This window comes from Mycotypha africana (genome assembly GCF_025528875.1).
Source record: "Mycotypha africana strain NRRL 2978 chromosome Unknown BDF20scaffold_12, whole genome shotgun sequence".
Taxonomy (NCBI): Eukaryota; Fungi; Mucoromycota; class Mucoromycetes; order Mucorales; family Mycotyphaceae; genus Mycotypha; species Mycotypha africana.
Window position 1 is genome coordinate 1 of NW_026515736.1, and position 258,377 is coordinate 258,377.

General features: G+C 38.2%; 100 protein-coding genes and 2 non-coding genes across 102 annotated transcripts in view; 38 read left to right on the forward strand and 64 right to left on the reverse strand.

Annotated features, from left to right (window-relative positions):
* Positions 1-1,320: 1,320 nt before the first annotated feature.
* On the reverse strand, positions 1,321-3,572 carry BDF20DRAFT_991132 (uncharacterized protein; the record flags this gene model as incomplete). Its single annotated transcript, XM_053085340.1, has 6 exons — positions 1,321-1,727; positions 1,795-1,991; positions 2,071-2,248; positions 2,312-3,018; positions 3,052-3,183; positions 3,210-3,572. 6 exons carry the CDS (start codon positions 3,570-3,572, stop codon positions 1,610-1,612), a joined length of 1,695 nt encoding a protein of 564 aa, XP_052931608.1. The 3' UTR covers positions 1,321-1,609.
* Positions 3,573-3,674: 102 nt separating this feature from the next.
* On the reverse strand, positions 3,675-4,451 carry BDF20DRAFT_163930 (uncharacterized protein). The gene is made up of 4 exons (XM_053074825.1): positions 4,239-4,451; positions 4,097-4,173; positions 3,951-4,027; positions 3,675-3,863 (listed from the first exon to the last, which is right to left on the reverse strand). The coding sequence occupies exons 1-4, from the start codon at positions 4,364-4,366 to the stop codon at positions 3,777-3,779; spliced, it is 369 nt and encodes a 122-aa protein (XP_052931609.1). The 5' UTR covers positions 4,367-4,451; the 3' UTR covers positions 3,675-3,776.
* BDF20DRAFT_163929 (uncharacterized protein) lies at positions 4,452-6,013 on the reverse strand. The gene is made up of 5 exons (XM_053074824.1): positions 5,742-6,013; positions 5,378-5,602; positions 5,201-5,275; positions 4,682-5,131; positions 4,452-4,621 (listed from the first exon to the last, which is right to left on the reverse strand). Coding segments are annotated over exons 1-5 (837 nt in total). The 5' UTR covers positions 5,744-6,013; the 3' UTR covers positions 4,452-4,536.
* A 270-nt stretch (positions 6,014-6,283) lies between these two features.
* Positions 6,284-7,856, forward strand: BDF20DRAFT_839284 (mannosyltransferase putative-domain-containing protein; the record flags this gene model as incomplete). Its single annotated transcript, XM_053079258.1, has 3 exons — positions 6,284-6,909; positions 7,009-7,228; positions 7,305-7,856. The coding sequence occupies 3 exons, from the start codon at positions 6,284-6,286 to the stop codon at positions 7,854-7,856; spliced, it is 1,398 nt and encodes a 465-aa protein (XP_052931611.1).
* A 127-nt stretch (positions 7,857-7,983) lies between these two features.
* BDF20DRAFT_164393 (kinase-like domain-containing protein) lies at positions 7,984-10,987 on the reverse strand. The gene is made up of 9 exons (XM_053074828.1): positions 10,442-10,987; positions 10,175-10,367; positions 9,964-10,104; positions 9,740-9,890; positions 9,455-9,670; positions 9,185-9,387; positions 9,061-9,128; positions 8,664-8,994; positions 7,984-8,592 (listed from the first exon to the last, which is right to left on the reverse strand). Exons 1-9 carry the CDS (start codon positions 10,596-10,598, stop codon positions 8,112-8,114), a joined length of 1,941 nt encoding a protein of 646 aa, XP_052931612.1. The 5' UTR covers positions 10,599-10,987; the 3' UTR covers positions 7,984-8,111.
* A 388-nt stretch (positions 10,988-11,375) lies between these two features.
* BDF20DRAFT_981188 (TLD-domain-containing protein) lies at positions 11,376-13,378 on the forward strand (the record flags this gene model as incomplete). Its single annotated transcript, XM_053085126.1, has 3 exons — positions 11,376-11,647; positions 11,753-12,329; positions 12,384-13,378. Exons 1-3 carry the CDS (start codon positions 11,447-11,449, stop codon positions 13,376-13,378), a joined length of 1,773 nt encoding a protein of 590 aa, XP_052931613.1. The 5' UTR covers positions 11,376-11,446.
* Positions 13,379-15,284: 1,906 nt separating this feature from the next.
* Positions 15,285-16,012, reverse strand: BDF20DRAFT_839287 (uncharacterized protein; the record flags this gene model as incomplete). The annotated part of the gene is made up of 3 exons (XM_053079259.1): positions 15,285-15,571; positions 15,717-15,837; positions 15,971-16,012. The coding sequence occupies 3 exons, from the start codon at positions 16,010-16,012 to the stop codon at positions 15,285-15,287; spliced, it is 450 nt and encodes a 149-aa protein (XP_052931614.1).
* A 1,343-nt stretch (positions 16,013-17,355) lies between these two features.
* Positions 17,356-17,983, reverse strand: BDF20DRAFT_894799 (uncharacterized protein). Its single transcript, XM_053082417.1, has one exon. It carries the CDS (start codon positions 17,790-17,792, stop codon positions 17,571-17,573), a length of 222 nt encoding a protein of 73 aa, XP_052931615.1. The 5' UTR covers positions 17,793-17,983; the 3' UTR covers positions 17,356-17,570.
* Positions 17,984-18,427: 444 nt separating this feature from the next.
* BDF20DRAFT_894802 (uncharacterized protein) lies at positions 18,428-18,696 on the reverse strand. The gene has a single exon (XM_053082418.1). It carries the CDS (start codon positions 18,653-18,655, stop codon positions 18,446-18,448), a length of 210 nt encoding a protein of 69 aa, XP_052931616.1. The 5' UTR covers positions 18,656-18,696; the 3' UTR covers positions 18,428-18,445.
* A 1,392-nt stretch (positions 18,697-20,088) lies between these two features.
* BDF20DRAFT_164262 (uncharacterized protein) lies at positions 20,089-21,649 on the forward strand. Its single transcript, XM_053074826.1, has 3 exons — positions 20,089-20,359; positions 20,459-21,226; positions 21,300-21,649. The coding sequence occupies exons 1-3, from the start codon at positions 20,194-20,196 to the stop codon at positions 21,356-21,358; spliced, it is 993 nt and encodes a 330-aa protein (XP_052931617.1). The 5' UTR covers positions 20,089-20,193; the 3' UTR covers positions 21,359-21,649.
* A 511-nt stretch (positions 21,650-22,160) lies between these two features.
* BDF20DRAFT_164295 (uncharacterized protein) lies at positions 22,161-23,073 on the reverse strand. The gene is made up of 3 exons (XM_053074827.1): positions 22,554-23,073; positions 22,323-22,481; positions 22,161-22,241 (listed from the first exon to the last, which is right to left on the reverse strand). The coding sequence occupies exons 1-2, from the start codon at positions 22,935-22,937 to the stop codon at positions 22,332-22,334; spliced, it is 534 nt and encodes a 177-aa protein (XP_052931618.1). The 5' UTR covers positions 22,938-23,073; the 3' UTR covers positions 22,161-22,241; positions 22,323-22,331.
* A 47-nt stretch (positions 23,074-23,120) lies between these two features.
* BDF20DRAFT_839292 (uncharacterized protein) lies at positions 23,121-25,768 on the reverse strand (the record flags this gene model as incomplete). Its single annotated transcript, XM_053079260.1, has 7 exons — positions 23,121-23,140; positions 23,287-23,379; positions 23,985-24,106; positions 24,178-24,312; positions 24,650-24,774; positions 25,296-25,501; positions 25,669-25,768. The coding sequence occupies 7 exons, from the start codon at positions 25,766-25,768 to the stop codon at positions 23,121-23,123; spliced, it is 801 nt and encodes a 266-aa protein (XP_052931619.1).
* A 142-nt stretch (positions 25,769-25,910) lies between these two features.
* On the reverse strand, positions 25,911-28,721 carry BDF20DRAFT_828286 (tRNA synthetases class I (M)-domain-containing protein; the record flags this gene model as incomplete). The annotated part of the gene is made up of 7 exons (XM_053078239.1): positions 25,911-26,614; positions 26,682-27,253; positions 27,327-27,740; positions 27,829-27,968; positions 28,052-28,204; positions 28,266-28,380; positions 28,537-28,721. 7 exons carry the CDS (start codon positions 28,719-28,721, stop codon positions 25,911-25,913), a joined length of 2,283 nt encoding a protein of 760 aa, XP_052931620.1.
* A 346-nt stretch (positions 28,722-29,067) lies between these two features.
* BDF20DRAFT_916728 (thioredoxin-like protein) lies at positions 29,068-29,493 on the reverse strand (the record flags this gene model as incomplete). The annotated part of the gene is made up of 3 exons (XM_053084486.1): positions 29,068-29,159; positions 29,228-29,334; positions 29,408-29,493. 3 exons carry the CDS (start codon positions 29,491-29,493, stop codon positions 29,068-29,070), a joined length of 285 nt encoding a protein of 94 aa, XP_052931621.1.
* Positions 29,494-29,672: 179 nt separating this feature from the next.
* On the reverse strand, positions 29,673-32,141 carry BDF20DRAFT_894829 (NUC091 domain-containing protein). Its single transcript, XM_053082419.1, has 3 exons — positions 31,688-32,141; positions 31,359-31,622; positions 29,673-31,285 (listed from the first exon to the last, which is right to left on the reverse strand). Exons 1-3 carry the CDS (start codon positions 32,019-32,021, stop codon positions 29,784-29,786), a joined length of 2,100 nt encoding a protein of 699 aa, XP_052931622.1. The 5' UTR covers positions 32,022-32,141; the 3' UTR covers positions 29,673-29,783.
* Positions 32,142-35,208: 3,067 nt separating this feature from the next.
* BDF20DRAFT_t151 lies at positions 35,209-35,280 on the reverse strand. The gene has a single exon. It is a non-coding gene; the product is annotated as a tRNA-Pro (tRNA).
* Positions 35,281-35,609: 329 nt separating this feature from the next.
* Positions 35,610-35,964, forward strand: BDF20DRAFT_828013 (RNA polymerase, subunit omega/K/RPB6; the record flags this gene model as incomplete). Its single annotated transcript, XM_053078212.1, has 2 exons — positions 35,610-35,731; positions 35,805-35,964. 2 exons carry the CDS (start codon positions 35,610-35,612, stop codon positions 35,962-35,964), a joined length of 282 nt encoding a protein of 93 aa, XP_052931623.1.
* A 499-nt stretch (positions 35,965-36,463) lies between these two features.
* On the reverse strand, positions 36,464-37,997 carry BDF20DRAFT_165178 (uncharacterized protein). Its single transcript, XM_053074831.1, has 2 exons — positions 37,871-37,997; positions 36,464-37,763 (listed from the first exon to the last, which is right to left on the reverse strand). The coding sequence occupies exon 2, from the start codon at positions 37,759-37,761 to the stop codon at positions 36,535-36,537; it is 1,227 nt and encodes a 408-aa protein (XP_052931624.1). The 5' UTR covers positions 37,762-37,763; positions 37,871-37,997; the 3' UTR covers positions 36,464-36,534.
* A 430-nt stretch (positions 37,998-38,427) lies between these two features.
* BDF20DRAFT_908014 (uncharacterized protein) lies at positions 38,428-40,055 on the reverse strand (the record flags this gene model as incomplete). The annotated part of the gene is made up of 2 exons (XM_053083436.1): positions 38,428-38,990; positions 39,116-40,055. 2 exons carry the CDS (start codon positions 40,053-40,055, stop codon positions 38,428-38,430), a joined length of 1,503 nt encoding a protein of 500 aa, XP_052931625.1.
* Positions 40,056-40,106: 51 nt separating this feature from the next.
* Positions 40,107-41,515, reverse strand: BDF20DRAFT_165109 (uncharacterized protein). Its single transcript, XM_053074830.1, has 2 exons — positions 40,457-41,515; positions 40,107-40,335 (listed from the first exon to the last, which is right to left on the reverse strand). Exons 1-2 carry the CDS (start codon positions 41,373-41,375, stop codon positions 40,325-40,327), a joined length of 930 nt encoding a protein of 309 aa, XP_052931626.1. The 5' UTR covers positions 41,376-41,515; the 3' UTR covers positions 40,107-40,324.
* Positions 41,516-42,268: 753 nt separating this feature from the next.
* BDF20DRAFT_165220 (uncharacterized protein) lies at positions 42,269-44,739 on the forward strand. The gene is made up of 2 exons (XM_053074833.1): positions 42,269-44,160; positions 44,226-44,739. The coding sequence occupies exons 1-2, from the start codon at positions 42,426-42,428 to the stop codon at positions 44,363-44,365; spliced, it is 1,875 nt and encodes a 624-aa protein (XP_052931627.1). The 5' UTR covers positions 42,269-42,425; the 3' UTR covers positions 44,366-44,739.
* BDF20DRAFT_165201 (uncharacterized protein) lies at positions 44,283-45,235 on the forward strand. The gene has a single exon (XM_053074832.1). The coding sequence runs from the start codon at positions 44,397-44,399 to the stop codon at positions 45,039-45,041; it is 645 nt and encodes a 214-aa protein (XP_052931628.1). The 5' UTR covers positions 44,283-44,396; the 3' UTR covers positions 45,042-45,235.
* A 770-nt stretch (positions 45,236-46,005) lies between these two features.
* BDF20DRAFT_839299 (uncharacterized protein) lies at positions 46,006-46,860 on the reverse strand (the record flags this gene model as incomplete). Its single annotated transcript, XM_053079261.1, has 2 exons — positions 46,006-46,095; positions 46,117-46,860. 2 exons carry the CDS (start codon positions 46,858-46,860, stop codon positions 46,006-46,008), a joined length of 834 nt encoding a protein of 277 aa, XP_052931629.1.
* A 1,288-nt stretch (positions 46,861-48,148) lies between these two features.
* Positions 48,149-48,894, reverse strand: BDF20DRAFT_916735 (autophagocytosis associated protein; the record flags this gene model as incomplete). The annotated part of the gene is made up of 2 exons (XM_053084487.1): positions 48,149-48,703; positions 48,775-48,894. 2 exons carry the CDS (start codon positions 48,892-48,894, stop codon positions 48,149-48,151), a joined length of 675 nt encoding a protein of 224 aa, XP_052931630.1.
* Positions 48,895-48,924: 30 nt separating this feature from the next.
* On the reverse strand, positions 48,925-50,204 carry BDF20DRAFT_165404 (uncharacterized protein). The gene is made up of 2 exons (XM_053074835.1): positions 49,704-50,204; positions 48,925-49,601 (listed from the first exon to the last, which is right to left on the reverse strand). The coding sequence occupies exons 1-2, from the start codon at positions 49,996-49,998 to the stop codon at positions 49,168-49,170; spliced, it is 729 nt and encodes a 242-aa protein (XP_052931631.1). The 5' UTR covers positions 49,999-50,204; the 3' UTR covers positions 48,925-49,167.
* Positions 50,205-50,257: 53 nt separating this feature from the next.
* Positions 50,258-50,905, reverse strand: BDF20DRAFT_165346 (uncharacterized protein). Its single transcript, XM_053074834.1, has 3 exons — positions 50,851-50,905; positions 50,393-50,780; positions 50,258-50,335 (listed from the first exon to the last, which is right to left on the reverse strand). Exon 2 carries the CDS (start codon positions 50,672-50,674, stop codon positions 50,411-50,413), a length of 264 nt encoding a protein of 87 aa, XP_052931632.1. The 5' UTR covers positions 50,675-50,780; positions 50,851-50,905; the 3' UTR covers positions 50,258-50,335; positions 50,393-50,410.
* A 1,111-nt stretch (positions 50,906-52,016) lies between these two features.
* BDF20DRAFT_894853 (pyridoxal phosphate-dependent transferase) lies at positions 52,017-53,938 on the forward strand. The gene is made up of 3 exons (XM_053082420.1): positions 52,017-52,586; positions 52,664-52,964; positions 53,062-53,938. Exons 1-3 carry the CDS (start codon positions 52,452-52,454, stop codon positions 53,778-53,780), a joined length of 1,155 nt encoding a protein of 384 aa, XP_052931633.1. The 5' UTR covers positions 52,017-52,451; the 3' UTR covers positions 53,781-53,938.
* Positions 53,939-54,443: 505 nt separating this feature from the next.
* BDF20DRAFT_894856 (histone-fold-containing protein) lies at positions 54,444-56,016 on the forward strand. Its single transcript, XM_053082421.1, has 5 exons — positions 54,444-54,885; positions 54,963-54,977; positions 55,105-55,166; positions 55,267-55,573; positions 55,647-56,016. Exons 1-5 carry the CDS (start codon positions 54,538-54,540, stop codon positions 55,854-55,856), a joined length of 942 nt encoding a protein of 313 aa, XP_052931634.1. The 5' UTR covers positions 54,444-54,537; the 3' UTR covers positions 55,857-56,016.
* A 67-nt stretch (positions 56,017-56,083) lies between these two features.
* On the reverse strand, positions 56,084-57,217 carry BDF20DRAFT_828279 (uncharacterized protein; the record flags this gene model as incomplete). The annotated part of the gene is made up of 3 exons (XM_053078237.1): positions 56,084-56,846; positions 56,953-57,041; positions 57,116-57,217. The coding sequence occupies 3 exons, from the start codon at positions 57,215-57,217 to the stop codon at positions 56,084-56,086; spliced, it is 954 nt and encodes a 317-aa protein (XP_052931635.1).
* A 316-nt stretch (positions 57,218-57,533) lies between these two features.
* On the reverse strand, positions 57,534-59,151 carry BDF20DRAFT_894871 (uncharacterized protein). The gene is made up of 2 exons (XM_053082422.1): positions 58,496-59,151; positions 57,534-58,419 (listed from the first exon to the last, which is right to left on the reverse strand). The coding sequence occupies exons 1-2, from the start codon at positions 59,019-59,021 to the stop codon at positions 58,010-58,012; spliced, it is 936 nt and encodes a 311-aa protein (XP_052931636.1). The 5' UTR covers positions 59,022-59,151; the 3' UTR covers positions 57,534-58,009.
* Positions 59,152-62,412: 3,261 nt separating this feature from the next.
* Positions 62,413-63,073, reverse strand: BDF20DRAFT_807215 (uncharacterized protein; the record flags this gene model as incomplete). The annotated part of the gene is made up of 3 exons (XM_053076542.1): positions 62,413-62,577; positions 62,830-62,893; positions 62,967-63,073. Coding segments are annotated over 3 exons (336 nt in total), but the record flags the coding sequence as incomplete, so codon positions are not given.
* Positions 63,074-63,954: 881 nt separating this feature from the next.
* BDF20DRAFT_894880 (uncharacterized protein) lies at positions 63,955-64,503 on the forward strand (the record flags this gene model as incomplete). Its single annotated transcript, XM_053082423.1, has 1 exon — positions 63,955-64,503. A coding segment is annotated over one exon (549 nt), but the record flags the coding sequence as incomplete, so codon positions are not given.
* A 240-nt stretch (positions 64,504-64,743) lies between these two features.
* BDF20DRAFT_165730 (uncharacterized protein) lies at positions 64,744-65,705 on the forward strand. Its single transcript, XM_053074836.1, has one exon. It carries the CDS (start codon positions 64,983-64,985, stop codon positions 65,541-65,543), a length of 561 nt encoding a protein of 186 aa, XP_052931639.1. The 5' UTR covers positions 64,744-64,982; the 3' UTR covers positions 65,544-65,705.
* Positions 65,706-67,840: 2,135 nt separating this feature from the next.
* BDF20DRAFT_894881 (uncharacterized protein) lies at positions 67,841-68,517 on the reverse strand (the record flags this gene model as incomplete). The annotated part of the gene is made up of 2 exons (XM_053082424.1): positions 67,841-68,062; positions 68,161-68,517. The coding sequence occupies one exon, from the start codon at positions 68,515-68,517 to the stop codon at positions 68,257-68,259; it is 261 nt and encodes an 86-aa protein (XP_052931640.1). The 3' UTR covers positions 67,841-68,062; positions 68,161-68,256.
* A 1,477-nt stretch (positions 68,518-69,994) lies between these two features.
* Positions 69,995-71,138, forward strand: BDF20DRAFT_165875 (uncharacterized protein). The gene is made up of 4 exons (XM_053074837.1): positions 69,995-70,332; positions 70,389-70,506; positions 70,578-70,640; positions 70,732-71,138. The coding sequence occupies exons 1-4, from the start codon at positions 70,267-70,269 to the stop codon at positions 70,959-70,961; spliced, it is 477 nt and encodes a 158-aa protein (XP_052931641.1). The 5' UTR covers positions 69,995-70,266; the 3' UTR covers positions 70,962-71,138.
* A 124-nt stretch (positions 71,139-71,262) lies between these two features.
* Positions 71,263-72,979, reverse strand: BDF20DRAFT_839311 (uncharacterized protein; the record flags this gene model as incomplete). Its single annotated transcript, XM_053079262.1, has 8 exons — positions 71,263-71,410; positions 71,490-71,632; positions 71,707-71,805; positions 71,865-71,951; positions 72,029-72,115; positions 72,545-72,616; positions 72,683-72,773; positions 72,927-72,979. 8 exons carry the CDS (start codon positions 72,977-72,979, stop codon positions 71,263-71,265), a joined length of 780 nt encoding a protein of 259 aa, XP_052931642.1.
* Positions 72,980-73,304: 325 nt separating this feature from the next.
* On the forward strand, positions 73,305-74,503 carry BDF20DRAFT_894911 (VIT family-domain-containing protein). Its single transcript, XM_053082425.1, has 4 exons — positions 73,305-73,696; positions 73,778-73,870; positions 73,938-74,125; positions 74,195-74,503. The coding sequence occupies exons 1-4, from the start codon at positions 73,342-73,344 to the stop codon at positions 74,459-74,461; spliced, it is 903 nt and encodes a 300-aa protein (XP_052931643.1). The 5' UTR covers positions 73,305-73,341; the 3' UTR covers positions 74,462-74,503.
* An 80-nt stretch (positions 74,504-74,583) lies between these two features.
* Positions 74,584-75,707, reverse strand: BDF20DRAFT_991162 (uncharacterized protein; the record flags this gene model as incomplete). Its single annotated transcript, XM_053085341.1, has 4 exons — positions 75,487-75,707; positions 75,242-75,338; positions 74,987-75,131; positions 74,584-74,652 (listed from the first exon to the last, which is right to left on the reverse strand). Exons 1-4 carry the CDS (start codon positions 75,644-75,646, stop codon positions 74,584-74,586), a joined length of 471 nt encoding a protein of 156 aa, XP_052931644.1. The 5' UTR covers positions 75,647-75,707.
* Positions 75,708-77,200: 1,493 nt separating this feature from the next.
* Positions 77,201-78,105, forward strand: BDF20DRAFT_827803 (uncharacterized protein; the record flags this gene model as incomplete). The annotated part of the gene is made up of 2 exons (XM_053078194.1): positions 77,201-77,724; positions 77,784-78,105. Coding segments are annotated over 2 exons (846 nt in total), but the record flags the coding sequence as incomplete, so codon positions are not given.
* A 1,301-nt stretch (positions 78,106-79,406) lies between these two features.
* Positions 79,407-80,686, forward strand: BDF20DRAFT_828242 (uncharacterized protein; the record flags this gene model as incomplete). Its single annotated transcript, XM_053078232.1, has 2 exons — positions 79,407-79,613; positions 79,721-80,686. 2 exons carry the CDS (start codon positions 79,407-79,409, stop codon positions 80,684-80,686), a joined length of 1,173 nt encoding a protein of 390 aa, XP_052931646.1.
* A 920-nt stretch (positions 80,687-81,606) lies between these two features.
* Positions 81,607-84,856, reverse strand: BDF20DRAFT_916749 (uncharacterized protein; the record flags this gene model as incomplete). Its single annotated transcript, XM_053084488.1, has 5 exons — positions 81,607-81,848; positions 81,928-82,534; positions 82,621-82,703; positions 82,803-83,228; positions 84,598-84,856. 5 exons carry the CDS (start codon positions 84,854-84,856, stop codon positions 81,607-81,609), a joined length of 1,617 nt encoding a protein of 538 aa, XP_052931647.1.
* A 1,006-nt stretch (positions 84,857-85,862) lies between these two features.
* Positions 85,863-87,824, forward strand: BDF20DRAFT_991165 (YL1 nuclear protein-domain-containing protein). Its single transcript, XM_053085342.1, has 5 exons — positions 85,863-85,931; positions 85,999-86,087; positions 86,161-86,282; positions 86,356-86,559; positions 86,643-87,824. Exons 1-5 carry the CDS (start codon positions 85,876-85,878, stop codon positions 87,426-87,428), a joined length of 1,257 nt encoding a protein of 418 aa, XP_052931648.1. The 5' UTR covers positions 85,863-85,875; the 3' UTR covers positions 87,429-87,824.
* A 254-nt stretch (positions 87,825-88,078) lies between these two features.
* BDF20DRAFT_827727 (major facilitator superfamily domain-containing protein) lies at positions 88,079-90,270 on the forward strand (the record flags this gene model as incomplete). The annotated part of the gene is made up of 10 exons (XM_053078185.1): positions 88,079-88,411; positions 88,483-88,576; positions 88,718-88,821; positions 88,919-88,936; positions 89,022-89,160; positions 89,246-89,500; positions 89,601-89,778; positions 89,869-89,969; positions 90,041-90,088; positions 90,185-90,270. The coding sequence occupies 10 exons, from the start codon at positions 88,079-88,081 to the stop codon at positions 90,268-90,270; spliced, it is 1,356 nt and encodes a 451-aa protein (XP_052931649.1).
* Positions 90,271-91,850: 1,580 nt separating this feature from the next.
* BDF20DRAFT_828295 (RlpA-like double-psi beta-barrel-protein domain-containing protein-containing protein) lies at positions 91,851-92,260 on the reverse strand (the record flags this gene model as incomplete). The annotated part of the gene is made up of 2 exons (XM_053078240.1): positions 91,851-91,934; positions 92,018-92,260. Coding segments are annotated over 2 exons (327 nt in total), but the record flags the coding sequence as incomplete, so codon positions are not given.
* Positions 92,261-96,039: 3,779 nt separating this feature from the next.
* On the reverse strand, positions 96,040-98,197 carry BDF20DRAFT_894948 (P-loop containing nucleoside triphosphate hydrolase protein). The gene is made up of 6 exons (XM_053082426.1): positions 98,159-98,197; positions 98,049-98,090; positions 97,909-97,976; positions 96,973-97,825; positions 96,193-96,891; positions 96,040-96,129 (listed from the first exon to the last, which is right to left on the reverse strand). The coding sequence occupies exons 1-5, from the start codon at positions 98,169-98,171 to the stop codon at positions 96,509-96,511; spliced, it is 1,359 nt and encodes a 452-aa protein (XP_052931651.1). The 5' UTR covers positions 98,172-98,197; the 3' UTR covers positions 96,040-96,129; positions 96,193-96,508.
* BDF20DRAFT_894953 (uncharacterized protein) lies at positions 98,198-98,984 on the reverse strand. Its single transcript, XM_053082427.1, has 2 exons — positions 98,569-98,984; positions 98,198-98,479 (listed from the first exon to the last, which is right to left on the reverse strand). Exons 1-2 carry the CDS (start codon positions 98,734-98,736, stop codon positions 98,405-98,407), a joined length of 243 nt encoding a protein of 80 aa, XP_052931652.1. The 5' UTR covers positions 98,737-98,984; the 3' UTR covers positions 98,198-98,404.
* A 583-nt stretch (positions 98,985-99,567) lies between these two features.
* Positions 99,568-101,841, forward strand: BDF20DRAFT_166554 (uncharacterized protein). Its single transcript, XM_053074838.1, has one exon. It carries the CDS (start codon positions 99,893-99,895, stop codon positions 101,420-101,422), a length of 1,530 nt encoding a protein of 509 aa, XP_052931653.1. The 5' UTR covers positions 99,568-99,892; the 3' UTR covers positions 101,423-101,841.
* Positions 101,842-102,604: 763 nt separating this feature from the next.
* BDF20DRAFT_894958 (uncharacterized protein) lies at positions 102,605-103,887 on the reverse strand. Its single transcript, XM_053082428.1, has 2 exons — positions 103,609-103,887; positions 102,605-103,496 (listed from the first exon to the last, which is right to left on the reverse strand). The coding sequence occupies exons 1-2, from the start codon at positions 103,847-103,849 to the stop codon at positions 102,835-102,837; spliced, it is 903 nt and encodes a 300-aa protein (XP_052931654.1). The 5' UTR covers positions 103,850-103,887; the 3' UTR covers positions 102,605-102,834.
* BDF20DRAFT_894960 (uncharacterized protein) lies at positions 103,827-104,592 on the forward strand. The gene is made up of 3 exons (XM_053082429.1): positions 103,827-103,869; positions 103,945-104,406; positions 104,524-104,592. The coding sequence occupies exons 1-2, from the start codon at positions 103,851-103,853 to the stop codon at positions 104,139-104,141; spliced, it is 216 nt and encodes a 71-aa protein (XP_052931655.1). The 5' UTR covers positions 103,827-103,850; the 3' UTR covers positions 104,142-104,406; positions 104,524-104,592.
* Positions 104,593-104,761: 169 nt separating this feature from the next.
* On the reverse strand, positions 104,762-108,345 carry BDF20DRAFT_166621 (rab-GTPase-TBC domain-containing protein). Its single transcript, XM_053074839.1, has 4 exons — positions 108,287-108,345; positions 107,594-108,151; positions 107,483-107,517; positions 104,762-107,390 (listed from the first exon to the last, which is right to left on the reverse strand). Exons 2-4 carry the CDS (start codon positions 108,113-108,115, stop codon positions 105,134-105,136), a joined length of 2,814 nt encoding a protein of 937 aa, XP_052931656.1. The 5' UTR covers positions 108,116-108,151; positions 108,287-108,345; the 3' UTR covers positions 104,762-105,133.
* Positions 108,346-109,418: 1,073 nt separating this feature from the next.
* Positions 109,419-110,759, forward strand: BDF20DRAFT_839325 (uncharacterized protein; the record flags this gene model as incomplete). The annotated part of the gene is made up of 5 exons (XM_053079263.1): positions 109,419-109,508; positions 109,634-109,702; positions 109,783-109,987; positions 110,370-110,407; positions 110,571-110,759. The coding sequence occupies 5 exons, from the start codon at positions 109,419-109,421 to the stop codon at positions 110,757-110,759; spliced, it is 591 nt and encodes a 196-aa protein (XP_052931657.1).
* A 1,744-nt stretch (positions 110,760-112,503) lies between these two features.
* BDF20DRAFT_827687 (velvet factor-domain-containing protein) lies at positions 112,504-115,738 on the reverse strand (the record flags this gene model as incomplete). Its single annotated transcript, XM_053078184.1, has 11 exons — positions 112,504-112,545; positions 112,744-112,825; positions 112,909-113,151; positions 113,224-113,367; positions 113,475-113,568; positions 113,999-114,143; positions 114,208-114,346; positions 114,431-114,739; positions 114,779-115,037; positions 115,145-115,351; positions 115,423-115,738. 11 exons carry the CDS (start codon positions 115,736-115,738, stop codon positions 112,504-112,506), a joined length of 1,980 nt encoding a protein of 659 aa, XP_052931658.1.
* A 1,920-nt stretch (positions 115,739-117,658) lies between these two features.
* BDF20DRAFT_908023 (kinase-like domain-containing protein) lies at positions 117,659-119,141 on the reverse strand (the record flags this gene model as incomplete). Its single annotated transcript, XM_053083437.1, has 7 exons — positions 117,659-117,754; positions 117,838-117,923; positions 118,002-118,112; positions 118,188-118,314; positions 118,411-118,581; positions 118,664-118,784; positions 118,882-119,141. The coding sequence occupies 7 exons, from the start codon at positions 119,139-119,141 to the stop codon at positions 117,659-117,661; spliced, it is 972 nt and encodes a 323-aa protein (XP_052931659.1).
* Positions 119,142-120,715: 1,574 nt separating this feature from the next.
* On the reverse strand, positions 120,716-123,165 carry BDF20DRAFT_894976 (acetyl-coenzyme A synthetase). Its single transcript, XM_053082430.1, has 3 exons — positions 122,988-123,165; positions 122,096-122,899; positions 120,716-121,986 (listed from the first exon to the last, which is right to left on the reverse strand). Exons 1-3 carry the CDS (start codon positions 123,138-123,140, stop codon positions 120,970-120,972), a joined length of 1,974 nt encoding a protein of 657 aa, XP_052931660.1. The 5' UTR covers positions 123,141-123,165; the 3' UTR covers positions 120,716-120,969.
* Positions 123,166-123,793: 628 nt separating this feature from the next.
* Positions 123,794-125,696, reverse strand: BDF20DRAFT_925274 (uncharacterized protein; the record flags this gene model as incomplete). The annotated part of the gene is made up of 5 exons (XM_053084696.1): positions 123,794-124,302; positions 124,382-124,718; positions 124,813-125,006; positions 125,114-125,443; positions 125,551-125,696. 5 exons carry the CDS (start codon positions 125,694-125,696, stop codon positions 124,236-124,238), a joined length of 1,074 nt encoding a protein of 357 aa, XP_052931661.1. The 3' UTR covers positions 123,794-124,235.
* Positions 125,697-125,777: 81 nt separating this feature from the next.
* Positions 125,778-127,972, reverse strand: BDF20DRAFT_894982 (uncharacterized protein). The gene is made up of 5 exons (XM_053082431.1): positions 127,904-127,972; positions 127,722-127,831; positions 126,953-127,637; positions 126,726-126,873; positions 125,778-126,461 (listed from the first exon to the last, which is right to left on the reverse strand). The coding sequence occupies exons 1-5, from the start codon at positions 127,918-127,920 to the stop codon at positions 126,039-126,041; spliced, it is 1,383 nt and encodes a 460-aa protein (XP_052931662.1). The 5' UTR covers positions 127,921-127,972; the 3' UTR covers positions 125,778-126,038.
* A 708-nt stretch (positions 127,973-128,680) lies between these two features.
* On the reverse strand, positions 128,681-130,952 carry BDF20DRAFT_916763 (uncharacterized protein; the record flags this gene model as incomplete). The annotated part of the gene is made up of 2 exons (XM_053084489.1): positions 128,681-129,712; positions 129,792-130,952. The coding sequence occupies 2 exons, from the start codon at positions 130,950-130,952 to the stop codon at positions 128,681-128,683; spliced, it is 2,193 nt and encodes a 730-aa protein (XP_052931663.1).
* Positions 130,953-132,455: 1,503 nt separating this feature from the next.
* BDF20DRAFT_916764 (ubiquitin-related domain-containing protein) lies at positions 132,456-132,951 on the reverse strand (the record flags this gene model as incomplete). The annotated part of the gene is made up of 4 exons (XM_053084490.1): positions 132,456-132,540; positions 132,617-132,729; positions 132,820-132,837; positions 132,934-132,951. 4 exons carry the CDS (start codon positions 132,949-132,951, stop codon positions 132,456-132,458), a joined length of 234 nt encoding a protein of 77 aa, XP_052931664.1.
* A 775-nt stretch (positions 132,952-133,726) lies between these two features.
* Positions 133,727-136,773, reverse strand: BDF20DRAFT_839334 (uncharacterized protein; the record flags this gene model as incomplete). The annotated part of the gene is made up of 4 exons (XM_053079264.1): positions 133,727-135,729; positions 135,840-136,098; positions 136,345-136,476; positions 136,744-136,773. 4 exons carry the CDS (start codon positions 136,771-136,773, stop codon positions 133,727-133,729), a joined length of 2,424 nt encoding a protein of 807 aa, XP_052931665.1.
* Positions 136,774-142,969: 6,196 nt separating this feature from the next.
* BDF20DRAFT_802104 (fork head domain-containing protein) lies at positions 142,970-143,530 on the reverse strand (the record flags this gene model as incomplete). The annotated part of the gene is made up of 2 exons (XM_053076410.1): positions 142,970-143,149; positions 143,231-143,530. Coding segments are annotated over 2 exons (480 nt in total), but the record flags the coding sequence as incomplete, so codon positions are not given.
* Positions 143,531-146,579: 3,049 nt separating this feature from the next.
* On the reverse strand, positions 146,580-148,883 carry BDF20DRAFT_908027 (succinate dehydrogenase flavoprotein subunit 1; the record flags this gene model as incomplete). Its single annotated transcript, XM_053083438.1, has 4 exons — positions 146,580-146,920; positions 147,021-148,314; positions 148,400-148,567; positions 148,749-148,883. 4 exons carry the CDS (start codon positions 148,881-148,883, stop codon positions 146,580-146,582), a joined length of 1,938 nt encoding a protein of 645 aa, XP_052931667.1.
* An 855-nt stretch (positions 148,884-149,738) lies between these two features.
* Positions 149,739-151,469, reverse strand: BDF20DRAFT_839339 (uncharacterized protein; the record flags this gene model as incomplete). Its single annotated transcript, XM_053079265.1, has 1 exon — positions 149,739-151,469. One exon carries the CDS (start codon positions 151,467-151,469, stop codon positions 149,739-149,741), a length of 1,731 nt encoding a protein of 576 aa, XP_052931668.1.
* Positions 151,470-155,224: 3,755 nt separating this feature from the next.
* Positions 155,225-158,695, forward strand: BDF20DRAFT_916769 (fungal-specific transcription factor domain-containing protein; the record flags this gene model as incomplete). The annotated part of the gene is made up of 5 exons (XM_053084491.1): positions 155,225-155,464; positions 155,536-155,591; positions 155,672-156,229; positions 156,312-157,093; positions 157,176-158,695. 5 exons carry the CDS (start codon positions 155,225-155,227, stop codon positions 158,693-158,695), a joined length of 3,156 nt encoding a protein of 1,051 aa, XP_052931669.1.
* An 85-nt stretch (positions 158,696-158,780) lies between these two features.
* BDF20DRAFT_895022 (P-loop containing nucleoside triphosphate hydrolase protein) lies at positions 158,781-161,937 on the forward strand. Its single transcript, XM_053082432.1, has 8 exons — positions 158,781-159,153; positions 159,265-159,310; positions 159,387-159,563; positions 159,638-160,854; positions 160,927-161,016; positions 161,078-161,236; positions 161,302-161,448; positions 161,516-161,937. Exons 1-8 carry the CDS (start codon positions 159,028-159,030, stop codon positions 161,714-161,716), a joined length of 2,163 nt encoding a protein of 720 aa, XP_052931670.1. The 5' UTR covers positions 158,781-159,027; the 3' UTR covers positions 161,717-161,937.
* A 324-nt stretch (positions 161,938-162,261) lies between these two features.
* On the forward strand, positions 162,262-163,558 carry BDF20DRAFT_908029 (uncharacterized protein; the record flags this gene model as incomplete). The annotated part of the gene is made up of 2 exons (XM_053083439.1): positions 162,262-162,697; positions 162,798-163,558. 2 exons carry the CDS (start codon positions 162,262-162,264, stop codon positions 163,556-163,558), a joined length of 1,197 nt encoding a protein of 398 aa, XP_052931671.1.
* A 365-nt stretch (positions 163,559-163,923) lies between these two features.
* BDF20DRAFT_991187 (uncharacterized protein) lies at positions 163,924-166,624 on the reverse strand (the record flags this gene model as incomplete). The annotated part of the gene is made up of 4 exons (XM_053085343.1): positions 166,528-166,624; positions 166,381-166,454; positions 165,774-165,872; positions 163,924-165,709 (listed from the first exon to the last, which is right to left on the reverse strand). The coding sequence occupies exons 2-4, from the start codon at positions 166,395-166,397 to the stop codon at positions 163,924-163,926; spliced, it is 1,902 nt and encodes a 633-aa protein (XP_052931672.1). The 5' UTR covers positions 166,398-166,454; positions 166,528-166,624.
* Positions 166,625-168,294: 1,670 nt separating this feature from the next.
* Positions 168,295-170,311, forward strand: BDF20DRAFT_916773 (uncharacterized protein; the record flags this gene model as incomplete). Its single annotated transcript, XM_053084492.1, has 7 exons — positions 168,295-168,395; positions 168,496-169,008; positions 169,101-169,244; positions 169,325-169,565; positions 169,659-169,849; positions 169,929-169,997; positions 170,071-170,311. 7 exons carry the CDS (start codon positions 168,295-168,297, stop codon positions 170,309-170,311), a joined length of 1,500 nt encoding a protein of 499 aa, XP_052931673.1.
* Positions 170,312-173,386: 3,075 nt separating this feature from the next.
* BDF20DRAFT_795842 (uncharacterized protein) lies at positions 173,387-173,613 on the forward strand (the record flags this gene model as incomplete). Its single annotated transcript, XM_053076268.1, has 2 exons — positions 173,387-173,470; positions 173,536-173,613. Coding segments are annotated over 2 exons (162 nt in total), but the record flags the coding sequence as incomplete, so codon positions are not given.
* Positions 173,614-174,618: 1,005 nt separating this feature from the next.
* On the forward strand, positions 174,619-175,169 carry BDF20DRAFT_803335 (uncharacterized protein; the record flags this gene model as incomplete). Its single annotated transcript, XM_053076436.1, has 2 exons — positions 174,619-174,915; positions 175,077-175,169. Coding segments are annotated over 2 exons (390 nt in total), but the record flags the coding sequence as incomplete, so codon positions are not given.
* Positions 175,170-175,205: 36 nt separating this feature from the next.
* BDF20DRAFT_916776 (uncharacterized protein) lies at positions 175,206-176,076 on the reverse strand (the record flags this gene model as incomplete). The annotated part of the gene is made up of 3 exons (XM_053084493.1): positions 175,206-175,755; positions 175,849-175,904; positions 175,990-176,076. The coding sequence occupies 3 exons, from the start codon at positions 176,074-176,076 to the stop codon at positions 175,206-175,208; spliced, it is 693 nt and encodes a 230-aa protein (XP_052931676.1).
* A 1,092-nt stretch (positions 176,077-177,168) lies between these two features.
* Positions 177,169-178,902, reverse strand: BDF20DRAFT_827730 (uncharacterized protein; the record flags this gene model as incomplete). Its single annotated transcript, XM_053078186.1, has 6 exons — positions 177,169-177,322; positions 177,405-177,508; positions 177,595-177,697; positions 178,027-178,235; positions 178,326-178,434; positions 178,499-178,902. The coding sequence occupies 6 exons, from the start codon at positions 178,900-178,902 to the stop codon at positions 177,169-177,171; spliced, it is 1,083 nt and encodes a 360-aa protein (XP_052931677.1).
* Positions 178,903-179,964: 1,062 nt separating this feature from the next.
* Positions 179,965-182,553, forward strand: BDF20DRAFT_167964 (kinase-like domain-containing protein). The gene is made up of 2 exons (XM_053074840.1): positions 179,965-180,430; positions 180,532-182,553. The coding sequence occupies exons 1-2, from the start codon at positions 180,283-180,285 to the stop codon at positions 182,448-182,450; spliced, it is 2,067 nt and encodes a 688-aa protein (XP_052931678.1). The 5' UTR covers positions 179,965-180,282; the 3' UTR covers positions 182,451-182,553.
* Positions 182,554-183,512: 959 nt separating this feature from the next.
* Positions 183,513-184,593, forward strand: BDF20DRAFT_895054 (uncharacterized protein). The gene is made up of 2 exons (XM_053082433.1): positions 183,513-183,673; positions 183,744-184,593. Exons 1-2 carry the CDS (start codon positions 183,611-183,613, stop codon positions 184,410-184,412), a joined length of 732 nt encoding a protein of 243 aa, XP_052931679.1. The 5' UTR covers positions 183,513-183,610; the 3' UTR covers positions 184,413-184,593.
* A 120-nt stretch (positions 184,594-184,713) lies between these two features.
* On the reverse strand, positions 184,714-185,473 carry BDF20DRAFT_916780 (uncharacterized protein; the record flags this gene model as incomplete). The annotated part of the gene is made up of 3 exons (XM_053084494.1): positions 184,714-184,956; positions 185,079-185,194; positions 185,278-185,473. The coding sequence occupies 3 exons, from the start codon at positions 185,471-185,473 to the stop codon at positions 184,714-184,716; spliced, it is 555 nt and encodes a 184-aa protein (XP_052931680.1).
* Positions 185,474-185,693: 220 nt separating this feature from the next.
* BDF20DRAFT_839351 (uncharacterized protein) lies at positions 185,694-186,741 on the forward strand (the record flags this gene model as incomplete). Its single annotated transcript, XM_053079266.1, has 3 exons — positions 185,694-186,088; positions 186,165-186,607; positions 186,704-186,741. The coding sequence occupies 3 exons, from the start codon at positions 185,694-185,696 to the stop codon at positions 186,739-186,741; spliced, it is 876 nt and encodes a 291-aa protein (XP_052931681.1).
* Positions 186,742-187,057: 316 nt separating this feature from the next.
* On the reverse strand, positions 187,058-187,906 carry BDF20DRAFT_798535 (kinase-like domain-containing protein; the record flags this gene model as incomplete). Its single annotated transcript, XM_053076322.1, has 1 exon — positions 187,058-187,906. A coding segment is annotated over one exon (849 nt), but the record flags the coding sequence as incomplete, so codon positions are not given.
* Positions 187,907-190,119: 2,213 nt separating this feature from the next.
* BDF20DRAFT_916783 (uncharacterized protein) lies at positions 190,120-190,926 on the forward strand (the record flags this gene model as incomplete). Its single annotated transcript, XM_053084495.1, has 1 exon — positions 190,120-190,926. The coding sequence occupies one exon, from the start codon at positions 190,120-190,122 to the stop codon at positions 190,924-190,926; it is 807 nt and encodes a 268-aa protein (XP_052931683.1).
* Positions 190,927-190,959: 33 nt separating this feature from the next.
* On the reverse strand, positions 190,960-192,145 carry BDF20DRAFT_168220 (cation transport protein-domain-containing protein). Its single transcript, XM_053074841.1, has 4 exons — positions 191,990-192,145; positions 191,465-191,891; positions 191,273-191,395; positions 190,960-191,195 (listed from the first exon to the last, which is right to left on the reverse strand). The coding sequence occupies exons 1-4, from the start codon at positions 192,044-192,046 to the stop codon at positions 190,993-190,995; spliced, it is 810 nt and encodes a 269-aa protein (XP_052931684.1). The 5' UTR covers positions 192,047-192,145; the 3' UTR covers positions 190,960-190,992.
* On the reverse strand, positions 191,948-194,194 carry BDF20DRAFT_925300 (cation transport protein-domain-containing protein; the record flags this gene model as incomplete). Its single annotated transcript, XM_053084697.1, has 4 exons — positions 191,948-193,143; positions 193,372-193,475; positions 193,578-193,820; positions 193,932-194,194. 4 exons carry the CDS (start codon positions 194,192-194,194, stop codon positions 192,245-192,247), a joined length of 1,509 nt encoding a protein of 502 aa, XP_052931685.1. The 3' UTR covers positions 191,948-192,244.
* Positions 194,195-196,000: 1,806 nt separating this feature from the next.
* On the reverse strand, positions 196,001-198,387 carry BDF20DRAFT_916785 (uncharacterized protein; the record flags this gene model as incomplete). The annotated part of the gene is made up of 3 exons (XM_053084496.1): positions 196,001-197,072; positions 197,150-197,673; positions 197,755-198,387. 3 exons carry the CDS (start codon positions 198,385-198,387, stop codon positions 196,001-196,003), a joined length of 2,229 nt encoding a protein of 742 aa, XP_052931686.1.
* A 678-nt stretch (positions 198,388-199,065) lies between these two features.
* BDF20DRAFT_t143 lies at positions 199,066-199,137 on the forward strand. Its single transcript has one exon. It is a non-coding gene; the product is annotated as a tRNA-Asp (tRNA).
* An 882-nt stretch (positions 199,138-200,019) lies between these two features.
* On the reverse strand, positions 200,020-201,243 carry BDF20DRAFT_839356 (uncharacterized protein; the record flags this gene model as incomplete). Its single annotated transcript, XM_053079267.1, has 2 exons — positions 200,020-200,345; positions 200,451-201,243. 2 exons carry the CDS (start codon positions 201,241-201,243, stop codon positions 200,020-200,022), a joined length of 1,119 nt encoding a protein of 372 aa, XP_052931687.1.
* Positions 201,244-201,635: 392 nt separating this feature from the next.
* BDF20DRAFT_895081 (uncharacterized protein) lies at positions 201,636-204,275 on the forward strand. The gene is made up of 2 exons (XM_053082434.1): positions 201,636-202,513; positions 202,620-204,275. Exons 1-2 carry the CDS (start codon positions 201,896-201,898, stop codon positions 204,216-204,218), a joined length of 2,217 nt encoding a protein of 738 aa, XP_052931688.1. The 5' UTR covers positions 201,636-201,895; the 3' UTR covers positions 204,219-204,275.
* A 1,122-nt stretch (positions 204,276-205,397) lies between these two features.
* Positions 205,398-207,197, forward strand: BDF20DRAFT_895086 (3-phosphoglycerate kinase). The gene is made up of 3 exons (XM_053082435.1): positions 205,398-205,524; positions 205,620-206,304; positions 206,559-207,197. The coding sequence occupies exons 1-3, from the start codon at positions 205,460-205,462 to the stop codon at positions 207,057-207,059; spliced, it is 1,251 nt and encodes a 416-aa protein (XP_052931689.1). The 5' UTR covers positions 205,398-205,459; the 3' UTR covers positions 207,060-207,197.
* Positions 207,198-208,157: 960 nt separating this feature from the next.
* Positions 208,158-209,576, forward strand: BDF20DRAFT_839359 (developmentally-regulated GTP-binding protein 1; the record flags this gene model as incomplete). Its single annotated transcript, XM_053079268.1, has 6 exons — positions 208,158-208,278; positions 208,343-208,390; positions 208,453-208,583; positions 208,659-208,728; positions 208,795-209,095; positions 209,186-209,576. 6 exons carry the CDS (start codon positions 208,158-208,160, stop codon positions 209,574-209,576), a joined length of 1,062 nt encoding a protein of 353 aa, XP_052931690.1.
* A 204-nt stretch (positions 209,577-209,780) lies between these two features.
* Positions 209,781-212,229, reverse strand: BDF20DRAFT_828096 (terpenoid cyclases/protein prenyltransferase alpha-alpha toroid; the record flags this gene model as incomplete). The annotated part of the gene is made up of 5 exons (XM_053078222.1): positions 209,781-210,689; positions 210,755-211,379; positions 211,447-211,791; positions 211,856-211,974; positions 212,038-212,229. The coding sequence occupies 5 exons, from the start codon at positions 212,227-212,229 to the stop codon at positions 209,781-209,783; spliced, it is 2,190 nt and encodes a 729-aa protein (XP_052931691.1).
* Positions 212,230-214,176: 1,947 nt separating this feature from the next.
* On the reverse strand, positions 214,177-218,736 carry BDF20DRAFT_895100 (P-loop containing nucleoside triphosphate hydrolase protein). The gene is made up of 3 exons (XM_053082436.1): positions 217,832-218,736; positions 216,728-217,752; positions 214,177-216,643 (listed from the first exon to the last, which is right to left on the reverse strand). Exons 1-3 carry the CDS (start codon positions 218,568-218,570, stop codon positions 214,415-214,417), a joined length of 3,993 nt encoding a protein of 1,330 aa, XP_052931692.1. The 5' UTR covers positions 218,571-218,736; the 3' UTR covers positions 214,177-214,414.
* Positions 218,737-218,738: 2 nt separating this feature from the next.
* BDF20DRAFT_168759 (uncharacterized protein) lies at positions 218,739-219,819 on the reverse strand. Its single transcript, XM_053074842.1, has 4 exons — positions 219,559-219,819; positions 219,212-219,474; positions 219,108-219,139; positions 218,739-219,028 (listed from the first exon to the last, which is right to left on the reverse strand). The coding sequence occupies exons 1-4, from the start codon at positions 219,619-219,621 to the stop codon at positions 218,937-218,939; spliced, it is 450 nt and encodes a 149-aa protein (XP_052931693.1). The 5' UTR covers positions 219,622-219,819; the 3' UTR covers positions 218,739-218,936.
* Positions 219,820-219,970: 151 nt separating this feature from the next.
* On the reverse strand, positions 219,971-223,315 carry BDF20DRAFT_828309 (tRNA synthetases class I-domain-containing protein; the record flags this gene model as incomplete). Its single annotated transcript, XM_053078241.1, has 13 exons — positions 219,971-220,093; positions 220,183-220,624; positions 220,696-220,835; positions 220,901-221,032; positions 221,104-221,193; positions 221,275-221,366; positions 221,460-221,558; positions 221,638-221,744; positions 221,805-221,953; positions 222,015-222,134; positions 222,191-222,295; positions 222,387-222,537; positions 222,612-223,315. The coding sequence occupies 13 exons, from the start codon at positions 223,313-223,315 to the stop codon at positions 219,971-219,973; spliced, it is 2,454 nt and encodes an 817-aa protein (XP_052931694.1).
* A 1,814-nt stretch (positions 223,316-225,129) lies between these two features.
* BDF20DRAFT_981297 (L-aminoadipate-semialdehyde dehydrogenase) lies at positions 225,130-229,598 on the forward strand (the record flags this gene model as incomplete). Its single annotated transcript, XM_053085127.1, has 3 exons — positions 225,130-225,526; positions 225,650-226,352; positions 226,435-229,598. The coding sequence occupies exons 1-3, from the start codon at positions 225,173-225,175 to the stop codon at positions 229,596-229,598; spliced, it is 4,221 nt and encodes a 1,406-aa protein (XP_052931695.1). The 5' UTR covers positions 225,130-225,172.
* Positions 229,599-229,741: 143 nt separating this feature from the next.
* On the reverse strand, positions 229,742-230,831 carry BDF20DRAFT_895190 (uncharacterized protein). The gene has a single exon (XM_053082437.1). The coding sequence runs from the start codon at positions 230,758-230,760 to the stop codon at positions 229,858-229,860; it is 903 nt and encodes a 300-aa protein (XP_052931696.1). The 5' UTR covers positions 230,761-230,831; the 3' UTR covers positions 229,742-229,857.
* A 765-nt stretch (positions 230,832-231,596) lies between these two features.
* On the reverse strand, positions 231,597-232,562 carry BDF20DRAFT_916795 (uncharacterized protein; the record flags this gene model as incomplete). Its single annotated transcript, XM_053084497.1, has 4 exons — positions 231,597-232,038; positions 232,140-232,147; positions 232,229-232,296; positions 232,403-232,562. The coding sequence occupies 4 exons, from the start codon at positions 232,560-232,562 to the stop codon at positions 231,597-231,599; spliced, it is 678 nt and encodes a 225-aa protein (XP_052931697.1).
* Positions 232,563-232,682: 120 nt separating this feature from the next.
* On the forward strand, positions 232,683-236,117 carry BDF20DRAFT_895213 (uncharacterized protein). The gene is made up of 8 exons (XM_053082438.1): positions 232,683-233,185; positions 233,264-233,457; positions 233,550-234,616; positions 234,691-234,749; positions 234,817-234,977; positions 235,065-235,491; positions 235,565-235,670; positions 235,749-236,117. Exons 1-8 carry the CDS (start codon positions 233,011-233,013, stop codon positions 236,041-236,043), a joined length of 2,484 nt encoding a protein of 827 aa, XP_052931698.1. The 5' UTR covers positions 232,683-233,010; the 3' UTR covers positions 236,044-236,117.
* Positions 236,118-236,153: 36 nt separating this feature from the next.
* Positions 236,154-239,375, reverse strand: BDF20DRAFT_895215 (uncharacterized protein). The gene is made up of 5 exons (XM_053082439.1): positions 239,333-239,375; positions 238,867-239,251; positions 238,604-238,660; positions 238,038-238,304; positions 236,154-237,915 (listed from the first exon to the last, which is right to left on the reverse strand). The coding sequence occupies exons 2-5, from the start codon at positions 239,145-239,147 to the stop codon at positions 236,484-236,486; spliced, it is 2,037 nt and encodes a 678-aa protein (XP_052931699.1). The 5' UTR covers positions 239,148-239,251; positions 239,333-239,375; the 3' UTR covers positions 236,154-236,483.
* Positions 239,376-240,527: 1,152 nt separating this feature from the next.
* Positions 240,528-242,780, reverse strand: BDF20DRAFT_895218 (DAHP synthetase). The gene is made up of 6 exons (XM_053082440.1): positions 242,542-242,780; positions 242,365-242,463; positions 242,130-242,293; positions 241,962-242,024; positions 241,076-241,839; positions 240,528-240,986 (listed from the first exon to the last, which is right to left on the reverse strand). The coding sequence occupies exons 1-6, from the start codon at positions 242,677-242,679 to the stop codon at positions 240,823-240,825; spliced, it is 1,392 nt and encodes a 463-aa protein (XP_052931700.1). The 5' UTR covers positions 242,680-242,780; the 3' UTR covers positions 240,528-240,822.
* Positions 242,781-243,650: 870 nt separating this feature from the next.
* On the reverse strand, positions 243,651-244,915 carry BDF20DRAFT_908042 (uncharacterized protein; the record flags this gene model as incomplete). Its single annotated transcript, XM_053083440.1, has 4 exons — positions 243,651-243,931; positions 244,051-244,453; positions 244,532-244,631; positions 244,743-244,915. 4 exons carry the CDS (start codon positions 244,913-244,915, stop codon positions 243,651-243,653), a joined length of 957 nt encoding a protein of 318 aa, XP_052931701.1.
* Positions 244,916-245,227: 312 nt separating this feature from the next.
* Positions 245,228-246,832, reverse strand: BDF20DRAFT_895228 (putative methyltransferase-domain-containing protein). Its single transcript, XM_053082441.1, has 2 exons — positions 245,957-246,832; positions 245,228-245,867 (listed from the first exon to the last, which is right to left on the reverse strand). Exons 1-2 carry the CDS (start codon positions 246,748-246,750, stop codon positions 245,366-245,368), a joined length of 1,296 nt encoding a protein of 431 aa, XP_052931702.1. The 5' UTR covers positions 246,751-246,832; the 3' UTR covers positions 245,228-245,365.
* Positions 246,833-246,839: 7 nt separating this feature from the next.
* BDF20DRAFT_895236 (uncharacterized protein) lies at positions 246,840-247,857 on the reverse strand. Its single transcript, XM_053082442.1, has 5 exons — positions 247,625-247,857; positions 247,395-247,531; positions 247,214-247,280; positions 247,057-247,149; positions 246,840-246,975 (listed from the first exon to the last, which is right to left on the reverse strand). The coding sequence occupies exons 1-5, from the start codon at positions 247,659-247,661 to the stop codon at positions 246,914-246,916; spliced, it is 396 nt and encodes a 131-aa protein (XP_052931703.1). The 5' UTR covers positions 247,662-247,857; the 3' UTR covers positions 246,840-246,913.
* Positions 247,858-250,198: 2,341 nt separating this feature from the next.
* BDF20DRAFT_169438 (E1-E2 ATPase-domain-containing protein) lies at positions 250,199-251,961 on the forward strand. The gene is made up of 5 exons (XM_053074843.1): positions 250,199-250,237; positions 250,348-250,458; positions 250,625-251,480; positions 251,575-251,814; positions 251,938-251,961. The coding sequence occupies exons 2-4, from the start codon at positions 250,433-250,435 to the stop codon at positions 251,722-251,724; spliced, it is 1,032 nt and encodes a 343-aa protein (XP_052931704.1). The 5' UTR covers positions 250,199-250,237; positions 250,348-250,432; the 3' UTR covers positions 251,725-251,814; positions 251,938-251,961.
* Positions 251,962-254,099: 2,138 nt separating this feature from the next.
* BDF20DRAFT_991214 (uncharacterized protein) lies at positions 254,100-256,182 on the forward strand (the record flags this gene model as incomplete). Its single annotated transcript, XM_053085344.1, has 4 exons — positions 254,100-254,630; positions 254,706-255,143; positions 255,247-255,450; positions 255,530-256,182. Exons 1-4 carry the CDS (start codon positions 254,339-254,341, stop codon positions 256,180-256,182), a joined length of 1,587 nt encoding a protein of 528 aa, XP_052931705.1. The 5' UTR covers positions 254,100-254,338.
* A 169-nt stretch (positions 256,183-256,351) lies between these two features.
* On the reverse strand, positions 256,352-256,966 carry BDF20DRAFT_839374 (glutathione S-transferase domain protein; the record flags this gene model as incomplete). Its single annotated transcript, XM_053079269.1, has 1 exon — positions 256,352-256,966. The coding sequence occupies one exon, from the start codon at positions 256,964-256,966 to the stop codon at positions 256,352-256,354; it is 615 nt and encodes a 204-aa protein (XP_052931706.1).
* Positions 256,967-257,459: 493 nt separating this feature from the next.
* Positions 257,460-258,377, forward strand: part of BDF20DRAFT_839375 (uncharacterized protein) — a gene marked incomplete at both ends in the record, with an annotated part of 1,814 nt that continues 896 nt past the window's right edge. The window contains 4 exons of the mRNA XM_053079270.1: positions 257,460-257,507; positions 257,556-257,624; positions 257,884-258,091; positions 258,138-258,313. Coding sequence (XP_052931707.1) covers positions 257,460-257,507; positions 257,556-257,624; positions 257,884-258,091; positions 258,138-258,313 — 501 coding nt within the window. The remainder of the gene's footprint in view (positions 257,508-257,555; positions 257,625-257,883; positions 258,092-258,137; positions 258,314-258,377) is intronic.

The window sequence follows — 258,377 nt, forward strand, 5'->3', positions numbered from 1 at the left end:
GGAGGAAGCTTGATGTTGTGGTCCTGCTTCACTCAATATAGACATGGATTTATAGCCAAGACTGAGGGCGGGAAGACGCTAAATTGTATTACAAGAGACCCTTAAAGACTATGGGCAACAAAAGGAGGATATTGTTTTTCAGCAGGACAATGATCCGAAGCATACCGCCAAGGTGACGAAAGAAAAGTTCCAAAAGAACAAGCTGAATGTTTTAGACTGGCCTTCATCTTCCCCAAACCTCGATCCAATGAGAATATGCGGTTCTATTTGAAGTGTAAACTAGCAGCGTACGATACAGCACCGTCGAACCCGAATGAGTTATAAGAACGTGTTGTGGATATCTGGTATAGTAACTTTTACACCAGAACTATGCTTAAATCATATAGGTATGGCAGCCCAAATTAAACTGTTATAAGGGCAGAAGGAGGGTGGATGAAATGGTAAATCCATGATGTTCTCTGTTATTTGTCATCATATCAATTAAATTGTTGCCCCGAAACTGTATACTCTATTTTAATCCTACTAATCTCATCGATGTTTCAGACTCCAACTTAGCATATCTTATAGTATTGGAGAGCTGAAAACCATAGCTTTCCAATGATGTAAGCTTTTAGTTAGTTGGGAGGGTCTATGTGCTGTAAGGTTAGCCACAGATTATTTACGCGATAATCACAAAATATCATCACAGTTTTGTGAGTGTATGACATAGGATATATTGATTCATCGCTCAGGTAAATAGGTTATACTGCCCTCGGCATACAAAATAATTACAAGATGATAGGATCTAATCATCCTTTACAATAGCTGTTCACTCAATTCAAACGCCACGCACGAATATCAACTTCCTCATTAATATTATTTCTTACAAGCAGAGCTGGATAATATTCAGTAGAGGAAAATAAGTTAGTTGCATGATTACCAGATCAAAACACAGATACTTTTGCAAGTCCACCCTCTCCGGGTTTGATGCGTAGACGAGAATTCAATTTTTTACTGTTAAGGAGACGTACGTCTTCATTAAGTAGAATAATTCTAGGTTTCCCAATATGAAGAAAATATTTTAATGTTCCGCAGTAGATTTATTCTGACTTTTTCAACAAAGTCGTCAAATACCACACATTGACTTCAAGATTGTACGGTTTCATTGTTAGTGCGAATGACTATATCAGAGAGGTTCAGATTATATTACCATAGAGAAAACATCCAGCAATACGGATTTAATTTAATAGATTCCACATCCAATAATAACTTTTTGAGTCGATTCCGCACTAAGATGATGGTTATTATGGTTTTTTTAGAAAGAAACATAATAAACTCTTACCCGTTCTGTAACAGCACTCAGTTTACTGTTTTTATTCTTATCAGTCTTTGTTTAGAGTAACTCAAAGTTATTTAAGAACGCTATTAACTCTCAAACATAGAGTATCAAGGGTCAGCACAAGTATGTGAACTGTATTTTATCATTAAATACTTGAGAAGCTATAGTAGCCTTATTGAGTAATCACAAATCTATATTTTAATCAATGTCAGGCGACATCTTTCCTTTAATAGAGTAACACCTTACTCGTAGGAATAAGCGAATGGTTGGGTGCTACAAATCACTCTAAGTTTATTCCTGTCCAATAAACGCATGATTATTCAAATAGAAGTAGGCGGCTGCGAATTCATGGCAACGTAGATTAACATTCCAACATATATCGTCTAAAAACGCTCTCTCAATTATATTGCTATTTGAAGTAACCTACATCAGTAGTCTGTTGGGCATTTAGGCTGAATAACTGTTGCAATACTTACATATCGACAAGGCACAATTCGGGCAATATTGTGATAAAGTCGGCATTAAAGATTGAACAATCATCTAAAACTTTTGCTGCTGTTAGTAGAGCTGCTGTTGAGATCATCCTCCAATTCAAATCTGATATTATTTTCTTCGACTTTTGAAGCATACGAGTAACGTAAGAAAAAACGTAGATGATGTGCTCAACCGTAAACTTTCCATACGAAAGAAATTGCAGGGAAAATAGTGGTTAGTTTTTAATCGAAATATACCAAACTGATGGTATACCTTACCTGCCCACATTGAAATAGATTATAGAAATGCGAATATATATCCAGCCATGTTGTCGAAGGATATACAGTTACGGAGTGATTGGTATTATTGATTGTTGTGTCGCTGTATACATCCTTAGTTGCATATGCTTCCGTAGAATGTCCTAGTTGAATCAATTCATGCATAGCCAAAGCGAATCTAACAAGGACGTCAATAACGCTCTATTTTCGAAGCTTAACCGTAATATCAAAAAGTACATACTTGTCTAAAAGATCCACAACATTGGATGCCTTGTTTTTTACTTTATGAAAAGCTTCTTGCCATTGTAAGTCAAATGCACTGTCGTAATTCATAGCAGCAATGTAATCTGAGGCATTATCAAGATTAAATGATAACTGTGAAAACATTGATTCAAACGTCATGCTAGAGCCACTGTCCAAAGAACAGAAGCTGAAGTCCAGATCTTCATTATTACAGTCAGAGATTGCCGTTTGAAAGAAGCAAGGATTGTCAATCGAAGCGAACCAAGAGGTACATTGCTTCTTAGCCTCAGAATTGAATACATTTTGATATTCTTTTGATACCTCATCAATGGCATTAGCGATTTGTGCATACTGTTGCGACTGAGAAGAATAGTTATCCGAAAATGGATATCGTTTAGCACGGCACCTGCTTATTTTTTGAAAGCAACCTTCTGCTGTCAACGGTTGGGTATCTATTTTGGCAGGGCGGTTTGTAGTGCTGATGAGGTTCTGTTTGTCTGTGTATGCTGATAACCTTGTCGAGTTTAGTGAATGTAGAGAATTTTCATTGTTGCTTGTTTTGTTGTAAGTTCCGTCATTGTCATTTATTTCTATTCGAGTTAAATTTGCAACTCTAGTGTCCCCAGAAAGGACATCTACATTAATATAAGAGCCATCCTTTGTCACCTGTTCAGTAACTGAAATTTCGCTCCTTCCACGCCTAACCTACATAAATGGAGACCTTAATTTAATACTCACCCTTGATGTACAATTGAACCTTTTTTTCTTCACATTACTGAGATAGTGGATAGGCTTCTCCGTAGAGAAAAAGTAGATTTGAATCGGTTCAAAGCTGATGATTTGTCTTTGATTGATTTCTTCATATGGATGCTGAATTTAGAGAGTACCGTTAATACACTTTTATTCGTTGCCCTTTCGGTATGCAATATGGGATCTTCGGTCTCGAACATATTTGATGTTGAAAGACACCCTACGTATTCACGTAATGAGGACAATGAGGGTAGCGGTTTCGTCAAAATGGGTCCGGACGCGTTGGATTCTCCAAGATTTTTGGCCGTTTCTAAACTCTTGGAACTGTCTCTGCAGGGGTAATTGTTGTAAACACTCTTCAATTTAAATGTGTAAATGGACCAGGAGCGGAATATCTGTCGTATCGAGGTCTTAGACTTTGATTTATCAACATGAACAGAGTTAACTGGAAATAATACTGTTCCTTTCGGCAACGAGCTCCAAATGGAAAGCAGTTCATCATTTAACATCGTAGAAACGAATGGCAAACGATTCAACGATTGTATAACAATTTATGGTTCTATCAGCGGCAATGGTATAAATTCGAAGAATAAACAATAATATTAATAAACCTGGTGACTGCAGGAATTATCAATTGAGTTGGATGATCTTGAAGCTGGTTGAAAAGGAAATTTCAAACAATGTAGAGAATGGAATTTTAAAATTAGCTTGAATTAAAGATATACGTAACGAGGTTTTTCCTCTTCTGGTTTCTCTTTCCCAATACGACGGCGCTTGGTCAAAGCTTCAATAGAACGTTTCTTGACACAGTCAAGTAAAGTTAAAAGGAACATATCAGAGAATATCAGAAGATGAACATATCCCATAAGTTTGCTTTTGAGTATTACCTTCTGTTCCTCCTCTTCAGGACTGCACATTGCTTGCTGGCCCAACCGGACAAGTTGCTCATTTGAAAGAACATTTTCTATAACGATAATAAATGAATTAGCGGTCGACTTCCAAGTGTATAAAGAAACTGTAAAGAAAACCTTACCCCGTATTTCTTCTTTAATTCCTAGAGCCTTTCTGATATTCTTAGCACCTGCATCCATTCTACCCTTCAAGGACTCTCTACGTAATGCGAAAGACATAAGTAAAGTACAAAATGTGACGAGAGCCATTGTTTAGGATCATACTTCAGCTTCGTTTTTGCAGCTTCAGTCATCGGTTTGCGACTAACATGCTTCTGGTCAAATATGGAGCCATCAGTCGCAACATTACCTATTCCATTTATGAAATAGGTTTCTTTCCGCTGCTGTCCCATAAAATATGAATATGGATAGACTTGCTTGGTCTTTGCATGACTTTTGCACTCAAAGATTAATGTTCCATCTGCTTGCCGTTTTTTAGTAGCCCAACGAATATCAAATCCAGAATCGCTATCATCAAGGAAGATAAGCTATTCAGAAGAAGTGATGCCATTTGTCTCTCAACCTACCCTGTCATCATTTCCGCTCGCCTTCTCTTGGAAAAATCAAGCGCTTGTTTTAAATGCTTATCGCAATATTCCAAAGTTCGCCTAACAAATATAGACATCTTAGCATAAGAGTGCAACAAACGATTTGAAAATGTAACTAACCCATCAATGTATTCATCACATTGAATTCTTGGAGATTTATAAGCGATACACCTTGTCAGATCTAAACTGATTCCGATAATGCAAATCTGCTGAATCAAATCTACGTGAAGAGCAATAGATTGCTTTATATTATTCGGCTTTAAAAGTGATATCCTTTTGACTGCTATGATGGTTCCGTGTTTGATATCTTCGCGAAACATTGTATATGCTTTTCCAGTGATATACAATTGCGTATAGGAGTTTCTCATGTCCGTTAAACGTACTGAAAGCAGAAGATCTTTATGTTCATAACATTTATCCACTATACCAATTGTTGACCAGGCGGAAGATGGTTTGGCACCCACATGGATGGTTGAAAATTCCTTTGTATGGGATTGAACGTCTTGCAAAGCATAAAACTCGACATTTTCCAAGAATTTTGTAATCGCAGTAGCCGACACAGTTCTACTTCTACATCGGAAAGAATAAGAAAATTGTATTCAATAAGAATTATAGAATGAGCGCTGTTTCTGATCGTACTTTATTCTAAAGCCGGAGTGAGGTTCAACATCGATACTTTTTCCTGCAATGTGTATTTGGTCAATTGCATTTCCTCTGTCAATATCTCCCTTGGAATTAGTTAATTCTAGTTTATTATTAAAAGAGAATATTATTCCGTGCTCAAGAGCAATAATGAAGCGCAAAGTTGTAACCGACCTTTTGCGTTTTGCATTGTTAGCTTTAACAAAATAGTTTAAAATATGTCCGTGTGCAATGATTAAAATGAACGCGTTGCTGTTTAAACCACTGGAAACCGCGACCTTCAATTTGGAAACCCCGATTATGATGATTTCGTCTTCTTTGGCCATACGATAACAGCATTTCTTGAATACTTGTTCAATCTTAAATAATTCTGCTTTTGAATGGAGGAACCAAAAGTCCCTATTAGATAATCATTATTGAACAGTAACTGTTATTATATGATCAGTCGCACAAAGGGGTAGAAGTGAGAACAAATAAAAAAATACGGCATTACTGTCTTCTGATACTCACTAACTCTTTGGTTACCATGAATACGCACATTATCAAGCTGTTAATATTTTATAAATCATTAGAATGAACATGATGTACGTAAACACAAATAAGTTAAACTGATAATGAGGCTACAATTCATATTAAAGGTTTATTGGGTTGTTCTAGGATGGTGAATCAGTATTTTTTGTCATAATCAGCTTTTAGTAAACTGCCAAGACATCTCATAAAAAGAGTAGACACATTTTTTCAACAATAAGAAAAAATTTTTTCAGGGAAGTATGTACTACATTATGCCAATTATGGTTCTTTTATCTAAAAGCTACTGTTTGTCTGTTTGATTCAACGATTAGCAGTGTGTTACAAAATTCATTTTCTGCCAAGTGGAATGAAAGGATCGCTACTCGGATCTACAGATCCATGAAGAAATTGAGGCCCAGTCCAAACCAATTAGAATACCGATATTATGGATCGCCCTTCTAGCGTTGTCATTGCCATTTTGAAACTTTTAATCATCACCGAAAATTGTATTTAAACCGTTCTTTCTACTTCCATATCTTTTTACCAATAACCGACAATTACAGAAGAATAATGAGTCTACGAATGAGCAGAAATCAAAAGTTGAAGATTAATATTGCCATTACATCTTTCGTTGTGTTTGTCATTTACTGCGTACTCATGATATCAAAGAATGTACCTATTTCCAGTGATAAAATTTCTGTGGAAAAGCAATATGCAGTAGCATCACAATTGCCAACCGTACCACATGATGGAGAAACACTGGAAGCTTTGAAAACGTCGACGTCAAATATTTGTAAAGAAGATATTGTCCTTAGAAATACTGACCCGAATCATACAGCAGCCCACCTCGATTTCTGGAGACACCTTAATGGAAGTACTATAAAAGTTTACAAAAGACGTTGGCAAAAATTTATAGCCAATATTAGAAAAACACCCATTCCTATTGATAAACTCAACGGACGTGGAATTGTATTCATTGCTGGCAATAGAGATACAGTCAAGAGAACGTTGACTACAGTGAAATTGTTAAGAAATGTCTATGATTGTAAACTGAGCATTGAGATATGGCACTTACATGATGAACAACCTTCAGCCGACGTTCGACTTAGTTTTGAAGAATTAGGAGCTACTTTCAAAGATTTATCAAATCCCAAATTAGTTAAACCTATCATCAAGAGACGTGATGCAGATAAACAGTAATGATCCAAAAAAAAAAAAAAAAAAAAAAAAAAAAGTGTGTAAACACTGTTGACTTTCTTACATGGGCTTCTTCTGACCGAGAATTATCTATATAGGTTTCAGATTAAAGCAGCAGCCATAATCAATTCTGCGTTTAAAGAAGTGCTATATCTTGATTCTGATAATATTCCATTGAAAGACCCGACTTTTCTGTTCGATCTACCGGAATATAAGGAGACAGGTGCACTATTTTGGCCAGACTATTGGAAAACACACGGTGAGAACAAAATTTTTGATATAATGGATATCGATTGTGACAATGAATGGGAACAGGAGGTGAGAAACAAATTCTCGTCAACCAAATAAAATCATGATTGTAATACATAATACACTCTGCTAAAACGTTTTTTAGTCTGGACAGATGGTAATTGACAAAGAAAAATCTTGGGTACCACTTCAACTTGCCTGGTACATGCAGAAGCATTATGAAATATACTTTCAATTTTTAAATGGTGACAAAGACACGTTCAAATATGCATGGAAAGCTCTCCATTCTCCATATCATATGGTTGAAGTGTTTCCTGGAATGGCAGGTACAGAGACAAACGGTCGTTTCTGCGGACATACAATCCTTCAATATGTTCCTTTTGCTGATGATGCCGAGGAAGATGACGACTTAATATTTGTTCACGCTAATTTGCTTAAAATCACCGATAAAAAGCATTTCATTCGTCCTGATGGTTCCGAACACCCTTGGGATTTGCTTAAACGATCATCTTTGGCGCATACGAACACTTACATTAAGCCCGAGTTCTATATATCTAATAAAGGACAGGCATGCATGGATTTTACACATCGTGAAGGTGAACCTGATGCAATTACTGAAGATTTCGATCAAACTTTGACAGGGTTCCAAACACTCTACTTCAAAAATGGAGGCATAGGAGGAGAAACAAGGGCATGAAAGGAAAATGAAGAATGACTTATCCCGAAAGTGGTACTTAATACTGAATGTGCTTATATTTATTCTTTGTCCTATTTCTATTTTTTCTCCTAATGACATGTTATATATATATGCTTTGATATACTTCAAATGCTATGTTGCTTGTCACACATTACTTGCTCTTTTGGAAAAAAAGTAATATAGTATTTCTTTCTTAATGTATCAGAGTCTGTCTTTCAGTTAGATTCAATGGAAGGATAGCTACACAAAGTAATCCTAAAATTTCCTTGGTTTCTTCTCAAAATTAAACGGCTTTGGGCTTTGTAAGAACTTGAATAAGGAACTTTCAGATTCTTGGTTAGGATTTACCCTATGAGTTCTATTCAGCATGTTCATGAATCGCATCAATTTTGAGTCTTGCTGCTGTTGTACCCAAGGAAATTGATACGGCGCACGATTTTGTTGTACAAAGTTAAAATTGATGGGCGGAGGTGCACTATAGCGATTATTCTGTTGGTCAGGAGTATCTGGTGACGCACTGCTGACAGTATGATAATTTGGCGTATGATTCAAGATACTGCCAGTAGGTTGTGCATACTGAATGCGTGCATTTTGCCTATGAGTATTGTTTTGTTGATTGCTGATAGATGATTGCGAGCCATTATGCAAAGGCTGACTTGGCTGGAATATGCTAGGTAAAAATTTGTTTACATTATTATTCTTATTCATCTGTCTGTTACTGATATTTGGCGAATGCCTAATATACATTTCAATTTTTAGGTTCAGTAATTGTAAGGTTATTTCTTCATCGAATAAACAGTAAATTACCAAAGGTTCCGTCGACGTGGTTGATTTGGAGTTCGAAGCCACGGGTGGACGGGTACTACAAGAGGCTTCAACGGGAGTGGCGGCACAGCCTCATCATATCCAAGGTGTGGCCTTGTCGTGTAGGGTGCGGCTTGTGTTGGCATTTGTTCATTGACATTTGGGGTTTGGTATGTGTAGGCTTGTTGTTCAGGTATTACTGTGAAATTATTTGATGCGTCATTGCTAGTGGTTAATTTGGATACCATGTGATCCAGTCCTGATAATGGGCTGCTTTTATCAGAAACAACACAAACAGTCGCCGGACGGCGTCTTCGTTTGCTAGGTGACACTACTTCAATGACAGAAAGTTAGCTTTCGATTAACAGTAAACCTCTGTTTAATCCTATAATTTACCCACCCTCTTTTTGTAACTGATTAATTGCATGCCTTTGCAAGAGAACATAAGCCACCTTTTGCATATTATGACTGGAAAATATTGAGTTAAGCTATATTGAATTATGAAATCACTGTTCAACTCTTACTCAATGTTCAATAAGGCTTTAATAACCTGTTCTGTCGACAAATCTGACCACAACACTTTCAACGTTTCTAAGATCCGATTATCAATGTCATTGACTGAGGAGACAGGTCTTCCAATCTCTTCTGCAGATGGAGGGTCGGGTAGCTTGGATGGATTCGGAGGTTGTTCACAAACGAACCATGGATGCTCTTGTACCTGTTGCATCTACAAATTACAGATTTATTGTTTAGGGATGGTATCTCGATTCCTATCCTCTATTAATAATTCTTACAGTAAGTCGTTGTGCAGGATTTACTACCAAAATCCTGCGTATTAAATCTCTTGCTTCACTTGATACATAGTCGGGTATTGTGTAATTTCCTAACTTGACTTTTGTCAATAATTGTCTAATATTATCATCATCAAAAGGTAAATGACCACACAACAAAGCGTATAATATTATTCCACAAGACCAAATATCAGAAGCTGCTCCGTTGTAACGGATTCCCTGGAAATGAATGAAGCTTAAATATTAATGTCTGTATAGATAATCAATCATTTGCGCAAATAAAGTTACATTGACAATTTCAGGGCTCGCGTAATGAGGTGATCCACAGCTTGTTTCCAACATTGAGCCTGTAGGCTGTAGAGAAGCCATTCCAAAGTCTGCAATTTTGATATTTCTATCCTGGTCAAACAATAAATTCTCAGGCTTCAAATCTCTATGGCTAAAGAAGACATCTCAAATAAGCGAAATTATTATATACGTATATTAAATATATCTTTAATGCTAGAACAAACCATATGAGATGGCGATGGCAGTAGTCTAAGCCGATAATTATCTGTTGGAAGTACCGCCTTGCTTCATTTTCTGGGAGTCGACCTTGGGATACTAAGTATTCGAATAACTCTCCTCCTTGTACATATTCCAGAATCAGATACCTGAAATACAGCATATTGGTGATTCAAGGAAGATTTAACGAACAACAAGTCACTGATCAAATAAACTTACAAATTGGGTGAATCAGACATATCAATTACATCAATAAGGCGCATAATATAAGGATGATTGATAAGCTTCATAACGGCTATCTCTCTTTTGACAGCCTTTTCGACAGATGCATTTGTGGCTAAATGTTGTTTTGAAATGATTTTGACGGCTACTTTTTCTCCTGTCACTTTATGTATGCCCATCTTAACACGCCCTATTTGTAACAAATATTTATGAGAAATTGCTATGGGATCGAATTACTGAATTTGTCATAAGTTGTATACATACCTGAGGAGCCTCTACCCAAAGTCTTTCCTAGCCAATAATCTCCAACATCCTTTCTACGCCTTTTACCTGGCGATAATATTGGCGAGTTACAATTACTCTGAGGATATTTCGCTAATGCTCTTCGCTGTGTTGCTGGGAAGACCACTGTATTTAACATGTTATCTGGTGTAGTTTCGATCAGAGGCTGTAATATATTAGAACTGATACAAAGTGATGAAATGTTCGATGGGAACAAAATTAGTGTGGATCATGAAAGGGGAGCTATGAAAATAATCTAAAATATGCGAATCATTTTTTATTCGAATGGTTGGTTTGAATATTTCCGGATATAATGCACTTTTGGGTTTTTTAATTTTATTCGAAGCCTTATACTTCATAGACAGAAACTACATTAGCAGGAATGTGCTCAACACGGAGAGTTAAGAATGAAATAATCCAAAGATCAAAAATTTAAGAATTTCTTCCCCTTTGGTTCAAAATGATCTACTTGCCCAGGAACCATCTTTATCATGTTCACCAAAGAGCATCCGTGCAACGGATCAGACGTCTGTGCTTCAAACTACTTCCTCGTTGATGGAGAACAATATGAGAGTAGCTATGAGTCAGAATGCAGGTGTTGACATCGTTATTTCATTTAATCTGATATGCCATGTAATCTGTCAAAATACTCTCGGAATATTTTTCTTTCATACTTTTGTTGAAAAGCTTAGTACCCTGAACTATATTATTTTACTATGTCAGCTGATCACAGGAGATTTACATTATGTCATTTTTTCTTGCTGAAACTGGGGCTGATTAAATTATGCCGTTGGCCCACTCTACTCTTTTTTTGCATTGCCAATCAGCTCGCCACAAATACGGATGTATTATCACAAGCTTCATACAAATTTATCTATAGCTGTGGAGAAGAAAAAAGTTTATCAGTTTAGGCATTAAAGGGCCGAACTGGTTTTTTTTTTTTTTTTTGTTGTTGTTTCCACTGGTTTTCCTGCAGCACTGCATGAAATGGGCCATTTAGCTTCAAAGCCGGTAGCACACCGACAACAGCAAACAACGACAACATTTGAAGGAGCCATTAAGCAAACTACATTCCAGCCGAAGAAATACTTGAGTCGTATTGAGATTGTCTGCTTAGAGCAGTCTTTTCACAAGTTGAAATCAACATTCAAAGATCATTATGAATGTATTGAACTGAAGAACTTTTTGGTAAAAGAAACCCCTTATTTTGCGTAAAGCTGAGCCATAACGGGTTTCAAGCTATTGAATACTACAATAGTTCTGGTAATTTCACTAACTTTCACGTTAGTATAGAAACATCTTAATTTGCCAATTGAGATTGAACCTGCTGCCATATTATTGTACAAATCATTTTCGTATCTCGGCTCATATCCTGCGTGTGCAACGGTTGGGCCTGTCCCTCTTTCATTTGAAGCGTTTTTAACTGCCTTTGTGGTTTTAACAGGCCGCCTTGACCAAATACATCACAACAACCTATCCGAAACTTTATTTTTCCAATCTTTGTCAATATTACCAACAGTAAATGAAAAGGAACTTAAAGAACCAGAAGACAATACAGATATTAAACCAACGAACAAGCAGACGGGTGGTACCATTGAAGCCACTTCTACATTTGGACCAAAAAGCCTGACAAAAGGTTTATCATTAGCCGATCTAGGCATTGATTTTGACGATCTGAATATAGATAGTAGTCCTCAAGAAAATGAAACCGTCAAAGAGAAGGATACGGAAGGGGCATCAGAAATATTATGTAAAGACTTGATCGACCTTTTTGTATGCTTCATATGGCTAGGAGAAGCAGACAAACAGGAGCAACACGACTTTCATAAAATTCGTAGGTTGGCAACCGATATCGTCGTGAAATCAATTTGTCCCGCTACCACAAAAGAAGTTATGAACAAAGAGGATTTTTCCGATATTGAAGCACTTCCATATGTCACGTATGAAGCATTGCATGCATGGATAATGAATTTCTCACCTCATTTTTTCAAACTATTACAGTCACTCATCATCCATTCATTCACATACAACAATTCTTCCGGCAATAGAAACGCAGGATCAAGGTTGCTAATTGAAGATAAATTACCATCTGTTGATAAGACAGATATACTCACACCATTGTATATCACGTTATTGTCATGGACTTTACCAGAACAAATTCTCATTTCTAAGAAATGGCTGAGACTTTACTCTGCAGAAGAAGATGGATTTTCTATGAACAGATTAGAAAGTCATGTGTTCAAATACCCAGGGCCAACATTAATGATTATGGAAATAGATGAAAAAGAACCACTTCGAAGAAGAACGAAAGGAAAAAAACAGGAGTTAACACCGCCAAGGGTAATAGGCGCATTTATCAAGCAACCATGGAAGCATTCAAAACATCTTTGGGGCGATAAAGAATGCTTTTTGTTCGAGTTAGATCCATCGTTTGATATATTCCGCCCTGTTAAGAATCATAGTCATTGTAATGATGATGACCATTACATATTATATCATCATGATTTTGGAATAGGCTTCGGACCTACAGGCAATCAACAAACATCTTTTAAACAATATTATCCAGCACGAGATATAAACAAGAAGCAGCAACAACAGCAATCTGATTTTATCTTAACTTTGAATAGTACCCTTCAAGAGGGCATCTACAAAAACGAGCCTTATCCCGAACACCCCACATTTGAAAGTGCTAACAGAAAACAGCAAGAATTCTGTTTTGAATTTCAAATAGAAAATATTGAAGTTTTTGGACTCGGATGCGAAAAAGACAGAGAAAAGCAAGCTCGAGAATGGAAGTTCGAAAAGCAAGAGGCAGCAAGAAGGGCTTCTTTGAACATTCGACAGGCCGATGGGCAGCTTGATAAGGAATTATTGAAAATGGCGGGCATTATCGATGAGGATAAAAGACAAGATCGGTAAGGTGGCTATTGCAATATGCTTTCTAAATTGCTTGAAACGGGTGAATAAAAAGCAGAGGTTGCCGTGTCATTTCATCCAATGATTATTACTCTTTTTCAGTATGTAACTCAATGCTGTTGCTTTTAGCCGTAGCATTTTACCATGCTGCTACAACTTCGTAAAATTGTTGCTGTTTTATTTCATATCATTAGATCTATATACGGTTTACCATCCCAGTGAAATAGCGAAAATTTATCCACAAGAAATTGAGTTTTTCAACTTGGGGCTCTCAACACATGGAATGATATTAATTTCATACACATATACAACAATCATAAAAAAGACTAACAGAGGACCATTACTGATGAGAAGATTTATTTGTATCGAACTTTTGGCCTTGGAATACTGTTAGAGCCCTTCATATGCCTTCAAAGAGAGTCGGCTCCGAAATTTTCAACAGTATGTGAAATATACTGCTTTCGATCCTCACTTTTATTTAAAAAGTTTTTTTGGAAGTACTTCTGCTAGAAGAGCCATAGACACACTATCATGTAAACAGTTTAACAGTGATAAAACCACTTAAACTATAAGTACTTACAGTCATGGACTGAATAATTGACAATGGTCAATTTCCTGTTTAATTATCTTTCCAAAAGGGAGCAGCATATCTAATTCACCGTGTGCAGTCATTAGTAGTAACAGAGAAACAAAATTTACCAAGGCGAGGGGTAAGAGTGCTTTTTGTATATTAAGACATTTCAATGACACTCTTTCGATTTTTGTGAAAGAGTTGAGGACACATCTAACATTAATGGGAAAAAAAAAATACTGCGCACAATACGAAAAACTTTCGCACCCTCGATACGTACTAGCGTAAATTAACTCTCCTCGATCACCTACAACAGCCTGTCTATTTATCTTGCATCAATCTTTGTGCAAGAAAGAAAAAAAAATAACTTAAAAACGCGTTTAAGTTGGGATTTATACATAGAACAAGAGCGCCGCTCTCTACTATTTAAATTGGAATCATTGTGTACGTTTTACAGACAGTCAAAGTGTTAATAACTCTACATCGTTTATCATCCATCCTCACTAGTTAACTTTATTCATCTCAGTTTTGCCTTTTATTCCTTCGCATTAAACAGTTTTTTACAATATTTGAGACGGAGGCACTAATATATACAAGGAACAAGTAAAATTGCCCGCCGAGGAACAGGGTACTTTAAAAAACGAGAAGTGCAGGATGAAGTTGACAGATTTTGAATGAGGGATAGGTAAATTTTAAGCAGTGTTAGCAGCAGTGGCTGAAAAAGGGGACATAGTTGATTAACTTGATTGACCTATAATATGTTGATATCAGTTCAAAGAGATTTCTATTTTCTTGTTAAAAAATAAATCTAATAAGAGAAAAGTTACATCAAAATAAAAAATGAATAATAAAAAAGAAACTCTGAAGTTTAGCCAAAATAAACTTCTAGGTAGGGAGAGCGGCTTTTGATGCGATCTCAGAACCGTGTAGTTTGTGTCAATCAGTCAAGCTCCTGTCTAGGTTAAGCTACGATAAGAGGAGTCTGCCGTGCTTAAATTGCAATGGAAATATTCTGAATGGCGCGTTTGGAATAGTGCTCTGAACTTTTGCGTAAATGTCTCGGCACATGTCTTCACTTGACTCGGAATCACAGCATTATTCTCTAGTAACAGCACTAGCTTGTCAACAGTTATAACATTTGAAAAACAACTTCTATGAAAGCTATATGGCCAGACTGTCTTTTTTTAAAGTAATATTCAAGGGAATGGCAAATGTAATATTAACTTCCTTGGACTTTAACTATCTGATTATGATGATCGATAGACTCTCAATGTGGGGTTTATTAAAGTGTGATTACTTATTAGACTGTTTTTTGAATGCAACCATTAACGGAGCAGTTTATTCTGTACTGCAGATGTTAAGAAGATAACTTAACTGTGCATGTCTTATAAAGTGTATAATTTCTTCTGTGAGAAACAGGCTCCCTTTTCTATAAATGGAGAAGCCCTGACGTAAAAGTCTCATACAGAGAGACCCTTGTCTATCTTTTGATAATTCTAGCAAGAACAGTTTGACCATATATGAAGCCTTCGCACTCACATAGCCTAACTCCACCAAAATACCGTACTCGACGAATAAATACCAAGGAAGGCCTTGGGCTGCTTGACGGATAACACATTGTTCGGCTCAACAAGCCTTTGGCATAATGTGACAACCAAGATTTATGAAACTGAAGAAGAAAGGAAAAGAAGGCCGAGTACTTGTATTGGATATCAATGAATTCCGTGTAGCTAAATTTAAGTAATACAGACCTAAACATAGAATATTAACTTGACCGTTCTCCGTAAAATCTGTAGTTTTGACTGTTCGAAAAAGTTAAGCAGCGATAGAAGTACTGCTGAAAGGTAAAAAAACTACCAGTTACTCTATAAAGATTTGTAGTACTCTGGAACTGTGATATAATGGTGAGAAATTTGCTTAATGTTGCTAAAAATATGTGGTCCGGTGTTACGGGGCCCTTTCAATTTTGCTGTGAGTTACGCTAAATATAGCTAACTGCCGGCAAGGTTGTCCTAAGCACTTACATGAGGAAAAATTTGAAAGTGCTGTTGACAAACTGTTCGCATGCGAAGAGTGTTTCACTCTATATATAAGAAACCTGTATGACAATTTGAACTTGAATATTTTGCCTCATGAGACATTTGTTAACACCAATTCAGCTAGTGTTTGCTCAATGTGTGTCTGCATAATGAAATAACAAACTAGGCAATCTGGATTTATCTGGGCTACTACTAACTGTGGTTAAGGGACTTTGAAGAGCAACAGTGCTTCTACACTATACTCAAAGAAAAAAAGTCTCAATACACAGACATCTATTATTACTTAATACAACTGCCAAACTGCTAACATAAAATTTATACGCCTTTGTTACCAGTTACAACGGATTATGAATGGTACTTGCTGCATGACAATAGAATGGTTTGAGTGGGTTTATAATGCCAAACTTTATCCATGTAAGAATGCACATACTTCTTGTACTTGTCTTGGGTTTATCTATTTGTTTTTGAAGAAACTCCAAAACTCTTTTGAAGTACTTATTATCAAATCGAATTTATTCTAAACGGTTCTGACTAATCACACGTGTCAGCTCGCTTGAAGCATTCACATTGACCAGTGGAAGGCCCAATCTATGGAATCGTACATACAAGGTTGCTTTTCTTATTTTTGACGAAGGTTCAAAACGAGTTCTGCTGATGTCATATATGGACGTCATTTCTTATGGATATATTAAGTTTCGAAAAGCGTACCCACAAAGTCCTGGCTCTTAAAAATAACCTTACTCTGGAGAGAGTATTAGAAGCACTGTGATTCGTGAAATTACTCACTACATCACTTCTCCAAAAAAAAAAAAGGAAAAAAAGAAAAAAAGCCTCCCTGCGTATAAATGCTGACTGACAGTTTATTACACTGATACTCTAGCAAGTACAATAAGTGTAGGATCTTATTTTAAGAACCAGCCTGTATGTAAATTGCTTTTAAAGTTTGTGGAATACTTTAAAAATAAAACTTTGATAATTGATAAATGAGGTGTGTGGAATGATGGTTATGACGCTATTGTGCACAATGGTAGGCTTAATTCAGTAATTTGTAAGGTATAATGAGATGGAGAAGGTGCTAAAATTTGATTTTGTGTCGAAAATAACAGTTGCTCTCGCTGTTGCTGTGATGGTAAGACTGGCTCCTCTATTTTGAACTGTTGGGACTTGTCAGTAACGCATGGTGCAGATCGATGTTTCAACAATTTTGGTTGTTTAACGAGAAATCCTCGCACTTGACAAGCATCATTACGAACATCCAGTTCTACCGGGCTTCCTTCTTGCATTCCTTTTTCAACTGTAATTATAAATCCATTCTCGTTATAAGTGGCATTTTCAGTGGCTTTAACGTTATCGGTAGTAGTAGTAGTAGTAGTAGTAGTAGTAGTAGTAGTAGTTGGTAGTAACGGCGATGACGATGCACGCTTGCGAAGAAGCGCACAATGGATTGGACGACGATGATCAAACATTGTTTTAATGGTCACGGGATCCATCTTTATAGTGTAATATGCCTTTTTCTCTATCGCATCAAACCGAATGGGTTTTGCTTTGCCTTTACCGATTTGTATCTAATATCATCGGTAGCATTTTAATACCATAACTGTTGTGGATTATAGTAGTGAAACAGTTTTATGCTTACTAATATTCCCCATTCTTCTTCGGCTGTTTTTGATCTAATGATACGCCTCTCGATTTCGTCGAGGGCAATTGACTGATGTAGGCGAGAAGTTCTTTCCAGACGAGCCAGATCGATGATCGACAGATAATCAAATATTTTATATAAAATTTCTAATGGAAGAGATCGATCCATAACTTTATGTTGTAATAGAACAGCTTTTACTGCAATGGACGTGAAAAGAAAAAAAAAAAAATTAGCCTCTTTATATACTTAGAAGTAGTAGTAGTGCGCTCTGTTGGCATCTTGAAAAAAGAGTAAAGCGGGGTAAAACTCCGTACAGTGAGCAAACCAAATTGAAATAAACTAAAAAAAAAGCTACTCGCTTTTCAACCTAAGCGAGAGGTACAATATGAGTTCACTATCCTTAGTGCGAATAGGAATAGACTACTCGATCGCTAACCATATAGTCGAGTCCCCGACTATGCATTATACCTAAAACACTACTGCGAGCAAATTAAGGTTTATTTATCTAATACTGTTTTTCCGCTTGACTTTCGGCACGAAATGGCTATTAAATTGAGACTATATTACAATTAAAATTCAAACTAATATAAAAATTATTTTGGATGAAAAGTATAGTTTTAGGGATCATACCTTTTCTGTCAAAATGTTTAATGCCAAACGTGCGAGCTACTATTACTCAAACAAGGTAAATATACTGTGCCAAAGCACAAAACACCTACCCTGTTTGAGTATGTAGTAACGTCAAGCAGCAGTTAATAAAAGCCCAGAAATGTACAGTGACAAATTTCACAAGATGAACTCACCTAAACGCGTAAAAGTCTTTAAGCCGTCGGTATAGAACCTGCAGCACCATTTTCGTTATGGCGATGGCGAGAGAAAATGTCGGGGCGGCCATTGTGTTCCCATACGGAATTTGCAATAGTAAGCATATTTTTGGCCGCATTGACGTCTCTTTTCCATATTATACCACAGGTTTTGCAGGCTTTGGTACCATAGACGCTGGAGCCTTCCGAAATTCGTACTTCTTTCATTTGACACTATTACAATTGTTACAAACCTACGAAAATGACATTACTTCTAGAGAAGGGCACTTGATTTGGCAATTTGGGATCCACCTTTGAGGTTTTAAACTCACAGTATTCGATGGCGATGCTTTTCTCGCTTCTAGCCTTCTCTTTTTGCCTTTATCTTTAGCTTGCTCTGTTTCGTATTCATCTTTTCCGGACTTTCGTTTCTTGGCTAGAAAAGCGTATGAACAGAATATCAGTGAAAATGAACAGGAAATATTACCTCTTCAGCCATCTGTTACCATTATATTCTGGACACAAGCATGAGCCCTTATGCACATGTCCTTCCCGTCCGCAAGCAAAACATGTTTCTAGGAAATTAATGGTTCAACGATTCTAATTGAGTACATAAACGGATAGTAAACAAAATACAGCAATAATGAACTGACTTTCTTTATTTTCTTGCTGCTTTTTCTTCAACTTTGCTTCAAGGTAAACTTTTGCTTCTCTTGACGGCATGATAAAAAAGTTACTCAAAAGATACAAACACTCAGTTACAAACAAAATATGTACAGTACAGTCGTTGGGAGTAGCTCGTGATGAGATCTTATTTTAATCTACCTGATGATCCACTGTTAACACTTCTTTAATAATTCTTTAAAGGATATAACTAGACTCTGATAAAAAAAGGGAAAAGGTACCAACTTTTTATCTTTTTATAAACTGAAACTTTTTGTTAGAATGTTATATTTGGACAACAAAGAAGTTTTGACAACAAAAACAATCTACGCGCTAAATTTTGACATCAAATCGAAACATGTTTATTTTTAATCGAGACACGCTTATTTATCACTTCATCAGTTATTGACAAGAAACAGGCTTTTAACTTAATTTATACAATCATCTAATGTTATTGCTTTCTTTAAGGGAAAAATGACACTAAAGTGACACGATTTTAGATTAAGAGAGATGCTGAGCAGTCAATGAAAATACAGGATTGTGAGTCATTTACATAGAATACAACTGGACAACCAGTTCAAATGACAGCTAAGGAGAATGTAGGTAATTCTTTTGGGCCGATCAAACAACAAAACTTACTGCAACAAATGCGTGCAAAAAGAGGCGGGCCTCAGATGGTTATTACAAGTGTCCAAATGAAAAAAGTAACTAGTCCGAAATAATGACTTAAATTTTCTGAATTAAGTCAATCAAAATATCCAATTTTGTGTACAAAAAGGTCTAAATCTAAACCGAAAATAATGTAGTATTTTGAATCCCAACCCTTTAGTCCATAATCCTTTTTACCCTTGAGCCCTAAGGGGGTTTTTAGATTCTTTTCAGCCTTTGGAGCTGCCCCGGGCAATTTAGATAAGCTTAATATCTCGTGTCATTGGGCTTTAAAATGTCAGTAATAAGAATCCTTGTTTAAAAGTAGTAACAATTGGCTTTTGCTGACACTCAAATTGCTCTGTGCATGAATTTTCAAAACTATTTTGTATTGCCAGTGCTGGTCGCCTTTGCTTTTTTTTACCCTTTTCTCTTTTAAATCCATCTATAGCTTCATGGTTCGAGAACTAAGTATAGGTTGGAATGATATTATAAATGCGATCAAATATCATTATTACTCGATGAATGATAATGAAATCAAACAACGCTTCAATTCTTTTCAGCATTATAAAGAGATGTTTAAACCTGATTCACCCATTATGGGCATCGTTGTGAGCCTGGGTAAATCGAAAGAGAAGCAATCTTGATACTCTTATCTCCAGTTCATACATGTTAATCGTCTATATTACCAATTTTTTGAAGGTATCTCACCAAAGCTAGGAAGATACGATGTGGTTATGTCTCAGAATGTTTGTGTGCAGTTTCTTAAATACACGGAAATGACTATGGCAGTAGGATCTATTCCACCTTTAGAGAGTTTAGTAACTCCCTTACCTTATGAGATAATAGAAGACTACAAAATAGAAAATCCACATACACTCAGAAATACGTTGGAGAAAGCCAAAAAGAAGAATAAGCAACAAGAAAGACTACGTGAGGCCAGAAAAGAAGCTGGGCTGGCCAGGAGCCTTGTAAATAGTAACCAGTACATCTTTTACAGTATTGATATTGAAGCCTACGAAAAGGATCACTCCATCTTGCTTGAAATCGGCTGGTCGACGTACGATTCAAAACTTGATCAGTTCCGTGATCAGCATTATATTAACGATAATTATCGTCATTTGAGGAATGGAACATTTGTTGAAGATGAGAAGGAGAACTTTTCTTTTGGTACATCAGTATGGTGCTCGCTAAAAAAGGCGTTGGGTGAGCTGCGGAAAGATCTTGATTGGGCAGTAAAGCGCGATGGGGGGTTTGTGCTCGTGGGTCATGGCTTCGACACGGATCTAAAATACCTGCAGCAGCAAAAGTTCATGTGGCCAACAAGTGATGGTGGGCAGACCCTTAATGTGACGGAATCTGCCAACATCACTATATTAAATACAGATATTTTATATGCAGCATCCATTAACAACCTTCATAATCCGCCGTCTTTGGGGAGAACCTTGAATTTATTCAATGTTGATACTTGGCATTTACATAATGCAGGTAACAGTATTATGTAAGTTTCTGTAAAAAGGTCAGAGCGAAATGTTAAACTGTACTTTTTTCTTTTGCACAGGCAATGATGCTCATTACACAATGCTTCTACTGCTAATACTTGTGGGCCATGAACTTTAGTCGTCCAGCAAATTGTGATGTATGACAAGCCATCGCCTGTTATTCAACTCCCTTGCGTAGTTTCTAAGCACTAATCCCAAGTTTACTTTTCAAGTTTTAGTGCTTAGATTAAATGCTTCCAACGACGATAACAGTTTCAACATTGTATACCAAACAAGTGACATAGTGCAATTTAAGAGCTACAGACAGGCATATCATTTTAAAGTAATTGAATCATTTTGTAAATAGTATGTTTTTTTATTCATTAGTAAGAAACAATGCGCTAGTTTGTTACAGTGTTGTTATTAATAATGTTTCCACATAGGTTGAAAAGGGTTAAACTGGATATCATAAGGTGAAAATTTGTAATGGCATATAGAGAAGGTTCATAAGGGATTGTATATATACAAAAAGGGCTGGGCTAGTAAGAAAACTAATAAGAGTAATACAAAAACGAGTATTGAAGATCTTGGGGACGTATGTGAATGAATCGTTAAAGAAGAAAAAAAGTCTATAGTTCGTAGTGATGAAGAGATATATCGAATAGTTGTTTCTTTTTCTTCCAATCAATGTTGCAAAAGAAATCGCGTATATAAAATCTGTTTAGTTGATGATAATAGGAAATGCATACTGTTTATCAGAGGTTTCGCTATTGTTTGCATTGGAATACGGATAAGATATGACCCATGTAGGCTGCTGCTTGCTATGTGCCTGGTATGTTGAAGGGTGACCATAAGGAGAGGCGGAGGATTGTAACTGTTGCGAGTGAATGATCATTGGTGTGACCATAGGCGGTGTGTTTCCGTAGTCTGCCGTGACAGACAAGGGGCTCGTAGGTGCATCGTCTGAGTCACAACTGGTCGTTGGTGAAGTGGGAGTATTTGGCAGCACAACTTTGGAAAGACTAAAAGTACAAGATGAAACAATGAAGGTTAGAGTCTTTCTATTAGAACAAGAAGGACGTCATTGTCGCTTTCAGTTATACCACTAATACTTACTTGAAACTTTTCCATTGAGGGTCATGGCATCGCTGGTGACGGGATAATGTAGTCTTACGAGTAAACGACTTTCTGCAATCAGGAACATCACAAACATAAGGACGCTTTCCTGTATGAGTTCGACGATGTCTAGCTAGAGAAGATGACTAAAGAAAGAAGGTTTATTTGATTTAGCATGATAGAACATCTGCAAGCTGCGCAGGCAAGAGATGACTTACATCACTGAAAGATTTACCACAGGCCTCATATTCGCAAACGTGCGGTCTTTCTCCTGTATGTGTACGATAGTGAACAGTTAAGGCTGATCTTTGGATAAATTGTTTTCCGCAACCTTGCCACTCGCAGTGATAGGGCCTTTCGCCTGTGTGAATTCGTCTGTGCCTTGATAGATCAGAACGTCGAGAGAATCGTTTGGTGCAAGTACTCCAGTTGCAGGCATAAGGTTTATTGTCATATTGTTGTCGAGGGTGGGTTTCTGCTCCAGGCGACAATAGGATATCATTAGATGCAAACGATAAGTTATTATGAGCTTCTATTGCAGCACCATCGGTATTATTCGCCGGTAGTTGATCATAAGAGTTTAGTAAATTTCGAATATCCATATCAAGATTGACTTAAATGTAAGAAAAAAAAAAGAGAAGAAGAGAAGAAAAACCAAAGAACAAAAAGAAGATGAATAAAGTGCTTTCGACAAACGCTGCTTTATATATAAACTTAACGTCACGGGGGTTATAATGGATTATAATTTTAGTTTTATTGTGAGAGCTGGGTATAGGTAGTACAAACTATTCTCGAATGACACGGCCTAAAGCCATTTCATTTGAGTCACGAACTTTTTTATTAATACGTAAAATGGCAATCTGCCATATTCAAGTTACCTATATGATGTATCCTTAATCGGCATTTTTCCACTACATTGTAGTGAGTACAAATCCGTTATCTTTAATTTACCTTTAGAGTGGTTATTACGATCACTCAAACTATTTAGGCTTGCTGGGGCAATAGCAGTGGAAAGATAATTGGGTCCAAGCGTAACCCGTCCCCCTTTTTTTTTAAAATAGAAAAAACGAATAAGCTTAAGTATATTTGTAATCGACCAGCTTATAGAAATGTCAAAGCTCTTCATTGGAGCAATGTCAGTGCTATCTTTATGCTGAGTGTTCGCTGCTGAGACTTTATTGGCTGCTTATAAGGTACAAAGCGAGGACATTTGAAAGCAAAGCCTTACTGTCGGTCACTAAACAAACAGATCGTCACTGTAATAGAAGAACTTCACTTCAAAACACCGCAGTCCGCTAATTAGTTCAATAGGCTAATGATCCTCGAATGGGTCTTTCTCCTGCAATTTAGTCCTTATAGGTTAAGGCTCAATAATTTCTGAAATTAGCGCTTCTTCGTCAACGTTATTGTCACTGTTCATGAGAAGATGATCGATTTAAAAGCTAAAAAAATAGGCGGAGATGAATAGAAACGGCGTTGGTTGGTGAAAGCTGTTGTTTATCTGAATTTGTTCGTGATACGAGCGAAAAAAAAAAAAAAAAAAAAAGCTGCGTGTTCTACATCCGCGTTACGATGAACCCAGACGGAACTCAAATTGAACAAACATTTGGGGGGGGAAAGTAGGTACGAGATACACCTCAAACCTGTACCTAGTTGTAAATGACTAAGCAAGCCGTCAACTGATAACGTAAACACTCCAGAGGCCATTTTATTTCCTCTTTCATGACCCATTGCTTGAATTTCATATTTTGAATAAAAATGGCGGACATTGCTACATAAATAAATTACTCCGTTGATTAATTTGTGATGCCCTGTAGAAAGCCACGTTTCTGTGAGCAATACCTTTTGTATTCTTGTGCAATAAAAAATTCATCGCGTGTGTTGGTACGACCATACCAGGGGGGAAGCACTTTAAAGACTTCCAATACAGTAGATGATTTGGGAGAAACGTCACTCTTTACTAAACCAAACAATGAGCTTTCATCCCATAATCAAGCATTCTGGGTTGTACAAAGCTAGAGACGAGAAAATAAAACAAAAGTGGGTGTACCTATGAAAATTGAGGGCACGAGCCACTAAATCTATCAAACTTTCTTTAAAAGTCCCTGCTCTAATGAATAGGGTCTAAAATGTTTCCTCTGCTGACTTATTGTGGGGTTGCTGGTATATTTAGAAAAAATGAACATGACAATCATCGTGGGCGGGCGTAAATAATTAGCCATAATAGTTATAATAGTTTCGCTTTCTACTGTTGCTTTCAATAGTTTATTCTTTGTTAACAGTAATTAGGACGCAATGTATGTCGTTTACTTACTTTTTAGCTATAATTTGAGTCCATCCATCTTTGCTTTGTATACTACTGAACCGACAAAACGGCACTGATGCTACTGTATCAGAGTAACAATATTCATTCCTTATTTGTGCAAACGATCGTGGAAGCTATTAGTAACCATACGTACTTTGAGGAGCAATTACTGCACAGAATATACTTACCAAACACGTCAAGGTTTCTTCTAATGCTAGACTCGTCGTTGTTTTTTTTTTTTGTTTTTTTTTTTCTTTTGTGGCCTTTTTTGCTAATTGCATGAAGCTTGGACAGGGTTAGTATTTAGGGGTTTTGCTTCTAATTTTTGCTACTTTGTGCAAATGTTTACTACTATTTAACTTTTCATATCTGTGCTCTTCTTTGAATAACAACCATAAACATAAAGTCTGGTTTTGCAAATACAAGTCTCAAAAATGGATTTCAAATAAGAGCGGCATCATGCTAGTAAATATATGGTAAAACGCCGTAAGATCGGCGAAGTGCCCTTTATCACTATTTGAACACAATTTTATCAGATTTGGCCAATAGGATTGAGTATGTTATATAGTACACAGTAACATTTTTGAAAGCTCCTGTGTCACATTACCAGTGTTACTCTTTCTAAATTTTCAACATTTCAAGTTTATTTCCGTACATGCATATTTGAAAAATGAGCGTAAAATTTTGAATAAAATACATGCACACTGTAGCACTTTGCGATACACATGCTATCAGCATAAATAGTAATCGACACAGTAATCAGACGGCGATGAGCAAATTGATTAATGAATTGTGCTTTCAAGGATATGACTGCAACAACTTCCAAAGGTTCAACCGCAAACCGACACGGGCTGTGGTGAGCTACTCATTGTATGGTTTAATTAACAAGGTTCATTACAACTTGAAGCAAATATAATCGAATAAACCAGATCATAATGATTGGAAAAGCGGTAAAATTAAGAAAAAAAAAAAAAAAAAAAAAAAAAAGGTGAGGAGGTGGCATTATTGACAATTTTTAACAAACCCACTATAGCCTGCTGAAACATCCTTCTTGAAGAATTGGACACAAATAATGTTATGAATTGTGAATTGCCGATACTCATCGATCAAGGAATGTAGAGTAGGCATCGTCAAACAGCTGGTGAATAAGATACATTACAGGACTATGTTTTTTATCTTTATTCTACATCGAAGTACTTATGATATCATCTCATTAAATCTAAATATTCACGAACCATTCCATATTTTGATGCACTGAAGGCGTTTCTATTTACTTAGAACAAGTGCCAAATTTTCCCTTCCAGACTTCCTCCATCTTCTCGTCAATTCTAGTGAATAAATATTCAGCACCACCTAGGGTGTGCCCTTCCTTAATGTCCATTTCAAAGGTGTCAGGAATCATACGAAGAGGAGCATTCAACTGACGGCACATGCTTTCGGAAGCACCAGGCATATAAGGTGACAAAAGAGCTGATAAAAGATAAATCAAATTGGCTGCGGTTGCAACAACAGCGTCACACTTTTCACGAGAGTTCTCAAACAAAGCATTGTTCATGTTGGCTTCTTGAAGATATTGATTGCCACGGGCAGAGATGGCCATAGCAACTCCAAGACCGGCTCTAAGTTTGACAGCTTCCAATGCTTCGATATATTGCTTCAGAAGGCCATTAACATCTTTGACAAGCTCGGCTTCTAATTTGCCAGAGAAAACAGCCTTAGGGATGACACCATCATACTTGGCAAAAATGAAACGAATGGCACGATTGACGAAGTTGCCAAGATTATTCAAGAGCTCACTGTTGTTCTTTGTAATAAATTCATTCCAAGTAAACATAGAATCGCTGGTTTCAGGACGAACAGACATGAGATAGTAACGCCAAACAGAAGGAGAAATGCCTGTTTCTTTAGCATTGTTACCAAACACGCCAACGTTACGAGACTTAGAAAATTTACCACCTTCGTAATTAAGATATTCTGTTTTACAAAATATAAGTTCGCTGTATTCAATATTCACACGAAATCAAATGATCTTTCTACTTACCGCAAGTATTGATATGGTTGACAAGAGTCCAGTTTTCTTGGGTACCCAGTTCAGAACCAGGGAAAATAACAGAATGGAAAGGCACATTGTCTTTACCCATAAACTGATATAATTTAACATTTTCGGGGTTCTTCCACCACTTCTCCCATTCATCGGTATAATTAGCGGTAATACTGGGATAACCAATGGGTGCATCAAACCAAACGTAGAATACCTTATCCTCATAGCCATCAAGAGGTACCGGTGTACCCCACTTCAAATCACGAGTAATACAACGAGGCTTCAAGCCTTCCTTCAACCAAGATTGTGTTATGTTAACACCGTTAGCTGACCATTTACCTTCATTAGCGGACTTCTCAAAAGCCTTTTCAATTTCAGGTTGAAGTTTGCCCAAGTCAAGGAACAAGTGGTTAGATTCCTTGGTAATAGGTGAGTTACCATCAAGCTTACATCTAGGTTTGATGAGCTCGGTAGCATTTAAAAGTTTACCACAAGCATCACATTGATCGCCACGCGCATCTTCATATTGGCAGTTAGGACAAACACCTTCCACATAACGATCGGCCAAAAATCTAATTTGCAACGAACGAACAATCAGCTTTTAAGCCGAGAGACCAGATTACAATTAAGTCTAAAGAAAAATACCTGCTACACTTTTCACAGAAGAGTTGGGTCATTGATTCCTTTACAATATAGCCATTTTCGTAATTCTTCAAAAAGATTTGTTGAGCAATCTCAGTTTGCTTATCGGTGGTAGTACGGCCAAAATGATCAAAAGATAAATCAAACCACTCATAGACAGCATTGTGAATAGCATTATACTTGTCACAGAGTTCTTTACATGAAACACCTTCTTCTAATGCTTTAGTTTCCGTGGCAGTACCATATTCATCAGTACCACAGATATAGATAGTATTGTAGCCTCGAGCACGACAGTATCTAGCGTAGACATCAGCACTTAGAGTTGAACCAACAATGTTACCTAAATGAGGAACATTATTGACATAAGGTAGGGCGGAAGTAATCAAGATATTGCGTTCGCCGTCTTTAGGAAGAACTCTGCGAATTTAATAAATTGAAGACGAGCTGTCAGTCAAAAACGCAAATCGTCATTGCTGTATCAGATTTTCTGTAATATTGCACTTACTTAATAGTGGGATCAACAGTTTTAGCAGCGACATCATTGACTTTTTGCGTTGCAGAATTGAACACGGGTTTAGGAATTTCTTTGGTAACTTTTTTCTCGCCGTGAGCTACCTTATTCTTGGGCTTAGAACCTTTGTTTGTCTAATTGTATGTTTGGAATTTACAAATCTTATGAGTCACATTCCGTCAGGTTTCTGAGACATTTTTTAAAACGACAAATATACCTGTTCCTTGACGTATTCAACACCAGCAACCATTTTATCGTTTTTTGAGACAATGGAGAACCACTTGGCAAGAGTAGAATATTTACTAAGGTCCTTTGCAGATGTTAAGGTTTCTACAAGTGTACCGTAATAAATGGCATCTACAATCGTAACCTTGTCAGATTCCTATTACCACCGTTTGCACAATAGAAATGAGAAAACAAAGTTCAAAAACAAAAGCAGACTGAAAAGAAATGCCACTTGCCTTTGCAAAAGCATCGCCAAATTTGGTCATAATATCATCGACATTTTGGAAAGCTTGATCAATTCTTCTTTTTATAATGAGAGGGCTGACGAGTGTTTCCTCTTTTTCGATAACAGTAGATTGCAAAGGTTCGAAATCAACGGCATTAAAAATATATCTTTCAAGTTAAACACAATGTTATAGTTTAGAAACAGAATATATACTTTTTTTTTAAGAAAGAAAAAAAAAGACAAATGAGTACTTCAAAGCAGCATTAGCGTCGACCAAGCTAATGTCATTGTTGAGGGAGAAACTGACAGTTTCGCCAGGAACTTCAACTAATTTGGCTCCAGTAAGTTTGGCGGCAATTGACAACTTTAGAGCATTAGCATATGGCTTTGTGTTGGCTGCTAACTTCGGAAGGGTAATCTTTAAAGGTGCTGGCATCTCCCGCAAAAAAACAAAACAATAAAATGAAAAGGTACAAAAGCAGAGCGGTATCGCCAAGGTGTCAAAAACCAAAGAAACAGCGATAAGCCACCTGATTTGCTGAAATTTGAAGCTTCCATTATGCCCGACTTCGAATTCTTAACTATGCAACGTACCCCCAATTATCAAATCATATTGTACTTCTAGAGCTTTAATGGTGTTTTCATCGTTTTGTAGCATGATTATATTCTTATAGTAATTCTTTTAAATGCCTCAGTTACTTTACATTATCTACTTTCAGCCTAGTTGCTTTTTATCAAAAACTGTTTGCTCTTTAGTTTACTTTGTACAGGGTATGAATAACTTAAGGTGCAGATTTAACTAATTGAGCTAAAATGTCTTCTACTTCTTGGGAAGAAGCATTCTGGAGCGTGACCTTTCTTTCAACTCCTTTGTCTATGTGAAAATATTGATTGATAAACCTATCAACAAGCACCATACAGTTGAATGATATGAATTCTTACCGAAACGAGCAAATGCTCGAGCTTCGATTCCGCTAGCCTCACGCACTAATATGGGAAGTTCAGGGTTGGCTTTCTTGATATTGGTATAATTCTTTGTAATGAAATCGCTATTTATACCGTAAATGGTGAAGGATTTAATAACAACTACATAATTGAAATCTGCGTTTAATCGTTCTTTACCGAAGCCCGCTGCTGGAAGGTGAAGTCTGACAGAACTGGAGACGAAGCTCTTTAAGACCTTTTAATTGTGATTTAAGGGCTGACATCTTTAATTATTGCAAGTGAATCAAAAATTATGGTATTCAGAAATGTGGGGCAACCTATCTGAAGTTTTGTTGTGACCCCAAACAGAATTAGGCACAGCCCCACTGTGAACAATATACGTCATCCGAAAATAATTGTCACTTTTTTAAAGCAGCTCAACACAAGGAGCAGACATTCAAAATTTTTTGAACAAAATAAATAATAAATGAGAGCTTTATTTAAAAATCCAAATGAATAAAAAAAGACAAAAACAAATATTGAACAAAAGAGAAATGGTTATAAACAATGGTCTTTAACGTCTCTTACGTTTGCCTGCGATAGCCGAACCCTTCAAGCGAGAATGAAGTACCTTCTTTTTCTCTTCGTCCGGCTTAGCTTTGTTGCGGTTTTTATTCTTCACATTAGCGGTTTCGTAATAATGTGTACCGACCTTCTTGGTCTTTCGCTCAATCACTGTTTCATTATTGTTGACTTTAAGTTTCTTCATTGGCTGTTCTTTTACATCTTTGTCTTCGTCCTCTTCTTCGTCAACGTCCGCAGCATTGGTTAGTGTTTCGATTTCTGCTGTGTCTTCTTCCTCTGAAGCACCTTTATCTTCGTCACTTAGCTCCAATTCACTATCAACCTGTTCCTCGCCTTCAATTACTGGTGCCCTCACCTTTGGGCCTTCTTCACCTACTACACTTTCGAATACTTCATCCCAATCCGTCACTTTATCTGTGCTTGTTTGAGCAGTACTATTTTCTTCTTCCTTCTTTTGTTTCACCTTTGCTTTTTCCTCGGCAATCAACTTGGCATTATTCGCCAAATCATCCTCCAAATATTCACTAGTGACATGAATGTTGCTAAATATTTGGTCAACACCAATATTTCTCTTTTCATCGGACTTCTCCTCTTTGGGTTCTACAGACTCAGGTGGAGGAACATAGTAGGGAATGCGGCCACGAAGCCAGTCATTAAGCACCATGATAGCAACATTGTGTACATCCGGCTCGCCTTTTTTCAATAATTTGCCGGTCTTTCGGGCGATTTGCTCCAAGAAATCATTATGATCAGTCCAGCTTTGAAGATCGTAGGTTTTTCTCAAATATTCTGATCTGACACGTTCTAAAATAGTAGGAATGGTATCTTCTGGGTTATCCATTTTTTCAGCACGGACCGATCCCTTCAAAATAATATCAACTTCGTTATCATCGGCATTGGGTGGTACAACACCAGGACAATCAATGAGATAGATGCGCTTCATGAGTGTGATGTATTGCCAGACTTTGGTTTCACCCGGAATAGGAGCTACATTACACACCTTTTTAGCTTTGAGAGTGTTGATAATCGACGATTTACCGGTATTTGGATACCCAATAAAACCAACTGAAATTTGCTTTTTATCGCTGTGTAATGACGAGAATTGACGCAAAAGCTGGATCAATGAACCTTTACCAAACGAATTGTTAATAGAAGCATGGAAAGCAAGGGTGGGAGCTGTCTTTGAAAGGTGTGATACCCAACGAGCAGTTGACCAAGTGGGTACAAGATCGACCTTGTTTAAAACAAAGATCAATTGTTTATGTGGCTTCTCTTTTTTGATGAAGTTTTCAATGTTGCGACAACGAGTACCGATAGGATCACGAGCATCTAACACATGAATGATGACATCAGAAGAATCGATCACCTTATATAATTCGTTCCAAATACGTTTAGATTGACCGGCTTGCAGATACCAAGCACGGGCACTATCTGTATAGTCTGATTCTTTGTTGGCTAACAAACTGGAATCCTTTGTTGAATTGTAACTGTCTAGGAAAGTCAATAAGGCAACATAAGTCAATTAAACTATTCATATTGTTAGTACAAGGATATATTATTTTACCATGAGTATCATCGACTCTAGCCATTAACTCTTCCATTGATCCAATGTTCAATTTCGGTTTCTTTCTTTGTGCCTTATTGCCAAAAGTGTTGCCGAAGCTGTCTGTTTCAAGAATATGCATACGAGACTGCTTTGTTGCGTCTTGCAATAAAGACATTGGTAACTTATTCTGCTTTAACAAGATCTGATAGGGATCGTCAACTTTTGCAGCGAGCGATTCACGAAAGTCTTCAAGTGCCTTTTGTCCAATAACTCTGGTATTACCTAGAATAACCCAGAGTTAAATCAAGCACAAATAACAAATCAGAACAATATATTCATCAACTTACCAAACCATTTTCTGTTGGGTGCAATTCTAGCTGTTTTAACTTCGCTGCTTTGGAAATCGGCTGCTTTTACAATTTTGCCTTGAGAGTTTCGAATGGCTTTGCCACCCTTCAACATGTTGATGTATTTCAGCTTTTTGGCATCTCTGTAAAAGTTTTCACCTTTGACTCTGAGGTTGGAAGCACGATCATCCCCACCGGCTTTGTCACGAGCTACTCTTTGCTTTTCCTTTTTATATTTGCCCATACTATTCTGTAGTTGGAGAGAGATAACAGTTGATAAATGGAGAGAATCTTTTTTCCTTTTAAAATAATTCCATTTCCTTATTCGATCCATAATGAGTGACCGGTTTTCCCCAAACCTGGTTTAGCAATAATGGGAAATTTTCATGAAATTCGCCCTGATCAGAAAACAGTTGAATATTAATTATTCGCTTAGTCAATGAAAATATGGCTGGTGATAGAAGATTTGATTAGGGCAAAGATTTGTTCAATTCATCAGCTATTTTCTTTCAAGCAAACGTTCGAAACAGAGCCATAAAGGAAATGTTTCTATTTTTTTGAAAGATTCTTTCCATCATATTTTATCACCCTATGAATTATCAACCGTATATAAGTTTCTAGATCCTCATACACGGTTTCTAAGCTTATTTGGAAGAAATTCTAATCCAGAGCTGGCGTTACTTTGAACTTGCGCGCTTGTGATGCTTCAATTATCTTCAAATACATATATTTGGAAAACAGATGTCTATGTTACGTCTACACGAACTATTAATCTTAAACTAACTTCAACTACCAATGTATTTTCACTACGCTTTAAAGCATTTTTCCTTTTGCCTAATTTTCCACTTTTAGCCATAGTGCATGCGATACTGAGAAAAATGTAAAGTCCTTTTATTCAGACTGATAATATGAAAGAGAAGATGACCTCTGCACAGTTTGTTATATTCGAAAAAAGACGTCGAAGGCATGGAGCACTAATGCTCATGTGCCAGAAGAAAAAAATAAAAAAAAATAAAAAAAAGGTTGAAGAATGGTTAAAACCTTTAACAATAGTTAATAATTGAAAAACAAGTATCTATTGTAGCTATTTATGCCCAATCGTTTAATTAACCTTGCTTTTACCGACTGAGATATCAGGGCAATAAATTGATAGTGATTGGTTTAATATCTGAAATTGTATTCAAATATATTTGTCCAGCTGATAAAACCCTGCTCGGATGGAGAGTTGTGTGGCCTAGGGTAAAGAGGGTGAACCCTTTCAAGAACACAATGTCAACTTCGCTTACAAAGGTGGGGAGGAAAGTTGATGTGATGGGCCTGCTTCACTTAAGATGGGCCTGGCTTTATAGCCAAGATCAAGGGCGGGATCAACACTGAATTGTATTGCGATTAATGCGTTATAAACGATTACATAATCAATACGTTGAAAGAGTCTCCGTGAGATACCTTTATGTTCTTAAAGATCAATAAACTTGTAAGTTTTGTTTGATGTATTCCAATAAGTCAGTGTTTACTGACCTAATAATGTAGATTCAGTTAAGAAAGGTATTATATATACATGCCGTGAATACCAAAATTACATCAAAAAAAAGCTAAAAGAACCAGACTACACAGCAATCGGGTACGTAGAAAGTCTAGATCAATAACTGGAACTATTGACAAAAAATACACCCATTGTAAGAGCACATTGGAAGAATACAAACGAGATCCTTAGTGAATACGGTTTATATCTTCGTAAACTACGATTCAAAGGAAAACGCAATGAATAGAGAATAAACAATTCTTCAGTACTTGAGCTGAAAGATTTTATATGGGACAAGCAGGGTAATTGTAATTTATGGAATACTTTCTCAATTAAGATGAACCTTTTTTTTAAACTTGATAAATTATCTTTTAACGGTCAAAAACATTTGTGTCGTTACAATTGAATTCTGCTGGGCTGACATCTGATGTACGTGATTTAATTTTATTTTTATTTTTCTTACTGTAAGGCGCAGAAAGGAAGAAAAAAGAATGTCTAAATAACATCACGTTGATTAAATCGAATAGGCTATTCCCAAATGTTGAAACAATTCTTAGGGTCATTTATATATTAAAGTGTTTCCGTTAGCATTTTCAAAAATTGCTGGGTATTGTTAATACTCATGTTCACGGTTAGTAGTGTCGCGCAATGAGTTAACGAAAGAGGTAGCATACACTTATAATATGTGGTATTTGACGACTTGTAGAGTTAAATATAACTTATAGTTAAAACAGTAAAAAGCTTAACGAGATCAAACTAGTAGGTTTATATTTTGAATCAAGTTAAGTTCAAAGGGAAGAAAAATATCTACTGCAAAACTTTAAATATCTTCTTCATATTGCGGAACCTAGAAACTGACAGCTAAGTTATTCTACTCAAAGAAGACGTACGTCTTCTGAACCGTAAAAGAATAGAACTCTCCCTTGAGGAGATTACGCATCTACCCGGAGCGGGTGGACTTGTAAATTTATCCATGGCTTGATCTAGTGATCATGCAACTAACCTATTTTCCCGTGTTAACCATTATGTAGCACTGCTTGCAGGAAAATAGTATTAATTAGGAAAATGGTATTCGTGCGTGGTGTTTGAGTTGAGTGAACAGTTATTGTAAAGGATGATCACAAACTATTATCTTGTAATCCTTCTTTGTGCCGAAGGCAGAGAATAGTACTTATAACCTATTATACCTTGGTGTTGAATCAATATACCCTGCATGTCCATATATTAATTCTACTATATATCCTATGTCATATAGTAACGTATTATAGCAAAATAAGTAAACTATATATCGTAAATGACAACCTGTTCAGCCTTATACGAGGTAGCTAATCTCGTATAAGAATCATTACTTATTCTATATTTGTTTCCTACTCTACTTTATAGTATTTCAGCAGTAATGAGGTGTGAGGATCTTGTATAATTTGTATACGAGTTCTCCACAACTCATATGATGCTGTCAACTAAACACAACACTTAATTCACGGTACTCATATATAAGAGTTTATGTAGTTTCTAATTATCTCTGGTTTGCAATATTGTATAATTCATCTCTATCCTTCATAAAGTAAACTATATCTTTAATATTTGTATATCATCTACCCTTAATACGACATAATAAACACGATGCTCTAGAGGGAAGGAAAAAAATATGAGTTTTTATTTCATTCAGAGAGTTACGTTCTTTTTATATGATCATTAGTCGTTATCTAACCACCGTTATAATCTCCTGGCTACTGAGACAGCTTTTATAAGTATTTATGGGGTCTTTATATCTTTATTTTTCAAGAGAGAGAAAAGATCTGATTCCATCTTTTATTTTGTATTTTTGGTTTTTAAGACACTTGCACTGTTCGGTAATCTTATTGATTTATATACCCTTGTTTCGTGGCACGACACAATAACATGACAGTAGAAAGTAAATGTATTCCACACGACAGATTAGAGAGAGAAAAAAAAAAAAAGGCACTTGACGCACCATTTAAAATAAAGATAAAAGAAAGGGCTTCTCCGGGAATCGAACCCGGGACCTCTCGCACCCTAAGCGAGAATTATACCACTAAACCAAGAAGCCATTTTTATTTTTTCCAATATATATATTGTAATAGGAGACAAACATAACAATTTTATCACGTGAGTGATTTTTGTCATGCAAAAAATGTTCCGGATAAACCGGTTGTAATAGAGCTGAAAATGATAAGCCACTTTGCCGAACAAATATATTATTGCAGTTGAGGGACAATATGCTCTTGTGGAAAAACTGACATTTCAAAACTATTGTAGTACCAGAGCGAGTTTGTCAATATACTCAATATTATAACCGTAAGTACCCTCAAGTTGAAGCAGCTAGTCAGAACAAGTAATTTAGTTACCCTGAATTAGATGAGTGAGCTTGAAAATGTTATGATTCTGGAAAAAGATGCAGAAGTCCCTACTTCGACAGAGAAGAAGGAAAAGCAAACCACGCCGTACATGACAAAATATGAACGTGCAAGGATTTTAGGCACTCGTGCTCTTCAAATTAGGTAAGACAGCCGTCTACATCTTTACATGTTGCTGTCACCTAATCTGCTCACACGAAATTATTGTATATAAAAGTATGAATGCACCAGTTATGGTAGAACTTGAAGGTGAATCAGATGCTTTAGTGATCGCCATGAAAGAGTTGAAGGAAAAAAAGATTCCTCTTGTTGTTAGAAGGTTTTTGCCTGATCAAACATATGAAGATTGGGATGTGAAGGACCTTATTGTCGAATAGTTGAGAAGCCCAAAAGAAGAATGATATTTATTTTTAATTTTTTTAAGCTGTAGATCTTTCAACCCATCATGCACATATCAACACGTTTTTGTAAATAAAAAGAAGCTTTTTGGAAGTAAACAGACTTACGAAAGGACATTCATGAGCAGTACATGATGATTTTAAGCACTGTCTCAATTAGATGAACAATCAGACGGACGTAGAAGGTGGCAACGATGGATAGAAGGAGTACAAAACGAGGTGCGAGAATAGGGGGACATTCATCTTTCCGTTGTATCTCCTTAATTTCACACGTAAAAGTATACAATTACATTATGAAGTTCATTAGCCTTCAATTGAATTTTATAGCGTCGAATGTACATAAAACAGTGAATAGGATATATATATTAACAAACAATAGAATGTTCAAATTATTGGCAAGTAGCTGAATACGAGGGCAATATTTATATTGGGTGCTAATTAAGAAGGTGTATTGAAAGAATAGAAATTAATCAAATATTTATAAGAATACGTATTACTTAGTTAAAGGGGAGATATATTTAAAGAATACTAAACAGAACAAAATTTTCTCTATCTATACGACATCTCTTTAAGTGGTGGTTGATTCGTCGTGAACATTGTGGAAGTAACAGTAGAGTTGACGGCGTTGTTGGTAGTGGTGGTCACAGGTGTGCTGGTAAGAGTTGATTGCACAGGCTTTTCGTCTTCATCATAAGTATTTGGAATTTGGTATACAGATGAATTCGTAGGCTGGCTCACAGAGGGTAAAGTTGCCATGGGCGGCTGCAAATGCTGTTGTTGAAGTACGTAAGGGTCGTACTGGGACTCTGAGTATTGAGTCGTATACTGCGTGTCATAATGCTGATAGCCACCATTAGGATCGTAGTACGTTTGTTGGTTGTTGTAGAAAGCTGTGTTGGGATCCATTGCATAAGGCAATTGTGGGGAGTTGTAGTAAGCTTCATTTTGTTTTGAAAGTGCTGCCATAGGATGTTGAGGAGACATCATGGCCGTATTATTGTACCCTGTATAGGGTTGCTGGCTCATCATATCCCATTGTTGGGCACCAACGCTATTGTTACGGTTTTGAATATCATCTGTAGCGGCAGCAGTTGATGTACCTAGAACAGGAGAGCGCCGGGCGTTGTTGAATGGATCAGCATGGAACGCATCATGTTCATACATATCTCCATTTTGACTATAAAGTCGCTTGTTGTTTCGGCGATTGTTTCTCCTGGTTTTTGAGAAGAAGGCAAATGCGAATCCTGCTCCAATGATGGCTACAAGTCCACATACTGATCCTACAATAGCGCCAACATTGCTTCCACTGGAGGATGACTTTGTATCAGGGGAAGATGATGCGGTTGCTGTCAATAGTGTAGATGTAGGATTATTGCTTGTTGTTGAAGTAGTATTCAGTGAAGTATACGTCTGGGAGGAGTTCACAGTAGAAGATGAAGGAGTAGACTTAACGGAATGCTGTGTTGCGGATAAAGTCGTAGTAGGTTTAGCTGAGGAAGAAGTTGGCTGAATACCCTCTGTAACAGATGTGGTAGAGGAAACAATCGATAGGTTGGACTGAGTTGGCTGTGGCATAGGTGGTGTCGTGATTGTTGTCATCATTGAAGGTGGTGGTGGTGGTGGTGGTGGTGGTGGTGGTGGCGGCGGCGTGTTGGGCTCTGAAGAAGTCGGGCATGTATTGAAAAGTCCGCATAGAATATTTGCTCTAATTTCTTGGGTTAGATAAAGAAATATCAAGGTATAAATGAGGGTCAAACGAGACAAATTGAAATACATTGCTACAATGGAAAAAGGAAAGAAAAAGAAGATTGCAAAAAGGAAAGGGAAGAGAGATGCATAGTATTAATAAACGGCACATGATGAAGAATATAATAGGATAAAGTACCTTACGAAAGAGAACGGCTAGTGCAGATTACGAAAATGTAACATTAGGAAACTAGTTGCGAAATAGTTGACTGTCAAGGAGGATATAATGATATTAAGGGACTTATGAAAGTCAATTTTTTTTTTTTTTTTTTTTTTTTTTTCACGGTAATTCCTGTGATTTCACATAGGCACAAAGATATGGTTCGTTTAATTGGGGAGAATTCTTCTCTTGAAATACTTAGTGCTTCCGTTGTACAAAAAAAGTAATGCCGTGGTTGTTACTCAAGTAAAACAACTGCTACTCGATCAACTTAAATGCAGCTTTATAAGCCCAGTATTTAGAAAGGAGATATTCCAGTAGCAATTCTCGAATAAATATGCTCAATTAATACACATAACTTTTCAAAGACAATGGAAAATGTATTATATATTTGTATCTTATATATAAACTATAATGGGTATCTTTAATTCGATTTACTTCAAAGAAAATGGATGTAAATCGCAACTTGATAATGAAAGTTTAACTTTTGCACGTGTCAAATATCCAAATATAAATAAATTGCTAGTCGACATACACTAGAATCCTTTCCTGACCTTAGCAGTGATATTGCTCTGATGGTATCGTAGATTATTCAACTTGAACTTATCAATCATAACGGAAACCTCGCTTGCGACAGATACGTCAATAGACCCGCCTAAAGCCTTTTTGATAGCCTCGTATCCAAGCTTTTTTGTGGCGATGGGTATCTTTTCTGAATTTACGACCACACCTGTGCAATGTTTTTCTGAGTTATCACAGGATGGAGGTGGCAACTTCATGGGCCCGTTTTTCCAACCTTCCCCACGATCTTCGAAGTTTGCATTTATTGTTCCCACTTCATACTCTTCGTAAGTGGCTGAGGCATTGATTTTGTTGATGGCCATTTCTATGTCGTTAAACGGATTACGTAAACTCATGATAACTGTTGAGGACAATATATACATCTGACAGTCAGCTAACAAGGGTTCTTTATCAAACGGTGGCGCCTGTACATTAAAATTGATGTGCTTTAAGAACTCCTTTAGAAATACGGATCTTGTGGCATTGCTATGTTGACCTGATATGGTAAGAGTGACATTATTATCGCTTAAGTTTGTGCCTGCATGATTCACAAATAATTAAGATAAAATAAAGTTTAGCTTTTAAGTTCACAGCTCGTTTATGTTACTGTGGCTTGAGAACTAAGCGTAGAAACGAGAACTCATAACCTTTTTCGCTTCTTACCTTTGGAAATATAGTTTCCAATGAAATCAGTAACATAGTCATTATCTCCAAACAGCCAAGCAGACACAAGAAGTTTGTTCGATAATCCTGGTGACAACTTCAATTCAGGGATACTTGTATTGCCAATCACATGACCCTCATACAACAAAGCCATATTCAGTTCACCCAAATTGACGTCAACATCAGCAGGACTATGAATACTCAATTCTGTCTGAACCTGTAAAGCATCAATATGGCCTTTCGTAATTGTGATTGAGTTGATTTGAGGAGGCGGATGCTGCATACCTCGTAGTCCCTTAGTTTCAATTTCCCCATTGAACTCAAGGTCTTTGATATTCAAATGCCCAAAGTCACTATCCACAGTAGCATCTGATGTACCTCGAATATAAATTTTGCTTTTCTTTCCATAAAATACTCGGTTAAGAAACGCTTCAAAATCTTTCTGGCCGCCTGGTAGCACTTTGAAAGGAGCACGCACAAGCTTCGACTTCACACGCATTGTTTGAAGAGGTAAATCAATCCCATTGCCTTCTTCTGTCGTAGCAGGACATGGTTGATTAGGCTGAACAGTAGCGAAAGGTTTTTCTGAACTTTGATCAAGGTACAAAAACACATGGGGTTCAATTTGAGTGACATCCATATGAAATTGCATTTCCTCAGGCTTCTTCAACATAGCTACTGCGTCTGCTGAAATAAGTGGGTCACCTTTTATAGAGAAATCGATCTTTATACCTGTTAATTCTAAAGACTGTATCAATTGAGTTTCTTTGGCTCCTGGAAATGGAACACGTATGATAATTCTTTCCAAAGCCTTCTGAAGCCATGGAGGTGTATTTCCTACATGCTTTCTAGAAGGGCTATCATCAGGCCCAAAAGAACTTCCACGAACGTGCACTTGGGTAGTATTGCCGTGAAGATATCGTGTCAAGAATGATTCCATCAATTGTTGAGATTCTGGGTCATTATTGATGGGAAGAGTACGGCCGGTTACGTTAAAATAGTTCATCTGGCGTCCTTCGAGATTTGCATGATTTGCTCGCACCACTGCGATTTGTGTATCATTTTTATCTTGATGGTCAGTTGGAAGAAAAATACCAAAATCAACGTCTCCAAGGTTAAAGCTTAAGACGTTTGAAGGATTATAGATCCCCACGGTACCAATAACACTGATACCGCCCAGCGTATGAGGACCGGGAAACATCAGCGAGTCTAAACGAGTCCTTTTTAACCCATCCATACCTATTTATAGAATCACTAAATGGTCCCTTCTACAAATTCTCGTTCGTTTTTTTTTTTTTTTTTTTTTTTTTTTTTGCAGCCATTTAAAAGTCACTTGCTTACCTTCTAGTTCTATCAATTTATCAAGGTCAGTATAAATATCCCATGGTAGTTTTGCAACATTCATCGATAGTGGACCGCTTATACGCCATAATATAGTCGTTGCACTAACTGCATCCTTGCAAAAAGTCATTAATGCATCTGTATCGTCGATAACGAATCGTGTGATGAAATCGAAGCTGGTCACATTGGATGTATCATTTAACTGCAGTGTAGGAATATCAATGGTACCCAAGGTTAGCTGATCGGACAATAAGGGCTGAATTGCTTTTTGATAACCGACTTTCAATTTGGATTGCTGCACTTCGACTGCACCAAATAGGCCGCTTAGGCTTTGTTGCATTTGGAATAATCTTGGTTGTAGACCAATCTCACCAGATATATGCATATGAATTACATTATCATCCGTAAAATCCATTATTGATGCTCGCTTAAACTTAAATGCAACTCCTTTTTCAACTGCTCGTTCTGCATACGTTGGAGCGAGCCATACGATAAATGCCAACAAAAAGACGATAGGCACAATAATCGAAATGACAATGTATGTACAAGTCTTTCGCCATCGTGAAGTATTCGATCGATGTTGAGAATAGTCTGGATAATTACTACTGTTACTAGGTCTTATTGCTCCATAATAGCTTGAGGATGGTGAAATGAGGGGATCTCGTTCGCTAGTAGTTATAATGTATGAGGAAGAGCTCCCCGCTTCTGGCCCACCCTCTGACTGGTCATCTCTACTGATTTTTTTGTCACTGATTTTGTGATCTGCACAATCTTCTCCAAACTTGGTATATTCATGCTGTGACATATTGCTTTCAATGCTTACATTATAGCAAGGAAAAAAAAAAAAAAAAGAAAAAGAAAAGGAAAAATGGAGAACGGAAAAAAAAACCAAATATTGTAGGTCTTCAAGAAAATTCATGCATTAAACTGGTTTGAAATCAGACGAACTTTTGTACAGACAATAATATGATAAAATTGGTATATGAATGCACGTATTGTCCTTGTTTTAATGAGAAGGCGCATTTTTCTTTGCAAGAAGATATTTAGAAATGAGACTTCTAAATAGGAAACAATAAGAGCAGATAATGGAGACAAATTAGCTGTAGCCTTATGATCAGTATTTCGCTATGGTTAACCTCTCAAAGTCAATTCTGCTTATACCAGCCATTATACACCGAGAGTATTATTATAGATTGGCGGTTAATTTCTGTTATGGAGAGTAACTGAAAAGAAGCTCGACTTTCGGTAAGAATGATAAATTAAAAAGGCAGGTGAAATAAAGGCGGGTTTATCTCAGTCATAAAGTGAGCAACTGATTTAGTTAACAATTGCGCGTGCTATACAGCTTCGCCTTGTAAGCGCTTATTGAATTTCGGGTATTCATTTTGTTTGAGTTTTTCACAGTGGCAATATAAGCAACGTGGTGTTTAAATTGATTCTCATGTTTTGACCAAGATACAGATTAGGAAATAAGTCATCTGTTTTTACCATTTACACAACAGTTCCATGCTCTTGTCAGCAGTATTAGAAAAGAGCATATACTTAGGAAAAAAGAATGAAATTGATAATGCTCTGAATATTCAGTTATCAAAGAATACATAATCTGTTTTTAAAGAAACCACTATCTTCAAGGATATGAAATTTATGAAGGATGAAGGATGAAGGATGAAGGCACTAAAAGGAGGAACAATGAAGTTTACAGAGGAAGGTTGTGCGTGGTGCCTTTGATGTTTCGTACTTTTATCTCAGCCGTTGCTTTATTGCTTTTTTTTTTTTTTTTTTTTTTTTTTTTTTTTTTTAATAATGGAATACAACATATCTTCTCACTGTTTTTTGATTCATTTTCAACATTCTTCTTCCTCTCCTTTGTTATATCCTCTTGCATTAATACTTCCTGTCCTTTGAAAACTCAACTCTTTTATATCAGTTATACTGTTTTCCTTATATTAGTTTTTTCTCATATTACCATATGTCGAACGACGTTGCCTTTCGAAATAACAGATGGTCCACCCCACTCAACCGTTCTGCCACCAACAACAGTCGATTTAGTGTGTGCAGTAATGTAAGTCAATCAGCCTATGGTATGCGATATGAACAAGCTGTTGTTGGGCAAGAGGTCGCTTCCAAGATCAATATTTCCAAACTTGCTATAGAGTCGACAGCTTTCAGGGACCCACAGCCACAATCAACGCCTGTTCCTCAATATTCTTCAACCTTGTCTTTTACAACTGCTCCTTCTGAAAGCGTCCTTGAAAACAACCAAAATGATGGTTCTCCTGATGAATACGACTCCATGGGCAACGAAAAAGTCGGATTTGATATCCTGCAAGCAAAAAAGTTGAAGCGACGAGTAACGTTTGACATGGACAATATCCAAGTTCAGACGATACCTGCCAATATGTCTTCCTCGTTGGATAACTTATCGGATACAGACGATGTCAACGATACAGAAAGTTCTGATAGCGAAGATGAAGAATATAAAAATAAGTTGACATCGGATACTGACCGTGTAGAGAGCAAAGGGCATCCTTTTGACCAAAATCATTCCACACCAGCTACATTCCATACCGGTAGACGCTTGGTGGCTGAACCTTCTATCAAAAAATTGTCGATCGACAACGATCCAGTTCATCAACCAAAGCTTCAAAAGATAGATTTTTGGTATCCATTAAACCCACCATTACAAAGGACCGTGCTGTCGACAGATAGAAACGGCTATTACGCTCAAAACACATCTCTGCCATTCATTAAACCCTTAGCAGAGACGGAAAAGTTAATCGACGATGCAATTGAGCGAGAGAAAAAAGCCTTACAAATGAACACATGCGCGATTACGTCGAGAAAAAACATCTTTATCGATGGTCGTTCAGCAGCTTCAACACGTTTTTCAGCGTCACCAGCCCTGAGCAGTAGCGATGAAATGAGTAGTATTTTGATATGCGATTCGGAAGAAGAGGAAGAGGATTATGATACAATTATTAGAAGCAGAGACCCTGTCTCGCTTTCACGATCTAAACCCATAGTTGTGCATGGTAAAATAACGGATCTCAATCCAAACTCACAGCCAATACCACTTCCATTACCAGCTAGCTTCCATGAGCAATCATCAAACAATCATCCTATCTCACACCTCCCTCAACTGCAATCGTCTCTCGCAGATAGCGATAGCCATTTTGAGCACAACTTGGAGATGATCCATAGCAACGACACCGTTTCCAATGTAATACCGGCGCCATTACCAATAAACAACCAATCACATAGCGATGATGAAAGTATTGTTTTCAGTAAATCTCCATTATCATTGGAAACCGATTTCTCCAAATCCATTTATAACGAGTTTGCAAAGAGACATAATCAAAAACTAATCCCTATGGAAGAATTCGAGCCGCCTAAACTTACTTTCCCTCTGGAACATGAGCTAATTCCTGTATCAGGAGCTTTTAATAGCGATCCAGCATTGTCAATAAATCCGCAGGAGGATGAAAACAGTAGCAGTGACGACGGTATGGATATTGGCTATTGTCTGCGACCTAGTAGTGGTACAAGTGTAAACGACAGCATTAGCACTGTCGATGAAGTGAACGATCCTGTTTGGATTGATTATACGGCGGAAACAAAGCTTTCAAGTTCAAGCGAGGCGGCAAGAAAGCTTTTTTTTGTCAAAGTCCTTAAAGCTGAAAACCTAGATTTCCCAATAGAAAACAGTAAGTAAACCATGGTTCGAGTTTTCTCTATGGAAGGCATACTGACACGTAACTCTTATATTGAGATGAATCCAATATCTTTTGTACTGTCCGTTACAAGGATAAAGAAGTCAAATCAATACATCAGAAGATGAAGCATACTGTCAACATCAATCAAGAAATGATCATGTATGTATACTTTCTCCCAATGACGAATAGGTCATAGATTGCTAGTGAAGGCATTTTCTAACGTATATATGCTTTCGTATTCAAGACAAGACATAGACCCCAGCGAACAAATTACAATTACTCTTCATGTTTCTATGTTTAGTTCAAATAATGCTCAGAAAAGGAGCGGTAGTTGGTACCACAAAATAAAACCAGGTTCAATAACAGCATCCTCTAGCAGTCTGGAACGTTACATACATGATAAAGATGGCTCACTATGTCAAACACTACTATTGCCGCAACGTTTTATGGAAACAGAAGGCCAGGATCAATTAGCAACACTTATGCTCGTGAACAACTGGTATCGACAGCAAAGCAATAGTAATGGTGTTGCTCCTAACATCAATGGTGGAGCATCGAATCCTGCAGCTCTACTGAAGAAGAAAAGCTCAACGTTTTTGCTACATCGGAAGCATTCGGTTGAATTCAACCATGATGACGCTGAAAACAAGTCAACAACAACAACAAATAGTATTGAAAAGGCTGTAGGTAAACTTTACATCCAATGCCTTTATATCAACACGTACGGCAATTATATTCCTAGTGGTATGGATGAGGCATTAGAAGCCCTCAATGCAAAGCGTTTCCACGAAACAAAATGGCAGGAAGGTTACTTGTCTCAGCTGGGAGGAAATACGAAGGTAAACGTGTTTACATCAAAATATACATACTGATAGATAAAAACAAAATTTAACGCAACTTTTTTCTTTTTTCTTGCTTTTACACTCCAGCATTGGACGAAAAGATACTTCATCCTAATTGGAGGTAGTTTAATAGCATATCCAACCGAAACCGAATTACAAGACAATGAAACGTCCACAGCAATGTACGAAATACCACTAGCTCGCGCTGTTACGTTAATTTGCAATAATGCAACTATATCGGAAGGTTCCCAACAAAAGATGAAGGAGCTGCAACAGTTACAGTTTAATACTGCAGCATGCGCACAAGACGGCCGATTACAAGCTGACAATATAGCACAACATCAATGCTCTGAAAATGAATTCCAGCTTCTTTTTGACAATGGCATAAAGATACAATTCGAATGCAAATCAGCTGAAGAATGCCAGAAGTGGACAACTGTAATAGAGGTCATGTTATCCAAATTACCTGCTTTGCCAGCTTGGATAAAAAAGAATTTAGTCGAATAGATTGCATATGCGGAATTAGTTTTTTGTGAGCAACTCTGGTACCGTCTACTTGAGTTTGGCAATGCCCTCTCAACCAGCTCCATACCTCAGAATACCCTACTATATCATGTCTTTAATTATGCCTTTGACATATTACTTACATGATGCATACCCTCCCACCAAGTTGACTTACCCACTACTCATTTTCTTTTTGGTTTTTTTTTCCTTTTTTTTTTGCAATCTTACATTTCGTAAACACACGTAGGGTCAAACATAATGCAATGGTTTTTAGGATAGATAAAAATACACGTACAATGGATATTATCGAAATAAGCTACACATAAATAATAGATGATAGTACAAACTGTAATAATCTATAAATAGATACCGTGATATAAGTACAGTGATAGAAAGAATAGTGACAATTTGATAAGGGAAAATCCCAACCGCGGTTTAATTGATAGCCACGCTATTATTTCTTGACGATGGAAACTGTTGATGGCTAGATTTATTGCCATTTAACAAGCGTCCTAATCCAGCCTAATAGGAAAAGAGACCAAATAAAATGACCAGTGATGAGTATCACTGTTATCTCTAACTATAGAGTGCGTTAACTTACTTTTAGTCTACCTAGACTTCCTCTTCTTTTCGAAGGTTCAGTTGTCACATTTAATAATCTGTTAGGTCTGTCGCCTGTACAATTTGCTGCTTCTACTGTCCTGATGGTATAATCATCTGTTTTGTTATGCACGTCATTTTCATTTTGTCTGCTCTGAGCATTAGGCTCTACCAAATCATTATGATCGACCCTGTGATTCATGGTAGTATCAAGATCTGCAGATTTGGAAGAAGAGTCAGACAACACTTGTGATGAGATCCAAGGTTTGTTCAATATAGATGTAGTGGACTCAATGTCTGAGTAGTTATTATTGGTATTACTGCCATTCCATTCTCTGCCTTCGTCTGTTTTCGACGACACTTCTGATTTCCCACGTAAAACACGCATAGAGGGAGTAACATTGTATATAGACGATGGTGCAAATACGGAATCGCCATAAGAATAAATGGAGGCTGTTCTTTCGCCTTCCGTATCTGTCTCATTATGAGTATCATCGTCATTGCTTAGTTTACTTCCTTTTAACGCTGTTGTTGAGAAGTTATCTTTTTTGATATCTAATGAGCTATCACCCTCATTCATTACAATAATAGGTATGTCATCAGTAGTATCGGTGTTGTTGCCTATTTGGTTCTTCGAATTTATATTGTCAATATTGTTACTGCTGGTTTTGTTCTTCAGAGGAATCTTTGCTGTATCGCTCGTCACCGAAGTGCGCTGCCACCATTTTTTGGAATTGCTAATCATTTGGTAATTTTTATTGTGTATAAATTCAAACTTTGGGGGGAAAAAGTTGAAGAAAGAGGGGATTGCCGTTTTTTATGTTCTGCATTTAAGCAATTGTATAGTAGATCATTCTGTTTCGATTGTTTTATGCAGCCAATCAAAGTGCTTGCTGGCCATTTGAAAAATAAAAATAGACCCAGTACCGACGCCTCGCTCAATCAACTACTTATGAATTTGATTGCCCGGTCCTTGCTTTTTTCGAATCAAATTGATTGCGTTTGGGCCTCGCTTTGGCTACCATAAAAATGCATAAAAATGGTACTTTTTCTGCAGTTTAAGAGCTTCTACAGTTTTCTAACATAATAAAATATATATTTTTTTAATTATATTGAGATCTATAGGTTCGTTTATATGTGCAAACTGATAATTCATCTCTCTTGCCTTAAGGCAGGTAAAAGCTATTTGAGACACACTTTTTGGGATTGTAAAACATAAAAATTGAGATAAATCATTTACATTTTATTAATATTATGAGATAACTTTCAAAATTTTATGGTTTCAAAATATCTTGTTTTTAGATATTATTTTCTCTTTTCCAGCTTTTTATAAACCATTCCTGTTCTTTTTCGGATAAACTTTATGGATTATGATACAAGCTGAATCGAAATTAAACCATCCCCCGACCATTTTAAACTCTTTCAAAGCATTACAGAAAGCAATGATTTCTATGTACGCAGGGGTAGTTTCATCTGCTACCTGCAGACTTTGTAATCATGATATTGATACGTTCGAACATTTCACAACCAGTTGCCCTCCACGCTGGCAGATATGGCAAGAAGGCCTGCGGTATATTTCCCTTCCTTCGGCTTTGATCCTCAAAGCATCTCCGCCGCCCTAAGATTACGCCCGCCACCATCACTACCTTCTTCCGAGCAATCTCGATTCAGCATTTCGATTTGGAAAGACAACATTTTAGTCCTTATCCCTATTATTGCCACGGCTCGATTCTCATGCGTAAACGTCTCCATTTTAGTGTAATTTGATCTTTAAAATCCAACTCAAATATCTCAAAAAACGAGTTTGTTCTGTCCAGTTATTTTGCAACTTTGTCTAAATCCGCAACTAGAAAACTGTAAATTATGATTGGATAAAAACGTCATATTGTCCACTTAGATTACCACCGTCATGTAAGGATGACTCAAGCATTACTTTAGTCGCTAGACATTGACGAGATGACCACCTTGAAGAATTCCCCGTTTCTCTTTTTGATAAAACACAGATAATGCAAGTTTTTGCGTCAAAAGACCGTTTATTTCTTTTTCAATTGATTTGCAAAGCTCTTTTTTCCTTTTGCATCAGCTCGGTCTTTAAACATATCCATTGAAATTGGACATTTTACAAGTGGCCCATATACTGACAACCATGTTTTGATGTAGTCCTCAGGCTGGAAAGTCAGTGTTCTCATAAGAGTGCTCGTATCGCAAGGATGTATATACCAAAACGGCGTCCCTAATACTGGATGTTCGTTCTGCGATACGACTACAGGAGTTGTCGTGTGTAGCGGATTCCTTGATTTTGGCACGATATATTGATGTATGTCGTTTAAAGAAAGTGGAGCCCCGTTTGACCCAAAGACTGCTTTGAAATAAAGCACAGGAACTTGGTAGCTCGCTGAATAGACGATATGCTGTTCTAGATGGATGGAAACTGGATTACTCTCTACTTGGTTATTAAATAAGGAAGCAGCATCTTCATCATCCATATTATGCATGTCGATAGATGTCATCAGTTCGTCGCCGTACGATTCTTCGTCCGCTTGCGAGACTATAGTGTTGATCTCCCTTTTTAAGAATTTTAGCTTGATCTAAATCATGAAGGGCTGATCAGCGAGTGAGATGGAAAAAAAAGGTATATGAGAGATGTTGGAGATTTTACTATCGATGGAGACGTTTCAATTTGCCATTTAAATATTTCAGTCGGGCAAGCATTGGATTCTTTTAAAAACCGTTGCAGACAAGTATCGAATTCTGAACGTGTTGCAAGAATGGATGACATACTATTGCGAAGGAGTCAGAAAAAATCAAAATGAAAGAGATACCAGCTAGGAGGACTGCCTCACTTAGAATGGTCATATGCAGATTAAAAAAAAAACATCAGTCAAAAGGGTCGAATAATGGAATGAAGGTTTTTTCAAAGCAATCTATTTTTTGATCGTTTCAATAATATCAACCTATTATTCTACAAAACGCGGCCTATCATTAATTCCTAACACAGGCAGCATATAAAGTTTTCAAACAGACATTTTTATTTCTCAAGTAGGTGAATAATCTAAACAACGACTACATTTTGAGAAAGAGTGTATAAATTCGAATCAAAATCTTCAGTAACAATAAACTCAATATCAGTTAACCAGGACTGTAGCCAAGCTTGAAGTGCAATGGATTCATTCAATTCATGCTGTCTCGCTTCTGCGTATTTTCTGTTGGTAACCAGCTTCCACAGTCTTTGAAGGATATTGTTTGTTGATTTACTGTCAGAAATTTGTCGAATAATCTGATCTGATAAGTGGTGAGCATTCAAAATGAGTCCAAGCTGTTGTCCGATAAAATGATTTAGCTCGATAATGCTTTTAACCTTCTTATTCTGGTCGTAATAAATGTCGATCAATGGTCGAATGGCAGCCAGTAGACGGTATCGAACCTTATGGTTCATTTGGTATTCAAGCGAGTGTGTAATGTCGGTGTAGATTAAATTACAATAGTCTGTATTCGCAATTGCATATGCAAGTTGATTTAGTCATCCGTTCGCATTTACAAACTTTTTTTTTTTTTTTTTTTTTTTCATTCTCTGCTATACAATCCTACCTTTGCCAACAAATTGCAATTCATGAATTGTGTAGTAAGTGTCAGCAGCAGTTTCAATCAAGTCTCGAACAACTTCATCCATAGCAAGATTAACAATGTTTGTATAATAGCGTTCAAATTCGTTCATGTTTTGATATCTCTTCAGGTAAGATGCGGGTATACTTGTCTTTATTGATGATGAATAGGATGCTAACTGCTGTTGCTGCTGTTTCGCAAGTGGCTGTGCATTCAAGCAACAGATGCTGAGTGAAAATAGATAAAGCAAAAACGCAGCTAGAATGCCAGTATTATGCATAATACACTGTTAATGCCACAAGGATGAAAGCAAAGAAAGCAAGGATGAGAATAAAAGTAAACCATTGCAATCAGATTGCAATCAACGTCTCCACAATTTCTTACTTTAAGCTTTCGTACCACATTGCATATTAATTTATGCTGGCTCCGCTTTCTTGCTTCCATTCTATCGTTTTAAGAATGCACTTTCGCTTTGACTAAAGAACAATAATGCTAACATCTGCCAAGTTCATACTCCTATTACTTGTATTTGAGGTTAAAGTTCAGCAAATACCAGAGTAATCCTGTAAGCGGGTAGTTAGTATTTTTTGAGCAGAAAGCAAAATAATAAAGGAGAACTACGGGTAAAGCATTATTATTGGTGAATTCTTTCAGTACAGGATCAAGGAACGAACCTTAATATAACTTGGAGCTTATTTCAGTACAAACAGCAGTATTGTTATAAGCAATGTATTTCTCTTAATGGTAAAGATAACATAAAGTACACTATTCTCTCTTTTACAAATTAAAAAAAAAAAAGAAAAGTAGTTGCAACATCCGTGGCGGTTGTAAATACAATGTGAGTAGCTTAGCATGATGCAGTGATGTGACTTATGTGCCGGAAACCCCTCGACGGGTGAGCGCTCATGCGAGACGATGAAGAACAGTATAATTTGCCATGTGGTTGCTGACAGCATATAGATTGCAGTAACGTTACACTGTCGAGATTTTTTTTTCTTTTTGGAATTTTGTATCGCTTGTGACGCTTGCAATTCCCGTTGACAGCTTAATCATCAACACTAACTACTCGAATGTACAGTGTTCAGCATGATTTTTTTTTTATATTACTGTCGAACTTGCACATATCACATACAAAATAATGAATACTTAGTTGTGAAAACAATCAAACTCTAAATCAATGCAACAGTAACGGAAGCGCCCTCATCTGTTTGTTTACTGTAGTTACTCTCTTATGTTGCATACAAGGGGGGGGGTGGTGAGGAACAGTTTCAAAGCTGACTGCTTGATGATTGCTATTTTCGCAGTTTGAACCCCCAATACAAGTTATTGCAGTCCTACCGGGATTATGAACAGCAAGAGAAGCACTTTGACTTTCTGGCATCAGTGTGGATTTCTTGCTCTATATTTGAACATGTTCAAACAGCATTAACAGCATATCAAAATTCACACCAGCCGTACGATGAGTCATAAACATTCTCCTAACATACAATTATGTATATATCTGCTGAAAAATGTTTCCTGAAGAGACGGTGGGTGTATTGAGATAAGAGATCATTTAACAGAATGTCGAAAAGGATATTCATCTACAAACACTTCAAGCGTAATAAGACGAGCAGTCACTATATGTACTTTACAAATTCATAAGAGTAACTTGTATGTTGGTTGAAAGTATATGAGAAAACGGATGAAACGAAATCTTGATCTCTTCCAAGCGTGCTATGAGAAGGACTTTTTATAAACATTTGCAAAATCCAAAAGGAGAATAAACAAAAAAGGTCCGAAATCCTAAAATTAAAAAAAAAAAAAAAAAATCCCAACAGAAAAGCGGCAAAGATCATCGCTTCAAATTCATAGATATACGATTACAATAGATAACCCGAGCCCTGAGTGTGCGTTTTTAGCACGTATACTTCAATTCAGTGGCTTCATGTATAAGTTACCGTTTTAATCTTATCTTTGAAACCGTCCTTCTAGTCCAAAGTGAAAGAGAAGAGAAACAGGCTTGGCAGCCCCACTTTAACGGCTACATGTGAGACATTGCAACGAAAGATTTTGAGTGCATCAAGTTTTTATGGAAAGCATTGTTGGTTTATATACTTTTTTCAAAGATCAGAGTTATGATACGCTTTGCAGAATTTCTTGATCCAACGGTTTGCACGGTAAAATCCTGAAAGAGATTCTGCCGTGCTTCACAGTTGAGTACGATCCCCCGTGGAAAAAAAAAAAGCTTAAATTTACCATAAGAGGCAGTTTAACAAAAAAAAAAAAAAAAAAAAAAAAAAAAAAGATCTTAACTGCGGACGCACGGGCAAACCGCCGTAAAGGTAGCTCAATGCCGTGGGAACAATGAACTCCAAACACAAATAGATCCAAGGTGTATACAAGCGCTTTAAAATAACATACAGTCTATCTTTAACGAGAAAAACGCTAAAATAAGGGCCCTTTTTTCTATTTAGTCTGTAAAAAATTTTTTTTCACAAAATGGTCTCGTAGCAAAAACCAATCGCAAATGCTTTTCTTGGGGTTTTTTTTTTTAATTGTTTTTCAGTTTTCCTTTCCATCAGAAACCTGTTCAAAGAAATCCCGTCGTTTAAATACCTGGAATCAGAAACGGAAGGGAAAGGCTTCTTTTTTTTTCATTTCGACCTGAATTTTGTCCTTCTTCTATCTTTCTTCTTTCTTCTTTTCTTGCTTGCCTTGTCTTCATCCCATTTTTACAGTAAATCAAGCAAGATGTCTCCTTTAAGCACTGATCGCATTAATGATGCGCCTTTCATCTACGATATGACAAGTGATACTGCTACAATCCCCACTGATGAAATGTTCGATATCATGAAGGCCGCCACTCGTGGAGATGATGTTTACCAGGTAATTTCAAATGGTTTAAAGCCACTCATTGATATTCTACTATCCAAGTACTTATTGTCAATTTTCTCTCTATCTAGACCGACAACGATGTGAAGGAACTTGAAAATTATGTAGCTCAGCTTCTTGGTCATGAAGCTGCTTTATTCTGTACAAGTGGTACACTTTCAAATCAACTCGGTCTTCGTTGTCTATTATTCCAACCTCCTCATTCTGTTCTGTGCGATTCACGCTCTCACGTCTTTAACTATGAATGCGGTGGTATTGCTTACCACTCTCAAGCCAATGTCGTGCCTGTATTTGCCAAGGGCAACTATATGACGGCTCAAGAAGTAGAAGGCCGTATCAATAAAGATACTTTGTGTGGTGCTATTACCAAAGGTGAGTAACACACTGGTTTTATGTTTCTCATTTATGTCGCTTTTTTTTTTTTTGATTGTTTTATCACTAACCAACTCATTGTACTGCCCCTTAAAAGTCATATCGCTCGAAAATACCTTAAATGGAACGATCATGCCCATCGACGAGATTAAAAAGATTCATGATGTAGCCCGCGCTAATAATATTAAAATGCATATGGACGGTGCCCGTTTATGGAATGCGAGCGAAGAGACGAAAACTCCTTTGCATGAGTACGGTCAATATTTCGATACCATATCTATTTGTTTATCGAAAGGTGTTGGTGCACCTGTTGGTAGTATGTTGGTCGGTAGTAAAGAGCTTATCACACGTGCTCGTCACATTCGTAAATTAATGGGAGGAGGTTGGAGACAGGTCGGCATGTTGGCCGTAGCAGCTCGTCATTGCATCAACAACGTTGTTCCTACCTTGCGTGATACACATGTACTTGCTAAAAAACTCGCTCACCATCTGGAATCTCTCGGTGTGCAAATTTTGTTACCCGTCGATACCAATATGATTTTCATTGATACATCACGTACCGGTCTTGTTATATCCGACTTAAGCGAAGCACTCAAGAGGAAGAACATCAAGATTTTCAGTAGCCCTGGTACAACAGCTCGTATTGTGCTTCATTATCAAATTACTCCAGAAGCCATCGAAGATTTCATGCAGGTGGCATCTGATTTAGTACATGCCAAGCAGAAGTCTGGTTTTGTTCCTCCACCTTTGGAAAACACTGCAGTCGATACTTTACAACAAACTGCTGAATCTGCTTATCCTTCAACAACTGTTTAAGGATTAAGAGAAAGGGTTCATTCATCCGAGATCAGTTTCTTTTTTTTCTTTTTTTTCTTAATGTATCATATCGTTCTAATTTTTTTTTCCTTATCATTATGTTTCATCATTTCGTATTATCATCTTTCCGACATTTAACATTGTATTTATCCGTTCATGGTAATAAATCCCCAATCTTCCCCAATGTCTGCTCAGTCTATACGCTTGGATTGCTATAAGTACCTATGTACACGATGTTAGTATCGATCCAGTTCACTGTATGGAAGGTTGTCTGTATATATTTGAAATGGAACGTCTTCGGGATCATAGTTCTGGATAAGAAAATGAAAGACATTATATTGAAAAAAAAAGCGGGGGAAGCACATGAAATTCCAATGCTTAGTGTCTGGCCACCGTCTGGTAGCGTCATTGGGGAACCTTTTGTTTCCAATATTGAATTTAAAACAGTTTTTCGAAATTGAATAAAACCATGCTCTTGATCATAAAATTTTTCATCCGTTTCAATATGGATGATTACGTGATGGAACTAGCCAGAGGCCATTTGAAGTGCTGTGCTCTGATCCAATCAAACAAAAAAGCAAGAGTGACCGTCTTTGACAAATTCGACGTCATTTAAGCGGAGAGTCATTCCTGCAAATTGTTTCTTTTTCATGTAAAAAGAGAAAAAAAAAAAAGCCTAGCACCAACGAATAAAATTCGACTTTTCCTTCATTCTGAACAGAACCTCTAGAGGACGCTTTGACTCGTAAGATAAATAATGACCGGACAACAGCCACATGAACAGCCATACAGCACACAGCAACAACAACAACACCATCCACATCATAATGTTCAACCTCCGCTTCCTCAACAACAACTACCCCCGCCACCACCTACACAGCAACACCATATGCCAAATGCACAGGCATATCATCAACATTTAGCTAGCGTCACTGGTCCAGTTGTTTCATCTACTGCTGCTAGTACTGGGCAACCTGTATTTGACCTAGGCAAATTTTGGTTGGAACAAATGCAAGCTGCTGATGCATTTAACTCTGATTTCAAAAACCACCCGCTTCCATTAGCCCGAATTAAAAAGGTCATGAAAACAGATCAAGACGTGAAGGTAATTGGATAAAAAAAAATGGAGGTCAAGTGTGAGAGTATCTGTCCTCATCACTGTACGTTTCGTTCACTTTGTAGATGATTAGCGCAGAGGTAAGGATGAAGCAAACGTTTTTTTTATGTCAAAAACGAAAAAATCGAATCCCACCTGTCAAAAAAAAAAAAAAGGACGCATTATTTTTTGATATCATTGGCTTACAAAACAGCAATTGATCAATAGGCCCCAATCTTATTTGCTAAAGGATGCGAAATCTTTATCACAGAATTGACAAAAAGAGCATGGTAAACAAAAAAAAAAAAATTAAACCAAATTGAGTTTGATATAACTGGTTATTTAACATGCCCAAAAATGACAATGGGGCAATATTCCGTGTCATAACAGGGTACATGCTGAAGAAAACAAAAGACGAACATTACAAAGATCCGATATTGCTACAGCGGTATCGAAAACAGATATGTGTGATTTTTTAATTGATATTGTGCCAAGAGACGAAGCCTCAAAAACAACAACCAATGCACCTGGAAGCCACACTATGTACGATCAAAATGCTGCTGCTTATGCTGCGCAACACAATCCTAATAATGCGGCAGCGGCAGCGGCAGCGGCAGCGGCAGCCTATTATCAACAACCGTCTCAATATGCTAATCCTAGCACTGAACCCCAAGCCTATTACCAGTCATTATCGCAGGTAAAAAAAAAATAAAATAAAAATAAAAACTTCAACCTAATGATGTAGCTCTAATGCAGTAACTGATTTATAGCTGACCAATGATCCAGTACAACAACAATATCAAATGTTAATTGCTCAGCAGCAACAACAACAGCTCAAATATGATCAGCCTCAACAGCCTCAGCAGCAGCAGCAAATAAAGTACGACCAGCCCAAATACGAGCAATCTGATTATGACACGACTCAACAACAGATCAAATACGATAATGACGCCAAGCCCAAACCAGAGTCTCTCAATTAAAGACAAACATTACGATGAATGGATAAATATCTAATTTTATTACTTGCTAATGTTATTTACTTATAATTAATACATGTATCTATATATAAATTATCTAATAACGATAATTAAAACCCTGTCTATGCCATTTTCTACGGTTTTTTTTTGAGTAAAAAGAAACAAAGTGAAAAATGAGATGACATACATATCGGGGGGCAAGAGAAAAAGAAAGTGGAATCGTACCATAACTACAAGAGATGAATTAAGCCTTGTAAGAGAATCATTCCTCCAGCAGTATACAAGTTTATTTGAGGAGCATCACTATCACTCGTCATCACCTTCTTCGCTATGTTTGCTTTGTTGGCTTCCGTATCATTTCTACTCACACTACTGACGCCGAAGGTAGTATTGGTACTCTCTCGTATAACCTGTTGACCAGACTTATACATCGGCTGTCCCCAAGAATGCTTATCATTGACAAACTTAAGCGACCCAGCATGCTCCTTATAAGGGTAGTTATCAATCAAGCAACCATCTAGTCGCACCATCGTATATCCAGCATCGTCAATTGCTTTTATTACATCGTTTACAGCTTCCGATGAGCCAGTTTCAGGAATATCGGACTGAATAGAGATATAGGAACTTTTAGTGTCGTAAGTATCCATTTGTTTCGCAAAAGTTTCCTTATAATAATTGGTAATTGCATTGGGATTGTTTTTCGTGTTGTTATAGTCCATCACGTCGAGGTTATAACCTATGATAGTATAACCCAGATCGTATAAGATGTGTTCAAGACGGATGTCTTCCGGTTGCACATAGTGAAGTCGAATGTATTTTGGCGCAACGCCTATGACATCTTCAATAGCTTGAGCACTATTTAGCACATCAATTTGGATCTCCTCATCAGTGAGTCCTTCTGAAGTATCTTTGGGTGGACGATAAGTCATGCCAATGAGGTGTCCATCATTATAGGCGCGTTGTAATATCATAGCATATTGCTGTGTGGTCAACCTATAGCAATAGAGTAAGGAGGCGAAATAATAAGATCGCGAAAACAAAAACTCAAAGATAAGAGAGATGGCTCGAACATGAAAAGCAAAAAAATAGGTACTCTTACCAAGATGTGTTTACGAAAAAGTTAGCTTTAGCTTGAGTAGCTTTTAGTGCATTTAATACTTTGGCTGTGACGTCAGTAGGACCCTCGCCCTACATAAGAGATGGTATACCATATCGAGTTACTCATCGGTGAGTGTCGTAATGTTACGAGTATTTTGACCTACATAAGTCAGGGCAATCTGTCCTGGCCCACGACAAGCAGTTGCTTGTGGAACAGGAGCATTAAGATCGTGAACGTCTGTCGTCGTCCAAACTGGCAAAGTCATAGTAGGTGCTATTGATAAAAGTGTCAGTCTACGGCTTTTTTTCATACATAGATATAATTATGGGTTAACCTTCATCAAGAGCGTAGGTATTTCTGACATATGTAAGCATGGAAATCGCTATTGTATTGAATCGGAAAAAATGTGTTGATAAATTCTTATCGACATAAATGTGTCTTTTCCAACGAACCTGTAAGAACCGATAGCATTCTCAATTTCATTGACATCATCGGTACTATTTCTTTTATCAATGAAATTTTATGTATAATATCACTTTTCCAGCAGCTTGTAACTGTATATCAGACCAAAGAAAAGAAAAAAAAAAAAGAAAAAACCAAATGTGAGCAGAAGTCTAATTATTTGAAATATTCTCTCTATATTAAAACAAACTGCATTCCCTACTTCAAAACGAATGGGTTCCGCTGCTTTTACTAGACTTTAACATCATTGTCTATCGGAAACTTATGCTATCGTCATTTGCTTGTTCCGTTCCTTGATAATGAATGCTTCAGGTACGAACCAAACAATTTCTATCTAAATAGTAAGTTTATTTGGTGGAATAGCCTTAAACTGCAAGTAGAGGACCAGTCAAACTGGTGCTTCCAAATCTGTGACGAAAAGATTATTGCGCTGCCACTAGGTTCAATATCTTTCATATAATTCCCGATCGAAGTGTAACCACTAGCATGAATAGAAAGCGATAACATAAAAAAAGCTCTTCATTGGCCTTCACAAAAAGTAAATACACTAAAGCTTTTCATAATGAACAAACTTGACATTTTGTTCACACTTTTATTATGAAAGTGATTTGAAAATCAGTTTTGCTCGTTTAATTTTATCGCTGTCGTCCTCATTTACTTCATATAATTGCTGTTGCTGTGGTTGCGCTTGGTGCCCTCCTGAGCCACCTACTGCGGCTAGTAGTTTCTCTGCATCAAAGTCATCATCATCATTATCGTCGTAACCATTATTCTGAGAAGCTGTTGTTGGGTTCTCATCCTTCAAGGTCGCAGAAATAATGCCCTCTGCTTCCTTCTTGGTGTTCTCACGTGCTGAGCCTTGGATATCTTTAAGATATATCAATACATTATCAAATTCGCTTTCAGGAATCGTGTACAAATGTTGCAATAACCAAATCTGTAACATCTTTTTAAATTTCCAAGAAGCACGGTTTTGAACGAACAGGCGCACATACGCAAGTGCCTCTATATCAGGCGCAGGAATTGTATACTTTAGCTAGTAATATAAGGATTGCTCTGATCAGTTTTCATGATCACTTACCTTCCTGTTTGGATTCCTTCTTTTCTGTTTCTTCTGCTTGCTTTTGTTCCTTCTTTTCCTTCTTTGATTTTTTAGGCTTTTTTGGTTGCTTTTTCTTCAATTCGTCGTCATTCTCATCGCCAGTTTTTTCCTGAACAGCATCCTTCATTGCCTCTGCTTTCCGTTTCTTTGTAGGTGTTGCCTTTTTATCCGTTGCTGATTTATCATTTTTCGATGCTGTATTGGTAGGTTTCTTCAATGATTTTTGAACGACCTTCTCAACATTCGCCTCATTGCCTTCTTCGTCAAATGTTACATGTGTCTTCTCCACTCCTTTCATAAGAGCTTGCTTAGCTGCTTTTTGTGCTGTCATGGCCTTCAACAACTTTTGTCCTTGAGTCAATTTCTTTTCTTCAAGTCCTTCCGTTTTTTGACCAGCCATGTCTTTTTTAATCCCCTTTTTCAACTTTACATCATCTACTTTATTGATTCTGCTAGTGAAAGTCTTTGAAGACTTTACAGAAGGAGCTTTTTCTGCTTTACTCATGTTGTTGGAACGAATGATCCGTTAAAGGTTCAAATGATCGATCAAAACATATTTTTGCTTTCTTTTTTTTTTCTCACTTGCCCATTCGAAAAAAGCAGGTTTGCTTGGAAATTAGAAATTGAAATTCCGTGCAAAGAAGATTTTCACCCATCTTTATTTTAACACTAGAGGATGTATGTAATTATACGTTGGGATGGATTATGCTATCACCCAAAAGCGAATAAGGCAGCAGCTTATTCTTTGTCTCGATAAGAAAAGAGATGGTATGCACAATACATTGTCAGATTTAATTTACGTGGGCATTTACCATAACAGGGGCCTCAAGTAAAATTTACCATTAAATGCAGTACAGGGCATTTTTACCGTCTTTTAAAGATCATCATTCTAAGTAAGCAACGTGTCTAAGATTTTAACGACGACTCTATTTGTTTGCGTCAATTCTTAGTTAACAGAGGTTTTTGAAGAGGCAATCTTGATATGATCGTTTAGTTTCATTATGTTGGCGCGTTGTCATCCGGTTGGCCTATTGTGCTAAGTCCGGTTCAACTACTTGTCAAGGCTTTTAATTGCTAAAGCTGTATCAGCTTACTACAGTGTGCGGGTTTTTTTTCTAAATAGACAAAGTTAATTGAAGTTGTAGAACGCCAATTGACAGGGTTCATGTGCCATTTGAGGCCGTAAGCACTGCCATGTGTTCTTAGAGTCTTTCCCTCAAGAGATAATATTGCAGAACAGATTGAGATGCGATTATACAGCTCATATGTTGACACATACACGCATGCAAGAAAGAACCAAACAGAAAACCTTCGAATATAATGCTACAGCAATGAATATTTCTTGGAACAAAACGGTATCTGTCATGAGCCCTGTTTGCACATGCAGCGCTGCTTTAAAAAACTTTCGATATGTATATATCAATATATCACTGTTGTAATGTACGATCTAATTACTACGCAAATATACGTTTTAAGTGCAGGGATGGCTTCCTAACGAACTTACTATCTCTATTCACTCCTCAAAAACGGAAACGAAACTTCGTGATCTTTTCATTACAATAGATAGTGAGCGACGTTTGCTTTTAGATTTGTTTATATTATCATAAAAGAGAAAAAATGACGAGGGGTTTGAGTTTTGCAGAACGAGTCAGGTACTAGGGGCTTGGGTCGAGCTATTCTTAACTTTTATCCAGGAAAACATTACACCTCTCCATATGTCTGCCAGTGCATTTAGTGAAGGGAGGATGACCATTCTACCTGTCGACACAAGTTCTCTAATAAGCTACTGGTAATAGCAATAAGTTGAGTGTATATTACGTTATAAAGTCAATTCAAATAAGCGCCACGTCCTCCTATCATTGTATTAACAATTAGCACAAGCCTTTATGTATATTCGAGAATAACAGGATGAGTAATATATCAATAAAACTACTGTACATTGAGAAAACCTCTCATTCCCCCTTGAACAGTTGTTTGTAAGGGTATGCGATATTGAAATTTTTGTTTATAAGAACTTGCCATCGTTTCTAGCAACTAAGTTTTTCATCGTATACTATAGAAGTTTTGAGGAACTGCATCTGTTTTTAAAATTTTTGTAGACTGAGCACAACGTTTTAAATGAGAATCGAGCATTTTCCAAACGCCGCAATATCTGTGTTGATAGGATACAGGCCTCCCCGCCCCCTTTAAGGTTGCTATTAACTATAACCTTAGTTCCAGACAGAAAGAATGATCTTCGTACTTACGCCTTCTTGGTTCTTTAAAAGATAAACTTTGCGATGAAGAACTGATTGTATCAATTACGTCGTTTGAAGATATTAGGATACTATGGTCAAACACAGGAGTATAAGGAACCACTCGCCTCTTCCCTGTAACTTGCTTTGATACATATAAAAATCAAAATCAATATTTGCTTGTATGATTGAGTTCTCTGACTGTGAAGGAGAACTAACCTACAATTTCAACTCCTGCGATACTCTTTTAGAAATTAGGATGACAGGGAAAGGGAACAAATCGATATTTCATTATGCAGACAAATAAGGATTGAATATCTGTCACAAAGGTAGAAAGCCAGGTTACATTTAAGCTTTAAAGCAATAACATGCACTAACCAATAGTATCTAAACTGTTTTAACTTTTTTTGCTCTATTTGAAAATCCTTTTAAGACGAATAAGAATTAGGTTTATACTTCCAGTCATCTCTTGGCTTTTTTTAAAACCATCCTGCAGTATTTTCTTATGATAATGAATCACATACAGGGAATCAAGTTGAGAGAGGATGGGGTGGTGGTTGTGAAACATGAAGAAGAAAACAAGAGCAAGTGATTGACCTTCAGTGGATGAGCACCAGCAGCAAATTCGGGGATTATCAATTTAATCACTATATGCATGTGTATGTTTGGGATGTGATTGCGTTTTCAATAGAAGCTTGATGAACAATCTTTCTCGATTTCGATTGCTTTATTTTCTTTACCAATATCAATATGGAAGATATTCGAAGCTTTTTTAACGAAATCTGAATGGACCATCTCTGCTTTTGTTCTATTTGTTTTCAATAACCGGAAAAAACCGATCTTGTGGTACCTATGAATGTACCTTAATTCTCTTTCTTAGTAAAAATCACGCGTTCATAAATGGGAAGAAGCTTATTTCTATATTGTTTATCAAGCCTGCCTGCTTCAAAGGGCGTGTAGCGGGCAACAACGAAAATGATATCTTATCATAAAGCGGCAGATTAACATGGCTTTAAGCAAGCAAGTCTATACGAGATTTTTTTCAAGTAGCGAAAAGAAAGAGCTTACTACTGCAGAATTCTTATTACAGAAGGCAAAAGGATAATAATTTGTGAGTTCAGAAGAAGAATAAATTAATGAACATTTGTCGATTTAATAGATCGATTCGATATAAAAATCGATCTGATCAGTTAGCAATTGCTATGATAATTTAAATGATAGATCAGTTCTGAAAATTTAATTTGCGAAGCAATTTTATATAAGCCTATCGTGCTTTAAAAGGGCGTAATTAAGGAAATCCAAATATCATCTATAATGGTATGAATGTCGCTTTTTTGTTGCAGATTTGATAGATGTAGCAGTCGTAGTAGTGTTAGTAGTTGTGAAAGTCATGAAAGGCTTATCTTCTGCTGCAAGTGGCGAGATAACTTTCTCAGTAGCAGGGTTTATAATCCCCTGATAATCAAGAGGAGTATTGTTAATAGATTCATCATTCGGTGTATCATCGTCCTCTTTTGATGGTGTGATTAAGGATGGGCTTATTTTGACTCTTGGCGAAGTATCAAAATGAATACAATCAAATGTAGTGGTGGCAGTAGTAGCAGCAGCAGCAGCAGCATTAGTACTAGTAATGATAGTACTATCATCATTGCAGCTACTTGCGTTATCGTTTTTCTTATCAATGGGAGACGGCATCGGGGTACTAGAATGCTCATCATTATTAGCAAGACTCTGAGCCAGCAGAGCTTCATTCACATTTAATAATGACTGAAGGTATTCAGGTGAAGGGCTCGCTTGTGCTGCCAACATTTTAGAAAATAGAGGTCGCTTAGTAGCTGACGATAATGATGATGGGGATTCGGGTATCATTTCTGCCACAGTAGGTATAATGGATGTAATGTCAGTGGTCGTTAGTGTCCCAACAACGTCTGCCACAGGAGAAGCTGCTACAGATGCTGAAGCTGCTATCGCCGCCGTGGCTTCATTTGTTGATTCAGGAACAGCAGCCGTATCGTTTGCTGTGGTTACTGTAGAGTCAGTACTGTCACTGGCTTGTGCTTCTTTTGTTGCAGGTGAAACTGTGTCCTCTATACTTGTATTTACAACTGGATCTATCTGTCCTAACCAACCAATGCCGGCCCCGCTATTTTGTGTTAATTGAAGCTTAGTCAATTTCTTATTGTTGGCAACAGGAATGGATCTGCGTGATAATGTACCTTACTTCCCATTCTTGACCCATCACTTGCATTACAATTTCTAACTTTTCTCTTTGACGTTCTAGCTCTTCTAGATTTTTGTCATAATCAATTAAAATTTTATCCATATGCGGGCTGAAAGACTTTTTGTTATAAAAAAAATAATTGTGTGGAGTAATGGAAAAAAAGATACAAGAAAAGGGAACTGCCGAAAGTAAGGTTTATGAAGAAATTTGGATCGGTGTTTGTATGTGAGTGCCTTTTTTAGAATTTGTAAAATGTAATTTGATTCTTACTACCGTTTTATCAATTGAAGGGTACCTTGTACTATTATGATTTTGCCAATTCACTAGAAATAGATCCAACTTTATATTGTATTCAACGTAATCTGAAGCAGTGAATGGAGTCAAAAAACGTTATTTTGTATGTTAGTAAATCAAGTAGATATAGATCAATGCCGTGTTAAAGGACTCGCCGTAACTAAAACAGTGTTGCCTTCCCATCTACTGGGTATAAACGGCTGAGAGCTCTCAACATGTCAACTCAGTATTGAATTAATGAATAAATATTACATATTTTCTCGTTTATTCTTTATTTCATTTATTCAATTTCAACAGCTGTATCGATACTTATAATAGCACTTCTTCATCAGTGATCCACAATGTTATCCCTGAGCACGTATTTTCTGATACACAAGGAACATTTGGCTATGATCACCCCTTTCTTCTAACAATGATGTAACAGTATAAGTATCACCTTCCCCATTAACTAATAAAAGTCAGACATTGTCCCACCTTTCTTCCACTCTTACATTGGTGGAGAAGCTAAAAAATATTCCATAATGAATCCAAACAGTGACAACAATCATAATGAAGCAAACCATCCTTTCCGGTTGGAAGCCATTGCTCATTAGATACAAATAGGACAACGGCCACAAAATGCCGAAGTCTCTTAGCAAAAAGCACAGATATAATTGTTTTATGAAAATTACATTCAACAACTGCACCAGCAACATGAACAGTGGAAAACCGCCCAAAACCAATTATATCAACAAAGCATGGAAAATTTTATGGAAACAGCTCGTAAACAAGTACAAGAACACGAAGCCATCATAAAACAATTAAATGACCAACAGTCCAAGGATTTGACAACAGAAAATGACAAAAAGACCAAATACCTTGAAGAAACTTACAAAGAACAAACCACCACGTTAAGACAAACCATAGATGATCTTCCAGAGCAAATACGCCACCTAGAACAGCAACTCACTGACGCCACATATCAGCACCAGCAAACTCTCAGCCAAACCAAACATCACCTCCAGCTACAGATACATGAAGAGAAAGCAAAAAATACCCTACTTGACGTTCAATTAACTCACATCCAAGCCAAGGAGAAACAGTACTTGTCAGAGTTAGCAACACTGAAACAGGAACTTCAAAGAGCTTTCCACCACTCCTCTGATTTGCAAGCAAAAGCAAATACTCGACCTCAATCAGCTCACTCGTCTACTACTGATGATGGCGATATGTATACCTCGCCTTTACAACACTCTTAAGTACAGTGGGATACTGTATCCGAAATCGCGATGAGCCAAGTTACTACTACGACACCCAGAGCAGACTTTAATATCAACACTGGCCAAATGGATTCAATACCAAGAAAACGCCATAGCAAGCACCCAACCCCTCCCTTTTTTGGAGGCCATGTGGCTCTATCGCTCATAATTGGCTTACGCACTTTGATAAACTGGTGATCTATTATCATTATGACGAACAGGAACGCATAAGTGAATTCATGATGGCCATGCAAGGAAATGCCAATGACTGGTGGAAAACTCTTACGGATACTGACAAAAAGTCTATCCAAACCATCCGCTCCCAGTTCCAAACCTTCTTTGGTTCATCCGAGGATGAAATGGCCAAAGCAATCAATACTTTGGATAGCCTAAAGCAAAATAGCGAACCGATGACAACTTTCGGTCCTTGTTTACTTTTACTCATTACCACTGTGACAAAAGACAACTTCTAGCTTCAAATGAACTACTTTTACAAGGCCATTAATCCTGACTTGGCAAAATCAGTCGTGTCAATGAAGCCCACAAGCATACAAGCTGCCATTAACTTTGCTACTGAGATAGAGCGCAATATGACTTACAATAAGTTACCCGCACCATTCCTTAAACCATCGGCTCCTCCTCCGGCCCCCGCCCTAGCCACATTTCCTACCGAACCTATGGACATAGATGTCAATGCTCAAAAGTACGGGAGATCATATGGCAATTATAAGAAGGCCAACTACAAGAAATTTGATCTCTGTAACCGGAATAGCCACTGGACGCGAGAATGCTATTATCTCAACAAAGCTCAAGAAGAAATGAAGATACAGACAAAGAGACCTACTAACAAAAATTGGAACCATCGAAGTAATGCCCAGGCGATTGCCTCGCCGAGAAGCGGCAATACTCCGAACCTAATGAGGACCATATTGTTTCGCAACAAACAGAGGATGATGGGTTCAACCTCACTGATAATATCTTTTATAAGCTTTATAGTCTCCCTCCTATTAATAAGCAAGAAGCTCAAATTGATGATTTAACCATACCTACGGTGATAGGAAGTCGTGAAAACACTTACAATATCTCTTTGATTGCCCAAATTCCTACCTATCACATGGACGGCAGTATGCAAGTTAAGGTTTTAATTGATACAGGCGCGGAAATATCTACAATATGTGCTGCAGAGGTTGAAAAGCTCCGGTTGCCTATGGCTAAAGCACCTAAAATACGTATCTGCTACGGCAATAACTCGACAGGATATTCTGATCAAACGTGTATCCTCTCTTGCTCTATCCAAACTACAAATTACCTTTCTCATGTCTTCTGAGTGACTCCTGCTCAAAATGTTTCAATCATCCTTGGAATGGACTGGTTAATGAAGCAAGGTGTTCTCATTGACCCTGTACACAAGCAATTGCTGAATAGAAAAGCATATAGAAGTGGTTACAGTATTAACAACTCGGTGGTGAACTCAAAAAACCCCTCTATTACTACTGGCGGAGATAGGGTCGCCTTGAAAATCCAAACGCTGAACGAACAATTGGGTCCGCTGCATGGGATCCATCCTTAGATAAAACATATACTGCTACTTCACCCTAATTTATACAATGATAGCGAAACCCAGACGGTTACCAATGCTCCGGTATACCATCGTATCGATACGGGGGATACGCAACCAATTGCTGCTCGAGGACGGCGATTGCTATCAAGGAAAATGAGGTGGTTGATTCGGCAGTAAACAAGATGCTCGAACGTGGTGTCATAAGACCAAGTAACTCTCCGTGGTGCGCACCTCCTGTGGTAATCCAAAAAAAAAGCGGTGATTATCGATTCTGCAACAATTTCAAACGATTCAACAGTGTGGCCAGAAAAGATAAGTTCCCGCTAGAAAGGATGGAGGACCTTTTGGATAGATTATCCGGGTCCATATTGTTCACATTGATAGACCTGAAGTCTGCTTACTGGCAAATACCTATATATGAAACTGATAAATACAAGACGGCTTTCAAGACCAGGAATGGACTGTATGAATACAACGTTTTGCCTTTCGGGCTATGCAATGCGCCACCAACGTTTGCAAGGTTCATGCACTGTATCATGAAAGAAGTGTTTCCATTCACCATCATCTACTTGGACGATATTCTAATTCATAGTCAATCTGAAAAGACCATATCACACATGTTACTAAAGTGTTGCGCATCTTACACCATTGGAATCCAAAACTGAGCCTTGACAAATGCCAATTCTTAAAGCTTGAAGTCACGTTCCTTGGATTCTTGGTTTCTGGTACAGGCATACACTCCAACCCTAATCGGGCATATCCTATTCGGCACTTCCCCACTCCTACAGACCTTAGAGAACTTCAGCAATTCCTTGGCCTCTGTAACTTTTACCATCGATTCATAGCAAACCTCTCTTCTACGGCGGCACCACTCTATCGATTACTCAGAAAAGACACTCCATGGCATTGGTCGAAAGAGTGCGAGAAGACTTTCAAGAAGTTAAAGAGTATCCTGACATCCTTACCCAAGTTAGCTTATCCAAATGCCAACCTCCCCTATGAAATTCATTGTGATGCTAGCCAATTCGCCATGGGCGCGGTGCTGGTACAAACAGGTAGACCGATAGCTTTTGCCAGCAAGACCTTAAATCCGGCTCAAGTTCTGTCACAGAAAAAGAATGTTTGTGACGTGTTTGGTGAGATAATAACTGCAATACTCGAGTACGTACAACCAGGTAGAGAATACTATCTACCACGGTCTATCTTTCTATATTGCATCTCATATAGGTTATGCGCAACATATAACAAGATATAGGCCTAAGTTTACTAATCACACATCAAGCATTTGAACCTGAAATTAGTGGCTAGCATATGCGTCCTCAGATATAATAATTCCCATCAGACCTTATAAAGTGAATATTCTTTCCATTTCATCCGAAGAACCCAAAAAAAAACCCACCAAAGTTAATAGTCATCGACTTATAACAGTTATCAATTTTGAATAAGCAATATCATAGTAACTGCTTTTTCGCCAAGTGCAGATCAACCACGGCTTCGGGGCATATTAATGTCGAATTCTAACTCATCAACGAATACACAATGTCAAGATATTCAACTCCTTCATCAATTCATTTCTCAGCCCACTCAACGAGAAAGAGTTTATCATCGTTTCTGGCAAGAGATTGCTTGTCAACGGCTCTGATGCTAAGACTGCACTCCTCCTTCATAAACTCGGCTATTTTATTTTCTAGTCAGCAAAGATCCTTTGGCTTTATAAGTTTTTCTTGTATAAAAAAAATAACATCCACGATCTTCGTTGATATAAACATTATATTCGTTTCGTTCCTTCTGCGACGTGATCTCTTCCGTAATAGTGTCGGCAGGAGTTGTCTTAATTTGAACCTCCTGATTCTTAATATTTTTCGGTAATATTTGTCAACTTTTTCAAGCGTAATGACTACTCTTCAACTAAGGCGGTTAATTCCTCTCGTTGCTCATCAACAAACTTACTAGCACCCTCTTTATTGAAAAAATATCATACTCATTTCAAAGGAAAAATATATACTATCTTAAAAAACAATTTTGGGGGTACCAATTAAGACTAAAATGCTGTAAGACAGGAAAGAAAAATTAAGCTCTTCGTCACTGTCAATTGCCGTACTGAGGTTTTCTTTGGCAAACTCACTGTATTTTTGATATAAACTGACATAAACTTCTTTTGGTTGGTTTGCCCTCTCAACTATTATTCCTCATTAGGCTTTTTTTTTTTTATAAAACGCTCTCTTTAAACTTGCTGGTGCGGTATAAGTGCTGAAATATCCATCCTTCTTCCCATTTTCATAACATTCTTTCCAATTCATTATTTCTACCGACTGATTGAATTGAAGAGCATAATCCATATCGCTTTTTGGAATACCAGTTTCAGGCAAAATACCATCAGTGTTGTTATGGTTGATCTCGGTTTCATCGACTTGCTGTATCGTTGCTTCAGGTAATTCCAAAGGTGCTGGCATCGGTGACACACATGAAGCGTCTTTTTTAAAATATTTACGTCTACAAGTATCCGTATACAAGATTCCGTTGTCTGCATAGGCAAGTGCGCGTTTTCTAAGAAGACTATCTGGCATAGCCCCTATTACTTTTACTAATTTTTGTAATTGCGTGTTTGTTTGATTACAAACGTCAGCCATAGCCGATGCGATGGGTTTTACTACCTTTTCTTCCTCCATCTGCTCTTTGGCAATTCTGTAAAATGTTTGTATTGTTGTATCGTCTTTATGTTCCATGGACATCAAAGAAGTTTTTGTTTACAAAAGAAAACTCCAATTGCCAACAATGGATGAAGTGAAGGTTGTTTAATGTCCTCTTTGATTGTATCATTATCAATAATATAACAGTGTTCGGCCCAGTAATTACACGGGATTGCTATGAATGCAGGTAGGTTACGCGATATTTGAAAGATGAGCTTTGGACCCTCTGACGATTGTATATGCTTTTTTCTTGGATTATAGGTGACACTATTGATAGTTTACCGCATACTTATTTAGCGTAATTCTGCGCTTTACTTCGATCTGACTTGGTTCCAGTATGAAGAAGGGAAGACACACGGCTGTATGCGGTGGGTCTTTTTCGATGCGTGGAACTGGTCAGGTTATTTTCCTGAGCTTGGGCGGTTTCTCATGCCGTTGATACAGAACTTTCTCCATCCTCTTCTATATACAATAGGATATCAGAAAAGCGTCTCACAAAATATGACTATCAAAGTAAACGTTTAACGCTTGCCCTGAGCCAACTGCATCTGAACTCTTTTCTCAATCTCCTCCATATTTACATTCAAGCTCTCATCGTTCAGGCATATACGATCAGTTTAGGTTGCGCTTTCACATGGTCTTAATCACTTAAAATTCTTCAGCGCAAATTCCTGCCCCTTTCTGCTATAGGCTCCATTGCTTTTTGACCATCTTCCGACAGAATTGTTCCTTGACCGTTTTAAATACAAGAATAATATGATACGTTGCTTATGTTGTGCAAATTTGACATCAATGGCCTGCCATTTGAAGAATTCCGTTACTCCAAATTGAATCTTCCGTACACGCTAATTGGGGAACCTAAGCATTGTAGTGCAATTGTGATACAGACTAGGAGGTTGGATTTCAGATGGGAAGAGCGGAACAAGCAGATTGGATCAGACAAATCAAAACGTCAACAAATTTATTAAATTAAGCCTAAGGTAGGCGATGTACTGAAGTTCATGGATTGGGATCGCAGTTACAAGCTCAACACATTTTACGGAAACCCGTAAGAAGCTTATAAGTTATCTGCTATACTAATCAAGATACTGTGCGATTGATTGAAGATGCTGATGTGTCTGCGCCTTGAACTCGTTTCTCTTCTTTGAATTTAGCTTTGCAAAGCAGACTGCTTATAAACGGAACAGTGTTTCGTTATAATTATCATTAGGAAAATAACCTTTTATATTTTTTAAAGAAACGTTGCCTTGATTAGTTAGATGCAAATCACCAACAGTGCGAAGCCTTGTTGCTAGCTATACATTTTGAAGACATAGGCGTAGCCGATTTAATAGTAAAGGTAGATTCTAATACTCTGTTTAGGTCAACATATGTCTAGTTGTGCGTATGTACTGAATGGAAACTGTCACATTCTACCATATTCACTGTTACTGCCAGCTTATTTGTTTGTAATAAAAAATTGGGAGAAAAATTCTTTTAACTTATGGTCTTTCCCATTTTTCAGCCTTAACAATGGATACAAAAGCGGCGTTTCCCCAGAATCCAAAAGATCCATTCTGTCAACCTGCAGCAGCAGAGGTAGGAATGTATATTTAACTGCTATTTCTTCAGTACCAAACAGTAAAATCATCTAGGCTACGATTTCAACCTCTTGGTGGCCATCGCAGAATCAGCAAGACGGCATCGCTCCTAGATGGAAACTGTTGACATCGGAAGAAAAACAAGAACAAGCCAAAGTTATCAATAGATTAGGTAAACCGTAAAAGCAGACAAAAAAATGCGCTCCACAATGGACTACATGTTTGAGCTCTTCTTCCATATAGAATCAAAGCTGAAAAGAATACAAAAACAGAAAGACAACGTGTATAAATATAATCCTATCCCAGGTAAACAATAACTGTCTTACTCATTAGTTCTTGCAAGAATTTGTGTGTCTGATCCAAAACTTTATTTTTTTTTTTTTATTTTTTTTTCAAGCAATGGTAGACGGAACTGCGCTCACAAGTGAGGATGAGGATGATCGAGGTGCAGACGAGACAGCAAGTTGGCACTCTGTTGGGGAAATCCAAGAAGAACAGGAAGGCTTGCCCCTTTTATGGAAAGACAAGTCAATGTCGTTCGAAAACGCACCACGCAAAGCAGAGAAGAACTTCATTCCAGCTTTGCTCCAATGGTTCTATTGCTATTGTTGTTATAGTCAGCCGTAACAGTAAAATAACTATACAATATACCCCTAAAAACCCACTTCCCATTCGATTACCTCGTTTTCATCTTGCAAAACTATGTCCTTCACTTGCAATCAGCCCAAAATCTACCGAGCATTATGACTAGGAGATCAGCTGCATCAATTATGCCTCTGCAAGCAAGAACGGAGCATATTTTTGAGTGGATGAAAAGAAAGAACATAGAAAGGTTGGAATCAAATGTTGCTTTCAGCGCGCTTTATTGATTTGCGTAAAGGATACATAAAAGAATGAGCACAATTTGACAAACCGGGCTCACTCTCTCTCATGCTTCAATTTGCAGCAGCATTTGTTTATAAGTTTGACATTGTTCCAGGATGCTTTTCGTCAAGGTTTTAAATTCTGTCAACATAGGGGATTGGGCTTGCGTCTTTACAGTTTCCAAAATCATTACAGGTTTATCTTTATATGTCCTATTTATAGGTTCGTTAGTTCTTTTTTCTATTAGAATAGTTGTGTTAATAAAACAACTTCAGAGAAAGCTCAACTTACACAAATGCCCGCTCTTCCGAAGCTGTTTTACTATGCCCATGCTTTAAAAAGTTGTAATCGAGAGCGTAAATATTACATGCAATGTATATGTCTCTTACACAGAATTCAATAACAAGGTCCTGCTTTAATGGTGGGCTGAAAAACTATCACAATTGATTAGGAAATGTTAGCAATTCACTTTTATATCGTACTAGCGTATAGTAGAGAAGCTACATACTTTCGGGTGGCACACTTTGTAGGGAAATAATGCTGCCTCGCTGGGATAGTCAAATGCATGAAGTGCACGGTCGATATATTGATACATATCTTCTAGAAACTACTCAAAAAGGACGCTTAGACGCCTATCTTCTTTTTATTTGATTTTTGTATACTTACTGCAATAGTGGCTTGTTTATAAGAAGGTGTAACAAATGATTTGAGTCTGTTCGAAGCAAGTGATAAATAATTGCTGGCCTGCTTTGCCTGCAAAATTCATAGTATCAGTATAACCACTGCCAAAAAGATATAACCTACGTAAACACTGACTCTTGATTGCATACCTGTTCTAGAAAGTATGGCATATCACTATTTATTGCAGCCTTAATTAAATGATCTTGATGGTAACTGGAAACCTTAATTTGCAGCTCCTGAGAGTCCAAGGCACAACAAAATAGTTATCAGTTTCCAATTTTTTGCTGGAAAATCTGTATTTTGGAAATAAGTATTTACAGCTTTCGTAATGTAAGAGCCATTGAATACAACAAAGCCTTTCACAGTGTCATTCCTTTACACCACGAGAAGAAAAATTGTTTTTCAGTCTTTTTGCAGATGTTGGGGAAAAATATACAAGGATTCAAAGGCTGACTTATTTACAACGTCAAGGGTAATGAATCTGCTTTGGCTGCCATGAAGGAAAACAACAAAGTGTTAGGCCGATTTTAGCCCAGAAGAATTATTCAAAAATGACTGACCTTGGCTTGTTAAAATGTGTTGGCTTTTCTATGAGTTATATTGTTAATATTCTAACCCTTAACAGTAGTTTAAGCTTTGCTTTGTCCTGAGTGTAATTATATTACCTCCAGCTGTGCTTTTAACTCATTCAGAACGTTTGGAATGACATCCTCCAACAGCCAACATCTTTGCTTCACCTAGCGCCATGATTTGTTAACAATGAGGTTTAATAGTTCCAACTAGAGCATTGCTAGCCTACTTACTGCAGTGTCATGCTCCTCTTTTGAAAGCATTCCGATGAACAAAACCGAAAACAAAATAACCAAAGGCAAATGTGCATGAAAATAGCGTGCACTGAGTTTAAAGACAAAATCAGATGCATTGATTGTTACATTTTACAAAAAAGGTGGCACAGCCGCCTCAGGGACTTATTCAAGATAGACAAGCATCTGGGAAATTTCTGCAACCAAACATGTTGTACCTCTCTAAACCCACTATTATAGTTACTTTGGGAGTAACTTAACGTGTAGTTTTGAAAAGTCACTCATCAGTACCCCCATAACGTCTATAAGTGTTTAATATTTTTGTAAAGTCACATCAGCAGGTGACTTTAATTACATTAATTTTACGCTAGAGCTATTAACAAACAACCGATGTGCAAATAGCTTTGTACACATTTAAAATCTTTTTTAAGGAGTCCTCAATCTGTTCAATGGGGTAATTTTTAAGGTTTGTTGTATGAAGTCTATGATAAATTGAGTTGTTGATTAAGGTGCAGACGAGATATTAATTGCCATGCAGTAGGTGTAATGTCGGCTTTACTCTTTGGGTTTATATATTAGTCAGGCAGTGCAAGCTTTGTTCACATTCACTTTTTCTCCACTTTTTTTTTTCAAAGCTCCATTTTGCATTAAAGCGCCAAATGATGACAGTGCTATCCATGAAAACCGATAAAGAGTATCAGTTATTAAACGACTATACAGATATGACAGACAACGAGAAGTATTCCTACGATGAAGAACGTACTCTATGCTACAGTAGCAATTCACCTTCTACTGAGACTGCAACAGATATCACACATACTGCCATCAATCGAATTCCTCACAGAGAGCTTTTGAAAGGCGTGAAACAACATGTAGAGGAGCATTTCGATAGACCGGAATTAGTTCGAGATTGCATACTTGGTCTATCAGATGGCTTGACGGTGCCATTTGCACTAGCTGCTGGTCTTTCAAGTTTAGGTGATAGTCGTATAGTTATATACGGTGGTTTAGCAGGTCCTTATCTCGTCCTACATCATTGCCCTCCCTTTCCGCCCGAGCTTTTATTCTTACCATACACCTGTTTTTTAAACATAGAGTTAGTGTCAGGAGCAATTTCTATGGGTTTGGGAGGTTATCTGGCGGCCAAATCAGATTTTGATCATTACCATACAGAACGCGAGAGAGAAGGTAGAGTATATTAAACTCTGCCTAGAGATTATCTTGTCTAATGTATATAACTCTCTACTGTGACCAGCGCGGGAGGTAGAGCTATATCCAGACGAAGAAGAAGAGGAGATCATAGAATTATTTGAACCTTATGGCTTGGATCGTGAGTCAATGGAGCCAATGATGGCTCGTTTCAGACAAAATCCTGAAAAGTTTGTGGATTTCATGATGCGTTATGAATTGAATCTAGAGTTACCGGATCCGAATCGAAGCTGGGTAAGAATACCAGTTGTCGTAATGAGTGTGAGCTTCTTGGAGTCGTTATTGACTTTTCTTTTTTCAAAGATTTCTGCTTTGACAATAGGAATATCGTACTTTCTAGGAGGCCTGATTCCTCTTCTACCGTATTTTCTCGTTAGCGATACATATACAGCTTTATACGGATCTTGTTTAGTTACATTATTGACACTATTCGTTTTCGGATATATGAAGAGCATTTACCTTAGACCAAAGCAAGCATTCATGGGAGCTATTCAAACATTGGCTATCGGTGCTGTTGCAGCTGCTTTTAGCTACGGCATTGTCGCTTACGTCAATAGTCTTGATCCGTGAAACTCAAATAAAAAAAGTGGATTGATCCCCTCCTCTGTTTCAGTAATTGTTTTCACCTTTTTATTCAAGTATAAATCAATGGTAGTTTTCATTTCATTTAAAGGATAATAATATGGTCTTAGTTATTCAATTAACTCTTGTTCTGTCCTTCGTCGCAATTTCTCGTATTCTGAGATCTTGCTTGTCGCCTTCTTTGGGATAGCATAAAAAATTAAAATTTACTTGTCTCTCGAAGCATGAAAAGGTACAAAGTCATATTATAGAACGATTTAATAATCAACAATTAAGTTAATCAAGAAGCCTTATTGAATGCTACATATCAACTTTTTATAGACAGCCTTCTAAACGATGGAATACTTATACTCAGCAAAATTGTAAATAAGGCTCAGAAGAACCGCATTACATGCTTCAGCTATTTTCGTTTGGAATATTTTATCGTCGAGTAGGTTCTATCTTCTCATTTTCCCTTTTGCAAAAGTACAGAAGAGTTCGATCGGATACAATTTAACTGAGTAAAATAATTACCAGCATAAGCTCGGTGCAAACCAGTGAGACCTCAAGCATATGCAATTCCAAACCACAGAATTGTAATACAGGAACATTACAGATATCGACGACTTGACATATAATCTGATCGATGATATTCTTATCTGCAATCATCACTTTACATCTGTCGGATTGACAGTTTAAATTGCTTGGATCGTACTTAGAGAATTCAAACCGGTACAAACATTGTTATCAAGTCATGCATTTTAAGTTGCTTCGTCCAGAATAACGTACATATCAATTTCGAGATCAACAGTGCCACCTTCCTTAGCAAATCCAAAGACCGTATCATCCCATTTGATGCGCATGTTACTTACACTATTCAACAATTCTTCAATGGAGGATGTCAGAGCGTTATAACATAATCCCATTCTGAACAATCAGTTGCATGATCGAACAAGTAAGCCGACTTTTGGTGGCGCTTTATGATAAAATTCTTCATCCTCGATCTGGTTTGTTGCCTGCTTTTCATCTTTTACCCACTCTGACAGATTCTTCAGCTTCTTTTCCACTCGCGTTCTGCTCTTCGATACTACTTGTAAAGTGGGCGAGTAGCGCGTAGTTTAAGCTATGCAAGTTGCTAACTAATTCAGTATCTTCTTGTACTTGATTCGCTACCACCCCCTTGACAGCCACCATGCCTGATTCCCTTTTCTTGGCGTTGAGTCTATTTTCTAGTATTTCTTCCACAATATAGTTGGGGGAACTTGAGCTGAAGGTTCAATTGTCTTTGCTCTAGTTCTTTGATGTTTTGCTACTATTAATCGTCATCAGCCAATCATACATTTGAATTATGTTTTCTCGATCAAATATACTTCATTCATAATATACATCGAATTTTACTATGTTACTAATACCAATAGATGCTGGGTCAATATCCATGTCAGAGAAAGAGGAAGAAGCAAAGAAGAAAAAGTTTATTCAATGGAGTAAAACATCGTCCTTTTCTTTTAACAGCGAGGTATAATAAAAAAACAAAAGAAGGGGAGGGAAAAGTAGCTGCTGTATAATCACGCAGAAATCACAATAAACATGCAAACGTTCAACCTTCTCCTAAACTGGTATAGTATCTTCAATTCTTTCTTTCATCCCAGTAGTCGTCTAATCAGTTTGAATTTTTCAATACTATCACACTTTACAAAAATATGATTAGACATATTTTTATTTTTCAAATACCTGCAATAACATACTTACTAGAACCATCACAACTCGATCAAAGGAAGCAAGAAGAGAACTACCTAATAGTACGAAACGAGGAGCATTTCTTAAAAAAGAGGTCCCAACTCATCTACATCGCAACATACTAAGAGGTAACTACCATAATGAAGTGGCTATAGAATAGTATCACCTATCCTGAGCCAAAGCGTATAAAAATACTTCTTCATTATAATACATGGTTAAAAGCATGTATTCCCAAGCGCCATGTTGGGAGTGACGTGTTTGGTGAGATAATAACTACAATACTCGAGTACGTACAACCAGGCAGAGAATACATTCTATCACGGTCTATCTATATTGCATCTAATATAGAACAAGATACAGGCCTAAATATAATAATCACACAATAAGCATCTGAACCTGAAATTAGTGACTAGCATACGCGTCCTCAAATAATAGAATTCCCATTAAACCTCACAAAGTAAATAATCCTTCTACTTCATCTGAAGAATAATAAAGACACCCAAGTTCATAGTCATCGACTTACAACTGTTATCAATTTTTTAATAAGCAAATACAACACCGTCATAAAGCGATGACTGACTTTAAGGATGCAATCAACGAAATTGCTGATCGAAGTCTAAATTCGAACAATGCAAACAAAGAACTAATCAAGTGGGCAAAAGCTTTAAGGAAATCCAACATCAACGTAAATAGAACCACTTATCTTTTTTAAAAAAAATTAACTAAACTTTTTTGTAATAGCTGTTTACTTCTCCTCTGATATTTTCACATTTTTATTCACTTCGTCGTCGCAATTTACTTCAAGCTAAGAAACTTTTACGAGTACAAGAAGAAGAGGAATTTATTAACGATCAACTGAAGGATACTGAGAGTAACCATGAGAAAGAAGAAACAAATCCGACACAAATCACTAGAGAAACAAGCCAAGAAGTAAATCAAGATGTACAAATTGAAATTACAGGTGAAAACCCCTTATCACAAAACCCTGAAGATGTATATACCAATGTACATAGGCTACAATATCTGAAGTCGAGGTTTGAACAAAATTTCAACGCCATGAAAACGGAAGATAAGTGGTACTTATCAAGTGGAAAATGCGTAGAAGATGAATTATATGCTTTTGGAATGCAATGTGTGGAAGAACATCCTAGCCATTCATTCATTATTGACGTCAGCGATAAGAATCTTGTCAAATACAATGTATTCAATGAAAATGAATTGAGAGAAATAGAAACGTTCAATAAACAGGAGATATACAAAATGCCGTTATCTTTACGTGACTACTTGAATAGTTTCAACAAGACTGCAGCTGCTGATATACGACGTGAGATATTTACATCACAAGAGTTTGATAAGAATTATAGCCATGACCTATCAAGTGATTTTGACTGGATTAGACATTCTGTCTACACATTGCTGAGATTATACGAGTCAGATAAATTGAAAAAGCCCCACAGAGAATCTTGGTATCTTTCTCACGTTTGGCAATTCATCAGTAGTGTCTTTGACAATATAGAAAATATTGATGTTCTTAGGTAAGCAAATTACTATATCATTTATGCTTAACACTTTTGTACTAATATTATTTTTCCAGTCAAGAATGTTCCAGTGTAAGCTCTAGTAAAAGAAAAAATAAGGATCGTTCAATTGGAAGTATTGAAATGCGAGAAAGGAAAAAGATGGGCTATCGATGTGATATGATTTTTTGTGAAAATCGAGTTGGTCATGATGAAATTATTGAATATGGTGCTTCAGAAGCAGGAAAATTGTATGATGGTGACGAAGGGACAAAAAGATTGGAAGAAGGATCCAAAAAACTACCGAAGTGTTTGAAGAATATGTTGGACCGTTTATTACTCAAAAAAGATGATAAGATCGAAGATACGAACAATTGGATTTGTTCATTCTGGTCTTGAATCATTTTTTATGACGGCAGATCGCCCTGTTAAATATGCGACAAGGATAGTCAAATCAAGGAGAACCCGTATTTCAAATGATATATCAGGCTTTGGTTCAACCGTTTTACCCGTTCTTTATTCTGCCTGGATTACTAAAGAAGTTGTTAAAAACGTACAAAATGTGTTGTATGCACCCGTTGAAGGCGATAATGCTGAAAACTCAAGCTGGTTAGACGATTACTGGGATGAAGAAACAAATGAAGCTATTATACCAGAAACATCAACATCAAGTGACCTTCGCATTGGAAAGAAGATTAAAAGAACATAATTGATATAAGCAACAGTATTAATAAATAGTAAATAGTAATGAAACCTCTTTGTAATTTGAAGTAAGAATGGTTTATTGCCTTATTTTCTGAAAATTGATCAGAGGATTCTCGAATAATTTTCTCTGTTGTAATGCTTACGAATAAATATCGAATCAAGATACCTTAATCCATCAACAATAGCAGTAAATTCAACACGTTGTAGCTTAAAGATTATCAACTAAGAAGTTTGTTCTATAGTTGATTTGTTCAGGATATCCTAAATCCAACTTTTATTGACTTATTAGGAAAAATAAATAAAGCGTAGGATTTGGTCGAAGATTGATTAAAGCCTTTGACGAAAGCAACTTTAAACGTTAAGAAATGAGAAAGGAAGTTTCGCTTCCAAATCTAGATCCAAAAAAAAAAGTCTTGGCAAGCAAGCTAAAGGTTTTTGAAAGGTATTGCGGAGATCAAAAACTAACCCTTTTGGGTAGTCGATTTTAGACAGCAGCAAGCTTAATTGCTGGTAACAGCTGTGTTTCTGTTTTGTTTTTCTCTTTATCTTTATAGACTCACCATTCACCTTGACAACCTTCTCCTTCGGTCGAATACTCCATGTCATTTGCAGGCATTTGGAGGAGATTTTTGCTGACAATATTATGTCTTAGCTGTATAGTAAGAGCTGATACTGTCGATTCATACTGTATAAGACATTCCAATACACAAAGAAAATACAGTGCTGTTGGCAAATGCTCAACTGTCGCCACAACTAATACGACGCCAAAAAAGCGACCTATATCGGTAGCTATATCGGATCATTTCAATGGTACAAACACTCAAGACAATACAATGCAGAACATGATAGAAATCGATTTGATCTGTTTGGCCGACAGTGATGTTTGTAATAAAGTTGAAGCTACAATGGCAAAAGCATCAACAATTATCACATCAGCTTTTCGATTAGAAACGCCATTGAGAGTGAACGCATCATATTTCAGTTTTTGCGAATACATGGATTGCTTAGATAGTAGCAACCAAGCATCTATCGCTGAAACATTTCCAACAGTATCGTTTCTTATGGTTGATCTAAGTGATAACATGACACGAATGTATGCTCAGCCATTACTAAAGCAATTCGGTAACTTGACAGCGAAACCAGCTTGGTCAAGATATGATATTGAGGCACAATTCAACAGCGAGACTAATTGGTACTATCCAGTAAGCCGAGTTTTATTTAATTTAACCTTGTGTATACACATATACACATGAATTAATTTTCTTTTACTTTTTTTTTTTTTTAATTGTTTGCAAACTGCTGTTGCTAGACTGACGATGGTCCAATCGGCAGTAATCAAATCGATTTTCTTGGAAATGTGATTCACGAGTTAATTCACGGTCTCGGTCTAATGACATCCTGGGGAGATATATTTTTCAGACACTTAGCACCCTTATTTCCAGACAATGTTCTTGAGTACTTTATCACACCCAGTCTTCTAGCATCCATGGACAAAGCACAATCATTAAATGATTATAGCTCGTCTCAACCATTTTGGGGATTTGTTGAGTTTGCCTTCGACAAATTCCTTGCTTATAAAACTAAGCGTTTCAACACAACAGATGGATCCTTCCACTCGCTATCTTCTACTACCACTAGGCTCAACAAATTTGCACAATCGAATACCTTATTTCGAACCGCTGTTGATTTTGCGAATGCATGGTATCATTCGGAATCCTATGAGCATGCTAAACGAGCGTATGGGAGAGCTGTTACAGCATTGGAAATTTCAGCCATTGTCAACAACGAGCCGATATTCTGGATGGAAACGTCACTGGATCCCTTCTCTCCTGGTTCTTCATTGTGTCACGTCGATCAATCACAATATGCAAACACATCTGATTATTTGATGATATATTCAGCACAACAAGGCATTTCTTCCACCTCTTTAACCACTCGATACCCTTATGGTCCTATAGGGCCTCGATTAGCAAAAATGATGGCTGCTCTGGGTTACCGAATGGACCCTAAATATGCTGCCACTACCATTCGGCCGCAATTACGTTTTTGGAGCCCTCCGCTGCAACTAGTAGGTACCGAATCAAATCCTTCTCCAACTGCAGCCATTGATAGAAGTGGACCTGCACGGCTTCCACCAACGGCATCAGCAGGAACAGATCCTACCGCATTAGCAGGCGTATCTCCCACGAAATCAGATGCATTGTCTTTACATTTCTCTATTTATCATTGGTTTATTGCAAGCTTAACCACTATCATTACTATCTTTTATTTATAATTTGTTCTTTCCAAAGAAACTATTGTACCATACACTATTTATATTTATTTATTAATCTATTCACTTTCCTTTTAACCCTAACATTTGTAAACCTACACTTTATTGGAATATGATTGTAGAAAAATGAAATAAAAAGAATACGAAGAAAACAGTCTCAAGTAGCTCCTTTCCACAACACAATATATTCACGATTTGTTATCCTCTTCAATATACTTGGTGATATGTTCTGTAGGTTAAAAATGTATTGTACATTAGAATCAAAAAACGATGCGAGCAAAGCAAAATTTACTTGCCTTGAAACTTTTTTTTTTTTTTTTGTTTGCTAATAACTCCCTTGGTATCAATGGATATACAATGCCAACAAAAATCTTTACCTTATGCATGTATAACCGTTTTGCAAAATAGTTGGATATCACTAAACGACGTCAAGAATGGCTATTTAGTGATAGAAATTATCGACTTAATCTGTTCAAACATAGGCTTAAATGACTTTGATCTGCTGTGAAAAGATTCATTCTCAACTCAAAAACTACCCTTTTCTGAGGTAATTGGTGTTTAAATTGTTTAACATTACTAGAATTGTCACAACACTTTCTTCATATAGATCATGCACGTTGAAACTTTGGCATTTTCAAAGTTAACCAAATTAATATTGTGCTAAGGACTAGATGAACCGTTTCGGAAAATCTACAGGTTGATTGACAGGAACAGAATCCACATGGGCCCTTAAAAGTATGCGAAAAAGTAACTGAATGGCTTTTTACCAGACGAGTCGCAATAGCAAAAAAATAGAAAAGGCTTCTTTCCAGTAAAATGCGAATGTGCTAAGATACTTAGGAATAGCTTAGCACTGAAAGGAATATTTATTGTTTGTTCTGTAAGTAAATATTCATGTAGTCATGTTAGGATCTAAATCGCGTTTAGAATAGTACGATCAATAATAGTGTGGTAATCCATATAGCAGAACCCGCTGATTTTATCACACTGTAGGCTTTGCCTTCAAAAAAACTTTGTATATGGAAGTCATCTTCGTGAATCATATCATTTTCATCCTCCTCCATGGGATCAGAGACCTCTTGTATGACGACAGCCTTTTGTCCTTGATGATACTCTGGTTGTCCAAATGAGAATTTGTCTGTAACATACTCAGAGCTGGCAGCAGCTAAAATTTAGGAATGAGACAATGGTTAGTTTCTCCAATGATGTAGAACAATCGGGAAGCAAAAGTGGAAGAGTCTTACATTCTTTGTAAGGTGCAGGATCATTTAAACAACCATCGAGTCGAACCATTGTATATCCTTCTTTATCAATGGTATTGATCACGTAAGGAGCCGCACTTAACGATCGTGTATACGGCAAATCATATTGGATAGAGATGAAAGAGCCTTTCACATCATAAGTATCCTTATACTTTCTGAACATATCTGCATACGCCTGTTGGATCGAATTAGGGCCAGTTACTTCCTTTTTAATGTAATCTTGACTATCAAGATTATACCCAACCACCACAAAACCCATTTGGTTCAATATATTTTCGGTTCGTGTATCTTCCACTTCAGTGTAATGTAAGCGAACGTATTTAGGCGCACCCACTTGAATCACCTTTTCAATAATTTCGGCATTCTTAATAATATCGTCACGTAACTCTTCATCTGAGAGCGCAGTATGGTCATCGTTGGGAACACGGTAAGTCATACCTATGAGATGTCCTGCGTTATAAAGGTTTTGAACTACCATAGCGTATTGTTGAGCGTGAAGCCAGGTGGCATTGACAAAGAAAGTAGCATGAGCATCTGCATTCTTGAGTTCACGAGCTATCTTGGCAGTTACATCACTTGGTCCTTCACTCTGTCGTTAGACATAGAGAGAAAGAAACGGAAAGAGTCAAGATAAAAACAAACATCTTTATGACGGTTGGACTGCGATCAACTTACGTAGGTTAAAGCGACCTGACCATGAGTCTTACAGTTAGTCATCTTGGGCACAGGCGCATGACTGGTGACAGTAGCCGGAGTCTCTGTTGAAATACGTATCAACAACGGATATAAATTGAATTATTCATCTGACTACTTTGGGATAGCGCAGGATGACTTGATATAACGGTGTTCCCTCTTACCTCCAACTCCAATGGATGCACTACCCGTCGACACCGAGTCAACCGTAGTAGGATCCATTATGGCTTCCGTCTCATTATCATTTTTGATAAGATAAGGCTCTATTTCTTGGGGTGGCCCAGCATTTTCTCTGTGTTGATCAACAGCAACAGGGCCAAACCGAATCACTTGATTAATTTTATCCATAATAGAGGCGGTTGGTTGCGCTATTTGATTGCTACCATCTTCGGTACTATTCAGATGGTTGTTCTCAGTGTGGGGTGGATGAGTATTTCCGTCATGCTCGAATTCAGTGGAAGCAGCGTAGAGACCTTCGTTTGGATCGACCAAATGAGAAACATTTGTAGGATGTTGCTTTGCGACAGCAAGAGCTGATATGGGTATAGCGGTGTAAACAAGTAGATAGCTTACTAAAAGGCCTAAAAAAGCTAGAAAAAAGAAAACCGTAAAGCGTGATATTGTGAGAGGAGTGCACCAAAAGGGTTCGTCTATTCATTTGGTTACTACTTCCCTACTTACCCAATTTCCTTTGACACATTTAACCAGACTTTCTTAGGACCTGACGATGGGTGTATGGTAATGTAGGATTTGAAAACTTGAGAGTAAAGAAAGAGAGTTTTCAATTCCTATTGCAATTTGTACTTACCTTCTCACTTATCTCTTATTCTGCCACGGGAATTTTTTATTCAAAGTTAATGTAATTCTATTCAAGGCTAGGTATGTCAGTAAAATTAGAAAGATTAAATTTTCTTTCTTTCCTTCATGCTTGAAAGTTATTTCTAGTAAGGCAGTAGAAAATAAAGTACTAAACTATTAACTCACCAGAGCCTGCGTTTCTATCTATCTGTTCCAATGAACATAGTGATACCTCAATTCAACTATCCGTATAATAATGACTGACGATTAAAGTTGACTGCATAATTGCCTGAATGCGTCGAAGTCTCCGTTTCAAAGATTTAATCTCATTTGAGGATACTATGTGTCGAGGCCTTGAACCTTCGCAGTACCAATAGAGTTTAACAGAAAACTCAACATGTATTCGATTGTAGAAAAAGACAATTCATGAACAGATGGCCAAATGTATCAGCATCAGCTTTGATTCAAGGCTTGTTTATCTATTGCCAACAGAATAGGCGGTAACTGCAAGCAGATAGGGGCGGCTGAATGGCGCTTGTATGATGGAAGCTACGGTCGTAGCAACAAGGTCAAGGCAGCAAGGTAAAATAGACTGTCCATTACCAACCTTTTTTTTTGCACATCTTCAACCAGCGAGGCACTTACACATGCTATACTAGAATGGACGTCTCTCTCTACAGGCTCTGCTATACATTGGGTCTATTTTTTGTCGCATAATATAACTCTGTTTCACCTCAAAGAGCTGTATTTATGTCGATGAGAATATTTCTTAATTGTATACAAATGATTTGCGAGCCTTTTTCCTTACATACTGCTTCAGTATGAACTCTTTGAAATTCTAGGGCCAACTTTTGTCATAAAGTATTGAAAAAGTTGCGTTCACTGTCTAGAGGACTAGAACTTTGGGTTTTTTTGGTTTTTTTTTTATATATATACTGTCGATGGTGATGGAAAAAAACCCTTTATTCAAGATATGAAAACGAGCAATAAAAGCCAATAAGATTTTGTAAATACATATTTAATGTGGATGGTGGTGATAACTAGGGATAGAAAGAGCAAACAGAGTATAAAAGGTGAGTGTGACGAAAGAGAGAGAGAGAGTACAGCACTAACTGGGTAACATGCGTCTTTTTCGTCTTTATTCAAGACGAGAGAGCATACGATGGAGGGTATTGTGAACCTTTTCAAGTTCATCGGTGACTTGAGCCAAACCTTCTTCTTCGTAACGACTTGCTGTTGACGAGGTCATTTCGCCGCATCGAAAGGCGCCTTCATTGTAAGCAGAATCAATATGACGAAGTCTTTGTTGTAGCTTTTCAACTTCATCAGCCGAGTAATTCCTATAGGCAAGTTGGTTGGATTCTTTGGCAATGTTCATCAATTCTTGATGATAATCCTCGAGATTCTTGACCATTGGCATCTTGAAAGTTGTGGTTTTCAAACAGAAGAAGTAAACAATAAAGTAAACGTGGTTCTTCAGAACGAAAAAGAAAACGGAAAACGAAGGCTATTTATATTAACTACAAAATGACTTTTACACGCACGCACACAGAGGGAGGGGGTGAGTGGGAACCTTTTACTGTTTAGAAAAAGGGAAAGTCTATTCATGCAATCATTTGATTGGAACATTATTCAGTACTGTTGTCCCAGCAGTATTTGTCTGCATGGAAAAAATAGAAAAAAAAGAATAAAGATGTGCGCGTGTGTGGCATGACTTTCTTTACGCCATGTTTGGGAAGTTTTCTTCACTAACCAGCTCCTCAGCCAAAATGGTAACATACAAGACATTCTTTCAAAGATCTGGGCGGTGTTAAGTTTGACTGCATGCTTCTAGAAAACGTATCATTCCACCCTATACAAAAGACTTTGCGACACTTCATCTATCGATTTTTCAGGAAATCGATTTTTCAGGAAATTGGCGTATTTTCTGTTTGTCCAAGATACCTACAGCATTTTGTACATTATATATTCTAAGCAAAAGACTTTTTTAGCCGTCTTTACTGCGAATTATTTTCTGTTCTAGAAAATCATGCAGATGGGGTTAAATAAAGTTAAAACAAAGTTGAACCGTTAGGAAAAATCAAATAAACTTTGGGCTGTCTTAGCAGTACACTTTACTTGTGTTAGCATTCTGTTGAATGAATTTAGCCCTGCTGTGTGTCTCAAACATCCATCCATATAGGTATACTTGATGCATAGAGTCTCAGCATGTCTCTTTTTCACGTTCCATGAGGTTGATATTGGGAAGCAGAAAAGCGCGTGCTTTCATTGTGTTGGTAACTGATAAAACAGTTCTGGCATGATTCGGGAAATTGTTCAATTTCGGCAGTTCCACCACCCAATCAAAATTGAAAACGGCCGATAGGACCATCAGGTCTTTGGTGAAAGTAATGGAAAGCATGAATAATACTTGTTCTTCACTGTTTCCCCCCCCCACAGATGAACAGCATGTCGTTTGCAAAAGAAAGGGAAAGACGTGCCAATGCTGGCAGCAGGTATATCTGTTATGGAATGAGCTGAATTTCTAAATGAGAAAGGCCCTTAAACATTATTACGGAATAGAATGCGGGCATTACTAGATCAAGAAATTGAAATGGAAGATCTTTTCGAGATAGATGAAAACGAAGAAGACGAAGAATTCCCTGTAGAAGGTATTCTTTTTTTTTTCTCTCCCAATGTTAGAGTATATGCCCCCATTACTAACATTATACTGGTATCTTAAAGAAGTGGAAGAAGAAGAAGATAAAGTCGATTCAGATTTCGATCTCGATTCATCAGAAGGCGAACAAGAGCAAATCGACGAAGGCAAAGCATTAGATAAAGAAATCGAAAAAGAAGAAAGAAAGGTATAACTTTGAGTTGGAAAGTTGCTCTTAAACTCTCCTCTAACAAGATGTATTATTTGGATTTCTACCAAAGACTCGTAAAAATGTAACGATGAAAACTGCAATACCGGTTCCTAAACGATCAAAGTCCACTAATGAAGCGCCACGAAAGCGAAGAAACGTGGGTCAGACAGCTATGACTGACGAAGAACGCCAGACGCGTTACTCTTCGAGAAAAAACACAGTACTTAGTAGGATCTTATTGGAAGGACAATTGAAGGAGCAACAGAAGAGAAAAGTAAGATCAGAATCTATCAACGCTTCCCCTCTGACACAATGATATGGATCAAGCGACTGAAACTGCTTGTTCATCTCTTTTAGAAACAGCAACCTAAAAAAGAACGCCCAATAGTTAATAAGTTAACTCAAGAGGAATTGTTAGCTGAGGCCGCTATAACCGAGGAGAAGAATAAGAGTTCTTTATTAGAATGGCAACGGAAAGAAGCAGAGAGAAAAGAGAATGCGAAAGTCAAGGAGAAAAAGGATATTTCAGTTCCCTATGTGAGATATTATTCGTTTATCGACAGTCATCCTGATTTCAGCAAAGTAAAGCGTGATGCAATCAATAAAGATCAGCAAAAGACGGATGAAAGCAGCAAAGGCACAGAGGGAAATGATGGTGCTGAAGTGATTGCCTCACCTACACTATCAACATCTGAAACGCATGAGGATGTCAGTACTTTGGAAACAGTGGAGCCTCCTCTTGAATATACTGCACGAAATCTGATAACATTTGTTGAAAGCGAGCATCAAAATGGCCCGATGTCTGATACGACACTTGCCCAAGATGAAGATTGTGTGCAAGATCAAGTAAAATCAAGATCGAGTCACGGGAAGGACAAAGATTTAGAGTCGGTAGATCTAGTGGACGAATTAAAGGAGTGGTTGATAAGGGCGCCCAGACCTAATAAGCCTATACTTTGCCCAATCACCGGTAAAATTGCAAAGTACCGTGATCCGAAGACCAATATACCTTATGCCAACATTCAAGCTTACAATATCATTAAGGAATGCTTACAGCAGAAAATGAATTGGTCTTCTGTATCCGGGCTTTTCCTGGGAAACATACCGAGTGCTAAAGGTGTTCCTGATCGATGGACTCAATAGATTAGCAATATCAATATATCAGCGCGTTTCGACAACTACAATTTAGTCATCATGGGCTTTTACTTATACCCTTAAGCAGCTAGTCTGCACAATTATTACTTGTATATTTGAACATCGTCTATCTCTTCTTCTTAGTTGAGGTACTCTGCTCAGTAGGAGGATTTGATATGTACAATCTATAAAGCTCGTTTTATTTTTCTGATCTCTGGATAATTTTTCTTGATTTGCCAATCTACAGTTAGTCATTATTTGATATAAAGGTTGATTGGGCTTTTTTTTTTGCGTTTGCGTAGCACAAGCTACCCTTATGCTACCCAGCCTTCAACCTTACTGAGATAGTATAAGGTGAAATACGACAAATGGAGTAGGAAAAATCAATTTTGTCTTATACACAAACCCTAATGCACATCAAAAAAAAAAAAAAAATGAATTAACAAATGCAGGAGGCTGTGTCGTTTTCGTAGCCTTTTTAATGGTAATTACAAAGTGGCCTTTTTTTTTTTTTTTTTTTTTTTTTCTCATCTCTTTCTTTTGGGCTTTTTCCAGTTCTCCATTGAATATAGCTGCAATTACTGCTCCCTCCTCTTTTCATTCAAACCTCTATACCTACAATAATTTAGAATACATTATCAGTTTATTGCAATAACATGATGACGAGTAGTAGCAGTACCAATTGCATAGATGGAGAGACACCCTATAAACATGATACACATGAAAAGCAGGCAGAAATAATCGAATATGACGATGCTGAATACGCTGCTGGAACACTCAAATCCGAGTTTATACCGCCAACGCCCAAAGAACTGAAAGCCGTACTATGGAAATTAGATCTGCGTATTATTCCGTTCCTTGGTTTACTTTATCTTTGCTCTTTTTTGGATCGTGTCAATATTGGCAATGCAAAACTAGCCGGTATCACGGCTGATTTGAACATCAGTCCGAGCGATTACAATCTTGCCTTATCGATCTTTTTTGTCGGTTATGTAAGGATGGGATGGATCATTTATTATGAGTAGATGATAGACTACTAAATCATGTTACGGGTTTTTCATAGATCATATTCGAAGTTCCTTCCAATCTGTTATTAAAAAAGATCGGTCCGAGCAAGTGGATTCCCATTGTAATGATTGCTTGGGGCACAGTGGTACGTCCTTCAACTACAGTACTTTGGAGAGATCCATCGTCATTGATCAGCTTTTTTTTTTTTTTTTTTTAGATGGCCCTTATGGCACTCTGTACAAACAGTGCAGGATTGATTGCTTCTCGTTTCTTTTTGGGTATTACTGAAGCAGGCCTTTTCCCTGGTGTAATTTTCTATTTAACTTTATGGTATACAAGAGGTGAACAAGCAACTCGTGTAGCTTTGTTTTTCTCATGCTCAACTTTGGCCGGAGTAAGTATTTTACCACAATGGGGATGGGATTTGTACAAGTGTAAGGTTTGCTTAATTTTTTTTCTTGACAAATTCTATATGATCCAATCAATGACAGGCTTTCGGTGGTGTGTTGGTAAGTTGAACGGATACAAGCTTTGTTCAATCGCTGTTGAGGGTTTAAAAAGGATACTGAATTGAATGCAAATGATATTTGACAGGCCTATGGTATCATGCAAATGGATGGTCTTCGCGGGCTCACAGGATGGCAGTGGATTTTTATCATTGAAGCACTACCTACACTACTCCTTTCATTTGCTGCGTACTATTTTCTTCCTGACTTTCCAGAAAACTCAAAATGTAAGTACTCTATTTTGATCGTTCGTGAGATTGTTCTTACCTCCTGTATTCACTGCCATGTATCAACTGCTTTTACTACGATAAGTCATCAACGAACGTGAGCGCGAGATCATCATTCATCGCCTTAAAGAAGATGCTGGACCATCAACTGAAACACATTTTTCTTGGAAACAATTCCGTGCTGCCTTTACTGATTGGCGTGTATATGTTCATTCACTCATCTACATCTGTGGCTCCACCCCACTTTATAGTTTAAGTTTATTCTTGCCTAGCATCATTCAAGGCATGGGATTCACTGATTTACGTGCACAGGCTATGTCTGCTCCACCTTATGCTATTGGTATGTTCAGAAGGAACAAAGAGGGATTCTACTATTGAATAGGATGACTAAAAAAGGAGTTTGTACCTCTCTCTGTTTACGTTGACTACAATCACAATAGCTTGTGCTGCAACTATTTTGGTGGCGATGCACGCTGATAAACATCGTGAGCGTGGTTTACATGTCGCTATTCCTGCAGCTCTAGGTGTCATCGGTTATGCTTTATTATATGCTCTTCGTGACAAAGGCTCTGTAGCTATGTATATTGCTGCTTGCATTACTGTAACCGGTGTTTTCAGGTAGGATGAAATAGCATTTCCATGTCAATGGATACATGGCAAAGTTCTACACAAATATGCTTGAAACTCACTCCTTTTGTTGCTACTCAGTCATATTCCTGCTATGCTTTCATGGTTCGGAAACAATATTGGTGGACATACCAAACGAGGCGTTGCTTCAGCTATCATTATTTCTATCGGCAATGTTGGAGGTAAAGCGAATTGTCAAAATGGCAGAAAAAAAAAAAAGGCAGGCATGAACAACATTTTCCTTCATTGATAGGCGCTATCGGTGGGCAGATTTATCGAGACGATGATAAGCCGAAATACGGTCGTGCTAACCTGGGTGCAATGGGTCTGATGTGCGGCGCAGTCATATTTTCTCTACTGTTTAAATGGAGTCTTCGTAGAGAAAATAATAGGCGAGACAATCTTACTCCTGAGGAATTTGCGAGAGAAGCAGAAGGCGAAGATTTGTGTGATAGACATCCTGGTTTCAGATACATGACATAGAGACAGTTGTCAGACCGTAACCTTGTAATCTTAATGCTCAAGTGATTATGTAATACCTAATAACTATATAGTGCCTAGCGTGGATACTACAAAATAATTTAATAGCCTATGTCGATACCACTCATTCCAATAATGATTATACTAATAATACAGTCACATGTTTGTTGATCAGTACCTGTCTTTTCATTACGTTATTTCTTCTGATTTTCTTTTCCTATAATTTATAGGCATACGAACAATTCAAAAAAGCACAAAAACGTCGCATATCGTTGAACCCTCTACAGAATGGGTGGTAGGCACTTGAGATTGTTTTTTTTTTTTAACCAAGGAATGAGTATGAAGTACGTAACCGATGAGAACCCATATTTCAAGTCTTTGTTCACTACAACACACACTCTCACAAAGCGCTTTCCGAAGAACAAAATGATAAATTAAGACTACAATGAGAAGACACAGGCGCTGGAATAGTAATAAGCGTATGCCAGCTACTGTATTAATGCTGGCGTCATTTACTTTTCTGCTTCTTTTAATTAGCTAAATAAGGAAATAATCTCATGAGTTTGTTAAAATCTGGACAATTATGTAGAAATATGCTGTATAAATCAAAAAAATTATTAATCACTGAAAGATCAACTCAAACAGAGCAATACAGAACTTCATGGCTGTAGTAACTCAATTTGACTTGGCTCTGTCTTAAATGTATTCTGCTACTCGAAAAACCAAAGATTGACCTGAGTTGTGAGTGCAGATACAAAGTGATCGTGGGTAACAATCAGGGTCTAAACTAAATGATGCTAGTAGGAACCTGAATTGAGTACCATCATTGTTTACAATTACATACTAGTCATGACTAAAAATAGCTTTTCAACAGCAAGAAACACAATTTAATGGCTGAAATTTGAGGAGCCTCCACAACTTTAAATAGAGAAATAAAAGCGAGCTTGTTGCACACAAAGACTGTTTCCTTGATGGAATTACTGAGTCGAGATTCGTCTTGATGAATGGTATTATCGACAATGAGACTTCAATCATATAGCCCATTTTTGAATGAGCAGCAATATGAAGTTTTGGTTGTTCTATAGTGAGAAAAAGTTTTCAGCAGAAATGCATTTAAATTACCATAAGTAAGCAATTTTCAATATATTAACGCGATATTCAATATATTAACGCAGTCTTGCTTCTGCCGGGTTTTGCGTTGATGTGGCAGTGGGCAGCTTGAGTAACTTTGAAGCATCCGAATTAGTCTGTTCCTAACCCAAAAGTAATGATTATGGGAGGGGCTTTCCTGTCTTGGAACGCTACACAAGGATTCTACTAAAGTGTATCGTCAGTAACAGACACGTTTCAAAAATAATGCTTAGATACGAGCAGCAATATGCTATGGAGTAGCATTATAATGGTTTATTTTTAGCAGAAAAGAAGTATTTTATTGGAGCTGGGGAATCATTGACAATAAGAAGTGATAAAAACAAGAACATTAATCAATAATGCTTTAAGCATGTATACATGAGTGGAAATTAAGGTACAAATTATAGGGCTCTAATTAAAGTGGAAGGTATCACGCGTTTTGAGTAAAATTTTTAGACTAGGCCCCAAGTGATATCGCCTACGCCAATATTAAGATCACCGACAACCTTTTCAAAGAGGGCGGGCGTTAAGTCCAACTAAACAAAAAAGAAAAAAAAAAATTACAGATTAGCATATGATAGATATTTGGTTAATGTATGGTGAGCTCGTAAATATTTACATCGCCATGATCACATTCTGGGCATGCGTCGTTGACCTTAGCAGTTGCAGTACCAGCCTTGCCCGTAATGCTGATTTTTTTGCCACACCATTTGGAAACTTCATCCATTTCACCATATTGTGGAGCATTCAGAGCAACAATCATGTCATCGTCATCTTCTTCAGGACCACAAGCACCTTGTGAACCACCTTCGGAAGCAGGTTTAAACCAAGTGCCAGTACCTTTATACTTCTTGCCAGAGCCGGACGATCCAGAGTCGTCCTTGGAGTCCTTATCATTCTTGGAGTCTTTATCATCCTTGGAGTCTTTATCATCCTTGGAGTCTTTACTATTCTTGGAGTCTTTATCATCCTTGGAGTCTTTACTATCTTTGGAGTCTTTATCATCCTTGGAGTCTTTATCATCCTTGGAGTCTTTATCATCCTTGGAGTCTTTATCATCCTTGGAGTCTTTACTATCCTTGGAGTCTTTATCATCATCATCGTCATCATCATCACCACTATCATCATCATCATCATCATCATCATCATCATCATCATCATCGTCGTCGTCGCCGCTATCATCATCGTCATCATCATCACCACTATCATCATCACCACTATCATCATCATCATCGTCGTCGTCGTCGCCGCTATCATCATCATCATCATCATCATCATCATCATCGTCGTTGTCGTCGTCGCTATCATCATCATCATCATCATCATCATCATCATCATCATCATCGTCGTCGTCGTCGTCGTCGTCGCTACCATCATCATCATCATCATCATCATCATCATCATCATCATCATCATCATCATCATCATCATCATCATCATCATCATCATCATCATCATCATCGTCGTCGTCGTCGTCGTCGTCGCTATCATCATCATCATCATCATCATCATCATCATCGTCGTCGCTGTCATCATCACTGTCTTTATCGCTAGTTTTATTGTTGTAGTTGTGTTTGCCTCCTTTACGACGGCCACAGCGTTTTGCTACACTAGTAGTGGTCTGGGCAACAGCACTTTCGCTGCGTGAAACAACAGCATTGCTGGTTTGAACATGAGCGGGAGCAGCGGCAGCGAAACCGGCGAGAGCAAGTGCAGCAGCAGAAAACAAGAAAACGGTACGAGGCATTGTATGGAAAAGAAAGATATAGAGGAATAAATTGAAAAGTTTATAGAGGGACTACGAAACGAAACGACCAGCGTTATAGAAGCCCAACAAAGAGATATATCGATAAATGTTTTTTTCAAATTGATTTGGACGCTCTGTATTTATATGAAATCTATCCATCTCTGTTTTCGATCCATTTTATCGACAAAGTATTAAAGTTTGACATACGCTAGAAGCAGCATTATAACGGAGTTTAAACGTATACGAGCTTAATTTTTGAGGTACAAGGAAAAAACCAGGGACGGAGGTCTCACTTTTACCGTAATTTAATTTTTGGCTTCCGGTCCAACTCACTTTGTGATATTGAATTAGGAAGAGAAAATCATCTCTACTGTATCATCGGGGCAAATATAAGCAACAAAAGGATATTTGGTAAGCAATTGAAAGATATAAATCGAAAGACGTTTAGTAATTTTTTGATTCAGGAGCGATACAATTGTAACCAGAAGCAGAAAACCATTCAAAAGGCGTTTTTTGGTATATACTACGTTGTACGTGTAGAAAAAGCAAATTAAGGTGATCAATCTCATTGGCATAGAACGGTGGGGTATAAATAAATAAATGATCACGTAAAGCATTGCTTCTAACTTTCGTTCAACAACGACTTTCTGTCTTATTGTAACGTAAACGATTCCTTAATTTGCGCAACCTTCTGTATAAAGTTATTTTTCATTTGTATACCTTTTTGCCTAACGTTTGTGTTTCTTTGTTGCTTTAGTACCAAAGTAGAAAACAAAGGCAACCCTAAATGTGGAAGTATGCTATTTTTGCCAACAATGTAGAAACATCCAAGAAACGATTGTTTCTTAGTCATTTGATCCCATTAATGCTAATGAGACTCCGATAAATTCTGCAATTGTTCTCATATTATTTCTGCAAAAAAAGACCATTCCATTCCACAGATATCCTGAGGTAAAGCTTTATTCGATTTAAGTGCCCTCGAAAATTCGAATGTTCAGGTTTTTTACTTGTTCTGCTATAAATCTATACATTGTTTTGCAAATTGCACGAACGCTTCAAAGAATAAATTTGTTAATTAATTGTCGAATAATGCTGGATTAGAAGCCTTCAAAGATCCGTTCACGAGAATTGTTAACTCTTATAGTGAAGAATGTTTCAGATTTAGCTTTCCCCAGAAATAAAGATTATGGAAAAGAATAGAATCCGTCTAAAGTCTTCATAAAGCTTACTAACTTACTATCCATGCAGTTCTTCAAATACAAATCCATTACATTAGTAATAGCATAACCCACACCATTACTGTGCACCCTTTCACAGCTAGCTTTGTAGACGCAAGGCTTTTAAGTATTGTTTGGCAATGCAAGAGCTACGTCATGAGATGTTCGGTATAGGAAAATGAAGCGTGCCAGTATACGAAGATTGTGTTACTTTTCATCTGTTACTAAAGACAAAGCAGAAGTCTTGGACCAACAAGGTAGGATTTTCATGGATGTTAAATTGACTCGAATTTAATTTGTCGTGTGCCGTCCAAACTTAGTTCAACGTCAACAATGTTATGACAGTAGTGTATCCGCTGCTCTATGCCCTTGTATTGGCTAAAAGAACAAAAAAAAAAATGCGTATGATGGCTCATTACTTCTAGACCATTGTGGCCATCTTCATCAGTAAAGCGTTTCGGCTGATTCTGTGTTATCTAATATGTAATCGACTTTGGCGATGGCTGTGGGTTTGATACGTTTCCTCTCATTATATGTCAACCCTCGTCTTCTGTTAATCAACGAAATTTTACGCGCTTTACTTGATTTGTTCAGGACCCTTTACAAACGTTCTGGATTCCCATAATTTTCTGTTGAATACAATTGTTGCACACTGAGAGAGAGTCAGCAGTTCACTATTTCATGGGCTCCGTAACTATTATGCCAAGCATAATCGTTGCATCGGCAAGTATGCGGCCCCTTTGTTTCGAAAAATGCTTTAATAAGCTTTAAAGAGTTTTGTTCACGTGTTTACGCGTTATTATTTGCTTATTAACTTGGTTTTATTAAAGAACTAATATCAATCAGATTTCAATTTACAAGACTTGTTTTCAACACAAAAAAAAAAAAAAATTGGGACCAGCTTTATTCACAATTTCAGAATTGTTCGCACTTTAATTTCAACAAGTACAAGGAAAAGATCAGACATTTTTATTGAACGAAAGTCTTGTTTTTATTTTTTATTTTTTTTTTTTTTTCTTTTCTTCATTGTCGTCGGAAAGGTCTGACATGGGAGTTGCAGAGCGATTCTTTTGTAATTATGTGTCTGATGGATTTACAGGTCTCACCTAAGTCTAGGGAGAATTCATTTGGCCTCGAATTAATTAGATAAGAAACACATTATACGCATAATTATAAATGATTATCCGAAGAAAAAACATCTTATAACCTGTCAAAAGGCATCATGAAATTTATTATCCGCAGAGCTTCTAGAATCCAAAGAAACATCATCAAAAGAGTTTCGTGTATCCCGGCTGCGACGTTATATAAGACGAGGACCGCAATAGTGAAGTCCATCTAAAAAGATGTTTGCGTTGATAATTGGTTTTCTTATTTTTTCATGATTTTTTGGTCTGAGCTTTGTTGAGGCCAGCAATGTGAGAACCAGATATTGAAGTTGAAATATCTGTTACTTGATTCTTCGCAGCTTGCAAAAGCAATTTAATCTCCAAAAACCAAAGGCAGTTCTTCCACAATACGTATATATCGTTTCCATATTGAGTGATTGAGAGAGACAAGTATTGTATTTCTTTTTTTTTTTCTTCTCTTGTAGTTGTTTAAGATCAAAGGTTTCCATAAAATATCATAAAAAAGTATAATGCTCACCTTTAAAAAAGTACGTCTTCTTTCTCATCATATTTATGCTTTCTTTCCATTAGCTTTTGCGATTGATATTGTCAAATTCAATGTTAGCCCCGAGAATGTTCGAGATGGAGGCTTCAAAAAAAGCTTATGGTGTATGGAAGTCGATAACGATCCCAATGAAGACGAGTTTAACAGTGTCTACCGTACCTTAACAAGAGGCTTGTCGCAACAAGTAAATGCACTCAAGCAAAATCAGCGATTTAACCGAGTTCAATTATCGCTGAGTCAGTTCCGACGCTTTTTGGAGCCATTATAACGCAAAAGTCATTAGATGATAAATATAGGCAGTGATAACGTTTACTCAAAAGCAATATTTAAACAAACATTATATTCTAAACGATACTCGCACCTGCAGCATGAGTAAAACTAATGTCTTTTTTCATCATGACCATTTTAATAGGGTATTCTTCAAAGTGATAGTTTAATCAAAAATCTAATGTTATACATCAACAAATAAAAAATTTTAAAATTCCTTGTCCCAAAGTTCCATTTCCATGTCCGTCATAGCCTCACTATGACCGTTGTGCATCTCTGGTTTTAGCTCTGTTAATATAGTGTCTGCTTCTTTAAGATCAATGTTGAATTCTTCGCCCCAAGATTGAACGATAGCTGCATCCAGATGACTTTCTGTTTTAGAAGGAGGAGTAGTAAAGTAATGAATTTTGCCTCCATTCCAATCATTCAACACAAGCCGAGCGACTTGATGGGTATCAGACACCCCGCCCTTTTTTAACTTTCCTCTTTGTTGCGCTAATAATACTAAGAATTCATGTGCATTGTTGAACCAAGGCACATTATACATTGCCATTAATTGTTCTGTAGGCACTCTTGACAAAATTACTTCGACTAAAAAATTAGCCAATCAATCATGTAAGAAAATTGAAAGCCAAGTTAACAATACTTAAAAATCATGTCCTGGATTTTTACCTGGTGTTATTGGGTCATCTAATAACTCAACTTTAACACAATTTCTCAAAGTGATTTCGGCTGCTGTTTGCCCATCTTGTCCTTGTTCTGCAAATACAATACCAGGACAGTCTAATAATTTAATGTTTTTATCCAAAGTAATCTGCTGTGCCACTTTTGTGAAGCCCGGTGTTGAACCTACACCGCAAACCCTGGATCTTTTCAAAGAGTTGATAACAGACGATTTACCGACGTTTGGGTATCCAACAATCCCGACTGTGATTGAAGTCTTGATGTTAACGTTACGGCAGTAATTTTTCAATAATCGGATCAGGTTATCAGCACCCAAACATTCGGAAGAATTCAGCATTTTCGCTGTCGCTGCATCCGTGGAAACATTGGATTGACTTAAATGTGAACGTTGCATTTGTGTCGAGGCTTTAAAAGCAATGGCTGGATATTCATTTCGTAAATACTTTAACCAGGCTTCCACATTGTCTTTGGGCACTAAGTCGATCTTGTTCAAAACCAGAATAATCCTTTTGTTCAAACCACTATCTAACACCATGCGCTCCACTGATTTTGTACGAGTCCCTATGGGGTCACGAGCATCTAAAACTTCAAGAATCACATCAGCGCTTTCAAGTACTTTTCGAAATTCTCGATAGTAGGCTTTTTTGGAGTTGTCCTTTTGACCAGTTGCTGCTGCATCACTGATCGTTCGATCAGCATCACCCACATTTTGTATATGTTCGATATCGAATTCCTGAGATCGCTTTTCTGCATTCTGTACAAGTTCGATAAGGTTAAGACTGCGATTCTTATTTTGTATGTTTTGTCGTGCTTGGTCCTGACGTTCTTTATTGCTAGCAAGCTACGGGAATGAATGATAATAAAGTTATAAGTGTTATAAGGTCGTAATCAACGCACATTGTAGCCAAAGGTTATACTGCACACCTTCTTACGAGTAACTTCTTCTTTGCTTTTCTTATTGAATTTAAATACACCCGGATCTTTCTTGATTTCTACAAGGATTTAAAACAAACGATCAATTTAAAGGGATCGTCACTTCTAATCTAGAAATCAGCTGATCTTACTCGATCCATTAAAGCGATCTGTGTTGCGTCCTTTCTTATTCTCTAAAAATCAAAATGTTATTCAGAAATAATGCCTAAATACCGTTACTTTGGTTAATAAAGGGACATACTGATTCCTGCCATTATGTAAACTGAAAATGATAACCAGTTGTTGATATGAAAAAAAAGTTTTGAGGTTCTTTTAAGGGAACAAAAATATTTTAAAACTCAGGACTACTTTGCATTTTGCTGCTTTCTTAATTCCAGCATTAGAACAGGCAAACAAGACCTTTTACAAAATAATATCCCATTGTGGCCCAATTGGCTCTCTGACATACTTGATATACTCAAATAATGATAAATGTGCTCTATTAATTTTACTTTGTCTGATTAATAAAGCGAGACAGTCCATGTGACCTTGGTAACAGTGGATGATCGATCAAAACCGACAGGTAGGTTAAAATTTGTAAATGTTCGTCCTGACTATAAAATTTCGTCTGTATACTGATTTCAGTCTCTATATAAATGTCACTTTGCTAAGATTGGTAAAAGGGAGATTATCAGAGCAACTCCTAATATGTGCACAGTTTAATGAATATGGCGAGTTTCTCATAAACAAGTTAGTTACCAATGCTGACAAGAAAGCATGAGTTAATGTTACCATATCCAGGAAAGGAATTGTGAGGCCCACAGTAATTTTATTCCGCATTGAGAGCTAATAACAGTGGGAAACGATGTATACCTTTGGATTGCCTCGATGTTTTCATCGACTTCTAAAGGCATTGTCACCGTTTGGAATACACATTTCATTTAAAATATACCAAGCTCTATACAGTACTCAATGTTATAGGAGTTTGCCCTTGTTCACTAAAGTGCAATGATAAGATCTTTCTGTTCTGAACGGCGATAAATTGAAAAAATGCTCAAAATGTGGTTCTATTCTCTTCTATTACGGGCATAATCCCTTATAGCCTCAGTTCTGAAGTTTGGAATATGCTTCTAGCAGATCTTTTCGACTCGAGTTTCTGCAATCCACTTCAACGCTGCTACATACGTTGTACTGCCGTGCACTGGCATTTACATAATACCTATTACTTAATTCAGATTACGATGGTTACATCATTAAATCGAAACAAAAGAAAAAATTTTATTGATCTCCAACAGGTGATATTCTTTGTATCCTACTCAAAAAATCCGAAAACGGCAATACTGTAGTCCAGAAAATAGAAAAAAACCAAAATGCATTGTAAACGTCAAATTTTGTTCATCAGCTTCTTTAATCATTCAACGGTATTCCTACAGTCATACCCATTGTTTTTTACGTACATCGATTGTTCATAGGTGGTAGCTAGCGTAATGTATTAGTAATGACATGTGAAAGGTTGGGATAAGGCAGTATTGAAAAGCCTATTGACTTTCATTCCAGAAGCTGTAGTTGAATTAATGCTTATTCGGTTTTAACAATGAACCCCGCTTGTTTGAAAAAAAAAAAGCCGCTTGACTAAAAAAGACTGACTGTCACTCAACTATAAAACGTAATAATAAAAAGTGACCAAAAGATGGTTCGAAACGATACGAAAACCAAGTAGAAATACTCTTGTCACCTTACAAAAGTGAAATCTATTGCGCAGTTTAAAGACTGAAAAGACCAATTAAAAATAGAGTAAAGACTGGGAGACACAGATGTCGTCCAAAACAACGTTCGATTATGAAGAAAATGGAAAAGTTTAGGCAGCAGTAGTCATGATGTTGATGAGATAAAATCAGGCACATATAAAAATAGTTCTTTTTCGGCTCTTCTATTATTCCTGTTCTTTTTGTTTCTTTTATAGTCAGTTATCTACATTCATAAATTTTGTAACGCCATGTCAACTGCAACTGCAGCTATAACTACAGCAGACTCACCTCCAATGACTACAAATGTAGCATCCTCGAGTACAATTACAGCGAATAGTGATATCTATCTAAGTGGAATGGATAATCTGTTTCGAATGATAGAGCACCCTCGTAGACGAATGACAGTGACAAGTTTGTGGACATTTAAATCCGCTATAGATAAAGATGCTATGAGAGAAGCTATACAAACATTGTGTGAACAATATCCACGTTTTCGTCTCGTGCCTCAAACGAGAAAAATCTCCATAATACCTTCTTTAATTCAACCTGCTAAATGGGCACAGCCAACTTACAAAGATTGGATGCCTATGGACAACGTGACAGAGCATCATTTAGAGCATCCGACTACAGAAGCACTTCAACAACTTTGTTCATCCCTTGTTTCAGAACCGTTTGATCCTACTAAACCACTCTGGGAAATTCATGCTATTTCAGGCTTGGCCAACAATGCCTATGGTATTTTTTGGAAGGCGCATCATTGTATAGCGGATGGCGAAGGTTTTATTCGCGGTTTGTTGAGCACAACGTCTATGAATTCTTCTTTGGAAGAAATCAAGAAGCAATCTGTTCTTACTCACCGTAAAAAAGTAGAAAAACACAAAGACCTGAAGAAAACACAGAGTTCTCAGTTAACATATTCATTTAAAAAGGGACCAAGTGTCATGTTAGCCTACCTTATTATGCAGCTACAAATAGTTTACTTTTGGTGTATGGTACTCCTTCATGACGCTTACTGTTTCTTCTTATGTCTATTACCTACATTGAATTGGGTCCGCCACGATTTCAGGTACCCTGAAGAACAATCAAGTCAAAAGGAAATGGCTTGGTCAGAAGATGTATCTATTGCCGATATCAGAACCGTACGTCAGGCTTTTGCTGGTTCTACTTTGAACGATGTCATGTTGGCAGTCATTGCACGTTGTATTAAACACTATTTAGAACAAGATATACACTCTCGTAAAGATGATTATGCCACCCTGCTCATTCCTCTTTCGCTTCGTAAGCCCATGGATTGGAGTACGCGCAATGTGGTGAGTGGTCACTTTGGTTTTTTCTCTATTCAAGACTTGGCCACGCCTCAGTTGCTACAACAAGTGAAACAAGAAATGTGGGCTGTGAAATCCTCTAGTATGCCGCGTCTTTTCAACGCTTTTTACAATGCGATTGTGGGCCATTTGAATTTGCCTCAATGGATTTGGGATCACTACACGGGTCTATTCCATGGTGTATTTACTAATGTGCCTGGACCCACTGTGCCTATTCAATTTGCCAACCAAGATATTCAAGAATACTACGCATTCCCTCCCCAAACGGGTAAGGGTTCGGTTGGTATGGGATTGCTCTCCTACTGCGGGAAGGTTAGACTTGGCGCTATTGCTGATAAGGCTGACAAGTATTATCCACACTTGGCGAAAGGTATTTGTGAACGATTCACTAAGGAATTTGAAGTGATATTAGAAGAAGCAAAATTGGAATTATCCAATCGTAAAGAAGCTTGAGCAGTAATAAAACATTTCTCCAGTTTCAACAGATTTCACGATATACCCCTCCCACAATTCTTCACTATAGTTACATTTGTTTTAGTTATCAATTTATTTATGTATCTACCCTCATATTGACCATCCCGACTATTTATTCTAATAAAAGCGTTAATACTACTAAGCGAGGCTACATTTTATGATATAAATACTGGTAAGAGAATCAATCTAAAACCAAGAAAATGGGCACATTGCCTAGTCTGTAGCAATTTTCTAACTGAAAACAACGCTCAGATTGCTAAAGTATCAACAGCGCTCATTTTCCTTTAGCTAGGCCTTCTTTAAATAATATCAGCATGATCAATGTTGATTTTAAACAGACTGCTACCTTTTGTATTGTACGAAAACTTGTAACAACATTAAAGAATAACCGCTTACTTCACTTGTTGCGAATGCGTACCGCTTCCTGTCGTTGTCAATACTTGTATCCTTGCAATAACGCCTAAAACAATAGAGAAGGCCATTGAAGGGAACATTGCAAATTTGCCCTGGTTAGTTGACCTGCTGGAATAATAGACTAGAAAGCCTGGTTAGCCTCAAATGAGAAGAGTGATGACAATGGCTTGCTGTAATAATGTGTTTGGATAGATTCAGTAATTTGGATTACAAACGATTTATATTTTGACCTGGTTGTGAATATAGGAAGTACAATTTAGTTTCACAACTTTTCTTCTGTTCTTTTTAAATGAAAGGGGTAGTTTGCTATCTCTTAGCTAGCTTCCACCCAAGTGAAAAACATGTGATTGTTCTATCATTTGTTATTCTAAAATGTACTTACCACGAACTTATACGGAAAGGTTAACACAGGTAATACATAACTCATATTATGGTAAAATTTCTTTCGTCGTAATACTAGCACGGTAAAGAGCTTGCCTTAATACCAGACATTTAGTTTAATCTTCGAAAGTGTACCAATGGCTCAGCTTGACGAGACAAGATGATGACAAAGTGTTTTTCTGTTAACATTAATTGTTGTTGCTTGGGAACACAGATAAGAGCAATCAGTTTTTTATAGCTGTGAAAGAAAGCAAACAAGGCTACCAAGTAAAATCTCGGAGAGGTAGTCAAGATTTGCATCATTTTCAAGCTCATTCCAGCCTACTTTTGAGCTGTATAAGGCTTTCTAATTTTTCAAATTGTAAGAAAAAAAACAAAACAAAAAAACTCGCTGCTAGTCTATAGACAGTACAGTACCCGTCCATTACCATTGAATATTTTAAGCTGTTGCTAACAATGTTCGAAGCAGAAATTTTATTGAAGTTAATTCACAGAAAACAGGAATTATTAAAACAATAAACAATCAACGTGTAATATAGTTGCATTTTGTACACGATTATTCAGTATGGTGATTTTACATTTCTAAATCATGATTTTTAGGCTTGATCAATAGTAATAGTTGTAGGACCGTTAATGCCAGATACAATAGCTATCTTATTGCCATTCTCACCGTCCACAATGCTTTCTATAGCATTACCTCCGCTGCCAACAACAGATATTTTAACCCCATTAGGATACATTTTGTTGGAAATTAACCATTTACATTCGCCTGTGCCGTCGAGGTTGACAATCTGTTTCCTTTCCTCGTGATTGAAATTTTCCGATTTGAAAATACCCGTACAGCCAGATGTAATAGGTGGAAAGCCATTTTCTTGGATATAGTTTACCACAGCGCCAGCACAGAGTGGCACTTGCTGCTGAACACCTTTTAAAAATGTTGTGGGAATAGAGCCAGCCAAGTCCACCTGAGTAATATAACTGATCGCAATACCTGTCTCTGTTTTGATTATCTTCCAACCAGAAATCATCAAATTAGCTCTCACAGAACCAGAAACAGGAGGTATTTGTTCGTCTTCTACAGATGTCATCACGACATAGCACTCGTTTTCATTACTGGTGTCTCGTAGTGAGGTAGCTGAGATATCGCGAGGGCTGATTGGCCAAGGTGTTTTGATTTTGGACCAGAATAAAGCCTCCAGAATGCCATCTCGTGCTTTGTAAATTTCCTTGACTTCAGAACCATCATATTTTTCATCCCCTAGTAGCGGAAAATGGCGTATGTAAGTACTTATCATACTATAACTTGGGTTTATTTCAACTATCTCTTTCAGTCAGTGAAACACAAATAGACTGTTTAAGGTATAGCTTACAGACTCTTCTACAACCTGGTAAGGTTGCAACAGCAGCAACTTGTTGAGCAGTAAACTCATGCCCTTGAAGTACAACATCACCTCGAACGATAGGTATAGGACTGGACTCATCAGCCTTGCTGTATAGCCTAACGCCATTCTTCTCTTGACTGAATTCCCAATCATCTAAAGTGCAAGCAAGTTCTTTCAAACGAGTTAAAGCAGCATAAGCGGCTTCTGCATGTTTATTTTCGATAGTCATAATGTTGGTTGCTGGTTGTACTTAAGGAAGAGAGAAAGAAAAGAGTTAAATTCAAATGACTCCTTTTTCAGGATACTAACATTTTATTCTTATACATGTGATTTTTGTTTTGTCCTACTGTGTGTTGAATGCGGGACAAAACTTGATTGATTATTCCACATCTTGGGCAGAGAATCTCATTCTTGTCAACATCGAGTTTGTGATACCACCAGTAATGTACTCTTATTCAATTCGGATTCTGCGCTTCAGCTGCGTGAGTTTGTACTTTTCATGTGAAAATAGACTTCTTTGACTTTGTGATGAATCCAGAAACTGGTGCAAGTATAGCAGATATCGCTGAAATTATAGGTTGCTTGGCATCTTCAATATCATTCAGTTACTGCCAATTTATTGCTTGAGTGAAATTGTACGTACATATCGATTCCGTAGAGAACTAAATAATGACGGCTTCTATTCCCATTACATAAAATCAGCAACGTGGGATTGTGATGTTTGAACTTGTTGCTCTGTTGTACAATAACAATTGAGATGGATGTATCAAACAGCAAAAGATGCACCTGTTATTTATATAGAATAAAAAGGAGAGGGGTTAAACGGCCTTTCTGTAGCAAAGTGGGGCTAATATCTATGCAGGCATTTAAGATCATTGCACATCTTTATCCCAACAGGTATACCAAATAGTTGTTTCTTTCTCATGATATTCTGAACTGAAGTGAACTAGCAAGTTAATTGCGTGTGGTTTCTCATATGATAATGTTTACCGAAGAATCTATCATAAGATTGCACCCGGCAGCTAATTTTAAATGGTATGTGCCATCAATTTACTCGTGAAAACTGAGTTGAAAAACAGCTTAATGTCAATCACTCACAACGTTGATATTTTAGTTAACTAAAATTGTTTTTTAGTTTGAGGCTGTACCATTAGATCTCATTTAATATGTTGAGCAAGTTTATTATATGTATGTATGGCTGTGGGGAAAAGTCAAAATATTTTCTTACTATTCAAGCCTTGTTGCTTAAAGCGAGCTATCTACTCGAAATTGAGGGACAAGGTAATGGCAGCAAAAAGGAATGTTTTATAGACTGGTAGGAATATGCTATCGATGTGTATATATATAAAAATCTCAATCTGATTAGGTAACAGTAGGGAGGCGGGAGGTGGGAGGTTAGCAATAAAATCTTGTTCTTTAGATGTATCAAGTGACGAATTAATAGTGTTGGGTATGGAATAAAAAAAATGACTCCCTTACTATTGAACTTTTTTGCGGGTACAATGTGTTTCTTTTATTGCTGTTCAAGTATTTGAGGCTCTTCACACATAACTTCGTGCTTACTTTGCATTGTAGCAGCGGGAATTAATGGTGTTGTGGGTGAGCCGAACGCGTTCCATATTCTGGAATAAACACTCGATCTTTTACTATTACAATTGCTGCTATTCAATGAAGTCATAGAAGTGATGGAAGACGCATAGCTCTCTGTTGATTCCCGGCGATCTTCGGCTCTGCTGCTACTGGGTGATGTAGGTGTACTCCCTCTATTCGCCAACATGGACAATGAAGCAGCCGAATGACGCTTGGAATTATTGTGGTAAGCCCCGCCAATAGAGGAAGAAGCGCGACGATGCTGTTGCAAAGAACCTCGTGGACTAGTACAACGGCTCCCAACAACCAGAGAAGATTCGTACTCTGCCAGTTTTACCTTTGTTTCTGCAAGGTACTTTTCGAGCTCTCGGCAACGAAGTTCACTCTCAATGTATTTATCCTTAAATTCATCGTTTTCAACGATATGATTACTGCTCTTGCCAAGCTGTAAAGTATGACGTCTTGTAATATCTTTCTGTTGCTGTATTGACTGTTGCTTTTTGGCACCACCAAAGAGAATAGAATGAGCAGCAAACACTTCTTCTGTGAACGATTCACGAGGCATAAAAAAGTTCCTCTTTTCCTCCTCCAGTGCCTTAACATTGGCTTCTAATCTTTCGACCTCCTTTGCTAAAGCGAGTTTTTCCATTTGCAATTCAGCCGCTGTTTTTTTTGCTACCATAGCCATTGCGTGTACTTCTTCTTGGTCTCCATAGATCTGATCACGTTCTGTCTGAACGTCTTCTAATTCACTTTCCAAATAAATAATCTTCTGCACTAGGTTAGTTTGAGACGTCTGCATGGATTGTATTTGTCCATTCAATTGTTGATTTTGCTGAACAAGTGAATCAAAACGTTGCTTCAGTTCAAAATGTTCTAGTTTGACAGCAACTAACTCAGAGGTTACATTTTGTAATGCGGTAGTAGCTGATTCCAATTTCTTGCTGTTAGTTTTATTCATGCCATCCTCTCCGTCATTCTCTTCCTCTTCTTCTTCCTCTTCAGAGGTGCTTGAAAAGTGTTGACGCTGCATTACGCCTCCATTAACTGCACCTTCTTCTTTTTCTGCTGCTTTGATAGGTGATTCTAAAGAAGGAACCAAAGCGCCCGCAACTAAAGCACCGAATTCACCTGTTTCACGTAGTGTATCAACAAATGAAGAATACTGATGTTTCTGCTTGGACTCAGAAGATGTTGTGCTTATTCCTGCTGCCGTAGATGTGATTGCTGCCATTGCTGCCGTAGTATTGGATTCTTCTGTGGTATTTTGAATGTTGTTGCTCATACTGGCATTGGCTAATTTTACTTTATATTTCTTGACTCTCTTCTCTAGCACAGCGTTTCGTTTCGCAAGCTTTGTTTGAGCAGCTTCACTCTTTAATTCACACATTTTGAGTGCCATATTTTCTTCGACTAAGTTTGAATTTTCATGTTTCAACTGAGCCATAGCTGATAACATATCCTGCAATTGTTTGTAATAATTAGAACTAGTAGCTGTAACAGTATTTTGCGCAGAATGACCGGCCGGTAATACAGATGTTTGAACCGCTACATGCTTCCAGGAAAGACCGCTATCAATGCTCTCTGGAACAGTGGAGTTACTTGCAATTTCTAAAACCGTAGATTCTGGTTTTATGTTTACGGAAGTTATGCTGGTAGTGGTTGGAATCATTTGTTGGCCCTTTAATCCTTCAACTTTTTGCGATTTCGGCAAAGAATAAAATGAAGAGGAAGACAAGTTTTTGGCGACGAAACTACTGAGAGAGAGAATATCACTTATAAACTGATATCCGTACAGATCATGTTCATAGATCGCCTTGTAGGGCTTATCAGATGCTAAGTAATTAGTGATTTTCTTCGCTTCATTCAATTTGAGAAGTATTGACCGATTCTTCAACAGTAGCGTTAAACCAACACGATATACTGTTTCAAGAGCACCTTCCAGTAAAGCAATATCGTACAAACGTGGAATAATCTGACGATCGGAAACGACGGTTGCACAAAGTCCCAAGAACCATTCAGATGCATACATTGAAGGGTAGATCGAGAGTTTTGTAAAATGGCTATTCAAATCAGGGCATAATTGAGCCAAAAGTTGTTGAAATTGACGCAAGTGAGCTTCAATACCATCTGTACTGGATGATAGGAACAAAGAACGTATTTGATGCACTTCCATCAACCTACAGTTACAATTTGTTAGATGATGATTCGAGAATACATATGGCTGTGCTGAACTTGACAAACATGAGATGTTCAATTTGTCCTAACTCACCTGACAAACACACTGAATGCCTCATTTTCTGGCATCTGTCAAACCATAAAATTTCCTATGTTAGCGAAATGAAATAGCAGAATAGTACCCCGTTGGTTTCTCATAGCTTACCACACTGAGCAAAGGATGCGCTACATAAGCCATACCACGACTATAACCAACCGTTTTATCATAAACATAGTAAGCTTTCAAAACACGCATAACTGCATTATGTTGATTGACAGACAAATGGAGAGCTTTCATATCATGATTCATAATTTTTTCATCGGCAATGACCAGAGAATCCAATAGTAATTGCTGATAGGAAAGAGAAGTATGGCATGCAGAAGAAGATTGAGCAAGTGCTTGCCAAATACAACGACGCAAAGCATGAGGGATGCCACGTTCATTCTGTGGATATTGCTGTGATACTACAAATTTTTTTAATAAGTGAATACGTTCCTCAGACGAAGTTGCATTTTTAATAAAATGATCCCAAAATAGCTGCTCTTCTTTCACTAAATTCAAATTTTGAAGTTCGTTTAAAAGTGGTGTAACAACGTCCAGATTAGCAGTGGCGGTTCTTGTACTTGATCTGAAATCTTGATTATCTGAAGCAGCAGCAGTGGTAATGGTTGATTGAGTGGCTGCCATTTTTTCTAAATGTTGATCGACGAGTTCACTGGAAACCTACACGAATTGAACAAAAGAAATAAAAATGAGGAGAAAGTCAGAAGGTCGTTCATTAAACGAATTATAGCTCTCTTCCCCGTTTTATAAAGAAGGAAAGATCAGCTCATAAAATCAAAAAAGCGAACAACGAACAACGAACAACGAAAGTTATTTTTGCTTTCTCGTCCTTCAGAGTTATAACTCGAAAAATGAAATATTCAAAAGGAGTTAAAAGAAGAATAAACTATAAAGCAACGCTCGAACGGGTCAAGGAGACAAGGGAAATAGAAAGGGGTTGCGCAGGCAGGCAATGAGGGAAAGGGTGAATTCTAACACTTACCGAACCGGTATCATTTAATCCTTCTAGTTTTTCGTGAAGTTCCTCGAACTGATGCTCCTCCTCTTGAGCTACAACTTTAGAAGCAGAAAAGAGAACCTTATTCCACATTTCAGGGCTACTGCTGCCTCTATGTCTTTCGCTAGCAACAGTTGGTGCCATTGATATTGATTTTTCCACTTGAATTGCTGGTGATAATGTGAGTTTCAGAGTATTTTCTGCAGATTTTGATGCTACAGGTCGTAACGATTGTTGTGCGATGTTTACTTGCTGTTGTTGATGTCGTTGAATTACTTGTAATTTTTCCAAGACTTGAGGCGTCAAAAATAGAGATGAATTCTGAGTATTTGTCGTTGCTGATGATGAGATTGGAGGTTTCTGAACAGCGGTTGCCATCTTGATACACACAATTTAAAGGAAAAAAGAGAGGGAAAAGTCTAAATAAGTTTTTTATAGTTGAATATCAAAAATTTTCAATGGATATTAAGCTCTGTTGTAACACTGTATTACAGTATCTTTCTTGTCCCAAAAAGATGTATAAGGAAATTAGAGAGTAAAAATTGGACAATGAAAAGAAAAACTAAAATAGAATGAGAAAAAGAAAGGACTAAAGAATGGGTTAGTGGTAAGAAGAAAAAACTGGGGGCGCGAAACGTGTTGGTGTTAAGGATGCAGCCATTGTATACAAACAGAACGCGAAACAAAGAAGAAGGTGCAGATCAGATGATGCAGAATTATGTACATTCTTTCATCTGGCTCGCAAACCCCCTTGAACATTCAGGACAACAACGAGCGATTTACATGAGCAGTACTCAAGCCATCAAGAACAAGAAACAACAATATATTTTGTAATATTGAACATGCTTCTTCCTTAATTACTTTTTTAACACAGCTATCTGATAAATTTGGGCTTTGCTAATTGACAAAACACATTTAACCTTAACTGAGATGTATTCCTTGAAAACGCTATACAATTTTATCAAAAGTCGTATGTTTCCAGATGAATTCTGCAACAGCTTCGAGAGTGAATTGGAAGAGGTTCGTTGCTGACTAACAAAAGTCAAAATATACAGCAAATATGAATAGAGCATATGCCTAATTTATACCTGCATACGCGCGTATTTTTATCGATTTCTTATTCGTACCGTGTTATTACACTCTAGGAGAACTGCTTTAAAGGTATCAGATCAATCAAGAACGATAAAGTTACAGAAGGTCTTCAAGGCGAAAGAGTATAGTTTGAAGTGAGCACTTAAAAGGCAATATTCAAAAACTTGGGTTTTTCTTTTTATAAAAACAATAAAATCTGCAGAATACTATTATTAAGCCATACAACGAGGATAACTGTTGTACGCAATTATTGTCAAAAAACCTCAATGATACGTACAGTGCTTGTCACCTGCAGGCTTTCAACGCGTCCGCTTCCCACTTCATTCTCGTTTGGATGAGTCCACTTGAACAAACAAGGAAGTATGAGCAACCGAAGGTATTAAAAGGCGTCAGGCCCCTTGTTCATTGTACATATAGCCTTTTATACCCATACATCTTCGTATTTATCTCTTTGGCGCTTCTTAATGAGGGGTAATATACTGTGGTACTTTATGGTCAAGCTTCTACTAATTTTTCCTTTAAAATAATATATTCATTTCAGTTACTACTTAGTAGTAGTGTGACTTTTTGGTACTTTGTACATGCAACCGTATATTGGCCTCATCTTTCCACAACATACCTAGTTTTTTTTTTTTTTTGATCTTCTAAATGAATGTCTCTAATTCGTCCTCTCTGTTCGTACGCACACACAAAAACCATAAACTGAACCATGTAATCTGTAAATACTTTGATGGTATGTCATTTTTTGCATAACAAGAGTAATTTTCCATAATTGTAATTTAACGATAGCGAGATATGCAAAAGTTCAGGCTCTCATCACGATGCGAGTAAGTATCATATTTGATATCATTGCAGCTCTGCGGCTTATAAGATGTTATTTTTGTCAAGCGGTTATTTTTCTCTGATCAACCATATTCTTGCATTTAGCATGATAGTAAATGCCAGTTATATGTTTTGCTTCGAAATAATCTCTCTGTTTGACGGTAACAGGAGAACAGCTTTCATAAAATTGAACACGCAAAAAGCCTCTCGTATAACATAGGATGTCTTCAAAACAGTCCTAATCCCTTTCGAAAGTACTGTTATTGTCAACACGCGAACATTTTCTTTGAAAGAGCTATTGAACTCATGAGTTGGACGACTGCACTATTAGATAGTTTGAAAAACACAGAGAGTTAGGCTACCGTTAAAGACGCTAGTAATGTGAAAATACATTAAAGACAAGTTACTGTTCACCATTCTAACACATTAACAAGCTGTCGGTAATCAATAACACTGGTACATTCTGTCCAGTAAAATAACTCAAAATAAGTACTCGTTTGTTGGTACACTGAAGTGTGGCCGTTGATAGGGTTTTGCATATTGTTTATATCAATAGGGGGCTTAAGATTGTCAGTGTGCAGGGATCTTCTGTAATCAAATTTAGCGTTGGGTAAAATAAACTATCATATGACACGGGTGCAGTTATCCAAGGGTGTCCACAACAACAAGAACATTAGAGAAACGAAAATTTGATGGTATCCAAACTTAACAGTGCTTATGATTGCATGATGCTTCCGCCCTATCGACATTTAGTATATGATAACAATCGACAGTGAGTTATTCGAAACATAACCTCGTTAATAGCGTAAATTTATTATGAGCTTCAAGAGGATTAAGTCTCTAACGCATTCCTCTATTCAAATTATAGGCACAAGCGAACATTTGCATAAAGAAGTTCATGTTAATGAGCGTTTAGCTTCTTATAGTACAATCATAAGATCTTTATTTACTTGACGATACGAACAGTATAAAAATAGCATTATACTCTTCATCGAAGCGAATAGATTAAAGAATGTGTTGTATTGTGATAATAGATATCCTGAAAACGGCAAGAATGGCGAAAAATTCAGAAATTTGCAAGCCTGTTAATGGAATGCATCAAATATCATTTTGCAAAAGCCTGTCGATTTAAGAAAGTCAGACTTTAAATCATTGCCACAAGATTAGTGCTGATGTAATTGCCTATATAAAGGAAGTCAAAAACCACGCAATGACTAAGAAGAGCCTTCAGTTTTGGATATTTCGCTACGCTTATCTTGGTGGTGGGGTATATCTTTTTGTGAAAAGCGAGTACTTGCACATGTATTCTAATGAAACCCCTACTCTACAAAGAAGATGTTATATTTGGTATCAGAGAAGGAGGCTTACTGCAACAGCAACTATTAGTATGTCATTTGAGCCATAGATTCCTTACAGTTTACATTGCTGGAAGAACCTTTTCTTGTGCCCAATAGCATAAGCATTTGTATGATACTTGTTACAAACCATGAAATTAGGATTATTTTTGCCCTGATTTGTTTGTTCTATTATTTTACTCAAAAAATATTAGATATAGCTTCGTATATCGATGTTAATGTTGTCTTTCCCAAGACGCACTGCTTAAATTAAATGAAAAGATTCGAACTATATGCATAATGTGGAGATTTAATAATAGAGTGTCGCTCATCTTGTTCAGAATTAGCTGTATATTGAATGTTCATTCTAGCACTCTGGAATTCGGAAACCTTATCAAGAGTTGTATTAGATGAGAATGACTTTGCTGGTTTTTTCTTTCTGAACATATATTATTTAGAGCGTGATCTGTTCCGCAAAGCTTTTTCTGACTTGCATTTCGAAAGAAAAAAAAAAAAAAAGTAATGCAGGATTGTATAATAATATAATAAATATTTTGAATGCTTAGAGTGATTGCTTTGTATTTGTATAATTTTGTCATGTTCGATATGCCTCTTCATTCCGACTTTCTTGTGCGTACTAAGTAATTTTATGGAAAAGTAAATCAGAAAAAATAGCATACGAATTAGTTTGCAATGGTTTTCATATCAAAAGATGACTTCTTCACTGAGAACAAAAATGACGTTACCATCATTTCTAATAGGAATTTTTAGGCCTTGCTTGGCAAAGGCTTTTGATAACTCTGTTGATTCTAAAATGACAGTATGTACAACATGAGAACTACAAGTGATTCTTAAATTAATGCATTATAACTTACCTGTCATTCCCGGAAACTGTTTTACATTTTAAATGCAATCCAAGACAACAGAGCAAAAGGTTAGTTAATTCAACTTCAATTCAGAAAACTTTGCAGTTGTTCACTATAACAAAAGCTGCATGACTACATTACCTTCTTTGCTGAATAGACTGTAAATGGATCGGAAAAGACTTGCGCAATTATTTTTGACTTTGCATTCTCTTGGAAATCAGAACTATTCAAAGAGAAGGTATTGTGTTTGTCAATATAATATGACAGTTACTTTTTTGTCGGTACAAAGACTATCAATATCTTTACTTGAACAATTTCATCAAACTGAATCTCAAAGTATAGCGGCCTTCTGTGCGAATGCTTAGATCAGGAAAAGCGAAATAAAGTCCTTGTTCTCCTTCCGGATTTTTCAATAGGCTTGGTGAACTCACTAGTGAGCCCATTAGCACTCTCGTGCATTTTGGTGGGTTCGATATGATATTACGTTCTTCTCGACAATCATCCGACCAAAGGGTCACATGAAGCACAAAGAAAGGTATTTGAAGTGTCCTATTTCAGGGGAAAAAAGGATCAATAATAGCCCCTCCAAGAAACGGTTCTCCAATCAATGTAAACATTTACTGAACATCCACTGGTATTTCTGATCCTTCTTGGCGTACAATTAACTGAACAATAGGCGGTGGGTCAATAGGCCTTCTATCTTTTTCACCGAAACCACACATACGTGCATGAAGTGGTTGCTGACATACGACAAGTTCATAAGTTCTTTTTGAAATAAAATAAGGAGATAAAGACATGTCAACAACAACAAGAGAAAAACAATTCACAAAATTGTCCAAACACAGAACACACAGACACACAGACACACAGACCTCTTTTCACGTTCATCGTAGCCAATCGACTTGAACAAATTATCGCTCGGCTGCTTATTGTTGCCGTTCTCTTTGTATTGATTGTAGCGAGTGTCTGAGGCTGTTGTGGATGGCATAGTTGATGATGTGGATTGTTGTTGTTGTTGCTGATAGAGATCGTTCAAGTAGTGTTGATGGCCGTTCGCAACATGCTCTGGCGGATGATCTGAATTCATTTCACAGCAGTTTTGTATATTATAAGTTATGTAAGACAAGAAAGGTAGGTATAAGTCAATCCCAAAACGTTTAATGTTGGGAAAAAGTAAAACTCTTTAGATAAAGGGACGTATAATTTCAGTAACTTTTTTATTAGTTTTTTGGCAATTATCGGGTTATCATTTTCTTTTTTGCACCCGTCAAAAAAGTGTTTAAAAAAACAACAAAAAAAAAACAAAAAAAAAAAAACTATACAATATTACATAGAAGAGGTGGGATTTTCAAAAAGAGGTATAGCCCTTATTCAGGGTTTCCAACGATGCCTCTACCCCAATTTTCAATGATTCGAGAGCATTGCTCTCTGATATGATCGCCTCTTTCGGTATTCCATAAGCCTAAAGATTCTAACTGTCTAGCTAGGTAAACACATTGTTCCCAATAGAACTTGGCGTACAATCTCTTTTCAATCACAGTCTACGCGTGAATCAAATAGGATCAGTTTATAGGCCTAGTCGAGTATTAAGTTTAGTATACTTACATCTAATTCTGAAGGACCATTTTGTTCTTGGTGAGGCTTTTGAATGACATAATCATCAGGTAAAACGAAAAATTGATAACCAGCCAAATAATTTTGCAGTAAGCAGGCGGCTCTGTTATCAATGAATCTTTCAGAACACCTTTAGCGTTGTGAAGAAGATTTGTCAGTTCGAAGATTGCACACTCAGTTTAAAAAAATCGCCCATGTTGTTTTAATACGTTACCAAGGTTGAATGGTCTTGCTTTGAATTATAATAGGCTCGTAATCCATGCCATATTCCCTGATGGGATAAACACTCTCAGCTTTCTTCCATTGCTCAAAATCAGTAGGGCCTTCATTCAATTGGAAATGCTTATCGAATAATCCCAAAACCTTTTGTTTTTCGACCAGACGAAGCAAATCTTTCTTCGTTTGTGGTAAAGCGAATTTACTGCTAGCATTGGCATTGGTATATTGGAACGTTGGGACCACAAGCATATCACCACGATCCAAAATTGCAGTAAAGCCATTCTTGACCTTTTCATTGTTGTTGCTGTTACCATTGTTGGTTTCCTTGGTAGACATATAAGACAATAAGTTTTGATGAAGAGGACTGGCAAGCATAATATTTAAAGGGATATCAGCAACATAGTCGGTTCTGGCAAAAAGTCGTGCCAAATTGCGTTCTACGTTAACAGGGACCTTAATAGAGGGTGCCTTCTCTTTCGCTTGTAGAACATGAATATCAACGTTCTTATAGAGTTCCGGTTTGGTCTTGTATTCGGTTTGAATGTTGGAGAGAACCTTGTCCTTTTCAGATTCAGCAACATGTAAAGTGACAGAAATAGGACCTAAAAAAGTAATTTTTTTTTTTTTTTTTTGTTGAGTGAAAAGAAAATTGAAATCAAGCACGTACGCATGCACGCAACAAACATAGCCAAAAGCTTTGTGATTTTACCCTTCCATTGTTTACTTAAATCAACAAAGTCCTTCCATGTATTTGGTGTAGTAGTAGTAATTAAAGTGACGTCTGATGATGCAAAGTCTTGACTCGCTTTTTGCCAGTAAGGCTGAGTATTTTTTAAAGTGTCGTAGTGGCCTTGTGCAAAGAACTTTGACATCTTTAATCCGTGAGACATATTCGTAATTAAAGAATAAGGTTGATCTATTATATGATAATGTCAATAATTGCCCATTTATCACTTATTTTGCCTGCTTGCCATAAAATTCAGCTACCTGTATCATATGTACGTCCGTAGACTAAAGAATCGCCTACTCGTATACGTAACGTGGATAACCAAGATGACATGTGTGCTGTTGTCAAAACCAATGAGAATAGAATATATGCAAGTAATGAGAGTCTGAACCATCGATGATTTGTTACAGCGAACCTTGATCTTTGTTGTGTTTGGTTATACTGTGATGGTAATATCGAGCCATTGCTCGTTTTGTTGAAACTGAATAACTGGTCAAAAAATCCGTTAAGACCTCCTCCTGTTGAGGTTGCTCCGTTTAGCTTTTCATATCGTGTGTTCGACGGTTTGGAGTCCATACTTGATATATAATTTTTAATGAATATACAGATATCTATATATTAGCTGGAATTATAAGTAAGGTATGTGGAGTATGAATATGTACAGTTTAGATGAAGAGATGACCAAGTAGATGAGTGAATGACAAAAGATGAGGAATGCTGCCTGTACAGAAAATGGATGAATACAAGAAAAGAAAGAAAGAAAGAAAAGAGTAAGGCAAGATGAAAATACAGAAATATACTCAAAAAACAGGGAGTTGCACAAAAAAGTAATAGCCTTTTAATTTCGCTTGAAAAAAAGGGGTGTCTGTTGTTTGACTGACAGTTTGACTTACAGTTTGACTTACAGTTTGACTTACAGTTTGACTTACACACTTTTTGAATCAATTTTATTTTTTTAATTTTTTAGTTTCTTTATGCTGTAGAAATGCCTTAGTGCAAATGTTGCTCCCATCCCATCATTCTATAGCCTATCTGTAATAAAATTCTAATGTGAAAGACCTTTTGTAGCTATTAGAAAGGTCAAGTTACGCAAGATAACTTGACAGCTTGTGCATATTTGGGAACGTTTTGTTTATCAAGCTTGTGTTTCGCTCTCCATTGAACTTCAGATAAAATTTTGGGTTTCGGTTTATAGAATGTGTAATAACAGATGGCGTGTGTTATGGCACCACACAACAGGACACTCTCCAACAGGCTCGTTTTGAAAATGTCAAACAGGGTTTACCCAAAAAAAAGAAAAAGAAAACCATTTCTCTTACGCCATTGGCCATTGAGTTTTTTCTGTTCTTTTGCCCTCATAACGAGCAATACGGGCAAAAGCATCTTTCCCTAACTATAGTTACCATAGTAACAGAATTATGGATAGCGCATTTGTAATTTAAGGAGATGGTTGCTCCAACATCTACAAAACTTATAAGACTTTCTTATTATTTAAGTAAACAATAAAAGCACATCACTTGCAGAGGGATTCGGCACTTTCCCTTTCAAATTAGTTTCTCTATTCTACGCTTCAGCCAATTTAGATTCCGACGTATCTACCTTTAATTGAACAGTATCTTGAGGATAATAGCTAAAAGGGTCGTAAGAAAGTACGATCAACTAGTATGACAGATTAAGGGTACGGTTTGTTGGCATTTTAAGTGGTATTTTTAATGTAAGTCAGTGCATAAGCAAAGCTTAATCGGATACGTAAGTACATAAGCAGTGCCATTATTGAAGTTGGGCCAAGTGGCCAGGAAATCTTTACTGGATTCTGTTCGTTAAATGGCATGGCTTTAAGATAGATGTTTGATCGACTCTTTCGCACATCAAACAGGTTAAGATTGCTTAGAAGCTGTGATTTGAACGACGATGAATCAAATTATACTCTGACTTATCGTCATTGATAGACATATTTTATGTTTCTTAAGATGGGTGCTTTTTTTTTTTCCCTGAGTCTGAACCCTCCCAATCCTCTGTCCCAGCAGTCGTTTTTGTCTTCCGCTATTATTCTGCTACTTGCTCGGTGATTTTTTTTTTTTTTTTTTTTTTTTTTTTTTTTTGGTTTGATTTTCCTAGCATTTAGTGTAGCACATATTGGACAGGATCGACAGTATCAATGGTAATTGTGGTATACTACGTAACCACCAGTCTCTGTTCCCTGAAACGCTGAACAATAGCCACTATTCCATTTTGGACAATAAACACTTATCAGTAGGAAGTATTTAATGGAAAAAAGTATCCAGACCAGAAAAAATAAGAGAACCATTGAACTTTTCGTACAAGCTCTCGATATAATAATAGATTAAGCTATACTGTTACCAATGAGGAACTACACCAATAGTATAGAAGAGTAAGAATATAGTTATGTACAACTCTATAAATATTAATGTAAACTGAGTGTAGATAGAAATGGGAAATATAAGTGCGTTATAGAGATAGAGGTTGAATGAAGAGCTAAAATTGTAGCTTTGAAATGTCAGAATAGAAGAAATCGTGCTCTTCCGCAGACCTGGCTGTGATACGATGCGAAGGATCATAAGTCAACAACCGCTATTTTTGAATAAAAAGCTTGGATGTTAACTTCTTTTGCTCTTTTCCGTCAAAATACCGAAAAATGAAAACAGATCTTTTACCTCTAGCAAATCGAAGGCTAGGTCAGGCATCTCGATAGAATCATGGCATTTGAGCAGCAACGTTTTTAAATCTCTAGGCTTCCAAGCTAAATAGTGACACGGCATACGTTCAGTCGTCCATTCAACTTCTAAAACTAGGAAGAGATGTTTTGAGTTGGACTTACGTGGAAATTGTGCATTGTAATCACGTAGAGTTGACACACCTGGCCAGACTTCTTCGGTGGGTGTGCCTCTCAATTGAAAAATGTGAAAAAGCTCTTCGATTTGTGTTGCTCCTGTATTATTTGAAAGAGGGATAAGAATACAACGACATGATTCACGAGCAACTTGTTTCTACATTAATTCATTACCTGGGAAGAGTGGTCGGAATGCAATCATTTCAGCCATAATGCAACCAACACTCCACATATCCACCGCGGTTGAATAATAATCACTTCCTAAAAGGATTTCAGGTGCTCTATACCAAAGAGTGACAACCTATGCGCCAAAGATTTTTTTTAAGAAAAAAAAAAAAAAGGTGTAAGCGTACAAGCAGAGAGGGAGAAAAAGGGTAATGTGGAAAAAACCCTTTACTTGATGGGTATAAGCGCGCATTGGCACACCGAAAGATCTAGCCAACCCAAGGTCAGCAATGGTAAGCCTACCATGGCGATCAATGAGTAAATTCTGAGGCTTAAGGTCACGGTGAAGTATACGGCGGGTATGACAATAATGTAAACCACGTAGCAATTGGTGCATAAAGCTCTGTTGAATTTTGCAAAAGAATCTTTGTTCAGACCATCAAGTTCCTTTTACTGGGATGTTTTGTCACTGGTTTACAACTTACGCGGATATGATCGGCTGTTAATCCTCTTCTTCCTACTTTTTCCATGTATTTTCGCAAATCTACTTCAGAGTATTCGAATACGAGATAAACAGCGTTATTCTTTTGAATCATATCGGTCATCCTTTTGGCCAAAAAAAAAAACCACACAAAGGAGATGAGTAAGAACGATAGGGCAAGCAGCCGCGCATTCGATGGATGGGCATTACTATGTCACTTACTTGATAATATTGTCATGCCTCAACTCTTTCAATACGGCAATCTCTCTTAACGTTGTTGTGGGTATACCTTCTTGCATATTGAGTCGAATCTTTTTTATAGCGACAAATTCTTTCGTTGATTCCTGCTCTGCTTTAAAGACGACGCCATAAGTACCTTCGCCAATCTTGGAGATTTTCCTATAGCCGGGTAAGTCATAAGGATTGTTGAGATCTTCATGCTGTACGGGCGTCGTTGCAGGTGCTGGTACTCTTTCGGTCATAACAACATCTTTATTCGTCTCCGTTGCTGCTGGTGGGGCTTGCGGTGGTGCACGTTTTGGTATCGATCGTTGCTGAGATATGTTTCGAGAATCGACAAAGGTGTCTTTGAGGGATGGATGGTGTTCTTTGCTGTCCGATCTTATTTTTGTCAGGTTCGAATCCATCTCGACGTTTTCATTGCGCATATAATGTTGAGGATGAGGACGATGCAGTTGCTGTGTTTGCTTTTGCTGAATGTACAATCTTCCTTTTTCAGTGGTATGGGGTACATGGAGACGTGAATGCTGCTGTTGATGATGATACGTAACATTGGAAGGCCGTGTCGTATCAGACGGATAATGCTGCTGTTGAACATCGTGCGTAATCTCTGCGTGTGGTCTCTTTAGCACATTTGATTTGTTTTTAGCGGTTATATCTTGAAAATCACTGTTTATATTCTGGGTAAGGGGTTTTGGAGCCGTGATAACGACTGAATTTGGTGCGGGTCTATATTTGGTATGATTATTTTCGTTATTATTGGTATGGGTAACTTTCATAGGAACGACTTTCTGCTTTTTCTGTTCGTGTGGTGGGTTCTCTGCTAAGAAGCGCTTATCCATGTGTGTGGTTTGTAATGACGCATCTTTCAAGTGTGAGGTATGGGTGTATTCAGATGAGAGAGTTTGATCGGGTAGATTTTCTCTTCTCAGTATGTGCCTCGATCTATAAAGCTGATGATGAGATGACGGTAACATACTTTCATCAGGCATTTTTTCTAATATATTTTATTGTAATGTTATCAAACTAAATGTAAGGTATAAGAAGAGAGGGTCTAAAGGTTCCAATGCTATTATTTTTTTTGGATACAAATGATTGAAATGATAATGGTATAGAATAGCTTTTTTCTTTTTATTTGGTTAGTTATTCATGTAGAAAGGTACCAAAAATTGCAGATGGCACTTGTAATTTTTTTTTTTTTTAATTTTGGGCACAAATAATTTTTTTTTATTTTTTTTTTTTATTTTTTTTTTTTTGTTCGTTTGTCGTCACAGTGGCAATAAAACAGACAAAGAAAAGTAAATGTCAACAACGCGATTCCGACTTTTTTTTTTTTTCTCTTTTTCATACCTTCCGTTTTGACTCCACGCGACGCGCACACAGCAACTGTACTTGGTCAAATTAAAAGAAAAAAAAAAATATATAAAAAAAAAGAATATAAAAAAAAAATTGAATAATAAAAAAAAAGGAAAAAGTACATGTTACAGTATGAGCTCTAGTTCAACCAACATATATAACACGTCTAAGCAAGACATGCTACAAATACATTTCAGAGACAAAGCTTGCACAAGTGAATATAGACAAATGCTTTAAAGGAAATTCATGCGTTATCTTTGCTTCATTGTTGTTCATTCGACTTGACTACGGTTTATAAAATGGCAACAGTTTGATCAAACATGCCTATCTGATATTCAGACAGTCTTAAAAAACCAACAAAACTCTGACTATTCATAGTAAAAAACCAAAACTTTTGCGAGGTCAACTGTTCGTTAGAGCTTTATGAAAATCCGAAATAGTAATATAAAATCTATTTTTTTTTTTTTTTAAAAAGAGGCAAAACACATCATCATTTTCATTGAATGACAGAGTGTGTGAGATGGTTTATTGATAGATGAGGGTAATCAGGACTGTAAGAATGTACAAAGGTAGCAATAATATAAAAAGTAAATGTTTAGCGTATGGGCGGTATGGATGACATAAGGAAGAGAGGAAGGAATCCTATGATTTTAGGGTGTTGAGAAGGATGTAGAGTAGGAATAGTATTGTTAAATTATCTATAGCTTTCCCACTTTAACCATGAACAAGCTGAATCAGAGCAGGAACAACAGATTGATCGGCCAATGTAGAGATATCACCGAGGGATTCATGTTCACCGTTCACGATCTTTCTCAAGATACGACGCATAATCTTTCCAGAACGAGTCTTGGGATGGTCATTCACAATATAGATACGCTTAGGAGTGGCGAAAGGACCAATGGTCTTACGCACCAACAGTGTCAATTCCTTATCCAAACCTTCTGAAACATCTACATTAGGCTTGATGGAAACGAAAGCATGGATACATTGGCCTGTCAAATCGTCATGTCCGCCAATCACGGCTGCTTCGGCGACGGCCTCATGGTGGATCAAAGCGGATTCAATTTCGGCAGTGGAGAGACGATGACCAGAGACATTGATGACATCGTCCACACGCCCTTGAACCCAGATGTAACCGTCCTCGTCACGATAAGCTCCATCACCGGTGAAATAGTAGCCGGGGTAGGGTTGAAGATAGGTTTCCAAGAAGCGAGTGTGATTGTTGTAAACAGAACGAGCCATGGATGGCCAAGGTTGACTGATAGCAAGAACACCGGTTTCATGCACTTGGGTCACCTCTTTGCCTGTCGTAGGATCGAGGATAACAGGCTTAATACCAAAGAAGGGCAAAGTAGCAGATCCTGGTTTTGTGGAATGCGAACCAGGAAGTGGGGTGATAATGATGGAGCCCGTTTCCGTTTGCCAGTACGTATCGACAACAGCGCATTGGCCGCGGCCGACCTTTTCGTTGTACCAATCCCATGCTTCGGGGTTGATGGGCTCACCTACAGAACCGATCACGCGAAGGGAAGATAAATCATGCTTCTCAACCCACTTGTCACCAAGGCGACGAAGAGCACGAATAGCAGTGGGAGCGGTGTAAAATTGTGTAATCTTGTATTTTTCAATCAATTCCCAGAAACGGCTGGGAGTAGGATAGGTAGGCGTTGATTCGAACAAAACAGTTGTACCTCCCAAGGCCAAAGGACCGTAGAGAATGTAAGTGTGACCCTATAGATGCGTACAAACAACCCGTCGCTCCCTTTTTAAGTGATACGTTTTTTTTTTTGTTTTTTTTTTTGCAAATCGTCAATTATTGCACACTACATTAGATACTTACAGTAATCCATCCTACATCGGCCATACAAGCGTGGATATCCCCCTCATGGTAATCAAAGATGTATTTTACAGTCATCGCGGCGCCCAAAAGGTAGCCACCTGTGGTGTGCAAAATTCCCTTGGGAGTACCAGTAGAACCAGAAGTATACAAGAGGAAAAGCGGGTCTTCAGCATTCATAGGCTCAGCGGGACAGAAAGTTCTGGCCTTTGCCATTTCTTCATGCCACCAAAGGTCACGGTCTTCAACCCAATCAATGGGTGATCCAGTGCGGCGGAACACGATGACGTTCTCGACTTGAGTTTGATTGGAGCGCAGAGCGTCGTCGACAATACGCTTGGTAGCTACTGATTTACCGCCACGACGACCTTCATCCGAAGTAATGACAATTCTAGCGGAACAATCTACAACACGATCACGAAGAGAATCTGAAGAGAAACCGGCAAAAACAACAGAGTGAACTGCACCAATACGAGTACAAGCCAGCATAGCAATGAGAGCTTCGGGTATCATAGGCATGTAAATGGCAACAGCATCGCCCTTACGAACGCCTAAATTCTTTAATGTGTTGGCCATTTGACAGACAGACCGTAATAATTCGGCATAAGTGATATTGCGACTTTGGTCGGGTTCGTCTCCTTCGTGAATGATAGCTATTTTGTCTGGATTGGCAAGAGCATGTCTGTCCACGCAATTGTAAGAAACATTCAATTCTCCTTCCAAAAACCATGCAACATCGCCTTTCTCGAAAGAACCGTGTCGAACGGTTTTGAAGTCCTTGGACCAAGTAATCAATTCACGAGCCAACTAAAGAGGATGAGCATAGTACGGTTACTAACGATGGTGTATGCTCGTGTTTGTTTGGAAAAAGAGGAGGGGGGTTTCTCTCACTTACGTTTCCAAAGAATTGATCGGGATTCTCAACACTTTCTGTCCACATGGATTTGTACTTTTCCATGGAGTCCACAAATGGAGTAGGATTCTTTGAGGAGTCCAAAAGACATGCAGGAACAGGATGCACACGAACGGAAGGTTGATCAGTAGTCATTTTTGAAACAGGTATAAAAAAACTTATATAAAAAAAAAAAAAAAAAAAAAAAAAATGGAAAGGGAAAAAGAAGTAAAATAGAGAGAATGAGAAGCGTCTGTTTTTTTATATCAATTTATTTTTTTTTGGGGCTGAATGCGCACCAAGCGCAAGAGAATAAACTATTTTCAGGGCGAATCCTTCTAACATTCATACAGGTTTACATAATGGCAGTCCAAAGCTACTTGATTTGGTGTGGATGAACACAAAACTTTATTTTATTGCGACACCAGAGCTTCTGGAACCCCAGAGACTTGTCTTTTAGTGTCTTCTTTTTATGACGACTATTGCAGTAACTCAACCCTGTTGCAGAAAGCACTAGTGACTAAGAAATAAAAAACACTCGTCTAAAGAACTCTACATTAGAACCCGAGGAACTAGTGGGTTTTCTAGAAATAAAAATTGACGGCATGTCTACTCCCTTCCGTTGATCCCTCAGCCGGGCTGACATTGACTTGGGAAATTTCCTAATCCTGCAAATCATCCGCGGCGTTCGTTTCGCTCAAGGCAGGACCCCTATTTTCTGCCAATTTCTTTTGATTTTGACAGTTGCAATTTCTCTTAAAACACGTCTTTTTACTCTTGGATGTTATCTCCACTGCCTCAAAGGCGTCTTCCATGTCCCTTTCCTTTGGAAAATCTTGCTTAATTGTTTATCAGATTCCCTTACTCACGGTCGTTTCATTTAAATACAGCTACGAGAAATGATTGGTCCCGCACTTATCAAAAATCCATTAAAAAATTCTCAAAGGGACGAGAAGTGTAAAGGGAAAGATCTATAGACATATACACAGCACCTAAAAGTTACACATGGATTAGCCCAAGCATCTCTGCAAAGGCTCACGATGGGAATTTCTTTGTTCTCTAAATTGTTTCTGGCCTTATGAAACAGATTCAAAACTTGCCTCATTTGAGTTCAATGGAAACCATGCCCATTATTTCAAGATGTATTTTTACTAAGATAGTGGATGAAAATGTTTTATTTGGCCCCTCAGGAATAGATGAGATCTGGTTTATATAATTGTAGTTGGCAACAGAGTAGTGTGTGTGTGTGTCTTAAAGTTTTGGACTTGTGGAAGGGTCACTGATTTGAATCACTAACTTTCCAAACTGTTCACTGTTACTATAGCATTGTTATAGAAAATAGCAAAGTCAATACCAGCAGCAACAACCCCTTCTTTATGTTCAGTAGCCACTTTTACCTCATCGTAGCAATAGCTTCATCCAGTGCTTTTGCATTTAAACCATCCCATACACGGGAAACAACAGGCTTAATTTTATTTTCTTCTACAAACTTTACCATTTCTTTGAATTCTGTTCTTGAACCCATGGTGGAGCCACGAATATCAATGTTCTTCAATACGTGGGACATGGAGTACGTAACACCTTTTACACTAGCCGTTTGTCCGTAATTCACAATAATGCCACCTGTACGCATTACTTTAGGATAGACACCGTACAATGGGCCGCCCGCACCGTCAATAACAGCTGACAGCAGATTTTTTCCTAGCAACTTTTTCAACTCACGGATGAAATCATCTAATAGATAAGTATTGGATGAGAGCCGGGGGAAAAACGACTTTATACGTTTGCCACCCAAAACAAGTGTTTCTTTTTATTACCACACCCTTACCATCCTTATAATTGACACCCCCTTTTGCACCCAAAGCAATTGCCTTTTCGATCTTTGTTGCACTGGATGATGTGACGTAGACATGAGCACCTGCTGCTACAGCAAACTGAAGCGCACATAAAGCAACACCTCCACCAATACCGGTGATCAATACATGCTCATCTTTTTTGACCAAACCTTTCGTGAACAAAGCTCTACAAATAACTATGAAAGGTAAAATACCAAGAGCAAAAGCTTTCTGCTATCCTATCTCTTCTTATCTTTTCTATGACAGCCATTTCAAGCTTCATTCCTTTCTTACCTATAAGCGGTTAAACCAGCGAGTGGTAATGCAGCAGCTTCAGCATTTGATAAATGAGTGGGACAAGCAACCAATTCCTCCATGTCCATCCATACAGGCTCTTCTGTCAATGTGCCTGCCCAAGGCAATAGTCCCAAAATACCAAACGTTTGCTCAGGTCCTCGTTCATCGGATACCCAGCCTGATCCAGGGTTCAAAAGAACTCGCTGACCAATGTGGATGGTATCATCGTTATGGTCGCTCTTTTTAATGACGTAGCCGACAGCATCAGAGCCCAAGACCGACCCTACTTTGATGCCAGGATACATTCCTTTCAGAATCCAGACATCTCTATTTCATCGTTAAGCGAAAAAAAAAAAAAAAAAAAAAAAAAAAAAAAAAAAAACCATCTGAAGGGCTGATAGAAGGCAGTAGTCAATTTCATCTTTTTTGTATACCTATGATTCAATGCAGCTGCCTGAACTTTCACAAGTGCTTGGCTCTTATCAGCTGAGAATTCACCAACGGGGTTTTCTTTCAGCTCAAGCCCATATTTATACTTTGTTTGAGTTGTAGCGTTTTCAGATAAAATGACACTAACCATAAGATAATTGAAGAGAGAAAGACAAAATGAACAGAAAAAGAAAAAACAGAGCAATTCGGGAAAGGCTCCATCTATAGTTTAGCAGTTATGACTTTGCACGCTTCTGAGTTTTATTGAGCAGCACAGACTCGTTTTTTTTTTGGTTTTTTTTTTGGCTTTTCTTATTTGTGAAAAAAGAGACAGCAGAGTGTATAGAATATGGTCAAACCAGAAAAAAAAAAAATCTATAGTGTATTATCATTCGATTTCATTGTTCTTTTCTAAAGCATAAAGTTAGCAACTGATTTCACATATGTCCTTTTGTTCCCTTCCCTTTTGCAACATATCAAACACCACTACTATTCAGGAGGAAGGTGGAGGTGGGGGTGGAGGCGTAGGATCATCCGATGGTGGAGGTGGAGGTGGTGGTGGAATAGCGTCGCTGCCACCTGGTGCTGGTTCTGAAGGGGGAGGCGGTGGAGGAGGTGGAGCAGCTCCATCTGCAGAATCAGCAGGGGCAGGTGGGACAGCAGCAGCAGCAGTAGCAGCACCATATCCATAATAGTTGTAGTAAGCATTAGCATCGTATGGCTGGCCATAGTAGTTATAGTAATTGTTGTAGGAACTATAATCATATTCACCGGTGGCTCCTGTAGCTGATGCAGTGGGTGTACCTGAATCAGAAGTAGGCGTATGGGTAGCTGAGCCAAGAGAGGGCGATGATCCAGGAGGTGGAGGTGGAGACATACCGTGTCCGTAGCCACCATAATTATTGTTGTTGTAATACTGTTAACAGATAATGAGGGTTCGGGTTAATAAGTAAAATTCAACATTTTTACAAGTTTTTTTTGAAAAAATTTGGGAAAGAAAAGAAAAACGAAACACATGTCAGTATAACTCTTTCATTCATTCGTTTTTTTTTTTTTTTTTTTCTTCAATAAGCCAAAAGCCCATTCTAAAAATGTACAAGTAGAGAGTAGCTTTTTTTTTCCCCTATCTTTTCGTTTTTTTTTTTTTTTCCTTTTCTTTTACGTTGGTTGCAAAACTTACTCCGTTATTATAGCCACCACCGCGATAGTGACCGCCTCTTCCGTACGCAGAGGGGTTAGCTATAGCTCTCTCAGCTTCAGCTTTGACTGTATCAAGTAAATCTTGAGTCAGTTTAGCGCCGATTTCCAAACCTTCTTCCCTTGAGCATCTATCATTGCAATAGAGAAACGTCCCCATCAGTTACGAGGAAACGTTGCTTTCCGTTTGAAAAACAACTCAACACTTACGAGAGATGAACATGCAATGGTTCGTCGGATTCTCTACCCGTGCTTGTTTCAAGGAAACCCGAGCCTCTACCTTTCAGCTGAACTCTACAACCAGATTCTTGCTGAATATGTTTGACAAAGGCACCACTAGGGCCCACAATCTTGGCACGCAAGTTGAAGGGTGGGGTTCCATCCACTTTGACTTCTAGCTTTCTTTCATGGAATTTTCTTTCGGGTCTTCTGTATTCTCCCCTATGATACGGTGAATGATGCTGTTGATCCTCTCTGTCGCGTTCTCCACGGTGATGAGGTGTAAAAGTACTTGGTGTTGGCACTTGAGCTGTTTCAATCAATTCCTCAATTTTCGCTACTGCTTTATCAAGCGATTCTTGATCCGATGCTGTGACATGCAGATACAGTGGAGGTTCCTTTTCCGTAGCTAAGGATGTGTCAGGGTAATATTTGCCACGAGTGATAACATCTGCTCCAGTTTCTTCTTTGATTTGAGACTGTGTAGCCCCTCGGGTCAGCATGTATCGATTCTTTAAATCATTAATAGGAATATCTTTGACAAATGGATTGGCTTCTTTTGCTGGTGAAGGGGAGGCTACACCTGTTGCCGCACTCGTGTTTGATTTATGAGATGGGTCGTCGTGCATCATGCCTTTTTGCGCCAACATGGCATTAATTCTAGCAGCCGCTTCACCTGAATATCGGGTCAATCAAATAGCTCCACATCAATAAAATGTTCCTATTGCCCCAATGCGTTTTGATAAATGAGATGACTTACTAACAGCTTTACTTGGGTCAGCAGTCTCTGCTTCAGGAGTGGCACTATCCGTTCGGGTGACTTTTGAGGCGGGAGATTCTGTATGTTCGTCTTGATCCCACTTTCTTTTCCTAGTGCAAAAGTAGAAAAAAAGGTTGAATAACTGGCTTTCACAAGGAAGGTGCGCTACAGGTTATACTCACTTGTGTGAATCAGTCATTTTCAATCCAAACAGTCTAATGCACAAACGATGAGGAATGGAGAAAGAAAAAAGACAAAAAGACAAAAAAAAAACCAAAAAAATTTTAAGCGCTGCTGTACAATGGGCAATGGTGATGAATACCATTTTAAAGTTCAGCCGCCTCCTTCCTCTATGTCTTGTAGAATCGAGTGGAACGATTTAAATTATCAGCATGCGTTAAAGAGGCGAATCATTTATTCTTGACTCATATATGTAGGTGAGATAGGAATAGGGTAGTTTTTCTTTGCAGGGAAAAATATAAAGTAAACCAACGCTTCAAGGTTTATCCTATTATTCGAAGCGTCAGACGAGGAGAGACGAAGCTTGACGGAAAAACTGTATTATTTCCATATCTTTGCAAAATTGCTATTTCGTTGATAGCTTCTGATGGCTATACTGTGATAACTCTTTACATTTATGGGGGGGTGTAGTTTTACATTTTGTAAGCGTCTAATTTGTACCACAACAAGTACGTTTCTACAAGCAGTTAGCCTGGTCTTCTTTTTGTTAGTTGATGTCGACTCGAACATTTTTCCCCGATCTCATTTTAATGGATATAAATGACAAACAGAGTTACTTGAGTAACATAGCGAAGAAGAAGAAGAAGAAAACGGTTTACTAGGAACTTTTCAAGGTTTTTTTTTTTAAAAAATAGAGGAGGATATATTGGTAATGGTAGGGAAATACGAGAGTATAGATATGCAGTTGCGTTCTATAGTGATTATATTGTAGACAAGATTTATAAGGCGGTTGGCTCTGTATCTATCAGATCACTCATTGTTATATCCATGTCCTGTTCATGGAGTAGTGTTGTAGGCAATGAGGATGGATCCATGGCAGTATTTTCCTTATTGAATAGACTGGGAGTCGTATTCCAAGTGGAGGGTGTCCTCATTTCTGATGGCTTTTTACTAAAGTTCGTACTGGGAATGGCTGTTTGATAAGGATGAGAACGATGCAATCTATGATAAAAGGGGTATGCGGTATTTCTTTGATGTTGTTGAGAAGTATGTGGGTAAGGGTAATTATATCCATTGGTTAGACGAACAGGTTCCAATGTATTTTCGTTACTGCTCGTTGTTTTGTTGGTATTCGTTGTTGTTGTTGTAGCAGCAGGAGCGGCAGCAGTAGCATTCGTAGTTTTATGAATGGATATGGACGGTGAGTCAGGTGTATGTAGTGGTGAATGAGAAGAGCCATCTGAAGATAATGATGATGCGTATGAGATATCGTTATTTGCAGCTCCGTCATCACCGGTGTTCTTATGACGCATACTGTGGATGGAACTGTTGTTGTTGTTGTCGTTGCTGGTATTACTGTTATTATTTAGGCTTGCTTGAGATAACTTCCAGAAATCAACGCCTAATAAAGCTGACAAATCTGTATGGCTAAGGTTATTATGTTGCTGGTGAATCTGCTCCAACAAGGGCGTTTGTTTACTCTCGCTTTGACTATTCGCGCTTTTAGCTGCTTCTTCTTCCTGTCCTTTTTGCTTGTTGAAATCAAGCTCGCTTAATCCTTGCAGGCGACGCCAATGATTTGTCGTCCGGCGAAGATCATAGTCAATCGTCAAGAACCAGTATTTTTCAAAGAATTCCGGAGGCAATTGCCAATTGCCTGCTACACCAGGATCGCCACCGTGGAAGACTGAATTACCTAATAACAGCCTAAAACAGTCATCGAGGTCGAACTGGTCTCTAAAAAGTATCATTCTGTCTCTCATGTGTGGAGTAGGAATAAGATCAATACGGGGATCGTGAGGTATTGTCAGCTAGGATGCGTTTGAGAAAGTTTTCACGTTAATCCAACTACAAAAAGTTCCTCCATAAAAAGGGTTTTCTTTTACCTACCTGTAGTAAGGTGGGCTGAATGGCAAAGGGTATGGAATCCATACGCACACAAGCAGATTGTAAACGAAGTCGTAAACGTAATGTCTGAATAGCAGCCAAATTAGAGGTGAGTGGTTCCTCCGTTAGCATGACGGGCCGTGTTGTGGTGTTTGTGTTGTGGTGAAGAGGGTTGCTGTTATTGGTGTTGTTATTTGAATGTAGGGAAGACGTCGTTTTGTCTCTGTTTAACTGCACTTGATGATTGATTTTATCCGAGGCAACCGATCCAGGAGAGAGCGGTGGCATAGTTGCTGTTTCTTCCTCGAGCTGTTGTTGCTGTTGCTGTTGCTGCTGCTGCTGTTGTTGTTGTTGTTGTTGTTGTTGCTGTTGGGCTTCTAATGGGTGTACAAAATCCGTAGGAGGGAACTTGTCCTTCCATGAGGATGAAGACATGGAAGCATGAGATGAGGACGCATTTGCTTGAGGAGCAGCCATAGGCGCTGGCCTTGAAAATGCATGCTGTTGGTATGAAGAGGCGGAATGATCCGGCAGAGAATGAACACCTTGTTTGGTAATGACGATAGAACCTGAAGAAAGGTAGCGATCACGTTGTTTAACGGTGTGGCGATAACCAAAAAGCTTTGAGGGAATGGGCAATTTGTTGCTTGCATTGACGCTGATATAGGCAGCAATGGTTTCTGGAATCGACTTGGCTAAAACAGACAGCGCCTGCTCGTTGATGTAAGGGCCATGCTGTGGTATGACCAAGTTGTGCTGATAGCAAACAAGTTGAAGTGATAAGACGATGCCTTTGAGGTACCAATTTTCTGAGCGTAAAATTTCTTGATCTGCCTTCAACTGTTCGTTCTCCACAAGAAGCTTATCTCGTTGTTCTCTAATCTGTTTGATAGCTACTTCTAATTCACGCATGTGTCTTTCTTTACGCTCTCGAAAAGCTCTTTGTGCTGCTCGATTCTGTGCTTTGCGAAGAGCTGGTGAGGCAGGGTTAGGTTTACGCCCCGGCTTTTTTCTTATTTTCATTGGTTGGCCAGAGGAATCATGCTGCTGTTGTTGTTGTTGTTGTTGTTGTTGTTGATTTTGTAAACAAGCTGGACCCCCCATTGGTAAGGCTGCTATGATATCCTGGTCTATTGGAGTGATACTGTCGTTATCGGACTGCATATTCGTTTATAAATGAAAGCTTGTCTAACCCCACACAAAGAAAGTTTGGTAAAAATTCAGGAAAGAAAAAGGCTCATTCTAAAAGAATGTTGCTCCTTTCCCCTCTAGACACTGAAAGGTACAGACCCATTTTGTGGAGTCGAAAAGGCGGGGTAAACTTTAAACCAAACTATTCTATTGCCAATACCAATAGAAATTGCATTTGGAATCTGTGTGTTCCCACACTACAGCTTAAATGGGGATTAGAAATGGAAAAAGGAAATGCCCGAGGCTGCTCGCTATCATCTGGCTGCTGATGCATGCCACACGACCCCTCTGGTCCTTTCATGATACGTCCCAGAAGAAAGGGCACAAAGGACGTGGCATTGTTCGTCGTTAGATAACATTCATAGTTGTCACACCTTTTGTTTTATTCAAATACGATAGAATCATAAAAAGACAAAGCCATCTTTGAGTTTCAACTTTGGGTAAAGTTGTGTGCAGGGCAAGCTTTTTTAATTATTAATTCTAATTGATTAAAATCGTGTATCTGATCGATTATATACATATATAGAAGCAGCAAGCCGTAAGCAGCAATAGTAGGACACTATCAGTATGATTGGGTTCTTTTTTTGGTATATTTCATTTCCATTCCTCTGTGTAACGCAAGAACAGCCATGGCTTACAGCAGCAGCTTACCCAATCGATGAAATCCAGACTACGGTACGATCACCTCGGATTCTCTTTTTTACATTCAATGGGTCAGATGCCCAGGCCAACATTGTACGTTTTCTGTTGCGCAATCCGTTGCTTAAATTATCCGTGAATAGACTTTTGGAAGACGCGCAAGACGATACGACATGGCGATCCCATTTCACACAACTGTAGGGCAGAGTGCATACTCCCGTTCAAAAAATGTTGGAGGTGAGGTTGACTCAAGAATGTATTAAAAGCATCTCAACAATGGAATCTCGTTCCACTTTTTAAAAAAGCCAAGGGATAAGGGTACAGAAATGGCAATGCATGTCGGCTGGGGGAGGGGGTGCACATTATTACACGAGTTGCTTACTCACTGTTCACCTATTGATAGGATGAAAAGAAGGATTCTGCTGCTATCTGGATAGCTCTCTTTCTGAAAAAAAGTTTCATGGAAAGAATGGCTGTTTTTTAAAAAATAAGTGTGAATACATCCAAACACTGACATGAGTTTAACCATTTTGATAAGAAAAAATGTATCACTTGTTCGTATACGTCGCCTACTTGGGCAATAGATGACATACGATCATCGGCAGATCAACAAAAATAGACAGAAAAATGAATATAAAGTGTGTGTGTGTGTGTGTGTGTGTGTGTGTTGAGAAAAAAGCCTTTATGCGTATGACTGAATGACGTCCTTTCCATTTCATTTGTACAAGCGGACCGTACATACATTTAAGAGATACGTGTGTGTAGATAAATGGGGGAGGGAGGTGTTGTTGTTGTAGAGTGGATATCTATCAAGTTATGTTGGTAAATGTTGACACTTTAAAGACCACCACGAAGAGCCAAAACTAGATGAAGTACTGATCCACCTTCAATGCCATAGTGAGATGCTGTCATCTCGTCAGCCCTTTATTCCACAGAAACAAATTCTGTCAGTGGTGAAGAAAAACGGAAGAGGGTACAAGTGCTTATTTCTTACTTACATTTGCTTTCCACTATAAATCAAACGTTGTTGAGGAGGAGGAATACCTTCTTTTTCTTCTACACGCTCCTTGATACGTGAAATCTTATCGTTAGGCTCGATATCAATTTCAATCTTTATGACGAAAAAGACAGTGATGTAAAGGCGTCAAAATAATTTTCGCTTTTAATGGAAAACGAGTTCAAATGTATCTGACTAACTTACTTCTTTACCGGTCAATGTCTTTTATAGACATTTTTCATCGTTTGCGAATGACTGAAGATTAGATGGATTGATTCAAATGCTTATGAAAAAACCTTGAATTTGGTTTGAGATTACCTTCACTTTTACAAGCATTTTACGAAAAGCCTATAGAAAAGAAATGTATACCAAAAAAAAAAAAAAAAGAAATGAAAGGGTGCCTTTTTTTTTTTTTTTTTCTTTTTGAACTGGGCAAACCACGATAGAATTCGATTTCCAGCTCACCGGAAGAAAGAGCGATTTTGCATTAACAACCCACAGACTTTAGTGAATGTGTGATATCGTTTTAGAAACAAAAAAAAAAAAAAAAAAAAAAAAAAAAAAAAGACATTGGGTCAAAGTAGGTTAACTACAAAAGAGGTTGCTGGTGACAGTCCTCCACAGCAACAAACCAGTATCACACTACGACTTTACTGTTCGGAGACAGTGAGGCCCTATGACTGACTTATTCTGTTAGGATGATGGGCAGGCTTCGGAAAGCTGCTCTGTATAGGCTGTGTGTTTTGGTTTATTTTTTTGCCCATTGTAACAATGGAGAAGGATGGTCATGGTGAATGGAACAATAACTGTGATGACAAGAGATGATGGTCTTTAAGGCGTTTGAATTTTTAGTTTTCTTCTTTCTTGTAAAACCTTTATTCTAAAATCAGTAAAAAAAAGTATAGAGAAAACAGAACATAAAAAGAGGACAAGGGAAGGAGCAATATATACATTGGATGATGAATAAAATGATAAACTAGGATTAGTAGGAAGAAAAAAGCAAACGATGAATAAAGAATAGCAAAAGAAACAATGAATAGAGGTGAGGAATGAGGGATGAAATGTAATGAAGTGAAATGAGTGTATGCGTGTGTGTGTGTGGGGGGTTATTCTAAGCATCAAAGACGCTCGTTGTTCTCTTGTCAGAAAGAGCTTGCTGATAAATACGTAAGTAGTCGTAAACAGGACCTTGTTCATGTCCTCTATCCCAAGCCAAGTTGAAGGCGCTCAGCATGTTTCTTAAAGCATACACTTCGTGTAGCACAGGCTGATTCTTGATGGCATTGTAATCTTCGGCAGCGTGTTGAATAGCCAAGGATAAAGTATTGTCACCGGAAGTAGCAGCGGCGTCGAATAAATAAGCGTTGAAGCGATAATGGCTTTCGACATTGTTTCCGGAGACGACTTCTTCAGGCAAACCTCTGTCCACTTCACGATCGACAAGAAATTCCGACAAACCGCCCACACCCGTAGAGATGACAGCTGAACCAAAGGAGAGGCCTTCGGCAGCGACCAGGCCAAAGCTTTCGGTTTGGCTGGGTACGTAGACAAAGTCAGCAGCGGCTCGAGCAAAGATCAAGAATTCAGCTTGCTGTTTCACATAGGGCAAAAGTGCGACTGTGTCGGGGTATTGGGTCTTTAGCTTCTTTAGCTTTTCCATAGGATAGTTGTTGGCTTGGCCAAAGATGACAAACTTCATGTTGTTTGCCTTGAATGCCTTGGCAGCTTCTTCAAACGTATCTAACCCCTTGTTGTATTGGAAGCGGCCCACAAACAAGACAACAGGACGATCCAGATCGGTAGGCCGTAAAACGCCTTGGTCGATCAAGTATTGCTTGGCAGCACGTTTCGTGTGAATGACCCTGTCCTTCTGGCCTTTGGGCAAGGACCAATAATTAGAAACAAGGGCGTTGAGGGCAGCGTCCTTACCGGCAGCAGCAGTAGTAGCAGGGGCGGTGCTGTTCACTTTGTCGGACAAGAGAGTTTTTGCATAGGCAGGATAGTTTAATTTGTGTTGGACCAATTTAGGATCGGTGAAGGGGTTATTCTGAGGGGCGTCGGTGTCAATGCCATTGCTGATACCAAAGAATCGCTTGTTCTCGGCTTTGTGCAGCAAATGAGGCATCACGACTTCCTTCAAATAGAAATCCAATCTTCCTTCGACCATATCCTTGGCCATCGACTCACTGACAAGCGTGACAGCATCTGCGTTATCGATACCCAACGGCGACATGAAAAGATAGTTGCTACCGAAAGTGTAAGGCAACAGGTTGAGCTCGAGATCGTCTTGGAAAGTCCCGTTTTGTTTCGGTGTGTTTAAAAATTTCTGAGCGTTGGGTAAAGTGTTGGTGTATTGCAATTCATCGAGATAATCGTGCATGGTGTAAACAATCGCAGGCGGCACAGATCCCAAATGCAGATCGGGCTCATTGATATACTTGGCGGTATAGGCATTGGTGGCACCGTGCAAATGAACAACGTCTACGCGAGGCGTGGCATCCAAAGCATCAAATAAGGATTGTTCGTGCTTGCCTGTAGCCTTCCAAATAAGGAAATTAGCAGCGGCCTTTGCAAAGAACTGATCTCTCCATTCTTGGGGCAAGCCATCCGCGGCAGAATAGATGGTAGCAGCCGAGGTCGCCTTGAACGCTCTGTTGTAAGGATCCATTTTACCGGGGCCGATCAAGTAGACAGTGATGGTAGGCTTTGTTGCTTGAGCGGTAATGATTTCCAGCTTTTCGTCTTCGGGCAGTTGCTCAAAATTCTCAATCGGTTCAAAGTCATATTGGAATTCAGACACACGATACTCAACAGGCACTGTTCTGTTGCGTTCGTCTTGAAGGGTCAAGTACAAATCGGTTGTTCTTTCAATGGGATATTGTTCAGATTTCTTTAGGAAAGTATAAAAGGGTAAAACGATGGAGGGTTGAATTTTGCCGGTTTTCATCTGTGCTTGAGCTAATGAGGTTAACAAAACACCCATACCGCCCATGGTTGCAGGACCGAATTCCTTAGTGACGTGATATACAGTGGTATCTGCTGGTAAGGAGACTGAGACTGATCTATCTAGCGTCTGGTATGTTAGATTGGGATAATATTGCATGGCTTGTATAGCTATATCAATAATATGAGTAAGATGGCCGCGCGCAGGAAAGGTTGAGTCAGATCATGGAACCCCCTCATGAAAACTTTCTTGTTCTGGCAATTGATTTACTACTACTTACAGAAGGTAACAGGTTCTTTTTGAATAGCCAAGACGGTCATGCCGACAAGAATAGCAGCGACTTCGAATACAGCAATTACTACAATCAGTAATGCCACATAATGCCACCAACGCCAGCGCTTTAGGATACTTCGATGCAGACTAAAGACCGGTTTACTATTGTAGTCTCCATCTGTGCTGAATAGATTTCTTAAGCGTATTTTAGGTCTTGTTGTGGATGGTGTTTGTGTGGTCATTGGCACTATATGGTAATCATTGTTCTTGTCAGCAATCACCATTATAATTGATTACAAAAAAGAGAAAAAAAAAAAAAAAAAAAAAAAAAAGAGATGTGTCGGGTGAAAAGAAACTGAAAAAGAATGCAAAATACAAATAAATAATGAAAAATAGTAAATCATTCCCGTTTAACTTTTTTGTTTGTGTTGTGGTTTTTCAAAAAACTTTTTGAGTGGATTTTTTTTTTCTTTTTTTTTTTCTTCTCTGTTGCAACAATTTGAAACTCCTACCAGTAGAAGAACTCTCATGACACGTGCGAGGAAATGCTGCTCGTTTTCTAGTTTGAATTTGAGAACTAAAGGAACGCATTGGCCCACTTGAACAGTTTCTATAGCTGTAATAATTATCACACGTTGGGATGTCTATAGAGTAACAAAAGATCAATTGTTGAAAAAGCACAACAGTGAATTGTTACAAATGTAGCCTAAAACTGTTTGGGAATAGGTATGGATTTTTGAGGGGAGATCAGAGACATACACAAACACACACACACATAGACACACTGAAAAAAAAAAGGGTTTTTGTTTAAGCCAACAAAAAAAAAAAAAAAAAAAAAAGACTATACGAAAATACGCCATGTTTCATTAAGGCTAAGGTTTCAACAATGAGCTTATCCTTGATGCACACACATAAACATTGACGTGAAGTTTTAAAGACATTTACGCAAAGCTTAAAACAGAGCAAAACCCCACTCAACGCGATCCTAAAACAAAGAATTGTAACGTTTTCCGTACAGTGCTTATTGTTCTTCTTGTAATGTCTTTGGCACTGAAAACAGCACTTTTTATAAAACGAACAGACGCTTTCTTCGTTTTCCACTCATGTTATGTTTGTAGTTTCTCTTCCACGATATCGCTCACTCATTTTGTGTAGATGGTGATGTTGGGTTTCGGAGTCATTAAGAAACCAAAATCGGGGTTTCAAATAGACAAACAAGGAGACATAGAGAGAGAGAAAAAAACTCAAAATGTACGAAAAGCGTTACATAAGTTGTTCTCTTTTTGTTGAGAGGACAACCTATTCCTTCTTTTTATTTTCTGTTTGCTTTTTGCAAAATCATTGGACAAACCACACACACACACACACACACACTCTCTCTCTCTCTCTCTCTCTGTGTAACAAGGAATCTCAAAGATGTTTCACAAAATGGCTTGACTTTTTTTTTTGCGGAGAAGATCTTTTCCGATGCGCGCTTTCATGTGGCTTTCTTTTTTTCTCGAAATGTTTGTTAACATTCTTTAGGCCAGTCATGGGGTTACTTTCTTTTTATGCAATGTCATTTATTTTAGGCTTATTTTGCAAGCCTCTTTACATTTATACGGTAAACATTCATCGTTTGACCTTCATCACCATTGTCACTGCCGATGAGCGCTGCAAGAAAATGAGCGTTTTTTCTTTTTTCCGAAATGAGCCCACGCTAAGCGTTTTCCTGGATTCGCTTCCCAACATTTTCGCACTGTAAAGCTCTTTTTTTTTTTTTTGGACAGGTTTCAACCCAAATTAAGGGAAAATCACGCTTTAAAAGAGCGATATTAAACTTAAGGTACACAATTGCAATGGCCTGAATAAAGGTTTTTCTTTCAACAATCTCAAAAATGGATATTCTATTTTCTGTATGGAGTCCAATTCTTAAAATTCTTGTTGTGATAGAGCTTTTCTTCATAAGAAATATCACGTGAATGAAGAATAAGCTTTGCAGTATAAATTAGCCATTGTTGTTTAACTGGGCTGGTGAGAGCATCTAATGTCAAACGAACTTTTTACAATTCAAAGAGAAAACATGAAACTCCAGCGAAGCTGAATTTTCTGCATTGGTTCTCTTTAGCCAATAGAATCATCGCTTAAAGCCGTAATGGATACTCCGAGCCCCCCACTCATCATGGGGTTAACAGGCATAAACGATGAGCCGTGTTGATCAACCTTTAGTTCCGTGATTAAGATCATAGGCACCCTCTCCTAAATGAAATAGGTACACCAAGACTGCAGAGCGACTTCTTTGATTCAGTTACCAACGCGTCGTTCAATCAATTACTTTTTACATTTGATTGCGTTTATACCTCGCTTTGGGGCCCCCAATAAAATTTTCTGCAGTCTAAACATCTCTGCAGTTTTATAATATATAAAACTACATTATATTTGAACAAGATTAGAGACTCACTTTTTATATGTGTAAACAATAGTCCCAAAAATTCACCATGTACTGAGGACTGAAGGATCAGAATCTAAACCGACTTCTTGTTAGGTCCTCCATTGGAACTCAGTCCACTATATGAGCGAAAAAGAGGTAGGCCTCTTCTTCTTCACATCTAAGAAGAGTGAATAGCTGTTCTACTATGTTACCATCGTGGTTTTTGTTATTGAATGTCTTGAAATAGTCTCAAATTAGTTTTTTGATGGTTATGCAAAAGTTATTCAATGCAAAAATAAATTAAACCATGGTGGACCTGTATGCTGTCTAACTGTAGACTTGAGTCAATACATCGATTTTAAGTAATCTATTATTATCGACAAAACAATTGAGTGATCCCAAAGAACTTGAGGCCGCCAAAATACTTATCATAAGAAATCCGTGTTTCAAAACTGTTTAAAGAACCTAAAAGATCCATTAGTACAGACACTACATTGAAATCACTGTTTCTCGTCCTATTTTGAGAGAGTTTAAAAATGGGGGTCTCGAGTTTGTTCTATAAGAAATTGCAACTTGTATTATATCGTATAAACTTTTCCGAAAAAGTAGCAAAAATAGTTTTTAGAAAAATGGAAAAAAATAATCTACTTGAGACCATAAAGCTTAAAGCTTTCTCAGAGTACTAATAAAATCTAAAGAGTTTTATCGCAACTTTTTGCGTTTTATATCCTCAAAATGCGTGTCTCAAATTCCTTTTACCTGCTTAAAGCAAAAACAAAAAAACGAACTATTATTTTTTACATATAAAAGTGTCGATGGAGACCCAACGCATGGTTCAGACGCAATCAATCTTTTTGGCAACGGTAGTTAAATTCCGTAAGTTGAACGACGCGTTGATACAGGTTCTTTTCCTTTGCTCAATTTGACATCTTGTTTTTTTTTATCATGACAAATGTGTTCAACACTTATCACACAGTAATTGATCTTCCAAACGAGTTAGTCCAAAAGTATACCCAAAAATAATGATTGCAGATGTATCGGTAGTCATAAAAATAGCAACAAGAGTACACATAGATATCAACAGAAAAGCGCAACCTTTCTTTTTTTTTTTTCTTGTTTTCTTGTTTTCAATCCATCTTTTCATCCAATGGATGCAATCACTTATCCCGTTGAAATAAGATAGAAACGGACCAAAACTGAATCGAACCGCAAACGTAGGAACATTTGCATTGGAACTGACGAGGGTGTGCCTGACCTGGAATTTATCTCGCATTTGGAGCTTGGTTTTTTATTGACAGAGGTCACACACACTCTTTGTCCACTTTGAAAGTTTTTGAGATAGAGTTTCGGAGTTTCAATGATCATAGAACAAAGGGGTAGATCATGGATCAATCACCGAATTTAACGATATATTATAATTGATCGTAATGCGGGTTTGAACAAAGTAAAGGGCCGCCTTATGGAGATGTGTAGGTATAGTTTGGTACCTTCAACAAATAGTTGTCAATATCACAACTAGTCTTGACCATTACATACAGCTTGATATCCTTTGTCCCCCCCCTTTTGATTCATGATAACAATTAGATGGCATCTCAGGCGGTGCACCCACTTGGGCAATGAGCACCGTGTTCCTTGTCACCCACTCAAAGCTGCATACCATTCTCAAACTCAATGATACTTGAGAATTTATAAAGTTAGGCTTTTAGTAGCTAAATGCTCATATTTGAAAATGTTGAATCTTTCATGATGCGAAATAGAGGAAAGCTGTTCATCTATGTAGAAAAAATGGAGAGAGTCGTTGCGTCGTCACCTTGAAACACAAATAGTAAAACAACCTTTTTCCACGTCACCAAATCCATTCGATAGGAAGAAAATGGGTGCGTATGGTTCAATTCTCCTTTCAAAGCACTTCAATTGATACATACTAAGCTGTCGTTTCCTTTCCAGCCTTGAAGCGTCTATGTCAAATGCAATAAACTTTGAACATGCTCTTTTGTAAAAGAGCGCTTTTAAAATGACATGATAGACGTTAAAGCAGTATTTCTGCTTGTATGTCATATCAGCAAAACTCACAGAGAGAGAGGGTTTCAATTCAGGCGAATTCATACAACTCCATCAGAAAGTCTTTAATTTCAAGTAGCGCGAGTGGCCTCAAGTCAGTTTGAACAAACAAGCATTTCAAGTGGCTTTCTTTGCTTTTGGCTATACTAAGCAATTAGTCACAAAATAGCTTGAATGCAGCCTATTAGTGAGAGACACGTCCGTAATACAAAGTTTCTTATTTAATCTGTGTTTCCTAATTTATATGGTACCTGTTTGTTCTTTTGTCCTGGATTTGAAGAGCCATAGTGCGAAAATAATTTACTTCTATTTGAAACAATTCTGATACAGAAAAAAAAAAAAAAACGGCTAAAATAGAGTTATTTTAGCCGTTTTTTTTATAATTTTCATGAATAAACAATATTGTGGCAATATCCATTTTTGTTGGTTTTTTTTTTTTTTAGTCAACTATTGACGCTGTTAAACGGAAAATAAGTGATTAAAATGGTTTCCAAGTGGATTAGTTACTAATTTTACTTGCATAAGTGCCTTTGATTGTTAAAAAAAAAAAGCTCGCAAAAATAGAGGCTACTCCTTTTTTTTTCTTTTGTTTCTAAAATTTTGGTTTTTTTTATTTTTTTTTTTTGTTTCTGACATGATCCACCTCCGCCGCTGTAAATAACTTTTATTTTTTGTTTCTTTATTTTCTTTTATTTATTGATACGTTGATGACAAAGCGATTATGATAAACTGGCCTATTACATTTCAATTGATTTGATTCTGTCATAGACAAAATGGTTTGATTTGTGTCTTTCCTCTATTAAAACATGTCTTTGCGACCTTGATAAAAATGGACGAGTACAATGAAAACGGATCGGTTCGAGGGTATTGGGATGTGCGGGATCGGAAAAAATTGTCAGGGCAACATCAGCCGAGAAAAAAAAAAAGACTATGTGGAGTGAAACCTGCAACTGTATACAGTGATGTGCACCCGATTACCGTGAGAAAAAGAGAAAAGCAGAAACAAAAAAAACCATTTTTGAGCGGGTGCACGTATAGAATACACATTGGATATAGGAGTGATCCAGGTGCAAGGGTATTGCATTTCCAACGTAGGCAAAATGTTGTGTTTCGGTTGTTTGCCTGTAACCTCCCCTCCCCCTTTTCTGACTAAGAGATGACTAGTTTTCATTTCATTTTGATCCTTGGGGATATAAACAGTGAAAGACCTGCTACTGCATACCTTGGGGGATATAAACAGTGAAAGACCTACTACTGCATATTTTGATGTTCCGTTTCAAGAGCAAACCATCAAAGGGAACCATACACACATATGCATACATATGACAAATGATTCACAAAACAAACAAAACATGAGAGTCGATTGTGAAGCATAAAGCAAACCATGCTTTTTTGGGGGGAGGGGGGGCGGCATCCTATCACTCTTCCATGTTACTCGTTTCATTTCAATACATTTTTTTTTATTAATTTCGGAATAGGATAATGTGCCTAAATGATTCTCATCGATATTGTAATGCTTATTAATGCGTCTAAATAGATAGACCAATGTTTCTATACTGACAGGAAAGTAAGACAGTCAGGAAAAAAGGAAAAAAAAAATAATCCAATCTCCTCATGTAGAGAGAGAATGAGAGAGACACAGAAACAGAGACAGAGAGAGAGAGAGAGAGAGAGAGAGAGAGAGAGAGAGAGAGAGAGACATACACGCAGCGAACGAGTGAAAGACAGTCATAGAAAAACATAAGCATTATAAACAAACACAACTGACTACAGCGATGTATACAATTACAAAGTGATTGTACTACCAAAAATACTCGTTTTTTTTTTTTTTTACAAACAAACATTTTTGAGTTTAGTACGGTAATCGCTTTTGCACATCTTTACAAGCCATTTTTGCCCCTACCGTTCAACCTTCCTTATGAATGACTCGTCAATTAATATAAACAAAATGAATGATGAAGAGTTTTCATTGATAAACATTATGTATTTATTTACAAGGAAAAGAAAAAAGAAAAAAAAATTGAGAATAAAAGTGAGAGCGAATTATTAAGTGTGAATAGTTATATTCATCTACGTGCAAAAGGTACATACAAAAAAACAAACAAACAAACAAAAAGGAACAGGGTATGAGTTTTCTTCTTTTTTTTTTTTTTTTTTTTTCTTTAATTCAACAGATTATGGATTTGCATCACTTGACACGACGGTTCGTGAGGCTGATGTGAGAAATAGGCTGCTGCTGTTGTATTCGTAGTAGCAGTAGTGGTAGTAGTCATTGTTGTAGGCGTGCTGCTAGTGGAGCGTGGCGGCGGAATAGTGACGGGATAACTACTGTTATAGTGCATCATATTGTTGTTGGTGCTATGATGATATGCAGAATGGTTCATGTTGTAAGAAGGATGAATACTACTTGGAAACTGATGCTTATAATAAGGATGGCCATGGCTATTATCATTCGTAGAATTGGGTGCTAAACGTAACATTGGGGTATCCGGTAGACATGGTGTTGGTGATAAAGCTGAATAGGAAGAAGAAGAAGGAGAAGAAGAAGAAGCAGTCGTAGCAGGAGGGGGAGGAGGAGTAGCAGTAGCAGTAGCAGTAGCAGTAGCAGTAGTAGGCGTCGTCATAGTATCATTGGAAGAAGCAGTGTTGCTGGTAGGCATGCCGACTGATGTTTTCCTTCTTAAAGAACTTGAAGAACCTTTAATAAAGGACCCATTCTTGAATTTTTCCATATAAGTTGGATCGATGGTCCAATAGCCACCTTTTCCTCTATGTTGACCATTTGTATCAGACTTTGGTATCTTTTTGAAGCAACGGTTTAAAGATAAGTTATGTCTTATCGTATTCTGTAGTGAAAGGGATAAAGTAAACAAGTTAGATTTTTTCGTCATTGCAAAACCCTGTAGAGTAGGGATAGTCTTCTTTACCTGCCATCCTGTATCCTCTGCATTGTACAGAGCGGGATACCGTGCTGTGATCCAACTGTAGATATCTCTTAGTGTCATACGTTCATGTTCACTCTCGAGAATAGCCTGAGCAATCAAGGAAGAATAAGAAAAAGGGGGTCGTCGCCTCTTTCTAGGCGGCTTGATCAGATTAGGCGCCATGGGTATGAACGACTCAGACACAATATGTTGTTGCAACTGCTCTGTTTGTGCTTCGGAGCGAAATTGCTTAACAGAAGCCACTAAGTAAGGATGACGCATCATCACAGGAATAGGCGGTAGACTACATTGGTTATTATTGAGAACGGGTGATGAACTAGTGGCTCTGGAACTCGTATCGAGATTAGACGGTAATGGAGGGTAGTCCTGTGAGCTGCCTGTTTTCAAATGATAGGGTGGCGTAGATGCTGTAGAATAATGAACGGAAGAGGAAGAAGTAGAAGAGGATAAGGATGAAGTTGTATTAAGCATATATATATATATGTATTAGAAAAAAAAAAAGGCTCTGCAGTTTTTCTTTTTGAATAAAGTCGAGATAATTGGTAATGAATAACTTCAATTGTTTTATATTTGAAATAGTCAATTGCAGAAACAGATAAAGAAAAAAAACGATGCCGATTAAACAGAAAAAGAGGAAAGAAAGAAAGAAGAACAAGGCCAAAAATAAAAAGGTTAAATTATCGATTCAGAGTGAGAAGAAAGAGAAAAAGCAGTGGAATTTCAAAATCAGCTTCTTCTTTTCATTGGAAGACAAGGCAAATCCCAATAAAACCGCGCATTGAAGGTCATTCCTTTCATATTAAGCAAATAAACAAACAAAACGAACCAAAAAAAAAAAAAAAAAAATTAGACCTGTTTATTACTTTTTTTTTTTCTATTTGAAAGTTGGCGGCCTTTTTTTTTTTTGTTTTCTGCAGAAAGACGGATAATTATCCTTTTTTCCTATTCGGGATCTATCTTCAATTTTTTTTTTCTTGCATTGTTTCTTTTTTTTTTTTTTGGTTGTTTAAAAAAAGTGTCGACAGGGAATGGGCGTTAACGAAACGCACACTTATCGAAAGCTTAAATCTACGTACACACCCCATATAAAGTTAACAAATACAATTACAAGCAGTGTACAACTATTCCCTTTCAATTTTGATTGGTTATGGATTAAAGTTAATCTCGATTCATATCACCGTTATTGTCATGACAACCTGCATTGTATACATAGTTACCATAATAAAACGATAAACATAGCTATTTACTATCGTACAGAAAACGGTGATACTAGCTTTATTATCGACTTCTCCATGCTTAAAACTTGAATTTTTGTCTACTCAAGAACAACAAAGCCAAATTCTCTACTTTCTTCATCTAAACTTTTTCATATGTCATGTTAAAATATCTGGTTTTTCGCTGCAATAGTTGGACTTTCGAAATGGGGTAAGCGTTCATCTTCCTATGTTTACAATAATGCACAAAATCAAAAAGGCACATAATCTTTCCCAAGGTTTCTCGGCTATGGCAAATAAGAGAAACGATTTGCGCAACATGTCTTTTATAAATCAATCTTTTTCCCCTTATTCGACATCTATCAAAATGTTTGATACAACAGCAAGCACAATCTACTTTTGTAGGTGTGGTTACCGGGAAGGGTGGATTGGGGAAAACCCAAGCAATAATGCTCGCGTCAAAAGTGCAGCTAGCTATTATTCGGTATAGAAGTCACTCAATACAGAGGGTACAGAAAATGGACGTTCTTTTTAGAGCGCGCATGGAGGCATGTGCCATTGAATAATTGATGCTCATTCTCTATGCACAAAGTCAAGTTATTGCTTTTCCTTCTCCTTGGAGCAGGGTTCCCCCTTAGAAACACTTCGGGGAATTCGAGGCTTAACGGAGAAACCGACGATTGACTTGCTAGAAACCTTAATATCCGTTACTGAACAAATTGTTCATAGAACGACAAACCTATCTATTACTGCATGAGTCGGCGATTCGGTGGACAATTTATCATTGCTGACAAACATATCAATAAGCCTATGCCTAGGAATTATCGTGTGATCAGCCAAAGCCATTGTGCCATTGGTTAAGTTTCTTGATGTAAATCACTCTTTTTGAACTCTCTGTTAAATACACTCGCTTGTTACCGAAGAGTCTATTCTTCGAAAATGAGTGGTAATTTATTTGAAAGTTTCATAAAGAAAATCGATTTATCCATCTCCCACTACTACTACTGCTGCTGATGCTGCTGCTGTTATCATCTAGTATGCTTGATTCAGAGCATAAAAGGCCTAAAGTCAGCTTTTAACTTTTGACCAAAGGTTGAACGCATAGAGAGGCTTCGGGCGCATCCATATGCCTCCGTTCTACATAAAAAGGCACAAAATAAATGGACAGACGACTGCTCACGCGTCAACATCTATCTCTTTAATTGAACAGTCCTTGACACAAACATCATTTATGTGTATACGACTGCTTGAAAACGACAAAAATGGTTTTTCACCATGTTTTTAAATAACTTGAAAGCAATAGAGGCTGATTCCGAATAAGTCAAGGCAATACTCTGTTGCACTGTTCTCTCTAGTGGCTATGTTCGTAATGAGATACCTCGACGTCCCTTCTTCTGTCTTTGATGAAAAGTTAGACATCTGAAGGAAAGGTGTTAAGGAAGAATGTGCAAAGCGGCACCCAATGGATAGAGAAAACTATATAAAGGAAAAAAAAAAAAAAAAAGAGAGAGAGAGAGAGAAATGAAAAAACGCTAATGGTCTTTCTCATCACTTAGGATGCCTGGTCTAGAACGCCCGTCCCCTTCCCTCCGCTCTTGTATGATTCAAAAGTGTAGTAAAATAACTGTCAATAAACGTTTTCATCTACAATGACAATGGATCATCATTTCACAACTCGAGGGTACATTTATATCAAAACAAAGGTTTGAAACACCGTATATCAAATCTAAACATAAAACTTAAGGAGATGATGCCTCTCTGTTTTGCTAATCATGATTCACTGGAAAGATCTGTTGGCCGACAATAGGAGTTACACGAGTCCTCCGTTTCCTTAAATATGTGCTGATCACTGTTTACAGCCACATCCAGCCTTTTTCTCCAGTAGTACGACATTTGATTATCGTCACTTTTTGATTTTGTAGTAATTGCCCTTCTTTTTTATACACAAGACAAATAGTGATATGTACCAAAAAGCAAGAACAAAGTTTGGAATAATAGTTTGTAACTTGTAAAAGGATATTTAAGGGGGGAAAAGTTCAAAATGCAAGGAGATTATATAAACTGTTTGTAAATACATATATGTATATATACATATTGTTTATAAGAGTATTGTACGTTTAATACACACGGGCAAATGGAGGTACGGGTTTACATTCATTTTCATCTAAAGTAGTGGCCGTCACACCACGATAACTCAATGTCACCTCACCCGTTTCTTGATTTTGATAAGATAAAGTATGCTTCATCCACTTTTCATCATCACGTTTGGGATAATCGTCACGGGCATGAGCACCACGCGATTCAGTACGGACAGCAGCAGAATGCATTGTTTGAGAGGCACAAGTGAGCAAGTTTTGAAGCTCCAAAGTTTCCGTCAGATCTGTATTCCAAATCATACCACGGTCTGAGATACCAACATCTCTAAAGGATTCCCAAACCTTATCAATTTTCTTGACACCTATAAAAAGAATTCAGCTGAGTCAATAGGCTCTCTTTTACTATGAAGACTCAACCAAGGGAATTTCGCAACAACAACAACAACAACAACAACAATTTACCTTCATCCAAAGTTTCTTGAGTTCTAAAGACAGCAGCATCCGCTTGCATTACCTTTTGCATATTCAAACGGATTTGAGAAGTATGTTTGGGGCCTTGGGATTGACGCAACTTATCTAAATTAGCGATCGACTTTGCACCTGCATCAGAAGCAAATGGCTTCAAGGGTGTGTTGGGCTCCAAGTTCTCAGCAATATGATGAGCGACAGCACGACCAAAGACAACAATATCCAACAGCGAATTGGCGCCCAAACGGTTAGCGCCGTGTACAGAGACACAGGCGGCTTCACCGGCTGCATACAAACCTGGGACGACCTCATCTTCGCCCTTTTCGTTCACCTTGATGACTTCACCAGTGTAACGAGTAGGAATACCACCCATGTTGTAATGGACGGTAGGCAAGACGGGAATCGGTTCCTTCGTCACATCCACACCTGCAAAAATGGCGGCTGTTTCTGAAATACCAGGCAATCGCTCCTTCAACACAGAGGCCGGAAGATGGTGCAATTGAAGATAAATGTGGTCCTTTTCTGCACCGACACCGCGGCCAGCCTTAATTTCCAACGTCATGGCACGAGATACGACGTCACGGGAAGCCAAGTCTTTTGCCGTAGGCGCATAGCGCTCCATGAAACGCTCGCCAGCAGAATTGACGAGATAACCACCTTCACCGCGAGAACCTTCGGTGATCAAGCAACCTGAACCGTAAATACCCGTAGGATGGAATTGAACGAATTCCAAATCTTGCAAAGGCAAGCCGGCGCGAGCTACCATGGCATTTCCGTCACCTGTACAGGTGTGAGCAGAAGTACAAGAGAAATAAGCCCGACCGTAACCACCGGTCGCCAGCACCGTCTTGTGCGATCTGAAACGGTGAATCGTACCATCTTCCATATTCAAAGCAATGATACCCTTACATTCACCATCCTCCATGATGAGATCGAGAGCAAAATACTCGATGAAATAGTTGGTGTTGTGGCGCAACGATTGACCGTAAAGAGTATGCAGAATAGCATGACCCGTACGATCGGCAACGGCAGCACAACGATAAGCTTGGCCGCCCTTGCCATACTTTAAACTTTGACCACCAAAGGCACGTTGGTAAATCTTACCTTCGTTCGTTCTAGAAAAGGGAACGCCATAGTTTTCGAGTTCAATAACCGTATTGGGAGCTTCACGACACATGTAATGGATAGCATCTTGGTCACCAAGCCAATCAGAACCTTTCACTGTATCATACATGTGCCATCTCCAGTCATCCTCAGTCATATTACCAAGAGCGGCATTGATACCACCCTAGTCGTTTTACAATAGGATCAAATGATTCGTTTTAGGTTCACTTGCTTCATTCTTCTTTGTCTATCATGTTTTTATTCATTACCTGAGCTGCTACAGTGTGAGAACGAGTTGGGAATAATTTGCTAATGCAAGCAGTATTCAAGCCTGCCTCAGCGAGACCAAAAGCTGCACGAAGACCAGCACCACCAGCACCAACAACCACCGCATCATACTCATGATCAATGATAGGGTATTTACTGGCAATAGGCCCCTACATCATATTGAAAAAAAAAATGTATGAGAAAAAACGTTGTTCTCTAAAACACATACTGTTGTCCCTTCTACCAAATGAAAACGACTCAATACGAGTCGATTCCACCTGTTCTTTGCCCTTTTTTTTAAAAAAAACCTTCCCCCACAGGAAAAGAAAAAAAAAAACCAAAAAAACCTACAGTTGCTTCAGTTGCACGAAGTGGTTGTGAAGCCATTACTTGCATGGCAGGTTTCGAATAATGAAGTTGTCGGGCAGCAATTCTATTGACATTACCTAAAAGATGTCGGAGGGGGTGGGGGTTCGTAATGAGCATTCCGTTTGTTTTGTTTTTCTTCGTGCAAAAAACAACAGGGGCGAAAAGTCTCTTGATAGAATTCGAGACAGGAACTTACTAGAAACACGTAACTGAATTTATTGTCAAATAAATGTGAACAAGATGTTAGGTCCTTGCCAGCGAACACATCTTGGTTGCCAAATGACGAACAATGCCATGTCTTTCTTCAAGTACAACTTACAAGTTTATTTGACTGCAAGAACTTCAACATGATCGATTTCTATTTAAAACGGCTTTGCAGAAAAAAAGAGAGAGGGGGGTGGGGATAATAAGCTGTACCTGTTAATTGTAAGAGAAAGGCAAAAGAAAAAAGTGTGTCTTTTGTGTAAAATGAAAAAGACGAAAACGCAGGTAATCTAGAGAAAAAAGGGGGGTGGAAATAAGAAACAAAGGGAAAAAAAGAAAAAAAAACTAGAGTTCAACGAGTGAAAAACAGCACTGTTGGTTTAAATACAATGTGTGTATGCAGTGTCTTTTTCACGCTTTATCTTCCTCGTAGTTTGAAAATTATCTGGGAAAACAGCTCTTTGTATAAAAAGAGTAAGAATTTTGATAAGAGCTTTTTCTCATGTTGACTTTGTATATTTGTACTATAAAATACGGTGAATTAAACATGGTCCCCTTGTGTATATATGCTCTTTTTGTTTTCACATGATAAATGAAGCGATTATATTGGCTGACCCCGCAAAACAGTATAGACATCGGGTTTGAAATTGAATCCCCTCTTCCGTTGTGAAAGGAAGGAACAGCGTTTATTCAGGTGTAAGCAGAGAGAAAGACACAAGGAGTGACGTTGCCATCATCAAGGATTTAGGGGGAGGGTGTATTTGGCGTTTAATTGACTTCTTTATCTTTCTCATATTGGCCTCTGATCATTCTCATCATTTGTCTACTTTTCTTTTCAAAAATTTCAAGTTTCTTGTCTAAATGCTTCACCTGTAACTTTAAATCATCGTACGCCAAACGCATTTCTTGAATCAAATCCTGATCATATTGGTGCTGCTGCTGTCGCGTCGTTGGTATTGGTATAGAAGAAGCAGAAGATCTTAGATCATTCTGCGTGAGAGACGAAAGCGTACTATTCTCACTGCGGATCGTGGCTTCAACCTTGTTATTATTGTAATTCTGTATCACGAAAACGGGATGGCTGCTGTTCATTGTTATTGCTGTTGGTACTCCCATCGCTTCATTCGTTGTTGTTACTAAGCTTGTATTATCTGTTTCTTTAGTACTACACTCATCTACATTGTTTCTTTCCTTTTTACTGCAGCCCTCTTTTTGATGAGCTGCCTGAAACGCGTTTTGTGAAGAGCCCAACATGATCAAAATAGATTCGCATTCATCCCAAAGAAACGCTAATTCATCTTCCAACTGATGAATAACTGCTGAATATGCATTACTGTTACACTCTTCTTTCTCCTTTTGTTTGTTGCCCTTTGTTTCCTGGTGATTCCTCCTGTCTGATGGGCGTCGTTTCGTTCCGATGGTAGTCATACATGAATGCTGAATCAAAGGCATGCTATTTGACGAAGAAGCTCCTATGGTGGAGTGTTGAATTTCATTTCGCTGTTGGGTCGTCGTACTGCGTGTTTGTTTTTGTGCAATGGTACGAACAACAGATGAGAAACCATTTTCTTTTTCTTCTTGTTTGGCTTGTCTTCTAGATTGTTCTTGCTGAAATAGCTGTTGTTGTCGTACTTCTGTATCACCTGAAAGTCTTTGCTTCTTGTTCTTGATCCTTTTGAAGTTGCTACTTGATTTGCACGCCCATGAAATGGAAGGACAGCAGCTACATGCATGAGATGTTGACGCCGACATTGTACTTTTGTTCAATCTCACTGTGTCGGCTTCCATTGTATCCTTCAGCATTGTCCATTGGTTTGTGTCATTTTTATCAACTGCAACTGTTGAGAATGTACCCTTGTTTCGACCAGAGTCTAGATGATGCTGTGTCACAGGCTGAACATCAGCACTCATTCTATAAATATTATTGTTCATGACTGATTCGTGATTCATGTTGATAGTAGTAATAGTAGTCGTCGTAGTAGTATCTAAGGGTATATGTCGAATAAACGGTGCAGATATTGGTATTAGAGTGGTTTGGTATGATGACGGCTGCATAGAGTAATTAGAGTGGTTGCCATAAAACTGTGGGTGATCCGATGGATGAATGCAATCGATGGAACCCGTGGTTCCTGACCATTCTTGCGAGATGATCGGTGGAAAGATTGTAGGTACTGCAGACCTACTGTGGATTGGATTTTCTGTAGAAAGTGCTGGTACTCTATAAGATGCTATCGTTGAATAATAATGGTTCCTGTTCCGCCGCTGCTGTGTCGGTATTGGGGATTCAGAATAAGAGTATGACGAAGGCACATTCTGATGATGTTCTTGTAAGCTCAGTTGCAAACTGTGCGGACTGTCGAGTTGTTCTGGTTTATTTATGCTGGCCACTCGACTGCTGCTATCAGTGATTGCAGCCTTGGGACTATTCAACTGTGGCAGTTCGGCGACATAGGTGTTGTTGTGCAAATTGTCCCATTCTTCATTACAGTAATTGTACATGAATTAGTCAATGAACGGCCTGATAAAACACGTACGTAAATACCGTCAATGAGATTGAAATTACATACAAATTGCTAATAGTAGGCAATTGATTATAGTGATTGTTTTCATTTAGAATATACCTGAAGACTGCAAATTTAGCACGGATAAGTGATGGAGGGGAAAAAGAAAGATAAAGAATTGCAAAAAAAGAAAAGAGAGGAAGGCAAAGCATCAAGCCGTTCGTTCTTTCCTTTTCATTTCCTATCGCTCACTTTATCTTTTTGGGACATTCGAATGTATTTTTTTTAGCTCAGTAAACAATAAAAAAAAAGAAGGGATCCGGAAGCGCGCCACACAAACAAACGAAACAAAAGTGAATGCTCCCTCAATGCAGGACTAAAATTTTAAGCATGTGGCTTGATATAGCTCAACATGGTTGAACAGAGATATGTTTATTTTTAAATTCGGGAAATACAGAGCCTATGAACAACTTTACGTCAATAGAAGCTTACAAGAATTCAGAAAATTTTCCTCGTTATTGCCCCTTCCAGCGCGTGCACTCTCTTCAGGATAATTTCTTGGCTGTCAATAAAGACTATTTCCAATTGAAATGAATAGTACAAACACTGGAGATACAGTTTGATTACTCTTGCTCCCTTAGGTTGAAAGGGGCTTCATGGTTTAAAAAGACTGCTATACTAAGAACGGCACTCTCTTCCTGAATTGTCCATATATCCGTTGTACACTGAATAACCTTAATCACTGAGATGAATTATTACATGAAAACAATTATAGGCATTTTCCCCGTAAATTCTTTGTATATTAGTTAGCTAAATGTGTACCTTAAGACTATACGTTTTTTTTTATTGCTCTTGCAAAAGACATTGTACAAAGGCAATTTAGAAAACTCTAGTAGGAACGTTAAGTTCGTTTGTTCCTGTCTCAAGGATGAGGTGTTAGGCGTATCACGCGCTTAATAGTTTGTAGCTCATAACAGATGATGGGTATATAGATTTTATAGCTCTGTATTCCTGTTGACAAAAAAGGTTAGATATGCGAACGTGTGACGAATCAATCGAAATATAGCTTTGCTGAAAATAATGAGCAGGGCCCTGGCGGCAACGCAGCATACTCTTTCCGCATGAATTTTAGTGCTCTCCTGGTGTATTAAAAGAAAAGACCTTTGTTTCTTTTGCTTACTCGTACAACGTTGCACATTATGTCGTTTACATGAAACAAGGGACGAAAGAATTTTCCCTAATTGAGTCCATGATCCGGGCAACTCATCTCTTCCAATTCGATCAAACCTATGAAAAGCACAGTCATCAACACGCTAAACAAGAGGGTACTTCTATCTCAGTACATTCCTTCCATCCATTCTTTTCAAGATATGTAACATAGACATACGAACGCTGACAGAGTAACGCTGCAATTCCAAACGTTCCTAGACAAGATGTTCATCACTGGCATTTTATTGCAGCAGTGGGACATAACTAGAATTTTAGATTATGATAGAAAAGCGTTTGATATTCTTTAGTTGAATGGGCATTGAGATACTCTATGTGTCAGCTACAAATGCATAATCTTTGACTATGAATAAATAACTGTTCCGAATTGTTGGGAACTGAATCCAATCGAACAAAGAGAAAAAAACCGTGTTCAAGTAGCTTTTTTCATGCTTTTCGTATACCCATAATAACAAACAAGAAGAAAAAAACTCTTTTTTATCAAGTCTAAATCCAGCTTCCCGTAACCATTTATCGAAGTCTGACTTCGTCAACATAATATGCAAACAAAGCGACATTGAATTACTAATGTGTAGTTTTCCGATATGTACAAGAAGTGCGTGGTACTTTCATTGAATTATAGAGTATGTAGTCATTTATGAATAAAAAGTTTCCAACATGGTTTGACAGCGGAAATTGAAATTAAGAAGATAGACGTTTCTTTTCACTTTTTTTGTCTTAGGTAGAAGAGGGATAGACTAGCAGCAATGTTTTTCAAGGAAGCTGTTTTAAAGATAAACATCTACTTCATTTTAGAGTTTCTGCTTTCATTTCTGACTTTCAATAGTCTTTGTTTGGATTGAAAGATCTTTATATGGAAATGGTATTATTTTTAAACATTTTTAGAGACATACGAACACTTTTGGGACAGCCTATCCGCAGCATTTTCGAAGAACACGCCTCAGAGGATCGAGGATATTCTATTGGAGATTCATCTTCAATAAAAAAAATTGTAAATATGGAACATAGGGTGATTGTTGCTTTTTTCTATTTCTCTATTACATTCCATATACAAACTGTACTATTCTACTAGGGCAAAAATAGATATATATTTGAAACAGAAAGAGTTCAGCCTAATTTTTTGTCTCAATTTTATTGTTCCTTGCGTCTAAAAGTTTCGGTTGTCTGATCTTTCAGAAAGCGAGGAAGAAGAGGCTGATCATAAGCTAGAGAAGCAAATGCCCTGAATCAGATTGGTTGAAGCGTGAGAAGGTTTTTTGAAACATAGAACATCATGTTTCTTTGAGTGATTTTTGCTCAATCAAATATCATCTTGCCTCTACTCTCTTTCTTTTTTTTTTTTTTTTGATCATCCCGGCTTCATTATCTTGGGACTATGATTGAAAACCTTATTCCAATACCTCAATTATCAGGAGATTACAATGATGAATAGTTTTCATTCTACTTGATTAGTAATAGAAGGCATTGCTTTAGACGCCATTGTTGGTTTTCTATTTCTTTCTTTTTTTGGTAATTTCCCTTTAGGAAGTAACAGAAACTGGACGTTTCAGTAATTTTTTTCTTTTTTTTGCATATCTACTTAATGAATTGATGAGTAAGATTATTGTAAGCAAAAGGGCTTCGGCGATATTACTCAAGTAACGGAATGCATCAAATTGTTTCGAGCGTAAATGCGCGAGCAGACAAGGCACGAAAGTTTCTATAGAAAATAATCAACATTTGGGCATTATCAGCAGCATTTCTATTGTTAGATTATCTTTGGATTATTCGCAGCTAATTATCATTTATAATGCAGTGTGGATATAAAAGCTTATTGTTCCCTAGAATAATTATCTTTGTCTCATTGTCTGATTCATATACCTTGTCATTGGATCTACCACTATCTATCAGATAATCCACAAACTATGCTATTGATCTCGATACTATACTTGGCCTTTCTGTACTACTCAAAAAGTCCTTGATTTGAAACTAAAAATATCAGTAACTGTCATAGACTGTTAAGAAGAAATTTTGCATTAGTAGGCTTGTTACTACTGAGCCGTTATTTCTTATGTTTTAAACTTTTTTTTTTATCGTTTTTTGTTTGGCCCATTTTCAAAATACTGGAATTGAACAAACGCTATTTGAATAAGACAAATTGCAACTGCTTCTGTGCATACATATACACTGGATCCATGGCAAATATATGCATTCTGAGTCCTAACTCTCGGCTCTCAATTGCAAAATTACTGATTATCTACTATTACTTTTATCTACAATGGTGAGTAATCCAATGGTAGGCACCGAAAAAAAAAAATCTTTTTTTCATACTATCATTGCTTAGAACAACGTTTGAAACTTTTTGAAACGGAGCTGTTGTTAAGGCAATGCCTGAAATTCAAAAATATTATGTCAAAAGAAGATGATGGTGTCACCTATTTATATTGGGGGCGTTTATCACACTTTCTGCTTTGTGCTTTTGCAGTTCTTTTCTTCTTTTTTTTTTCTGGAATCACGAAAAAACCAGTTTTGTTCTTGATGCTTTAAATGAACACATCTCAACAACTCAATCATCCCATAAGTAGAAATCAGCCTCAGTTACAGAATGGGTCTCAGTTCCCAGGTTATCTAAATGAAACAGCAGCCACAACAGTTCCAGGAGCTGCGACAATTCCAACGACTGTACCTTTGAAAAGGACACGAGCAAAGCGAAGCTGTGATTTTTGTAGAAAACGAAAGTCTCGATGTGATGCTGATACCTCAATACCTTGTTCTAATTGTCGAGCTGTAAATATAGAGCTGAATTTACTGACATTATCAACGCACAAAAGAATGAACTAACAATTATCAATATGTAGTGGGGTTATACCTGTGAATTCCAGACAGTGCGTAAGAAACGTGGCCCTCCCAGTGTGTAAGGAAAATTGGCTGATTTCGTATGGCAGTGAAAGTTTAAATTAATCCCCTTGTCTTGTCTCATTTTCCACTTTTTAGTTATGTAGATAATTTGGAAAAGAAATGCAAAAAGATGGAAGCACTTTTGTCAACTTTGACCAATTGTTCGATTAAAGACCTCGAACGGAATGATTTTAAATTTACGGGAGAAATCAAACCCATTACGGCTGTTTCCCATAACTCTTCTGATACATCTTCCTCCGAAGACGAAGATGAGAACAAAAGTGACGCTACTCAGCAAAATCAAAATCTTCCACAAGACATTAAAGACTATGATTCCATCAAATATACCGGCCAATCATCTGCAGGACCAAAGTTATTCGACAACGACATTTTCAAAACACAAGCAACTATACCATGGCCCGGACGCAATAATGTTGCCTTGAAAATGATGTCCCAGGATGAAGTGATGATTGTTCGCACTGAAAAATCTTCAATCACAGGGCAATCCGATATGATCTTGGATGTTGGCTTAAATATGAGAGCTCCTATTTTCGATTACAGTTCCCAACCAAATCCAAGCATCAGTTCACCTTCTTCCACACGTCTCAAAAACAAAAAACCACCACGCCAATTACTCGATAAGATGATCGACTTGTAAGTTTTTTTTTTTTTCGCACTTGATAACATTTTCTCCCTCTTGATGCAGGTTCTCACTCTTTTCCTTTCTATGCAATAGGTATTTTACGCATATCCATCCATTTCTACCTATCATTAATAAGCCCAAATTTTTCCAGCAGTACAACAATAATATACCTAGCAAACTACCCTCAATTTTGTTGCAAGCGGTACTTGCTCTAGCATTTCGCTTTGTTTTTCAACATAAGCCACACATGGCTAAGGATGCCGAGGAGTATGGCGATTTTTACTTCAGGAAGGTTATGAAACGATTAAGAGATTCTGCTCGCTCTCGATTATGTCACGTTCAAGCTGCCTTACTAATGGTTTTATATCTTGATATGGACGACGGTGATGTCGAATCTATCCAATATTGTACTCTTGGATCTGCTATACGTATGGCCCAAGATCTGGGACTTCATCGCTCTTGCGCTAAATGGGATATTCCTCGTTCAGAGGTAGAAACTCGCCATCGAGTATTTTACGCCTGTTATGTAATGGATAGATGGCTTGGCGCTCGTGCCGGTAAACCTCTTACGATACTGGACAGAGATTTTGATACTGATATGCCTTCTCCATACGAGATTGTTGATGACGACAATAATAATTCTACAGAAGTGAATGGTGCGCCCATTTATCGAAGCTTCATTGCTTTGATTAAATTGTCTGAAATTCTTGGCAGAGTGTTGAAGGCTCTTTATGCACCGAATGCCAAAATTGCCAATACAAAAGCAGGTTTAGATGATCCAACGATATTAGCTGTATTCGATAAGCGTTTGCACCAGTGGAGATGCTCTTTGGATGAGCCCGTTGACAATACTCATTTCTCAGATATTGAGAAACGTAAGTTTATAGCTTTTTTCACACATTCCACGCATTCCGTTTATTTACGTCTCTCTATGTTTATTCTGTATATGTTAAATAGTCAATCTGCAATTGTATTACTATACAGTCATGCTGCTTTTGCATAGACCTTTCAACCAACTGTCCGTAACTGAATTCCCCAATCTGAAATCTATTGTAACTGAATCTCAAAGAGTATGTACGAATGCAGCAGACAAGCTTTCCCAAATAGTACATCAACGCCAAAGCTTCAAGTCAGATGTTGGATTCTATTATGTTTTGTGCTCCCCTACGTGGTATATTTATGCGTTGTTCCAATCATCCCTAGTTCACCTCTTTAATGCTATCCATGACAAGAATGCACAGACTATTCGATCATTGCATCAATCCATTCATTTAATCAATATGAATCAAGACCTTTCTTCTGCTTCACGTGCGGCCGAGATATTGCTCGTTCTTGGCTCAATTAATGGTTTAAATCTGGATGATAAAGCCGTTGAAAACACGTCCGTCACAGTAAAGCAAGAAGATTTGACACCATCTACTTCTTCTTCCACACCAACTGTAGGCTCAAATTTAAGTATCAGTTTGACTGACTATGACGGCGGCAATACCAAGCTCAGCATGGGTGACTTCCCCAAAACACAGTACGTTCAACATCGTTTAATGAACACAAGTATTATCGGTGGTATTACACCCGATATTCAATCTGACATCGGGATAATTATGGCTCAATCACCCAACTGGCACGGTCAACAACAGCAACAACAACAACAACAACAACAACAGCAGCAGCAGCAGCAGCAGCAGCAGCAGCAACAGCATCAACAACAGCAACAGCCGCAGCCGCAGCAACAGTTACGAAGACAACCTCAGCATCAACTGCCATTACCGCATTTAAACAGTTATTCTCCAGATCTTGCTCAATTTAATGACGCCCAACAGTTTGCACATCAACGTTCGTTTTCTGGAGATCGTACTTCTGTTCCTCATCAACCACAGCAAATGCAGCAGCATCACGCCTCCTCTAGTCCACACATGCATTCTGCCTCAGAAGAACAATATGGCAATATGATGAACACGCACGTGTCCTCTTCTCCGCAGTCTCTACTGAATCAAAACCCTAACGCGAATCATATGATGAACGACTGTTACAACCCTTCTTTATCACCGAATCAACAGCACCAGAGAGCTGCTCAACACCAACAACACTCAACTAGGCAAACTTCTTCCATAACACATCAGCCGCAACATCCTTCACCTTCAGCCACTCATGTTCCTGCCACTACTACCGCGAGTAATAATATGACCGCGACGATTTTACTTGACCCTTTCCAAGGCTCTTTACCTCAAGCACCGCAAGCCTATACAGCAGCTTATGATCCTAATATGAATGTCACTCCTACCACTTTGCCCCCTTCGAGTTTGAACTGGTCTGATTGGGATGTCTACATAGGCCATCAAAATCATCAAGCATCTCCTTCCGGTCATAATCCTCCTACTGGCCAACAACAACAGCAACAACAACAACAACACAATCATCAGCAGCAGCAACAACGAACATTATGTACATCTCCTCAGAATTTACATTATTCTTCATAACAAGTAGAGCATAGATTTACCAAATATGTATACTATTTTCTATATTTTCTAATTTTGTATAGCTTCAAATATTTTTTTTTTGTATTTGCATTATTTATTTTACTGTAATTTTTTCGTTATCTATTCTGTAATAATAGAAAATTGTAATAATATTCACGAAAAAACATACCTCAAATGTTATTTTCAAGTTGATTGTCTCGATCTGATGCGTAGTTTTTCCGCTCTGCATAAATATGTTAAACTTTTTTTTTAAAAGAGAAAAGTCAGCAGGAATGCTTAGGAGCGGTTCTCCTGCTCTGTATTGAATAAGCGAATTTCAGCCAAGTCTTGTAATGTCACTGGAAGTAAAGGCAGCTAAAGAAGGATCCATCACCAGTAGAGCCTTTTTCCCTTTGGAGTTTATGCAAAGATCTCAACTGTCCACAGGAGATCTCGTCAAGCTGACTAAAAATGATCGAGTAAGTGTTTTCAGTTAATTCAGATTCATCGATCCGTTTTCCTCGGCTGCTTCAGTTGAATTAATGTAAGGGCCATCGGTTAACTCTAATGCACAAAACTGTTATATAAAGACTCTTGTAGTAACTGCTTGGCCTTCATTACTTATACACGATGAATGTAAGATTATATCTACTGCTATTGATCTGACAATCTGCTTGTCAGTCCCTCTTCTAAGTTAAAATTCTCATAATAGCTGTTGAGTTAAGCACGGTCGCACGATTAAGTGGATCATTTGAAATCGGTGAACTTGTTTACTATGAAAAAGTCCTCGACACTTATACAGAAGCAACCAAAGTACAATTGAGCTTTATATCGACACCTACATTTACCATAGATCAGAACTTCAGACTTTTCATCAAGCAATTTTTAAGTAAGTTCCTCTTTATTGATACACAATTGAAAGAAGACCGTCATTTTCCAATTCTACTTATCGTTTATTCATAGTTGAACAGAAGTATATTACCGATTTACAGATACTGGACTTCACATACCTTGGTTGTAACTGTAGGGTAAAACTGTCGTCTATCACTACCAAATATGCTTGTGATATTTATTTGGTTAATGAACGTACAAAAATCAGAGTTGTGGAGGAAGCGAATGCAAAAACATCAGAAGAAACGAAACCTTCATCGGCACTAGCAGCAGATACTTACGACAACATAGGCGGCCTCGCAAAGCAAATTGAAGTTATACGCGAAACAATAGAAACACCATTGAAAAATCCTGATATATACTTAAAATTAGGCCTTAAGCCACCACGGGGTGTCTTACTATATGGTCCTCCAGGCACAGGCAAAACATTGATAGCACGAACAGTTGCTCATGAAACAGGCGCTCATTGCATTGTGGTCAATGGGCCCGAGGTGGTGAGCAAATATTATGGCGATACCGAACAAAAACTACGTGACATATTTGAAGACGCCGTTGAACATGCACCCTCCGTCATCTTCATTGACGAAATTGATGCTTTATGCCCTAAGCGTGACGAAGCACCCAGCGAACTGGAAAAAAGGGTTGTTACTACTCTACTAACCCTAATGGATGGCGCTACCACAGAAAATAATCGTGTTGTTGTCATCGGCGCCACCAACCGACCCAACTCTTTAGATGAAGCATTACGAAGGTATGGTCGCTTTGACGTAGAGATTGAAATTCGTATACCGGATGCTGCAGGCAGGCTGGAGATTTTGAAGGCCATTATGAAAAAAATACCAAATGCACTAAGTGAAGAGGAATTAGAATTTTTATCTGGGAAGTTGCATGGCTATGTGGGCGCCGATATAGCAGCCTTGTGTAAAGAAGCAGGACTCAACTGTATCAAGCGTAATGCTTCTTCTACTTTACAACCAAGCCAACTGTTAGTCAACCTACAGGACATGCTTGATGCTGTGGCAGAAATAAGACCAAGTGCAATGCGCGAGATTATGTTAGAAGTACCAAAAGTATACTGGGATGATATTGGAGGACAGCATGATATAAAACAAAGATTGAAAGAATCTGTTGAGTGGCCATTGAAGCATCCTGAGGCATTTTCAAGGCTAGGTATACGACCACCGAAAGGCATTCTTCTGTATGGTCCGCCTGGTTGTAGTAAAACTCTGATGGCTAAAGCTCTCGCAACTGAATGTGGTTCAAATTTTATTGCGGTGAAGGGGCCAGAGGTACAAAATGACAAGGAAGAAAAGCATACGTACGGATTTTACATTGTTATATTGACTCCGTTCCTCTTGTAGCTTTTCAGTAAATGGGTCGGTGAATCAGAAAAAGCAGTTCGTGAAGTATTTAGAAAAGCAAGAGCCGCATCTCCATCCATCGTATTTTTTGTAAGCCTACGAAAGTCAGTTATTTCAATGTATCAACTACACTCAGCTTATAATTTTCTAGGATGAAATTGATGCACTCACAGTGAAAAGAGGATCCTCGGGTGACGGAGGCACTTCCGTAGCTGACCGTGTTTTATCGCAATTATTGAATGAGCTAGATGGTGTTGAGCCATTGGTAAATGTCACAGTTGTAGCTGCTACGAATCGCCCAGATATAATAGTAAGTTTGACTCTACATACTTTACGTTACAACCTCCCGTACTGCCGTCTAATAAGTTCAATAAGGATAATGCTTTACTTCGTCCTGGGCGAATTGATAGAATTCTTTATGTTGGCCCTCCTGATATAGACTCTCGAAGGGAAATTTTCCGTATCCAACTGAAAAAGATGGCAGTAGATACTGATGTTGATATAGAAGAAATTGCCAAGAAAGTAGGTTATGTGAATCTTCTTTGAAAACAAAATATATTGAATTATTCATCGTATTATTCTTATGTAGAGCAATGGATGTTCGGGTGCTGAAGCTATTGCCATTTGCCAAGAAGCTGCTTTATTAGCGATGGAAGAAGATGTAAATATCGATTCCGTCAAGATGAGACATTTCAACAAAGCTCTGAATACGTTTATAAGGCGTATTACACCCGAGATGTTACAATTTTATAAAAACTTCCAAGAAAAATCAGGCCTACAAAGCATTTAACGACATGCTAAGTTGCTCAATCTGTTTATTTATACCATTTAAAATCTACTAGATTTTATGACTATTATGCCATATCTAGAATCGGTGAAAGCCCTGAAAATGATCATATGTTCGTTTAATTACGAAATTCAGAAACAGCTTAAATCTTCCATTGGACATCTTGTAAAAGGAGTTGAATAGCTTAAATTATGGTAGCCAGAAGTCAATTTTTGATTTACTGCTTTTTTTTATTGTTATCTTTCAGTTTCTTCAAAATCTTGCCAGCTAACAATATAAACAATGCTGAAGTTCTTTACAAATAAAGTTCCTTTACTTGCTATGGTACTTTTGTCATATATTATGTATAAACGTCAATTTGATCCCTTGATACTCAGTACAACACTATCAACAGATAATAACACACTTCTAACTGATGTTCCATATCCTGTCGTCACAACATCAAAGCAAACTGACTCTCATTATGATGAAAACGAGAAGTTTTTGACATTTTTCACTCACAGTGGCATCCAAAATCAATTGATTCAAGGTACAATAATTTTCACTTAATGGATCTTATAACTCATACTGAAACCCCCTCCGATTGTATAATAGTGGAAAACGGGATACTGCTGGCTTGGTATCTAAATCGAACACTTTTACTTCCCAAAGCTTTACTAGGTGAAGCATTTGGTTGGGGCCAATTTTCAAAGCTTTATCTGCAACACAATCTACGTGATACAAACAATAATTATTGTAAGCAGTTCAAAAATAGAAAGGCTCGAAAATTGGCCTCTTGTCCAGACCCGTCAAAATACACCCTTGCATCATTTGACAATCTATTTGATTTGAGTTGGGCAAAACAACATGTCAAGATTATAGAGAGAGAGGATAGCAGTTTTAAATGGCTGGAAGAGCATTTTAATATACGCAGAAGCCTTTACTCGGCAGACAATAATAATGATACAGGTGTTTACGTAGATGGGGATATACTCTTTTTTAAAGGTAAATGTGGAACCTTTTGTAATCGTTATAAAGTTACGTAGCATCTCGGAGACACATAGAGAAACTTAGATCGATCACTAAAGAAATCATACTCAAAAAGATAATACTAGATATGATTGGAGGATATTTGACGTTCCTGTAAAGCATCGGTTCTTAGGCAAATACGTTGACAGCTTAGACGTTCCTCAGTTGCGATATCAAAGCGAGAAATTAATTCATTTTACTAGCTTATTTGGTTCAGGCAAATTTCCTATCAAATCATCCGAAAGTGCAGACTTTTTTAGAAAGCTGCAAAGTAGTATCACGTACAATCATCCTGCAGTTTTGGAGATGACGAATGTGGTTGTTGATGCATTGGGTGGGCCGGGTAATTATATTGGCGTCCACCTGAGATCAATGGATGGACCCTTTGTTCAAGCTCTTTCAGATAACATCCAACATATTGTCGATAGTATATCAGCAATGAAAGCATTATACCAAGGTTATCAGCAGAAAAACTCCACGTACACACTTTTTGAATGCGTGGCAATGGCGCAGAACGGTGAGCTACCCTTGGTATTTTTAGCAACCGATGCAGTACGGCCACGAAGTAAAGTTGATTTTAGAGAGCTTTGGCATCACTTACCATGTACCTTTACTTTGAACGAGATCGTGGAACCAGATAGTCCTGTTTGGAGTTTTATGGACCAGTACCGTACAATACATACAAGACAAAGCATGCGCAAATTCTTAATGCCTTTGGTAGATGCATTAGTGGCAAGCAGAGGTAAACATTTTATTGGAACCAAAGGATCAACCTTTTCTGGATATATAGGAAGACAGCATAAAAGTTATTGGTCCTTGACTGAAGCCAGCATTTAGAACCCAATTTCGCATATAGCTGGCCTATATGTATTCAATCTCATATTAAGAAAATTTGTATAAATTTACATTATCTATTCCAGTGTCATCTGTATATAAGCAATCTACTTAATAAATTATTATTACCCACTCCCACATTTTGGCTCTCATAAATTAATAGTGGCTCTATGTATGATTAACGTTTTTGCTGCCATGCTGCTGATAATAGCTATGCTCGGCGCTCTTTATGCTGTTGAATGCTTTATTTAAACTAACAGTTTCCTGTCAAGTCCGAAGGTTCTATGTCAGATATTACAAAAGGGTTGTAGTAAGAGTAGGAGTAGTAGGAGTAGTAAGTAGTGCTACTTTTCTATTATTTCTTTCATTCAGAATGGTTTATTGTCTTTTTTATACATTGCTAGTGGTATATCATCCTCATCATTTTTAATTGTGATCATTCTCTTTTGGTGTAATTGCTCCGTGTTGTTGCCTGCTGTCGTTTGTAACTGAGGTGGCATTTTTCTGTCCGTGATAGGGGTGCTTTTCCTTCTCTCGGTCTTGAGATGTTGCTTCTTGGTAGACGACTTCAATTTGTAAAAGCTGTGTTTCATTAAGTTGAATTTGCTTTGCTTTTTGTATCCTGCAAGCATATTATTTGCCTCTAGGTCGTCTAGTGAAATAAATGTAGAACGTCTCGTAATACCTTCATCATCATTGTCATCATATTCTTCTTCCTCATCATCATCATCATCGTCCTCATCATCTGAGCTAAAGCAGACAGTTGTTTTCAAATATTTGGCAGACAGTCTCTTCTTATTATATTGCGGGATAGTTGCAGTTGTAATAGCAGCTTTGGTGCTGCCTTTTTTTTTGCAACCGTTTCGCTTCTTTTCTGAATATAGTATTTCCTGTTTGTGATGATGTAAATTCAATAGGTCCATTGCATTTGATTCCAAAGGACCTCGCTGCTGTTGCTTTAATTGTTGTTGAACTAAACAACTCTGTTGATCATGTGTTGTAGGTATTAAAGGGATTGGAAACGCTTTCTTCATGAAACTTAAAATAGGAATATTGTTTTGCGGAGGGGTGATATCGATATCGTAGTCTGTCATTGCAGTAATCTCTGAAGAATGCGGTGTCTGTAGAGGCTGGGTAAATATGGAAAGATACCAAAACATCAAATTTGATATAACCACCTGATCACGTAAGGGACGTCTAGGATTCGATAATTTCATGTGTGACAGGTGATAGATAGCTCGTTCTAAGTGAACAGGCAATCTAGGGTAACTGATGGTACTACTTTTACTAATGATACTGCTATCATTATCGCACAATATAATTGAGGAACTATCAGATGCAATTACTTCAGATGAAACAGACCGAGCGAGCATCACGCTCTTTTCAGATGCACAGCCCAGTGATGTTGCAGACGATGGTATTATAGTATTGCTCTGTACTGTTTGGTTACTTTTTGGTGCTCCTTTTTTGGATGATTTTCTGGCCAATATCGCAAACAGAGCACTTGTTCTGCTACTGTCAGGTTTTTGAAGAGATTTTACAGCAGTCGCAAGATTTCCAATTTGTGTTGAAGCCGTCGGCGAGCTCAAAAGCCGTTTCGATGATGTTTTGTTTGCTCCCTCTGTTGGCAATAGTAACTTCCGTAACGATGAAGGCCAAGATGAGGACTTTTTCGGTTGGCGCGATTCTACACTAGAAGGATGACGAATTTGCCGAATATTGGAAAGAGTGTCGTCGCTATTGGTAATGCTAAGAGAAGTAGATTGATTCAGAACCGCATGAGGCGTTATATCATTTGTGTCTGCAGGAGGTAGAATTTGATTGTCGTTTACAGTGTCAGCGTCAGCGATTCTTCTCTCTTGTTCTGATCCAGAGACCACATTATGATGGTCTTTAATGGTTGCCCTATATTCTGTACCATATTGCATCTCTCCGCTTATCGAACATCCGCCTATCGTTGATATTGCTTTCACGATATAATCTTCAATTTTCAAGTCATCAACCAGTTCCTCTTCACCCTCTCTCCTCGATTTTTCTTCGTTGGTGGAGTTTGCTTTGTTATCATCTGCATCGATGCAGCTTATATTCACTACGGTTGTGCGATTGAGATCGATTGTAGTTGCTTCATCTAATAATTTTTGCTTATTGGTAATGCTATTAGAGCGTTAAATATGGAAGTTTTAGGGATAATGTGAAAAGGGTTGATGCTCATTGTTACCATTGTTTTCGTGGCCCGTCTTCATTTGTAACTTTATTATGTGTTTTATAACAGTTTTTCATCGTGATAACCGGTCGCTCTTTATCATTAAAAAGGGCGCTGTTTTCAATTGTATCATGCTCATTTAAAATTGTTGATAAGTTGTAATTTTTTGTTGAAGAAAGCATGTAAATATCCGGTGGCATTCAGTACGTCTAGTAGCAGTAGCAGTAGCAAAGAAGGAAAAGGAAAAGAAAAGCAATTTCTTCAACATTGAAATACCCAACTTTATTTAAATAAGCATAAATCTAAAAATAATATACGAAAGCCCGAATATAATCTTCTCTAATGCTCTAGGGAAATATGTAAAGGCCAGAAAAGATACGAGCATTTCAATCGAAAAAATAGGAGAAAAGAGAGGAGTCGTTCAGAATTCGAAATTCTTTTCCTTTGAGAGGCGGAGAAGTAGCGAAAAGAAAGCCTCTCAACAAAAAACACATGCAACAACAAAGGAATGGTAGTTCCTATTGCCATAATAGTTTGCATATTGAAAAACTTTTTCATAAAACTTGTGAACTTGCAGGTGAAATGATAGTCTACGCCTCCACTTGCGCATCACTTTGTTTACCTGGAAAGTCCTTTCATTGTGTACAACTCCAATAATAATTTATTGTTCGAACTTGATTGTTCTTTCGTTGTTTACTGATATTTAAAATGGCGAAGAATGATGAGTGCCATGAACTATGCCTTTAAGTGTAGCTAAATTCACACTAACAGCTGTGACAGAGAGATATAATAAGAGAAGAGAGATACACCTCTGCTATTATAAAATAGCAAGTATCATGTAGCAGATTGAAGTAATCCAATAGCCGCAAAGTTCTATTCCCATCGAGTATGTTTCTAATTTTCAATTATTTGAGGGGTTTGATTTTCATCATAACTTCGAATAGCAGTTTCTGTTTGCTTCATGTGAATAAATTTTGTAGCTAAGATGGAATGACCATTCCTCGGCCTCCATTACTCCTCAGGCCTGCTGGATGTTTTATCAAATTACACATTCATAATCACCGTATATGCCATAACTATTAAGAATTTACCTAATTTACAACTTAATTCTGCTGACACCCTCGCTGGTTGGAAACAGGTAGAAGAAAATACGTCTCATGTGAATTATAGTATACCATTTAAATACGATGTCTAAAGCACCTTTATTTCATATAGACAGAACAGAAATTTGATTGATTTGAACAATACGTACTATATGCTTTCCTTGAGAATCAAATATGTAATATTCGACAAATTAAGGCTTGTTCATGACCGCAATAATTCATGCATTTTACAAGAGAAAAGCTGCTAATGAAAGAAAAAACAAGAAAACGAAAGATTATAGAATAAACAATAGAAGTAGCTCAAATGCAAATGAACCATTATAATTTTAATACTGATGGACAGATAACCGGTTACAAAAGCTATAGAATGATTATCGCTAATCTAAGTTGAAAGCTGACAACTAATTAGCATTATTCAATATCAGTAGTCGTAACGTGTGTGCTATTATTGGATTGTCACCATGCAGTTAGTCTGGTTTGGCTGTTTGAGCTTTATATTCCCAATCAGTTCATGGCTCAGACAAAAGAATATACATGAGTTTTCAGCTGGTTTTAGTATTAATAAAGTACAATCAGTTGGCTTCATTTATGAGGGGCCTTAATAGCAGTAGTAGGAACAACGAAAAGGGTTATCCATTGTTTTATAGCAATTTCTGACATCTGATTACCCCGTTTACTGATAAGTTATTTCCCTCTGATTATTCTGGCGATAGCATGATGGATAAATTATGCAAATCTAGGAGAGGTATGCTAGTGTAGCTTTGCCGTCATACATAACCTGAAGTGACAACTAAGCAGTTGCTGTTGTTGACTGGCAGCAAGGAAACGATCAAGCTCTACGATGGTTTAGATTGCAAAAACTAAAGAGATTTTGGCAGTGCCACAGATATGCTGCCAAAGGATACACTACAACCTTCCTTGTCAATTTAGAATGATAAAAGTATGCCTACAATTTTGTAAAAGGTCGACGTTCGAAATACGATCGTATTCCCTTTGGACACGACTTGAAGATGTTTGAATGATGAAATGAGATATCTCGGACGGATTAGATAGACTCATGACAGGCTCATTTTGCTTTTACTGGACAGTATCTTCACTTACGTCATTTCGAAAATCAACCTTTCAGTAGCTATCTCAATTCAATCCATAAAATACAAAACCTTCTAATGTTTTTTGTTATTCATATGTAAAGTTAATATATCTATTTTTATTTCATTTTATATATATGTTTATCTCAAATATTGCTTTAGATCATCTCAAACTGCTAGACTCCAAAAAATAGAATTATTGTCAACGTCATTGAAATCCAGCATCTGCCGTCATTTAAAGTCGGTTATAGTCAGTTGTTTTAAAACCGAAAAATACAAAACTTTTTTTTTTCTTTCTTTTTCTATAAACAAACAAGAAAATCTTTCACATAAACAAACTTTAAAATGGATGTCGACGTTGAAGCTATGCTGGAAGCTCCTTATAAAAATTCAGAGCCTGAATCTATGACAGCGCAAGGTGAACAACAAGAAGTAGATGCTCACGGGTAAGAGAAACCAGCTTCTTTTTCCTACAGAAATAAGCTCACTTTGTCCACTTTGCCCATCTAATTCGAATCTTATTTTCAACCTTTCACACAATTGTAGTGAAAAGCGCTCTGAGCATCACCGCCACTCTTCACGCTCTCGCTCACGTCATCGTTCGTCTCATCATAGATCCGGGTCTCGTCGTAGATCTCACTCCAGATATAGTAGTAGAAGCCGAAGATACCATCGCTCACGTTCACCCCGTAGTAGCAGAGAACGACGACATTCCTCGAGACGTTCACCTTCCCGTGAGTATAGCAGTAGAAGAAGAAGTAGGAGTAGAAGACGTTATAGTAGTAGAAGTCCTACACGTCGAAGCAGACGTAGTACTAGGACACCATCTCCTCACCACCGTCGTCATGATCGATATGATAGAGATAGAAAAGATAGAAGAGATAGAGGAAGATCGCCTTCACCCCCTGTACCGGAAGAAGAAAGAGATCGAAGAACAGTATTTGTTACTCAGTTAGCAGCTCGATTAACTCAACGCGAATTAGAAGACTTTTTTTCACAGGCTGGTAAAGTGCGTGAAGCAACCATTATCATGGATAGAAACTCAAGAAAGTCGAAAGGGTAATCAGAATAGCATAAAAGTATTGTTGGTGATCGCTCGTGCGCAGAATCGTGGAGAATTAATCCCATACATTGTTATTTTTCTTATGCAGTGTTGGCTATGTCGAGTATTATGAGGAGTCATCTGTTCAAAACGCTCTCAATTTATCCGGACAAAAATTATTGGGTATTCCTGTTCAAGTGCAATTATCAGAGGCTGAAAAGAACAGATTAGCATTACAAGCACAAAGAAACGCGTATGTTGAATAATGCAAAAAATACCAAGATTGAAACCTTTGTATTAACGCATGCATTTTTCCTTTTAATTTTTGAATAGTGTTGGTCAACCAACAGAACCTACTTATCAAAGACTTTATGTCGGTTCTTTGCATTTTAGTTTAACAGATGAGGATGTCCGTCAAATCTTTGAGCCTTTCGGCCCGCTTGATTTTGTTAATTTACACAGAGATTCTGAGACTGGGCGTTCAAAAGGTTTTGGTTTTATTCAGTATAAAAATCCTGCTGATGCTAAACAAGCATTGGAAAAGATGAACGGCTTTGAATTAGCCGGTAGACCTGTAAGTATAGAGTCATTAACAACGATGCATTCTTGGGGCAAGACTTGTTTATTGATCATACTTTTGGTGTTTCTTTCTTTTTCTTGACTATAGCTAAAAGTTGGCCTTGTCACAGAAAAACATCCCGTCAGTAATAATACTAGCTATAATCTTGATGATGAAGAAGCTGAAGGCGTTGCCTTGAATTCGCTATCGAGGGCTGAACTGATGGCGAAACTAGCAGCGAGAGATCATACTAATGGGGCCAGTCAAATTGCCAAGCCTGCTGCTGCCCCTGTCATGCCGTAAGCCAACGAACATCGTCCATAAAGCGAGCAGCCCTTCAGAAATTTAAAATTACTTCTTTTTTTTTTTCTATTCTAGCGCTAAACCTATCATTCCTACAGCAGCAACCCGTTATATTATGCTGAATAATATGTTTAATCCTGCCGAGTAAGTGTCTTTTTTATTGAAAGAAATACTTTTCTGAAAGCTTGGCAAAGTTTTACTTACTCTATTTTTTTAGGGAAACGGAGCCTGACTGGGTTACCGATCTGGAAACTGATATCAAGCTAGAATGTGAAAAATATGGCAAGGTTGAACATATCAAGGTGAATGCCGATTCTATGGGTGAGGTATTTTTGAAGTTCGACAATATTGGTTCAGCAGAACAAGCGATCAAAGCATTGAACGGTAGATGGTTCGGTGGTAAACAGATTACTGCAGCCTGCGTGTCTGAAGCTATTTTCAACGCTAATGCTGTTTAACGTGAAGTAAATTATATCAATGACAAATTGGAACAGAAAGATCAGTTTTCGTTCTTCAATTTTTCTTTTCTATTATCTATGTAGTTCGGCCGTACAGTCTAATGCTATATCCTGTTCAAAATGGACATTTGATAAGGAAAACAAAAGACTTTGAAAAAATCCCAACATGACTATTCTTTTCCATTGCTTTTTCTTTTTTGTGTTATATTAGGTTCACTTACCTCGGGTTTTCTTCATGCAAATAAAAAAGGTTTATGAATTTTTAACACGAAGAGAATGTTAAAAGTTGCACGCGACACTGACCTATTTAATAGCAATCTCGACGTTTTATTACATTAGCTGTTTGCGGTTTCGTCTAAATGACAGGGTTTTCTTCGTTACGTTTCGTTTCTGCTATTATCATGACTCAACATTTCTCATTGCTTTCAAAATTGCTATAGATTTTCCGTCCTGCGCGTTTGCATTATAACTTGCTGTAAACTCGTAAGCAGTATCCAACATATAATTATCACTATATTCTTTGGCTTCTTCTTCTCGTTGCTTATATAGTTGCTTTGTTCAATGGGGTGATAGTTTCAACAATGTTTTCATCATCTTCACCAGCTGAATATGCGATTAGATGACAAAGGTATGTATAAACTTCCACGTAACACAGACGTGCAATATACGCATTTCCCTCCGTCATGGTTTATAAGGTATATGAGGGAATCACTTGCCGTTATCGAAGATATGGCATTGGCAAATGAAGATTTTTTGTTTAGCTCTTATTGTCTGAATAAAAGTTATTACTGTAACTCAGTTACATATTTGTTCACTTTTTTATAATGAAAATTGATACCTATGTAAACTAGAATAGAAAATGTCATCCTCGGTTGTAAGCACAGTTCAGAGTCTACTATGTAATGAAGTATTCTAAATGAAGTAGAATAATGTTGCTTCATTTTAAATAGAGTACAGTTATTATTGTTTCACAGCTGTCAAAGGGGTATTATATTGCACCTACCAAGAAATTATATAGCGAAACATATCATTATATTGGTGCATGCATTTTTCTTTGTTCTGGTGTGAATCTAGGGAAGAAGGGTGACAATTGTAATCTTCTCAACCACAAGAATAAGGAGAATTTGTACTATAGTAATAACAAGCTATGCTTTGAAGCCGGAAGAAAATTGAGTTGAACGTGCTCATTTCACTTTTACAAAAGGATAGTAAATTTTTTAGTTCTATTTGCCTTATAGGAACATCAGGTTTAGAAAGGTGATTTTCAAAGGTGATACAAGAAAGTGGACTTACGGTAAATGAGACATAAAAATAGGCATAAGGACTTTGCATCGCTTTGAGGAATACTATCTTTGGCCATTTGCCGAATGAGAAATTCCAATTCACTTAGGACCCAACGATCAAATTACAGGCAACTAAATTATATCAAAAATCGGCACTTGCTGTCGCACGTTCCTCATGTTCACAGTTACAGTTATATTCGCAAACAAGAACCTATATGTTTGATAGTCTGCTGTAATTTATCAGGAATCATCAAGTAATGCGCATCAGATCGATTTTGGTTTGATGTTGCAGTGCTGTGTCAAAACAGGTTAAAAACAACTTTGAGTGTAAAGGATGCATAAACCGACTGTTTCTGAATTAGACAGACGTTTTTAAAGTTTGCAACTTTTGGCCTTCATTTTTTCTGTGTTCTGGCAATTTCTTATTATTCTTAGCACTAACTAAATGCCCCTTAGCCTGCTTCCCCCTTTTTTTTTCTTTTATTTACCCCTTGTTACCTTTCGCTTTCTTCTTTTCCCCATCACGCCTTTGATGCGTGCAAAGTCTATATTCGGTATCTAAAATAGATAAAGTTGTTCGCTTGTATAAATACATGCGTCTTTTCTATTTCTGACAGTGGTTTCTCTTTCTAAACCAACATCATTTTATTGCATTCTATCTTTTGAAAAGAAAAAAAAACTAAAGGTTGAACCACAAGTTTTATATTCTTGCTACTCGTCCGTCTTGTATAAGAGTTTACATTTATCTCATCCATATCAAGCTACATTTTATACGGCGTGCTGTATAAACAACATTTTTGTCCTTTACTTACATATCCTTACGCATAAATATAAACAACTCTTGAAACCGGCTTGCTAGCTCAATTGCATTCTTTTAATTACATTTTACTTCAAGCAAGACGAACAGATATGTTGACAAGCACTTACCCCGACATGACTTTCAATATCCATATGAACAGCATGTATGCATCAACTGATCTTTCTCAACACGATATTCTCGATTTTTGCTCACCCAAATCGCAGAGTTTGTTATCACAACCGGGAACACCTGCTCAAGGATTTGCAGCTAACATGATTAACCAAACCTTACAACAACGCTCACCTTCCACCTCACCTTCAATATTTACGGATACTACATCTAACTATATTATTCCTTCTCAACGGCAGCAAGATGCGCCATTACCTAACTCAGGGAATAATAATCAAAACAACCGCCGTAATACTTACGATGCTACTGTAACAACAGGCACGATGCTATCACACGAAATGACACCGACTTCCTTGTACCAACAGCAACCATTCTCGTCCTCTTCATCATCGATTGGCTTGCCAATGATGAGTCCTTCTCCATATTCTGTAAATAATACTATGCACGATCCAAGTTTGTTTGCTCCATCTCCCATGTGCAGTCAACCACAACTACCATATCGGCAATCATATAATACTCACAACCGTGTTTATTCCTCGCCTTCTTCTTTGTCTCTACATCAATTTCGAAGTGAGTAATATAGAGTGATTACCAGCTGTGGTCACTATGCTAGTTGCATGGGGATAGATTTTGCGGACAAAAACTAAGCTATATTCTTCTTCTTCAATAGGCGTACCCAATTTATCTCCTTTGCTCAATTCATCCTACGATATGCATTCTCCCATGGTGACAAGACGTTGTTCACTTTCAAGTTTTTCTCGACCTCCTTCGCCTCAATATGATTTCTCACCTTTGGGCTGTTATCAACAATCACAACAGCAACAACGATCGACTAGTCCAACAACATCAACAACCGCAGGAAATAAAAAATACATGTGTCGTGTTTGTAATAAAAGATTTACACGACCCAGCTCTTTAACAACACACATCTACAGTCATACAGGAGAAGTAAGTATTTATAGAACAATTACACTTTCTATCTTGTAAATTAACGTAGAATGTCGTTTTTATAGAAACCTTTCAAATGTCCAATTGAAAATTGTGGTAGAAGCTTCTCTGTGGTTAGTAATCTTCGTAGACATGCTAAAGTCCATGGAATGGCCAACTTTGACAATTACAATAATAGTACTACCAATAACAAAACAATCAGAAGAACAATGTCTTCTGCTACCATTACCATGAATAATACACCCTTTCCTTAAAAGCTTGCTCACTCGATTGAACCATCTTCCTCTTTTTTCTTTTGTCTTATTCTACTCCTTTATTCGCCACACCTTTCCCTGTAAAGATGTCTGACACGATTACACAATAAAAAAGGGAGCAACAGAAATGAATTTCCATTAATTCAGCATTGTATTTATGTATTGCAAAGGGAACATATTTTTCTTTGTGCTATTTGCGATACAGACAATGTCATAGTGTAACTAGACTCCGAATATGTCAAATAAATAACTATCACAAGAAGCAATAGTCCAAGTTCCGTACAATCGTCAAAGACCTTATTTTTTTATTGACATTACTCTTTCCCTTGGTAATGAAGGCGGCACCTCTATTGCTCGGTAATTTGTATTTTCGCTTTCCTGGTATCTTCTCTTTAATTGAAATATATCTCCATTAAAGCGTCTGTTCGTCTCAACATTGAATACTTTTGCTTGCCTGCAGAATGGAAGTTAGTCAGACAGTGGTTTGCTAGTTGCGGTCCAGAACTCGACCTTTCAACAATATTTTAATGGACCTGTCAATTTTTTGCTGGTCTCAACAGTTACTAACTTACGGAGGTACTTGGAGATTCTCAGAGAAATCGTCACAACTTCCAAAAAAAGAAGTAATAACTCTGACCCAGAGTGATCCTCAATAAAGTATGATTTTGTATTTCTTTTACGAGCATTAAAAAATCTATGTCCTTCTGTACTTTACCTAGAACTACGGCCCCCTATAAAGGCCTTATAGCAGCAAATATAAGGACAACAAATTCTCGTTACCATTCATGTCTAAAGAAAACTTTGCGTCATCGTACTTATACGACAAGTAATACACCTCCTCCACCGACACCTACACCTACGCCAACACTAACACCCTCTTCAGCAGCAGCAGCAACAACAACAACAACAAAATTAACAGGCTATAGAAAATATGCACAGCAATTCAAGAATAAACCTGGGTCTTATATGACCACTTTTGCTATTTTACATGAATTGACCGCCGTAGCACCATTTCCGTTCATTTATTATGCATTGGACTCATTCCCGATGTTGAAGATACCATTCCCAGATACAATCGTTTCTGAAGGCAATCGTTATATGAATAAGGTGAGGGTACATTATGGTTATGAACCTTTGGAACCTGATAATAGAGTGATGATGAATCTGGTAACAGCATATTGTATTGTCAAAGTAAGTTTTCCTTATTTATGTTGAAGGTGTTGTGTATATGTACATGTGAGGGAGGATTGTATGAAAGTTTTTTGTGAAGAGATAAAGGAAAACGATATTCTTGATTCTGTAGATGAACAATAGACTAAATTGTAACTCTTTCGCGCGTTTCCACTTAAAAGGCATTGTTACCAGTTAGAATTGCTGCTTCTGTGGCCATGACACCATTCTTTGCTGAGAAATGCATTGGCCCCATTGTCCAATTTGTACGCAAGACAGTGTCAACCTCAAGAATGACAAAACGTAATTTTCTAAAATAATAAATCCTCTTTACTCTCATCACTATTGGCTTTCACGGTTTCGGCATCCATGCCTAACACCATTACATTTTTCAATCTTTCTAAACGAGCCTTTTGAATCTGTAACAGTTGCTCCATGTCTTCTTCGTCAATGGCCATTTCCTCCGTTTGAGGAACTTTTTCACCATCCGCACGTTGGTTCCCTTCTGCTTCTTCTGCTACTCCGTTCATAACTGAGGAGCCAGCGTGATCGTTGGGAGGCTTTGTTGTGGTAAAGTCCATCTCTGCGTCCATTGGATCGTTTCCTTCACCGTCTTCCTCATTTTGTTGCTGTTGCAAACGTAATTGCTCTTCTTCTTCTTGTTGCTTTCGTGCTTTTTCTTTTTCTATTGCTTCAGCCTTTTGTTCAATCAGTTGTTGTCGGTATTGTAATTGTAACACACGTTTCGACTGTTCTAACGTATAGTAGATCTGATCGCATACAGTTTCAAAATCTTCACATTTTTGTAAAAATTTGTTATTGAGATGAGCTGGTATGTGATAGGAGTCAGCTTCTAAATGACTTTACGTTTTGAAAAAATAGTTGGGAGGGTGGGGGAGGAAGTAGTTAGGTACAGGTTCTTTCTTTCTTCGTAAGCAAGATAATGCCATTTACTTTTGCTTTGTTATCGCGAAGTGGTCAAGTATACGTGTTGCTTGTTCAAGTATGTCCTAAGAGAATATTGACATTAGTTTCCTCCATTGTCAAATATGAATAATACTAAATACGACGAGGTAAACACAAAGGATGTTTTACAGTTCCGAGTAATCTATTTAGCACGAGAATTTCATTATGCAACGGCCTTTGATTAGAAGTTTGTACAGACTGAAAACGAGGTGGCATGTTGTGCGGAAAGGAAGAGAAATTTAGATGAATGGAGGTACAGTCGTTCGAGAATTTCTGGAGAATACATTCGCGGATTTTGAAAATCCGAAGTGAAGGGACGAACAATGGCTGTTCAGTCAAAATTAGCTTTCCTGCAGATGGTCACGGAAATACCTATGATGAAACTGGGTTGATGTCATGATACTGTGAACAAGAAAAACTGATTCCTTCGCCCTTCGAACAATTTGCTCTCTTGACACTTCTCGAAAAATGAACTACTATCTTGATTCAACTGCGATTTCAGTAGTTAATATTGAGGAGGAGTTGTCCGCGTGTAAAAGCAGGGAAACGACTTTCAAATATTGTGATGGTAGTATCTCGAGAGAGGTATTCTTTGCGTACAGAATATCATAATCTGATGTCAGTCAGAGCTGCTGCCCTTAAAGCATGTATGGAAGAAAGCCTACCAAATTATTATCTGCGATTCTAGTGGGAATCCTTGGAATATTATGGGGTAGAGATGATGAATTGATTGAATTTTACTTCATTATGGATAGCGCTCTCATTCATTTGCGTAAGAGGACTGAAAAATAAGTTAAAAAGCGAAAATGAGATTATGAACGTGCTCCTCCTCTCTCCGTAATCTCTCAATACCCATCCCATTAGACAGTTTGGAGTTTTAATGAAGCGTAAAGTTGGCCAGATGCCATGATCTGTATGATACTTAGAAAGTGGAATGTAGAATAATTGATATACTCATGAAATTCTTATTGAATATGCTGGAAATATTTATCAGCATGCAAGGAAGCAATACGATAATTGCTTGAATCAAACACGTGTCTCTCCATTTGGAAGTTTGAATAGCTGTTATTTCATAGCACATTTGTTAGCTAACTCACTTTACAGCTATTTCCACAATGGTCATTCTTGAGGTTTGGTATTTTTCTGGGATTTTATTTTTCTTCTCTCAAGTTCTTAAACTGTTCTTAAAGTGCTACCATCGCCACTTTTACATCTGTAGAAACGCAAAAAAAAAAAAAAAAAAAAAAAAAAAAAAAGGAGAGGGGAAAAGGCAATTAAGAAAGCAGAAATCACGCTGGAGCTCCGCAGTTAAGCTTGTTTTGAGTGAAGTGGGACATTGGAGCCTGCCATTGTATCAAATGTTGACACTTGATTGATTTCTCCTTGAGTAGCTGTAGAAAGGTTGGATGAATTAACAGTAATGTCTACAATTTCCTCTGCAAATTTTCGTCTTGCAATATAACTAAGATATAGTTGATATGAGAACTCTCCTCTTGAAATAAGAAGCGTGGATTTTATTTTTATTTTTTTACAAGTTTTCTTACCTTTTGTTATGAGGCCTGCATAATACATGAAGCATATTCTTGAAAGGGTTGCCAAAATCAAAAGGGTGATCCTCAAAAGGCGTAGACGCTAAATTAGCACGAAGCTATGAAAAAAAAAAAAAAAAAGACCGAGTAAGCATCTGACAGCTATTTTGTAAATCGATTGGACGACTGCAGCTCTTTTGGGTACCTGCTCGTGAGTAGTGACTCCTCTCATTACCAAAAAGCAATGATAGCCTGTTAAGCATCCAATAGGAAAGAGAAGCAAGAAGCAAAATATTGCAATAAAGAAGCTGATAGGTGTCAGCAGTAAGGAGTCTGCAAAAGACTTGGTATCGTTCAGATACTCTAATATAACATGGGTCAGGGAGAACGCAATAACGTAGCAGCATAATATTGTACAGCACCAAATAAACGTGAAAAAGGTGGTGTAATTTCTCCTTCCAATGCAGTTATTGAGCCAAATACAATGATGATCTTCATTTTCTATCAAAGTGAAATTTATAGCAAAAAGTTAATCAATGAGGCCCATCGTTCTACCCTTCTTATTGAAGCAAAGTGAGAAGAAATAAGCCTCTTTTTTTTCTCTCTCTCTCTCTCTCTCTCTCCCTTTTCGTTGTACCTGCCTACACAATTATCACATTGTCTACAGTGACTTGCTCTGGGTGGTCTATAGATGCAACATGTCTCACAGTACTTTAATCGAACAGAAGTTCCTTTGATCGTCACTTCTTTGGGTAATGGGAAACGATCCACATCTACTGAATATCGATAATTGTAAGCATCATTACCATGGATAAGGCTGTCCATATCCAAATTCCTAGGTAGGATCTGGATCAATTGAAAATTGGTTCAATTCCTTTTGTTTCAAGCATTTTTACATTGTAAAGTCTAGTAAGATACAAATATGAAATACTTTACGCCAGGATCCGTCCACGAGGTTTTCAACATTGACGTAAGGGTTAAGCAAAAGAGGTATACGAATATAAGAGGTACTGCTGGTGATATATGATGCCATAACCAAGGACAGCTATAGAATCATCATCCTAGTGAGCATAAACATCATACTTTTGTAAAAATAAAAGCTCACTTACGTAAAAATGAGGAATAAAATAGACGGCACTAACAAAAAGGCGATCGAGATACTAAATGCCCAAAATGCTCTGCTTGTCAAAAAGCGTCCACCGCAAAAGAAAATGGACTTGCCATTGTATACTTTGTAATTCCTCGTTCGTGTTTGTCTTTTGACCCTTAACGGTGGTTGCTGTTTAGCGAGTTCAACATGTTTTTGATGCTGTAAATTGGGTGGATGGCATTGTACCAATGATTGTTTCTGCGCTATAGCTGGCTGATGGTTATCTGTCGTTGCTGATGATGATATGTTTGTATCCAATTCCAAATTTTCGAAACTATCTTGGTGAACGTCTTGTTGTTCAAGTAAAAACGGTATAGGAAGAATCACCTTTGTTATTTCTGACGTAGCCTTTCCCTCTGACATGGCTCTTTTCAGTAATTTATAAGAATAAAAATCGAGCTGAAAAGCATTTAATAAGTGTAATCGATAAAGAATAAGAAATGAAAAATAAAAAAAAAAAAAAAAAAAAAAAGAAAGAAACAGTAATATCAGACACGAAAAAAAAAAATAAACTTTTCATTATTTTGTTGCGCACCGACCGCTTTTTCATGTTTCCGCTTTTTGACAAAAAAGGAATTTTGTTGACCTTTCCTTAGGATAGATTAATTTCTCCTTTTTTCAATGTTTTCTATATCTTATGTTCTCGACTCATACTACGGCTGAAAATGATGATGATAGAAAACAAAAAACGTATCACGTTACTGCCGTGTCCATAGACATAATAAGTCAATGAGTGCTTGGCGAAGGCATAAGTCGTTTACAGACGTTTTTATCACGTCTTTCTCATGGGACTTCTTAGATGTCTCTGTCTGTAGGCAGAGTCATCCACTCTGTGTATTGTTGTCGTTCAAATTCCCCGTCTTTCTCTCATTGTTAAACAACTGCCTTTTTTACATCATAGAATCCCTCGCTTCTCTTTCCTTTTCTTTTTCGGTTCCTGCACCAATCTAATGATTCTGTCAAGGCCACGTCGCTTGGGTGATCCAACAGGTGTTTTAGCAGATGATCCACTGACCTATTATGAACAGACAATTGCGCTTTCAAAGCAAGGCAACAAAGGCTTCCAGCACGCATTCCGCTTGTTAGAGACAGCAGTGCTGCGTTATCAGAGTGATTTTCGCTACCAAAACTCACCACGGTACATTCGATTATGGCTCATGTATATCTTTTATCTACCCTCGTCTATGGCCTATCCTATTTTGTTTGGATTGATAGAAAAGCATATCGGCGATAAATTATCTGTTCTTTATGAATCTATAGCCTATCAACAATTCAGAGATAAAAGGTAGGACGTACGGTGGCTGCAGATAAAGTGAATGATGAGAAAGACCCCATACCGTGTATGTAGTGCTGAAGCGCTTCACCTTTTTTTTTTTTTTTTCCTTCTTTCTGTTTTCGCATTCAAGCAGATACAAAGATATTGAAGCAACCTTACTATTGGGGATCAAAAGAAGGGCTCAACCGTTGAAAAGACTTGGTCATGATTTGTACGAATATCAGACAACTGGAAGAATCCAGTTTGACATCAACCATTATAAGCTGGATAATTTTTACGACTCCATGTTGATCGATCAAAAGCTTATCAACATTGATGACACATTGAACGACCAGGTAATGCTAAGCAAATGTTGATCTCTACAATGGACAAGAGATGGCATAGGACCGTTCGTTGAGGTTTTCAGTCTTCTCTATACTATTGATGAATAGAAACATCGCTATTCTTTGCACACCCTACGGTCTCAGATGGATTTGCTTTATTTAAAATTACAACATAGTGCTCGTGCCGATCTCTTACGGGGATGTAATAGTATCAAGCCGCTTCAACAGCAACAAGAGCAAGAAGAAATATGCTTTGAGGAATTGAGAGCAAAACTGTATCAGTATCGATTTGGTAAAATGATGACTGAATGGTTCTTTCAAAGCTACCCACCGATATCGTGGGTATAACGATAAGCTTATAAGTATTCATTTTTTTGTATGAATTTTTTTTAGATTACTCCAAGCTGAACATTGACCAACAATACATTACCACGGGTAGCCCTACATCTGCCGTAACAGCCACTTCTAAACCACGCATGGTAAAGCGAGCATCCAAACCGTCGATTCTCGTATGTAGAGCCAATAAGAAAAACATCCTGCTTACGAACAAAAGTAAGGAGCGGAAATCATTAGGCCGACATCCAACGATTGCCAAACATACTTTGGGCTCAACCGCTCTCCAACATCCTCACCGAAAGAGCATGGGCATCACCGATAGTAGACACAAGAGATTAACAGCTGCTTTTCAAAAAATAAACAAGCTTGACACTTTTGAGAAGCATTCAAGTAACGGCATGACGCTTAAAAACGCAATGTTAATGGTGGAGGAGAAGGAGGAGGAGGAGAAAGAGGGACAAGATGGAACGCTTCTATCGACACAGCCAGAAAAAGTAAAAGAATTAGGCTCGTATCAAGTCTCACACCGCCAACAAGCGAAAGAATCTGAGGCACAAGTAGTAAGCGACGTACAACGACCCTCAACCTCTTTCAAGCTCATCAACGATGAGCTTATAGGGAGGAAAGGACAACGGCAAGATATACAAAAGCCCTTCAGTGAGCATCCGCTTGATCTGGATGGGAAGAAATCCGTACGACGAGAAACACCGACCATGGTTCCACTGCCTCATTCACCTCAGTTTGTACGCGAAAGAATGGAAAGATACAACCTTTACCGTCATAAAGCTTTTCATGATTACCGAGACGAAAATAATAAAAGCTTGACAACAGATCGGTTGAAACAGTGGTTTCCACCACCGTCCACATCTGCAGGCATGAAAGCTCTTTCCTCCTCAACATTAGCGCAGCATCAACACTTGAGATTGATTGACTTGGGGGAGAGGCAGTTCCATGTCATTCGAAAGATAGGCGAAGGAGGTATGGCCAATGTGTATCTTGTACAAAATACAAAAGACCTCACGATCCACAGCTTAAAGATACAGCAGCCGCCTCATGCTTGGGAGTTTTACATTGTATATCAATTATATCATAGAAAGAAACATAGAGAAAGGATTCAAGCCAACAAGAGTCGTGGTAGTGGTAGTAGCACCCACAGTGCCACCACTGGAGCTTATGATGGTGGTGGTGCTCATAGTAGACTGAATCTGCTACTTATAAATGAGTTTTTCTATTACAAAAATGCTAGCTTTCTATTGATGGAGTACATTCCTTACGGAACACTGTTAGATGCGCTCAATTTATATAGACCGAGTCAAATCTTTATGCCGGAACCCATTGTTCTGCTGTTTATGTCACAACTACTGAGCCAACTCGTACATTTGCATCAACTGCATATTGTACATAATGACCTCAAATTGGATAATGTACTGTTACTCTCCACCTATAAAAATAGGCATGACAAAAACAGGGGCAACAAACAGACACGTTTGCCAACATTGTATCTCATCGATTATGGCCAATCGATAGATGTTTTGGCTTTACTGAACAAGTCTCAGATGATGACGAACAGCGGTCACAAACACAATCTTCTTGTGAAAGCCAACTGGCCGCCGACATGTCCAAAAGCAGATTTTCCATACCTGAACGAAGGATATTACCCTTTCCATGCTGATTATTGGCAGTTGGCGGCAATGGCGCATTGGTTATTGTTTGGTAGTCCGATGAGGACCTACAAAAAGAAAACAGACTGTAGCTTGAATGCATTTGTACTTTATCAATCTATCAAACGGTACTGGCATAAACATTTGTGGGCTCGTTTCTTTCATTTACTGTTGAACCCGTCCATGGCAGAGACACAGGATGCGAGTACTGTTTTGCTACAACAGTTAGCGGACGAATTTTGGACAGCTGGAAAAGACGTGGATCTCAGTTTGATAAGCGCTTTTAACGACCTGCTTCTCTATAGACAGCGCTAAAAGAAAAGGTGATAGAAGATGCATTCGTAGAGAGTAAGATAGACCTATGCGTAATTGAGTTCCTTTTATCAGTAAAAACACTGCTGCTCTCTTTCTCATTGGCTACAATTAAAAAATATGTATTTTCCGCTTTACCCCACATTTTTTTTTAAATGCGACGTCAAATTTTTTTTTGATTCAGGCAACGTACTACTCAGAAAAAGAGATCATTCTCTTTTACCATTATGTTTTTTGATAGTTTGACGGATATACCATCGTAAAAGGCAAAGAAATGCTTTTATTATTAACTGAGTCTACTCCCAAATTCCAGACAATGCATTACGTAATCTTTGTTGCTTTTGATTTAGAAAAGGGAAATTGTCACAGAGAAAAGGCGTATATGAAGAAAAAAGAAAAAAAAAAAAAAAAAAAGTCTGTGCGCTAAGGGGAAAAAAATTACGTGGTGAGCATAACAACAAAACTACATTTTCTTCCATTTCCAAAAACAAACAATTACACACGCTCTATTTATGATTCCTTTACCCTCCCAAAAAACGCGTCTTTCCTTTACCATGAAAAAGAGATGAAAAACCAAATTTTTTTCTGAATTTCTGTTTAGGTTATTACGTCGGCAAATGATCCTTATTGTTTTGAGATCATGCGATCTTTTGTATATTTTAAAGCGTGCAAAAAAAGGGGTAAAAATCGGTGTGGAAAACCAATCGTCGATGAATACTTTTGGAAAAAATAAAAGAAAAAAAAAAAAAAGGGCAGATGATGATTCGTGTTTAATAGAAAGCTTTGCTCTGTTTTATTCCTCTTTTTCTTCTCTTTTCCATCTTTTTCCTTTTTTTTTTTTTTTTTTTTCCTTATTCACGCGTCGTTTTTTCGATTTAAAAATCCTCAAGTCAACTTGTATACATTCTTCTTTTATTTGAAATTTTTATTTGAACTTGATAATTTTGTGGCCCCTTTTTTTCTCGCCTCTTTTTTTTCTGTTCTATTTTTATCCTTTTCTCTTTTTCTCCCCTCTCTTTTCTCTCTCTCTTTTTTTTTTTTTTTTTTTTTTTTTTTTTTTTTTCTTTTTTATTATATATTCTACAAATATCATTTTTACCCTTTGTATCACTCTCCAATCTTTCCTTTTTTTTTCCCCCTTTAAAAAACAACTCATTTTAACAATGTCTGCCATGTCGGCATTGCAACAAGAATCCTCGAGATCAAGACCTATGAACGTATCTGAGGTAAATGATAATGTTTTGTTGTCTTTGAAACTCCACTTCATTATTAATGCGCGCGATCCCTCTACTTTAGATGATTCATCGCTTAAAAACGCGTTTAGCTTTAGCCACCTTCAAACAACAACATGGCTATGAAGCCTATGATTTGCAAACACTAGAGTACACCTTATTTCCAATCACAACACTAGCTGCCTTGCAGACCCACTCACCCATTGTGAAAAAAAAGTCGCTGTTGATGAATAGCAGTCGTAAGAAGACCCCCTCCTCCTCCTCCTCCTCCTCCTCCTCCTTACTGTGTCGACATCGGTATTATCCAACTTCATCTTCTTATCTTCCAGATGCAACGACTTCTCCTACCTCTAGTTCTCTACGGCCATACGCGTCTCGTCCCAGCCAGAATTTCAAGTCCAAGTTGAATTTACCATTATACAACAGCACAAAGAATTCGAGCCATCCAAATCATCATTTACTATTAACTACACCAAAATATCCTATATCGGAGAAGCGCAGCACATCACCAAGACAACCTTGTTATACCTCACCCATCCTTCTTTCGTCGACGTCGTTACATTCATCCATGTCTCCTTTGTCTACATTCACACCGACGGATGAAGATTTAGCAGCTAATGTTCTTGTGATGTTACATAATGACACAAGTAATAATCAAAGGACCATCCCTTCTGCTACCACGAAAGGAAGTACAACAACAACAACAGCAGCAGCAGCAGCAGCTCTTTGTTAAGCTTTATTAGAGTTTGATCTCATGCTCCAGTAACAGGATACACACTTTCTTTCAACACATTTTGACTCTATTATTCCAGATTTATCATTCATTTTAAACCCTTTCGTTTCCCTTTACTTTCTTTTTTCTATTTATTTATTTATTTCACGATATCCAACTTTTTTTTTTTTTTTTTTTTTTTTTCTTAACTTATTCTTTCTGTTGTCCTCCTTCTTCTCCTCTTCCTCCTCCTCCTCCTGCTTCTTCTTCTCATCCACGAGCACACCACCCCCCCCCCTCACTCCCTGTTTTGCCCGCCCAATCAAATGTTGGGCAATTCCAATATAAAATCACGCACGCGTTTACGTATCAAGGGATTATCACATATGACATTCGTGGCCAAGTAAGGAGATTCAACACGTGCACATCCCAAGACGTGAATCACGGGTTCGGCAGCGTCATCACCATCACTCTCATTCAAATGGTGATCATTCTCATGATGGTCGTTATCATTCTTTGTATCCTTCTTTTTTTCATTTGCGCCTTCCTCCATGGGTATATGATTCTATTTTTTATTTTTTTTTTTGGTGTGTGTATGTGTGTGTTTTTATTAGTTATTTTTACGACACACAATGATGATTAAATCAGTGCACAAAAATTCTGTATCATTTGCACATTGCCTCTTACCTGTTTAAAGAATTCAATCAATGCAACACGTCTTTTTTTGATCCACTCTTTCGTACACAACTGATTCACGCGAGGAGTTATTAGGGTATCGATATCGATTCTATTCTCTTCATCAACTGGCAATAAAGTTGAGCAGAAAACAACATTAAGTAAAACAATGTTGAAAGAATAGCTGTGATCTCGAAAAAGAGGTCATTACTTGAAAGTTCAGAAACGGCATGCTTCATGATCACTTGCATTTTGTTTTCAGGTGCGTCATAGAGTACAATAGTGTGGGTGTTGGGGTCAATCGTGTACAAGTATCCTTGTATTGTTTTATGTGTGGTTAAATTCAGCGTGATGGAGTGACCAACGAAGCGAGCAATGTGTTCATGAGTGAATCCATAACAACTCATCGTAGACGCAGACGTGAAAAAAAAAAAATAGTAGAAAACGATCCTACAGTCTCACAACAAAAAGATATCTGTCTGAGTTTTTTTTTTTTTGCATTATGTTTACTGGGAAGGAGGGAAACTGTTGCACGAACACTAAGGCTGTTTATTGTTATATCCGTTTGCATCCCCCATACGAGAACGATCTGACCTCTTCTTCTTCTTTTTCTTTTCCTTTCAAAGCATGATCATCCCGCTGTCCTCCATGTCTGGTATCGATACAGTGGCTGCTACCTCTCTCTATTCGTTCGACCTAAAGCTATTTGGTCTCTTCTTTCTCGTCTTTTATATTATACCGTATCCCATGTATCGATGTGTAGCGCACTATCTGAAATGGGAGCTCAACGTCAAATCGTTAGCACGCCACTGGCAGGACCTCTTTGATGGACTTAATTATGACTTGATCCTGTTTATATTTGGCAATTACACGTTCACAATGCACTGGATTACCATAGCTGCTTTCTTTCCCTCTTTATTTATTTATGGCCAAATAGCGGAACTACCGGCTACAAAGACCTCCTTGCCTAACATTAACCAATGGCCTAAAGGAATGTGGGTTGTCTTTCTCATTGCGTTGAGGTAACCAAGATTCGCTTTTGTTTTGTTTTATGAGGGCGGGAAGAGGTTTTTTTTTTTTTTTTTCGCTCACTCGTAGAGGTTATCTTCATAGCATCATTCTGGCTTTTGCTGGTTATCATATTTATCTGGCTTGTCAATTTTCTTTACCCTTTGTCATTATCTATGTTTCGTGTTTGAGCATTCCAGCGACGATCCTTTTTTCGGCGTTCTTGCTTGCAAAGGAAGTGAACACAAACTGGCTTAGAACCAAATTCTATTTTGTCTTTCGTAAAAAACAAGCTATCGACAATGAGAGTGGTAATCACCATACGAGCACTCCCATAGCGGATGAAGCGACCAGTTTACTACCTACGACACATGTCTCTACGCTACCCAATCCATACACTTACAAAATCACTATTCATCTCCATCATTGGCAAATATTCTACGTATTAGCGTTTTTTACTCGATTCCAACATCCTGTCTCACAAATAGGCGCTGGTATCGTTTTGGCGTGTTACATGGAAGGCATTTGTGCATGTAAGTTTATTGTCAATCGTTTTGCATATTGCAGTCATTGTCTATAGGTATGACAACAATAACGACCCCTTTTTTTTAAAAAAAAATAAAATATAGATGGTTATGATAAACTGGTGAATGAGGAAGCCATTTAAAGCCTGCCTAGTTGTACCTTTTTTTTTTTTCGATGAAAAAGAGAATGATGGATTGTTTTTATTTGAATGGCAATAAAAATAAATACTGCTCCCTAGGGAGTGGACTTTGAATAATGGGGGGGGATAGAGATGCATGTAGGCATAGAGAGAGAGAAGGGGAAAAGACAAAGGCTGTACAAAATCAAACGGCCTGTGTAAAAAGCAGTTCTTAGGGTATGTTTGTTAGCATGACGGAGTCAGGAAATGAATATGTACACTGGTATCGACAAGTATATAAATAGATGTGTATATATACAGAGATGCGCGCTGTTTAATTTTTCAGCCAAGAGGACGCCAAGACTTGTTTGATCGTCCATCGTTTCTGTGGATCCCTATTTAAACAACCACGGATCAATGTTTGCACATCGCTTGACGCATTGTTTGGCTCAGGATACTGTCCGATCAAGATTTTCTGCTGCAAACGTAACTCGTATTCGTCCCAAAAGGGTAGTTTTCCTGTCACCATCGCATAGAGTATCACTCCCAGAGACCAAATGTCAGAAGACGGAGAAGTCATTGTGGGGGTCGTGGAGGACGTTGTCAACTGTTCGGGTGACATGTAAGCCAAAGAGCCACCGGGTCGACCTTCTGCACTACTACTACTACTACTACTGGCACAGCCGAAAGGTAAGGCGAGTCCGAAATCACATACTTTGGCGCAATGGGCTTGATCATCCAACAAGATGTTTTCCAATTTCAAATCTTTATGGCAAACCTTGGCTTCTTCATGCAAATAAGAGACGGCTTGACAAACGTCTCTAAAGATACCACGCGCCTCCAGCTCACTCCATCCGCCGCCTCCGCCGCCATGAGAATGCGCTTCTTTCACTTTGCTCAATAAACTGCCTCCCGAACAATAATCGCAGATCAAATAAAGCGCATGGTCGGTTTCCAATATCTTTTGTAAGCAAACGATATTCGGATGGCAAAGAGATTTCCAAATAGACAACTCTCTTTCCAGCAACAACGGTAAAGCGCCGTCTTCCTCGGCGGAAGCAGCAGCAGCATCAAACTTGATGATTTTGATAGCAACATGATGACCATCAGAGATGCAAAATCCTCGACGGACCGTGGAAAATCCGCCAAATCCAATCATTCTATCCATCACATAATCATCCAATTCATCCCCTTCTTGTTCTTCTTCGTAGGGTTGAACAAGGTAAGCACTCGTGCTGCTGCCGTCACTGGGCGCAAAAGTGCTTGGAGGAGAAGCAAAAGAGGCTAAAAAGGAGGCAGCTGGGCTTTGCAGTCCCTCCCAAGATGACGTAGTGACACTACATGAACGCTGTGATTGTGCTGGTGGTTGTAAAGCCTGCGCAGCAGGACGCATCAATTGGCATTTGTTTCGTAAAACAGATCGAGGGTATGGGCTGGCAGTGGGAGTGCCATCCGATGAAAAATGAAGAGAAGAGTGCGTGGAAGAGGTAGAAGAGGAAGGTGAAGGAGCAGGAGATAGAAAGGATGGAGCTGAGAGGGCTGCTGTGGCGGCAGATGTCATGGTGGGCAGGGTGGGTTGTGTGCTAGAACCGTTCGCTAGAATGGATGTTAGAGGAGCGGTTCTCGTCGTCGTGTTAGGAGGCGTAGTTAGAGTAAACGCAGATACCATAGAATGCGCCGATTCCTTCATCTTCTCAATTGTACTCGTCTCATTAAAGACTTGCGTATTGATTTGCAAGTAGGATTTATTCTTTGATCCATGACATCTTTTATGAATAGGTGCTGTTGTATTAGCAAACATCTCAAATAATGAACAAAATGACGTATTCAATAAAAAAAGAAGTTCAATGTAAAGAAACGAATAAAAGAAAAAAAAAATTACTATTCTTTTTTTTAATGCTTGCAATTAGACTGTATAAATCGAGGGGGGGAAGAACTACTCCTTAGCAATAGGACACTCATATAATTAAAACAAAATCGAAAAATCGAAAAGAAAAAGGTTGTCTTTACCTGCAAATGGGTTCCGAATCAGCCAATCACAACCGTCAAACTTTAAGTTCTTATCTTTTTTATCACACATATAGTTCAAATCGTCCAATTAAAGAAAAAATTTCTGCATAGATAAGCCATCCAACAACAACAATGGGAATAGAAGCATTGTCGTTTGGTTGGCCAAAGATAAGATCTAATTGCACCCCTTGCTAGATATTCTATTTCATTGGCCATCTCGAGGAAACAAAAGTCTGCCCCTTCCCCTCTACCTACCCGTTATGACGACTACCACATCTGGAACAATGGTTTCAGTCCCAAAAAAAAAGAAATCAAAGAAACAAAAACCTGTGAGTGGATTTGTGCCTGTAATATACATTTATGGGTTTTCCCCGGTATTACCCGACAGCTAATTAGACTCGTTTTAGCAGAATTCTGTTCCCACCTGATCTCGTTAGTTTCGCTTTTTAGAAAAGAGTTTGCATAAATCAACAATTATCACATGTTTGATTTGATATAAAAATGTACGACATTGCTGTCAATCCAATGTCAGTTAAAAATTGCTTGTAAATTTGATTGCCGCCCGCAGTTCCTCAACATTTTGTCAATTCACTTGATTGCGTCTCGTTCTCGCTTTGAACCTCCAAAAAAAAAGGCACATTTTCTACAATATTGAAAGTTCCTACAGTTATATAGAGTATATAATTACATCTCATCTAAACGATATCGAGATTGATAGGCATTTTTACATGTAAAAGTGATAGTAAGCAGGCAAAAGCTATTTGGGATACACTTTTTTTAAACTATAAAAATAAAAATCGAGATAAAAAAAACCCTAAATTTTATAACCGATAAACCTTTATGGTTTCAAGTAAATATGTCATTTTTATTATAAGTAAGGAAAGTAGTTGCAATATGAATTATTTGAATCATACAAAAGATTTACTTGTAATGTCTATGATAATGGAAATATTTCATCTCGACTCAGATTCTTTGGGCTCACTCAATCGCTCTATCAATAAGAACAAGTGACTTATAACTGATGCATTTACACTCAAGTAACAACAACAATACTTAGTACATACAGTTAGACAGAATACAGGCCATTATGATTCAATTAATTTTGCATAACCATCACAGATCATTCCTGAGAATAATTTATTCAACATTTGAAATCTGAATTCACAATGGTGACGTAAAATATAGCAAAGCAACCATTCGCCCCCCTATAGAGAAATTGGATGACGCGAGATTGGCCTCCGACAATGAAGTTCAAAGTAGGTTTCAATGAATTTGGAGTGCAACAGATTTTCGCCAACTTACATAATCAAGATATTGGATGCTTCGCCTCTTTCTTTAACAATTTGTTTTGCTATAACTGATTGATACTTTAAACCATTTGGATTTCATGGCATGCCACAAACAGTTATCCTTGCGTTAGGATACCTTACGTTCCCTCTTTTTGTAAGAAAGACAGTCAAATGCACTGACGAAAAGGAGAATGCTCTCGATGAAGCTACAACAGCTGCTACTGACGTTGATCAACACTCTAAAGTGAGCGCTCCACGCTGGTCACTTGGCAGTATTATCAGCATTACTAGCTTTTTAAAAGATCCCCTCAGCCAATACCCGACTCTGGAAAAGCATGTCTTACAATTAGCATCGGATGCTTACCCACATGAACGAGAGACATCGTTCTTATTGTCTAAAGCGATGAATAAAATCAGCAATGAAATGGATAATAAAAAATCGATTTCTGCCCTCATCATTCTGAAAGACGATTGTTGGGGTATCTTTTCCGTTACGGAAGAACCGGATATTTATACACTACAGGTGATACAGCCTCCCGCTGATGAAGCACGTTTATTACTTGAAAGCAACCCTATCGGCCTGAACAACCTTTCTGCACCTCCCTCGGCCGTTGCTGATCTCAATAATAATACGAGTGATAGTAGTAATGATGGTTATCCAGAACAACTGACAAAGTCGTTTGTACTGGATGAAGACCAGCTTGTAAAGCCTGCAGAAATGATGCGATTGTGCCAGCTTGGACCCCCGTCACAGCCTCAACTGATCCAGTTAGCCGGACAAGTATATGATATTGCAACTCTCTATGGATATTGGGGTTATTGGCGCGTGTTTGAAGGCATTTGTAACAATTATCAACTAAATGCCAGTCAATTAGTCAATTTATACCATCAGCAGCAATTACCGAAATGATACCTTTCCATTTGTATCAATAGGGAAATTCAACAACAACGAGCCGTCAACTAATTTATTGCTTTTTTATGCCCATCCATGGTGGTCAAGTTCAGTGGGGGGGGCCGAGGCGGTTTTTTTTTTTTGTGGAAGAAAAAAACAATTGAAATAAAACTGGGTATAATGGTATAATTCACTTTCTATACATAACATGCGTGTTATACATTTTCCTTTCAAAAAAATAAAATGCTGTCGTACGTTGCTTTCGTAATAGAACACTCCCTTGTTCCCTTTTTTTAAAGTGTACAAGATCGAGTGTAAATCAAATGGTCCGCATGAGGACTGGTTTGAATGCCGCTACTCGTACCGCTATCATTCATGAGCTGAATAGATGCAGATGTGTTCCTTCTTCTTTCTTCGTCCTCTTTTTCTTTCTGTGCTAATTGCTCTGAGGGTAGCAAAATGGATCTATCAATAGCCGCTGGTAGACCTACAAGGAGTATATTTCGTTAAAACGTTGATAGCCAATGGCTCTTTTTTTTTTTCCTTCTTCTGTTACCTCTGTGTCTTCCTCTATACATCAATATAATCAAAACAAGCTTACTCAATGTTCGATACTGTGCTGCTTGTGAAGTTGCCGTATTAGGAAAACCAGTAGAAGCGCCCACATTAGCAAAAGCTGAAACGCATTCATAAATGACAGTAGCCATGGTCACAGGGGAAGGTGACATAATCGCCTGTGATTCAATCACACAGATGCAAAAGATGCCCGTAATAACCCAACAAATATCGCTCGAGAGTTGTCTCTGTATCTGCGTGATGACAAAGAAATCAGGTCCTCCTTTCAGCAGTTTTTGCGTGTTCTGTTTAATACTCGTCATGGTGGAATGCCGTTTCAATTTGATGAAGGGCGCATTGGCAAGTTCGTTTTCAGAGAAGGATACTGGCTCATCGTTTTCACCTCGAAAGATACCAAGTGCGCGTTCCTGTTATCAAGTAGAGGGAGATACTCCTGTTAATACAAGGTAACTCTGCAACACTTTTCCTCTTTTCTTCTCGGCATGACACATGTTGAATTTTTTACCTGATAAATGTTACTGTTACGCATCGATATAGCCACGGGATAGACACTGATATACATAGCTACTATATAAACTAATTGTGCGCCAGGGTTTAAATCCGCAAGCGATACTACACTGAATCCAGCTATGACAGTTGATATTGTAGAAAAAAAGAGAAAAAAGAAAAGTAAAAAGGAAGAAAAGGCGGCTGCTGTTAATACTCTCGCCCCAAACGACGTTCTATTTTTCAGTCTTCTTCTAGTAATAAACGAATGTGCTCATTGCAATACTTTACCATTACGAGTGGCAACAGATTGAAACAAGCCATCCAAAAATCGGGATCCCCAACTGATACCTGCCAATACCGGCAACCAATAATTCAAAGCCAAAAAGCAAATCAGTTCCACCAACGTGATTGCCACCAAAACAATCAGCAACCACCACGTCTGTGTGGCAGGAAACAAAGTCGTGTAACAACGTCGTGGATGATCCAGTAAGTACCGAAACGTTTCCCGTCGCATTACTTTATGTTTGGGAGTCAAACAATAGCAAACCCAAATCAGGAAACGCATCAAAATAGCAAATGCCGTGTTGCCTACGAGGATGAGAATGATCGAGAGGATGAGAGGTGCAGGCGCATTCTGAAAAGGTGCCATACTAGCGTCTAGATGATTCAGGCCAAGATTAGTAAAAGCAGAAAGACTTTGAAAGAAGGAGAAGAACCATGGATCCACAGGGCCCTTGTCTGGCCCATTCGAGGTGGCAAGCACCTCTCTAGCGTAACTGGAGCTAGCGACATAAATACGAAATAGAAACCCGAAACCGACAATGAAGCCCAGATAGTAGATGGGAACAAGCCGGGCAAGCATATCCAAAGCACGATATTCGGTACCGCCGATGCGATAACGTTCATTTTTCGTAAGCTGGGATTTGGCTGATGGTTGGCACATAATTTCATATTCAGAGTTGGTGCGATAAATGGTAGGTTCTTCTATAATGATGTGTTGAGGCTGGCTGTTATTGTTGTTGCTATTGTTGTTCATCACTTCTTCTTCTAGACGGTGCTGCATAAGTTTCCGTCGTTCTCGTTCACGCAAGATATTCGTATCTTCTCGAAAAGTGATCTGTTGATTATTGTTGCTGTTAGTATTTGCAGTGTTTTTGTCAGAAGTTAAATCTGAATGGCTACTCATCACAGTATCCTCATTGGCTGTTGACGTTGTATGAGTGATGGGTGGTAAGTTTCTATTGTTATTATTATTTAGAGAATTATTTACAATTAATGATCTCATCCTCGTTTCACCATCCTCTTCTGCTTCGGCGTTGTTGGCTTGACGTTCACTTGGTAACGAGGAAGAGGATGAAACACGAAAAGAATCATGAGCGTTTGTATCGAGCAGATTACTTTTATTATTCCAATGGTTGCTTTGGGTATTGTTGAGATGATCACTACTGCTGCGATAAGCCGATGAAGAGGGTGAAGAGTGAGTAGTATCGTATGGATGAGCGCTAGTCGAATAAAGGTCAGCATAGTCTCGTTCTTCGTCATCATCATGCTCATTGTAGCCTTTGGCGTGGTCATCGTTATCGTCTTTCGTAGTCGCTGAAAACAGGGTGTTTTGCTTCATGTCAAAAACACTCTGGGAATTATTTTCGCTAAAGTTATAATTAGGCTGTAACTTTATTTTATGGTTGTCTTCAGAGTATCGATTACGATCACTCTTGTCGTTTTCCGTATCAAGCGAGCCTCTTCTAAAAAAAGACCTATTGAAGATGGAATGACGAGGCGTAGCGTGTCCTACAGGTGTAGAGCGCACAGACAAAAGTGATAAACGACGGCCTAATGCTCCTTTGCTGTTCAATGACGACTTCTTACTGCCGGCTCTTGTCGTAGATGCATCACAGCTCGACTGACTCAGATTGCTATTCTTATCTGATAACTGACGTTGCTGTTCTTCCAACAACTGCTGTTCTCGTTTTCGCTGTTGCTCTTGCTGTTCACGTAGTTGCTTTTGCCGTTTATACTCTTCTTTCCGCTTTTTGTTGAACTCTAATACTTCTTCGAATCGTTTTTGAAAGTAGTAACGTCGAACCATGACAACGCCAAAGGAAACAGTGACATGGGATCCAAGGAAAGACGAGAGATACAGAAGCACCATGTGGTAAGTAGACATATCCGACATGGCAATTGTGTTTAGGCCTGTATCAGTTGATCCTGTAGTAGCCATGAACAATGCATCAATGTAGTCCCAGTTGGTATCAGATTCACAATAATAGAGCCCGGAAAATACAAAAATCAGAAAGAAAATATAGAGATAATGCAGTTCTAGAAAGTGAATTTTGGTGTCCCAGAAGATTTTTAATGATCGTTTTAATCGCTTCATTTTGCTGTCTTGACGATTTGACAGATAATGCATTAGAGATTAGAACAATCAAATAAAATACTGCTGTGTGCCAAGTGGATGAGATTTAAATGCTCTTCTTTTCGACAATGATATACACTTAGACAAGCGATAGTGGCTTTGTGGTTTTCGTGGCTTCGGGGCTTCGGGGCTTCTTGTCTATGCCTTGTATCTGGTGATTGTAAGCAAAAATTTTGATATATTTTTTTATTATTTAGGAAAAAAAAAAAAAAAGGAAATGAAAAAAAGACAATGTACAAAAGAAAGGTGGGGTAAATGAGAGTCGGGGAAAAAATTAAAAAACCACTCACAGATAGCCGACGGGGGAAAGGCATCGAAATTTTCCAATTATCCATTTTTTGTACTGTTGGATTTGTCAAAAGATTCGGTTTCCGCCCCCCGCCAGATCCATATTCGGCAGCTAAAAAGGTACACGAAGGTTATTGAAGGGTTGATTGTCTTTCAATAAAATGTACCAACTTTTTACTTTGCAGTACGATAGCCGAGTAAAGAACGCATTTTCTAAATAGCTTAGGAGAACTAAAACAAACAAGAAAGTTCTACACTCTTATGTCGATGAAATCAATCAATACTTACAGTTCAATACGTTGAATTTTGTCATACTACTGATTCCCTTGCTTATCTGGTTTTATAATCTCACTTCATCCTCTTTGTGAATTGACATTTGTACTATACAAGCTTGACATTCCTGTACTAAATTTGAGCTGACATAGCTCCTGATAATGCTGTTAAATATATATGGATAAGCTAAGCTTTGAGCTTAATGCACGGTATGAGCGTAGAAGAGGGTAGATCTAATAGATTATTATTGCGTTAAAGTAGTATTGTCTCAGGCACATTGACAAAGAGGTCTGTCTGTTAATGTTTACTAATTCTATCTGGATGGCTTAATCCAAGAGAAATCTAAAAGAATTGTTTATGATGACGGACACTTCATCTAATGTTCTATAATTGGAAGACTATTTGTATTAGTTTGTACAATGCTTCGTCGACTTGCCTTTAAAATCAACAAAAACAAGACTTACAGATCTGCTGTAGCTGCTGCTTGAACGGCCTGTTAAGCTATTCACTGGACATGATCAGCTGCTGCTCCTTTTACTTGATGGAGAGAAGAAGGGCAGAAAGTAGCATTCGGTATCTGCTATGACCAACGTTGCTGCTCTTTTAGTAACACTACAAACAGAAAAATGTTTCCTGTATTACCGTAATGGACATTTGTTTACAATTTTGTAGGTATATCAGAAAAATAGGGGATGGTTTGGCGTGTCCCTTCTCCTGATACCCTAAGGATACTTGTTGTAGCATTAGCTGCTGAGTCCTGCTTTTGTTGATCTGCAATGTGACAACACACTTTGATTTAATAAAGAGGGCGTAACATACAAGCCATTTGATAACCTCTGTCAGATGCCACTACAAGGTTATTTGGACTGGCTGCTTTAAATATCTATTGAACTTTGCAACTGTTGCACCAAGAACGACTTAATTGTCAATACATTTTATGTTGGAGTTTCGGTAAAGGAAGAAAGGAAAGTACGGACATAAGAAAAAGCCCCGAGTCGGTGGTGTCGAATGGTTTTATACATTTATTACTGTACAGAAAAGAAATAAAAATTAATTTTTTCTATTTACAAATCTCCTTTTCTTGAAGGAGTTATTCTTTTTATCGTTGTCTCGACTATTAATGGTAGACGTCGATGCAGTATTTGATGACTTGAAGGGGGCCTTTCTTTTCACACCTCTTGAGCTTGTTGCTGCCGCTGCTCGCTGTTCCGACTTGAAAGCGTTTCTTCTATCAAGTACTTCTTTATTTTCCAATGAGAACTCGACAATCAATCTTTTGCCGTTGAAGATATCAGGATTATTGTTCAAATATCTGAGTGCTGCTAATGCATGCGCATGTGTTGCAAATTCTAAGAAACCATAACCCTTTGAACGCAATTTTCCTGAACTGTCGACTGTATCTTTACTTCGGACAATTTTTGCTTGAATCACTTTGGGTAGTCTATCCCACCCTTCTGCTTTTTCTTCTTTGCTAAGGTCATCTCTTTCACCTGCCTTCACTTGATTCTTGAATTTAGATATGCTACTTAAACCTAATGCCTTCAATTCTTTTTCGTCCACTTTCACCGGTAAGTTACGTATAGACAAACGAGTTTTGGATATAAATAGTGATGGATTATTGCTAACGAGTTTCTTTCTGCTGGAGAAGGAAAGTTGTCTCTTATTAAGTTCGCCGGGTGTTAAGGTCTCGGCGGCAGGTGTATTAGGGAAAATAACACCTTCACGCATAAGGTATAAATTTCTCTTGTCTTCTTTGCGTTTTAGTGTGGCATTGGCATCTTTCAATTCCTTTGCTTGTTGACGATCGACAGCCAAAGTCACATCCAAAACACGACCTTGAAGAGTGAACTTGGCACTGTTACCAGATCCTGGTTCGGCTGTGATGAGAGACTTATAAACAAGACCCTTTTTCTTCTTTTCACGTTTCGATAATAGATCGTTGATAGCATCTTTATCGCTGTTTTCATCTTTTTGGGAAAGTGCACGAAGTTCTTCGGCTTCTTTCAGAATAGTATCTACATCCTCTTTATTACGCATACATACAAACCCTGTACCACGAGATAACTTGGTGACAGGATCCATGGTAATTTTAGCATATATGACAGGACCCCATTGCTTGAAACTGTAGTAGACAAAAAAAAACAAAGCATGTTCAGTATTTTAGATGTTTTACAGGCGTACTTCAATTCCGATACGTACAGATCCTTTAAATCTTGCTCCTTAGATTCGAACAACAGATTACGAACGAACAAAGTCGTTCCGTCTGCTGCTGTGGGAAGAGTCTTTTTCTTCGCTTCTTTATCTGTATTAGCTTTTACGCTAGCTTTATCAGTGTCATCTTTGCTGTCATCATCACTTTCATCACTGCTACTTTCATCATTCTCGTCGTTCTCATCTTCATCTTCTTCCATTGCATCAGAGTTAGCTTCTTCTTCACTTTTTTCAGAATCTGACTCTTCTTCCATTTTCATTGCAACATCCTCAGCTTCAGCATCCTTCACATCATCGTCGTCGCTATGTTGTTCATCTTCTTCCATTTCAACTTCAACATCCTCCTTCTTCTCAATATCATCAGTCATCTCGACGTCTTCCTGTTTAACTGCAGTTTCCGCAGATTCAGTCGCTTCCTTTTCCTCAATTTCCTTGTACTGCGTCTTGGGAATTGACCAATCAACAGCTATGGTTCTACCATGGTGTTCTGTTGCATTTAAAGCATCCATGGCCTAACATCAATAATTTTTGCAAAGATAAGAATCAATGTGTCTTTCACGAGTTCGATTAATTGTAAAATGATGTCAACTTACAGCTTGTCCTTGCTCGACCGTTTCAAATTGAATGAACGCAAATCCACGTAAGGGACCACCCTCAAATTTACGAGGTAACTTAACGTCATGGACTTTACCATACTTTTCAAATAACTTCTTGAGATCGTTTTCTCTGTATTTCCAAGGTAGGTTACGAACAATCAAACGAGCATTGACGTCAAACTCAGTAGGTCCTTCAGGTTTATTGGCTTTCTCCTTCTTCTTTTTCTTTTGTTGCTGTTTTTTAGAGCCTTCTTCTTCCTTATTATCGTGAGTCTGCGTTTCAGACCTTCTCTTCGCAAAATCAATCTTTAGTTTTCTCTTGCCCATAAATTTAGCGTCCTTTAATTTTTCAATAGCAGCTTTGGCATCGTCTTCTAAAGCATAATGTACATAACCAAAGCCTTTGTTTCTAAACTCTGTTGCTGAGGAAGCTGATCTATCTGCAACGACGAAGCATTTACGAACAGGTCCGATTTCACCAAAAAAATCTTCAAGATCTTGGTTGGTTGCTTCGTAAGGAATACCACGAACAAAAAGAGTTAATTTGGCAAGACCATCTTCTCCTGACTGAGACTTCTGTTGTTCAGTGCTCACTGTTTCTGTCTTATTATTTGCAACTTCTTCAGACATTGGTTTATGAAAGTTTGTCTGGGTAAGGAACGGTACTTTGCCTTTCTTTTTTTAATCTTTTAATAATTTGAAGATGCTGGGTGGCTTATGGAATTTATTGGGTGACAGCGAACAATTTCGGCTGCTGCATAATCATTATACTTCTTATTTGGTAAAAGCTTATTTGGTAAAAAACTAAAAATGGCTGCTTTTTCAATTAATTTTTGATCTAAGTATCTGCTAACCCATAGAAGCCTTTACCCTTTCATTCTTTGCGTTATGCTTTGACAATTTATTGTTGTAAGAATTGGATGATAGATAATTCACTGCTAGACCGCCAGCCTCTTCTTCTACCTGTAAAAGAATTATAGAAGTTGGCGCCCATATTGATGTATTCAACACCCGAAACGACAATATAATTGCAATTAAAAGCTCATCTACATTCTTGAGGGGATATTATCTATGTCGGCTCTGTATCTGTTTAGCCCTCTGTATATTAGGCCTAAATCTTTTCTTATTTTTAGTGGAGTTAGCATTCCTCCACTCCGAACTCGATTTCCTTTCCATCGGGATGTGAATGACGCCTTTTTCTAGTGCTGCATGCGTCATCCCTGTCGGGAACTGAACTAGTACCGTGCACGTGACCGGTACCTTTGGCATATCCTATTGATGCACCTTTGCTTTTAAATTTCAATGTGTTCTTCGGTAGTATAGTGGTGAGTATCCCCGCCTGTCACGCGGGAGACCGGGGTTCAATTCCCCGCCGGAGAGTTTTTTACAATTTTCGTTGTAGTTTTTTTTGGGTTTTTTTTTTTTTTTTTGCTTTTCCTACTGCAAGTAACTTCAAACGTCGGTCAGCTATGTCGCGCACTGAGCTAACGATATAACAAGGGTACTCTTATAGAACACAAAGTTTTAGAAAGGAGATAAAACGATGATTCTTTGTTCTATTCAAACAGTTATGTTCCTTTTATACTGTTTATTCAGTCATCGTTTTACGACAGCTAAACGATCACTCTAAACAGTGTTGAACTCCTATTCACCACCCCTCACCCCCTCCCTCCCAAGGTATAGCCTAAGCGCTTGGCTGGAATATGGCTTATTTTCAGTATTCATGAGACGCTATAAGTGATTTGTTCCTACATTTATATCAGCATCGCACTTCAAGCACGACAAAGGTGTCCTGGGTGCATATGTCAATGAGTTCGAGATCACGATAGATTGTATCTGTGATATCTGCACAGTTTCAAGTGCAGAAGTTAATGGTAAAATCGCAATAGTTCATCAGCATAATAAGCGATTGTGTTTGCGTCAATCGCCTTCACGTTTTATACTTTATCAACCTATTGCCTAGTAGGCGTATGCTATATGCTTGCATTTACTCAAACTGCGAATTTATTGTACAAACCAAGCTGAAGTAACACGACGATTAGGACGCTAAGGTACAGAAGAAATTATATTATAGTGTATTGGCCAATTTGGAGAGACCAGTGAAACCTTTTTTAGGAATTGTACCGTTTCTAACTATGTATATATAATATTATTTGCATTGGAGTTTTTAACTCATACTCAGTTCTTGAATATACGATGCTTTCGTTTTCCTATACCAGTCTATGTAGAACAGTAACATTAAATTTAATCCTTTATTACCGTCTATTCCAGTGTTACTCTGTTATTTACCTGCAAAAATTTTGTTATCAGTTTATCCAAGGTGCCTCTGTCGTTGTCGCTCCATTCTATTGACCATTGTTCTCCATCTTTAAAATTTTCAGCTTCCATCCAGCTACCGATTACAAGTCGGTTATCTATAGGAATTTTCCTGTTTGAAGCGGTTGTTATCGATACTATTTTCTTCGTTCTGAATGTTGCAATAATATGTATCTTTTCGGCTAATGAAAGTCCTGTGTCTGAAGGTAAAATATCAATCCAAGCTCGATGTTCTGCATTGATCGATTGAACCGTGATCTGCCGTACTTTAGCTATTGAATCATCCCAGAATGTTTAAAAAAAAAAAAAAAAATAAAAAAAAAATAAACCATCTTGCAACTTGTTTTCTATTCCTCAAGCAAAAAAATATGACTTACTTTCGCAACTGTCGATTATCGTCGTTGATTTTTGCTCATCAGTAGCTCCGAGAGCCTCATTCGCCTTTGTGGTTCTCTCCCTTGGATGATCTAGCTTCGTTGGTACGACGAATGTATCTAAAGGTGACATCTGTTGACAACCGCTTTGATCCAGTGATATGTTGCTATGACTTTGAAGTTGTTGAACATAAAGAGGATCGTCAGTGATTATTGGATGATAATCGTAAGTCGAATAATCGAACATTGTTGCTGAAGAGGGACACGTTACTATGGTATCTGTAACCGTAGGTGTATCGTACGATAACAAAGTATTTATAGGGTAGACGTTGTCGCTAATAGTTGCATGTAATTGGGGCTGATCTTGATACAAAGGAAATTGACTGTCATTCATCACAAAACCATGTTGCTGAAGCACAGCTTCGTTATTGTAGTAGGGCGTAGTCACAGTGTATATATCAAGCATATGGTTCATATCAGTTGTAGCAAACAAAGGATTCTCAGCTATCGGTTCCTGAGGCAAAGGCTTTGGCGGTAATCGGTTAGGCGTGCTTTGTGATACAAATGACGATGGTATTGATTCAGTTATAGAGTCAGATTCTGTTTGTTGCAGACGACGAAGCTGCCTTGACATTCTCCAAGACTCTTTATCAGATGGTTTTTGCGATAAATTGAGTTGTGAAGAAGTCTTCCAGCTTTCTGCAGAACTATTTGACAAGGAAGATTTCTTCAATTGCCCATTGGCTTTCGTAAAGGGTTTGGGCTGCCGTAATTCCTTGGTATTTTGAAGTGGCATTGAGCTTGAGCTGTTCGATGGTATATCCATCGACAATCTGCTGTTTGTTGTTGATAAATCACTTTTGCGAAACTATTGGAGCAGTAATAATCAGCAAACTGGAGGTCTATTTTTGATATATCATAGTACTTTGATTCAATTTACTTGTGTTTGCTTGATTTTTGTTTCATTACTTGGAGCTAACTTGCTTAGTATCATAGATTTGAGGTAACAGTTACAGCACACATAAATAGATACTTACTGAGAATATTCATGTCATTAATAGAAAAACAAGCGTATTAGTGGAAAGAGAAAGGGTTGAAGCGATATTTTCCTGATTTGAAATATAAAAAACAATGGTTCAGAAATTATACAGTGGATGCTGTGTTTCGAACTTAGTTGTAACTTAAAAAAAAATAACGATTTCACAAACTTGTCAAAAAAAGCAGAAAAATTGGCTGCATTATCTTGTAACAAGCACATACTCAAAAAAAGCCATGAAATAAACGAGCAATGTTGCACACAAATTTCTATTGATCCTATTGAAGTTGGCCTTCTTGTCTCGGTTAATTAACTTCAAAAAGGGCCTCTCCATTACTAGACCCCACCTTTCTTTTCTACTTCCTCTCTCAGTTCCATATAAAACCTGCCTTCTGTTTTTACAACTCAACTAATGCCGATTCCCAAGAGTTCGAACTCTTCTTCAATGAACAATACCGACAAGCGGCCGGATGCTTTAGACAGATCTAGCAAATCGGCTTCCAACATTAACATGTCCTTCAGAAGTATAGGCAGAATGGGCCACTCCATGTCGACTTTAATGTCGAAGAAACGAGACGAGAAAAAAATGTCTGCTACTGCTGATAATAAGCATGACGAAAAGGATATTCTCGAAAAAACTGCTGCCACACCTTTGCGTACAATCGATATACCAAAGGAAGTTTGGGAGGCACAGCAAGAAAATTTGTTATACGATATACTGGAGGTGCGTAGAGCCATGGATCTATTTTTAAATTCTCGTATACCAGAGGCAGAAAGGATCCTGGAACCCAAGCGTTATTCAAGCCTCTACCATTCTTTGGGACATGCATTTGTTATGTTTTTGAAAAGTATGATGACCTTTCAGCACAGTGATATAAAAATTGCGATTGAAGCACTGAAAAAGACCATTCAGCTAGCTGATGCAATGCGTAAAAAGAAGAGCCAAGGCTGGCTTGGAAACCTTACTTCGTGGATGAAAGGTTTAACAGTACATGATGTTTGGTCAATGTCAAGGTTACATCAGCATGCTGTAAATAGCTTAAAAGAGATCATATTATCACATTCAGTGTAATTGACAACAAATTTACCCACCCCATTTTCTTCTTTTTGCTACCCTCCTGATATTCCTCTTTTAGGAACTGGTATACGCAGAGTCATATCTGCTCAAGGCTTTGTTAAGTATAATCCATGATGAAAGCTTTGTTTCATTCTTGAGGGAAGGTTTACACGTACGATCAAGCTACAATACCTACAAGATTTTACAAAAGTTCCTGCTACACGTTCAAGAACAGGCGTTACTCGGTAAAGACATATCTTCATGCGAATTAGATGACCATTTCACCTCTGGTGTATCCCTGGGTGTAGGCTTATTCAATCTTGTAATTTCAATGTTGCCGACTTCTGTAATAAAAATAGTCGAGTTGGTTGGCTTTACTGCAGACCGATCTTGTGGTATGACTACCTTAGAATCTGCAGGAGGTTGGGAAGAGTATGCAGGACTACCTCTATCCAAATTGCCTCCGCCTCAAGAGCCCAATGAAGGATTACGCAGACAATTCTGTGACATGGTTCTGCTTATGTATCATATCATTTTACCCAAACTCATCCCTATTCCTGACGTCAATGAAGAACTAGCTGATCGTATATTGGCATACAGTCTGAAGCTGTACCCTGATGGTGTCTTCTTCTTGTATTTCTCTGGCCGACAATTGAGTGCTCGTTGCCAGTTAACCGAGGCCATTTCACAGTATCAAAAAGCCATCGACATGCAAAAAGATTGGAAGCAATTGCAACATATGTGTTATTGGGAGCTGGGATTGATACGATTGCTACAACAAGATTGGCAAAAGGCACTGGATTGCTATACCATTCTACAGAAAGAAAGCAATTGGTCAAAAGCTGTCTATTACTATATGCAAGCAATATCTCTTTACCTCTTGTCAAACGCACCTGGTCATACCAAGGAAGAGCAGGCATCATTTACAGAGCAGGCTCACGAGCTGATGCGTAAAGTCACCGGCGCAAAAAGAAAGATTGCCGGCAAATCGATTTTCTTGGAGAAATTCGTCGCTAGAAAAGCACGCAAATTCGTTGCTCAAAATAATAGACTACTATTCCCTGATCTGGAAATTTTGATAGCGTTCAGTGCATTTGATTTCATGCCTGAAGGTTTGCTGTTACAAAATCTAGAACGAACAAATGACGAAATACAACACCTCATAGAAAATAGTAATACTAACAATACAGAGCAAATCGAGCTATTAAACTATTATGATGACCTTTGTCTCAGCCATTATCTACGTATAATGGTTCTTCGACTGTTATTGGAACGAACCAACACCAAGAAAATACAGGAATGGAAGAATCTTCAAGAGGAGTCCATCAGAATCGTTATGGAGAATGCGAATAAAATACAGCTCGATCACTATATTTATTATTTCACTCGCTATGAAGAAGCCCGAATGATGATTAGCAATAAGAATTTCGATAAAGCAAAGGAGATCATACAATCCATTATTAGATGTAGTGAGAAAAACCAGTTCAATGTGGGTGCAGGTCCACACGCTGAAAATAAGTACAGCCTGGAAAATACTCTACTGTTCAGATGTCATAATTGTCTCACTGAAATTGATCAACTATCCCTTTCCGTATCTCCTTCTTCTACAGTCGATGATAACTCTGACAAACTCTCATCCACAAATGAATCTTTTATTTCGGCCTCAAATGGAAGTTAAATTTCATTGTAGAACAGACTGAACAGATTTACTCTAAATAATAAAACCCATTTTTGTACGTATACTGTTCCAGTTTCTATATTGCTCTTCGCACACAAGCATAGAATTTGTTCGGTAGCAGTTTTAGTCACGACGGAAAGAGTTATTTGTCCATAAGAATTGATTAGTTTGTACCCCAATCAGTTCCGTCACGACCCGACATAGTGATGTACAATTTGCTGAAGTATGTATCCACATCTTTATAGAGATATATAAAGTTACCTGAATGAAAGAACACAATGAGTAGAAGAACGAAAAGCCAGAAAATAACGCTCATTGTATTCGCATCATATATCTTATCTCAGATCGTATAAAAAAAAAATTGAGAATCCGGTAAAACCAGCTGTGTTTGGGCTAAGAGGAATTTGACTCTAAAAATATTTTAACGATCTCTGATATCACTGAAAAACATCGCCTGCACAATTTTCTACTGCATTTCATGATACAAACATTTGTTGATCTCCATAAAGAGAAACACCATAGAGTCAGTTACGTTAGAACAGAGATGATATAACTGTCTAGACATAGATTTAAATCAAACCTGTTAGCAAAACTGTTCAAATATGCATTTACTGGCGTTACGATGTCGTACATCAACTTTTTTTACTTTTTGGGAAATCGTTCCAGAAAAATCGTACAACAGCCGACCATTGTGTTAGCCTGCTTCCGTAAAATTCAGGACATGGGGCGTTGTTTACTAGTTTGTATGTATGTATATCACCAGGATTTTCGGCGGGTGAACATTGAAGCTGAATATGCACTGATATGAAAGGTTTGTTGCTTTTATAATAACGTTCACCTTGAAACACTAATGCTAGGTCTGGGAGTGTGGTTGTACAATTAACTCAGTATGCATTGATCACTGTATTTTGGAGTGCATATCACTCCTCTGTATGCGTATAATATCTTGATAACATCGAAACTTATCGATAATATTATTCAATTACATTCTTAAAATTCATAGAACGCGTTTATATATTTTGAGTAAAAATGTTTAGGAATAACGTGTGAATCTAAACCCATCAATGTCATCGTCCAATGGATGAATGCAGATATTGGGAGGAGATCGGATTTCGCTTAAAAAAGCTAAAAAAATTGCAAGTCATAGTTTTAATCGCTCAAAAAATATATAAGCACTTACCTTATCAGCTAGATCTCGTTTCTGTTTTTTTCTTTTCCTTTTCATTATAGAACTTTTCATCATGTCTCTTTCCAACAAGCTTTCCATCCGTGACGTCGATCTTAAGGACAAGCGTGTCCTCATCCGGTAAATATTAGTTCATGTATTTGATGAAAGACCATTTTGGTATCACATTATCTATGAACTGTCATCACTGACCCGTTTTTCGCGCACTGATACAGTGTTGACTTCAACGTCCCCTTGAAGGATGGTGTTATCACCAACAACAACCGTATTGTTCAAGCTCTCCCCACTGTCAAGTTCGCTCTTGAACAAGGTGCTGCTGCCGTCATCTTGATGTCTCACCTTGGTCGTCCCAACGGTGAAGCTGTTGCTAAGTACTCTCTTAAGCCCGTTGCCGCCGAAGTTGAAAAGCTTTTGGGTAAGCCCGTTCAATTCCTCAACGACTGTGTTGGCGCCGAAGTTGAAAAGGCCTGTAAGGAAGCCACCAATGGTAAGGTTATCCTTTTGGAAAACCTCCGTTATCACATTGAAGAAGAAGGTTCCGCCAAGGTCGACGGTAAGAAGGTTAAGGCTGATGCCGAAAAGGTCAAGGCTTTCCGTGCTTCTTTGACCTCTCTCGCCGATGTCTACGTCAATGACGCTTTCGGTACTGCTCACCGTGCTCACTCCTCCATGGTCGGTGTTGAACTTCCTCAACGTGCCGCTGGTTTCCTCATGCAAAAGGAACTCGAATACTTCGCCAAGGCTCTTGAAAAGCCCTCTCGTCCTTTCCTTGCCATCCTCGGTGGTGCTAAGGTCTCCGATAAGATCCAATTGATCGATAACATGCTTGACAAGGTCAACTCTTTGATCATCTGTGGTGGTATGGCTTTCACCTTCAAGAAGACCAAGGAAAACATGAAGGTAAATTGTCCTTTTAATTCGCTTAGTAAATCAACTAAGGGTTGCAGGGAAGTTAGGCAATGGGATTTCCAAAAAAAATTATTTCAAAATCATGGGTTTCAGTTTTTTTTTTTTTTTTTTCTTAAATGAAAGCTGAAATCGCGTGTTAGAGAAATCATTATTCATCCCGTAGCCCTTTTCCACTGCAAATTTATGGATTATCGCATAATTAAAATGCCGATACTAAATGCCAAATATTTTTTTCTTAATATTAGATTGGTACCTCCCTCTTCGATGAAGAAGGTTCCAAGTTGGTTGAAGGTCTCTACAAGAAGGCTGCTGAAAAGAACGTCAAGTTGCTCCTTCCTGAAGATTTCATCACTGCTGACAAGTTCGATGCTAACGCCAAGACTGGTTATGCCACTGATAAGGAAGGTATTCCTGATGAATGGATGGGTCTTGACTGTGGTGAAAAGTCTTCCAAGAACTTCAAGGAAGAAATCTTGAACTCCAAGACCATCGTCTGGAACGGTCCCTCTGGTGTCTTCGAATTCGATGCTTTCGCTAACGGTACCAAGGCCGTTCTCGCCGCTGTCATCGAAGCCACTGAAAAGGGTGCTACTACCATCATCGGTGGTGGTGATACCGCTACTGCTGCCCTCAAGTGGGGTGCCGAAGGTAAGGTCTCCCACATCTCCACTGGTGGTGGTGCCTCCCTCGAACTCCTCGAAGGTAAGGAACTCCCTGGTGTCACTGCTCTCTCCAGCAAGAACTAAATTGTTATCGCATCTAAAACATAATTTTGCATGTACCATTTTCCCTTCAAAAATAAATATTCATTTGTTTGTTAAATAGCTTTCATTTTATTTATAATAAAACAAAATCTGTACTATATACATTTTAATTTCTTCAAATTATCTTTGTGCATCTTTTTTATTTTTAAATCCAATTGGAGATTATGAGTTATAAACTTCGGTAAAGAAGGTCGTGTTTGGTAAGTAGGTATAGCTACTGCCTTTGCAAAGGTTTGTATTGTTCTTTTCGACAAGATTGATGATCAGGCATCTCTTTCCTGCCACATAAGCTTGAAACATTTAGCCAGTTTTTCGCAGCGTTGACATCTCTTCACCGTTGTAAGCTCTAAAAATGTATCACCGGTAAATGGGGTTTTTTTCCCCAATAGCTCTGATTCCCTTCCTTTACTCTTCGCGTTTTTGTCTCAATATTTTCCTTCCAGTTCCGAGTTCTTTTTCCGGAGTTGTAGAAGTATCAACGGAAAGGACGTAATCGAAAAAGCAAAAATCACAAAATCTGTTCTAACTATCGCTGTTGGGAAATACTATAGCAACAGATTAAGGTTAAATGGCTGGAAGTTTTCGAAAGCGTGAATAACTTTGCACACATTTATTGCAATATGCCGCTCTGTGTAACTCTAGACAAACAGCTACCAGCTTAATGTTTTGAGATGATGTATCTTTAAAATCCCTCAACCTGCTAGCACGGAGTGATATAATTTCTGTTGGATAACGAATGTGTACAAATCCAGCTGAGATAGACGGGGTAAGATTTCAGATGCACCCCGAAATATTGCACACTGTGGCTTGTCAGACTAAATTCAGACTAGTGGTGTTTTCTGTTTTAGCTTCGCTCATCACTGTCAGAGCTTTTCTGAACATAAACTAAGTAAAGATGTCGGTAGTAGAGAAGATCAAGGTACTTAAGCCATTTGAAATAGACGAGTCATTGAACAGTTTGATAACGATGTATCTATTTGATAGGAAATTGAAGTACGTGTTTCGACAGAGTATATTAGTTTGACCTTAAATGGCCGCTTAGACGAACAGTAAGCTGATCACTGACTTTTATAGAATGAAATGGCCAAGACCCAAAAAAATAAGGCTACGTCCTTTCATTTGGGTCAGCTTAAGGCCAAACTTGCTAAGCTGAAGCGTGAATTAATCACACCATCCGGCGGTGGCGGTGGCGGTGGCGGTGGTATATGCCCAGAACATGTGTCTTGGTAGTTCTAGCTTTATATTAACCATTTATTTGTTTGTAGTTGGTTTTGATGTTGCAAAGACCGGTGTCGCACGTATCGGTTTTGTCGGTAAGCTTACTGATCGTAGACAGAAAACAATTCTGTATGTTTATTAACTCGTATTTCAATAGGTTTTCCTTCTGTTGGTAAATCTACACTCATGTCCAAACTCACTGGTACTCACTCGGAAGTGGGTGCCTATGAATTCACTACCCTTACAACTGTCCCCGGTGTTATTCAGTATAAGGGTGCAAAGCTCCAGGTATACACAATTTAAATAACATAATCTGAGCTTTTCAAGTCTACAAATTATCTAATCATCTTATTCACTTGATAGATTCTTGATTTACCCGGTATTATTGAAGGTGCCAAAGATGGCAAAGGTAGAGGTCGACAGGTTATTGCAGGTAATTATCGTGTATGTGTTTATTAAAGCGAGTTGAAGAGGTTGATTTACATGTAAATTTCAATAGTTGCACGTACTTGCTCATTGATTTTCATTGTATTGGATGTACTCAAACCCATGACTCATAAGAAGATTATCGAAAAGGAATTGGAAGGGTTCGGTATTAGATTGAACAAGAAACCTCCAGCTATCATATTCAAAAAGAAAGAGAAAGGCGGTATCAACATGAGCAATACTGTCCCACTCACAAATCTCACATCTGACGAAGTGAAAGCTGTACTGAGTGAGTACCGTATTCACAATGCCGACATTTCATTCAAAGAAGATTCTACAATTGATGATCTTATTGATGTTGTTGAAGGCAACCGGTAAGTTTTGTAAACGGAAGTGATTTGCACAACTATTCTTCTTTGCTGCTTACATGTCAGTTTGCGTACTCAACTATAACTTCTTTGTAGTATTTATATTCCCGCTGTTTATGTTCTCAATAAGATCGACCAGATCTCTATTGAAGAATTGGACCTTATTTATAAGATTCCTAACGCTGTACCTATTTGTGCTAATCATGAATGGAACTTTGACGAATTGTTAGAAGTCATGTGGCAGAAACTGAGCTTGGTTCGAATTTATACAAAGCCTAAAGGAAAACTACCAGATTACGAACAACCAGTTGTTCTAACACAGGACAAATGTACCGTAGAAGATTTTTGTAACAATATTCACAAGTCCATTATAGACCAATTTAAATGCGCATATGTATGGGGTGCTTCTGTGAAGCATAATCCCCAAAAAGTCGGTAAGGATCATGTTCTTATGGATGAAGATGTTGTACAGATTGTCAAAAAGTAAGTTCTCAAGTAGAGCCCAGACAGTAGTATTTGCGTTTCTGAACTCTGATTATATTTCTTTCCTCCCACAGAGTTTAGATATTTCAACTCATTTTATACATGGTTACAAAAGTACGATCTTGAAAATAAATGTATCATATGCAATTTTTTGACAACACAATGGATATATGTCCGAAATTTTTCGAATATACACGTTCAGCTTCATTTATTCGAGGGTATCCCCGTATACATTTGCATATTTACCAAGTGCCCAAATGGTAAAGGCGAACTTGTAGTTTGGATAGGAAATCATACAATTTTTGTTAAAGACGCCTTCAATACTTTCTTGCAGCCACTCACCGTTCGCTTTTTGCCTTTTCATGATGAGTTGGATGCCTCGACGAATTGGCTCCTTATGTGGATACTTAGCGTATAGGAGTGCCATAACAGCAAAAGCAGTATTTACAACTTGAGATTTCTCGTTATGACTATAGACATGCAGCTCGCAAGATCTATATGTTTCTCCCCAACCACCGTCCTTCTCTTGATGTTGAATTAGAAAATCACAACCTCGTTTAGCATGCTCGGATGTTTCATAATGTTCACCAACACTAGCTAAACTCTGTAAAGCAAACATGGCTGCATATGTATAACAGATGGCCCAAGCACCGTACCAGGAACCATCAGCATTTTGCACTTTTTTGATGTAAAGCAGAGCACGTCGGCATGTTTCGTCGATTTCTGCACGGCGGTATTCAGGATCAATTTGAATGAAACTACGCAGGCCCATTAAAACGGCGGTGGTGCATTCAGGATAGCTGTATTCTGTCATGATATTGCCAAATACTTCGGCGGGATTAAGATACTCTAATAAATGTGTAGCACGGATAGTTTCGTAACTTGCAAAACCGTTGTCTGAATTTTGCATTGTTAATAACACATCTACAGCATCGCGAAGTCTGGAAAGATCAATCAACTGTTGCATATTGGGTAATTGTTGTATAGCAATTGTAGCCTTCAGTCCTTCCGCAGTACAATCAGAGACAGTAAATCCTTGGTCTCTAGTACTGAATGGCCATGCGCCCTTTGATGATTGGCGATAACATTTCTCCATATTAGGAGGGTCGCGTTTAATCTGAATTTATCCAACTTGGTGAATCATTACGTTTGAATACATTATGCGACTCAATTGGCCTTTACCTGGGTCACATCTAAAAATTCCAATGTTTTCACCATATTTTCTCGATATTGAGGATTGTCGGCAAGTCTAGCTTCCACACAAGCTTGCGTAATAAATGCTGCATCCCAAAGTTGGCTACCATTTGTACCATTCATCATCATACCTTCAGGTCCCATCCACATAAAGTCTGCATTCCGTTTAACATGCTCTTTAAATTCATAGGAATCTTTGCCATAATGATAGTACACTACCAACCAATTCATAGCTTTGTTGACTGGTCCGATATCCAAATAAAATGAATTCTCATCCTCCATTTTAATCTGATCGATTGTTAATTTCAGTGCATATTTTCTTAGCCATGGCAATTTTGAGGCAATTGTTTCGTGATATGTCAAACCATAATTGAGAATATCCATAATTTTGGAATGTGGGGTATAAAGGTCAACTTCAGCTACATTGTTTCGTTGCTTATCCCAAACGATTGAATCATATGGCTCTACATATAGTTCTTGACGCAGAGACTGAGTGAAGCTCGTCAAAGGAGCACTCAATCTACGAGCATATATATAACCCATAGGCAAATACACCAGGCGAGTGTGAACCCACCAGTTTCCAGGACAAATAGGCATAGCCTTTGGAAGAGCCCTAAAAAATGCCAGCATGTTCGTAAGAATTACCATATAGTTCTCCTTGATGGTTCGGCATTACTTACCAAAGCTCTGGAGGAATAGGATTGACACCTTTCCAGTCATAGACACCTAAAGCTGATAACCAGAATTTACCCCAAGCTGGAATACCACAAGCGCCCCCTAACTTGTGTAGAGTCCCTCTTGCTTTTGTCATAGCAGGGTGATCCGGTCCAAGACCTAAGATACGCAAAGCAACATAGTTTAATGCTGTGCCAAATACTGTTGAAACGCCTTCTATGTGTATGCCCCAACCACCATCCTCAGGATGGGCTCTATTAAGCAAATAACGGATCAATTCCAATCGCATAGGATCGGGTACTGGCGTTTTCGTAATATAGTAAGTGATTATCAGTCCTGGTATCAAAAACCTATTTCGGATATTGCTTTATTGGTAAAGTTGTATACAAAGAAAACATGCATAGTTCCACTTACATAGGCCCACCGTATTCACCACCCCAATGACCATCTTCCGTTTGTAAACGACGATAAAACTCGAAACCGTTTCGGGCACTCTCTAGTGGAGTCTTTGGTTTTGGAAGTTCAGGAACATCCTATTTCGCATTGTCAATTAATAGTTCATGACCAAGATTGTTACGTATCGAATGAAAACTTACAATCGGCAATCCTAGATGATATCTGTCCCAGATCGTTTGCGGCCAAGCTTTGCGTTCTTCCTCACTTTGTAGATAGTGCCAAGTCTGGGCACCTTCCACAACCTTCAATCGCCAATAGTCTAAATTAGTGAACTCTGGAGTTGAAGTCCAATTAAGATTGGCAGATGCGTAGTCTTCTAAGGCGAAGGTCATTTGTTTAAGCGTGGTGATGCTATATAAAGTAGAAGTGATCACAGCACGAAAGCAGACTCTGAAGCACGATTTTTTTTTAAAAAAAAAAGTTCATGCGGCAGAGGTGACAGCAACTGACAACAGTTACGAATTGATCCAATCATTGACAATTACACGTGATTATCAATTCTCGTTTTTTCAGGTACGACTTTTGAGACGACATAGTACAAGGAAATATGTTACCTGCACAAGGCTCAAAATGCATGGAGATGAACGGCTGTCTACGTTTAATATCATATTTTTTTTCATCGATGTTCCATTGTTAAGGCTTGAATCATAAAAGAAGTAAAATTTTTTTTCGAAAAAAAAGAGTTTGCAACGTTGCTGGCATGCTATTTCAACGCAATTTGCGTGCTACAATGAATATTGCATGCTAAATCGAAATAAAAATGGCAACACACAGTTTGCATGGTAAGACGCCTTAAAAGTGCTATCATGCAATTTTCATAGTAAAGAACATTAAACATGGCAACTCGCAATTTGCATGCTAGAAAGCAATAAGAGGTAACCGACAGTATGCCTCTCGAAGAGCCACAAGGCTAAAATATTTATACGTTAGTTGATGAAAGAATAGAGATGCTTGAGAATTCGATCAAGGTTATCCTCATGTAACATATCGAGCCTTTTTCTGCTTACCTCTATATTTTTCAAGTAATTGTATACAGGAAAGGTTGAGAATGAAGGGTTGTAGTTAGTGCTGTCGTATTTGAGGGTAGATGGTATACTAATATTAAATATTATAATTCACTTTATGAAGGATAAAAATGAATTATACAATATTGCAAACCAGAAATAATTAGAAACTACATAAACTCCAATATATGAGTACCGTGAATTAAGTGTTGTGTTTAGTTGACAGCATCATATGAGATGTGGAGAACTCGTATACAAATTATACAATATCCTCACACCTCATTACTGCTGAAATAATATAAAGTAGAGTAGGAAACGAATATAGAAAAAGTGATGATTCTTATACGAGATTAGCTACCTCATATAAGGCTGAACAGGTTGCCATTTAGGATATATAGTTTACTTATTTTGCTATAATACGTTACTATATGACATAGGATATATAATAGAATTAATATATGGACATGCAGGATATATTGATTCAACCAAGGTATAATACGTTATAAGTACTATTCTCTGCCTTCGGCATAAAGAATGATTACAAGATAATAGGCTGTGATCATCCTTTACAATAACTGTTCACTCAACTCATAACACCACGCACGAATACCATTTTCCTAATTAATACTATTTTCCTGCAAGCAGTGTTACATAATGGTTAGCACGGAAAATAGGTTAGTTGCATGATCACTCGATCAAGCCCTGGATACGTTTACAAGTCCACTCGCTCCGGGTAGATGCGTCATCTCCTCAAGGGAGAATCTATTCTCTTACGGTTCAGAAGACGTACGTCTTCTTTGAGTAGAATAACTCAGCTATCGGTTTCTAGGTTCCGCAATATGAAAAAGATATTTAAATTTTTGCAGTAGATATTTTACTTCTCTTTGAACTTAACTTGATTCAAAATAAAGACCTACTAGTTTGATCTCTTTAAGCTTTTCACTGTTTTTAACCAAGTGATACTTAACTCTACAAGTCGTCAAATACCACAAGTGCGTTTGATACTGACATCCCGTAGCTTGACACTGTTTAGTCTACCATTGCTGTTAAAAGTCTCCTTCATCATGAGATGTTTACTGCTAAGTCTTGTTCAATTACATGATGCAAAACGTACTTTTGCAGCACTGAAGACGTGTTTTCGTTTACACGCGTTGACCCAGTGCAAAGTTAAACTCATTTATAATTTTCCGGTCGGGTTTTCACAGCTTAAAAATAAGGTAGCAAAAGCTACGGACACAAGTGCACTTATGAGAGTGACTGTAATTAAGAACGAATGTTTTTATCCGCAAGGTGATAATGACGTTCTTGAAACTATTTGTTATTTATATAGTACTTTGTACATTGAAAAAGCTATTGTACACTTTTGTAGCAGAGAAGGAAGCATAAATAGTGAGGTATATAAATTAGGAAATATATACGTATATATAAGATGTAATCTATGAAATAAGAGGTAGGATCAAAAGTTTTGAGAATTAACAATTCAGAAGTAAGTAGTGGTAACCCACTCAATTAATTAATTTGCATTGAGGGATTGCTGATAGACCAGTTCACTGTATGTGCCATTAAGTTTAAGGAGCTCCCAATGTGTTCCTTGTTCAATAACACGGCCATTTTTGACGACACATATCAGATCAGCATTTTGAATAGTTGACAAACGATGAGCAATGGTGATAGTAGTACGACCACCTTCTTCCAAAATATTATCAATAGCAGCTTGCACAAGCTTTTCACTTTCGCTGTCAAGAGCTGATGTTGCTTCATCTAGAAGAAGAAGTCTAGGCTTACGAATCAAAGCACGAGCAATCGCAATACGTTGCTTCTGACCGCCAGATAGTTGAGAGCCCTTATCACCAACACGTGTATCATAGCCCTTGGGAAGACTACTGATGAACATATGGATATTGGCAGCCTTGGCCGCAGCTTCAACATCTTCTTGTGTAATCGATTTATCTTCGTCGACACCAAAACGGATATTCTCACCAATTGTCATGTCGAATAGAACTGGCTCTTGACCAACAAGGGCCATGTGGCTACGGAGGTTGCCCAGGGAATATTTTTTAACATTGGTATCATCGAAGCGAACATTACCAGCACTAGGATCATACCATCTTTGAAGCATACCAATAGTAGTGGATTTACCGCAGCCAGACGGGCCGACCAAAGCAACAGTTTGCCCAGCCTTACCATGGAGATTAAACTCCCCACTGAAAATAGGTACATCAGGACGAGCAGGATAGCGGAAAGCAACGTTTTCAAAATCGACTTCACCCTTGATTTGAGAAAGAGCTGGCTCAATACCTTCGAGGTCAGGATCAATTTTAGGCTCACGTTCAAGAATCTCAAAAGCGGCAATGGCAGAGTACTTGGCTTTGGCAAAAGTGGTGGTGAAAACAGAAGCACGACCAACACCTTGAGCAGTAATCATGATAGTCATCATGCAAGTGAACATTTTATCAAAAGTCAAATTATGGTGCCACATGAGTTGCACACCAGCATAAAAGGCAACAGCGTTTGTATAAATAGTAATACCTTGTTGAAGAGCATAACCTACAGAGGACATAATAGCCTTGCGTTGAGCAAGACGGTGAGGACGCTCGGTAGCATTGTGGTATTTGGTTTCGAAGTGTGATTGTTTGTTGAGGCCAGCAACCGTACGAATTTCCTTGATAGCTTCACCAGCAACTTCACCACTCTGTTCGTTAGCTTTCTTGGTTTTATCTTCAAATCCACGCTGAATCTTAGATTCATAAAAGGTGGCAAAAGCAATAAAAGGCGCCATACAAAGAATAATTAAAGTCAACATCCAGCTTTGTGTAAAGGCTATGACCAAGCCAGTAATAGCAGTAACTATCAGTTGAGTGACATCACCCCACGTTTTGGTGACTAATTCATTGACATTTTTGGAATCAATGGCAAGTTTGGATGTGAGAGAACCCAGAGAGTTATCATCATTGTCAAAAAACCCTACTTCTTGTCTCATGAAAGCACGGAAGATAGCAGCACGGAGACGACAAGTATAGCGTTCACCAGCAGTTTCAAAAGCAATGATTTGGGTAGTGAAGCCAATGAAAGAAGCAATACCAAGAACAACGAACAAAAAGGCGTAGAGATTGGTACCTTCCATCGGGCCAGGAATTGGCCTATTAGGAGCGAGGAATTGACTGATAACTTGAGAAAGTATGAAAGCAAAGCAAGGGAATACTGCACCAGCAAGAGCTGCACCAACAATACCCACACCCATCAATGGCCATTCAGAGCGCATTTGCTTCAAAACTTTGCCTAGTGGGACCTTTTGTTTCATTGCTATTTTGCGTTCTTCTTTTTCTTTTTTCAACTTCAATTCATAAGCATCAACAGAGGCACGACTAGTAGTCTTAAATAGGTTTACTGTAGTCTCTTTTTCATTCGAAGCTTGATCCTGCAGACGCTTCTTCTCGGCTTGAATCTCCATTTGTTCACGTCTCAATAGTTCGTCAGAATCCAGTTCATCTGGTCCACCGTCGGTTTGCTTTGTAGAGATTTCTTGTTTTCTGACAAGCTCGGCGTAAACGCCATTCAGAGCAAGAAGTTCATTATGGGTACCTTGTTCAACCAAATCACCAGCTTGCATAACAACGATGAGGTCGGCATTTCTGATCGTTGATAAACGATGAGCAATGACAATAGTAGTACGATCAGCAGCAGCAGCATCCAAAGCAGCCTGCACCAAACGTTCTGACTGGGTATCCAAAGCGGAGGTTGCCTAGTTTTTGTAAGATAATGAAAGAAATAAAAGATAAGCATACAAAATACAGTGAGTAGCAATGAGAGTTTAGCATTTACTTACTTCATCCAATAAAAGAATGGAAGGGTTTTTGAGAATAGCACGAGCAATAGCAATTCGTTGCTTTTGACCACCTGAGAGCATACCACCATGCTCTCCTACGAGGGTTTCATAACCATCAGGGAGCTGAGAGATAAAGGAATGACAACTGGCTTTCTTACAGGCAGCAACAATATCTTCATTAGTGACTTCTTCGGTAACACCCATGAGCAGGTTTTGTTTGATAGACATGTTGAACAAGACAGGCTCTTGAGAAACAACACCAATTTTACTGCGGAGCCATGCAACATTGTAATCCTTCAAATCATGACCGTCAAGCATGACAGCACCCTCCAAAGGATCATAGAAACGCTGAAGAAGCTGGACACTTGTGGATTTACCAGAGCCAGATGGACCAACGAAAGCGACAGTCATACCAGGCTTGATTTTAAGGTTGAGTTTCTTTAAAATAGTAATATCAGGACGAGTAGGGTAACTGAATTTAACGTCCTTAAATTCAATGTGGCCAACAAACTTTTCAGGGGCTAAGCCATTCTTCTGATCAACATCAATCGAAGGTGTGTGATCAATAGTAGCATAAATCTTGTAAGCAGCACCGCAAGCAGTAGAAACGGCCGAAAGATTCGGAGGCAATTGCAGTAAGGAAATGGCACCAATAATCATAGCAAAAAAGACGACCGGAACATCGTAAACTTCCATAAGGTGGTCTTGCGAGAGCTTAGCACCATACCAGAATGAGAGACCATAAGTGCAAAACAAAATAAACATGAAAAATCCAAAACCAAGGCCAAGGACACGACCACGCTTGACACCAATTTGCATTGCTTTTGCAATCTTTATCTCATATAATTTGGCAAATCGATTTTGAAGTGAGAAGGAATAAACGGTACGGATACCTGCAAATACTTGTTCGGCAACAGAACCAGCTTCAGCATATGAATCTTGAGCCTTGACGGTGAACTTTGTAATAGCCCAACCCATGAAACCTCCAGCTCCAGCCAGCAGGGGAATTGTGGCAAGAATGACAACTATTCCGTTCAATTAGATAGCTTAGATTTTAATACGTAGTTAGGTACGTGCTACTGAATGAATAAATTTACACATTACCTGCTAATCTCCAACCCTTAACAAAAGCTACGACGAAACCAGCAATGAACTGAGCAAAACATTGAACGAATAAGCCGAATTTTTCTGAGATACCGTCCTGGATCAGTTGAGTATCAGTAGCTAGACGGGTTGTTAAAGATCCCTCTTCAGCTTTATCGAACCAAGCCATTTCCTGACGAAGGATAGCGTGTACATAAAGTGATCTAATGCGACGTGTTTGGTTTTCGCCAGTGAGAATCCAAAAACAGTTACCAATATAGGCAGCAAAAAGTACACCAGTTCCCATATAGACAAAGGTTAAGATAAGAGGCTGCGCGTCATGAGCCAACTGTGCCATATCCATCTTGATCATTGCATCAGAAATTGTGGCCATGAATTGGCCGAAAATAATTATTGTTACAGGTTGTAAAGCACCAATGCCCATTGAAAAAAGCAATGAAATAAAAATCATCAGGAGTTCTGTCTTCGTGGCAAATCTGAAAAGCTCATAGATAGGAACTGAGGATTGTTTCTCTTTCTTTCCTTTCTTCTTTTTCTTCTTCTCATTGCCTTCCTCCTGTTTTCTAGATTCCATTTCTTTGATAGGAATTGCGGCAATTTCTTCCATGAGAAGCTTCTCTTCGTGTACAGAAGATAAAGGTGTTACACCTTCTAGATTGTTACTACTTCGTTTCTGACCGTCATTGATAGTTGGAGTAGCTGACGACGATCGCGACGTTGTTACAGACAGATCTGTCATTGCAGACTGATTGGGTTATGTTCTAAGAAAGGTTTTAAGGATGAGTGAAGCTTTAAGCAAGGTATCGTGGATCGATTCGTAATAAGGTAGAGGTATGAAGAGGGCAAAAGATAAAGGGTTTTGTGATCTCTAAGGGCAGTGGATCTGTATTTATATTCAACTTTCATTGGGTAGGACAAGATAAAATAGAAGTATGAGCTCGGCCGAATATATTGACCGGTGGGATGAAGCCAATCACGAGAATGTGATATACTTGTAACCCCACAACAAAGGTTTTGCTTCACTTTCACGCTCAAGATTGGAACTCCTCGATTGTTTTCGGCACTTTTCTCCAGTTCTCGCCACCTCCCAGCTTGTAAAAATGACTCAAAATGTCCATACTTCTAGCTCTCGATCGCGCAAATAGGGCAGAACAAAAGGAAATTTATGTTCACACATGATACATTTACAAGTCCTTTCTTTTATTATGCGTTAAAATTTATGATTTAGCTTCCTGTATAATTAAGGATAGAGTTTCTAAATCGTTTTCAATATTACTTTGCTCAACTGAAAGTTGTGATAAGCGGAGACTATACGCACATTTCCATTTAGAACAAAACTCCCAACAATTGACGTATAAGCAACAATAACTGATTCTTTACCTGTTCTTTTCTTTAATATTAATCGGCACTGTGTCTTGATAGTTTTCTTGGCTCATTTTATTTTTTAGTTTCTCGATATCCGATTTGATTTTCAATAGTTTCTTGCTAAGTTGGGTCTCCTTTTTTTTAACAACAGCAGTCAGGTCACTGCCTCTTGCCGCAGCATTTTCGATCTGTGCACGAACAACCACATTTGATGGTACGAGAATTTTTAGTTGATCATTAATAACTTTTGATGTCCACTGGGTTGTGGCTGGTACCGACTAAGAAACAACAATCCAATATTGAATATCTTAATGAAACAATTCATCATTTGCATTGCAGATTCTTACTGCTTGTTTATTTACCTCCGTTCTGAGAATTTCTATCTTCGAGGCCTTGATGAACTGCTGTACCTCTTTCAAATACATTTGAAGAGCCAATTGGGTATCGTCACATACAATGGTAAAAGGTAGCTTTTGGTTAATACTAATCTGATTTCCTTGTCTCAGTGATCTCGATGCATGAATTATGGATAAAATAACCTGAAAGAGTCAAATGGAAAAGTCAGATACAATATATCAGGGCGTTAAGAACGTTAGTTTTTGGAATCAAACCCTGAAATGATCCTCCACTTCTGTATCTTGAAGTTGCGAAAATGTCTTTGGTGAAGGATAGGCTTCCACCATAATGGATGGTGCCTTTGAAATACGATTCGAATTCGGAAGTGCCGTCTTCATGTGTTGCCATAATTCCTAGGGGTAAGGTAAGAAGGGCTTGTTACCAAACGGCCAATGATAGCATTATGTATGCCAAGTTTACCTCTGTCAAAAAGGGCATGATGGGATGAGCCAATCGTAGCGATGTATCCATACATGCATGTAGAATTTGTAAAGTCGATATCTAATTTTAAAGTACATTTTCGCAAAGAGCGCCGAAAGAGTTTTAGCTTTCAGCTGTAAGAAGTAATCCTCCGTTTGGTGCCAACAAACCTTTTCTTGTTCTTCTATATCTGGATCATTCAGTATAGATTTGGAAAATTCGACGTAAACATCACACACGTCATTAACAATAAATCTACGTAACGTATCTGTGACATCGAACAGTTTGAATTCATTGAAGCCACTTTGGCATTTACAAACAGCATCTGCCATACGTGACAGAATATATCGATTCACTAGCGATAGTTTTCCTGTATTTCTGATTAAAGCGTTACTGTCAAACTCCAAATCAGATCTTTGTTGCAGACGTTGAAGGCCAAATTTGAACAAATTCCATAGCTTGTTACAAAAATGTGAGGTCTGAATAACGGTAGAAATGTCTAAATTGATCTGTCTTGATTGTTGCGTGTACTGGACCAGTGCGAATCTCAAGGAGTCTGTACCACAAGGCGGAATCCCATTTGAAAATTCTTCTTCTAAATTACGTGTACTCCTGTATATAGAATGTCCTGTCAGCCCGGTAATTGTTTTTGTTTATCAATTTTTTGATTCTGTACAACGCACGTTTCGATTTCTCTTTCTGGAAGATTTGAGTGTAACAAATTCTCCTTCATTTGTTGCAAGCTAACACCCTCAATCACATGCAGAGGGTCAATAACATTGCCAAGAGACTTTGACATTTTCCGGCCCTGTGCATCACGTATCTATGATATGGTTGTTTGAGTTTTCTATAAAGGTAGCTCACACATTGGTAATTTGCTATATTTACCATTGCATGTAGATAAATGGTTTCAAAGGGAGCTTTTCCATTTGTAAAATGGTTTGTTAACATGGCCATTCGTGCTAGCCAAAAGAAAAGTATATCAAATCCAGTTTCCATAATCTGGATAGGATACCGTGCCTTTGAAGAGTCATTTTAAATAAATACTGTAAGAATCATAAAGCATAGTTCATACAAGCGCGCTCACTTACAGGAATTTCCTCTCCTTTATTTCCCTTCCAACCTAAGGCTGATAATGGCAATAAACCCGACGAAAACCATGTGTCTAACACGTCTTCATCCTGGTAAATCAGGAGAGCGTAAGAGAATGAAAGCATAGGGTGAACTATAAATAATCTTACCTTTTGCAGTGAAAATGCTACATTTTCGGAATATCCTCTGTCTTTAAGCAGTTTGACAGCCTTAGTATTGGCCTGTTGCTGATCACAACCAACCACCCACAATTCTTGATCCACTAAATTGGAATTCATTAAAATGTTAGCATCGCTCGCTCGGGCCATATAATCACCGTCAATGAAAGATCCTGTAAAAAAGTAGGTTTTACAACCTTGATCCGTCTTTTGTGTATCGTTCAGTTTGATTTTATAGGCTGGAATCTCGTGTCCCCACCATAATTGCCTTGAAATGCACCAATCTTGAATGTTATCTATTTTCTAGCGGTTTTAGCATTTATCCTTTGAACAGACGAATGAGACGGTAAAGTTACGATCGGGACCGAAACTCACCTAGCCAATTATACCAGTCCTGCACGAATTGTGCGGGTACTATACTCATTGTGCCATTATCAACTTGATTTCTTGCTATTTTTGCCAATTGCTTACAATCCACGTACCTGTGTAAAGAGTTAATTGATATCTACTCAAAGCAATTTAAGAAGATAATCATATATTACCATTGTGGCTGAATCAAGGGCTCAATGATATCACCGGATCTGGAGCAGACAGCAATACGCATGACATGTTTGTCGTCTCTACCTTTATAACTTCCTACTTTCCTCAACTGATCAATAATTTTATCACGCACATCAAATCGATCAAGACCCTATATACAAAAATAACGTTAGACTTCAAAATAAGAGCTACATACCTCGTGGTCACATTACCATTAGCTCAGGTATACCGCAATTTTCGTTCAGCCGACCTGTCTTATCAAATATGCTTTCAATTGGTAGATTATGACGTCTTGCACAAGCATAATCGTTTGGATCATGCGCAGGAGTGATCTAAATGATCATTGAATAATTCGAAAAAAGCAAAAATAAAGGATAAAAGTTTATACCTTCACAGCCCCAGTTCCGAATTCCATATCGACAAGACTTTCATCACAAATGATAGGTATTTTTTTGTTAAGGATGGGATGCCAAACGAATTTTCCATGTAAAGACTGCATTAATGAATCAGGCTTCAGTACGAAATATTTTTTTTTTGGGTGCGGGGGGTGGATAAAAAGAAGCTCTGTCAATGTGATTTCTTACTTTGTATCTTTCATCGTCAGGGTGGATAGCAACTGCGCAATCACCAAGCATTGTTTCAATTCGAGTAGTAGAGACGGTAATTTCAGTTGGAGTAGAGGGAGTAGGATCAGCCACTTTATATGAAAACTTATGCAATACACCGAACTCAACACTAATCAATAACATGGTAATTAAACAATAAGCTTTCTCATCTCAATGCCAAAGCCTGCAAAACAGCTCACTTACGGCTCACGTCGTCCAGCAAGGGGAATGAGTGTGCGCCCTGATATATCTTTATAGTCTACTTCGATATCTGAAATGACAGTTTCTAATGCACAGCACCAATTGACCAAACGTGTATCTCTATAAATTAACCCTTCTTCGAACAATCGTATGAATGCATTTTGCACTGCCTGAGAACGATCCTTGTCCATAGTGAAAAACTCGCTATCCCAATCAAGGGAAGCGCCCATTCTTCTCATTTGTTGCAATATGTGGTTTCCGTATTTATTTTTCCATTCCCATATTGCTTTGATGAATTCCTCTCTTCCTAGGTCCTGCCGTGATAATCCACGCTCTCGCAAAAGCATTTTTTCTACTACAGACTGAGTTCCTATGCCTGCATGATCTGTGCCAGGAATCCATTTTACATCATATCCACTCATACGCTTCCAGCGAACAAGTGCATCCTGTATACTAAAAGTTAAGGCATGGCCTATATGCAAGTACCCAGTCACATTAGGAGGCGGTGTGATCATTGTAAAAGGTTGCTTTTTCTGTGGACAAGGTTGCTGCTGTTGGCTTATGAAATCAGCACTACTGGCTCTAAAAAGCCCTTGTTGATTCCACCATTCATACCAACCCTCTTCTACAGCTTTAGCGTCATAAGAAGCAGCAAACTCCTTCTTGGGTTTGTCCCTGAGAATAAACTTTGGCGACTCCGTTGCCATGTATCTGCAGTTATGAGTTTTCAACCTGCACGTACTTCGACTTATGCTGATGTCATGTCTAATGGGTGGCTTGAGGAGGTTTATACGTTTATATCTGAGCATGGTCAAAGTTGAGAAAATCGGATGCCACGATCAAGAAGCGATCAAAGGGGATCTGAAATCAGTTGCCCTGGCTTTTCAATCAAGACCTTTTGTGGAGCAGTTTAACCCGGTCGATTTCGTCGGCTTACAATTTCTACTGATGAACAAACTTTCTCCGACAAGGTAACCTCGAATCATTTAGAAACAGGTGAGGCCGTCTTTTGGAAATTGTTCAGGCATCACTTTTAACACTTCAAAGAAAGAAAGAAAGAAAGCCAATCGAATGCCGTGGCATAAAGTACTTGTAAATTTTACTAATGTCGTTTCATGGTTGGATAACTTTGAATTGGATACACTCACTCGCCGACCGAAGTCTATAAATTTATAACTATCAAAGCGTTTTTCAAATAGAAATGCAACTCGTTTCTTGACAAAGGAATGCAAGAGTTCATCCCTAAGCAAGTCTCCTCAATCAATACAATCAATAGAAATAGTGGAAAAGTTCTATGCTGTATTATTCAAGCATGAAAAGTATGAACAACGTAGAATCAGCCTAGACTAAGCATTGAGTGTAACGTTCACCTTTGAAAGACTTTCTGCATTATCACGGGGAAAACAATATTAAACTACATTGACTTTTCTCATCAGGCATAGCAAATGATTCGTGCTATGTAGGGCCAGTTATTCGTTCATTTATCATACTATACAAATCTATTTGCATTGGCAAGTATCTCCCCTGCGAAAAAAAAAGAAAGATTTTATTTTTCATTCTCAATTTGTCATAATAAAAAGATATAAGGGAAGGGGTCGGCGTCACTTTGCGGGTAGTGTAAGGCAAAGGACACCTGTGGAAACCCGAGATAGCAAGCCAGAGCCCAGGTTTCCCGGAGGAAAAAATTAGATTAACAACGTGAGGAACTATGTTCCTCATTATAGTTGTTAAACTATAAAGAACAGATACTACACTTGATCTTAGCCAAAAGGCCTGAGAGGATAAAGAGTTCATAATTTTCTGCGTTTTTGATGCCTTTTTATACTTTTCAAAGAATTTTTTTTTTCGGTCATCGTGACTGATGTTGAAGGAAAATTTTCAATTTCAGCGAGGACTGTGAGGAACTCCCTTCATCCTTCTTTACCAGCAATGAAAATTGTTTGGTCAACATCATGCACGGACGAATGCTTGCATCTTATTTGTTGCACAGGAACGGAGTTTTTCTTCTGGGTAACTTGCATTTTCATCAGCTTTTTTCGCATACAGTGGTGGGGAATGCAAAAAATGTAGTGTTTGTTTGCTTTTTTTCTTTTGCGTGTTACTGTATAATCTTTTCAATACTCCTTTCAACAACTAGCATATACCGTGTTCGATGCTTACATTCAATCATTGATAAAAGAGATGTCAATGCAGCAAATCAGTGCCAAATAGATGAACAGCTATGCCTGGCATCTGTCAAAATAGATCTCAACATTGGTGTACATCCATTGCAAAACGATTAAAAAACAAAAAAATCAGCGATAATCATTTTATGCGTAACCTTAAAAGGAATTTGGATCTACTAAATTCGCCTCGGACTCTTAATCGACCTTCACTGTTGAAGAAAGTAAGGGGATATTCTACCATGACTGTTGATCTGTATTTCCATCTGCATCAATTACTATATTGAGCATTAATTCAAAGAATGCTTAATAAAAGGTCCTGCCAGTAACATGCATCTCTGATCTGTCACTTGTTTTCTCTACTATTCATTTATTTCGCTAGTATTTTGCAACTGTCTCACTATGGTGAATGCTAACGATTTTTTGGCATTATGGAAGGAAAGCCTTCAAAATGTGTCGGATTTGCAAGTGCCTACAGATTATCCAAGACCAATGCCTGTCCGTACAGTAGAAGATGTTCAAGCTTTTAACCTCACAGAACAGACCTTAATGGGTCTGGCACAATTCTCTATGAGTGCCCTGCGTCCTACTCCATTTTCAATTATTCTTGCTGCATTTTCTGTCCTTCTTCAACGTTATACTGGTGATGAAGATTTTGCTATTGGTACATCCTCCCCAACGGGCAATCCACTTCTATTAAGATTTCAAGTCAATCCAGAAAGTACATTAAGTAGTATTATTGAAATGGTGACAAAGGTAAGCTATGCTTTGGTATAAAATGGGGGGGGGGTATAAAGAGATAGCATTTTACGACATGATTAAAAAAATATGCTGGTGGTTTTTTTTTTTGGTTTTTTTGTTTTTTTTTTTTTGGTTCAGGTTGAACAAGAAGCCCTCAGTAAAGAAGTGCCATATGAGGATTTGGTGGAAGCTATATACAAGAACACTGATCCTGACAGCAGAAGGCCCCTCTGTCGTGTTAGATTTTTCAATGAAATTGATACTCCATCAGAGCAATATTTGGCAAACAGTTCAGCAACCTCTGATCTTACGGTTTTTGTCACTTCACCAGCACAGCAACAGACATCATCCCTTCGCACTACTTCCTTTTTCCGCCCTGTGTCCATTCGTATTATATACAACCAACTTTTATTCTCCCAGAAACGCATAGACTACATCTTCTCACAGCTATCCATGTTGATCGAAGCGGCTGCCAAAAATCCCGAGTTGGCTGTTGGAAGAATCCCGTTATCTGATTCTGGTGTAGCAGAATCTCCACTTCCTGACCCCACCTCTGACTTGCATTGGTCTCAATGGAGAGGCGCCATTACAGATATCTTTACTGCTAATTCCAGAAAGCACCCTGAACGTGCTTGTATCATTGAATCGCTGGAAAATACTGAAAAGACAATCATTTACAATTATGAACAGATTAGCAAGGCTTCAAATATGGTAGCACACTATCTTGTGGATAATGGAATTCAAAGAGAGGATGTCGTCATGATTTATGCCTACAGAGGTGTCGACCTTGTCATTGCTATTATGGGTGTTCTTCAAGCTGGAGCAACATTTAGTGTCATTGGTAAGTAGTCGTGCTGTTCTTTATACAATGAGAGAGTCTATTATACTGTGTATTGATAGAGTTATTTCCCCTTCATTGATAGATCCTGCTTACCCACCTGCACGTCAAGAGATTTATCTTTCGGTTGCCAAGCCTCGTGGTTTGATCGTTTTGAAAGAGGCCGGAAACATTGCAGACTCTGTCAGGAAGTATATAAGAGAGGAGCAAAATATTATTTGCGAAATACCCGATCTGAAAATCAGTAGAGAAGGCTATTTGAGAGGAGGTGCAGCGAACAATAGCGATGAAACGGCTGATATTTTGGATAGTGTACGGGAGAAGGCATCACAGACGACAGGTATTGTTATTGGTCCTGATAGTATCGGTACACTAAGTTTTACAAGTGGAAGTACGGGTATTCCTAAGGGTGTGCGTGGCAGACACTTCTCTCTGACCCACTTTTATCCTTGGATGGCTGAGACATTTGGCATTTCAAGCAAAGACAAGTTCACTATGTTATCGGGTATTGCCCACGATCCTATTCAACGTGATATCTTCACTCCTCTCTTCTTGGGAGCCGAGTTACACATTCCTACATCGGAAGACATTGGTATTCCTGGTCAACTCGCCCAATGGATGAATCGATCGCAAGTGACTGTCACTCATCTCACGCCTGCTATGGGTCAACTTCTTTCTTCCCATGCGCAAGTAGAAATCCCCACTTTGACCAATGCATTCTTTGTCGGCGACATCTTAACCAAGCGCGATGCTGCACGCATTCAAAAGTATGCGCCCAACGTGTCTGTGATCAATATGTATGGTACAACCGAAACGCAACGCTCTGTATCGCATTTTGTTGTCCCTCCCCGCTCCACCCATCCTGCATTTTTGAGCTCTCAAAAGGAAGTCATTGCTGCTGGTAAGGGTATGGTCAACGTGCAACTTTTGGTCGTCAACCGTCATGACCGTACCAAGATGTGCGGCGTAGGAGAAATTGGTGAGATTTACGTTCGTGCTCCTGGCCTTGCCGAGGGCTACCTTCAATTACCGGAAGCCACTGCCGAAAAGTTCATTCCCAATTGGTTTGTTCCCCATCCTTGCCAAGATGACGGTGTCAATGAATCCACGGTGGAGGGAGATGATGCATGGAAGCAGTATTATTTGGGCAAGCGTGATCGTATGTACCGCTCCGGTGATTTGGGCCGTTATCGTCCTGATGGTAACGTCGAGTGTACTGGTAGAGCCGATGATCAAGTCAAGATCCGTGGGTTCCGTATTGAGCTGGGTGAAATTGATACTCATTTATCTCAACATCCTTTCGTCCGAGAGAACGTTACTTTGGTCCGTCGTGATAAGAATGAAGAACAGACACTGGTCGCCTATTTTGTTCCCAACTTGACAGAAGCCAATGCGAGCGATTTTGCAAGCGGCACGGAGAATGACGAAGACGACCAAGATCACAATGAACATGATATCCGGTCTCATCACCGCTTCCGAAGACTGATCAAGAACATTCGTGATTATTTGAAACAAAAGCTACCTACGTATGCTATCCCATCTGTTTTTGTTCCTCTCGTTCGTATGCCTCTGACGCCCAATGGTAAGGTCGATAAGAATGCTTTGCCTTTCCCTGATACTGCTCAATTCAACAAAAATGCCTCCGCAGCGGATGAAAACAAGGCGGACGTGAAGCTACCTGCCATGAGCCCTAATGAAACGATCATACATACTATTTGGAAGCATCTTCTTCCTGCTTCTGACCCCGTCATTGGCCTCACGGAAAATTTCTTTGATATCGGTGGTCATTCATTGATTGCGACCCGTTTGATTTTCGAGATTCGTCAACAGTTCCAAGTAGATGCTCCTTTGAACCTTGTCTTTGCCGAACCCACCATTGCGGGTCTTGCTCGTGAAGTCACTCGATTGCAAAAAGGTGATTTGCTTTTTGAGCATCAATCCATAGAACAAATAGACGCATCGGATAAAAAGAAAGACATTGTCGACTATGCTGCTGATGTTCAGTCTTTGGTGGACGAATATCTTTGTGAATCCTATCCACCCTTGGATGCACGACCTTCGGAGGGGCGTACCTTTATCCTCACCGGTGGCACTGGCTTTTTGGGAGCTTTTATCCTCAGCAGGTTGCTTCATTACCCGGGCACAAAGAAGGTCATTTGCATTGTCCGTGCGAAAGATAATGAAACGGCATTCCACCGTGTGAAACAAGCTGCCATCAATCACTTGGTTTGGAAAGAGGAGGATGAGCATCGAATGGAAGCCCTTTGCGGTGATTTATCCAGTGATCATCTCGGTCTATCCGAAGCCGATTGGAAGCGCTGTGCTTCCGAAGCCGATGCTGTGGTTCATAATGGTGCTCTCGTTCATTGGGTATACCCTTACCAGCAATTACGTGCACCTAATGTCATCGGTACGCTCTGGGCTATTCGTTTGGCCTCCGAACAACGTCAGAAATCGTTCCATTTTGTTTCCTCTACCTCTGTTCTGGACACGGCGGCATTTGTGGATTCAGGCGCCACTGTTTTCGAAAATAACAACTTGGAAGTAAGCCGTACAGGATTAGAAAATGGTTATGGTCAAAGTAAATGGGTAGCAGAGAAGATCATCATGGAAGCCAGACGCCGTGGTCTACCGGCCACGATCATCCGTCCTGGTTATATTCTAGGCGATTCCCATAGCGGTGTGACGAACACAGATGATTTCATCTGGCGTTTAGTGAAGGGATGTGTGGAGTTGGGTTATGTACCTGCCATTACCAACGACGTCAACTGCTGCTCTGTAGATTACGTTGCGTCTGTCGTTGCCGGTGCTGCTTATCACGATAAAGAGTCTACTCTTTTGGGCGTTCTTCAAGTGAGCCATCCTGCTGGCTTTACCTTCAATCACCTTTTTGCTTCTCTGATGACTTATGGTTATCGTTGTCAACAAACGGAGTACATTGACTGGAGAGACAAGTTGACAGAATACACACTCAAATCTCAAGATCATTCGCTTTTCCCACTTCTTCATTTCGTATTGGATGATTTACCAACCTCTACTAAAAGTGCTCCATTAGATGATACCCATACTCAACAAGTATTAGCTTTTGACAACGTCAAGCAACCTCGCATGGACGACGACCTTTTAGGTCTTTATTTAGCCTATCTGGTCAAGGTTGGTTTTATGCCCACCCCTTCTTCTGGCCACCGGGACTTACCAGAAGTGAACGCACAAGTTACTTTATTACAACGTAGCGGCGCTCAACATTAAATGCGTACGATACGATCGAAAAAAAAAGATGCTCCTCTTGTTGCTGCCACTCTACATTATGATTCCCTCCCCTTTATCTATTGTGTACAATAAAATTTCATACTAGAATTTGATCCAAATCGAATGCTTTTTTTTTCAATTTCTAATACAAAAAATTCAGATTTAATTACAAAACGCGTGGTATATAAAAGGTACAAAAAAAAAAAAAATGATGATAATAAATAAATAGGGATGAACTAGATGACATAGCGCGAATGGTCTAGGCAGGTGAAATGACTTGCAAGCCTTCCTTCTCATTCTTTTGAAGGCTTTCCAAAACACTTTCTTCCTGTTTTGAAGCATTATTCAGCCAACTCAAATAAGCGTTCCAAACAATACCCAATGTACTCACGAAGGGCAGACGATAAGGCAAAGGCATAAATTTAAAGTTGATAAACTGAACGGCTGGCCAGACTTTGTAATTAGCGATCAAAGCAGGCGCGTACGCGTCTCTAAACTTTTCTCTCACACCTTCCCATCGGCCGCCTGTCTCGGCTAATCCCATGACAGTGAAAAACAAAACTAAGCCGGCGGGTGCAAATAGGGCTTGATCTGTGATCATACGCTTGATAGCCATTTTATTCGCTGTCTTGGCTGCTTGTTGTTGAAGCACCTTGCTTGCTGCAGTCGCCACGACGGGCATAGGGAAGAACTTGTCCAAAAACATGTACCATTTCCCTCCCAAGGGAGCTACACAGAAATTATAGGCGGCAAATCGAAACGTTCTTTTAAAATCCCATTGATCTGATGCTGTCCATAGATCTTTGTGCTTTTTCAGTTGGTCTGGCAGGTAGCGATCTTCTTCAAACAACTGTTGACGCTTATGATGGCTGTTGTATAAGGTGATACTTTGTGCTAGACTGTCGCTGATGGCACCGAGGATACCGTTGGCTACACAAAGCGTTAAAATAGGGCGCTTGTTGTAGCATCTGTTGTAGAACGCATTGAAGGCCTTCAGTGAGTTCATAGAGAGACAAAAAATAGAGGGAAGAAGCGGACAAAAGAGTCTATGAGACGTATGATTTAGTGTGGAAAAGAAAAATTCATGGAAAAAAGAAGAAAAGGGCGGTGATGTCTTTTTAAGGAAAATGAACCAAAAATGCAATCCACATAACACTCTCATCGTTATCCAATTTCAAACCCCTACTCCCCTTCATCCAGATAACCTTGCATCATGGTTTCCTCACTGCTTGTTTTTTTTCTTTTTTTTTTTTTTTTTTTTTTTTTTGCATTACACAAGCATGTTTATTTTTCCTTGTTGTTCTTCCGTAAACTACAACAGCAGTGTCTCTCCTCATTCTGATGCTGAGTGCAACAATGACAATGCATAGTGACTCTCTTGTTGGTGGCTACCGTCGTCATAAGCTGCCATGAGGTTACAAAACCACACAGAAAGAAAAACAAAAAAGGAAACCAGCATTGATGTCAAAACGCCATGTCACTAACAAGGTTTTTTTGTTCTAACTTTCCCTTCTCCTTTTTTGCCTTTTTGAGGTAAACGCAACTTACGTCAAAGGATCTCATTAGAAGAAGTGTACCCGCCAGATATTTCAGAGCTTGCATCAGATTGGGCCCAATATCCACAGTGACGAAAGCTTTATTTGTCAGTTTGGCCAATTGTTGCAGTATTTTGTTACTGAGATCTATTGAAAGTTTTACATTTGTATCATCCATTTCTGAAAACTGGTTTTCGCGAAAGATAAAGAAAGGAACTTGGCAGCCAAAAACAAAAAAAAAAAAAAAGAAATGAAAAATAGAAGAGGCGCACAACCGAAAGGCGGGGAGCGAATGAGGGAATAATTTATTCAATTGTATGCGGTCTGTCATCGATGCCAAAGGATACTATTTTTTTTTTATTTTTTTTCTTACCAACAGAACGACAAATGGGGATCATCTATTGAATGGGTTATTTTATTCGGCTTTTTTTTTTTTTTTTTGCTTTAAAGAAAACTTGCTTTTTTACAAATTTGACCAAGCGTAAGGATCTTCTCTCAACTTATCCAAGCTTAAAATGTGCTGAGCCGTTTCCCAATTGCGACTTCTTCTCTCTTCTACATATTTATTATTGGTAATGTCATGACCACAAAGCTCCAAGACGTCTGCTGGCGGGACCGTTTTGCCAGAGAGCTTTTTGAAGACAATTTTACTGACAGCCAAGCAAGCGACCGTATTTTTGTCATCCACAAGCACAAATCGATGTTGAAGGAAGAGCCACTTTTCGTTCCATGTCCAAATTCGGCTCTGTACTTTATATTTGGCAAGGGATGGAATCTCCCTTCTGAACAGTGTGACAACACCGCCATTGTGACCGAAGAGATGATGGTCTGGTTCCATCATTACTTTGGGAAAGATTGTATATAAAATATGAATTCGGCTGAAATCCAATACTTTGTTATACATGCTATACGGGTAGAAGATGCATTGAGTAATGTCTACAAACAATAGCCTATCCTAGGATAGTAGTCGCACATGTGGATGCAAGAAAGAGACAACTCACGTTACCTATTATTCTGTTTAAAAGATGAATGGCGATGATTAATTAATACGGAAAATAGCCTCCACATCATCCACCGCTTTTTCTATTGTTTTACCATGTGCTGGTTGTAATCAATATCATCCAAATAGCAACGATGATCTTGGCTTACGACAGTGAATAAAGCTATCCCGTTTTTATAGAAATGACACAAGCATAATAAACGCAAAAAGCTTTTTCAGTCTGGATGGGCCGGCTTGGAGGGCATTTGCTTCAACAAAAAAATAGTTACGGTCAGGTTTCAAGTCATGTTGTTTTGCTCGTTTGATCAAGGCCTTCAAGAGAAGCCAGGAACGAACTGTATAGGCAAACGGTAGTGATTTTAAGTGCGTTATGGCAATGAGAGCCGCTGGAACGCCTACAACGAAGGCTTTCTTTGACACGTATTCCATCATTTTTTCTGGATCGGAAAAATGTGTGCTAAAGAAGAAAAGGGAGGAAAAAGAAAAAAAGGCATTTGTGTGATCCGCACACTCCACATCCATAAAATTGAGTCCAGTCACGGAGAAAAAAAAAAAAAAAAAAAAAAAAGACATTTTTTCTTGATCTATTTCTCTAGTAAATTACATATTTACTTTTACTCAAGATGGATGATGACGAGGAGATGGTTGATATTGACATTGAGGATTTTGATCAGGGAACAATGGCATTGAATGAAGGGTAACTTGTTGATAATGATTCAAGTCGGGAAAGAAAGCTCATCCTTTTCTTTTTTGTATCTTAAAATAAAGGCAACAAGTGGAGAGAGAAGCAACCACAGCCTCTTCATCAGTACAAAGGTCGCCTTCATTATCACCTTCATTACCATCGACGCAACCCTTTCTTCCAGACGACGACGATATGGACGAAAAATCCCGGCAATTAATAGAACAAATGCTTGCAGAAGAAGAATATTTTTATGGACGAGATACCCTAAGTACCCTCAAGAAAAACAACAGCCATCATAATAGCAGTATGAAAAAGAAGAAACAATTCAAGTCATCAGCGTCCTCTTCATCATCTTACAATGCAAAGGGTAAACATTTGAGCAAACGAGAGGGAGATCTATTAGAAAGATCATATGACTGAAAAAAATCCCAAAAACACGTTATAGGAGGTGGTACGCATAAGTCATCGGCTTCATTACCGTCCCATAAAACGAAATGGACAGAAGCAGAAGATGAACGGCTGATAGAAGCATTGGAAAAATATGGACATGGCAATTGGAAACCAGTGTCTGACTACGTTGGAACGAGAAATCCATTGCAATGTAAAAATCATGCAAGACATCTGCAACAATATAACAAAGTAAAGTCTCCACATGAATCTATCTGTGTACCTTAAAAAACTGATAAATTAATCCCAAGTTGACATATTTGGCGTTGTTGGATCCCTTATAGTTAGAGCTACAGCCAAAAAGACGTAAAATAGAACAATCCAACAAAGTGAAAAAAGAACAAGACAAAGACATACAAATACCAGAACAGGGCCCCTCAACCTACGAAGGTCTTGCAGAAGACAAAGCTGTAAAGCCGTTAGCCGCACCTATGGGTCTTGCTGATGTCGATGGGAAGAATGATGTCTTGAGTATGGATGAAGATGAGGATTTAGACATAGTACAATCAGACCAAGTGAGCGATGCGCCCTTGATCGAGCAGCAGCAGCAGCAGCAGGAGCAACCCATCGGGTGGATGTCTTCTACGTCTGATCCAGATACCAATAACCGTAGCTCAGAAAACAGTACGCCATTCATCGTATCAACAACAGCAGCAGAGAGTGCACAGTCTTCACATCCCTCATCTCCTACTGCACTTGTCATTCCATCCGATCGTGTCTCCAATGGAGATAGTGAATCACGAGAGGGCCAACCTATAGCTACTACTACTACTACGACAACGACTCAAGAAGAAGAAGCAGTTTCTGAGGAAAAAACAACGAGGGCGATATCTAAAATAGCACCTCGAGAAACAACACCGTCATCCTCACCACCCACTTCAGCAGCAGCAGCAGTCATACCATCGGACACTTTACAACAGCCACCGCCCTCCGGTCTTGTCTTTTCTCCCTATGAAATAGCCGAAGAAGAAAAGCTGCATAATCCAGAGTGGTTCAGAGGCAAAGCGACAAAGACACCCGAACGTTACTTGAAAATCCGTAATCACATGTTGGCTTGTTGGGAACAATGCAAACCGAGATATTTAACCAAAACCAGTGCCAGAAAAGGATTAAAAGATTGCGGCGATGTCAATGCGATTGGTCGAGTCCATGATTACTTGGAAAACATAGGCGTCATTAATGTGGATACGGTATCGGGCGGCCCACGCATCATGAAACAACGTACGCATACGACGACGACGACGACGACATCACATGAAGATGCTATGGACGACTTTGACGATGCAGCCGATCTTGTGGTTCAATACGACGGGCCCAGAAAGAGAAAAGTGAGAAATGAATATGGCGAATGGTAAAGTAGAGGGCATTTGTTTTTGTTTCATAAAAGTATGTACCTCTCATGCGAAACCTTGACAAAACGATTAGGGTGGATCCAAAAGAGTTGGAAGGCCGAGTGATAGAGCATCAAGTGATTGTTCGGACGGGTAAATGAGAAAGTTATCGGGTTTGTTTTGAAGCTGTTCTGTTTCATATTCATTCCCCTTTTTATAGATTCAAAACCAAAACGTGCGGTTCGAAAATTTCAGCGTCATCAATTCTATGGTGGAGACGAATTTGGACGAGGTTACGATCCATTTACACTCATTCCAACACAAAACTATCACGAGAAAGCACCGGCACCCTTTGAAGTGGAAATGATAAGTGATGCATTGGTAAGGAAGAAAAAGAAAAAAGTGTGTTTGGGGGGGTTGTCTTGGGCGAACGAAGCCAATGGATACTTACTTACATGAGGGGTTCAGTTGGTGATGGATTTCCATTCCCATCTGGCGCATACAGAAATTATTGGGTTGTTAGGAGGAAAGTTTATCCAAAGAGGCACGATCCATGTGCTCCAAGTCTTGAGTGTCTTTCCTTGTCAAAGTACAAGTACAGGCATTCAATGTGAAATGGATCCAGCGTCAGAAATGAGAGCGCGTGAAGTGTTTACAGAAAAGGGACTGAACGTCGTAGGCTGGTATCACTCTCATCCGACATTTGAGCCGCATCCGAGTATTCGTGATATTGAAAATCAGACGTCGTATCAAACATTATTCAGAGATGAAAAGACGGGAGATGAACCCTTTATTGGCGTCATTGTTACACCTTACGACCCTAACCTATTAAGCAACCATTCTCAAATTCAGTATTTGCATATTAGCAAAGAAATAGACAAGTTACACTCACATCGTAAGTAACTCAGAATGGATGTAAAAATCCGTCCATGTGGATCAAGAGTTAATTCCGTTGTGTCTGTGTCTAGGTGTACCTTATGCATGTCGTAGAACAGTGATACAAAGTGAGCATGTCCCGCAGGAAATTCTGGATCAGCTCCAAGAACTCGTGCAAGAATACAAGGATTATGAACAGTAAGTGCAGACGCGTCTCCTCTGTTGATGCAAAACATACACATTCACGAACACCTTTATTTTTTTCCCTTCCTATAGTAAAGTGGATATGTTGACGATGTATGGAGATCAGACAAGATTGGACAAACTGCTGGATTCTTTACGAGTCCATTTGTATTTGGAGCCAAATGAAGAGCAAGCCTTTATGGCAAAGGTAAAAGATATGGTGGAAAAAGAATTCCTATCGTTTGTATCCGATGATCCTACTGTTAAGCTTGAAGAGGAGAAAAAGGCGGGATACCGTGCTACGGATACCACTCAGATGGAGGAGCCTGTGACCAACCTCACCACTACAACGACTACGCATCATGAAGCCACAGCACATGTTGGCTAAAGAACGCGTATGAAAAAGCCTATTTTCAGCCTAAATGATACCCCCCTTACAAGTCTTTTTTTTTTTCAAGGCCTATTTAATTATTTTTTTTTTTTTTTTTATTTGTAAATAAAGGATATCGATATATATATATATATATATATTCATATACATATATATTTATAGTTGTAATGTATAATGATGAAAATATTCAAGTAAACAGTAGGGATTTGACAAAGAAGAAAAAAAAATGAAATAGATAATAATAAAATGGAGTATCTTTTTCTACTTCTTCACTATGGAGTACACTAAGACAGTTCAATAATAAAAAGACATGGGTTGTAACAACAATAATGAAACATAAGAGGAGGTGGGGAGAAGGAGGAGAGGATAGAACGGTGGCGGTAGTTGTAAAATAGTAGTTGTAATGAAAGTAACATAATAAAAAAAAGTTATTTTCTCTAAGCCATGGAAGACTGCTTGGAAGACATCATAGGAGGCATCCTTGTTTGTTGCTGCTGTTCCGAAGATGACTGTTGTTGTAATACAGCAGGATAAGGAGAAGAATAAGGAGAAGAGCGTGGATGATGTGGCTGTCCAAAGTAAGTCTGTTGTTCTGTACTGTTTGAACCACTGGTAGTAGTAGCAGTAGAAGTTTGTTGTTGATGTTGTTGTTGTTGTGAAGGATGCGCACCCGGTGATGGGATAGAGGAGGATCCAGAAGACGCACTATCATAACGAGCACGATTGAATTCGTAAGCAGTATGATGTTGATACATAAGAGGCGTTTGATACTTTGCGTCTTGGTGGGATGGGTGATGAGGATGAGGGTGGCTGTTATTGTTGTAGTAGTCGTGACCATCATGTACTATATATTGAGCATAAGGTGCGGGCTGAGGATAATAAGGATAATAAGAATAAGGTGAAGGTTGTACAGGAGGCGCAGGAGCTGAAGCAGAACCAGGGCCCGTAGCCACATGAGTGGTGGTCGTAGTAGTAGTAGCAGCAGCATCATAGGGGGATGAATGATGGTGAGGCGCCTCCATGAGCTCTTGTTTCATGGGTGGCACAGAGGACGTAGGGTAATACGCGGATGAATGAGATCGGAGGTCTTGTCTCAAAGGAGGCGTTAATTGAGGTGTCATCGGCGGCTCAGAGCTCGTGGTGGGTGTAGGTTGAGGCTGCTGATGAGGAGGAGGAGGGGGAGGAGGACCCATCAACAAGGGGGCAGGATGAGCAGCCATGGAAGGCTCGGGATAGGGTGGATGATGTTGCTGATACAAATAAGGATGCACTTTATGGCCGGGCCCAGGAGCGACGGGGATGGCATTATTGTTATCAGCATAATGACCAGGACTTCTGCCACGCACGATGAGAGAGGCGGACTGACAGGTACCGATCTTGATCAATTCCATTCTATCTGTTTCAGCGTACAAATCGGTCATGACGACATAGTATTGTTGAGCAGCTCTTCTTTTACCATTGTTGGCAGTGGCTGTCTTGAATTGAATACGTTCAAAGGTAACAATGTTTTGATTATTGGCCACAGAGCTCATCGAAAGATTTCCACCCGGCAGGATAGGTTTGGGTTCAGGTGTGAATTGAGGGCCTTTGTCACGTTTGGGCGTATGTTGAATCAGTTCAACCGTCTTGTCGTTATTAGCAGCACGAGCGCTGATACCCACCAAGAAGCGTTGAACAGGATACAGAGCGAGTTCATTATTGCTGTTGGTGGCGCTGACATAGATATGAGGTTCTACAGCGTAATAATGGTTGAAACCATGGAGAGAAAAGACAGTGCTCACTTGAAAGTAATTGCGTCGGTAACAAGTCCAGTCATTATCCGCCAAGAAGAACCCACGATCAAACTTGGATTGGATACGTACAGATAATCTATAAATAAAAGCAAAGCAAACAGGAAGAATTTTTTTTTTGTTTTTTTGTTTTCATGATAATTAGTCGTCTGATGTAGAAAGGGGGGGGGAAAACAAAAAATAGAGTCATCTATACTTTACAGTGTTTGCTTGTCTGAAGCATATAAATTGTCATAGATCTTTGTAGAGCTGAAATAAGGTCCAATATCATTTGAAAACAGGTTTGATCTGCCTCTGAGGGAAGTACTACGACCTGTTGAATAAGATGGCGTGGGTGCACGATAAGGAGACATATCAGTAGCCGTAGTCGCCGTTGGAGGATGTTGTTGCTGGTCTACTAGATGTTGTTGCATGTTACTTTCAGGATGAGGTGTTCCAGGTTGCGAATGGGCCATCATATTATTATTGCTATGGATATGTATGACAATAAGAAGGAAGAGGATATTTTTTTTTTTTTTTTTGTGTGAGTAACAGAGAAAATATATGTATAAAAAAAAAAAAAAAAAAAAAAAAAGAATTGTCAAGTTCCTTTTTATGTGATTTACTGGATTTAAGGGGGTGAGCAATAAAAGAGGGGGAGAAAGTAGCTTTTTTTTTTATGGTTTGGGTCGCACCAATAATATCAAGCAGCTTTTTGATAGGTTTACAATAATAAAACAAAAAAAGAAAAGGAAATCAGGCAAATAATAGTAGCAAAATTAGCCTACCTTGTTAGTAACTTTGTTTGATCATTGAATGCTGGCTGTTGTAGTGAGGATGCGTGTCTAAAAAATCATGAAAATACATAAAGTAAGCGTCAATACAGATCATTTGATTTGAAAGCAGTATCCGCTCTTCTTTTCAAGGTGATACTTGTGCGTTGTAACAGCGACCCAGGTACCAAAAAAATTAAAAAATGACACAAAATGCACAAAAAGACACACGCTCAGATAATCTTTTTTTTCTGAGCGCATTCAACGTCACTACTTACAAAGCACTGACAGCAGCCGTTTCGCTTATAGCAGATGGACTTGGGTGGGTTGGATAGTCATTGTTTTGCGTATAAACAGCATTCGTGGTTACAGTACGATTGCACGGTTGAGGAGACGCTGCTGTGGAGGATGGTCCCTCATCTTTTGCGACGATAACCTCTAAAGGTGGTGCGTTTTGAAGCGGAGTTGCTGATGAGTGGGCAACAGAAGTCGGATGTTTCCAATTTCCATGGTTACCGTTCTTGGTAGCTTTATTCTTCGTTTGTTGAAGTGTCTTCATTCTACGAACGTTAATGTCTTGTCGTTGGTTTTAAGAGGACGATGAACGTATAAAATAATAACAAGATAATTGAAAGAAAGAAAGAATGAACGACAGATAGAAAAGCAGGTTTTTTTTTTTTATTATTTGATTTTTTTTTTTTTTTTTTTTTGGTTCTAACCCAAAAAGTTTTCTTTTTGTAACAGAGTTTTTCGAAGCTTGTGTAACGCTAAAGTGAGTAGAGGACAATAAGATGATAGCTGAACGATAGGTGTTCTCTGGCGCTGATGGTGCGCATGAGCTCTTAACAAATAGAAGCGCATCAACAAGACGTTTCAAGTCAATTTATTGCAGAAAGACAGTAAACAGTTGTATAACGGGGGCTCTATTTTTTTGGATTTCGTCATCCTTCTTTTTTATCGGGAAAATGGTTATTTAAAGAAAAGCATAAAGTAGGCAGCCTTTTGACAGAAACGTCTATACATAAGCCTTGTACATAAATGCAACACACACACACACACTTACACACACACATTTTCTGTCAGCCTGTTTTTTTCAACATAGGAATAAAAAATGACAAAAATTTATTGTTGATCTGCGACAAATGGAAGTGAAACCCCATTTTTTTTCGGGTTTTGTGTACCTTGTAAGAACTTTCAAGGCACGAAGAAAATTGTCATTGTTCGGTACCGTTTTCTTTGGAAACCCACCATAGACACAGTGCTTATCGCTGCAGACAAACCAAAGAGAAAACAAAAATACCTTCACGATGAACGTGGTGTATCATCCTTTGCGCTATATTTTAGATCCTTCTTCTTTGCTTTTTTGGCACAGTTTGCGAGTTTTGGCTATCCCGAATCAAACAATTTTTTTTTTTATAGTTGCGTGTATATAATTCCCATGGTCACACACGCATATCTTAAGTAATAAAAAAAAAATTCCCTCTCTTACGCTTAGAGATGGAAGGCGTTAGTTATTTACTTTTTCCTTCTTTAAAGAGGATTGCAGAATTGCGGCGACTGAATGTGTCACCGTCATCAGTATCAGCATCTTTGATGATTAGAGCGTATATTCTCTTCAACGGGTAAAGAAAAGCGCCAAAAGTCTAAAACTTAAATATCTTTACTTTTTGTTGTTTTTTTTTTTTTTTCTTTTTTTGTTTTGTAATGAAATAAATAAAGATGATACTACAATTAGGTCATTCTGAATAGCGCCTCGCCTTCTTTTCTCTATCAGTCTCTCTCTGACTCATTTACCGCATGTTTGTTTACATTATGGTTCATCAAAGGAAAAAGCCTATGGCGGCGGCTGTGTGGCGACAAAAAGCGAGGGGTGCGGGGGGGGGGTTACATCAGCGGGATTTCATCTCAGATTTTAGCGAAAATGGAACATCAACCGATCTTTTTTTTTTTTTTTTTTCGTGCTTCCTCATATTCTATGCTAGAAAACTCTAATGCCTCCCCGTGTTCGTTTTTGCTTTACTTTCCTTAAAGGTGACGACGAGAAATGACGAATTTTTTCTTTTTTGTTGTGGAGAGAACCATTTGCAGGTGCAACCAATAAAAGAAGCTTTTCGCTCTTCTAATAAAAGTGGACGCTCAACTCATTCCATTGGATGGGTTTGTGGCCTATATGCAAGTTGCATGTATTCTTCTTTACATACACACATAGAGACAATCTAGGTTTTTATTCTTTTCTATAGGGTAGGGAAGTCATGTGATTTACGTTCTTTTTCGTAATATTTAGCTATCAAAAAGGCGACATCAAGCGACTGTTCGTAATTAAGACGTGGATCACAATGGGTTTGGTAATTGGTAGACAAATCTTTGTCTGTTAAATCCATCGAACCGCCAATACATTCTAAAGGAGGAAAAAAAAAAAAAAAAGACAAAAGTGTTGAGTTTCTCGCAAACCAACAAGTGCTAGACACCTTGTATTTGTCGTTTTACCTGTCACTGAATCCCCTGTCAATTCACAATGCACGCCATTCAATTGACTCGAACATTCTTTATGAATTCTAAATGTTTGGGATAGTTCTTGTATGATGTCCTTAAAGTGGCGCGTCTTGAGTTGTCCATTTTGCGCCGTTTTTGTATTACCGTGCATAGGATCACAAACCCAAACTGGCATGTGTCCTGCTTGACGCACCGCTTCAATATGCTGTGGCAAGCAGCTTTCTACTTTATTCGCTCCAAATCGTGTAATCAGTGTCACTTTGCCAATCTCCTTATCCGGATTCACTGTATGCAACAGTTCTACAAGCTGTTCAGGGACTGTACTAGGACCCACTTTAATGCCGATAGGGTTCGTTATACCACGCATGTACTCTACATGTGCTCCATTCGGTTGTCGCGTACGATCTCCAATCCACAGAAAATGTGCGCCTGTGTTGTACCATTTCTTTTCCTTTGTCGACGGTGAAGGCAACAGACGGGTTAACGACGACTCGTAATCCAACAAAAGTGCTTCATGCGATACATAAAAGTCGACCGAATTCAATGCACTGCTGGCTCTGTCCGATGGATCCGCACCCACTGTTTTCATAAAGTCGAGCGAATCCAATAACTGATGCACAATCGATTCATATTCTCGTTTGACGTTGTCCGATCGTACATGACTGAGGTTCCATTTGGAAGGTTCGTGCAAATCTGCAAATCCAGAGTCGATTAACGTGCGCACATAGTTCAGTGTAGCCGCTGAATGAAAGTAAGCACTAAGATCATCGACATCAATAAGAATGTATTTTGTTTTTTTTTTCTACTCTCTGGCGTGCTGTTCGCTGCAAAAAAAAAAAAAAAGACAAACTCTTGCACGACAAAAGAAGCGATCACTTACCCTAACAAACGCTCGGGATCAGGTTTTCTATCATTCGGGTCAAAACCATTTACATTATCACCTCTACAAACAGATGAAAAAACAAATGCGTTTCTTAGGAAGACTTGGTTTATCTCATCCGCGTTTTTTTTTTTTCTTTTTTTTTTTCTTTTATTCTTTTTTTTTTACCTGAAAGAATGAATTTCTTTGCCTTCATACATCTCTGTTGGATTGGAACGAGGCTTTGCATATTGGCCTGCCATACGTGCAATACGAACGACAGGTGTGCGAGCACCCCACGTCAAAACAAGTGACATCTGCAACAGAACCTTCAACTTGTTTTCAATAGGTTCCTGTGGTTATAAGAGTCAGCAAAAACCATCCGTCTATGGGTAGCTCAAGACGTCCCATCTTTTCATTCTACCTGTGAGCAGTAATCAAACAATTCCGCACAGTCACCACCTTGTAATATGAACGACTTGCCCAAAGCGGCTTCTTTCATTTGCTCTCTTAATTTTTCGATCTGTTCTCATTGAAAGCATCAGACAAAAAAAAACCATCCCACTCGTCTTGACCATGCTAAGGATACTACTGAACTTACCTCTGCAGCAGATACCATGGGCGGCAACCGATGCAACTTGTTCAATACACGATCCAAATGTTCTTGGTCTTCATAAATAACGTCTTGGACAATAGGCTTTGACTTCCAATCTTCGGGTGACCATGGGTGACTACTCATTTTATTAAAAATCTATGCTGTTTCTCAATGTGTTGAGAAGAAAAAAAGGGAATAGGTTCGACAAAAAAGAGTTGAAATTGGGAGAATCAGATATAAAAAAAAATAAAAATAAACCCAACTCATCCATGCAAAAGAGAACCCCGCTTGAATCAATCATCCATCATTGGACCCTCAATTTTCGACCCGTCACTTTTTACAGCTATTGTTCCTTGATTCACTTTTCTTTTTGACAGCACCCTTTTTGAGTCATGATTGGGTACACATTTTTCTTTTTGAAAGGGACACGAACAAATGATGTTGAATGATAGGTTCTTTTACTTTGTTGCCCAATCCGTTCCTCAAAAATGACAATAGATACTGTTAGAGCGCTATGAGAGAAGCCACAGTGGTACCTAGACTCATGCAACTTCGAAACCTACATGCCTTTTGCCTGCGAGCGGATAATCAAAACCTTTTTTTATTCTATCGTCGGCATAAAATCCTGAACTGCTTATCGATGACTCATTTACCATCATACAAATAGGCTTAATCATATTGTTCATAATAGTAGTCATAGTAATCATTCTTATTGTTGCGCAAAAGGTCATATGAAATAGAAGGGAACAAAGATGTAAACCGACAATAATAAGCTGCAAATGGATCAAAGTGTTTGAATTCGATCATTATCCGTTGGACAAAAGACCGAGGCATTGGCATCATATTCAAGTGTTAATTGCTTTTGCTCAGGAGACATAAACATCATGTTCCTATAGACGTAGATAAGAGCATGAATGAGCGGCGACGTTCTGTGGCTTGATACACACAAAAAAAATGGACTTACCAAAGCATTTTGGACATCCAACTGTGAGCCAATGCGGATGGATGGAAACAGTCAATATTGCTATTGAGAAATATCGCAAAAAAGAGAGATGAATAAGAATCGAAAAAAAAAAAGCAGCGCTCCATACACAATGTATATGGAAAACTCTACCCTACCTGATGGCCTCAATAGGAAAACTCATAATGTCGATGTATAAAGGTTGGAACACCACAGCAAAATTAGGATCTTTTGTCACCTGGTATTGCTTCACAATATTCTGCAAAGCGTCGTTGTATTTCGGAAACATGTCGGACATGATGGTGCGGTTATATTCACTATGGGAGCATTCACATTCATGATCATGGCCGATAAAGTCACTCATTGGAATAGGCGTACAATAGTCTGTATAGTTTGAAGTAGCCAGCACAATATCATGAACTCTCATCAGCCCGACTTGAGAGAAAAAAAAAAAAAAATGGCGTGGATCAATGACAAGCCCATAGCCAACATTGGCTTTCCTCCTCCCCTCCCCACCACCCCCCAGCCCCGCTACCACTCCGGCTTCAACTTACTGACTTGTATGAGTATATTTGTCATCGTAGCTCTTATTCTTTCAATAGCAGCCAGAACGTTTGCCGCAAAGGGTGTGGGCAAGGAGGTAGGTTCCGTACACGAATGGCAAATATCATTGGATCCAATAAAAAACGTCAACAACTTCCAATCCGTCGGTTTCGCCGTACCCTTTTCATACATGTCGTTTAATTGATCTTCTAAGTAGTCTATTTCATGGTTTAGATTAACACTGCGCGCGCCAGATTGCGCAGCATTCAGCACATCGATTTTTGGGCGATATTGACCCGGAGGACAAATCTGATTGCCAAAGCAAATAGTGATAAGATGATCTCCTTTAGACGAGCCCAGCAAATCATGAGAGTAGTAGTTGATGATGTTGGGGAGAGTGTAGGTATCGGGGTCCTGTCGTCCAAAGAAGAGGAATCCGTTAAGCTAATTCATATACATCAGGACAACATCTTTTTTTCCAACGAAACTTACACCTCCCATGGGGAACGAGATGCCTCTGTTTTCATACAAGTTTTTAATATTGAAAAAGCTTCTCTCTTCTAAACCTTTGGCCGCAAACGCCGCCATCACGCTGAAAAAGAAAAAAAAAAAAAAAAAAAGAAAATGAGATATCCTTGTTCAGTACAGCAGCTTTTAACGCCCCCCCCCCACCCTCCCTCCCTCTCGATATCTAGCTCTCTACCTATCACCTATACCAGCCACGATACGTATATCATCCGGTCGTAAGTCGTGCACGCTTGTGGCGGGCGCTGCTCTTGGCGTTAAAAAGGGACAACCAATATCGACTGGCACGTAGGTGCCATTGTTATCTATTATTGTCTGCGTGCGATTGGTCTGTTGAATGGTAGCTGTCATCACAAACGGCAAGACAATCAGTGTGTACAAATAGGTCATCATGGACAACATAGATGCTGCCAGTATGAAATACGGAAGTTTGTCTGTGTAGCTAAAGAATAAATGGATAGCCGCCGAATCACTGAGTCCTGTTATTTTTTGGTTTTGCTCAGATACCAAAGTGTTGTCTTTCGGTTGCTGTCTTGTTTCCAAGCCTTCTTCTTCAAGAGAAATCGCGGCGGAAGAGGATGGTGTGGATGAAGAAGCAGAGGATAACAGAAGCGGTTTTCCCTTTGTATAAAACATAAAGTAAACCCCCCTCAACAAGGAAAAAAATAAAAATAAAGAGATATATTTATTTCAAGCAGATTATAAAGTGGGTGATCTCTGATCAACTTTTTTTAATCTCTATCATGAATCAATGCCATCTATAAAGGAGAAGTACGTCTATCTTTTGGAATGATCCGATGGCTATTTCTGTTGTCTTGACAATCGGTAAATTTGCACGCCGGTTTCACGAGTGATGGTTGGAACAAGCACATCGTCTACCTCGTTGTCAGAGCCATCACCACTCTTTAATTTCAATAAATCTACAGTAAAGCCATGATCGTTACATAAACCCCAGAATTCCTCTTCTTCCTGCACAGTCAATCCACGACGTTTATAGCCAATATAAATACGTGTCTTGTCATGGCTTAGGTCGGCTAATGCTTCCACCAAATCCTTGAAGAATTGAGCTTCATAAAGGACATCCGAAGCGAGAATAAGATCAGCTTTTCCACAAGCAGCTGCTTCCTTTTCATTGCCCCATAATAGAGTTTTGACTTCCACCACCGTCGGTGGTTGGCTTTCGGGAGGATAATTGGCTACAGTATTTTTGTTGATCAAATCTATCGCTTCTTCAAGTTCTGTAATAGTTACTTTATGAGGTTTCGCATCAGAGAATGCGGTATATAGGCCCAATAAACCTGTTCTGTTCAATAATGGGCAAATCCGAGAAAAAAAAAATTCAGTCCAAAAACCCCCTTTGTTGACTAAAATCTCAAATACAAAATTCTTTACCCAGCGCTAAGGTCAACCACATGCTTGTCTTGTATGTAGTCCGGATGATGTTCAATCATCAGTTTTATGAAATCCAACATCACCAAAGCAGAATCCCATATCTTTCCAGGAATACCCGTGTCCCACATTTCATGAATAACAACATGGTTCTCTGGAGTAGGCGAGAATAATCGGTATCCATCATAGACCATATGATCTTGTGGTACGTTTGGCAACAGTTCTAATGGTAGTGTTGTATCATAAGGAGGGTTCAATGTCTCTGATGAAATGGTAGTGCTATTGGCCCCAGTGCCATTACGACTGCTCAAATGGATAGGTCCGATCATGAGAGGTAGGATATTGTTTGAAGTTGTAAAATGAACACTTTGTTTAACATAGATATACAAGTAAAGCTGTTGGTGGGTGCCTGGAGTGCATGCTAACCCGGGAGAGGAGCTGATACAATACTCAAAGGCTCCTTTACCCGACCGTTCGAAGCCTGCTACCGAGGCCTTATGTGCGTCCAACTGTCCTTGTACAAACGGCCGTGTCGGTCTCACTGCCACCTTACTGTCTTTACAGAGAGACATGGTGCCAGTGTCAGATCTACAATACAAATGACAATCGATCTCTACTTGTCCGTTCGGCTCAATATCTTTTCGACGAAACAAACCAAGCTCATTGACAAGCAGAATGTCTACTCGGTACCACTGATCATATGTTATGTTTGATAGTAATGGCGATCGCAAGTTGATGCGGTAGAATGTGAAATGTTTTTCTAACTTAGCGCGAAACTCTTCATCCGTTATGCTCATCGTAGGTCAGAAGAAATTTCTTTTTCGCTTAAGGTTTTCCAACAAAAAAAAATACCCACTCAAAAGAAGCTGTACTTTAATACACCAACTTTTTTTTTTTTAAAAAAAAAAAATTTCTACTTGTCTGTCATGCAAGTATAAATAAACCATCGTATTAAGTCTGTTACTTTTGACTTACACATATGATGACACCAATGAAGATCAATATTATTCCAAGCCAAGCATCTAAGGTGTCAAAAAATATAGACTGTCTATGAATACATACTTCGAGACAGGTCTAACCCATTTTTCCTGTTTCTGCTGTACCTTTCCCGCCCATACTTTCGCCTAAGCATAAGCCCGTCAGCAATTGAAAGACGAATGTCATTGAGTTCACAATCGGTACAGCAAGTGACATATCTGAAGCAAATAAATGTAACTGTAAGCGACCCGTGACAGCATATACAACGTTCCTTATCTGTACCTGATTTTCCTAGTGTATAGTAATAAACGACTGATCCACTTAGGTTAAGCGCTAGCGGTAGAACATACTATACATGAGTTTGTCATGAGTGTTTCTCTTTTTCTTTTTTTTTTTTCTTTTCAAAACTAAATCCTTTACAAGGCTAGCAAAAGGATGGAGAAATATCAGACTCATTTTTTACCTGCCATCTTGTGAATAGATATTTCATCTCTGCTAACCATTTCTTAAAGCCTTGATCAGCGTATTGATTCGATATCCTTTCTAACCCTTCACTCCCCGCTTTAATGAATGGATTAGTGGAGCCCCAGCATACTGCCACTAATAGTCGATCCAAAAAGGTTGTAAGTGAGTAGAAACCTCTTCATCTCATATCATTCACGCGGAAAGAAAAACAAAACTTGTCTCTTCTACCTAATACAAAGCCTATCAATTGACCTAATAACACCATTTATATTATTGGGTTAGAAAAAGAGAAGATACATCTTCAATCATTCATTAGCCATGAGTGATTCAAAAAATACACTATATAGTTTTACGTAAGGAATCTTCTGATATATTCATGGTCTTTTTGTTTGTTTGGCCTCTCGTCGTCCTCACACGAACAGTAAAATGCAAAAAGAAAAGGAAGAGCACAGATCACTCTCCGCCCAGTGTGGCCTTGAAGAAAAAGTTCTTCAAACTCTAATCTCCTTCAAAATTATGAATGCATTTTTTCAGAGTTTCGAGTTGCAGTATGTACGCGCTTTCACCTTTGAAGCTCTCGATTGAGTGTGCTTTCTGAACAGCCGTTTAATTTCGAATGATCACAGGCTGCTTTGAGCATGGAGTTTCCTGAACTGTTTGTTATTACTTGAAGAGCCAAGCTTTCAAAAGATATTGCATTCTTCGCCAGCATTCTCTTTTCTGAAACCTTTAATACAGTTGGAAAGATAGGGTTCGGCTATTTCATACAAGAGCGTAAACCTCTATTTTCATAATTTTATGTTAAAACAAAGATTTTTACGAAAGGAGGAGGTTGTACCTTCATCACAGTTTTTCATATTTCTTTTTCTTTTGAAAGCATTCATTCTTTTGAAAGTACAACATTCAAAACAAATGAAGAATTGGCATTGCTACCAAATGTAAATGCCATTTAGTCATTAGGACTGGTTATGATGCTTACAGTCTACCAAGCGAGCAAATAGAAAATTGGCGCCGTTCAATGGTCATTATTTTACACACGAGCTGTATGAATATGCCTGGAAAATAAAAAAATGCCATGAAGGGCAATAGAGACTGAGAAAGAGCATGCTATACTAATGATTTGATAAACTCAGAAAGCAAAAGTATGGAGTATAATGAATATACATGGTAGCTAAAATGTAGATCTACTATAAAATGTTGGTCTATTTCAAGATGTATATTCTTTTGCCCCAAGTTTGACGGTCGATATGCACATTGGAGGTTTTAATTTCGATCTAACAAAAAAGACTTGCACAGGCAGTATTCTGACGTAAGCCTTCTGTGCTCGTTAATCATGAAAACTTTATTTCTCGATACATATGCTTTCGCATGGCACTAAAGAAAAAAACGAATAGCAACTCATTCGCTTTCGGGCAGAACTTCATACTAATGAAAAAATGTTGGCCACAATTGTCACTAAAGTAAATACAAGAGAATGTCGAGCTGCCGACTTATGAGTAAGAAGAATGAGGGTGGACTCAGCAATAGATTTCGAAAACACGTCTTATTCCCTTTCGACGACATGTATCTACATATGCTTCTGTGCAACAAGTTACCTACAGCAGTTCAACTGTATGCAGTAGCCGCGGATGATACATATGAAATTAGTATATACTAAAGTTGCTATAACATTACCCCCTTTTTTTTTTGTCTCAAGATTATAAAGAAGCGTTCAATAATTGATGTATTCAAGATTGATAGCATTATTGTACCTTAGTGATTTATTTCAATGCTTACGAATACTTATTAACGGAAATCATTGAAGCAATATACTCCTGACTCGTATGTCCAATATTAATACTGATGAATATAAAAGGGTCCAATAGTCCAATGTTGGGTTTCTGAATAATAGAGATGGGAGAGCAAAAATATAGTAACGCAATTGAGATAGGTTCCCTTTAGCATCAAAAGTTACGGGATTCTCATCTTTCCTGAACCTGCATGCAAATTTCATTTTTGCTTAACCATCAAAAGCTCTGCCACATGATTTGACTATGGCTAATGACGGCTAACAATTGCCGTTCAATTTTGTAGGGATGCATCAAGAAATGCAATTTTTCCCTTATAAACACAGTAGTTGTACGAAATAAGATAAGGACTCTTCTAGAAAATGATCGATGCGCTTCTAAATATGCGTCAACTACCGTTAAATGTTTTGGTATGGCAAAATGTAAAACGAAACGAAATGGATGAAATGCGGGATATTGTTGTAATAGCAGGAAAAGGAAGATTTTCTATCCAAAATAAATAAGCCTACTATTTCTTGTAAATGTTTATATACTTTACGTCACGCTTAATCCGTCAATGCCCGTATGCATTGGTAGAAAAATCTTTGAGCAACAGTTTTTTTTTTTAATTCGTTCCACCCTAAATCTGCAATGTTGCAAAATGTGAAACCTTTCAGTGGTATGAATGAGGAAAATATGCCCTTATTTGTACATATTCTTGTAGCATTAAAGTTGCGGCGAAAACCGTCATTGGATTTTCGATTTGTTTATTTCTGGCTTGGCTATTACCAAGTTATGATGTATGTTAGCTGTTATGCTTGATTTGGGGTTTGTGATAGCTTGCTTTTGTATAAAAAAAAAAAAATAGTAGTCAACTATTTCTGTTTTCTCCTTTTCTAAAAATTTACTTTTTACTAGGAAATCCTATTTAACTTCCAATACAATAGAAAGCCTTACATCAAAGCTTCTTAGGAAAGCTTCTGAGATCTACGTTTTTATCTTTTAATATCTGATTTATACCTAATTAATAGCTGAGCGAAACATGAATGAAAAAGAGGAGCCAAATATAAATTCTGTAACGAAAGATTCCACGGATAGAGAACAAAATCATTCAACGATACCTTCACAGACGGAAGGTGCAGACGAGAAGAATGCGCCGGTTACTAATAGTCAACAACAATCTAGTGGCTCTTCCCACAATGGTGAGAAAAAGGACCCCAATGCAACGACTACTGTAGACACATCACAAGGCAACAAGGATCTGCCGAAAATGCAAGATCTTTCTGTTGAAGAATTGTACGATAAGGATAAATATGATTTATCAACCATGGATCCCAGTGATGTTTTTACACTCTTACAGTAAGTAGTGTGATTATGACATTGAAAATTCCAGATCTTGTCACCATGTTTCATATTGTTTACCTATCTTTAAATTTCATTGGTAACTTTTAACCTTAATAAGAACTTCCAAAGATGGGCTCACATCTGAGGAAGCTTCCTCGCGTGTCGAAAAATTCGGTTACAATCGTCTTGAACATAAGGAAGTCAACCCTATTTTACAGTTCTTGGGCTTTATGTGGAACCCTCTTTCATGGGTAATGGAAGCAGCTGCCCTTGTCGCCATTGCAGTTTCCAATGGTGGTGGAAGACCGCCCGACTGGGAAGACTTTATCGGTATCGTCCTTTTACTACTCGCTAATTCCGTGATTGGTTTTCTAGAAGAGCGTCAAGCAGGAAATGCGGTCAAGTCACTTATGGAATCCTTAGCACCCGAATGTAAAGTAAAACGCGACGGTGAATGGAAGACAATGGAGGCGGCTGAACTTGTTCCTGGCGATATTATTTCAATCAAATTAGGCGATGTTGTTCCTGCCGATGGCCGTCTGACCGCTGCTCATGGCCAGATTTCAATCGATCAAGCAGCACTTACCGGTGAATCGCTGCCTGTTGGTAAAGATGCTGGAGACGAAGTCTTCTCAGGATCAACTGTGAAGCAAGGAGAAGGTGAAGCTGTGGTCATAGGCACAGGCGTCAATACATTTTTTGGCCGTGCTGCCAAATTGGTAGGCGATGCAGGCGATGATATCGGTCACTTACAGACTATTCTGGGTAAGATTGGTAACTTCTGTCTCGTCAGCATTGGCATCTTTTTGGTGGTGGAAATCTTGGTGATGTATGCTGCTTTCCGTTATCAATACCGTGATGGTATTGATAATTTACTCGTACTTTTGATTGGTGGTATTCCAATCGCTATGCCTACGGTACTTTCTGTCACACTGGCTATCGGCGCCAAACAACTGGCGGAACACAAGGCTATTGTAACTCGCATCACAGCCATTGAAGAAATGGCAGCCGTTACTATTTTGTGTTCTGATAAAACCGGTACATTAACCTTGAATAAGCTTATTGTAGATAAGCCAACCATCAAGACGTATGGAGAATTTGACGCTGAACAAATTATTCAGATTGCAGCTTATGCCTCTCGTACGGAGAACCAAGATGCTATCGACTTTTGTATTGTTAACTCTCTTCCCGATCCAAGCAAAGCACGTGAGGGAGTAGAAGAACTTGCCTTTGAACCTTTCAATCCCACCATTAAACGAACAGAAATTACGTACAGAAAGGACGGTAAACTCTATCGTGCCACCAAGGGTATGTCACATTTCATTCTCGATCTTTGCACACGTGACAAAACAGAGGAGCAGTGTAGATTACTTAATGATGACGTTGATGAGTTTGCTCGTCGTGGCTTGCGTTCACTTGCGGTTGCTATAGAGGAGTTTCAAGGAGACAATGTGGATAAGGATGGTACCGGATTCAAGTTGATCGGTCTTTTACCTATTTATGATCCTCCTCGTTCTGATACAAAGGAGACGATTGATCGTGCGATTGAACTGGGTGTGGCTGTGAAGATGATCACTGGTGATCAGCTCGCCATTGCTAAAGAAACAGGACGTCGTTTGGGTATGGGTGACAATATGTTCCTTTCAAAAACATTGAAGGATGGTCCACCGGCCGGATCGGGTTACAACGATATTGACGAGCTTGTATTGCATGCGGATGGTTTTGCGGGTGTTTATCCTGAGCATAAATATGAGATTGTCCAAAGGCTTCAGGGTTTAGGACACATGGTGGCGATGACTGGTGATGGTGTGAATGATGCACCCGCTTTATCAAAATCGAACGTCGGTGTGGCTGTTGCCGATGCCTCAGATGCTGCACGTTCAGCAGCCGATATTGTATTGACAGAACCGGGTCTCTCTGTTATCATCGAAGCATTGATCAATTCACGGCAAATTTTCCAGCGTATGCGTAACTATTCCATTTACACCTGTTCTGTTACTATTCGTGTGGTGGTTGGTTTCGCTATTATGGTGTTCGCTTTCAAATTCAATTTCCCTCCTTTCATGGTATTGATCTTGGCTATTCTAAATGATGGTACTATCATGACTATTTCTAAAGACCGTGTGAGGCCTTCACCTTTCCCTGACCAATGGAATCTGTTTGAAATCTTTTCTTACGCTATCATGTACGGTCTCTATCTCGCTGCTTCCACAGTTGTATTCTTTGCTGTCATTTACTATACATCATTTTTCCAATCACACTTTGGTGTGCAGCAATTCCGAAGCCCTAACGATTTCCCTTTGCATTCCATCATCTATTTGCAAGTGTCTACAATATCACAGGGTCTTATCTTCATAACGCGTTCTCACAGTTGGTTCTTTATGGAGCGACCGTCTATCATTTTAATGTGTGCTTTTATTGTTGCTCAGCTTGTAGCCACATTTATTGCAGTGTATGCCAATTGGGGATTTACTCAAATTGAAGGCTGTGGATGGTCCTGGGCAGGCATTGTTTGGATTTGGAATTTTGTATGGTTTGCACCGCTTGATTTGGTCAAGTTTGCTATGCAAAGAGTCTTTAAGCCCAAGACCGCAGTAGAAAGTGGCGCTGGCAGCGCAGGCTTGGCATCCCGTCGTTCTTCGAGACGCTTATCCGGAGCCTCAAGTACAGGATCAGCCCGCTATTATGCTAACCGTACTCAATCTTTGCGTTCCCTTTCAAGGCCTCGTAATTTTGGTAAAAAAATTGTGAATATGGAGCCACATGAAAGAAAACGATTGTCTACATCTATGCAGGTAAGAAAACTTTGAATGATAAAGAAATTTCTTGAAGGATTATGAATTAATAACCGATAATTCACGATCAATAGGGAAATTAGGCCGCATAGATAGTTCGCCTTCTGTAACCTACTGTTCTAAAAGATCCTAACCAAACAATAGCCAAAAAATTAAAAATGTCCTTTCCTATATTGTTTTATTTATTTATATACTCTTTGTATATGCCCTGAATTATGTAATGCCTAGTATGTATTTTGTAGAAAATGCTTAATATATTTCGATGATAGAATAAAATGACTTTTCATCAAATAAGAGTACTTAGCTATTGGTTTTTTTGTGAATCGTTTTTTCTGATCCGTTCACATTATCCAGTTACACTGTCGGAGCGCGTAACTGACTTTCGAAGGATAGAAAATTCTCCCAAAAAGAGGATCAAGGAAAGTTGAAGACACGACACCCACAGCTGTTACATGAGTTTCATGCAATTTTTCAATAACCAAGATTAGAAACCTGACTCAGACAATTTCCCTGCTTGGGAGCAGGAATTAATATTTTGTTCATGGCAGACAGGTTCTTGTTTCCGTGATACTAACGCAGAGTCATAGTAGATTTACAAGCTTGTCCAAGTAGTGATGATTTTTGATGGTTTTTTTTTTTTTTTAAAAAAAAAAAAAGATAAAAATAGACAGTTTCGATGTGGTCATTATTTTTTTTGAGTCACGAAGGATGAAAGATCCACAAATTTTATGATTTCTAGGAATGACATCATAATTCGATAGAGCCTTTGTTCGCGTATTCCATGTCTTCCCCAGGTTTCAAGAAAGAAATAAAGATAAATAAATAATCACATTCTTTTTTTTTCAATTTCGACTTTGATTCTTCTTTTTTCGTTTTTACACATTTTACCTATCATTTACAGTATAACTTTCTCGACCGTAAGTAAAGACCTCTTGAGTTGAATGTGGAACTGCAACTACAAAACGACTTATTGTGAAACATAACCCTCTTCTTCTTTGCTGTTTTTGATAGAATTATAGAAACTGAAATAAAAGAAAATGGATTCAAGTGATTTCCCTACACTTCAAGAGGCGAATAGCACTCATAACGACAACAAAAATGAAAATGACAAAAACCAGAATTCCACGTTGGGTTCTTCCTGGGCTCAAGTGGCTAAAGAAGATACAACGACAAGTTCAACCTTAACAACAGATAATCGTCAACCAGACGTGGCTGGACATAAAGCTGAAGAATTTCCTACGCCCCAAGAAAGCTTGAAAGATACGGATACGAAAGATCTGCCTGCTTCAGGTGGTGTAGGTGATTTGTTAAATAAGGACACTTCAAAAGGTAAAAATAGACTGTATACCGGCACCTCAGCTACGATGGCTATGTTCTAATTTGAAAACATTATGGGAATGATAGATACTACTGCGGCTGCCACTCCTCTTGTTAGTTCCTTTGCTGATGTTACTTCTAACAAAGATTTCCCCAAGCCAGAGAAGGACACTTCAGCACCAACAGAAAATGAATTGTCAGATTTACCTGATGTCAAAGATATGCTCAATCAACCTTCTGTGCGTGTACCACCTGTACCCAAAGATCAGAGTTTCGCTAAGATTGCTGCTAAAGAGATTCCACCAGAAAAGAAACCTTTGAGTGATCGTGCACAACAAGTTATAAAAGAACAAGAAAAAATTGAAAAGGACGCAGGAAGCACTACTGAAGAAGAATTCCCTACTTTGGAGCAATCTGCTTTAATGAGCAAGGAAGGAGCATCTAATGAAGATAAAGCAGTCTATACTGAGATCTCGACTTTGCATCAAATGGATCCCCTTCCTACACCAAAGGAAGAAAAGAAAGGTAGTGTAAAAAGGAGAAATACAGTTATAAACGGTAGTAAAAAAAAGAGATTGGGTTATTAATTGTTTGACTACCTTGTCTTTATTTTTTTTATTTTTTGTAGAAGCGGCTCCTTCTTCGCCCAAAAAATCCTTTGCCGATATTACGAGTTCTAACTTGGATGAAGCACCACCATCTGCTACTTCCCGTGTTACTGACAAGCCTGTTTATAACGAAGATCAGGTACTAATGGAAAAGACAAAGAGAGAGCAGAGAAAGAATCTTCAAACTGAACAGCCCAATAATGAACAACTTGTTGAAGAAGAAGGTAATTGTTTGTAAAAGAATTAATTTGAATTGAATTTTATAAAACGTGACTGATTAAACACTTTGCTTCTAAATCAAAGAAACCGTAGCAAAGGGTGTTGAGCCCACAAAGGACCAAAGAGATCAAGAAATAGAACAAAGCCAGGTTGAAGCAAGAAGCCGAGAAGTTGTTCAAGAAGCGAATGCAGCTGTCCAAGGTGAACCTGATGAAAACACATTTGAAGAACATCTGAGTGTCTTTGATAAACGTCATACTGGCAAAATCACCATCTTCAATACTATCTTTGCTCTCTACCATTTGGGATATCCTTTGCTTACCATTATCCCTGGTGCCATCATGATGCATATCACTTTATCACCTCGTACTTCACCCCACCGCTTTCCGTTTATTTATCGCTCACCCTTTGATCTCATCCTACTTCCTATCTACACAGCTAATTTGAATCGAGCTCTCACCAATTACACACCTGCATTGAGTCAACAGAATCACGAGCAGGTTGAAAATATGGTAAAAGAATACGGTCGTAAAAGTAACGAAGGCTTGACTTTCTGGGAAGGTCTTCGCGCTATCCGTGGTTATGAGAAGAAGAATAATATGAGATGGTGGCAAGTGTGTTCCTGGGCTCTCCATCGTATTCAATGGACGCTTACTTACACAATGTTACATGAGCCAAAGAAGAAGATAGTGACAGTGCCAGCACTGTTGGCACTCAGTCAAGCAAAGAATAAATAATGCATTAAAGAAACAGAACGGAACAAAAATTTAGCTCCCCACACATTAATACCAAATCCAACATAAGTAATCTTATTATCAAGTCTTTCTTTCTCTTCAACTGTATAATAGTATCTTGTAGTTGTTTATTGATATCTTCCCAAAGGCAAAAAAGTACTAATGAAATGATTTACTCAAATTTTACGTAATTATCCTGTTTTTCAATTCTTTTAAACCATTGGAGGATATGTGGATAACTGTTTAGGTTGAAGCCTGCCTCATGAGCTTTATGTGTATAAGCATACAGACAGATATCTGCTATCGTATAGCTATTGCCCACAAAATAGGCATTGTTCATCAAGTGATCATTCATGATCCTCAAGGCTTCTTCACCATTGGTAAATTTTTCTTCCATTTTATCTTTCCATTGCTTGTCTGTCTTCTTTCGGTTCAAGCATTTTTGCCAGAAACGTAATGTAGCAATATTGGGTTCATGTTTATATTGTTCGAAGAAAAGCCATTGAAACACTTGGGCTCTTTTGAATTTTTCTTTAGGAAGAAAAGGTGTATCTTCGGCCAGATAGATCAAAATAGCATTCGATTCTGTCAGTGTTGCTGTGGATGATATGGCTAGAACTGGAATACAGCCAACTGGATTTACTTGGGGTAGAAACTCTTCCGTTCGAGATTCTCCCTTTACAATATCAACTTCTTTATAATGAAAAGGAATCTCCAATTGATTTAGTAGAAGTTTAATCTTGTAGCAATTGTCTGAAGCATGATAACCATATAAAGTATATGTCATGGGTAAAACTGAGGTGATAAGAGTACAGTAACAATTAAAAACAAAATGGAAAAGACGGCACTCTTCACATAAAAAGGAAAGATTCTGATCAAGGATACACAAAGATGATCACTTAACATCTTGAGAATTGCCGTGCAGGAAATGTGTCCAATCATTGTAGTTTAGCGTGTTTGAGTATGGAAGGCAGTACTAAGTTGCTACTGACAGCGGCAGCAATACTACATGCAAACATAGACAGATTTATATATAGCACCGATAAAAAAGTAATGTACATGAATACAAGGTGGATCTATATAATGCTATAGGCTGAAGTTAGCTGAAAAAAATGAGTTGGGTGGAGATTTTGTAAAGGATAAGATACGTTCAAGAAAGAATCTTAGTACAAAATTATATTCGTAATTTTACCCATTGTGCAGGAGATAAATACATCTCATTCCTGGCTTAGCTCGGTAGAGTAAAGTAGAAAACGCAAACAAAAAAAAAAAAAGCTAGAATGAAATTGGTAGTTGAGAATTCGTGGATTAAGCATCTGATCAAGGTCGTAAGTGGGCTAGGTGTAAATACTGTGATTTCACTATTGAAATTTGAGATAATTCATGAAACGATTCACAATTTTATTGAGAACAATCCAAAATCGTCAATGCACATTATTGAGCTTGTAAATTTCAGCGTCGGCTATTGACAATGCTGTGAACCTCTTATCTGGGAAATGCATGAATTTACGGTGAAGCAGTGCACACATCTTTAGCAGACTACTATGGTAGGCTGCCGTATCCTCTTCACATCATTTCTCCTTGGCGAAATATAGTGTTCTCTTTCTCTTGTCCTATCTCATAACTTGAATGAGTCTAAACAACTACTATCGTACTCTATAATAACTGCTTTGAATGTGATAAAAATCCTTAATTGCACCTTAGAAACTTCGAAATAATTTATGCATTATACGTAAAATTTATGCCGCTCTTCTTACTCATGGAATTCACCATCGTGACATTGAAGAGCTCAAATTTGTAAAGGAGGACGACAATGGTCGCTTACAATCAAAGGTGCATTACCGTTCCAGTAAAAGTACATCAATAAAAAGATCGCCTTCATTTAATGTTGGTTTTTTGATTAACAAAATATGTAAGAACTGTTTCTATACTGCTCGTGCTTACCAATATTTCATCAGCAATCTTCTTCACGACAACAGCAATACTCGCTTGCTTCTACTACAGAAGCACCGATAGGACGACTTTGCTGATTCTGGGAGAAGCTTGTGCAAGTGTTCATCTCTGGTGCAAACTGGTCTCGAGAATCTCAGTAACACTTTGCCGTACAGAAAGCTTTTCATTAGACGTAAATACTGTACGTAGAATTGACTTTTGAAATTTACGAGTTACAGAATAGAGACTGCAACTTTTTTCCCAAA

What these genes read in the sequence shown, in the direction of transcription:
- BDF20DRAFT_163930 (XM_053074825.1), bottom strand. Translation starts at nt 4,366, where the DNA reads ATGGGACAGCAGCGGAAAGAAACCTATTTCATAAATGGAATAGGTAAT. An exon ending in GCTGCAAAAACGAAGCTGAA is followed by an intron (nt 4,174 to 4,238) that starts GTATGATCCTAA and finishes CGCATTACGTAG; the next exon opens with AGAGTCCTTGAAGGGTAGAA. An exon ending in AATTAAAGAAGAAATACGGG is followed by an intron (nt 4,028 to 4,096) that starts GTAAGGTTTTCT and finishes TTATCGTTATAG; the next exon opens with AAAATGTTCTTTCAAATGAG.
- BDF20DRAFT_163929 (XM_053074824.1), bottom strand. An exon ending in CACTCCGGCTTTAGAATAAA is followed by an intron (nt 5,132 to 5,200) that starts GTACGATCAGAA and finishes TTTCCGATGTAG; the next exon opens with AAGTAGAACTGTGTCGGCTA. An exon ending in TGTGATGAATACATTGATGG is followed by an intron (nt 4,622 to 4,681) that starts GTTAGTTACATT and finishes TATATTTGTTAG; the next exon opens with GCGAACTTTGGAATATTGCG.
- BDF20DRAFT_164393 (XM_053074828.1), bottom strand. Translation starts at nt 10,598, where the DNA reads ATGTTAAATACAGTGGTCTTCCCAGCAACACAGCGAAGAGCATTAGCG. An exon ending in TGCCATCGCCATCTCATATG is followed by an intron (nt 9,891 to 9,963) that starts GTTTGTTCTAGC and finishes TGTCTTCTTTAG; the next exon opens with CCATAGAGATTTGAAGCCTG. An exon ending in CGAGCCCTGAAATTGTCAAT is followed by an intron (nt 9,671 to 9,739) that starts GTAACTTTATTT and finishes ATTCATTTCCAG; the next exon opens with GGAATCCGTTACAACGGAGC.
- BDF20DRAFT_894799 (XM_053082417.1), bottom strand. Translation starts at nt 17,792, where the DNA reads ATGGATCGATCTCTTCCATTAGAAATTTTATATAAAATATTTGATTAT.
- BDF20DRAFT_894802 (XM_053082418.1), bottom strand. Translation starts at nt 18,655, where the DNA reads ATGAAAGAAGTACGAATTTCGGAAGGCTCCAGCGTCTATGGTACCAAA.
- BDF20DRAFT_164262 (XM_053074826.1), top strand. Translation starts at nt 20,194, where the DNA reads ATGGTTCGAGAACTAAGTATAGGTTGGAATGATATTATAAATGCGATC. An exon ending in GGGCATCGTTGTGAGCCTGG is followed by an intron (nt 20,360 to 20,458) that starts GTAAATCGAAAG and finishes CACCAAAGCTAG; the next exon opens with GAAGATACGATGTGGTTATG. An exon ending in TTGGCATTTACATAATGCAG is followed by an intron (nt 21,227 to 21,299) that starts GTAACAGTATTA and finishes TCTTTTGCACAG; the next exon opens with GCAATGATGCTCATTACACA.
- BDF20DRAFT_164295 (XM_053074827.1), bottom strand. Translation starts at nt 22,937, where the DNA reads ATGGATATTCGAAATTTACTAAACTCTTATGATCAACTACCGGCGAAT. An exon ending in GTGGTAAATCTTTCAGTGAT is followed by an intron (nt 22,482 to 22,553) that starts GTAAGTCATCTC and finishes TTCTTTCTTTAG; the next exon opens with TCATCTTCTCTAGCTAGACA.
- BDF20DRAFT_894829 (XM_053082419.1), bottom strand. Translation starts at nt 32,021, where the DNA reads ATGGATCGAATAAGGAAATGGAATTATTTTAAAAGGAAAAAAGATTCT. An exon ending in ACCCAACAGAAAATGGTTTG is followed by an intron (nt 31,623 to 31,687) that starts GTAAGTTGATGA and finishes GGGTTATTCTAG; the next exon opens with GTAATACCAGAGTTATTGGA. An exon ending in TAGAGTCGATGATACTCATG is followed by an intron (nt 31,286 to 31,358) that starts GTAAAATAATAT and finishes TGACTTTCCTAG; the next exon opens with ACAGTTACAATTCAACAAAG.
- BDF20DRAFT_165178 (XM_053074831.1), bottom strand. Translation starts at nt 37,761, where the DNA reads ATGTATTTCAATTTGTCTCGTTTGACCCTCATTTATACCTTGATATTT.
- BDF20DRAFT_165109 (XM_053074830.1), bottom strand. Translation starts at nt 41,375, where the DNA reads ATGAATTTTCTTGAAGACCTACAATATTTGGTTTTTTTTTCCGTTCTC.
- BDF20DRAFT_165220 (XM_053074833.1), top strand. Translation starts at nt 42,426, where the DNA reads ATGTCGAACGACGTTGCCTTTCGAAATAACAGATGGTCCACCCCACTC. An exon ending in AGATTTCCCAATAGAAAACA is followed by an intron (nt 44,161 to 44,225) that starts GTAAGTAAACCA and finishes TCTTATATTGAG; the next exon opens with ATGAATCCAATATCTTTTGT.
- BDF20DRAFT_165201 (XM_053074832.1), top strand. Translation starts at nt 44,397, where the DNA reads ATGCTTTCGTATTCAAGACAAGACATAGACCCCAGCGAACAAATTACA.
- BDF20DRAFT_165404 (XM_053074835.1), bottom strand. Translation starts at nt 49,998, where the DNA reads ATGCATAATACTGGCATTCTAGCTGCGTTTTTGCTTTATCTATTTTCA. An exon ending in ATTGCAATTTGTTGGCAAAG is followed by an intron (nt 49,602 to 49,703) that starts GTAGGATTGTAT and finishes TTGCGAATACAG; the next exon opens with ACTATTGTAATTTAATCTAC.
- BDF20DRAFT_165346 (XM_053074834.1), bottom strand. Translation starts at nt 50,674, where the DNA reads ATGCTGTCAGCAACCACATGGCAAATTATACTGTTCTTCATCGTCTCG.
- BDF20DRAFT_894853 (XM_053082420.1), top strand. Translation starts at nt 52,452, where the DNA reads ATGTCTCCTTTAAGCACTGATCGCATTAATGATGCGCCTTTCATCTAC. An exon ending in GTGGAGATGATGTTTACCAG is followed by an intron (nt 52,587 to 52,663) that starts GTAATTTCAAAT and finishes CTCTCTATCTAG; the next exon opens with ACCGACAACGATGTGAAGGA. An exon ending in GTGTGGTGCTATTACCAAAG is followed by an intron (nt 52,965 to 53,061) that starts GTGAGTAACACA and finishes GCCCCTTAAAAG; the next exon opens with TCATATCGCTCGAAAATACC.
- BDF20DRAFT_894856 (XM_053082421.1), top strand. Translation starts at nt 54,538, where the DNA reads ATGACCGGACAACAGCCACATGAACAGCCATACAGCACACAGCAACAA. An exon ending in GAATTGACAAAAAGAGCATG is followed by an intron (nt 55,167 to 55,266) that starts GTAAACAAAAAA and finishes GTGTCATAACAG; the next exon opens with GGTACATGCTGAAGAAAACA. An exon ending in ATTACCAGTCATTATCGCAG is followed by an intron (nt 55,574 to 55,646) that starts GTAAAAAAAAAA and finishes ACTGATTTATAG; the next exon opens with CTGACCAATGATCCAGTACA.
- BDF20DRAFT_894871 (XM_053082422.1), bottom strand. Translation starts at nt 59,021, where the DNA reads ATGAGTAAAGCAGAAAAAGCTCCTTCTGTAAAGTCTTCAAAGACTTTC. An exon ending in GAAGGAATCCAAACAGGAAG is followed by an intron (nt 58,420 to 58,495) that starts GTAAGTGATCAT and finishes CGCCTGATATAG; the next exon opens with AGGCACTTGCGTATGTGCGC.
- BDF20DRAFT_165730 (XM_053074836.1), top strand. Translation starts at nt 64,983, where the DNA reads ATGAACTACTTTTACAAGGCCATTAATCCTGACTTGGCAAAATCAGTC.
- BDF20DRAFT_165875 (XM_053074837.1), top strand. Translation starts at nt 70,267, where the DNA reads ATGGATACAAAAGCGGCGTTTCCCCAGAATCCAAAAGATCCATTCTGT. An exon ending in CAAAGTTATCAATAGATTAG is followed by an intron (nt 70,507 to 70,577) that starts GTAAACCGTAAA and finishes TCTTCCATATAG; the next exon opens with AATCAAAGCTGAAAAGAATA. An exon ending in TAAATATAATCCTATCCCAG is followed by an intron (nt 70,641 to 70,731) that starts GTAAACAATAAC and finishes TTTTTTTTCAAG; the next exon opens with CAATGGTAGACGGAACTGCG.
- BDF20DRAFT_894911 (XM_053082425.1), top strand. Translation starts at nt 73,342, where the DNA reads ATGATGACAGTGCTATCCATGAAAACCGATAAAGAGTATCAGTTATTA. An exon ending in TATATACGGTGGTTTAGCAG is followed by an intron (nt 73,697 to 73,777) that starts GTCCTTATCTCG and finishes TTTTAAACATAG; the next exon opens with AGTTAGTGTCAGGAGCAATT. An exon ending in CGGATCCGAATCGAAGCTGG is followed by an intron (nt 74,126 to 74,194) that starts GTAAGAATACCA and finishes CTTTTTTCAAAG; the next exon opens with ATTTCTGCTTTGACAATAGG.
- BDF20DRAFT_991165 (XM_053085342.1), top strand. Translation starts at nt 85,876, where the DNA reads ATGAACAGCATGTCGTTTGCAAAAGAAAGGGAAAGACGTGCCAATGCT. An exon ending in CGAAGAATTCCCTGTAGAAG is followed by an intron (nt 86,088 to 86,160) that starts GTATTCTTTTTT and finishes GGTATCTTAAAG; the next exon opens with AAGTGGAAGAAGAAGAAGAT. An exon ending in TCGAAAAAGAAGAAAGAAAG is followed by an intron (nt 86,283 to 86,355) that starts GTATAACTTTGA and finishes TTTCTACCAAAG; the next exon opens with ACTCGTAAAAATGTAACGAT.
- BDF20DRAFT_894948 (XM_053082426.1), bottom strand. An exon ending in AGATCGCTTTAATGGATCGA is followed by an intron (nt 97,977 to 98,048) that starts GTAAGATCAGCT and finishes AAATCCTTGTAG; the next exon opens with AAATCAAGAAAGATCCGGGT. An exon ending in AGATGACCCAATAACACCAG is followed by an intron (nt 96,892 to 96,972) that starts GTAAAAATCCAG and finishes CTAATTTTTTAG; the next exon opens with TCGAAGTAATTTTGTCAAGA.
- BDF20DRAFT_894953 (XM_053082427.1), bottom strand. Translation starts at nt 98,736, where the DNA reads ATGCGGAATAAAATTACTGTGGGCCTCACAATTCCTTTCCTGGATATG. An exon ending in ATAATCTCCCTTTTACCAAT is followed by an intron (nt 98,480 to 98,568) that starts CTTAGCAAAGTG and finishes ATTTTAACCTAC; the next exon opens with CTGTCGGTTTTGATCGATCA.
- BDF20DRAFT_166554 (XM_053074838.1), top strand. Translation starts at nt 99,893, where the DNA reads ATGTCAACTGCAACTGCAGCTATAACTACAGCAGACTCACCTCCAATG.
- BDF20DRAFT_894958 (XM_053082428.1), bottom strand. Translation starts at nt 103,849, where the DNA reads ATGACTATCGAAAATAAACATGCAGAAGCCGCTTATGCTGCTTTAACT. An exon ending in ACCAGGTTGTAGAAGAGTCT is followed by an intron (nt 103,497 to 103,608) that starts GTAAGCTATACC and finishes TTCCGCTACTAG; the next exon opens with GGGATGAAAAATATGATGGT.
- BDF20DRAFT_166621 (XM_053074839.1), bottom strand. Translation starts at nt 108,115, where the DNA reads ATGGCAGCCACTCAATCAACCATTACCACTGCTGCTGCTTCAGATAAT. An exon ending in CGCATCCTTTGCTCAGTGTG is followed by an intron (nt 107,518 to 107,593) that starts GTAAGCTATGAG and finishes ATGGTTTGACAG; the next exon opens with ATGCCAGAAAATGAGGCATT. An exon ending in GCATTCAGTGTGTTTGTCAG is followed by an intron (nt 107,391 to 107,482) that starts GTGAGTTAGGAC and finishes TTGTAACTGTAG; the next exon opens with GTTGATGGAAGTGCATCAAA.
- BDF20DRAFT_894976 (XM_053082430.1), bottom strand. Translation starts at nt 123,140, where the DNA reads ATGACTACTGATCAACCTTCCGTTCGTGTGCATCCTGTTCCTGCATGT. An exon ending in CCGATCAATTCTTTGGAAAC is followed by an intron (nt 122,900 to 122,987) that starts GTAAGTGAGAGA and finishes CATCCTCTTTAG; the next exon opens with TTGGCTCGTGAATTGATTAC. An exon ending in CCGATGTAGGATGGATTACT is followed by an intron (nt 121,987 to 122,095) that starts GTAAGTATCTAA and finishes ACGCATCTATAG; the next exon opens with GGTCACACTTACATTCTCTA.
- BDF20DRAFT_894982 (XM_053082431.1), bottom strand. An exon ending in CCATTGCATGTTCATCTCTC is followed by an intron (nt 126,874 to 126,952) that starts GTAAGTGTTGAG and finishes TTGCAATGATAG; the next exon opens with ATGCTCAAGGGAAGAAGGTT. An exon ending in GTGGTGGCTATAATAACGGA is followed by an intron (nt 126,462 to 126,725) that starts GTAAGTTTTGCA and finishes ATCTGTTAACAG; the next exon opens with TATTACAACAACAATAATTA.
- BDF20DRAFT_895022 (XM_053082432.1), top strand. Translation starts at nt 159,028, where the DNA reads ATGTCACTGGAAGTAAAGGCAGCTAAAGAAGGATCCATCACCAGTAGA. An exon ending in TTTCATCAAGCAATTTTTAA is followed by an intron (nt 159,564 to 159,637) that starts GTAAGTTCCTCT and finishes GTTTATTCATAG; the next exon opens with TTGAACAGAAGTATATTACC. An exon ending in CGAATCGCCCAGATATAATA is followed by an intron (nt 161,237 to 161,301) that starts GTAAGTTTGACT and finishes AAGTTCAATAAG; the next exon opens with GATAATGCTTTACTTCGTCC.
- BDF20DRAFT_167964 (XM_053074840.1), top strand. Translation starts at nt 180,283, where the DNA reads ATGGATTTGCTTTATTTAAAATTACAACATAGTGCTCGTGCCGATCTC. An exon ending in ACTGTATCAGTATCGATTTG is followed by an intron (nt 180,431 to 180,531) that starts GTAAAATGATGA and finishes AATTTTTTTTAG; the next exon opens with ATTACTCCAAGCTGAACATT.
- BDF20DRAFT_895054 (XM_053082433.1), top strand. Translation starts at nt 183,611, where the DNA reads ATGTCTGCCATGTCGGCATTGCAACAAGAATCCTCGAGATCAAGACCT. An exon ending in GACCTATGAACGTATCTGAG is followed by an intron (nt 183,674 to 183,743) that starts GTAAATGATAAT and finishes CCTCTACTTTAG; the next exon opens with ATGATTCATCGCTTAAAAAC.
- BDF20DRAFT_168220 (XM_053074841.1), bottom strand. Translation starts at nt 192,046, where the DNA reads ATGTATATCAGTGTCTATCCCGTGGCTATATCGATGCGTAACAGTAAC. An exon ending in GTAACAGTAACATTTATCAG is followed by an intron (nt 191,892 to 191,989) that starts GTAAAAAATTCA and finishes ACTTGATAACAG; the next exon opens with GAACGCGCACTTGGTATCTT. An exon ending in TCAGCTCATGAATGATAGCG is followed by an intron (nt 191,196 to 191,272) that starts GTACGAGTAGCG and finishes CTTTAAAAAAAG; the next exon opens with GGAACAAGGGAGTGTTCTAT.
- BDF20DRAFT_895081 (XM_053082434.1), top strand. Translation starts at nt 201,896, where the DNA reads ATGCCGATTCCCAAGAGTTCGAACTCTTCTTCAATGAACAATACCGAC. An exon ending in CAAGGTTACATCAGCATGCT is followed by an intron (nt 202,514 to 202,619) that starts GTAAATAGCTTA and finishes TTCCTCTTTTAG; the next exon opens with GAACTGGTATACGCAGAGTC.
- BDF20DRAFT_895086 (XM_053082435.1), top strand. Translation starts at nt 205,460, where the DNA reads ATGTCTCTTTCCAACAAGCTTTCCATCCGTGACGTCGATCTTAAGGAC. An exon ending in GACAAGCGTGTCCTCATCCG is followed by an intron (nt 205,525 to 205,619) that starts GTAAATATTAGT and finishes GCACTGATACAG; the next exon opens with TGTTGACTTCAACGTCCCCT. An exon ending in AGACCAAGGAAAACATGAAG is followed by an intron (nt 206,305 to 206,558) that starts GTAAATTGTCCT and finishes TCTTAATATTAG; the next exon opens with ATTGGTACCTCCCTCTTCGA.
- BDF20DRAFT_895100 (XM_053082436.1), bottom strand. Translation starts at nt 218,570, where the DNA reads ATGACAGATCTGTCTGTAACAACGTCGCGATCGTCGTCAGCTACTCCA. An exon ending in TAAGGGTTGGAGATTAGCAG is followed by an intron (nt 217,753 to 217,831) that starts GTAATGTGTAAA and finishes TGAACGGAATAG; the next exon opens with TTGTCATTCTTGCCACAATT. An exon ending in CCATTCTTTTATTGGATGAA is followed by an intron (nt 216,644 to 216,727) that starts GTAAGTAAATGC and finishes TACAAAAACTAG; the next exon opens with GCAACCTCCGCTTTGGATAC.
- BDF20DRAFT_168759 (XM_053074842.1), bottom strand. Translation starts at nt 219,621, where the DNA reads ATGTATTTGAAAGAGGTACAGCAGTTCATCAAGGCCTCGAAGATAGAA. An exon ending in AATATTAAAGAAAAGAACAG is followed by an intron (nt 219,140 to 219,211) that starts GTAAAGAATCAG and finishes ATGTGCGTATAG; the next exon opens with TCTCCGCTTATCACAACTTT. An exon ending in ACAACTTTCAGTTGAGCAAA is followed by an intron (nt 219,029 to 219,107) that starts GTAATATTGAAA and finishes GCATAATAAAAG; the next exon opens with AAAGGACTTGTAAATGTATC.
- BDF20DRAFT_895190 (XM_053082437.1), bottom strand. Translation starts at nt 230,760, where the DNA reads ATGAGAGTGTTATGTGGATTGCATTTTTGGTTCATTTTCCTTAAAAAG.
- BDF20DRAFT_895213 (XM_053082438.1), top strand. Translation starts at nt 233,011, where the DNA reads ATGGACGAAAAATCCCGGCAATTAATAGAACAAATGCTTGCAGAAGAA. An exon ending in ATCTGCAACAATATAACAAA is followed by an intron (nt 233,458 to 233,549) that starts GTAAAGTCTCCA and finishes GATCCCTTATAG; the next exon opens with TTAGAGCTACAGCCAAAAAG. An exon ending in AGACAAGTTACACTCACATC is followed by an intron (nt 235,492 to 235,564) that starts GTAAGTAACTCA and finishes GTCTGTGTCTAG; the next exon opens with GTGTACCTTATGCATGTCGT.
- BDF20DRAFT_895215 (XM_053082439.1), bottom strand. Translation starts at nt 239,147, where the DNA reads ATGAAGACACTTCAACAAACGAAGAATAAAGCTACCAAGAACGGTAAC. An exon ending in CAAACAAAGTTACTAACAAG is followed by an intron (nt 238,305 to 238,603) that starts GTAGGCTAATTT and finishes ACATATCCATAG; the next exon opens with CAATAATAATATGATGGCCC. An exon ending in GCTTCAGACAAGCAAACACT is followed by an intron (nt 237,916 to 238,037) that starts GTAAAGTATAGA and finishes TTTTATTTATAG; the next exon opens with ATTATCTGTACGTATCCAAT.
- BDF20DRAFT_895218 (XM_053082440.1), bottom strand. Translation starts at nt 242,679, where the DNA reads ATGAGTAGTCACCCATGGTCACCCGAAGATTGGAAGTCAAAGCCTATT. An exon ending in GATCCCGAGCGTTTGTTAGG is followed by an intron (nt 241,840 to 241,961) that starts GTAAGTGATCGC and finishes CGATGATCTTAG; the next exon opens with TGCTTACTTTCATTCAGCGG. An exon ending in GACAGGGGATTCAGTGACAG is followed by an intron (nt 240,987 to 241,075) that starts GTAAAACGACAA and finishes TTCCTCCTTTAG; the next exon opens with AATGTATTGGCGGTTCGATG.
- BDF20DRAFT_895228 (XM_053082441.1), bottom strand. Translation starts at nt 246,750, where the DNA reads ATGAGCATAACGGATGAAGAGTTTCGCGCTAAGTTAGAAAAACATTTC. An exon ending in GTGGTTGACCTTAGCGCTGG is followed by an intron (nt 245,868 to 245,956) that starts GTAAAGAATTTT and finishes ATTATTGAACAG; the next exon opens with AACAGGTTTATTGGGCCTAT.
- BDF20DRAFT_895236 (XM_053082442.1), bottom strand. Translation starts at nt 247,661, where the DNA reads ATGGTGTTATTAGGTCAATTGATAGGCTTTGTATTAG. An exon ending in ATCTATTCACAAGATGGCAG is followed by an intron (nt 247,281 to 247,394) that starts GTAAAAAATGAG and finishes ACTCATGTATAG; the next exon opens with TATGTTCTACCGCTAGCGCT. An exon ending in CTATACACTAGGAAAATCAG is followed by an intron (nt 247,150 to 247,213) that starts GTACAGATAAGG and finishes TATTTGCTTCAG; the next exon opens with ATATGTCACTTGCTGTACCG.
- BDF20DRAFT_169438 (XM_053074843.1), top strand. Translation starts at nt 250,433, where the DNA reads ATGCAAGATCTTTCTGTTGAAGAATT. An exon ending in GATCTTTCTGTTGAAGAATT is followed by an intron (nt 250,459 to 250,624) that starts GTACGATAAGGA and finishes AACCTTAATAAG; the next exon opens with AACTTCCAAAGATGGGCTCA. An exon ending in TGGCGGAACACAAGGCTATT is followed by an intron (nt 251,481 to 251,574) that starts GTAACTCGCATC and finishes AGCTTATTGTAG; the next exon opens with ATAAGCCAACCATCAAGACG.